Source organism: Ornithorhynchus anatinus, chromosome 16 (genome assembly GCF_004115215.2).
Source record: "Ornithorhynchus anatinus isolate Pmale09 chromosome 16, mOrnAna1.pri.v4, whole genome shotgun sequence".
NCBI lineage: Eukaryota > Metazoa > Chordata > Mammalia > Monotremata > Ornithorhynchidae > Ornithorhynchus > Ornithorhynchus anatinus.
The window spans coordinates 31,247,597-31,535,954 of NC_041743.1; the positions used below are offsets into that span (position 1 = coordinate 31,247,597).

At 41.9% G+C, this 288,358-nt stretch overlaps 2 protein-coding genes across 17 annotated transcripts; one reads left to right on the plus strand and one right to left on the minus strand.

Annotated features, from left to right (window-relative positions):
- Positions 1-40,845: 40,845 nt before the first annotated feature.
- On the minus strand, positions 40,846-158,890 carry ADD3 (adducin 3). Of its 16 annotated transcripts, XM_029080467.2 has the most exons (19): positions 158,604-158,890; positions 144,262-144,317; positions 141,318-141,403; positions 108,610-108,708; positions 107,893-107,916; positions 59,486-59,708; positions 54,642-54,780; positions 54,005-54,156; positions 52,913-52,993; positions 51,805-51,954; positions 51,138-51,281; positions 50,955-51,053; positions 49,399-49,581; positions 48,154-48,411; positions 46,910-47,029; positions 46,484-46,573; positions 45,933-46,056; positions 44,301-44,396; positions 40,846-43,077 (listed from the first exon to the last, which is right to left on the minus strand). In XM_029080467.2, exons 6-19 carry the CDS (start codon positions 59,678-59,680, stop codon positions 42,785-42,787), a joined length of 2,124 nt encoding a protein of 707 aa, XP_028936300.1. In that variant the 5' UTR covers positions 59,681-59,708; positions 107,893-107,916; positions 108,610-108,708; positions 141,318-141,403; positions 144,262-144,317; positions 158,604-158,890; the 3' UTR covers positions 40,846-42,784. The 16 variants fall into 16 exon arrangements, with proteins under 16 accessions (XP_028936300.1, XP_039770222.1, XP_007665852.1 ...); XM_039914288.1 differs by lacking the exon at positions 141,318-141,403; XM_007667662.4 differs by lacking the exon at positions 107,893-107,916.
- A 51,301-nt stretch (positions 158,891-210,191) lies between these two features.
- On the plus strand, positions 210,192-259,226 carry XPNPEP1 (X-prolyl aminopeptidase 1). Its single transcript, XM_029081078.1, has 21 exons — positions 210,192-210,280; positions 214,956-215,036; positions 217,879-218,003; positions 228,118-228,181; positions 232,085-232,189; positions 237,132-237,224; positions 237,964-238,107; positions 239,784-239,879; positions 242,032-242,113; positions 243,307-243,517; positions 245,751-245,840; positions 246,329-246,379; positions 248,059-248,117; positions 248,306-248,383; positions 250,806-250,877; positions 252,644-252,704; positions 253,808-253,877; positions 254,883-255,056; positions 255,376-255,452; positions 257,681-257,779; positions 258,667-259,226. The coding sequence occupies exons 3-21, from the start codon at positions 217,887-217,889 to the stop codon at positions 258,793-258,795; spliced, it is 1,872 nt and encodes a 623-aa protein (XP_028936911.1). The 5' UTR covers positions 210,192-210,280; positions 214,956-215,036; positions 217,879-217,886; the 3' UTR covers positions 258,796-259,226.
- Positions 259,227-288,358: the final 29,132 nt, after the last annotated feature.

A 288,358-nucleotide genomic window follows, 5' to 3' on the forward strand; every position in this document is an offset into this window, starting at 1 on the left:
CTACCCTAAAGGCTGTATGAAGAAGCAAAAGTTCCTACACTCAAGGTCAGAATTAACAAGTGCATATATTTTTCCTTTTTTAAGTTATTTTTCCTTTCTTATTTCTTTGTTCTCTTTTCTGTCCACTTTTTTCAAGAGAGAAGTATCCTGGGCTGGGTTTTGGAAACATGTGAATTCCCACCCCTCCCCTAAATAAGGCAAAGCTGCAGGACAAAGCTCATTTATTTACAATTCAACAACATGTTATGAGCACCCACTGTCTAGAAAAGACCTGGATAGTAGACACTGAATGTACATAGCTCTTTGGTTAGTTTAGCTTCTCATGTCAGGTCCACTATATTAAACTCTCCATCCATATATCAGGTCCAGTATACTTTCTGGTGAAAAAGGCCATCTTGGTCAAACATCAAGAGAAACAAAACAGATAATGTTTATGGGTTGAACCTTTTACAGTAGTAATTCCCACTAGAATATCCCTGAAGGTCTCAACCGAGGTATACATAATAGTTAGAGGAATGCAAATATATTTGCACAACAATTTGCCCATACTTAAGACTCACCCTCTATTCTCAGGAAATATAAAATTTTGGCTCATTATCTTTAATTTTTTCATATTCATTTCCTGGTTGATTCTGCACAGATCAAGTGAAGTAGAGTATTAAAAATGATTTGATTGATTTGCTCCATTTGATAGCTAAATGTATTTGCTTCCCCAAAATGAATTTTTTTAACCTATACATTCTGGTTGGGTTGTCGATTTATAACATATCGACCAGACAATTGCTCAACCATCCCTTCACTTGGGCTAAGCAGGGAGTGTAACTTCACCCCCTCCACTGAGGGCAAAGATGGTATCTTCGCCTTCCCATGAATTCCCCACAGCACCTCGTAAGTTCCGTGAACACAATGAGGGGTCAATAAATACTGCTGACTGACCCCAGTACCATTGATTCACCCAAGTCCCCTACACCAGAAGTATACAGGAAAGCCTAAAGAAGGTGGTTGGTCAGGTGAAAACAAGAAATTTCAAGAGGGTTTAGCAAAGGATGTTGAAGCTAATAGCTAAAGAGTCTTCATATTTATCAAAAACAGGAAGCTGGCTAGGAAATCACGGGGGCATTTGATGATCTTGAGCTAAAAGTACACTCACACATGAAAAATGATTTAGCCAATAGGCTCAGTTTAGTCTTTTAACTGATCACTTGTTTTGGTAACAAGCAGATTAGAAGAATTACAATGTGATGCCCACGTAAGATATTTTAAATCAAACTGATAAATTAGATGCCAAAAAATCACTGGGACTAGATAGCATTCACCTGAGAGAGGAAAGTTGTGGAACTCCTGGCAAGTGAGAAGCAGTGTGGTCTAATGGAAAGAACATGGACATGAGAGTCAGAGGAACTGAGTTCTAATCCTGGTTCTGCCACGTCTCCGGTGTGATCTTGGGGAACTAATTTAACTTCCCTGTGCCTCAGTTACCTCATCTGTAAAATGCGGATTGAGACTGTGAGCCCCATGTGGGACAGGGACTCTGTCTAACCCTACTTGCTTGTATCCACCCTAGCACTCAGTACAGTGCCTGGCACATAGTAATCGCTTAATGCCACTACAAAATAAATAATTTTTTAAAAATTCAGGAACATAGTCTGAGTCTTTGTTGACAATGTGCAACCGCCACCAAAAAGAACCATCAAATGTTGGGCATCACCGGGAAGGGAACAGAAAACAAAAGGTATAATTTTGTCTTTATTTAAAATCATGGTATGCCGTCATCTGGGGGTATTGTGTGCTATTCCAGTTGCCTTTTTCACAACTACAAAGCATTAGTATTATTAAGTGAATCCATGAGCTTTTCACCTAGTCTGTCAAGTCTGAGCTCCTGGGGAGCCACGATCCCTCAGCATTAGTCTCTCCTGGGGAGCTGACTTACTGGCCCTGGGTTAAGTTACCACATCTCTCCAAGTTTTAAACTGGGCCTTAACAATTGCAGTGTTAATAATTCAAGGAAAACCTCTCCAAAGAGATGCTTCTCTCCAGGTTCTTGGCCATCTTGTTTTGGTTGCTCCTATCTGTGGAATGTCATGCAATTGGGAAGGACTGCACATGTGGAGCAATCCCTGGGCAGTCGCTAGGGCTAAACACAGGGACACCTTCAGAAGGCACGTCAGGTAGCCAGTGCCCTCAGGGTGTGATTTTAGACGGGGTGGCTGCTGAGAATGGCTGGGCAGGATTCAGGTGCAACACCATGGAGCAGCAGGGGCAGGTTAGGGTTCCCCCAGAAAAATTCTCCACGTTTGCGAGTTCAAATAGGCTTCCACATGTCACTGGGGTATTAAGCTGTGTATTTGGGGCCATGTGGAATTATCATGTCACACACTGAGACATGATAATATCCTGTGGAATGTCATGTGTGAGCACAGCATAACATGATGAAGTTATATGGAACAGGATTTGTGGGTGGGGAGAGCAAATTTTTTTCTGCCTCAGAGAGGCTATGTTTGAAGCCAGTCCCGATTAAACTTAGGGGGGCAATACATTTTTACACCTAACTACTGATCTGAGATCCTGCCCTTTCAAAGCTGAATCAGATCCCAACAGGTTTTGCTTCATGCACTGGCCCACACTTCTGCAACTCAACTTGGGTCAGGCCAAGTCCCGGACTTCGGTCCTGCAGGACTCTACTACCAATAGACCACATTAGTTTAATGCTGCCTGGTAGTGTCAATCAAAGTGCTTCTCAGAAATGTTAAATGATATTTCCAGGTTGCTAAGGCATTATAGACCAACCCAGTGCTAATATGATAAGCATAATGTGATGATTTTCAAAATTCTCCATCAAATAGCAAAACCAAAAAATCTCAGAGAGCCAAAGATTAGTTCTTTCCTCTCGGAATCAGGATAAAAAGTATCTCTCCAAAGTGTTAATTAGCAAGTAGCTTTGCAGTTGGGATGGGCTGGACTGTAAGCTCACTGTGGGCAGGGAATGTGTCTGCTATATTGTTACACTGTATGCTCTCAAGCACTTAGTACAGTGCTCTGCAGACAGTAAGCACTCAATAAATTTGACTGACTTAGTCCTATATTTTAATATCGTAACCAAATTATACTGACTTTTTTGGATTTTATCTTTTACTCATAGCTTTAAAATATCAATCAATAATACTTATTAAGCTCCTACTGTGAGGAGAGCACAGTACTAAGCATGTGGGAGAGTACAATAGAGTAAGTAAACATAATCCCTGCCCTCAGGCGGTTTACAACAAACTGGGGGAAACAGAAAGAACAAATATTACATATTGATGTGACTTATTTCTTTGAGGTGGGAGTGGTGAGCTTTTTTTTTTTTTTAGTTTAGGTTCATTTTCCAAAATTTTCAGAAGGAGTAATGACTACTACTGGTGCCCCCTTTAAACATTTTCTGCAGCAAATTTGTTAATTTTTCCAGATCTGTCTTCAGAGGTGCAGTGGCAGAAAAAAAAATGGAAAGAGAACAAAAAATGGCATATCTGCCTGAAAATTTGACTCATGAATATTCATCTGTACTCCCTAACCAAAACAGTTTTGGTTCTACAGTGTATTTTAAAATAAACTTTTTCATATTAATAATTTGCTTATAGAAGAAACTAACATTAAACTCTTTATTACATTCAAAGGTGGAGTTGTGCCTGAGTGGTAGTTTGCATCTGGTAGGAATTCCAAGAGTCTGCATAAAATAGAGCAAAGTACACCGTCCTCATCTTCAAAACCCACTAAATTTTAATTCACTAACAACGCCTCATTTGATATCAGTATCTTCTGATTGAGTCTTGGAAGCTACAGTGTTCTGAGCCTCATTACTGTATTCATGGTATAGGTTTCCATAGACGATGTTATTGATCTCTCCAGTCTACAATTAGCCTATAGTGGACCGTGAAACAGATGGATAGTAGGGACACAAGAAATTGACCAAGGAACCTCACAGACCAATGAACTGTTGGGTGCTTTGAGTGCAGAATGAGATGAATCCTGAATGCCATCATTTGTGGGACTGGCTCACACCAAGCCTTATTTACTTCCTGATCTACCTGATCCCTCTTTCTAAATAAGGACAGAAAGCTTAGATGAAACTGGAGCAGAAACTGATTCCATCAACAAACATCTCCTCAGAGATGAATGCTCAGAAAAAGATGGAGAAAAGAACATTTAGAATAGGAATGAGTACTCTTATGGCTTCCTATAAAGAGATGCCTAAGCAAATGGAAGTCTCTTCTTTTGGTGGTTTTTAAGAAAAAAGCAGAAGGGTCACTGGGATGCTTTGAATACAGCCCTTTTTGGATGTCGAGAGATGAATCCCCAAGCAACTCTGTAATTCTTTTGTACATTGGAAGAGTTTATTTTCTTTTTTTCACATCTCTAAGCTGTTGTTATTTTCAACACATCCATTCCATTCCAGAACATTTGACTCTTGTGATGATGCCATGGTGAAATGTGGTCTTTTCAAAGGCAAAGGGATTTGGAAGCTGTAGAAACCAAAGTTTTCTTTCTTCCCCCTCCCCCCCCCCCCGCTTTTTTTACCCCTATATCCATCAGGCTTTTCCTTCTTTGTCGGGACCCTGACCTCAACCTTTGTGGGCAAACAACTTCTTTTGAAGGAGAGATTGGTAATTTGTTTTCTGCCCAGACTCATTCCTAGGCTTCTCAAAGAGGAGAGGAGAATGCCCAGCCCTCTAACATGTGAAAGTGCCCAGTGCAGAAGAGGACTGTGATGCAAATCACGGTCCACTCATTTCAGGGCGAACTTGAATTGCAGTCCCAGAAGTGAATGGACAAGTCCTCATCAACCAGATCCCTGAGCTTTCCTTTTCTGTCATCTCAACGTATCTCAGCTGCATCCTTTTTAAATCTTTTACCTTCAAACCAAGCCAAGCAATTTGCTTGTCTGTCCCAGGCTCTTAAAAAAGAAAACCAGGCCTTAGAGAACCAGACAGTAGGGCCTAAAAGAAACTGAATCAATTGCTTCTCCTTTCTATTTCCTTTTTGTTTAGTTTTCATGGGAATCTGTGCCTGGGTGGGGACCCGGACTGTATTGGCTGTAGGCCGACTCTTCTGTTCTCTCAGTCTAGTGAGATGGGCGGCCCCAAGGGGGAGAGCCAATATAGGTAGGAGGTGGCAGGGAGGGGGGCTGGCATTGATGGAGCTGAAGTGTATTTGGGAACTAGGAAACATTTTGCTTTAAGTCCTAGGTTCTCTGAAAGCAAGAAAGAGGCAGACAGGTCCAAGGGCATTTAGGGGACGCTAATACTCGCCTATCATCCCTGCTTTGGCTTTCCAGTTTATCCCCAATTCCTGGCAGATGTCAGCTTTGAGAAAGCCAAATAGGGTGAGGGGCTGGTTTCTAAGCACAGTGGTTACTTACCTTTCTCCTCTCGCCCTGACACTTTCGAAAGCAGAACATTCTTCCTCTTGGCCAGGTTAAGGCTGTTTCAGGGAGACACACAGTACCCTCACACTTTGTGACATTTTGTCATCCAGAACACAATGGACTCAGTACAAATCCAATGCAAATCTTTGCCACGTGTTTAGGAAATATATTCGGTCATGGCCAAGGTTGATCCTAGTTGGAGCTGAATGTATGACTCCTTTGCATTTCAGTGATGGGAAGAGCCCTATCCTGGCAACTCCATAGACCAAGTGGCACCACTTTGGGCAAGTCATTTAATCACCATGAGTCTCCTCTTCCCTTCCTGTAATGATACATCCCCTCCCCAGCCTGACATGGATCATATGAGCTCCGATGACAATATAACTGGGCAGTGCTTTGAGCTCCGCTAAAGAAAGACATGAAATAAATGCACTGTACCTGGTATTAATATCGTTATTGTTACTGGAAAACAATTAAGAAAGCACAGAGAAAGCTTCTTGTATGTAACCTCTACTTTCCTTATTTTATCTTCTAATTTGGAATTTTATCAGGGCAAGTGGCTTTTGTTATCACAAAAGACCTCTGAAATGCCCCCATATCTCCTGCAGAAAGCAATTTCCCCAAGCATCAGAGTTGCCAATATCTTTTCATTGTGATTTCCTGCTAGTAAGGTCCAAACACCACCAACAATGCAGCTCATCAGGTTGAAATGGACACACTTTTTTTCCTCCAGAGAATTTAGTCTTATCTTTCGGTACAATGTTAAAGCTTTCCTGGAGACAGTGGCTTCCTTTATATCCTAAGAAGAAGGGGTAGATTTACATTCTCAGGGTCCCGCATCTCCCACATGACTGGATCCAGGCTGCTTGGACAGTGGCTCCTGACATGGAATGAGCCCAGTACAATCAAATTCCTCTCCTCTTGCCCCTTGTGAGTTCTCTAAATTCCCTCTCTACCTCCCCCAAACAGTAATAGTAATGATAATAATAGTATTCATTAAGTGTTTCTCATGTGCGCAGCAGTATATACAGCATTAGGAACAAATACATAGGTGAGAATTATCCATGGTCTCTGGCCCTGAAGGGGATCACGATCTGAGAATGAAAATGGGAAGAGGGGTCTGGCGACAGACATATAAGGAGCGATGTAACAGTGAAGCACCAGAACAATAACAAGGACAGATACACATAATCAGACCAAAAAGCAGTAGGGTAATGGGGCTAGAGAGGCAGAATTTCAAGCTCCTCATGGCTCAGAGTTCAAAGTCAGTGTAAATACAATTTCCTTTCCCACTAAACATGCATCATGGTCCATCCAGCATTCCCGACAGCTCCTAATGACATGTTCCTATCTGTACCTGGAGGAGATGGGGCAAGGCAGTGGTGGAAAAACCTCTGGGGCCACAGAGACTTAGAAAGCTGAGGTGGTTTTCAGGCTGGATGGATGTGTTGGTGGTGGAGCAGAGGCTTAGTACAGTACTCTTAAGGGCTTAGTACAGTATTCTGCTACAGTCGGCGTTCAATAAATACCACTGATTGATTGTGACTGGAAAGCCTGGATTGACTCTGGTTCCTTAATAAGAACTGAGTTCCAGGATCAACGTTGGGCCTGAACTGGCTTCCAAAGGTCCCCCAGGTTAGGATGGTCCTATATACACTTGACCCAACTGCCTCCTCAGTTAGTATGTATAGCTCTTCCAAGCGCTTAGTACAGTGCTCTCCACAAAGTGAGAGCTCAGTAAATACCACTGACTGATTGATTATATCTGTCCTCCACCTCGGCTAAGCCTGGAGTGATGTTTGGGTGGGGCAGGGGTGTAGAGGAGAGGAGAAGTAGGGGAAAGGCCAAGTTCATGGGGATCTGCCAGATTTGGATCCTACAGAACAATATCTGTCTTGGGCCATGAGGCTGCCTTCTAATGAGCAGCCTGACATCAAAGAACTACTTGCTGATACCCACTGAAAAAGATTTTGATAAAAAGAGGAAAAAGCCTGACACCCTGATATTAGCCTATGTCATTAGCTATCCTGCTTCAGCATTTTATTATGTAAATGACATATTGAAATACAAATTGGAAGCCGTAGAGTATAATTACAAATACTGCATATTCATTTCCTCCTTTTGTTACTCTTTCTTTCCTATAAAGCCTCTTCACTCACATCGTTCTGATCCTGTATGTGTTTTTTTTCTTTCAAGCTCCTTGGGAGGGGGAGGAGGGGTGTAGTCAAAGGAAGTACCTGCTCTCATGACAAGTTTCTATTTTGGTTACAATGCTATGCTGACGTCACAACTTTCAGCAACAGATTTCAAAGCACCATCCGGATCTGAGCAAGTAACATTCACTACCCCTCCTCCCACACCCCACTCCCACTGACTCCCTCATCTCCCCAGGAGAGGAAGCAAGCTACAACGCCCCCATCCTTATAGAGAACATCTCACAAGTCAGCTTTCAGTTCTTAAGTGTTTGCTGGCCCAGATTGTGGATTAACTGCATCCTCGATTCCTCCTTCTCCTTGCTCATATTTTGGATACTTTGCTTGGTAGCACTTCCAAAAGAGTCAGGGCAGAGACGAGGGAAGGAGAGAGGAAGCGAAACACAAACCTGTCCATTTTGCTACTTTCCCAGCAACTCTGAGAAACTCTCACTTGGGGATGAGGTAGCAACGGCCTGGCTAAATGGAATGACTTTTGGATTATCTGGGGCTTTCGATTATCCACCCTCTTCCCCATTCGAAAAGTTAATTAAGAACTGAGGGTAACATGATTTCCCTGCTATTCACGAATGTCGTGGGAGAGAACCCAGGTGCCCCGGCCACTCGGCTGGAAGCCTCTTACCCTTGTCTTTGAAGTTGGTCATTCTTGGAGGGGCTCCCATCTGAGTCACCTCATCGTTTTTCCTGGGCAGAGGTGGGGCACTCAGTTCCAGTAAGTGGCTGCAGCTGGGAGCTGGTTACGGCCCTTTCAATTGCTAGCTGGGAGACGCAGCCTGGACTTTGTGTTTTGCTATCCATGGAAACTTCACAGCAGGTCTTTGAAGGCCCCAAACAACATCATAGGAAAGAGGAACTGCGCAAAAGAAAAGCCCTGAGGAAACGTGCTGTCTTTTATTACTCCCCAGAAAAAAGAGAGAGAGAGACAGAGAGAGAGAGACAATAACAATGGGACGATCTTCTCGTTTCAAGGCTTTCAAGATGTAAGGGCTGTAGGACTCTGGGTTATTGAAACTGTATTTCAGGGTTTGGGGTTGTGCTGACAGCACAGGCCAGTAAAGAATATATAGGGAGAGAAGTGCTCAGTGGATTCACTTTGAAGCACGCAGCAACTGCCTTAGAACAGAACAAAGAACGGGACAGAGCTCCAGAGCCACGTGTGTTTTTAGGGTTGCTTTTAACAGATATTTATTTTTTATTTATGTGTTTGCTTGTTTATTTAGTTATCCTTTGAAATGAGTCCTTAGATCTCCAAGAAAGATGAACAAGTAGCAGTGAAAAAAAAGTGGAGAATTGAACAATTATCCGGTTAATTTGCTCCATATAGTCAGCCAAACAGGATAATTCAAAACAAAAACCAAAATCCCTTTGGGGCCTGAATGGCCTTATTTGACTGTCTACATGGAGCAAATTAACTGGATAATGGCCAGATCTCTACTTTACTTTGTGCTGGATTGACCCAGCTTTGTGGAGTAAATGACTCATTCTTCAAGCGAACACTTCCCCCAGTTCTCTCCTTAATGCTTCCTTACCCTTCTACCCAACTCAGGAGCATCACTTAGAAGCAGCATAGCCCAGCAGGAAAAACATGGTCCTGGGAGGCAGAGGATCTGGATTCTAATCCCAACTTCTGCATATTGGCTACTGTGTGACCTTGGCCAAATCACATAACTTCTCTGTGCCTCAGTTTCCTCATCTGTATAATGGGGATTCAATACTTGTTTTTCTGCCTATTTAGACAGTGAGCCCCATGTAGGATAGGGACTGTGCCCAACCTGATAATCTTGTACAGTTCTTGGGATTTAGGACTTAATACATACCTCAGTGATGATTATTACTGAGTGCATCAGTTCTTTCGGTGCCTTAACCTTCAGATGGAACCGTGGTGATAAGAGTTGTAGCCGGGATCCAACCCCTGAATGAGCACAGATAGCCATCCCTTAAAGAGCCTGACGTAAATTGGGCGAGGTCTAAAGACATTTTAGACTTTCACCACTGCTTCTATTTTGGGAGGAGCAGGGTGGCCCATTGTAAATGATTTCCTCCTGAGTCTGGGACATCTCTTGGGTGCCCTACTATCACCTGAAACTTCATATGCCAGTAGTAACTGACATCTCAGTTTCTAGCTGGGAGATGCAAGTGTGACTTTTTTTTTTGCCATCCTGGAGAATTTAAGGCCCCATCCTTATCACAGGAAAAGAAAAGTTCTTCTAACCCCTCACCTCCCCCTAAGTTTCATTTCACTGACAACCGTACCCAACTTCCTCCTTGTTCTCTATGCTAAATGCCTTGGGGTCATCACTGAGTTCTCCTTTACATGTTCTATCCCTTGTGGAGCACTAAAGGTTCTTTTATCAATATATCCTCTACTTCTACTCTCCCAACCCTAGTATGAGCCCTCATCTCCTCAAGCTTGGATTTCTGCAACAGCCTCCTTGCCAACCTTCCTGCCCCAAGGTTTTCCTATATTCAGCAGCAAGAAAGATCATTTTTAGGCACCCACAGGATCACGACACTTCCCTCCTCCAAAGCCTACAGTAGCCTACCCTGCTACTGCTCAAATCAAATTAAAGCTTGAATCACAGACCTCAGGAATTTCTACCTTCAGACAAAACTGCTTTCTTTCACCACCTCCCATCTCGTGCTCTCTATTAAATCCAAAGCAAAGTTGCTTACCATCCCCTGAACATACTTTTCACTTGCAGGTTTGGCACTTACCCTTTCCCCCTTTAGTTTGCCAAACTATGTCCCTCCCCTTTCAGAAAAGTCCTATTTAAAAACCTGCCCTCCCTACTTAACTCTAGTCACATCAACTCCATCTACTCAGAACTTTGGCTTATATGTATTTCTGTAAATCCTAGCTATATTTTTATATGCACTCAAGTTTTACGATCATGTCATTTACCATTTAAAATCAAATGGTATGTGTACAAGTTTCACCTTATCTCTCGCATTAAAATGTTCTTCTATGGCGATTCCCCATTGCATCTAGTATAGTGCCTTGCCCACTCTAAGCAGTTTAGACAACAGTGTCGATTGGCTTGCCCTGGCTAATGTGGGCAAAGACCACACATACATTTGGCAATGAGCTGGAGCCCTGCCCACTTATTCGCTCTATTCTGTCCCCAATGGGAACATGAGTGACAAGAGAGCGCGTGGTTCTTTACATGCCACTGACCCTATAGGCAATTTCTCGGCTCAGGCCTTGAAGTCCTGGGTCCGCGGCTTATCTGTCATTCCTGACAAGTGACTCCATCATCATCATATTGTGTTTTGAGCATCCTGTTCCAAGCCCATTTATTAGTCATGTTCTCAAGCCTCCACCATCAGGACTAGTGTCCTAGGTGGTGGTGGTAGGGGGACTGGGGCTTGTGAATTTGTTAATGATAATAATAATAATGACATTAGTTAAGCGCTTACTATGTACCAAGCACTGTTCTAAGCATTGGGGAAGATACAAGGTAATCAGGTTGTCCCACATGGGGCTCACAGTCTTAATCCCCATTTTACAGATGAGGCAACTGAGGCACAGAGAAGTTTAGTGACTTGTCTAAAATTACACACCTGATTAGTGGTGGAACTGGGATTAGAACCCAAGACCTCTGTCTCTCAAGCCCGTGCTCTTTCCACCAAGCCACACGGGTAAGAGCAAACTGAGCCCCAGACCAGACAGCCACCTTCTCATTTCTCTCTGCTTCTTGCTGAAGATGTTTCTCGACAGGAGGTGAAGGAGATTTCCTCTTTCCCAGGGAAGCGTAGGCAGATGCTTCCACTCTTCCTCCCAACAAATCGGTAGATCCTAGAGAGAGAAAAGGATTGTGTGTCTGCCCTGGAGTCTTGATGTCCCTCAACTGAACTACCCAACCAGGAGTCAATTTACATTGAACCATTTTGTCACCAGGAGCTGGGTGTAAACCTTGGAGAGGTTTAATGAAAAAGGGGGAAATCAATCTAATTTACTACTTATCTTCCTGCTTATCGCTGTGGAGATTGGCCCCTAAGTTTGGATTATAACAAACCCAAGAGTTTCCCGCTGAAGACTTCAACTTTTCATCAGGTATTAGAGAGTTTATAACAAATGTGGAAAGAAACAGGATACCTGCCATGGCCATAATGGGAGTCCTCATGGTTTCTCACAATTGTATTTTTCATTGTTGTATAGCCCTGGCTACTTTAATGCCTACACAACCCTCTGATATTGCCCTCCCTTCTCCTTGTACAGCCCTTCTCACTAGAGGAGACCAGGAGAACATGGGGTTATGCCTGTAGCCAAGTTCAGCATTCTCCCACAACCTTTACTTAATTATGGTATTTGTATTTGTTAAGCGGTTATTATGTGCTGAGCACTGTTCTAAGCACTGGGATAGATACGGGGTAATCATATTGTCTCACATGAGGCTCACATTCTTTAATCCCCATTTTTACAGATGAGGTAACTGAGACACAGAAAAGTTAAGTGACTTGCCCAAGGTCACACAGCAGACAAGTGGCGGATCCGGGATTAGAACCCATGATCTCTGACTCCCAAGCCCGTGCTCTTTCCACTCAGTCACGCTGACCTCTCATTAGAACTCAGTTCATGAAAGAAATTATGAAAAGTCTCCTAGGTTCAATGCCTGACGTCTTACAGGCCTTGGATATGTGCTAATTTCCATGGTGATTATACTAGGTTCTGGAGTCTTTCCAAACCAGTTCACCCTAAAAAAATGACCTCCCTCCTTTAGAGATCTTGATAAAAGTAACAAGTCCTCCTCCATGAAGCCTTCCCAAATCTACACTTCCAATGGCCCTGGTTAAATGAGTCCCTCTTGTAACACACTCCTCAGAGTTCTACACCAATTCAGGCCAGCCTATAGAGCCCTTGAATCTGGCCACTGTGAGCTAGGTTGGACAGGCTGAAGAGGAATCCATTCCTCTTCCCGGTTGACCCCTTCCCTTTAAGGGGCACTAAAGACCTGGGAGTCTATGACACTGTGACGTGGGCACTGTCATAGATGAATTCCATCCTGGATCCAGAAACCACAGTCTGGGGTCCATTTGAACTGGGCCGGACCAGGGCTGGGCTAGGTGGCCGAGCCAAAGAGCCGTGAGCGGCTCTAGACCTCCTAGTTTACATAGCTGAGAATGAGTCATGTTTATGCTTGGGTTCTTCTGTTTTTCTTTTCTGTTTTTAAGCCTCTATCTCTTGGGGCTTATGTTTATTTACATGTTTGTGCATTAATTCATCTCCCACCATCAGATTGTGAACTCCTTGGGGCAGGAACCATGTCTTGTTTTTTCCCTTGCTACTCCATTCAGTGGCTGTGGAAAACAAGCACGCAATTCAGACTGCTGTCAGACATTATAAATCATGTGCCCTCTACCCCCTGGCACAGGCTCTTGGAAGCTTTTAGAGGCCTGGACAGAGGAGCAGGACTCCCTCACAAGTCCCGGTTCCGTGAGGGAGGGTCAGTCAACACAGAGCTGAATCCATTTGGGTTGGGCCAGGTTCGAAAGTCCCTCCACCCAGCTCAAACTTCTTCTTCCAGAGATCTCAAACTGAATTTCCAGCAGCAAGTGATGGGGAAACTGTTGACTGGAAGTGATCCTGGACTGAATCAGATGGAGCCAAGTTACCACTCGCTTGAGACATTGCTTGATCTATAAGACAGTTCCACATAGGGATCGTTGTGCCAGGGGCTGCTGGGACCATGATCCTCGGCAGCCTAGAGGGCCATCTGGCAATGCATAGCGTTAGTTCCTGACATGAGCTCTGGGCCACATCCAGATCAGCGCAGGATCACTTATGATTTGCTTTGGGTAGTTAGGCATAGGTAGGGCTGGATATAACCTAGGCCTGGAGTGGGACAGATCAGATTAGCCCCTGGATTTCCAGACCATGCTAGGTTCTGCTGGGCTCTACTGAAAAGTCCCTTCTTGGTCGGGAGTTACTCTTTTCTCAAAATGGCAACCCAAGCTCCCCAAATCCACTACATCACCAGTGCATGTGGTCACCCCTGTCATGTAGAATTGAGTTATAAAGGGCTGAGGAAGTCATCACTTCTGCTTCGAGACAACCACAGAACTGCAGGCCTATTCTCATCTTCCACTTTCCTTCAGTACACCAGCTATTTGGCTTGTTTTTCCAAGGGGTTAGTTTCCTTGGAAAAAACCCATACTGCTTGGGCCAGAGAAATGAGCTTTGGGAGAAGGATTATCTTTTCTGATTCTACTACTCTCCAAACTCCGAAAGACCTGATACTTCTAAGGATGCAAACATCTTTGAAGTAGAGAGAATCATTAGATTGTAACTTCTTGGGGGCCGGGGACCATATCTTTTGCTTCTAGCAGCATGATCTAGTGGAGAAAGCACAGGCCTGATAGTCAGAAGGACCTAGGTTTTAATCTCTGCTCTGCCACTTGTCTGCTGTGTGACCTTGGGAAAGTCACTTAACTTTTCCGTGCTTCAGTTACCTCATCTGTAAAATAGGAATTAAGACTATGATTTCTATGTGGGATAGGGAATTTGTCCAACCTTATTACCTTGTATCTACTCCAGCACTTAGAAAGTGCCTGACACATAGTAAGCATTTAACAAATACCAAATTATTATTATTACTACTCCGCAAGTCCTTATTCAAGTGCTCTGCAAATAGTATTATTGAGTAATAATGCCAGATTGATTGATTGATTTAGACATCTTTTCTTCCACTGAAGTGGAAGGGTGAGAGAAAAATCCTTCTTCTGATTCTCCCTGGGATTAGAGATCTGATCTCTAAAATCTAGTTCCAATCTCTAGACCGTAAGCTAGTTAGGAGCAGGGAACATGCTCCTTAATTCTGTTGTACTCTTCCAAGGGCTTAGTACAGTGTTCTGTATATAGTAAGCACTCAAAAAATACCACTGACTGATTGAATCAAGGCTAAACTCATATCTAAAGCATTCAGTAGCCTAGAAGGACCCCGGTTAGCCAGGAGGGCAAGCAAGGCAAAGTGCTCTAAGTCTAAAGTGTCCAGTAGCCAAACTATACCCAAAAGGTGAGGAGTGGAAGGGAGAGGTGCCTGCTTGAGCCAGAGTCAGTTTCTCTGAACACTGCACTGATGGGACTGACATTGGATAACTCTAGCTTCACTTAAAGACACGTCCCACTTTACCTAGACACTTCCCACTTACCCTAGAGACATCTCCTGCTTTACCTCGAGACACTTCCAGTTTCCTCTAGAGACCTACAGCTTCCCCTTAGAGACACCTCTAGTTTTCTCTTAGAGACACTTCCAGCTTCTCCTAGACACCTCCAGTTTCCCCTTAGAGGCACCTCCAGCTTCACCTAAAGACACCTCCAGCTTCCCCTAGAGACATCTCCAGCTTCCCCTAGAGACATTTACTCCAGTTTCCCCTAGAGATACCTCCTGCTTCATCTAGAGATACTTTCAGCTTGCCCTTAGACATCACCCACTTCACTTAGAGACACCTCCAGGTTCCCCTAGAAAAGCCTCCAGCTTCCCCTTAGAGATACCTCCAGCTTTACCTAGAGATACTTTCAGCTTCCCCTCAAGACACCTCCCTCTTCACCTAGAGACATCACCAGCTTCACCCCCAATTTTCCCTAGAGACACAAATGGATTGTACTTCGGGAAGGGTGAAAGGCTATCCCTGGAGGCAGGGGATCAGATCCTGCAATAGAAAAGGATTTGAGCTATTTGTGGAGTCCAACACCTTAAATATGTATACAGAATGTCCCGCCTGTAACAAAAGCTATCTTTAACCAGAGTTCAGTTGCCAAATCCTTTAGCACTTTTCTCTGAGTAGTGCTGCCCAGGCACCAGTAGATGGGAGAACACTCTAACTTTCATCTGTTTGCTGTCACAAGATAGCTCAGCTCAAGCATCTTTGAATACAACACAGAAGTCCCCACTACATCTGTATGTATACTCTGCTTCTTTTGGCTCATGCCAGTATGCTAAGCCCATGTGCCAGCTCAGCTCCGGCATGCCTTTCAGAAGGTGGCCCTGGGATTCTCAGGTCGGGACTTTGTTTCCTTGCAGTTCCTAAGACTGGAAAAGCAGCATGGCCTAGTGGACAGAGCACAGACCTGGATAACAGAAAGACTGGGTTTTAATACTGGCTCCATTACTTTTCTGCTGTGAGACCTTGGACAAGTCACTTCACTTCTCTGTGCTTCAGGTACTTCATCTATAAAATGGGAGTTAAGACTGTGAGCCCTATGTAAGAAATGGACTGTGTTCAACCTGATTAGGTTGTATCTACGGCAGTGCTTAGTACACCTTGGGACATAGTAAGCGCTTAACAAATACCATAATTATTATAAATAAGGGCTTAACAAATACCATTAAAAATAGAGATGCCTTCACAAGAGGGAGGGAATCTGGTTAGGCAAATAGAGGCAGGAAGAGAAAACACTAAGAGAAAGATTGAGCAGGGCATGATCTATCTAATTCAGTGGAAACCAGATATTTCTACAAGCAAATGAGGAGTGTTTGTGTATACACACATAAATGTAAGCACACTTACACTCCCACACCACAGTATATATCTCAGATGACCTCTAAATTAAAACATGTATGAAAAAAGACAGGGATTAAAAAAGAAAAACAGATAAAAGAGGAACAAATTCAAGACAGAGATACCAAGAGTGAAATCAAAAAGAGAGAATGAGAATTTAAGCCTACATGGGAAAAGTAAATGAAGGAAATCTCTCCCTTAGAAATTTCTAAGGTGGGTTAGGAAAATGACAAAAACAGTGAGCCCAATTAATTAACTGAACCTTTCACTTTAATGGAATGAATGCAACTTAGTACTCCAGGATGACATGTTTCTTTCAAAAGGGAAAGGTTGTCCAATCTTGGTTCCCGTGAGTGGCCTACAAATCTGCATGAGAAGCAGAAGCATTAACATTGCCTTTTTAGTTTTTCTGCAAATGGGAGGAAAATTCATAAGCACGAGGCCAAAATACTTTGATCTCTAATATGTGTCTAGAAGACATACACCTTTCTTTTTAACAGGACACACTTTATATTTTTGTAGTTCGCAGTATGGTATGTTTCCTCACTTTTTTTATTACACAGAAAATACTTTCAACCACCCACAGCACAACAGATCTCAGCCATCCAAATGGCTAGAAATGCAACTCAATAGGCAAGTCACTGTAGAGAGTCAGGTACCCTCTGCCTACTCTCCAGAGTCTTTGGAAAGACCACACATCGGGTTGAATTTTCCAACATCAAACACAAACCAAAAGGAAATCAGCTTTGTCAGTATCTTTGCATCACCATGTCCCAGCAAGTTCTCAGGACTATGCCAAGGGAAAGAAAACTTGACAAACACATTGAACAGACTCCACAAACAGGTCTGTAACTGTGTTTTGTGGCCAGTTTTCCCATAAGAAAAGCCTCGGTGACTGCATGGTGATGCTAAGCCAGCAGTTTAATAAAGAAGGAAGATTAAAAAGACCCCCAACAAGCCTTCAAAAGAAACATTTGTATCCAAAAAAATCCCTCTATCTCTCTTTCCAGCCCTCCCTCCTGACAGACACACAATGGCCATTCTAAAAATACCCTCCCGATTCAACATCATTGCAACACTGCAACTTTGTTTACCCACAAATTCTCTTGACAGTTCAGCACCCCATAATCCAGTGCCCTTTGGAGGGTATATTTTTTACTTGAAATAACTGGATCATTCAAATCAATGATTTTTTTTCCACTTGAATTATCTGGAATTTTCCAGGCAGGGAATCAATAGGCAGTCTCACGCAAAAGTGGGTCTATACAGGCAAATTGTCAGCTCATCTCTCCCCTGGCTCTGGGAAATTTGGTGCCTAAACTGATGATCCTGAATTGGAGCTTTATATGAGAATACCAAGAAGTTGGATGAAAGGCTGCTGCTGCTGCTGCTGCTACTAAAGAACTAAGTGCTGAGTACAGTGCTTTGCCCACAGTAAGCACTCAGTAAATACGATCGAATACTACTACTAAGTTACAACTGCCACCACTGCCTCCACTAACATTAATGAGCCCCTTGGGGCCAGGGACTGTTTTACCTCATCCGTGCATAGTAAATGCTCAATAAATACTTTACTACTGTAAGTATTACTACTGGTTGCTGGGAGATCATAAGTCTAGTTTGTCTTCCCTGGGGAAGGATGTGATGCCTTCAGCCTTCTTTTCTAAATCACTGGAGTGTCTTATAGGAGTGGTATTGCTATTTAGGAAATGTTATCAGCATCTTCGTGCTGAATCCAAGCCAGCAAGATCACTGCTTATAGACTTGGAAAGAGGACGGAAGTCTCAATTTCCCTCCCTTTTTTAAATTCAGTTCTGCAGAGGACTGCCGTATTTATTGAATTTAAAGAAACCGTTGGCCACTCCTTTTTCCCCTCATGAAAGTGTTTATTTCCCAATCTCCAGGGCCAGATTAAATTTCTGACAGGCCTGGGGCACTGAACAAACCCCCACCCCCCCACACACACCCTCCCCTTCCCCAAAATAAAATCCACTTGGATTCAATTCCCTCGGGACCGCAGAGAGGTGCCCCTAATTCCTTGCACGCATTCTCTTTCACAGCGCTGATTGGACCATTTTTATCCCAGCAGGGACTGTGGCAAAGGTAGAAGTCAAAAAATGGGGAGAGGGCTTGCTTTCAGGTAGTTGGCTCTCTGATATCAGGAAGCTCAGGTACTTTTGTTCACTTGCAGAACCTAAGCTACACTCACAACTAGAAGCAGCATGGCTTAGTGGATAGACCATGGGCCTGGGAGTCAGAAGGACCTGCGTTCTAATCCCAGCTCTGCCACTTGTCTGCTGTGTGACCTTGGGCAAATCACTTCACTTCCTCTACCCCTCAGTTACCTCATCTGTAAAATGGGGATTAAGACCGTGAGCCCCATGTGGGACATGGACTGTGCCCAACTTCATTACCTTGTATATATCCTAGCGCTCAGCACACAGTGTCTGGCTCATAGTAAGCACTTAACAAATAACATTTAAAAAATTCCCACCTCCCTGATCGTCATCCCATAACCCTGTGTCTATCCACTTATTTATTCCACTTTTTTATATTCCGTTTTCTTTTGTAGTTTCCAACTGCACCTATGTTTTCCCTTTCATTCCCGCTGTATGCAAAATATCTGTGCCTGCCTATCTTCCCTTCATTAGAGTACAAGCTCCTTGAAGACAAGGATCTTTTCATTTTCTTTTTCTGTGGGCTCCTGAATGCCTTATAAAGTGCTCTGGAACACAAGAGGTTCTTAATAAATACTGATAAGCTGCCACTGCAGAGAACATGGCCAAGGGCAAATGTGCAACTTTATAGCTGGCCCGACTGAGATCAGGATTTTTCAACCTTGGGGTCCTCATTTTGCATGTTGTCCTGAGCTCTGAGCTGCTCAATTTATATAGGAAAAAAATATTTTGGGGAATATATTTTTTTCCCTCACTGCTCCAATCGAGACTGGTACATCTTGGTGGCTGGAAGCAACTCCAGTGTGTACAAATTTGGTAATCGGTTGGTAGCCTGTCTCTTTAAATACGACTTTACTAATGGATTTGTACTCTAACTCGACTGAAGAGACGATGAAAAAGGATTCAATTTGGAGGAGAGGCCACACCCACCAGCCTTCTGCTTGAACACATCATGGAGCCGCCATCTTCCAGCCCTAGAGGTGGTCATGGTTCTGCTCAAAGAAATGAAGCCCTTGGAATTTGAGCGCTACAACTGCCAGTAAAATGTCAACACCACGTTGACAATGAAGAGGAGAAGAACCGTGATTAATTGCTTGTGGAGAGGCTGGGTAAGCTGCTCCAGGTGGCTTTCTGAGCTTTTGCCTTCACAGCATTTTATTTTGGTCCAACATTTTTGCTTTATTTATCGTTCTCTTTTGGAGTAGAGAGCCAAGAATGGGGGTTCGAAGGGACTACAAATTCTTCTCCTCGTTCTTACTTTCCAAAATAGAGGTTGGCGGGAGTTAGGTGGGGTGAAGGGAGCAGAGTGCCACAGTGACCAAAATGCAGTGCTTCATTAGGAAGAAGCGCAATGCCAAATGAACCGAAGAAGAGCCAAGTGATTTTCCAGAGCAAACAAGTACACTTATTGGCATAACCCTGTGGCGGAGGATATGAGACTTGTCTCGGTAACTAGATGATGGTATGGCATGGATCCCACTGCCATTTACGCCCTCGTGGTTGCTCCCAACACTAATGCCACTATTGGTAGTAGCAATAATGACAGCTCAGAGTAGGGATAGGAGCAACAGTACGTAGATGTAGGGGAAAAGGGGGTGAGAGGAAAACGGGCCTGGAAGAGGGTACAGCAATAATGTTAGTAAATGGTATTTATTAAGACTCTGAACTAAGCCCTGGGTACAAGGATGAGAAAGAGGCACCAGTCTTTGGCCTGCGGAGTAGACTCAGGTTGGCACCCCACTGACATCACCTTTTCAGACTTCATCTGTAGTAAAAGGAAGAGCATGAAGGGAGAGGTGGGAAGGGAGGGGCTCAGGAGAGATGGTAACACCAAAGGGCCCTGCTTATTGCCCCAAACCCAAGTTCATTTGGATGGTCACACGGTATCTGTATCGGTGTATTTATTAACACCTTCTGGTTGCACAGCCCGCGACTATGCTCGGGGAGCATACAAACGATGTTAAAATTTGCCCCCAGCGCTCGAGGAGCTATGAATGGGACCACTTCCATGAGCAGGATGGAACTGATAGGAGACACATAATGGAATAAGGTCATGAAGGGTTGGCAGGTATGCAGAGGCTCTTCTGGGGAAGCAGCATGGCTCAGTGGATACAGCATGGGACTGAGAGTCAGAAGGTAATGGGTTCCGATCCTGGCTCCGCCACTTGTCTGCTGTATGGTATTGGGCAAGTCACTTCACTTCTCTGTGCCTCAGTTACCTCATCTGTAAAGTGGGGATTAAGGCTGTGATCCCTATGTGGGACAGGGACTGTGTCCAACCCAATTACCTGGTATCTACTCCAGCACCTTGCACAATGCCTGGCATGTAGTAAGCGCTTAACCAATAACAATTATTATTATTCTGAGTTTTCTGGAACCCCTGGAGATTTTCATTCATTTTGGTGCCTTGATCCCAGTCTGCATGGGGCAAGCCTTACATTGGGCACCAACCTAAAGTTACCAAGGACTGCACCCGAGAGACGGGATTACATCTCTGGCCACGTGCCACCTGGCCTGCCCTGAGATGCCTGACGTCAGCAAGCCCAATTAGCTGACAGCCTGTATGTCGGGCTTTTCCACATACCCATAGTTCCATACTGCTGCTGTGGCTGCTGCTGCTGAAACAGAGAAGAAGGAAACTTGCTCCCTCTCGGCGTCTGATTCGTGATCTGTTGAGAATGAGCTCTCCTGCATCCTCCGATGAGGGGATGGTCAGTCATAGTGTAGGTAGGGGGCCTGGTCACTTTCTGCTTTTTTGGGATTTGAGGGGAAACAGAAGAATAGATTTCAAATCCAAACTGAGTATAAAAGGACAACAAACAGCCTTGTTAGAGCACCTGACACAAGCAGCTATAATTTCTTTTGGTTGAAACCTGGGTTGCTTTCTCCTTCCCCATTCCTGAAGCAGAGAGAGTGATTCTCAAAACAGGAAGGAAAAGTGGTGAGGAATAGATTTGGAACAAAGCAAGCTGTTGACCCAGAGCAGGCTTGGGCCCCACTGGAAGAGATGGTTGGACAACATCATTATTTGAGCTCTTCAGTTTTCTCTAAGTTTTGATGCCTTGTTGATAACAGACTCCGGAAATGTCAAAGTTCTCTGGATATCATGATAAGTTCTAAAGAAGAACAAGACAACTGGATGATTTACACCAAAAGAATAAAGAAGACCACTCCCACCCCCAACCCCCCCAAACTCCTGAAAAATAGTTCAGGAGAGTAAAAATGAACTGTCACAGCTTAAGATGGAAAGACTCTGACATGAAGTTGTTAGCTTTTTTTATATCTCTGTCTTTCTCATTCTCTTCTCAGGAAACATGAAGATTTAAGATTTTTATCCTCATGATTCAAGATTCCTATTTTAAGCAGCTGGTTGCCAAGTAAGAATCTGCTCGTTGGCCTCTGGAAAAACAGCACTGGTTAGAGGGGGGAGAAGAAAAAACCCGAAAAAATAAACAGTTACCACTGACAGTATTTTGATTAATAAAAGGAGGTAAGGGCTTTAGTCATTCCTTCAGGGTGGGTAAGTGACAATGTGAATGCTAAATTCAATCCCTTCAACCTCATCTGCCAAATTAAAGGCAGCCTTTCCAAAATCATCCCCCTCCTCTCTCGGCACCAAATTCGTAAGACACACCAGAAAGGACAGTGAATCCAGGATCTAGACAGACACCAACGAGGAAGAATGCTTAGATCATATAAGCTTTCCTTCTATTCGTTCTCCTGCCTTGGATTGAAGTGTTCTTAAAACACTCTGCTATAGAATGATGAGGTTTTTGAACAAGTTGGTGTTTTCTCCATGAAAATTATTGAATTTATATTTATTTTATCTTCCAAGAATCACAGTGCTTGTCAGCAGACCTATTATACATCTCCCTGATTCCCTCACTATCTCTAGGATAAAGGGATGGTATTTTTATTTCCATTTTGCCAAGAAACTGAGGCCAAAGGTAGTAAAGGACCTTGTGCAATATCACACAGTAATGGAAAGGGGTCTTGACCCCAGATGTTCAACCTTTAAATCCAAAGCGGTACCCACTAAACTAGATTGTCTCTTCTGATATGTCACAGCACAATAGGATGTCCATTCATCCAGCTTTCAGCTGGTCTATCCCCTATCCAAATTGGGGGCGGGGAAGAGGTTGGTGAAAGGGTGTCCTGTATTCCTGAGTGCTGTCAGTAGCTACCCGACTGCACCGTCAACAAATTATACATTGAGCCCCAAGAGCTCATACCATTTAACTAGACAATTAGAATTCATTTTGAAAAACACATGGTCCTTGCCCTTTCCAGGAGAAGCAGTGTGGCTTAATGGATAGAGCATAGGTCTAGGAGTCAGAAGGACCTGGGTTCTAATCCTGGCTCTGCCACTTGTCTGCTATGTGACCTTGGGCAAGTCACTTAACTTCTCTGGGACTCGGTTACCTCATCTGTAAACTGGGGATTAAGAGTGTGAGCCCCATGTTGGACGGGGACTGTGTCCACCCTGATTAACTTGCATCTACCCCAGTGCTTAGAACAGTGGTTGGCATATAGTAAGCACTTAACAAGTACCATAATTATTATTATTATATTACGATCTAGAAGAGGAGACAGGAGAATCACACACAATCACAACAAATATTTACAAATAGATGCAATTACTAAAGCAAGTCGACAGAAAGGCAAGGCTTCATTCACAGCTTCTTTGTGGATGACCAATATTGCTTTTATTCAATCAATGGTCTCTAATGAACATTTACTATGTCAGGACATGTACTAAGCCCTGGGAAGAGTACAGAACAACAGAATTAGTGGAAATGTCCCCTACCCATAATGAACTTGCAATCTAGATGGGGGGATAGACATTAATATAAATAATTTATAATATATAATTTAAAGGCATGTACATACGTGGTATGGGGGTGGGGATGGGGCAAATAGCAAATGTCCAAAGGTGCAGATCCAAGTGTATAGATGATGCAGAAGAGAGAAAATGAAGCAGAAGAGAGTGGGCAGGTCAGTTACATCTTAGGTTGTATGTATTTCTGCCAGAGGGTCTGGGAGGTGGAGGCCAGGAAATGCCTCTGGTGGTATTCAGGGATCTTTTAAGTTATGGGGTCACCTGAGCCTCCACATCCCTTTGAAGAGCTTTATTTACCCACCTGGATGTGGGATCTGCCCAGATTTGCAGTCTTCTCTCATTCCCTCCTTACTCCTGCTCACTCCCCTCCCATCCTAAGCTTTCCAACAAATTTATCCAAGTGTTTTTAACAAAGCTATGGTTCCTCTTTAGCAGTGTAGGAAGGTGGGGGCTAGACTTAAAAACTCTGATTTTACACCTCTCCTCCTTCACTGGACCCCAAGGAGCAATGTTCCCCCTCAGTTCCTAGCTGACAGGATCGACTCATCTTTGACAGGGATTCTTCTTTGGCTTCTAGGTAACAGACCTCCAATGGGATAGCAGCACTCTGAATTCCCACAGTGCCAGTGCAGATCAAAGCATCACCTTCTTCCAGGAGAGCTGGGGCAGCCTCTTCTATGATAGCTACCATTTAAGGAGCATTCCTCCCACCCTGTCTAAACATCACTCTACCACAGTGAGGGAGGGTAGCTTTTTTATACTTTTAGGGTGATTCTGGGATAGGCCTGTCTGAATCCTTGGGTTCAGTGATTTGGTTCTTATAGATCTTCCAAAATGTGCCCCCATAAATACATTTGTTCCAAATCCTATTGTCTTTAACCAGGTTTGGTGGGTAGATTAAAGACCTCAACCAACTGGCAAAATTTGCCGCTAGCAGTCCTACATTATGGGTGTGGTGCAGTGGATGAGTGCCAGCCCCAAGCAGTTGAAATCTTGGCTCAAATTTATCCATTAAAATTCTCACTTACCTGCAGTCAGTTTTTGTTAAACCCAGTCTCATTTCTTTTAGATCCTAACTTTGGAGCTGGAGAAAATTCATATGGCTTCTTTAATCCCTGTAAGAACAGAAACTCTGCTTGGTTTCTCCCACCATCCTATTTCTCTCCCCACTAGGTCATCTATGCACTTGAATCCTTCCCCCCAAGAACGTATATACTCGTCTCACCCTAATCCCTGCAGCAATTACGAACCTATCCTTAAAGTGGTTGCTTCCCCTACCAATCAATCAATCAGTGGTATTTATTGAGTGCTATTGTGTGCAGAGCACTCTACTAAGCACTTGGGTGAGTACATCATAATAGAGGAGATAGACATGATCCCAGCCCACAAGGAGTTTACTGACCGATGGGGGGAAACAGACATTAAAGTAAAATGCAGATGGATATGTACATAAGTGCAGTGGGGCTGGGGGAGGGGTGAATATCAAAGTGCTTAAGAGATACAGACCCAAATGGGAAGGAGACACAGAAGAGAGGGCCTAGCCAATTTAGTAGGACTTTGAAGGTGGTAAGACTCTGTCAGATATGAGGTGGGAGGGAATCCCAGCCCAGAAGAATGTGGGCAAGGGGTGACTGTAAGAAAGATGAGTTTGAGGTAGAGTGAATAGGTCGGTGTTAGAGGAGCAAAGTGTATGGGCTGGATTACAGTAGGAAATCAGCAAGGTAAGATAGAAAGGAGAGAGGATACTGAAAGTTTTAAAGCCCATGGTAAGAAATTTCTGTTTGTTGCAGAGGTGGATGGGGTACCATTAGAGGTTTTGAAGGATGATCCGGGCAGCAGAGTGAAATATGGACTTAAGAGGGGAGAGACAGGAGGAAGGGAGATGAGTGAGGTGGCTGATGCAGTAGTCAAGGCGGGACATGGCAAGTCCTTGGATCAGAGTGGTAGCAGTTTAATGTCTTTCTCACTAGATGCCGAACTCCTTGAGACAAGAATCGTGACTACCAATTGCATTGTACTCTACCAAGTGCTCGATACAGTTAACTCCTTAAGGAAACTTAAGGAAACAAAGAATCGAATGGGAGGAGAGAGGGAGGCAGAAGGCAAAGAGAGAGAAAAGGCGCTATACAGAGCCCCATGGGTAAAATGCCATTGCAAGGCAGGGAATCGACATGGCAAGGCCCAGAGACACATCAAGAGGCAGAGACGGATGCCAGCAGAGCGGACCTACACCCCTCCTATCCCCCACCCCCGTCGGGATGGGGGCAAGCAGGAGGAAGGCTCCTTCCTGTCATACGAGACCGGGCAACAGGACAACACTGGGAATAGTAACAGTAGTTTCCCCTTCGCATCCTCTTGTGGGGCACAGGGGGGCATCCTGAAGGAGGCCGGCAGGATGTGCAGTCTGCCTCCCCAGGGGCCCGGCATCCCGGAACCCGCCACGATCCATCAGCCGGCCCATGATCCTCACAGACTCTCTCCCTCCTCTGGCCCACACTTGGAAACTGGCCCAAATTAAAGCCTTCCCACCCTCCCTCCAGCCCCGTACACCCCCCTCCAGACCCGCACTCCCTGATTCGGTCCCAAAAGCGTCCCTCCGGCCTGCTTTCCCGGGGCAATGACCGGGCAGGGCAGCAAGCGAGGAAGCCCAGACAGGGCTCCTGAGGCGAAGAGCTGACTTAGCTGGAGAGCCTCCAGTAGAGGAACGGAATGGAAAATGCAGACCACCTTCCCCTGCTTTCGACTCTGGAAGGAGTGGCTCCTTAGGGAAAAACAAAGCAAAAGGCAGCATGATGTAAAGGAAAACGGGTTGGGCAGGTGGAGGAGCAGTGATGGGATTCACTGCCCACTGGATCCAGGGCCTTCAACTAAGACTTCTGTCCTGCTCTCTAGCACGGGACAACTCAATTTCTCTGCATCTTGGTTTCCTCATGTAGAATTGGAGAGAATGATCCCTGATGATGTGAGGATAAAATGAAATAAATGGTATAAAAGTGATTTGGGAAAGGGGCTTCACCAGCACAAGGTATGATTTTGAGTTAATAGTAATATCACCTTCAGTAACAACCAGAGCAAGTCTCTGAACCAGATCCCATCTCAGCAGGAAGAAGATAATATGCTTAGCTACAAGGAAACCTCCCACCTCCCTCTCCAGGGCTGGGAAGGAAATTATGACAGAGCAGGAGTCTTCAGTTTCGGGTCTCAGCCCAGACCCCCTGAGTGGGCTGGGTCATGCCCTGCAACCATTCTGCTTCTCTTTTGCCCTTAGATTTGCCCCTCTCCCTCCGACCCCAGTCCCCACACCACCTGGCTGATCAGCCCTTTCTCAGGTCCCCAGTCATTTCCACTTCCAACCAGTGATGGCAGGAACCAGAAGTGGATGGGCTTAGCAGGAAAAACTTGGATGCAGAAGGGAGGCCTCCAGCAATCTATCAATTGAGGGAGTTTTCTTTCCAGTCCTGCTTCTTGTGTCCCATTCTCCCACTCTCCTCAGTTCCCCATTCTCCCCTTTGGTTTCTCTTTCAGGTCATCTAGCCATCTTAATTTTACCTCTGGGCCACCTGTCTCTAGCCCTGCCAGCCCTGCAGCCCACAGAGCCCTTGTAGCCCTCTAAACATATTTACTAATTATCCCTATCTGCTTGCAGAAAAGCAGCCACCTGTGTCAATCCCTGTCCCACTGGCTCCCAGGACAGGACGAAGTGCAAACAAAGGTAGTGGCTATGAGGGGAATCTCCTGAGCTAGCTCGCCTCCTGCTTCCCTTTTTTCCCTGAGTTCTCCACAATGCCCAGAGCAAACTGGAACATCGCTTCTTCTCTGGTAATTCTCCAGCCTCTGACCTTCAGGGAGAGGAGGAGTATACCAAACCTCCCCCGTTTTCTCTGGAAAAAGACAGGAGATTCTTTCCAAAAGCCCTTGACACTCCTCCAGTCACAAAATGAGCTTTCCCACCTGCCAGTGCTGTCTATCCAACTCAGGACAAACATCTCACCTCTGCTTTTCTGCCCCAGATGTCGCCTCTAAAGTTGGCATTTCTGCTGTGAGAACTCCATCCTCAATACCATCAACGATCCCTGAAGCAAAACTGGATTCTTTTTTTTTTTTAACTTGGTATTTATTAAGCATTTACTATGAGCCAGGCACTGTTCTAAGCACTGGGATAGATACCAGCTGATCGGATTGGACACAGTTCATGTCCCCCATTCTGTCAGATTGGACACACGGCAGGGAGCTGCAGTAGTCAGCAGAAGTAGGAGACCAGGGATGGAGCGGTGGTGGGGCACCAGACTTTTAGTTTTTAATAAAATCAGTCTTCAATTTACAGATGAGGAAACTGAGGCACAGATAAGTTAAACGTCTTGCCGATGTCACATAGCAGTCAAGTGGTGGAGCTGGGATTAGAACCAGGTCCTTCTGTCTTCCAGGCCCATGTTCTATTTACTGGGCCACGCTGCATCTTGACTTTTCCACAGTTAAATCAGTCTTTCCCAAACCCACCTTGTTAGATCTCCCCAGATCTCCACCGGGAAAAAAACAAACAGGTGGAAGAAGGGATGAAGGCTAGCTCGAGTTAACGATTTTTCTGTTTGATGCTGACCCTAGACTCCAGAGTGATAAAAGCCCAGCAGAGGAGGAACCTGCAATCAGCCCAGGACCCTTTTATCTCAAGACAAGTTATCTCCAGGTTGGTAAAACAGGCAGGCACCCCTCGAGCATCGTGGAGTCCTAGAACTTTCAGAAAGGCTCTCAAGAGGCTCTCTGCCTCCAAGCAGGGGAGTACTTGAACCATCCAGGCCATGCTTGTTTAAAGATCTCCAAGCCCGAAAATTCCACCAACTTCCTCTCAAAACAGGAAGTTCTCTGTGTAGAACTAGACTTTCTCCTGTTGCACTGAAAGTCCATTTATTCTTGTGACAAACTCAGTGGGTGGGGAAAATAACCTGGGTGGGAACGCTGAAGTACTTAAAGTGGTGATTCAGTCAAACTTTAGCCTGCCTCAGCCCTGTTGGGAGGCCACCTTTCTACTCCTAATGTCTTGGTGGTAAAAGCTCAGGTTTTAGGAGCAACCTGAAGGCCTGCAATCCAGTTCCTGGGCCTTGCAATAAATTCAAGTCAGAACCCAGTACAGCAGCTCAAGGAGTAAGGGTTTGGATGTGGACCAAAGAGAAAAGAATAATGTTGAGAGGCAATGCTGGAGAAGAGGAGAAGCAGAGTGACCAAGTGGAGAGAGCATGGGCTGAGAGTCAGAAGGACCTGGGTGGCTCCGCCACTCGTCTGCTGTGTGACCTTGGGCAAGTCACTCCACTTCTCTGTGCCTCAGTTACCTCATCTGTAAAATGGGGATTAAGCCTTAAGCCCCATGTGGGACAGGGACTGTGTCCAACCTGATTATCTTGTATCTTCTTCCTCAGGACTTAGTACAGTGCTTGGCACATAATAAGCACTTAAATACCAAAGAAAAGAGATGTCTTTTGCCCCATCCAAGTAGTAAGTGAACTGAATCACTCTGAGAAGCAGTGTACTTACTAGATTACCTCTCAAACACTTTTCCAGTCTCAAGACTCCATATTACAAAGCGTAAGCATTTAGGGATATTTACATCTGGCTGTTCTCCTGCAAGTCTCTTCCCTGGAGAGTCTTTGGCCCACTTGGGGATGGGGCGTTGTGTGCCTACCCCAGAGAAGACAGGCAACTCATCTAGATGGAAGGTCTGGTGGGCCAGCTGGGAAAAGCAGCTAAAACTCTTGTTCCCCATCCTTGCCACAGAAGGTGACATTCTCTAAACTGGTCTAGCTTTCATGCGTAAAGGAGGGAGAAGTTAATCAATCAGTGGTATTTACTGAGAGCCTACCATGTGCACAGCACTGTACTGAATGTTTAATGAGGAAGGTGAAGATGATTCCCATTCCATATCCAGTCAACAGCACCTGTGGTCCAAGGAAACAAAATAAGAGAAAGGTGCATGTGAACCATACAACTACACAAGACAACTGTACCCCCAACAAATGCACTCATGGCCCTGGTACGTAAACACACACACACAACACACACACACACACACACACACAGTACCCAACTCACCCTCCAGACTTATGAAACAAAAGCAACATTCTCTTCCGAGAGACATGTCTTTTTGGAAATTAACAAAACCCCAGGGCAGCAGAATTCAACTGCATTTTCAAGCAAAAAGCTTGAGCTAAAAGGAGGCGTTGGCAATCTAGGTCAGAGTGTCCACATCCAAAAAAAAAAAAAAACCGATTCTGAACGATCCTGTGCTAGTCAAGAAGGAGTGGAGCCTGGGTTCAGCTATTGACTGAAGAGAGCATTTGAATCACAAAACAAGAGCCCTCTGAGACTCTGGGAGCATTTTAATGATGAAAAAATGAAGCCGAATCTGTCTGAAGAGACCCTCACATGTTAACCAGCAAGGCTGCCAGCCCCATAAGCAATCTCACTGAAAGGCTTTTGTGCAGTTTGCCAGCGCTCATTCTGCTCCTAATTGATTTTATTTTGTTTTTCTTATTGTCAGTAGGCGGCGGTGCACACACATCGTTAAAAACGGGCATTTTTCAATTAAAAAAACAGATGATTGGGACATCGGCTCTGTCGATTAGCAACAAAATCCTCACAACTAATGGTGGCGGGGGGGACACCGTCTGAGGAGGGAGTGTAGGAGCAAGGATGTGACTCTTTGGCCCTGGGGCCTCTCTCACTGTCGCCACGCATGTCAGCTCAGGCCACGTGTCCTTACTTGGATAAGTTGGGCTTGCGCTTCTAATTGGACGTTCTCTGGGGAGTCACTTGGTAAAAGAAACCCAGCCGACATTTGTAGAAGTATGTTATCCAGTTGAACTCAACGGGCTCTCTACTGGAAAATTGAGACATTTAATATTTTAAAAATATTATAATGGTATCTGTCGTAATCCATGGTATTTATTGAATACATCTGTGTGCAGAGCACTATATTATGCGCTTGGGAGAGTATCGTACAAATAGAGTTGGTAGAGATGTTCCATGTCCACTATGAACTGAGCCCTTATGAACACAGCACTGTGTTAGTCACTGTTAGGGTTTAAAGGAAAGACTGTTTCTGCCCTTAAGGAACTTCCAGTTGGGGGTAATAGAACCTGTTTGGCTTAAGGCAGAAAAGTAGACATGTGTATTCACTAGCAAAGAAAAATAAAGCCTTTTGTTTTTGCTCCGTTCAGTCTACTTTTTTCCCCACTTGCGGATGTGGGATGAGGGTGTGGGACAGGTATGTGTGGACAGACTTATGGAGGGCAGAGTTTGGCTGCTTTGGTAATCCTGAGGATTAGGGCTAGGGTAAGGAGAGGTTAATTTAGTGGTGATTGCTGAGCAAGAATGGGCCTGACTTTAGTTATTGAGCCACTTCCTGGGAGCCCAGACTTCGGGTGGCACAGGACACAGATAGGACAACCTTATCGAGCAGCCCAAATGTCTCACAGCTGGCAGCAATGCTCTCCAGGCCTGCCCACACATACTTCTACCCTAGTGATGACACACGGCAGGGAGTTGCAGTAGTCAGCAGAAGTAGGAGACCAGGGATGGGGCGGTGGTGGGGCACCAGACTTTTAATCTTTATTTAAATTTGTACTTGCCCGTAACCTAATTTCTCCTTGGCCAGGTGCCGTGGTAACTTAAATTCCTTTCTCGAAAGAGTGAATGCCCGTTCTTGAGGGGAACAAATTTCTCATCGAAAGAATGGACTTTTTGTAGGGAAAACCCAATACGATGTGGTTCATCACTTCTTAGCTTGGGGTGAAATTCTGACCCCCTGATTAGGCCAGTTTGTTCTCTCTATGGACTTTCCTACCTGAACTGAATCACTCCTGTGGAAAACATTCCTTTCGAAAACTGATCGGCGGGGCTTCGGGATAGGAGGAAGAAAAAAAAATCTATATTTGGAACAGTAAATAAAGTCAGCCAGGCTCTTCCATATTGTTATCAGGCCTTTAGCAGCCATGCGCTGGCGAGACTGACAGTTAGACACTGAGGTAAACAGAATCCATTATCTCCATGGTGCCTGGCTTTGCTGATTTCATCCCTTGAACGCTCAGCCTGACTCATATGTTTCAATGAGCTGTTAGTGACCTCATTTACTTCGCATAGGGGCCTGGTATGAAAAAAGCAGGGCACTGGACTGACTTCTATTACACTCTCAGGTCTAGGCCAGTATTGTGCAGTTACATTATTCCTAATAAAGTACTAGGCACTGCACACATATTACTTGGGTCAGTGTTAACTCATTTTCAAATAATTTGGCCTACTCTCTCCTTTTCCCATCCAATCAGAATCGGTCTCAATCAAGCTGGTGGTGTGATTGGGATTTTATTCATGTTTGCTAATAAATAACTTCAGGGAGACCAAAGAGCCAACTGAGTAATAGTCAGTGCTGAGCATGTACATAAGGTCTGACAGAAACAGATGGGACTACAGAAGCGCTTTAAGGCACTCGATCAGCTCTCCCTTTCCTACTTTACCTAGCTAATCTCTCACAACCCAGCCCAAACGCTTCACTCCAACGCCAACCTGCTCACTCAACCTCGAGCAAGGGGTCGGCGGGGAGACAGACGAGACCACGCCTTGCTTCTCGTCTGGAACTCCCTCCCACTTCATATGTGACACTCTCCCCATCTGCTTATTCAAATCACACCTCTTCGGGTCAGGCAGTCAATCAATCGTATTTATTGAGAACTTCCTGTGTGCGGAGCACTGTACTAAGCACTTAGGAGAGTACAAAAGAACAGTAAACAGACACATTCCCTGCCCAAAACAAGGTCTTCCCTAACCCCTCATTTCCCCATCTACTTGCCCTCCCTTCTGTGTTGCCTATGCACTTGGACCTGTACTGCTTAAGCACTTTGATTCTCCTTCACTCCAGTCCGACATCACCTATAAATACTTCATTCATTCATTCATTCAATCGCATTTATTGAGCGCTTATTGTGTGCAGACCACTGTACTAAGTGCTTGGAAAGTACAATTCGGCAACTACCCAACAACGGATTCACAGTCTAGAAAGGGGAGACAGACAACAAAACAAAGCAAGTAGGCAATACTCATTCCACCCCAGTCCCACAATACTTGTGAACATGGCCTTTATTTTTTTTAACATCTGTCTCCACCACTAGAATGTAAGTTCTCTGAGGGCAAGAATTGTGTCTACCAACTCTATTCTCACAAGTGTTTAGAACAGTGCTTGGCACACAGTAAGCTCAGTAAATACCAGTGATTGATTGATTAACTAAAGAATTAGGCTGGGACTAGCTAGTTGTTGTAAAGAACCTGGAGAAAAGATCTAGGGAGATGAATGTCTTAAACCACTCAGGATAGATCAGGTTGAAGTGAAATCTATATAATACTAGTCTAAATCCAGAGGGAATCAGATGATAGATGAGATAGGCCCTTTTTCCTCTAATTTGAGTTACATAGCTCCCTTGGCATTTGTCTCTTTGTGGCATGACAGCGTAACATTTGAAGAGGGAATAATCTCCCATTCACAAATGAGGAAGGGATAATTCTTCTAACCATTCAAATCACCCCACACTGAGGATTAGGAGCTACTCTCTGAAATTATTATGTACCACTTTTCCCTATGAATGCAGAATATCAAAGTCTTTTGAATAAAGTAATAATTGATAATTGAAGCAGTCGTTAAGCACTTACTACATGCCAAGCACTGAACTAAATGCTAAGGTAGAAACAAGATAATCATGTCCCACTTGGGGCTCGCAGTCTAAGTAGGAGGGAGAACAGGTAGTGAATTTCAATTTCGCAGATGTGAGGCATCAAGAAGTTAAGTGACTTGCCCAAGGTCACGAACAGGTAAACCATGGAACTGAAATTAGAATCCAGGGGCTCTAATTCCCAGGCTCATGCTCTTTCCACTGGGCCATGCTGCTTCCCACCATAAAAGCTTGGAATGTCTGCACCTAAAGTGTGTGCAGCCAGGTTGCTGAATCTCAGAGAGGATGTAATATTGCTAAAAACAAAAAAAGCAGAGAGAAGGGCAACTAAAGTAATTATGGAGTTGGAACAGGTTACATATGAAGATTGATGGAAAAGATTAGTTTTTTTATCTGGAAAGATCAAGGCTGAGGGGAACATTATTGAAACAAAATCATGAAGATTGTGGTCCGATTGTTATTCAACAAATCTCCATGTATAAGAACTAAAGGACTCTTATTAAAGCTTAAAGATGGCAGGTTTGAGTCAAAAGAATTCCTCATTACTGTAGAAAATTTTGCAGGTAGAATAATAATAATTAAAGATTATGGTATTTGTCTGCCAGGCACGGTTCTAAGCACTGGGGTAGATATACGATAATTGGGTTGGACACAGTTCCTGTCCCACACCGGGCTCATACATGAGGGAGCTGAGGCCCAGGGAAGTGAAGTTTCTTGCTCAAGGTCACACAGCAGACAAGTGGTAGAGCTGTGTTTAGAATCCATGACCTTCTGATTCCTGTGCTCTATCCATTAGGCCAGAGAATAGATAAATTCATAGACAATGCTACAATGGGCAATCAGAGGGAGAAATTAAGGATGTTAAAAGGTACAGGGGTACAGTCGCCCCGACTATGGGAAGGGCTGGAGGAGCCACTCACTGAAATGTGTTCAGGTGGCGGCGAAGTAATACGTGATACACTGCACCCAGCTGAATGAAGAGCTGCAATTTGGCCACTTCTGATTTTGGCTGATTTCTTTTAAATCGAGTGGACTAATTCTGACCATTGGCCAGTGATTTTGAGCTGGGTTTATTTCAAGTTTGAAACTACTGAGAGTTCCCCTTTCAAAGAAGCAAGGACAGTACACAAGTTATTCTGGGCAGGGAAGATTCAAAAGGGGGTTCTGCTAAAGACATGAAAACCATTGGGTCCTAATTCCCTATTTGCATGTTTTCAGTTGGTTCATGAATTTTACAGGAGGTAATCAAATATTCTAGGTTTTCTAAATGATCCGATGGGGGAAAAAAATCAGCACAACTGCTCCCTTGCCCATCATCCTTCCAATTTATTACAGATCCCAAACCACACACCATTAGCAGTCTTCCTTTCGGTTGTTCGTCAACAAAGGCAATCTTTACAGCAAACATCTGTTCATTCTTTTTATCGTACCCTCCCTTTTCAATGAATACAATCATTGGCTCCTTTGTGTCAATTGAACAAATCAAGTAAGGAAGAACAGGAGAGGTAAAGCCCAACCATATATAAAACATCTGGTTGCAAGGTTTTTTATAGACTGTATATAAAAAGGCAAAAAGGCTTCAGTTTAACACCTCACCTAAGTCCAGCATCTCAAATTGTGGGGTCATTATTTGGGTCCATGAACTAGGAAAACCAGCCACTTACTGGTGAGAAGGCATTAGAGGTGAGAAGATACCTTAAAGTCCTCTCAATACTCTGTAACTCTGAATCATCAAAAAATAATTAGGGATGGTTGATGCTAGAAGAAAATGAAAAGCCTTCCTTGGTCTGGAAAAAAAAAAGCAACAACCTGTTTCCTTAAAATCATGTCTATTTCAATTAGTGTTCACCAGGAACAATTTTACAGTAATCTGAGTCCTGAAGGTCAAGCCATAAGTGTTTTTTTTTAATTTTTTAAAATTTTCCTACAGCTAATAGGATGATCCAGTATACCTACACCCTCCAAAGTGGAAAGTTGGTTCTAAGGAACATGTATCCAATCTCATTTTTAAAATTTCTGTCTCACTTTGCCAACATTAATTACTCTTCACTAGTCCTCTGAGGTAGAAGGCATTATTAAAGTTCTTCATCTTATGAAATATGAATAGCCTGTTAACATTAGTCGCCTTTTAGCAATGTTCTAATTATTTTCTTTAGCTCTAGCAGCATCTCACCTTGAAACAAATCATTTGTTTTTGGGAATTGTGCAATCATTGCTCTTGGGCAATTTTATTTGTACAACATTAATCAAAAAAATCAATCTAGCTCAACATCATCTAGAAATTGCCAAGCATAAATATACCAAAGGAAAACTGTTGGTGTAATCTGTATCTAGGATCATATCATTGAGAGAAAATGCAAATGTTTTGAAAATGTCTAAAAAGTTTACAATTCAGCACCTTGACTGATGGTGTATTTCGATCAAATGAAATGTTTGCACATATTTAACATTTACACGTGCTTCTACTGTAAACTCTTTCTTAACTGGTAGTAGTAAAATCTTTGCTGACAAAACAAATGTTATTTAGAAAACACGAACCAATAGAGGAATGGTCTTAGTGCATTAATCCTGGGGCAGGCATTTTGGGAGTCTCCTGGTGAAGGAATAGTCTGTATATGTCAAAGAATCAGTCATCGCCCCTAGTTCCTCATTTAGTTAATTCCCATTAACATCAAGAGCATCTTGTACACCAAAGACAAAAATCAATATATTCTATCTATCACTGAAGCAAAATAATTTCCAAGATGGTACATTAAACAGCTGGTTGTTTTAGAGGCCATCAATCAACCAATCAGTATTTATTGAGAACATATTCTGTGCTGAGCACTTGAATCAATCAATCAATCATATTTACTGAGTGCTTACTGTGTGCAGGACACTCTACTAAGCATTTGGGAGAGTACAGTACAACACAGTTTGTGGCAAAATTTGACATAATGCTCAAAGTGGTCTGTTGGGTTTTATTGATTTCTGTTACATCTAGCAGAGATGCACAATTTCATCCCAAAACATCAAAACACCTTGCTCTCCCATTCATAGACCTCTTATATTGTTCCCTCTGTAGTCAGGGTTTAAAACATGTTTCCCGAGTACCAGAATTTAGTGAGCCTTCACCTACCTTTCTACCCAAACCTTTTCCTCCTCCTAACTTTCCCATCTCTGTAGACAGAACCCGCATCCTATTCTTTCTCACAAGCCTGTAACCTTGATGTTATCCTTGATTCCTCTCTTTCATTCTGGCCAAACTAGGAGGTATGATCAGTTGTAAAATGAGGTACAAGGGGATGGGTGTTTTTTTAAATTGTATTTGTTAAGTGCTTACTATGTGCCAGGCACTGTTCTAATAATAATAATACTTAAGGTATTTAAGTGCTACTATGTGCCAGGCACAGTTCTAAGCGCTGGGGTAGATACAAGTTAATCAATTTGAGTGCAGTCCATGCTCCACATGGAGCTAACAGTCTTAATCTCCATTTTACAGATGAGGTAACTGAGGCACAGATAAGTTAAGTGACTTCCCCAAGGTCTCACAGCAGACAAGTGGCAGAGCCTGGAATAGAACCCAAGTCCTTTGACTCCCAGGTCTGTGATCTATCCACTAGGTCATGATACTTCTCAAATTAATCTTATTTTTACCATTTGAAAGTACTTTTTCAGCAATGAAAAAGTCATAAACATAAATTAATCCTAAAGTTATTTCCATTAAATCATTGATATGCTATGGGTTAAGTTTGGATTTAATTTTAGACTAGTATTAGATGTTATCTAGGACAGAGCATAAGGGATTTTAAAGTTGGAAAAACCATCTGAGCACCCATCATTCCTGCCATATAAACTGAAACATAGTTTATAAAGGAATAGAGATTATTCTAACTGGAGACAAAAAACTGTTTCATTAGCCATCCTGTTTACCAGCCAGAAAGTCATGCAGTTTAAAAAAAGATATATTCCTCACATCAGCTATCTTTCCACTATTGTTAAAAATCAAATCTCTTTGTGCTAGGAATGGAAAAGTGTGTCAGTTTGGCATTTGAGTCAAAACTGACATTTGTAACACTCAAGTAGTAAGAAGACTAACATCCTCATTAATCTAGGGCAATACCCAGGCAACTAACAATTTTACAGTAGTTCAGACCTGAATCCTTGGTTTGAAACTGGTTGTGTTTTCGAACGGTGGGTAGTATTTGAAAGCTCAAGTTCCAGCCCGAAATGAGTCAGGGTAACTGTGGCTGGAGAGGTTGGACTGAACTGAAAGCCTGCTGAGCACTAGACCACTAATAATGATAATAATAATTGTGGTATTTGTTGAGAGCTTACTATGTGCCAGGCACTGTACCAAGCTTTGGGATGAATACAAGCAAATCGGGTTGGATACAGCCCTTGACTTGCATGGGGCTCAGTCTTAATCACCCTTTTCCAGATGAGGTAACTGAGGCATAGAAAGGTTGCCGAGGGCCATTGGACATTTTTGTGTTGGAGAAGAGGAACCCGATTTATCTTGTGGAACTTTGGAAGGCTGAATGCAAACCTCTGGTGGCCAGGCCTGAAATACCGATTAATTATCTGCTAAATCTTCAAAAAATCGCTCGATTGGTTGTCTTGGAGAAAGCAGGTTTCTGGGTCCCTAAGGCCCTGTTTTAAAGCTCTCACTGTCTCGAGGTCCAGAGACACATAAGTGTCCACACTGCAGTTCTTTCTGTGGTTTCTCCTATAGCTTTTAAGTTTAGAAATGGTGGATATTTTTGCCTTACACACAACTGTGCTTTTATACTTACAGGAAATTAAAATGATTGGGAACCCAGGAGAGTTGTATAAGTTCATGAAACATCACAAAGCTCTTCTGGAAATTCATTTACTTCATTCTGTAGTTCTAAGCCAATCATTTTCAAGTGATCTTTGATCCTTTTCAACCTGAAATTTTCTTCTTCCTGATGGATGAAATCAGTCCCCTTTTGACTAACAGAGTTTCCTAGAGCTAGAGCAACTTCTCCAATCCTGATTGCTGAGAGGCCTATTGAAACTCGTTACAAGGATGGCAATAGAGTGGGGAGTGAAAAGTGTTAGCGTGGCCAACCCCTCATTGACTGCACCTGGAGGCAACCCCAGACAACAGTAGGCTCTTTAGTGTGTGGTCTGTTCCCTATAAACTCATTGTGGGCAGGGAATGTGTCTGTTATATTGTACTCTCCCAAGTGCATAGTACAGTTTCTGCATACAGTAAGTGCTCAAGAATTACAACTGACTGACTTTGATGGTGGACCTGTTTGGCTGTCAGCCCTCCCTATCAGCATTCCTGTTCTTTCTCATTTGTCTTGTATCTACCCCAGCACTTAGAACTGTGCCTGGCACATAGTCTCATTTGTCTGGGGTTCTGTAGGTCATCCCCTCGTCTCCCATCCACCATTCCCCCTCCACCCCATCCCCCCGTGCCCTTCTCCCTGCCCCACCTTCTCCCCCCCACCCCACACACAACAGATCCTCTGCCCAGTCTCCTCTCTGCCAGCCCCTTCTGAGTCATCAGCTTGCCCCTGGTTTTCTCTGGGTCCCTCCATTCTCTTCCAACTCCTCCTCCAACTCGAGCTCTAGCTTTCCTCCTGCCCACAGGGACCTAGTGGAAAAAGCACCTGCCTGGGAGTCAGAGGACCTGGGTTCTAATCGTGGCTCTACTTGTCTGCTGACTTAAATTTGGGTACCCTCAGTTCCTCTTCTGTAAAATGGGGGTTCAATATCTGATCTCTGTACTATTTAAACTGTGACCCTCATGTGGGACAGGGACTGTATCTAACCTCATTATATACGCCAGTACTTAGTAAAGTGATTGGCACATGGTAAGTGCTGAATTATCACAGAGATCATTACTATTATTCTTAAGGAAAAAAATAAAATGCATTATCTTTAGTCTTTCAGTTTTACAGTATATTTCTCTTTGCTCTCTACATCCAAAATGCATCTCCATTCATTAATATTTACATCATTGCACGATCATGCTAAATATATATTAGAACAAATGATCTCAACGAGATTCTTTGAGGACATTGGGCTATCATTAAATTCTAAGAGACCATTATAAAACATCTCTGGAAATAGAGTTCTGGAGTTTCTCTAATCCATACCTAGTCCATGCATAAAGATGCAGACAACTGTCTGTTGATTGGCTCTTCCAGAGACAAACTATTCATATAATTCCCTGAATGTTTAATTTTAGAAATTTTTTGCAACATGTCACTTTAGGTCTCTGAAATTGACTGTACAATATTTTACATAAAATGCTCAAAATATGAGGTGGCTGAGATAATTTTATTTTCCTGAGTTTAAGACTATTCTTCAGCCCAGGTTACTGCCTAACACCTGGCCATGCAGAACTGTAATGCTGCTCTTAATTCATAAATCAAAGAACAAAGTCATTTTAAAGCAAGTTTTATCAGTTCATTAAAAGCAAAATCAAGCCCATAAATGCCACCTAATGAGCCATTTATCATGCCCAGAGCCGGGGGGGGGGGGGGGGGGGGGGGGCACGACACGGACACGACGGGGATGGACAGACCCATTTAGTTCTTGGATAAAAGTTCCAAACACACGATCACAGATTTTCTTTCTATTATGCAGTTCAATCAATTTCTCTACTATGCAAATGCATTTAAATGAACATGTAAACTGACATATTTAGTGGGATTCTGACCTTTACCGATTTTTTTTTGGAGCAGTGATAAATTTCCAATCTTTTAAGAACATATTTAACTGTACAGATACAAAGAACTGCCTCCTACACAAATTCTATTTTCAATCTGGAGAAAAGAGGAAAGAATATGCTTTCTGTTCTTTGTGATGACAATACTCAAAAAACATTGCCTAGAATCATTTTCCCTCTCACCTCCTCTCTCTTGGTGGTAAGGTCCACCTGAGATTTGTACTAAAAGCACCTAGGGTAATATAAAAAAAGATTTTGGTGACTTACTAAACAGTCCAAGTTGAGATGGTGACAAATTTGCTCACAACCTTCCTTTTCAATTTACATGTTACTTATCCACATTATTTATCCACACAATTTCTCAAGGAAACCTATATAGATTCAAAAAAGATACAATTTTAGCTCATTTCAGGAGAGCATTTTTTCATAGGGGAGAAAATTTAAGATGTTTTTTCCTTGGAACAGTTTTAAAAAGTCAAATTTACATTTCAAGTGCCTTTTCAAAGCGCTGGTTGGTGGTGGCCATATTGGTTGAATGACTTTCTTTCAACAGCCTGAGCCACAATACAACAACAATAAACGTTTGTTTTTAACTTTTCACTCACGAATGCATAGAGATACTATATTTTTGGGGAAAAAATAGGAATGGAAGTGTAAAACCCGAATTTAGAGAAACAGAGGAAACACTACATAGCCGACAAATTACTTATGCAACAGTTGAAATTCCATAAGCTATACTACCCTCTAGTGGCTTTCAGACAGACTTCTCTGACTCTCAAATTTATACCTGAAAATGGATCGTCTTTTTAAAAATTCTGCCAGAATCTTAATTTCATCAGATCCTGTAAAAGTGTCTAGCCCTTCAGTACACAACTGACCAAGATGTGAGGGCCAATGATAAGATCTGGACCAAAAGACTGATGGTCCTCTCAAGAAAGACTAACATCCCTTTTTAATCTCCCTATGATGGAAATTTCAAAAAGTTACTAGGAATGGAAAATAAAATTGATACTTCCCATGAACTGTGTCCTAACCCCTTGTCTCTATGCAGAAGGAGAGGTTGCCATCCTATCTGATTTACAAGAAGATCAACACTATTTTGACTATTTTAAATGAATCAAAAACTATGCATTCTTTAATGGCAGCATTATTTGCAGGACATAGCAGGGAGAAGTGAATAAAGACAATTCCGCTGGTCACTGATCCCTACATATCTTTACTATCATAGCGAATAAATAGAATAAAATGCATTCAGGAAACAAGTTATTATTGTGCTAACGAATTCATGCCTACCTACAATGAAAGGCAAGACCAAATCCATCTACTTAAAATACTGTTTATTTGTGATTTAACATTAATTAGCATTACATCTATGAGCAACTTCAGAAAACATTTATATATTTTTCCACAGGACACAGAGTTGGTTGGCTCATTCTTTATGCCAAAGCAAGTAAATAGAGGCATTAGCAAAAGGTGCAAATAGTTCACGGTTGCATTTAAAAAATATTTATGCACATTGCATTCATTTAGATATATTTTTTTAAAAAAAGTTATGAAAAGCATAGTTCACAGGTTACTGTTTCTACATATGTTGTAATACAATACAAATGATGTAGAACTTAAAAAAGACTAAGTTAAGCAACTGAAAGTTTCCACTACGATTTAGAACACTGATTCCAGTAGTGAGCTCTAAAATGTCTTCTCCAGAATCCATGTCAACTTCGCATTTTTACACGTTCACAGTCAAACTGAACCAGCCCCATAACACATCATAATCAATATCATTTGCATGCCAACCCACCCTCCAGAAATACTTTGTATTGTTCTTCCCACTGGTAATTTAGGGGTCACACTGACCTTTTACTGATTGGCTATTGTGGACAATGATGAGGTCCAATTTTGAGAGAGGGAAAAAAATACTATGTCAATGTAAGGTTTAAATTTGTACTTACGACAGAAAAAAACCCCAAACTGAAAAGATCTAGTAAAATGAAGAAGTGGAAGCCTTAAACCCTTGCGGCACTTAACACCCTCATTTATTCGGGTTTTGCTTTAACAGCTACCTAAACCTATTTGACCTGTTAAAATTTCAAATGCAAACTAGAAGAAAGTTGCCCTGTACCAGGAAATTTAAAAATACAAGGATTCATGGATTTTTAAACTGATTGAAGATATCACAATGCACAGTGAATAAAAATCTTTCCCAGACCAATATTTTTTTGGTCTGGTTGATTTTTCTTGCCATTTCACTTTTCCCTTGAGCAGTTTTTTCCTTCCTTTTAGTCATCTTTTGAGATTTATTTTTCTCATCAGCAAAACCAAAGACAATACTTACTGATATTTAAGCACACATCCAGTTTCATTGTACATGACTCATCCTTAAGTACTGAGCTTTGATTCTTGAATCACATCAGAGTATACTCAGTTTCAAGCATCATCAAATCTGCTCTATGGTTAATGATCAGTTTAAATGCCTATAGCACTTTACACTGAATGGTATACAAATATTTCAACATACAAAATTGGTTTTGCCAAAGTTAAACTAAGCTATCCATGTTATGTGTATATAAAATCCCCCTTGATCGAAAAAGAAGGGGTTTTCTAACTAATAAAAAAGGAAGTTTTCAAAAATTATACTTCACTAAAATGAAACATTTGGCAAAAAAAGTTACTTCGGATGAGGAAATTTTACAAAAATGTGTAAAACTCCAAATAAACTTTTTTATCTATTATGTGCCAGTGTATACTCATCTTGTATGATCTTATTTTAGAAGATTTAAAAGTGTGCTGTTAATATCCACCCACTGAAACAATAGGGTGTAGAAGCAAAGGCCGTGGTCAGAAATTTCAATTAAAAAAAAGTATAATCTGATTTACCAAGGGAGGCAGCAGTTTAAAAAAAATTCATCAGATCATTTGACAGACGTTTTTTCAGACCAACACTAAGCAGGACTGTCGTATTTCAGGTAAAGACGTGGCTAAGATGTATCGAACAGACAGACACCTGCCAGAGCAGATCTCAGCAAAACTAGTGAATGTTTCAAAATTTCATAGTGATTTTTAGGTGCATAAAAATGAGAGATGAATTAGTTTTTTTGTTCTTAAATGATTTTCTTTTAACACATTTCCAGTTTTGTTCTTAGCTTGAAGTCCAGTTTTGCTGCACACCCCTAATGCTGATCTACTACTGTATATTAAAGGTCAACGTACATGTGCCTTTTTAAATGTGCAGCGTCACATTAAAATAAAAGGGGTGTACTTATGCTTCGACTTTCTCCTTTTTTTTGTTCTTTTTCAGGAAAGATGGAGTGCGGAATTTCTTCTTTTTCTTGGATGGTGATTTAGAAGGAGAGCCCTCAGGAGACAGAACTTCTTCAATTTTCTCAGAAGACTTAATGGTAATCTCGACACTCTCCATTGTGGATGTTGTTGTTAACCGACTCACTCGCTTGGAGAGATCATCTTCCACATCATGCATATCATCTTTGCCGTTCACCACGACGACCGGTACCTCCATGGAGATGAAGTTCTTGGGAAATAGATCATGATTTTCTATGGAAATTATTGTCTCTGGTTAATGATTCTGCAAAAATATTCTTTGTGACTTTATAAAATAAATCCTTAGACAGAAGCTGAATCCTCTCGAGAGAAGACAGACCTTTGTAGCAATGTAACATGAATTGATCCCTGTGCAGTCAATTTCCTTAGCTACTTTCCAGTACATGATGAGGATTGTTCGGCCACAGAGAAAGCTAGATAATTTTTTCCAGTTTTGTATGTCTATGCAGGCAAATTATCTGGAAATGAATGTAAAGCCCAAATATACTTTGGCTTTAATTATATCTCTAATTCAGGCAAACCTATTAAGTGATCTGAAACTATCATTTTTTATCTTAGCAATTTGCTAGCATAGACCTGGCCTAAACATCAATTTCCAAATCAGTCATAGATATGCATAAAGAAGATCACATACACGATCAAAGGACAAATTTGTGAAGAGGACTTAAGCTAATGATAGTATGGAAGGAGGAAAGGCAGTTTAATTTTAGAAAATTCAGCCTTAAAGACTTCCATACTGACCTTGAATTCTACTTAAATAGCTTGAACTTCCAAATTACTTTCATAAAGGCAAAACATAAGCAGTCCTTTCCTTTAACACAACACCATAAATAACGCTTTATGCAAATTTTGATTTAAGTTTAGTCAGTTCTGCAATAACACGTATTCTCAATATATGATTCTCAGTGGAAGAATTAAGGAATGTTCTTCCCATCACCTGAATCTGCTGGGGTTTTTTTTTTTGTGGTACCTGTTGGACCAAATAAGCTTAATGTGGTCAAGGTGTGTTGCTGCTACACTTTCCAGCCTCTGCCTCAATCTTGCGGTACTGTGCGGTGCTGCATATTTTAGCAATACTATAATATTCAACACAGTAAAATAACAATGGGTGTCAAAGGTGCCATTCTGCTAGTGGAGGACAGAATGATAATATAGGAATTTGTATTGAAAAATATCAATCATGGTGATGTCGTTGAGCCATTGATCCCCTAACTCATTAATTCCTTTGGAATCAGTGGTTACTATGCCATGACTTCTCCATAACTCTGGGTTCTTCAAGGACACAATTACCGTGTTATAACAGAAATGACTGTAATACTAAAAGTATACTTACTGTCATTTAATATTCAATTTCTTTCAACATAGGAGAGCAAGTGACAAAGGAGACAGGCAAGAAGATTCCCTCATGCTTTGCTATGGGAAATTACAATTAATACCTTCTACTGTTTCGGGGACATTTTGCGGCGACTGAGTTTGAGACTGAACTTGGGAAACAGATGAACCGTCATCTGAGAATACTTCCTGCTCAGCATCTGTGGGATAAGAGTTTAGTTAGAAGCCATGCAAAGTTAAAATAAGTGCGAGAGTTTTTTTGTGCCAATTAGTGCAGTCATTAGAGTGAACAAATACAAAAAGGGAAAAATCTACCAATCAACATTTCATGTTTATCTAACAAAATTGGTTATTTGGGAGTTCAAGTATTAAATCCGTATCTGTTATTACAGCACACAAGTCAGACAAAAAATTAAAAAGAAACAAAGGATAAACGCAGAGCTGAAAATTGCCTGTGCCAGCAGTGGAAGTATTGGCTCAAAAACAGTTAATGGAAAAATTTGAGGTTCACTCAAGCTTTATAAAGGAGTTATGAAATAATCAACTGTATTTAAATAATAAAGAACAAAGCATTGTGGTATTATTAAACAACCAGTTAGTAATTCATGTTAGAGCCATTTTAGCTTTTTGTTTACAAATAATTCAAACTGGAAAAGAGTGAGGCTATTTATGTTACACATGGCATCAGAATGGTTCTAAAAACAATATATTACCTGAATTCTTTAGGTTTTCACAAATACTTCAAAAGGGATGTTGAAAAAAATTGGGGAATTAAGAAAGCTCAAAGTACCATTATCACGTTAAGTCAAGACAAGACGATTCATTTTCCTGACAATGACAGGAACAGGATCCCTTGAAGACCCTTTTTTTTTTTTTTTTAAGATCATGACTGCATTGTGTCTAAAGTGGTTCCTGGTTTGCTTCTGGATGAAAGTTTAAAAAGAAAAAAAGCACTTGATAGGTTTTAGTATCCACATCCTTATGTGGATTAGAGCTGGGATATTATAAGAATTTTTCTCACTATAAATATCAAAGTTGGCATACAATCAGCTGGAATGATCTTTGAAAATATTTTTTGGATTAAAAATCTAAAAACAGACGATAGGAAATTAAATAGCCAATCCTTGGATCAATATTTCTTCCTCCACTTTGCTACGAAACTCTTTGGGCATTTCAGTAGCAACAGCAGAATTCCTGAAGTATATTCCTTTCTATTTATTTTGAAATGATCCTATCAGGTATTTATCCAGAGGCATCCAGGAAAGCAGTTCACACTATGGATTTAAAAGTGTGGCTGTTTCATTGCTCGGCTGACACTGCGCACATTGGATCTAATTGTTCTTTCATCTGAGGATCAAAAGATTTAGTTACAAAAATAGCCATTAGTTTGCTCTTGCGAGTTTTTTTAGATTGACTTCAAAGAAACAATGTTGCTATTTACAAGTTAATTGCCTTCCAGAAGACGTGACTCTTGAGACCAAGTGGACTTTCCTGGTAAGGGGAAATTTTAAGTTATTTGTTTTGAGTCCTTCAATTCTAAATTTATAATAAGACTGGGGGAAGAGAGGGAAATCAAGAGCCTATAAGGAAAGAAAGAAGATGGATAATGGTAGAAGAAACGAGAGCTCGTAGAACCCACAACACAACCCTTTCCCTCATGCGTGACTCTTGGTAATGTGACTCGAAAAACTGTTGTCAGTAGTCAATGTACATTACCTTATAAATCAGCTACTAACCTTCTAGCCCTTGCTGCTTGCGTTCAACTGTTTTCTTATATTCTTCAAGCTCTTTTTCCGTAAGATGACTGAAGGGGTTAGGTGGGGCTGGTGGGGCATGCTCATCATCCTCAAATGGCATGGTCTGGAAAAGAGAAAACCAATCAGAAAGTAACAGTCACAGAAGAGGACCATCATTCATTACTTATCAGAGTTGTGATGTCATTTCTCTTGGGGAGAAAAAAAACAACAACCAAGGGTTAAAATCTCAGAGGAAGCTATAGAAACTATTAATTGACTGAACATTTTGGGATTTTAAAAAGAGGCTTGGCACTGATTTATGGCCAGCTATTTCCAGAATCTCCTAGGCAAATTAATGATCCTGTATGTCTCAACAAGGAGTATTTGATTTTGCTGTGTTGCTTACGAAATGACTTATAATTCATAATTATACAATAACAAAAAATGTTAAAAAAATAAAGGTAGGTGTTGATAAACATAGCCAGGAATAGTTCATAAAAATGATTTCACCCGAAAATGATGAGAAAGATAAAATAATCTCAAGGACTTACTGAACTAGGCTTTTTATCGATTACAATTCCAGCAAGCAACTGAGACTGTGGTCCAGCTGTCTTCAAGTCATACCTGTTTTGTTCCCGAATCTAAAGAGGAAGGAAAGTAATCCAAACAAGTTATTTGATGTACATACTTACTTCTTCAAGACCAATGAGGTAACTAGATTTTTGCTTTTTCTTTAACTAAAGGCTATAGCCACCAAATCATCATGCAATACAAAGGTACCGATCCATCATTTCACAATGAAATAGTCTAATTAATACTAGCACCCAGTAAGTGCTTAATAACTGCTTTTATTATTATCAGACACCACCTTCTCACCACTCTTTAGGATCCTTCTATTAATTTAGAGATGCAGGTCACCTTGAAAAATATTCAGAATATGCACAATAGTATTACTTGTCCTTTAATACATATTTTACCTTATTTCTTTTCTCCAGTACTTCACTTGGATTTGTATTCAGAGGAACAAACTGGTTTGGATCTTCAATTTTGATTGGGGTTCCCCCACTAATTTTAGAGGAATCCTCTGCTTTCATCCACTTAAAGAGAAACCCAGAAAATTTAGAGCAATACTGTACTATACTATACCATATATTATATACTATAACAAAAACTTTATAATATGGAAAATTCACACTATTTGACTGCAAAAACTTATAAAAAGAGCTACAGACACGTTTGAAATGAACCACTCAATGTCATGCTCTAGTTGTGCATAAACACAAATAGTTGATTTATTGGTGATAAACAGCAGGGGAAATATAGGTAACTATGTGGTCATTCTATTATGTACTGCTGAAAAACATGTATATTCTAAACTAAATCCCAGAGCAGGAATCAAAACCATCATGTACTAGTCCTACTTGAGAAATTACATATATATTTTCATTACTGCACGTAGTCAGCCTGGTAATAATGCTTAATATAATCTTGAAGTTCCATTTTCTGGCCTGAGTAGCGAAACATAGGAAGCCTGAATACTGTTTTAAAAAGTTATCACATCACAATGATACTTAGGGAAGGGGAATTCCCTTTGAGGATGTAGATGAGTCTACCCCGATCAGATAAGCCAATAAGTCTGAGGATTCATGAGTTTACTAAGTGAGAAAAATGGAAATTCTCAAGACATTTCTATTGGGCAGCAGATTGTGTAGTACTAGAATGGGGGAAAAATGTAAACACCTGATACCCCCAACTGAGTACTGTGAGTTATTATATCTGGAGTCAAGTTTGTAGACGTAAGCACTTCCTGGGAAAAGTAACAAAGAGAAAATGAAAAGGCAGAAAAAGATGGAAGAGGAAAAAATCTGACGCCAAGAGTGATAAGTAAATAAATACCCCCAAACCTCACATTGAGGTGATATTCAGGCAAGTGCAATTCCGGGAAACTGCACATAACTATCTTTCACTCTGACAAGTTACCTTAGTCTTTAGTTACTTCCTTTGAAAAAATTTCAATGTATTCCAATTCATCAGTGGACTATAAAGTACACACATAAATGTGTACGTGTGTTGTGCACAAAGTGTGTATATATCTACATCTACATATACACACAATACATAATCTGTATTATACTCTACCTTATCTAATTTTTGGATTGAGCGCGCTAGCCTATTAAGCAGAGTATTTAGGACAGGAAGACTACATAAAATTGTGACATACTGTGATTTTAGTCCTGGGACTGGTTTCTCCATTCCAAGATTCCTCAGGAACATTTACTTTCATGTATGTATTTGGTGAATTCAGCCATCTTGTCTTTTCTCGTTGCTGTCTTTGTGCTAGAAATTTGAGTGGTGAGAGTGGTACTGAATCATCTTCAAAAGAAAAGGCAGTCACAGTTGCTGGGATCTCCACATCACTCTTGTGCCTGGGTTTTTCTCTGATCAGAGGATGCCTGTAGGCATAACCTGTTCTGTAACCCTAAAAGAAGAAAATAAGTACCCTGAGGAATCAATCAAACCAACCACTCAGTATCACAGTAAGTTAAGCTGATTTACACTCAATATTTCAAATCTAAAAGAGGATTTTTAAAGACCCTTTCTTGAGTTCAGTTTTGGGAGGGGGCTTACAAGGATTACTAAGAGAGACAAAGAGGCAAAAGAGAAAACAGTACCAGGCACTGCCAACATTAAGTATAACAACCCAACAAGGGACATCCTTTTTGTGTGCCTAAAGTGGCTCCAACATGGGTCTTTTCAGGGATAGTCACACTAAGAGGTGAACTTCACCTCAACGGAGTCTTCTTGGATAGAAGAGACATCCAAATATAAGGATGACTAAATAAATCAATGAATTCAATCAAATGTATTTATTGAGCGCTTAGTGTGTGCAGAGTACTGTTCTAAGAGCTTGGGAGAGTACCATACAACATAAACAGACACATTCCCTGCCACAATGAGCTTACAGTCTAAATCTATACTACACAATCTTGGTGAACTTAACACCAAGGCTAATAATATTTGGTACATCTCAAAATCTGATTAAAAGGGATTACAGCAGACACAGCTGTTACTATTTCCCTATCTATAATAAGCTCAGCTCCGCTCCGCTCCAGATTTAACATTGTTTTTGAAGTTGCTAACCCGAAAACTTACCTTCCTATCAACAGAACTATAGATAGAAAAATATACTGCTATATTTTTTCACACAGAAAACTAAAAGCCTAAGATCTTCCTATTACATGTTCCTAAATCTTTGGTTCCCCCCACCGCCCCCAGGGAGTTCTGTGCTTGCACGACTACTCGGCAGAATACGAAAATGACAATAAAATGGAATTTTCTTTTTTCTTTCCTCATATTTCATAATTTAGAAACATATACAAAAATGTCTCCCCTGGAAAAGAATTCAAAAGAGAACCAAAGGATGCTTTTTTGTGTAATCTGCATTCATTTAAAATAAAGCACCTACCAGGTTGTCCAGTGTTCTCATAAGGCCTTCAAACTCAAGTTCACCAACTTTCCATTTCTGGTGGGTGCTCATATTTACACCCCCTCCTCCGGCTGCTGCCAGAGAGTGAGTGAAAGGCTTGTACTTCTGCAGGTCTAATAGAACCAGATTGTCCACTCCACCTGCACCTGCTAAGGCATGGACCTAGATCGGGGGAAAGATCACATCCACAAGGGGATGGTGATGAGTTACCTTTTTTTTTTCCCAGCACAAAAGTATTTTACAAATTTCTAAATCACTGAAGCAACGGGAACTATATAGGCTGCTACAAAGCAAATGTACAGCCGGGTGGAACTGAATGGCTTAAGGATATTTTGAAATTCAAGGGTCTTATTTACTGTTTATCTAAACAGATGATTTCCAGAACTCTCTGGTTCTGGGAAATAGGAATCAAATTCAGGTCACTGACATTTCCAAATTGTTTTAACAGCTGAACTTTCCTGGAAAGTTTTATTCTTGTAGTTTGCATGCTGCACTTACACTGTTTGGCCAAGGTCTTTTAGCCATTAATACAAACCAACAATACTGCTGAAACCAAAATTATAATGGGGTGTAGATGGAGTTTTGGCTCAGTGAACCAACTGCTGACCTCACATCATCTCTATGGATATGCAGTCCGTTCTCCTAGAATATGAGGTTTGGTTTTTGATGAATCCTGTTTCAAGGAATACTCATGCTACGTCTGATGTGTGTGTATGTGCACCTAGTTTCTTCTGACTCCGCACTGTGTTGATCCACAGGGCCATGCATAGTCAAAAAAACACTTCCTGATTCTGTTGCCATCTATTCAAAATGCACAGTGAAAATACATGTGCTAGGAGAACCAGCTGCACTTACAATGTACAATTTCAAAGGTAAAAGAGGCAATAGAGCCAAAAGAATGATGACCTAATATAAAAGGAACACAAGTGAACATTCTGGATACTACAAATGCAGCCCTTATTTCTTTTGTGGAAAAAAATAAAGCTACAGCAAACTTGTTGAGGGACAGAGAGAAGGCTTTTCTTTTCTAATTAGAAATATACTGCTCATGAAAAATAACAAAACACACATTTGTCTTTGACACACATTTGTGGAAAGAATTAAATCGGATCTGTGAAACACTAAAATCTCCTGGGAGAAATCTAATCAATAAATGCTATTTCAATATAGTTACAGAATAAAAACCATGACTGCTCATTAGTAAAGGTTTGGAAAGTTTGGAGCTGATTTTCAATTTGTGAATGATGCAGTCCTCTGGTTCTCTTTCAGCTCTCTTGCTTCTGGCCATTTCATTTCTTATTAACTCAACCACCAGAGGGTGAACGGGTTAAAGGAGAAATCAACACATCTTTCACTTGCTAGCAGGTCAGTTAAAAGGTTTGGGAGGAGAGAAGGCGGAAATCTATGGCTAAAATTAGGTTTATAATTATCCAAGATCTGTCTTTTTCCCATTTCCACAGATGGACATGAGTTGGTTATACTTAAACAGGATTTACTTGGGAACAAATTCATCCAACAAATATACATTTTCTTACCTGTACCTCACAGGCTATCTGCACATTGAAAATATAATGGAATGCCTCCTCTACTGTTTCGCCAAGTGCTACTACACCATGGTTTCGCAGCACAAGCACCTACAGGAGAACCCCAAAGAGACTGGTTATGGATCGCTGGCAATTTCATTAATAAAAGCAATATAGAGAGACACAGCCACACACCTTACAACTAGGCCCAAGGACTTTCTGCAGTTGAATTCTCTCTTCTTGCTCATCGAGGGATCCTTGATAGTCATAATATGCAATATCCCCTAGGATCAGTGCCTCTTGAGAGATTGGAAGGATCCCACATTTCATGGAGGACACCTAGAAAGTGGCATCAAAGTAAAGAAAATCCTTTGAAGAACAAAAAAACTTACTTGTGATATATAGGGCTTTAACAGCTATATTCGAGAGAGAGAGAGAGAGAGAGAGAGAGTGTGTGTGTGTGTGTGTGTGTGTGCGTGTGTACATACTCCCTATACTGACTCTACTTACTCCAAAATATTGGATCACACCTGTGAGATAACATATTGTGTGACGGCAATTTTGTTTTGTGTACTGAATATGTTGCTCTAAGGAACTTGATAAAAATACCTCAATTAAATTACTTAGTCAAATGATTCAGATGGTTTCTTCAGATGGAGAGTACAAGGGGAGCATTTTCTGTTAATTTTTTTTATTTACTCCTAATACAGAAGTAAAGAACAATCAAAATGGGATTGAGGGCCAAGGACTAAACAAATGCAAACTGAAGACAAAGAGCACTAAACATGCAAAAACACTCAAGAAACTAGAAAATCAATAATTTGTGCTAAAACAATTAAAGAGGACTTATAAACAAACTTACAGCTGCCGTTGCAGGAGTATGTATATGGATTACACATTTAACATCAGGACGGGTAGAATAGATAGCAGCATGGGGACTGAAACCCGCATGGTCGATTCTCAGATTAGTACTTCCTTGGTCAACTACTTCTCCTATTATATTTACCTTCACCTGGAGAACCAAAATAAAGACAACAAATGAATTATGAACACTGGAAACACAGCAGACTGTTCTAGCAACAATTTTAAAACCTCGTACCATACGGTATATTTTTTTGAGAAATCTTTAGAAATATCAGCCTCTGAACTGTGAAAAAAATCAGGAGGGCTGGAGAAGTCTGCTTTTCGTCACGTTGGCTGGAAAATTTTAATTTAGCAACAGTGAAGCATCTGGGACTAATGCAAATCCTGTTACTTTTGAGGGCTTTGCCAGTGGCAAGGAAAGCTGTCTTGGAGAAGATGCCACTGTCTGATCTAATAAATTTAGCAAATGGAACTTAATTTACAAAACAATAAGAAGGCTCCTTTCTTTTCAACAGAACTAGACTTTATGAACTAGGAGTGTTTCAAATAATATTTCTCTTAAAACACACTGATAATATCAACTTGAATCCCCAACAACTTATTCCCCAAGGAACTGGCACCTATACATTCCATTATCCCTCAATGGCAGCTAACTTGCTGGGTGTTGAGGAGGGGACAGCTGCCTTTTTCTGAGGTTTTACATAAAAGTGAAAGGTTCTGGGATTTCCCCCATGATACCACTTACTGAGAAACAATACACAAGAAGCCACTATTACTTCATAAAACAGTAAAGGAAAGCAGCAGCCTCATACTCCCAAATTTGACTGCCACTGGGGATAGAGAACAATCAATCAATCAATCAATCGGTCAATCGTGAACATTGGACTGATTCAGTTCTCACCAACCGTACATCCTTGTTTAACAGCATACTGCCTTTCCTGATTGATAGAGCAAAATGTTGAATATGACTTACCTAATGAGTTATTTTTCATAGTAAAAATTTTTGTTAGACCCTTTCTTGTTTCCAGCCACACTAACAACAACAGTACACAGTTCCTGAAAAGCACAATGATGAAGGCATTAATACATATAAATGAAAACTATACCAAGTTGGAGGCTGTAGCTTCTGAAAAAGACAGGCCCCTGGGAATAATAATGATGTGGTCATGTTCCTTACTTATCCTTACCTGAAAATGAAAAGAAAAATAATTACTAAAATTCCAAAGTTTACCAAAATTAAAATTACTGAGACTTTATCATCAACCCATCTGCCGCTTTTAATATTTATGTATTCATTTATTTATATCCATTCTTGGTACTTGTATATGTATGCATATTTGACTGAACTTTCGATACATTTATTTGGCTCCCACTGCTCAAATATATGTAGAGTCTTATGTCAGTCTCTTCTGTTGGAGGGTAAGTTCCTTGCAGGCAGGGAATGTGGCTACAAGAGATGATCAAGTGAGTTGATCACAGAACACTTTTTATTAATTTGAAAGCCAACATCATTCAACCTATTAAAACTGGCATTCGCAGTCTTAACACAGAAATAAAGGGTAAAAGAGCATTTAAATAAATAGCTCATCTTTTTTAGAAAAACTCAGGTATGCAGTTGTGCTTAGGAGTGTTCGTGGAAAAATCTTGTACCTTGATCGAATGCCCAGTAATTATTCTGAAAGACTACGTAGATCAGCCAAGCAATTCATATATTTTAATTCATCCAATGCCCCACAAAAGCACATAAATGGAAAATAGCATAGGAGAGATGAAACATTATTTTTCATATAAAAACTATGCAACTCCCCCTCCATGCCTCCCAATTCCTTTTTGAATGATATACTCAATGGAAAACTGTGTAAGAAAGGGATTCTTAGAAATACCTTTTGTTGCCACAGGAACTCCACTCTAAAATAAACTTTGGGTTCCTTTAAGGATTCTAGATTCAAAGCATGGGAAACAAATCTATCCTCAGCTAGTCTAGGGTAAAGGAATCTGAGCTAACTACTGACTCCTTCACGACCTTAAAGGGTCAAGTTACCACTGACTGGATCTTGAACTTGGAATGCAATGGACCATGTATTACAAAAGGAGACTACCAGGGAAAGAGAACTTCTTAGAGGAAGAACAACCAGATACCTCTTAGCAGGGCTAGAGTAACCCAAAAAGAAGGGGCAGTAAATGCTAAAACTACTTACTGTGATATATGAATTAGCCAAGTGTGCCCATCCAAACAAGTCAGCAAGCCTATACAAGCTTGCTAGCTTACAACGAGTAAGTTTTTCTCCCTTTATATAGGAGGTGGTGTCTGCTCCAGGAAGGTCATTGATAGGTGTAACCATTCCAAGGCCTAAAAGAAAAATCAAATAAGCTTAAAGCAAGCCCTTACTTATAGATCTATTTATCCAGGCCCCAAGAAGCAGTGCAAGTTTGAGGCTACTTTTGATTTGTAAATAAATACAGAAAATGTAACCACCCTCATGATTTTTCAACTTTCTACCAGGAAATAACATGAACTGTCTTCATGTGGATGACAGTCTCTCTCTCTCTGTGTCTTTCCCTTCCCCGCTCAGACCTGGAGGGAAATGGAGAAGTGAGGGGAAGAAGCCGCACAGCCGCAAAGAGATGCAAAAACTGTCAGGGATCAGAAGATGTACCTCAGCTGTCCTGATCTACTCCCTACGCTTCTGCTGCCACCTCAGAGATGGCCATTTACAGCAGCAACCTAAGTAGGTAATGGTAAAGACAGAAGCTACATAATGTTACAAGAAGTGCGGCAAATTACCAAACAAAACTTCCTCTGCCCATCCCCTCCCCTGCCCCGGGGTGACTTACTGAGTGGAGATGAAGAAAACCCTGCAAAAGAGCTTGCCATGATGTAATCGGCAATCTGTTGTAATGCTAACAATCCAGTTGGGTTGTAGCCTTTCTTCATCTGTTCTTGAATAAGGCATTCCAGGTCTTCTCGAAAGGCCTACAACACACAATAAGGGAACTGTTCAAAATATCCCACTTCCATAGAAATAAGAGAAAAATGAAATCAGTAAGCAATCCTTACTTTTTTCTTTTTGTCATACTCCACCCACAAAATCTATATCTATAAAACGCTTGCTTGGTAGTTGGAAGCATCATGGCAGTCATCAATACCCTGGAACTCTCATGACCTGACCTCAAATTGTGTGTCTCTACCCAGCTCTAAGTCCTGAGCACACTACAGGGAATGTACACACACCTGCAGGCCCCATGGCCGTGACTTACCTACTGGCTACATTTGTGTTGTGTTTCCCCAATGCTCTTGCCCTTCCCATCTCTCATTGAGTCATTTTCCACCTAGTAGGACTGTAGGGGGTGACCAGGTTTCTCGATGCCACTGCTGCAGCTGGGAGGGGAGTTCCCTCTTCCATTGCCTCTAGGACTGCTAAATTGCCTCTGTGTCAGATTTTTTTTTAATTCTCAAGATGGAGTCGAATTAGGTCATGCTCATGAAAGAAAAAATGCCAGACCCAGGAGGCACAGTGAAGAAGAAGCAGCTTGATGCTTAAAGAGGCTTCAGAGGTGGCCTAGAACGCCCTCACCCTTGGGCTTTAGGACTATCGGGGAAAGAAACAGAAGAACACTAATCTTGCCTCCGTTTCCACTACAATCGCCCATTGCCATCAATTACAGGGGGAAATAAAAAGGCTGGCAAAAGTGTGTCGGTCTCTCATTGTGGACTATGAGGCCAAAAAGCAAGAGTTCAGGGACACCTAGGAGGTGGCACAGAGGGACACACTCAGAGGTTGAGGAAAAGTGGAGCTGTCCAGGGGAATCACGGGGAGAATAGATCTTCCTTTGCGAAAGAGAATAGGGTAAATAATAGAATGTAGAAAGAGTAATTAGAGAAGTAAGGGAGGACATTAACAACCTACTGAAGGCTCAAGGTATCAACTAGTATCAACTGTCAGACACTCAGAGAAGATGTAAAGAGATCGATTTTTTTTCTACTTGAAGAGTTAGAAACATTCAAACTTCAGGAAAGCAAAGATTTTCCAAAGTGAATACAGCCAGCCATAAGGTAATTCTTTTAACAATATACTTAATAAACCTCAAAGGGAAGCAATTAGTTCTTATCTGCTGGGTTCATCATCTAAAGCACATTTTCTAGGTCTTAAGAGAGCAGTTTTTTAAGGATCTTGTACTATAGAACAACACAGACTTCAAAATCATTTAATCCAGATTTTCCCACTTGAAGATTTTGAAAAACAGCAACTCATTACCTGACTACTGATAAAACATGGAGTGGGTGAACTGAGGTTTGACTTTTTGTTCTTCAATATTGTGCATATATAGTTGGGTGGTGAAGAAATTTAATTCCTCCTAAAATGGAGAGTTCCAGATGTTCTATTTCCAGAACATAGGTTCAAATCAAATATCTTGCACTTAAAAACAATAAAAGGTTGTGCTCAGAAATGCTCTCCAGACAGACTAAAGCTAGTCTTGGTGAAGAGTAACACCTTTTGTTAAGGGCTTACTATGTGCCAGCCACTGTACTAAGCACGGAGGTAGATATGACATAATCCAGTTGGACACAGTTCACATCCCACATGGGGCCCACAGTCTTAATCCCCATTTTACAGATGAGGTAACTGAGGCACAGAGAAGTTCAGTGACTTGTCCAAGATCGCACAGCAGAGAAGTGACAGAGCCAGGATTAGAACCCAGGTTTTTCTGCCTCCCAGGCCGCTGCTGATAATAATAATAATGATACTACTAATGATGATGGCATTTGTTAAGTGCTTACTATGTGCTGAGCATTAGGCCATGCTACTTTCTCAGTACAGACTGCTTTCCATTCTAGTAACCACTAAATTTCTATTAAAATGAATGATAATTTAAAAACAGCCACATGCTCTCCTCACTGGTTTTCTTCCTTACCCCTCTTAAGGGTTCTTGCTTTACCTCTGCAATATGACTTCTCCCTCCCTATTTTCCCCGGCTCACTCTCCCTTTTGCATTGCCTGTGCACTTGTAACTGTGACCTTTGAGTATTTGGTACTTGCCCCACCCTCAAGCCTACAGCACTTTTGTCTACATCTATAAATTATGTCTTATAAATTATTTATTTATATTATTGTTTGTCTCCCCCTCTAGACTGGAAGCTTGTTGTGGGCAGGGTACATGTCTACCATTTCTTTTGCACTGAACTCTCCCAAACACTTAGTACGGTGCTCTGTTCCTATTAAGCGCTCAATAAATATCATTAACTGATCAATCGACTCCTATGCCAAATACCCCTACCAACTATTCCGGATCTTTAATTTCCTCCTTAGGTCTTGGAAGCCCCCACCACACCTCTATCCAACCTCAGTCCTCATCTATCCACTTCAGTCCCATTTGAAAATACATTTTTCTTGTCCATATCTGTTTTTTGCTAATAACTTCAGAAATGCATATTTTAAATCATTCGTCCATAGTTCTCATATAACTTCTTGGTCATATGTATTACAATCTCTTGTCTCATTAATTATGTAAATAATATGGGATGCCCTGCATATAGAGGTAGTACACAGAATAAGATTTTTCCACAGGCAGTTATCACATACCCAGAGAAACAATTACAGTTATGCAATTCTAAACTCAAATTTTGCTCACAAATATCAAACTCAATGATCTACAGCTGAAGGCACATATTACTAGAGAATAACAAAATTGTCATCACTCTGTTCTCCACTTGGGTACATTAGCAAGATTAGAGAACTCTAACACTGGAAGATTTCTCGAAAAGAGAAAAAGAATAACAATGCATGATTTAGAGAGCAAAGAAAAACATAGTAATAGCAAAAAGAGATTATTCATAATGATAGGACAGAATAAAAGGTAAAAAGGCAAATGGGATCTTATTTTTCTTCAATTTTAATAATCTCAGGTTTCTGTGATAGGCAATAATTTAGAAATCCACAACATCAATAGAGAGAATGGTAGTATTGCTGTATTTCATAGGTTATCAGGAAAATGATCAGATGTTATCAAAAACAGATTAAACAGTGAAAAAGTTACAGAGTAGGAATTTTTCCTAATTAAACCTGTCATTTGGGGAAAATTGAATTATATCTTGAATTAACAGGGGAATGCTGTGGCTTGCTGAGACTCGAGAAGCCTGCAGAGCCTCTCTTTCTCCCACTGCCACCTGAGGTACCTGCCCTGTCCAGGCAGGAACAGGAAGAGCTGCTGCATTCCATCTATACCTGGAATGTTGCTTTGTTTTTAAAGGGGAGGGAGCACTTCTTCCATCTAGTACATGAAGTGCATAGTTACTAATCCTACCTAACAGATGATCTGAAAACAAGTTTTGAGTCAAAGGGCCTCCACTTAAATTGCATGGGCATGGCAGAATGTGGTTAAATAGTAGGAGAGGGGAAAGTACTGGTTTAATATTTTTTATCTCACTTCTCAAACACACTGAACACTTCATTACGAATCAAAGCCCTCCTAAAATCCCACATCCTCTATCCATCTGCCACTGATGAATTACCACTCCAGGAAACTCTAGGGACACACTACCAGAATGTTTGCAGACGGGGGTGGGGTGCTCTGGGAGAGATGTGTCCATGCGGCGCTATGGGTCGGAGACAGCATGAGACAAGACAACGGTTATCTCAAGCATTGATGAAATTACTTATACTCATCCTCAGTATTTGTGTGTATAACTATTTTCAACTGTATGTTCAACAAGTTATTCTGAATCCACCATTTGTAAATATTTTTATGTCTGCTCCCCCACGAGAGTGTAAACTTCTTGTGGGCAGGAAGGTGTCTTTTGCTTCCGTTCTTTTTTCCCTAATTGCTTATCAGGTACAGTGCACTGCACTCAACAACTACCAACACGAGACAATATTGGGGCACAGTGAGTAAACTGGTGCTAGAGAAGCAGAGTGTGTAAGACAGGCAGCAGTAGATAGGTGAGGTGAGGTAGGATAGGGCGAGGTGATTGAGTATTTTACAGTTTATGGTGAAGAGTTTCTTTTTGATGTGGAAGTGGATGGGCAGCCATTGGCGGTCCTTGAGGAGTGGGGAGACAAAGACTGAACATTTCTGTTTTAGTGTTTTGTTTCATCTCTCTTTATATATCTGTTACTAGCCCCCTCCCCCCCATTTTATTTTTAGATGGTAAGCTCTCCAAGGGAAAGGATGGGGGTCCAATTCCCATCTTTGCCTTCTTTTCCAGAATTTAGTTCAGTCCTTTGCACACAGTAAGTACTTAATAAAGCCCATTGCTACTACTACTAATAAATCTCCTAAGGGGAAATAAATTACTATCAACCATTTTGAAGCATTTGAAAATAAAACCTTCTAGACATGACATTGTAAAAGGCATGTTAATTCTACTGAACAGCATAGAGGCAATTCATCACCTAATGCACTAATTTAACTAGTTGACTAAAGCAGAAATTAAGATGGATTCATAAACTGACTTGTCTACTTAGCACCCCTTTTTTGAGGGGTGTTCAATCCTAAAAATCCATACCCTAAAATACCTTCTAGTTGCTCTAATATAAATCTCTTCCTCAAAAGATGAGACAGTCAAAAATTCCTACCAGCCTCACTGCTTTGTTTCTCACCTGAAACAATCTGGCATTTACAAGTCGAAAGTACAGTATCACTGATCACGAAAAATTACTTTTTTTATTAGTTAGACTTACAGGACTTTGTAGGATCTGAGTGACTCTCTTCCTTTGCTCCATCATATTGAAGTCTTGTCTCAGATCAGGAGACATATTCCGCTCCCTTATATACTCGGGGTCATTTTCATTGATGCGGTCAAAATATCTCTCCTTGTGAGGCATGCTGGGAGGGGGAGGACTAGTTATCACACCGTGGTTGGCATCTGAACTCATGCTTCAATGCTGCAGAGTGTTTTGTAACCTGCAATAACAAATACAAGGAAAGGGAAACAAAGCAGGATTTAATGTCGTAACTGAATGCAGACTCAAAGACCACAAATGGTAAATGGACTGAGACATGCCTCAAATAATGAAGTCAGAGCACTCTCACTAAACTATCTCTTAGAAAGGTGATTAATAATAAGGATTTGGAATATGATGCTCTCATTAGCCCCTCAAAGAAAGAGACTCAACTGTGACAATGAAATTGGATTTCAATTCAGATTTTTTTTAAAAAAAGGGGGAGAAATGATTAGTAGGTGCAAAAATACAGTATTTTCTTCAGATTGTGAAACACTAATTTGCTCTCAAGATTTCCTTCACCTACACTGAACTAAGCCTTCAGAAAAATCAACTAGGGTTAAACGTCTAGTGATCCTTCACTTGCTAAAACACTCAGAAACACCACCCTCCTCAATTTCAGGAGTTTTACCTGATTCTGCAACTTTCTAGGGAAGATTAAACTGTGGTGTATTACAGATTGCCCACAAATCCCTTACCGCCAGATGGTGCCTCAACTCCAAGTAAATTTCAATAACAAAAGCTGGAGGACACCTGACCAAATACGATTCCCTTAATTCTGATTTTCGATATGAATGTTCAGGTTAACCATTTAGATTGCTTTTAAATCAGGTTGGGTTATTTGTCAATAATTTTGTTACGACTGACTTCATAAGTGTCTATAGAAACCATTTTGGAATATGCCATCATCAGTGACACGCATTCTTGAGATGATTTTCAAGTAGTGGTAGGGATGGCACAAAGCCATCCATATTTTCTTACCCTGTGGCCAACTGAGTACAATGCAAGAAGACCAGCTGGAGTTAACAAATGACAATGTGCTGTGCAAGTAGGTGACCTAGATGCTGAAGGGGAAGCAACTTCATTTGGAAGCAATCTGGGCATGTGAACAACCCCATTTAAGAATGTACTGTATACCCTACATGGGGAAAGAGAGCTTTTTTTAAGGTAAATATGAAATGTTTACCATGTGCCAGGTTCTGTACTAAGCGCTGGGGTAGATATAGGATAATCACGTTGGACACAGTCCATGTCTCACAAGGGATTCATAGTATTAATCCCCATTTTACAGATGAAGTAACTGAGGCACAGAGAAATTATGTGACTTGCCCCAGATCACAAGCAGACAAGTGCAGGAGCTGGTATTAGACCCCAAGTCCTTCTGACTCTCAGGCCCACGTTCTATCCACTAGGCCAACCTGCTTCTCGAGTTGAAAATTAGAGTTATTAAAAACAGGGTGCTATGTGATGATGAGAACAGTCATCGCTAAGAAAGGAGACAAACATTTGATGCATATGAGATCAACAGATTTCTAATGTGATAATGAAGTATTGTGTACAAGACTTTCTGATGAAGGACAATGTGTGGATAGAAGTACTTAAGACTGCCTTTTAGAGGGATCACCTTTCCCTGATTGAAGGCTCTGAACTGAAATAACCAATTGCTTATTTCAATCCTTCCCAATGTCCCCAGGGACACCTAAATCACCAAATGCCTATATCTTAAAGACAGGCACTAGAACTAATTTGGTGCTTATTACCCCACCAAAACTGACTCAGCTGAGCAAATAGATGTTAGAACAATGTCATTTTCTGGAAAGCTGATTGTCATGGGCTATTTCTAAGCAGCTGTAGACAGGATTCCTGAAATGTGGCCAAAAAAAAAGTAATTGGGCCACCCAAGATAGGGAAGCTAAATAGAAATGGCCTAGGGTCTGAAAACTATGAAGCAAATGAGGCTGCTCTGAAAAGTTCATCAAGATTCGGTGTCTACTTCATGACAGCACGGTAGCAGGGGTGGGGGGCGGTCAATAGTCCCCCGTCCGAGTCTTTCCCCACTGTTAATGGAGTGAAGTAGACTGCATAATTGATGGGGTCTTGTTCAACTTTTTCTATGCAGCTATGTTGGAAAATACGACAAGAGAGCGGGATGCAAGAGTTAAAATACAGTTCTGTACCTCTGAGAGACCCTTCCAATGCAACCCACTTTGAGCATCATGCTAGTCCTAGACACAGTCATTCAAGAATTGTTAAATGCAGAAGACTGTGCCTTAGAGGCCCACACCCAAGAAGACATGCAAATGGTTGTAAACTGTTTCACTGATCAGTCAGGCATTGCACGCTGGTAAGTCAAAAGGAAGTCAAAGGGATGTCAGAGAAGCTATACCTAAAGTCACAATTTACACTGGCAGTGCAGAGCTCAACACTGTCCCAGAATTCTGTTACCTATGATGGTGAACGGACAACAATGCTGGGAGGGGCAAAGAAGCAGAAAACTGACCCCCAAGAAGGTCAGAATATTCTTTGGGGAACTATCCTCTTTCAACTGTTCCATCAATGTCATTTATGGGCCATACACCATATCAAAAGGCAAGACAAGATTATGAACAATGGAATTCTGGGACAAAGTCCCTAAGCATCTAAACTATGCTCACTATAACAGAGCTATGCTGGGTAGGGGGGAGTGAGGACAATGAACGACAGCAGTATAGCCAAACAGCTTAGTACAATGCTCTGCACATAGTAGGCACTCAACAAATACAATTGAATGAATGAATTGAGAGCTGAAACTGGGAATTGGAAAGCAAGGAGGACAGAGGAAGTTTTTTACGGATCTGATACAAGGGACAGACACTGTGGCTTCCAACTGCAAACTGGAAGTCGCTTGGTGAGGACAGTCCAAGAAAGGAGTGGCTCATCTGCTTGATTGTAAACTCCTGCAAGACAGGGATCTTGTCTACTTACTCTGTAGTACTCTCCTGCACACTTAGTACAGGGCTCCTCACACAGTAATGCTCAATAAATACCATTCAAAGCTGTGAAAAGAACAAGAGCGAAGGGCAATATTTATGTGGACAGTGGAATGGACTGTCAGTTGCACATATAATAATAATGATGATGATGGTATTTGTTAAGTGCTTACTAAGTGCTGAGCATTGTCCTAAGCATTGGGGTAGAAACATATGACCTTTCAGCTCTGCTCAAATGCATGGGTAGGATCTTTTCAGTAGCATGTCTTTGAATATGAAGAGTAAGTTCAATATATTGTCTTCAACAACTCACTTCATTTTTACTGTACACTACCCATAATGATAATAATAATAATAATAGTATTTGTTAAGTGCTTACTATATGCCGAGCACTCTACTAAGCACGGCAGCAGATACAGGCTAATCGGGTCCCACCTGGGGCTCACGGTCTAAATAGGGAGAATGAGTACTGGATCCCCATTTTGCACCTAGAAGTGAAGTGACTTGCCCAAGGTCACAGCAGGCAAGTGGTGGAGTGGGAATTTGAACCCAGGTCCTCTGAATCCCAGGCCATGCTCTTTCCACTAGGCCATGCTGAACTGGATCCAGACATAATCCACCTTAAACAAAGTAAACTGAAATCCTACACTGTTTTCAGAATCCCAATAATTAGAGGAATATGTTAAACTGTAGTACTTCAAGATTTTGCCAATCAGCCAACTGTGGCTGGATTTAGTCCTCATCTTCCTCACTTCCTTCTCTCCCAAAGAATACATTTATCAACAAGGGCTAATTCCAGTGTTAACTTTCACTGATCAGGGTACTACTATTCGGTCAAAATCAAAAGAGGGAAACCAACGATGGCTCAAAAGGATGAATCAGAACCTACCTCTATACTTTCCTGGTTTTTCCCTGAACAGATGAACAGGAAATTCATTGATGTTTGCAGACCAATTAAACCTTCACATCTGCAAACCAACTCTACTGTTCACTGTACAAACCCAAGAAGAGTTCCTTGGGGGTTGAGAGGCAAGACAAATCTGATTAAGTGAAATATTCACTCACTGCCTAAAAAGAATGGTTTAAGAGGCCATTGGCCCCTTGAACTTGTTTTAATGGTAACATATTTCTTCATTAAACACTCCAGCATTTGTTTAAGTGTTTGGAGTAAAAGCAGCAAGACTTGGATAAATACTACTAATAGTAGAGAAATTCAATTTATGACACTAAATCCCTTTGTGTTGCCATAAAAAAGAATTTCATACCTGCACAGGCCTAAGAAATGAAGGAAAAAGAATGGCATTCTTTCAGGTTTCTTGTCCCTTTATTGTTTTTGATGTATAGGCAGCATAAGTCAACCAACAGCATTTATTGAGAGCTTACTATGTGCAGAGCACCGTACTAAGTGCTGGAAAGAGTACAACACAACAGAATTAGCAGGCATGTTTCCTGCCCATATTGAGCTTAAAGTTAGCGGGGGAGACAGACATTAATATGAATAAATAAGTCATTTATAATATATAATTTAAAGACATGTACGTAAGTGCTGTTGAGGCTGGGGGCGGGTGAATAGCAAAAGTCAAATATCAAATATCAACTTAAAATAAAGTTTATGATGATTAACACTCAATGCTTTAAACTGCTGGATAATAGCAAGATGTTGCATAAAGCGTTCAGTGGGTGACAAACAAAAAGAATGGGATTAGTTTCATTTGTTGGTTTGGAGATCCTAGGAAAAATCTATGTATATATTATGACATACGGTTTAAGTCATTATTAATGCTGGAGGGTTGAATGGATCTCTAACCCTGTTTTTCCCCCCTTTTTAGTTAATGATAGGGCTTCAGATTCTTATATCCAAATTAATAATTTGGAAAGTCAAAATACAGTTATTCAAACTGCTCTGATTCAGTTTAAATAATCTTTGAGGTGAATCTTTAACAATGAGAAAAAAATCTTTCAAATTAGGAATAAGATAAAGTGAATTTGCAGACGGCTCTTAGTAGTTGTCAAAGAATGAGAACAGATGGGTAAAAGACCCAATACGGGATCCAGATACAGAATAAAATGGATTTTACCCTCCCTACTGCAGGATCCTATCTGTTGAGGCTCTTGAATAGATAGATAAATCTGTTTTTAGAGATTTTCCTCTCCAAAGAAACCAGCTGTTCTAGGGAGGAAAAAAAAATCAAAGGAAAATGAATTGGTGGATGCTTCAAACTTAATCTCTATTGTCATGAAATTATTCCTTCAAACAACTATTCAGCTGAATAAATACAAAATTGTGATTAATCACATAGTTTCTCCTTTACCCAACTTTCTACGTTTGCCTTTGAACTGGACTGTGTCACCTCCTGCAGAGAAAGTTGGCTCATATGAAATACATAGCTTTTTCATTTCACCCACTCATACTTTTTAACAAAGTTTTTTCTTAATGTCATTCCTCTCTCAATTTAGGCAAGAAGGAAGATTATTAAGGCAATATTTTCTAGTTTTCCTGATCCAAGTCTATTTCCATATGTCACCTCTTCTGGAAATCCGATGTACAACAAAATATAAAGATCACCCTTTACTGTAAGTTGCATTTGTTACTGGCAGTGCCTGGCAATGTTTTCAATTCCACTTTTAGGGATTTTTAACTCTGATGCTGATGGGGAAAGAACCCATCAACTTCAACCCTGCAACTTCATCTCTAATGTGAAGAATCCATCACTCTGTCACAGAGCAGAGTAACCTTAGGATTTTGGTGAACTTGACAGGGCAGTCGAATGTGCGAGGAGTTACCAGAGCTAAGGTCCACTAAAGGTAGCAAATGCTTTAAAAGATCTACAATTACAGTCCAGGGGTCCTCATCTCACTCCCTGCCCTGCTCCTGCACTGGTTAGGCTGCAGAGATGATGTCTTTTGTGCTGAATTTTTCACCTAAAGCCAACTGTGATTTAAAGCACAGACTTAACGATATTCTTCAGTAGCCTGTATAGAAGGACTCTGACTAGGATCTTGTTGGCAATGAAAAGGAGAGAGATCCCAGGACTTTCCAATGTTAGGTTTCTCATCTTTCTTCTTGAAGATAGTGATCACGCCAGCATTTTTTGAGATATTAAGATACTAACAAGCAGGAATGTCTCTTGAGATGTTCATCCAGAATAATAATAGTAATAGTAATACTACTACTGATTATAATGATGGTATTTGTTAAGCGCTTACTATGTGCCGAGCACTGTTCTAAGAGCTGGGGTAGATACAAGGTCATCAGTTTGTCCCACATGGGGCTCACAGTCTTAATCCCCATTTTCCAGATGAGGTAACTGAGCCACAGAGAAGTTGTGACTTGCCCAAAGGTACTCGTTAAGCATCTACTGTATGTCAAGTACTGTTCTAAGTGCTGAGGCAGATACAAGCTAATCAGGTCGAATGCAGTCACTGCCTCATAGGGGGTTCGCAATCTGAGTAGGAGGGAGAACAGGTCCTGAACTCCCATATTGCAGATGAGGAAACTGAGGCACAGAGAAGTTAAGTGACTTGCCCAAGATCACACAGCAGAAAAGTGGCAGAGCCCAGATTAGACCCAGGTCCTCGGAGTCCCATCCCCATGCTCTTTCTACAGCCCATGCTGTTTTTCCAAGCGCTCCTCCACAGTGCATTCCAACCTCATCCCTTATTGGAAATTTTCAATAAGTATTCTCCAACATTTAAATTTTTGGCTTTTTCAAGCTAATTACAATGAGGTAGACTAAAATTGGATTTAGGTCCTGGAAATAAATCAAAGGTATTTAGTAAGTGCTTATTGTGTGCAGAATACTGTACTAAGTGCTGGGGAGAGGAAAATATAACAGAGGTGGTAGAGACATTCCCTGTCAACAAGGAACTTACAGTCTAGAGGGGGGTGAAGGTGGGATGACTATCATGTGCATAAAATCCAAGTTCGTAGGCGACTGAACCATCCATTTCACATGTCCCCACTCCTCCAAAACCTCCAATTGTTGCCCATCCACCTCTGCATCAAAGTCCGCACAGTCGGCTTTAAAGCACTCAATCAGCGTACCCCCCTCCTATCTTACCTTACTGATTTCCTACTACAACACAGCCCACACACTTCACTCCTCCAACACCAACCTGTTCACTGTACTTTGATTTTGTCTACAGAGAAGCAGCGTGGCCTACTGGAAAGAGCACAGGGCTGGGAGTCAGAGTTCCTGGGTTCTGATTCTGGCTCTGCCACTTGTCTACTGTGTGACCCTACGCAAGTCACTTTAAAGTCAACATCGTCTAAAAATATTCAATGCACTATTTATCGAAACAAATCTTGGTGAACTGCACAAGTTAATGGCGTTTAAATGGTGACTTTTTTTAACCTCAAATTCTTACAGTGAAATCCTAATGATGGGATTCATATACATTTAGTTGTACTTCAATCGTACATATCACATTACCAAATCTCACATTAATGTCTACAAAGACAAAAACATATCACAAGTAGAGCCAAGCAGAACTAGATACTCGGCTGAAAGGAAATCAGGAAATGTCAGTCAAATAAAGTATTTTTAATAAAGAGAGTCTTTCCTGGGTCACTTTTAAGAGCTCTCAAGGTCTCTCATTTTGTAAAACAAGAACAAATCCCCACCCAAAGAAAAACCAAAAAAAAAACCCTAAAGCAAAACCCAAAAGCGTTCTAAAAAGTTATTCAGCAAGTGTTAGCAAAACAATTGCAGCTTCTATTACTCACAAGTTTTTTCTGAAATTGGTAGTGCTGTGATAACTAAAGGGTGTATACGCAAACGTTTTCTGATTTACTGAAACTTTGCAAGACATAAATCAGGGATTTGGTCTCTCAATTTTCCATTTCCATCAGTTCTAGCAGGCACAACACTAACAAAATTGGCAGAAGTGGTAGAGACTGCAATCTTATAGCCATCTTAGAAGAAATTATTCAATCCCAATAACCCATGAGAAATCATACCATGGACTACTACAATTTCTTTGCTTAATCTACACAAAAACCCGATTCCTTCAAAACCACAGAAGTCTATGTATTGTACTGCTTTGAAATCAAGACAAGTATCCTTCTTATTCCTGCCTTCACAATCTTTTTTTTCTCTCTAAAGAAACCAAAGCCTCATTCTCAGATCATGATGTAGGGAACTGCACACACATCTTTGAGATGATATGCTGGAAACAGTCACTTCACTTTCTCCCTGCTCCTGTTTTCTTCTTTTTTTTCCTGACTCTGTGCCAGAGGAGTGGACAGATGCCAGCATTGGGAAAGCGCTCCTTCCTCCTCCCTTTCACAAGCAAAGTCTAGAAAGCGGGGAGAGGTCAGCACAAGGAGAACTTCAGTGGAGTATATAAGCGAGTGTTCTGCCTAACCCCTCATTTCCCCACCATATTCACCCTCCCTTCTGCATCACCTATGCACTTGAGCCTGAACCCCTTAAGTATTATCGCCTTTAGCCCCTCAGAAGTTATGTACATATCCTTATACTTTGCTATTGCCCCTATCAGTTGCCTTTACTGATTGCTTAATGCGCACACAGGACTGTATTACGCCCTTAGGAAAGTACAATATAACAATGTTGGTAGACCCATTCCCTGCCCACAGTGAGCTGACTCTCTATTTTATTATTATTAATAATAACAATGATATTTTTTAAGTGCTTACTATGTGCGAATCACTGTTCTAAACGCTGAATGTCCGCCTCCCCCACTAGAGTGTAAGCTCCTGCGGGTAGGGAACAAAACTATCTATTGTATTGCCTCGATCTCTCCTGTCTCGCTGCCGACCCCTAGCCCATGTCCTGCCTCTGGCCTGGAATGCCCTTCTTCCTCAAATCCGACAGACAATTACTCTCCCTCTCCTTTCAAAGCCTTATTGAAGGCACATCTCCAAGAGGACTTCCCAGAGGACTTGCTCCCTTTGCTTCTCCTCCCTCCCAGCCCCACAGCACTTATGTACACATCTGTAATTTTATTTGTATTGATGTCTGTCTCCCAGCATCTAGACTGTAAGCTCTAGGTAGGGTAGGGAATATCACTGTTGATTGTTGTGTTGTATTTTCCCAAGTGTTTAGTACAGTGCTCTGCACAGAGTAAGCGCTCAATAAATACGATTGATTGAATGAATGCTCTTCCAAGAGCTTAGTAAGGCATTCTGCACAAAGTACGTGCTCAATTAATATCACTGAATGACTGATCTTTGGTTGTTTTCTTTTCTCCCTTGTCTTGCTTGGTCTGCCTTTCTGTGCCTCACTTCTTGATGCCTCTTCAAGTTAAGCCTCTCAGTTTCCTACCTGAAACTGCTGCGAAGTTGAGGAAAAAAAAAGGATATTACGTGTCAAAAAATAGAAGAAAAAAAAGAAATGAAATAGGCTCACAGCCCAGAGATCGCTGACAAAAACAGAGGGAGTAGGCAGGAGGTCAGTCAAGAAAGGATGACTTCTTTTTCCATTCTGAAGCACTGGATTTGCAGGCATTGCCTTAAATCCTGAATTGTGCTGGTTTCAGAGCAATATGGTAGACTATTTAGTGATCCTCCTCAGAAACTATCATTAATTCTCTATCCCCTGCAAGAACAGAAATAGTATCTACTGACTTTCAAAGAGAGACAGGAAGGAAAAGAAAGAGAGAAGGGAGGAAATAGGGTGGGAACCAGGACGAAAGCAAGAGAGGGAGAAAAAAGGAAAGAGGAAGGGAAACTGAGAGAACAAGAAGGCAGCGGGGAACCCTGCCCTTCAGGCTTGTGTTTATAAAAGGGGATGTTTTTAACTCGGTCCAAGGGTGTGGCTGAAAAGTCAGACAAACAACTGAAAGTTTCTTCCATCTCAGATACACATGACATCAGTCTTTGCTGTGGACAGGGATCAGGTCTACTAACACCATTATGCTCTCTTCTCTCAAGCACTCAGTGCTGTGCTCTGCAGAGAGTAAGATCTCCATAAATACTACTGATTGATTGCAGTTGGAATTTTAGGGAAACTAAATACATCTATCACTCAGCTAACCAGACCTGACCTAAGCATAAAGTCTAATGCTTCTTTCTATCTTATTTCCTTAATTATGTACACCTCTCAAAATTCAAATGCAGAATTAGGAACATTGTGACTTCTCTTTGATCCAAAATACACTGGAAATACACAATTAGCTATTTCTTCTATAAAGCTTGTGCGGGAGGGACACTGTCCGACCTGATGATCTTGTAACTAAATTAATGCTTGGAACATACTATGCACTTAACAAATGTCTCAATTATAACTATTGCTATTAGTTGGATATAACCGGTTTGGACACCTTTAAACAGCAAGTGATAAATTTACAATTTATGTTGGCCTGTCTACTCCATTAAACTGTGCTCTTTGCTGGTCTAGAACATGTATTTTTTTATAACTGCTTATGTCTAGGGCTGTGTTCTGTCCATACTAGGTATTCAAAACATATTTATGAAAAAGGATAAAAAAAATTGTGATCCAGCAAGTAAAATGACTGTACTGCAAAAGGTAGAAAGGAAGGAAAATGGGGTTGGGAGGTAGGCAGGGAAGGTGGTGATTATTTCAGAAGTTTCTTCCAAAAACCCTGGCATGAGATTAGGGTGAATTTATGAAATTTTTAGAGGAAGGATCACAGGACTTGGTGGCCTATAGAATTTAACTGATGAAAGAAGATCAAAAGATGACTATGGGGTTGTGAGTGTCTAGGGAGGAAGGAGAATGATGTTTTTGAATAGTGATGGGAAAGTTAGGTAGAGGAGAAGGTCTAGGAAGGAATATGAGTTCAGATTTAGACATCTGCTGCCAATACTATCAAGTTTGCAGATCAAAAAACCACTTCAAACATGAGCTAATAAAATAAACTTGTATAGATATTTACACAACAAATACCAAGCAAGTATGTTTAAATAACATTAAGTTCATGACACAAACAGCTTAGAAGTCCAAAGTTATAGTCGAACAGGAGTGGGAGTGGGAAAGTAGAGCATTGGTATTTGTCAAGGTTGACTAAAGATTTTTAATGACTTTCACAATTGTTTCCTTGAGGTTACTTCATTTTAAAGGATTTTTTCATGGAAAGCATATTAGGCTTTCTACATGTAAATTCAGAAATGTCAGAGTCTGGACTGCAGTATCTAAATGCTCGGATTGGACTGGAGAAGGTGAGGACACATTGGGTGTGCTCACAGGTGCCAACGTAAACTCCTCCCACCTGACAGAAGTCTTTCTCCTAGAGGGCTGGGAACTGAAGTGAAAATGGCATGGAAGCTGTGGTTTCCTATCCTGCAGGAGCGAGATGGACTCATTCAATCGATAATAATGTTGGTATTTGTTAAGCGCTTACTATGTGCAGAGCACTGTTCTAAGCGCTGGGGTAGATACAGGGTAATCAGGTTGTCCCACGTGAGGCTCACAGTTAATCCCCATTTTACAGATGAGGAAACTGAGGCACAGGGGAGTTAAGTGACTTGCCCACAGTCACATTGGTGACAAGTGGCAGAGCCGGGATTCAAACCCATGAGCTCTGACTTCCAAGGCTAGGCTCTTTCCACTGAGCCACACAGTCACACAGATGACAAGTGGCAGAGCCAGGATTCGAACCCATAAGCTCTGACTCCCAAGCCTGGGCTCTTGCCAATGAACCCCGCTGCTTCTCTTCATATTTATTGAGAACTTCCAATGTGCAGAGCATAATACTAAGTGCTTGGGACACTGCACTATAAAAGAATTAGCATACATGTTCCCTGACCCTGGGGAATGGGCAGGAAGAGGAAGACCAGGCATTGTCCTGTGCCCCACAACCTTCCTTCAGGAAGTTCCACGGCCCACACATACTCAACCTGGGCAAGCTGAAACAGTTGCCCAAAGTGGACCAAAAGAGCAGCAGGGAAAATCATGAGAGACAAAGGTGGATGTAGCCACTGCCAACGACCGTAGGTGGGGGTGTGGTAAACTTGTTAGCTAGTGTCACCATCAAGGGTGGGCAAGGAAGTTGGGGGGCTGCCAGAAGGTAAGTTAAATGACAGTTAGGTGCAAGAGCTGCCTCCTGAACTTGTGGCAAACTTCACAACTCCAGGAATTCAATCAGTGGGAGTAGCCACGTGTTAGAGGCTGCCTCTGCTTTACTTTCATTTTTCTTCCCCTTTCACAATTGCTGCTCCACCTTGAGGACATCTGCCAAGAAACACAGCAGCCTTGTTCTGAAGAGTGTGTCTAAAGTAAACAGTAAGGGCATCAAACTCCATTAACAGGTTGAGAGTTGATAAAACTGTTTTGGTCTCCATTTTCCTAACTGGCTGCGAGACTGGACTCCTCCTGAAGAGACATCCAGCTTCTGAATCAGTTTCAGCATACAAACCGAATGCAACATCAAATAGCAGGGTGAGATTTCCAATGAGTTCCTGAATTGCAGCCAGCTCACCAGAACCAAAGCCACGCTTACAGAAACACTGCTCTGCTGACAAGTGCACGTGAACAGAATGGAGAATAGCAGGTTACCCAAACAGTGTTGTCCGGTGAGCTAAAGGGAAAGCCAGGAGGGCAGAATCGACAGCAGTGATGCCTAGGGAAGACAGACTCAAAGGATGCCATGTAATGAAGACTGCTGGGAGACCATTACTTCACGCTGACCAGTGTGGCAGGAAACAATCAGGAGAGGGGTGACTTTCCCTGAAGAGAGGCTTCATGAAGATGAGGATAATTGGAGGCAGGCTTATAAAACAGAGACAGACTCTTTAGGGAGCAAATCCATTAACACAGCAAGGGCCTATTCATAAGTGTAAAAACAATGTGGCTGAGTGTGTTGGTCACAGATTGCTCTTTTCAGCCACTCTTGCCTGCATGGACAGGATCTTACTGTCAGTCGCATCATCTTTGAGAACAAAGAGCAGCTTATGTGTGTGTATATACCTATATATATGTTTTTATATATATTTATACACATGTACATATCAAGACATTTTAGGTAATATTCATTCAATCGTATTTAGTGTTTACTATGTGCAAAGCACTGTACTAAGCACTTGGAGTGTACAACACAACAATAAACAGACACATTCCCTGCCCACAACAAGCTTACAGCCTAGAGGATAAGATTCTTTGCCAGGTCCTGTTCCTCTGATGTACATTTCTTTATTTTGCTAAGCGACATCTTATTGATAATCTGTATTCTACAATTTTATATGACACAGAATGGGTTCATTTGACAAATTATTATAATAATATTAATAACTGACCCACAAACAAATCAGGGTTTGGTGAACATTAGTTTCAGAAAAGTTATTAAATTGGAAGGCTTTCTTTTGGTTTTATATCTGGTTCCTTAAATTGTGTAAATTAGTAGAAATTAAAATTCAGGCCACGAGAATAAAATAGCCCCTGCTCAAACTGGTTTACAGCCGTGTTAAAAGAAATGCAAATTTCTGGTCCAAGATAAATGTTACATTCAAAACTGCTTTGTACAGTAGAAGGAAGCCTCTGATGATAGGGCAATTTCTAAGGCCATAAAGAGCACATACCAATGTCAACTTCTGAGGAAGATGAAAGCATTCTCCAGCTTTTCCTGGGACATTATGTAGGCTTATTCTGTAATATATCTGAATAGTATACACATAGAAAACTTAAGGTTTTTTTCCTTTTATTCTGAAGAAAACAGAAGTTTCTTAAAGTGTACAAACCTAACCTAGGAACTTTAAACCTAAAAGTCCAATAAAGAATACCATCCAATTTGAACAGATTTCCAGTCCAAAAAAAAAAACGTGTTTTGGGTGTGGAAAAGAGAGAGTGCTCATTCTAGCTCCAAAGACTACTCTGTCCTACACCACTGGGAATCAAAAGGGCCTGTATTCTAATCCTAGCTCCACCACTTGCCTGCTGTGTGACCCTGGACAAGTCACTTATCTGTACCTTGGTTACCTCATCTGTAAAATGGGGATTAAGACTGTGAGCCCCATGAAGGACATGGACTGTGTACAACTTGATTAACCTGCACCTACCCCAGCACTTACTAGAGTGCCTGGTTCGTAGTGAGCACTTACCAAATTCCATCTAAAATAAAACAAAACTGCTTAGTGCCAGTGCTAGTCTTGTGTCCAATGAGCAGAGTAGTACAGTCATAGAAGGGTAATGAAAACCTAAGAATGAAAGAAGCTGTGTAAGATACAGCAAAGTACCATGCAGTAGAAGGATAATGAGACAACATCAAAATTAGGGCCAAGACAATTGTATGTTGGAGGGATTCTGCTCCCTGCACAAAAAAAAACCACGTTTTTGATCCCAACTTCTTACTGCTCCTCCTTTCCTTCTCTATCTCCTCTCTCTCCTCCCTGCCCCTCCACTTACTGTGTCTATTTATTGTTATATCTGTTTATTGTTATACTGTACTTTCCCAAGCACTTAGTACAGTTCTCTGCACAAAGAAAGTGCTCAATAAATACAACTGAATGAATGCCCCTTTTTCCCATCCTTCCCCCCATCTTCTACTTATCCTACATCTCCCTCTTCCTGCCCCACTCTGCCCCAGCGTAAGTTTAACTCTACATGCCTCTGTGTGACTTAGTGTCTTTTCTGTTCGTGTAGTATGAGAATCTAAGTCCTTCCTGGACACTTTTTGTTCTGCTAAAAGCCAACTAGGACTGGCACCTACCTCCCTTATGTGGCATGGAGAGTTTGCTCCTTTTTTTTGTCAGTTATTGCCTGCCTCTGCTGCATTTTGTTCTTTCTAATGGAGGTTACGGATCCTTATTATGTTAATTCATTCATTCATTCAATAGTATTTATTGAGCGCTTACTATGTGCAGAGCACTGTACTAAGCGCTTGGGATGAACAAGTCGGCAACAGATAGAGACAGTCCCTGCCGTTTGACGGGCTTACAGTCTAATCGGGGGAGACGGACAGACGAGAACAATGGCACTAAACAGCGTCAAGAGGAAGAACATCTCGTAAAAACAATGGCAACTAAATAGAATCAAGGCGATGTACAATTCATTAACAAAATAAATAGGGTAACGAAAATATATACAGTTGAGCGGACGAGTACAGTGCTGTGGGGATGGGAAGGGAGAGGTGGAGGAGCAGAGGGAAAAGGGGAAAATTAATCCTGAATGCACCCAATTATTACAAATATTTATGGACGCTCTTTGAGTAATTACATGAAGGATTACATATAGGACAATGAGGTACATAAAAGGAGATCTAATAGAAAAACTCGCTAAACCGGTAGCAAGTATACCTGGGGCCATACTTTTATTTAAGCTCAAATCAATGGATTCTGGATGGATCTTTTATGAATCATACCCAGTCATTTACAGTGATTAACTCCAAATACTAATCTAATTATTTTAATAAACCATATAAAAATGCTTGGCATATATACCTCTAAATAAACAATTGATTCAAATGTTAAAAAGCTAACCTCATCTCTCTTAATGCAATACAGAATTTTGGTTTAAAATGCTGTGGCTAAAAAACAAATGCAAGATTCTTTTTTATTATTATATAAAAACTACTTCAAAACTACTATGGTAGTACATAGATAGTCTTTTTATGAAAAGTTTAGTTTTTCTTAAAGTTCCTGACTGTTTTAATGGGTTCTCCTAAATCATGAAGCAGAGATGATGCTATATTTTAAACTAATTAATCACTAAGTTCAGTTTTCCTCATTTAAAACAACATACAAAGTTAGGCCAAGACTTCAAAGTAACATATTGTGGTTAAAACACACCAAACATTTGTTTACCAAGTTACATTTTCTTCTTCTTGAGCTTGATTGTGAAGAATATCTTATGATTTTCAGGAAAAAAGTTGTACTTTACGAAAACCTACTCAAGCTACAGCTCAATATAAGCCTTTGATATGGACAAATTACTTAACAATTTCTTAAAGATTGTATGGAAATACTATGGCCATAGAGGAAAAAAGGACTTTCATAGAATATGGGAGAATTATAAGATCCAGAAAAATTTAACTACATAAAAATGCACCAGAATCACAGACAGCATTTTCTTTATAACAGTGTTAGGAGTGAGGATATTTTTGTTATCCTACACAGCTCTAAGATCTCTCCTATAATGGTCATTGTTTCTTTGAGAACCTTCTACTGACACCAACCATTTTAAGTGGCATTCAAACAAAATACCCTAGGGGTCATTTAACACTATAATACTGTCATTTATTTGTGATTAAAAAATAGCTGTATTGTCATGGTGAATATTTCGTCACTGTCACTGATTCAAATATCATTTATATGCAAGGAAACACCGAGGGAAAAAAAAATTCAAAATCCTCATACATCAGGCACTGTATGGGAAGGAAATGGATGCATTATAATGCCAGGCACACACTGGAACTATTGGATGAAATGAACTGAAGTAATGAAGATCCTGTTAAAGCTGTCCTAAAGTTCTGGGCACTCGAGTTCTAAGTCACTTCTTTTTTTATGTGCTGTGCGCACTGGCACGACTCACGTGACGCTGAATATTAGTACCAAGCCGGGCATCAAGACAGAAAGATTACATGGGGACGCTGGTAGCAGTTGGCTTGGGTATAGAGAGAAGATTTGAACAGATTGCATAAAACACCCAAACAGACTCCAAGGCAGAATGGGAACATGTTGCCAGTGCTCTATTTATGGTCAGTCTTTGCTGAGAGCCGTTCCAAACACCCAAATGGTCCTGTTGGAGAGTAACATGGGATCTTGCAGGGAAGGAAAGGAAAAGTTACACTTTCATTCATTCATTCATTTATTCATTCACTCAATCGTACTTATTAAGCGCTTACTGTGAGGCAACTTGTAGGGGGTGGTCCTTCAGTTCTCTTGCTGGGGATGAGGGGGAGCAGTTATGGAGCTGTTCCTTTGCACTTTGGATGCTGATGGGTGAAGTTTCTTCACTGACTCTTCGTGAGAAAGCCTCCACCCTCTAATTAAACTGATGGGGAGATAGACTAAGGAAATGGAGGATCATTATCTCCTCTGGAATATTTCTGGTGTAAACTCTAGTTGTTGCTCTCTTATGGTATTTCTTAAGCGCTTCCTATGTATGTGCCAGAAACTGTACTATGCACTATCAGATATAAGATGATGATGATGATGGTATTTGTTAAGTGCTTACTATGTGCTAAGCACTGTTCTAAGCGCTGGGGAAGATACAAGGTAATCAGGTTGTCCTATGTGGGGGTCACAGTCTTAATCCCCATTTTCCAGATGAAGAAACTGAGGCACAGAGAAGTTAAGTGACTTGCCCAAAGTCAGCAGGTTGGACACAGTTCCTGTCTCACATGGGACTCACAGCCTAAGTAGGAGTTAGGAGGGAGGAGGATCCAATCTCCATTTTACAGATGAGGTACCTCAGGCACAGAGAAGTTAAGTGGCTTGCCCAAAATCATACAGTAGACAAGTGGCTGGGCTGGGATTAGAACCCAGGTCCTCTGACTCCCAGGCCTTTGTTCTTTCCACTGGAACACACCACTTACCGTTTGTAGTTTTAAATCTCTTATTATAATTTGTTCTACTGCATTCTTTTCAATTGTATTTCCAATTAAAATATTACTCATGCTGCATAGATATGTGTAATTGGAGATTTATAGTTCTTCAAAATACTCAGGCAGAATTATCTTTTGGATTCTGGCCAGATTCCACATCTCTTTTATTCTTTTTGAAGGCTTAAATGGCAAAAGTCAAAAAGCACCTCTCATTCTAGGTATTTTAGTAAGGTGCTTCTATTTTAGTAAGGTGCTTCTTAGCTGAGAAGCAGCACGGTCTACTGGAAACAGCATGAACCTGGGAGCCAAGAGGACCCAGCTTCAATCCCAACTCTTTCACTTGTTTGCTCTATGTCCTTGGGCAAGTAACTTCATTTTCCTGGGTCTCAGTTTTCTCATCTGCAAAATGTGGATTCTGTTCTCCCTCCTACTTAGACTGTTATCCCCATGTGGGTCCTGATTATCTTGCATCTACTCCAGTGCTTAGTAAAATCTTTGGCACAAAGTAAGTGCTGAAATATCACAATTATTATTTAAGAGAATACTAATAATGAATAATTATGGTATTTGATAAGTGCTTATTATGTGCCAGGCACTGTTCTAAGCGTTGGGATAGATACAAGCAAATTGGGTTGGACACAATCCCTGTACCATGTGGGTCTCACAGTCTCAATCCCCATTTTACAGATAAGGTAACTGAGGCACAGAAAAGTGAAATGACTTGCCCATGGTTACACAGCAGACAAGGCAGAACTAGGATTAGAACCCATGAGAACATTCTTTCTAGGAGATTCAGATACTTCCTAACATTATGATATCCATATCAAAGCATTTCTTTAAACACAAGATTTTGCTGGTTCTTTTCACTCCTATTCTTACGGTGAGAGTTGCGGGGGTGGGGGTGGGGCACAGGGATGAGACTCCCCCATCTCTCACAAAGCCCCCCTCACGCTACAGAAGGGAGATCTAGAGCAATACTACTGCAAGAAAAAGTCCAAATGCCCTTTCGTTCAGTCTCATCAACCCTGATCCTCATTCATCTTTTCTTGCTCATTCCCCTGCACGTCTCCCTGAATGCAGTTTTGTGAGATGCTGAGAGTTAAAGTGTCTAACACGTCAAAGGCCCTTGCAACCACAATTGGCTTTTGTATAAAAATAGTGAAATGATAGCCTGGTCTATCTTCTTTGGATCATACTCAAATTCCAGGCAGCTTTTTTGTTAATGATGCTTGTTAAGCACTCCCGGCCCCACAGCATTTATGTACATATCTATAAATCATTTATTCATATTAATGTCTGTCTCCCCTTCTATACTGTATGCTTGTTGTGGGCAGGGAATGTGTCTGCTTACTGTTATATTATACTCTTCCAAGTGCTTAGTACAATGTTCTGCACACAGTAAGGCTCAAATACAATTGACTGACAACTTCCTAAGTGCTCTAAATGCCGGGGTAGATACAAATTAATCAGGCAGATACAGTCACTGTCTCACATGGGGCTCACAGTCTAAGTAGGAGGGAGAGCAGGAATTGAATCCCCAACTTGAAGTTGAGGAAACTGAGGCACAGAGAATTATGTGACTTGCCCAAGGTCACACAGGAGGCAAGTGGAGGCAAGTGGCAGACTTGGGATTAGAACCCAGGTCCTCTGGCTCCCAAGCCCGTGCTTTATCCAGTTGGCCACGCTGCTTTCTGAATTTTTTATATCCTTCAACATATAATTCATCATCTTTTTTGAAAAAATACCAAGTTAAGTTACTAGATGTAAATGCTTTGAAAAAACTTCACAATTCTGTGGGTAAGAAGGAACTTATTGTTTGGAAGGAATGACCTTAGCTAAGAGTCCAACTTTGAAGCTGAAAAAAAATCTCTCCTGGGGATCAATCATCCTAGGAAAGTTGAAATTAATTGTTGGCTCAGCAAGCATGAGTCAACAAACAAAAGAAAACAATCTGTATGAGATAGAAGATTGCTATGGAGAGAGAATTTCGGTTTCAAGCTAACCATACCTTTAATTAACAGAAAACAGGCAGAACCAAAAAGAGCTTAACTGCATTCATGCTATCTGAAACAAAGAAAGTGATAGATGTAATCACATTAGACACAGGGGAAGGACAGCCTGTATAACAAAGCACAAACATTTCAAATAGGTACTTATCAGTTCTATGTATGAGTCAGGTGGCCAAAGGAAGGGGGCTTTTATTTCTGGACACCATCACAAATTTTGTTTCTCATCCTCTTCCTTCCAAAAATAATGCATTTGACAGAAAGTATTTCACTAAATCCACATGGTAAGGCTAAGAAAGTCACAGAAAATAATTATTCATCTTTCCTACTTTATGGTATAAAATTGAAACATTTATGTGGAAAGTTGCTTCAGGTTCTACAATAAGCCAGAAGCAGATTTATAAATAATACCTACTGCCAACTTTAAGAAATCTTCATTATGAAGAAGTAAATCTCTTCAAACATAGGGGACATCCACGGAAATAACTAAACCTCAAGATTTAATTTCTGAAAGGGAAAATTTATTGTAGTTCAAACGAAGAAAAAAAGATTGCATTTGTTTCTGTTTTCCCTTGCATAAAATTCTGAAAAGGAAAATGGAGGATTAACTTTTAAACACAGATTTGTTAAAATAACCCTGGAGGCCTTGCGACCTAAAGCAATTTTTTTCAGTTTCCCAAAATATTTGCATTGGTTATTCCCTTGAACTCTGCTAAATATAGTAAAACTGTTCATTACAAAGATCCATAATGAAGGAGGTTTATCTTGTATCATTTGTTCACAGCATTTTCTTTTCCTGAGAATTAAGCATAAATAATTTATTTAAATGAGATTTACTACTGATACAGACTAGTGAATTAATTACACAATATACCACCCAGGTATTTTGTTTCTGTTAATGAATCCCCTAATACTAGGAAATCTTTAAAACTGAGGTTCAGGAAACCATCCAAAACTGCACAGGATATGATAAACAGGAGGTCTTAAAAAATAACCACCAGGGATTATAGCTTTAAAGAAAGATTCATTGCTTTAAATATTTGGTGGGTTCTTAGATCTTTAGTTCTTTTCTGTTGGATAGCCTTAAGGGCAGAAAGCCATTCTTCATAAGGAACCATCAACCATTAAGGTCTTTATGAGCTAAAAATCTATTTTATCATTTATACGGCACCAAGAAACCTTGATTTTGATTTTAAAAATACCTCATCTGTTAAACATGTTTCCTAAGAGCAAAATGTAGAATTAATTCTAAGGTGGAGTGACCCAGTGGAAAGAACACCAATTAGAGGACATGGGTTCTAATTTCAGCTCTGCTACCTGCCTGTGTACACAGTGCTTGGGCAAGTTACTTAACTTCACTGAGCTGCGGATTCCTTATCTGAAAAATTAGGGTTTTGATACCTGTTCTCTCTCCTACTTTGGTTGTGTGTCACCCCATATGGAAGATGGACTGTTTCTGACCTGATAATCCTTTATTTACATAAGAGCTTCATATATGCTTAAATACCACACTATTAATATATTTACCCATTACAGAATATTTCCATGAAATTGAAGAAAGTTCCCTAACTGACAATTTTCAACTTGACTCTCCACATTTGGGGGCTTCTATATCACTTCTTTCTATAGCTAAATAAAACAAAAAAGTTTCTGAAAAGGATTAAAAAGAGAGGAAGGAGAATTACACCAATTTTTAAGGATAAGGTTCACCAGAAAGCAGATTTTTCAAATCATACTGTGCCAGAATAGGGAAGCAATGTAATTTTGTTATATTGGCTACCCTAACCTGTGGAATGTTTAAGAGATGCAGCACTTTCCATGGATACTGAATATGCCCAGTTCTCCTCAAATATGGGGGCTGAGCTCTTGCAGAGTTCCTAATTAGAGAAAGCTTATGCTGTGGTAATCACTCTGTGCTGAGAGCCACACACAAACACACAACTCTACTAGAATGTGAGCTTCCTCTGAGGGACAGGGACCATGTCTAATTCCCATCTTTGTATCTCTTCCAGCTCTTACTACAATGCTTTGCACATAGTTAGCACTTAATAAATACTATTACTACAACCAATTTTTCTGACACTACCTTGGGTTGTAACCAGACACATACTCTTGGAAGAACATTCCTTAATTCTGCATTGCATTCTAAAGAAAATCGATCAATCAATCAATGGTATTTATTGAGCACTTTCTGTGTGCAGAGCACTGTATTAAACCTTTGGGAGAGCACAATACAGTAGATTTGGTAGAAGGGATCCCTGCCCACAAGGAACTTACAGTCTAGAGGGGGAAACAGACTTTAAAATAAACTACAGGTAAGGGAAACGTACAGCCATATCCCAAATAAAGCCATAAAATGTTCCTCAAAAGCAAGGATGTATTATGAATTGCTATATTGTTGGGTTTGCTGTCCCAAAGACTTAATGGTAATACGAATTCACATATTTGTCCTAAAAAAACCTCCCTCAACCCCCCTCCATCCTCGAGCTACCATCTCATCTCTCTCCTACCATTCCTGTCCAAACTCTTGTAACAAATTGTTTATTCCTATCTCCACATCTTCTCCAATTGTCAATTCCAAATTCCAATTGATAATGCCCTGAAAGAAATTTCTACAGTAATGTCAAAAACATACCATCAGCATGTCTATTGCAATGAAATACAGTTGGCTTCCCAAACAGCTTGTTCTTTTCAAATTAAAATGTTGGGCTGGGAAATATGGAGATAAGAATTTGCCGCATCAGATATTGAGTGGACATTCCCTTAAGTGCATTCATAAAAATGTAAAAATCTAAAAACTACCCAAGCGGTAATGGATGATTCTGTTTGCATTTCAGACAGTGGCCAGTCATCTCGTTTTGTCCCCGACAGTCTGGTTTTCAGCTTGTCCGTCCAGAACGGATTCAGCAGCTGAAGTAGTCTCCCTGTATGTCTGGGATTTTGACTTTCACCACCCAGTCTCTCCCTGCCCCGGTTTCTGCTGCAAAGTCTCATGGTTCAGGCACAGTATCCACGTTTTCATAAACACTCTGGATCAAGTGGAAATGGGAGGAGTGTGGTCTCCCAAGGCACTAGGTTCTGACAAACTCATGTTCTCTGCCAAATGCTGTGGGTGAAATTGTCACATTCCAGTGAGGACTTGGAATCATGTAGGTGACATCATGTGCGTCCTCATAACTTCTGGTACTTCCAACTATCATCAGTGGCCCATTTTAATTTTAACGGGAGAGGGATAGTCATCAAGGTAATCTCCAGCAGTGTGGCTCAGTGGAAAGAGCCCGGGCTTGGTAGTCAGAGGTCATGGGTTCTAATCCCGGCTCCGCCGCTTGTCAGCTGTGTGACTTTGGGCAAGGCACTTCACTTCTCTGGGCCTCAGTTACCTCATCTGTAAAATGGGGATTAAGACTGTGAGCCCCACGTGGGACAACCTGATCACCTTGTATCCCTCCAGCGCTTAGAACAGTGCTTTGCACATAGTAAGTGCTTAACAAACGCCATTATTATTATTATTATTATTATTATTAATAATAATGAATTATACATTTACAACTCCAGATCATATTGCACAGATTTCTATCCCCCAAATGTTTATTTAGGCATATCCCTGGTGACAGCCACCCCGCTATACATGAAAAGTAGGGATTCAACCATTACTGTTTGTTATTTTACTTCAATTACAACCCAGGCGAATAAGAGATTTGTTTGATACCTTATTCCAAATGAATTTCCCAAATTTTAGCTGACGGTGTTCAAACTATAACTTCTTGTTTTCGACTTCTCTTATTAACAGCAATAATAATAACAGTGGAATTTCTTAAGTATGTAGTGGATGCCATGCACTGTAGTGCTTGGGAAGGTACAAGTGTTGGGAAGGTACAAATAATCAGATTGGATATGGTACCTGCCACAAATGTGACTCAGAGTCCAAGGGAGTACAAGTATGTAATCACATCAGGATCTAGCATCACAATAAGAAAAAGCCCACCAAATCTCTTATAAATATTAATTTAACTATGAGATTGGTTTGGGGCCGTGAGGGTGGTAAGAGTATCCAGAATGATTAAAGCTCTGGGCATTATAATAAAAAGCAATGACTAATAGCTATTTCAACTGAAAAAGCAAGACTAAAAGGAACTAATATCTCATAAAAGTGAGTTAAAAAGTTAACAAAATGAACCCTTCCTTAGACAATCTCACTAATCCCCAAACCTTGTTTATCCAAAGCTGAAAAATCAAGATGAATCCAGGAATATTTAAAAGTGTTGCAAAAATGTGCAAAACTGTTAGTTATTCCAAAATTTCACTGCTAAAACACAAATTTTGTATCAAAAAATCACATACTACTTGAGAGTAATGGCAAATTAAAGCTGCACTATATAAAAAAAAATCTGGGCTTTCAAAATTTTCTTGGAAAAATAATTTGAGATTCATTTGCCAGTTTGAAACACTGAGAATTAGCTGACAGCTTATCAACAATACAAAATATCTCTGCGTAAACTGGAATTTGAAAATGGTTAAGCCCTGTTTCTATGTGTTGCATAATACTGTGGTTAATAGGAGATACATATTTCAACAGGAAATTCAACTGCTTATTATTGAGAAAAGTGATATCTAAAAAAGGATGCGGAGAATAGGTTGCTGGAATGAATAAAGAAAACTATCCAACAATCCCCCATCACTATGCTTTTTTTCTTTTCTTTTTTTTTTTTTTACAGCATTTGGTAAGCCCTTAATTATATTCCAGGCACTGTACTAAGCATTGGGATAGATATAATCAGGTAAGACACAGTCCATTTCCCATTTCTTATAGTCTTAATCCCCATTTTACAGATGAAATAACTGAGGCACAGAGAAGATACTGTAACTTGTCCAAGGTCACACAGTGGACTAGTGGCATAGACAGGATTAGAACCCAGGTCCTTCTGATTTCCAGGTCTGTGCTCTATCCAGCAGGCCACACTGCTTCTCAGAGTTTTCCATGATAGCACTACCCAATTTTAAATTGAATTCAAATTCAAATTTTATTTTAATGTGGCTCCATAAAAGTGCTCCAATTTTGCCATGCAGGAACTGTGAGTACCACATGTGTTTTCTCTGTGAGGTCAGATAGGGACCTAACTGTGCAGCCCTAAAACATCCAACAGCTGTTTTTGCCCTGAAGTTAGTTACCCTCAAATAGATGTGGTTCAGTACATCATGACCTCAAAGCAAATCTTAAATACATTCAGTTCCACCAATACTCATTTCGGATAAAATGTGATTAGGACATGAGGGAATTCTGTTACAATAATGTGAGTCTATAAATCTGGCATATTGTGTTACCAAAGAAGCAGCATGGTGAAATGAATAGAGCACAGGCCTGGGAGTCAAAAGGTCATGGGTTCTAATCCCGGCTCCTCCAATTGCCTGCTGTGCAAACTTGGGCAAGTCACCTTACTTCTCTGTGCGACCTTAGGCAAATCACTTTACTTCTCTGTGACTCAATTCCTTCATCTGTAAAATGAGGATTGAGAATGTGAGCCCCAAGTGGGACAAGAACTGTTTCCAACCCTATTTGCTTGTATCCACCCCAGCGCTTAGTATAGTGCCTGGCACAAAGTAAGGGCTTGACAAATACCAAAATTATTATTATTAATTATTATTATTAAACTGCTTGGATGAGCAGTGCAAGCTTCCCTTAATGGGAGATTAATGTCCTTCCAAAATGTTTGCAAGTAAACATTGTAAGTAAAATAGGTTCACTGAAATATAGTGAAACTCCGCTGGGAAGAAACAGGGATAAGTGGCCTGGCATTCAGGTACCTTTTTTTTTTTTTAAAGGTATTTCTTATGCGTTTACTACGTGTCAAACACTTTTCTAAGTGCTGGGATAAATACAAGTTAATCAGGCTACATACAACCCCTGTTCCACATGGGGCTCTCAGTCTTAGTAGGAGGGAGAACAAGTACTGAATCTCCATTTTGCAAATGAGGAAATGAGGTTCAGAGCAGTTAAGTGACATATCCAAGGTCACAATGCAAGCAAGTGACTGAGGCAGGATTAGAACCCAGGTCCTCTGACTTCTAGGCCCATGCTTTATCACTAGGACACACTCTTTGAGCAGAGTCAGGAGCTAAAAATAGCAAATAACAAAAGAGATTACATCTGACAGTTCAATGAGATGTGCCCAAGTGCCTGGACTCAGGTGAGAATCAAATCAATATATGCAAAGTTTTGGGAGGGTGATTTAAAAAAAATGCCCATATGTTAACATTGCATTTTCTAAGTTCATTATCTCTTATTTTTGATAAACATTTACTTTATTTGATAATGTTGTGTTAATTATATACAATTACATATATTTATGTTATGTTGTTCAACCTCTGGTATTCTGGGAACACATTAATGCACTTTACATTATTTCCTACAGGAAATAGCACTTCATTTAAATACTCGATTACAAAAATACACTTTTTGTGGAATCAACTATGAGTGCTAATTAGGGTTTGTAATATTTGATTATGAAAGGCCCAAGCTAAGCAGTTTTGGTAAATTATTGTGAGAAATTTTTTGCATATTTTAATACTCTATTTACTTCACCTTGAGGCTCATTATTAATACTATCTCCCACTCAGCCAAATACTTCACAAGTTTTATCATAGCATAATGATGGCTACTTTCGTAACATATCATATGGCTTTTCCTAATATGAAAATTAATGTTTTATCAAATCTGAAGCTAAAATGTTGACATTTTAATTTCAAGCTTTCATGATAGCTAACAATTCATTTTATGAATCAAGTATTTTCTGGAATATACTTTTAACAGTCTAACCAGGCAAATCTTTTCTCCTAATTCTTCAATTTCTGAGGATCAGTGAGACTAGCTCCAACAGAATGACCTCTTTCCTTCCACATCCATCCGTGGCCAGAATAGGGTATGGTTTATGGGAGAAACAAACTCACTACCACCACTCTTAGCTGTTTACAGGCAGGCAAAGAGTGGGGAAAGTTTGTTGTGTTTGCTTTGCTTTGTTTGCCGGCTTTTTCAAACAGTCCTATAAATCCCTGAGAAATTTGATAACTAGAGGCAAAGAATCAGGACCCTAGGACAAATAGAGAAAACAAGAACAATTTTTCTAATGAAAAAGACTGGGATGACCATTTCTAGGTGGAAAACATTTGAATACTAAATTAGCTCATTACAAAATAGCTATTTATGCAAGTATCAAAGTGATTACTAAAATAAGCATTCTTCACACCCCAAATAATTTTTATTTAATGATAAAATGAATTTGCTCCCTCACAAGTGTATTTGAAGCTTTAACTATTATAACAATTACATTCATGATGATAATATTTGTGTGCTTATTAAGTGTTGTCTATTAGTCAAGCACTATACTAAGAGCTGAGGTAGAAAAAGATAATCAGGTCCCTCTTGGGGCTTACTGTCTAAATAGGAGGGAGACTGGTACGTTAACCCTATTTTGCAGACAAGGAAACTGAGGTATGGAGCAATTAAGTGACCTGTCCAAAGTTACCCAACAGACAAGTGACAGGGTCGGAATAAGAAGCCAGGTCCTCTGACTTCCAGGCCCGTGCTCTATTAGGCTACAATGCTTCTCATCTACATCCGATTCTTCCTTAATGCATGTTTCCCCTATGTGTTTTGATGGAACATAGAGAATGAGGGATTGTTCTGGCAGTGCTTGTCTACCTGGATAGACCGCAATGAGATTTTGGAAGACGTGGCTACGCACATCCATGTGACAGTGGCTAAGGCCCATCATGAATGCAACGTCCACATTACAGGAGACATAAGTGTATGTACCAAGAACTAAAAGAAGTCAAATAGGTAACTCACAATTCTGAAATTAATATATAATTAGGAAATATTTGTAAAGTTCTCGCAGACCTATAAAGACAAAACAAATCTCAAAAAACTAAAACAATGAAAGAACTTTAGACCCCAGCAGCCTCAAAAAAGCAGTATTAAAATCTCAATTTCTAACATGCCTTCAACCTACTGGGAAAGGGACCAAAAATGCATTAGAAACATTTCACTAGTCATCTTCTGTCCACGATACGAATTTCTCTATGGCACTTAAACGTGCAACTTATTTGACTTTTAAATTGCAAATGAACATTAACCCTTGGGGGTAGACTTGAAATAACCTAGTTATTTTTGTCCCTTCTAGACAGGAAACTATCATGGTAAGATGTAAGAGTTCACCATGTAACCAGCATTTGCTTCATCTGTTTAGGTACAGCAGTTGATGATTTCTGAATCCCAGCCAAAGCTTTCTTTTAGGATAGTACTCAAAACGAAGTAAATATTGGTTTAGTTATGACACTTGTTGTTCTAATGCTTTAATAGCCCATTGTTCCCTTATGGTTGCCTCAGCAAGATAATACATTGAAAATCAGCATTTCCTGACAGGAAGTGAATTCCCACTGTGTGTCACAGGACGCTGGCCAAGAATTCTGCTTCACAGGAGCCATAGCAGTCCTCCTAAGAGGTTGCATAATGAAACAGGGGTGGTTTTTTTCCCTGTTCTATTCAACATTAAGTGGCAACTTCAAGCTATAATGATCTATTTTGTAGGTTTTACAACTTTGTAAAATCATTTCCAACCCCAAAGAGAAAGTTTTGTCAAGATCCTTTGAATCCCAACATCCTGTCTATTCCTGCTACATGAATTTCCTCATCTGTAGATACCACACGGGATGTGGTGACCTAACCAGTTTACACAGTAGTTACCATACAATCATCCAAATTCACTGTAATTATTTCATTTTGCCAGCTAGTGTTTCATAGCAATAACTTTTTTAAATTAACTGTATAGTATTTTAGGTTAGTTGCAACTTTTCATTTTCAGGAATGGATTTAACCAATGAAAATCAAGTTAGCTGAGGCAGATTCACACTGTTTCGTTCTCTAAAAATTAATTTGGGAGAGATAGATCTAAGTTGGAAAACCACATACAAAAGAATGTCCCCCCAGAATAACTGACATTGGTTTAACAAGAAATCTTGACTCCTATTAGGGCAACCTGAAGAGTCAACTGATTCCTTCTCTTATTACCATCTGAGCTTGTTGTGGGCAGGGAATGTGTCTACCAATTCTGATGCACTGTACTTTCCCAAGCGTTTAAGTGCAGTGATCTGCACAGTAAGCCCTCAATAAATACCATTGATTGATAATGTTCAGCTATTTTGCTGAGAAATCATCATATGAAAAAGAATTTGCAGATTACAGCAATGAGGGGAATACCTCTAGTTGATGGCCCAGTCCAATTACAGTCTGGAGACATAAAATGGTGGGTTCTCGCTGTATTCCTGCCTTGTGATCTCACTGATAACAAGAACATGGGCAGGGGAGTAATGATTCTAGTCCCCAGAGACATAGCCTCCAACTCTGTGGCCAGGTTACGCCTTACTTAGAGAGATGCGAGGTATGGTGGAAGCCTGAGTCCTCAAGACCTCATCACTGTGGTTTCCCACTTCAGTCTCTGAAGCCCCACCAACCCAGAGAAGAAAGGTATCACAAAAGAGTGTGGTGCCATCTGAATGGGGAGAGAGGATCTGGAAGCTTATGGTTGCCCCCACCAGCCCTCCAGCTGGTGCCACTATGGACACTATGGAGCCAGTTAGGCTGGCCTAAGTCTTTACACTGACTGACAACCTCATGTTTAGACAGACTGTAAGCAAGCTCCTTTGGAGGCAGGAAACATGTCTACCAAATACACTGTACGATACTCTCCCAAGAGCTTAGTACGGTGCTCTGTTCAAGGTAAGCGCTCAATAAATACCACTGACTGATTGTTGGGAATGAATAGAATCATCTTCAAATAGGAAGGATGGAGAGATTCCATATCAATCAATTATACTTGTGGAGCGCTGCCTCGTGTGCAGAGCACTATACTAATTACTTGGGAAAGTACAACATAACAATATAACAGATACATTCCCCATTCACAACGACCTTACAAATCTGTATCTGACGTCTCTGATCTTTGAATCGTTGGTTATATTACAATCAAACCCTAAATTCTTCAAGAAAGCCAGAATAGTATAATACAATATAATAGAAATCTCCTAGTCAGCCCCCTAAATACAATTTAAAAGGCATCCTATCTTTGGGCAAAGACAGCGATGTCTCATTAGGCTCCTGTTGTTAAACAAACAGAGCTCTGGAACACGTTGCTACTGAGTGGAGACACACAGGACTTTTTTTGGGCCATGAACAATTCTATGCCAAACATCCCATTTGTGATGCTACAAACAGTTGTGTTTCTGTAACTTTATAACTCTGCTGCAGGATAATAGGTTAAAGTTCCCCTCTCAGGCTGCTTCCTCAGCACCAATGAGAAAAATCTCGTTCAGGGTCAGAGGAAGACGGGGTGCAGAGAGGAGGGGGAGGGTTCCACTAGCCCTGGGAGCAGGAATCCTTATCAGGCCAGGGGGAAGTGGTGGGGACTCCTGGAAGGACAAGTCACATCAGCTGTCACAATGCCCCCGACCCCTGCTGCTTCAGGGAACTAACTCCACTGCCTTTTCCTGGCCCAGATAGGCTGTTGGTGAGGGAGGGAGGGGGAGACAACAGCAGTCACTGGCAACATCCTTGAGGCTCTCTCTTGTGTAGATTAAAGTCAGTTTGGAAATTCAATGAAACAAGGAAATGAACTACAGAGTAAAAGTGTGACAAGGATATTAAACAACCAGACCCAATCAAGTACCAAGCTCATAGGCTCGGCTTTGTATAGCTAGCTTCACTGGAAAATTCAAGAATCTTTTAAAAGCACTGTGAACATGTACATAAACACACGTACACTCACTTCCCTCTACTTCCGAAGAGTAGTAGTCTATCGGGGGGTTCAGGGTATAAAAAAAAGAGTGATCCTTTGGGTTTCTGTCTTTTAAACTTTTTGAAAACAGGGAAAGATGTGATAAGTTGAAATGAAGTTTTCAGCCTCACATTTTTCATTTCTAAAACAACTCTGGCCATGTGTCTTATATAAACAAGAAAAATGCAAGAACAACACACAAATGGACAGAAAGGAAGACAAAACTGCATTAAAAATCGAGATTAAAAGCATTTGTCATGGACTTTTTCATATTATTTTATGAGCAAAAAGAAAGAAGGAACAATAAAATATAAACATCATCAAGTCTGATTCTGCCAAGAGGAGGGATGTAACTGGGTGATGCTATGCTTTTCAAGGTCGAAAGGGTACTTTTAAGCATAATGCAGAAAAATTTTATTAAATGGGACTCAAGTAGCTTGAAAAGAGCAGAAGAGAGAACAGCAAAGTGACCATATTTTCTAGACCTCAAAATGAGAGTGAGGGTGGTTCCATGAGTCCACGATTAACAAGGGCGAAAAAAGCAGATGGGGAGACAAGCATAGAGCGAAACAGAGTCTGGCTGAACTGGACTCTGGACAAGGGGTTGAGCAAGTGGCCATGGTGCCTCAGGATTGGGTTGCCAGCCACTGCTACGTACGTAGTGTCAGGAAAGGACAGCCTGGGTACTCTTCTCCCCACCTAACTCGCTATAGCAGCAGTGGGTGCCTTACACTGGGCTTCCTGTCATCCCAGTCACGGCCACTCTAGCCACTCCAACTAATAGTGGGACAGTTGTAGACCCTATTTTTCAGTTAGGGAAAAGGCAGAAGGAGGACAGGATGTGGGTGGGAAGACAAGGAGTTCAGTTTTGGGCATGTACTGACGGATTAGTTGCTTCATACCGTTCTGTCAGTATAACAATAATTATTGCAGCATGACGTACTGGATAAAGCATGGGCCTGGGAGTCAGAAGGTCATATGTTCTAATTCCGGCTCTATTACTTGTCTGCTGTGTGGCCTTGGGCAACTCACTTCACTTCGCTGTGCCTCAGTTACCTCATCTGTAAAATGGGGATCGAGACTGTCAGCTCCACATGGGACAGAGACTGTTTGCTTGCATCCATAGTACAGTGCCTGGCACATAGTAAACCCTTAACAGACACCACAATTATTATTATTATAATTTATCAAGCAAGGTAATAAGCACTGAAGAAGTGCCTCAGTTCTCCGGCCCTTCCTCCTACATAAACTGTGAGTCCCACGTGGAACAAGGACTTTGTCTAATTTGTATCTACCCCAGAGTTTAGTGTGTTTCACACATAGTAAGCGCATAGCAAATACCATAAAGAAACCCAACCAACTAGGCGGGAGAACAGGCATTCACCTCCATTTTACAGTTGAGGAAACTGAGGCAGAGAGCAAGTGATTTGCCCAAAGTCATACAGCTGGCCGGTGGCGGAGCCAGGATTAGAATCTAGGTCCTCTGACTTCTAGGCCTGTGTTTTTTCCCCTGGGCTACACTGCTTTCCTATAAGCATGTAGTATGCAACTAAGCACTTTTCCATTAAAGATTAAACAGTATTTCACATTATATCAGGGAACCTCATGCATTCCTCCTTGTGTGACAGAAAGGCGATCCTTCCATATGCTTCCACACCACTGAGAAAGAAAGTGGATCAGTGAAACCAGAGGGACTTATCCTGGGTGAAAAAAATCAATCAGTTGTATTTATTGCACACTTACCATATGCACAGCACTGTACTAAGTACTTAGAGGAGTACAATACACCAGAGTTGGCAGACATGTTAACAAGCTTGTGTCTAAAATAGAACTCAAAATTTCACTTCCGTCAGTACACTCCTGAATCTACAAATAATCCTTTATAGTAGACTCCTAAATCTACATCCCCAGCTTTGTCCTCTCAATCAATGAATGGAATTTATTGAGCTCCTATAATGTCCAGAGCACTGTACTAAGTGCGAAGGAGAGTACGACACAACAGAAGTAGTGGACAAATTCCCTGCCCATAATGAGTTTACAGTCTCCCTGCTCTATCTTCTCCAGTGCTTAGTACAGTGCTTTATACACAGTAAGCGCTCAATAAATACAAATGAATGAATGCTTCCAGAGAATTCCATTTGGACAATTCTGACATATCTTTAACTCAATATGCCAAAAGATGAACTCATTCTCCTTTCTAAGTTTTGTCAACTTCCTAATTTTCTTATCACTAGTGACACCACTAAACTTCTATCCCGGAAGTTTGCAACCTTCGTCATTTTTGATACCTGCCTGCCACATTAAGGAGGACCCTAAATTCTGCTGGTCCTCCCTCTACAATATGTCACAGATCTGTCCCTTCCCTACCCTTACCACCACCACTTCCACCACCACCTTGGTTCAAGCTGTCATTACCTCCCTGCTGTTTATTGGTTTCTGTATCTCAAGTTTCTTCCTTATCAACTTCTACAGCTGTGATACTTAGATTATTATTATCAATGATAATAGTATTTGTTAGGCGTAATGTTCCTTACAAAGTACTAAGTGTTGGAGTAGATAACAAGGAAATCAGGCCAGACACAGTCCCTTTCCCATAATGGGACTCATAAGGTAGGAAGAACAGGTATAGAATCCCAATTTTACGGTTGAGGAAATTGAGACCCAGAGAACTTAAAAGAGACTTGTCCGAGGTCACCCAGCAGGTAAATGGTGGAACTGGGATTAGAATCCAGGTCTACTGATGCCCAGCTCCTCTGCTCCTTTCACTGGGACATGATGTAATGCAATCACTTTCTTCAAAAAAACTTCCAATTGTTACCTATGTCTTGCATAAAACAATAACTCCTAACTACTGACCTCAAGGCTTTCCGGCAGCTGTTTCTCCCTAACATTCTGCTCTCTTTTCCCCAGTACCCACCCATTTGCCCTCTATTGTTCTTGTCAATCTGTCTCCGCTGATTAGACTGTAAGCCCGTCAAAGGGCAGGGACTGTCTCTGTTACCGATCTGTACATCCCAAGTGCTTAGTACAGTGCTCTGCACATAGTAAGCGCTCAATAAATACTATTGAATGAATGAATGCTCCTTCTAATTGAATCTATCAACCTTCCCTCACCCATTATACATGTCTTTTTTCTTTCTCCCTGCACGGAACACTTTTCAAGTTCATTGAGGGCAGAGAATCTGCCTACCAACTCTGTTACTGTGTACTCTCCCAAGCGCTTACTACAGTGTTCTGTACACAGTAAGTGCTCAATGAATATGATTTTTTGATTTACATCTACTCACAAAACCACATTCTTCCCCGCCTTTAAAGTGGCCCCTCTTCCAAGAGGCATCCCCTGACCAATCGTCCATTTTCCTGATCACGTTAGCTAACTACTCTTTGTTCTTTAATAATTTACTTTAGCTTGTATCACTTGTGGCCATGCTTTCACTCTAATGCTTATTTGGCTCCTTGGGTCTACCTGTCTCACTCATTAGACTGTGTGCTTCTGGAAGGGATACATCTATTTCTTACTTGTATCGTGTGTTCCCAAGCACTCTGCACAGTGCTCTATGTACTGTAAGGGCTCAATAAATAATGATGCTGAGGTTCGATTCATTTTATGCCAACCCACTATTTTCATTTTGAGATATGTTTTTTAAACCTCTGCCGTAAATTAGTGCATATATCACAAAGGGACACATAATAAGCTGAGACAAAAATCAATGCAGCCTCACAGTTTAGACTGTATTATTTTCAATGTGGCCGAGGAGAAAGAGCCTGGACTGGGAGTCAAAGGACTTAGGTTCTAGTCCCAGCTCCCCAACTTGTCTACTGTGTGACCCTGGTCAAGTCACTTTACTTCTCTGTGCCTCAGTTTCCTCACTGGGGATTAAATCTTACTCCCTCCTACTTAGATTGCGTGCCCCACGTGGGACACAGATAATGTCCAACCTGTTTATCTTCCATCTACCCCTGGGCTTAGTACAACACATGACACTTAGTAAGCATTTAACAAGTACCATAATTATTCATTATTATTTTATCAGTGAGTCAATGTTTAAAGCACTCTAAACCCAGTTACAAATGCAGTTCCAATACATGAAGTAAAAGCTAGGCAGACCCCACAATCCATTTTAAAGCATTTAATTCCGCCTGCAGCGCACAATAATCATTCAGCCATAATTCGGTTTACCAATCACGTCACTAGGTCAAGAAAGAAAACAGAAGCCCAGAACTGACAAGGCATTCAACAGAACTTTGGACTGTAGCTCTCCCTAACTGTTCCATCAAACACAGGGCAGCAACAGCACAAAGCATCTTTATGACAGGAATAATAGGCTCTTTTTAAATGCTTCTTTTTCTTTTATTCAATGAACCCCCTCTTACACACAAAGTTCATGCCACGATGTCTCGGGACATGGTATTGCCAAATTATGTTATTAATTGTCCCAATAAGTTAATTGTAGAAAGTAATTCCAAATATCTGTAAAATATTATCGGTATTTAATATTTGACTAGTAAGGCACTCCAAGACTTTGGAAAATTGAAGTATTTCATTTTTAAAATTAAGATATGATGCCTCAATTTTATGGCTCATAGCCCCATAACTCTAATAGTTATGATTATAAATCATATTAAAAACAGTTAAGGACTGTAGTTTTATGGACATTTCTAGCATCGGGAAACATCAAAAGGATTACCAGGATGACATGTTATTAGCAGCTGGTATGGAATGAACAGTCTTTGTATGTTTTTCCATAAACAAACAGTTTTTGCAATACAGTCTACTTCCTACAGGAAAAAAAAACCAACGTTGCTGCACATTTCTTAAGCTGGTTATCATGTGGCAATTCTGACGCAATGCTGCCCTAAAAATGAACTTTGCTTTAAATATCAAGATATCTTCAGTCAATGTGGTTAGAGCAGGGTGGAGCACACCCTGGGGAAGTAACACACCCACGGAGGCTTCAGAGAAAGGAACCTTTACACATGAATATCACCAACTTCGAGTTCTTTGCAGTCGGTCACAAATATGGCCTTTTTCTTTTGAGGAGAATTTTTATATTCACTCTTCAGCCTCACTAGCTACGAGTGAAGAAAGGATGGACTTTAACAGGTATCTCTTTTCTTTAAAATGATAAAACCCTCCCGTCAACCTCCATCCCACCCCACACATAATCTCCCTCCTTGCATATACAAAGTCAGGCGACTGAATGAAAGAGAAAAAAAAAACTTAGAGGAAAACTGGCAGAAGGGAAGTTAAAATCTATCAACTTCTAATTGTAGCATCAGGTATTACGTCTAAGCCAGGGCACAAACAATGTTCAAAATTTTATTCTAATGCTTCACTTTAGGTTTTTAATTTTTTTATGGATTTGTTAAGTGCTTACTATGCACAAGACATTGATCTAAGCCCTGAGGTAAACACAAGTAAATCAGGTGGGACACAGTCCCTGTCCCACATAGTCTTAATCCCCATTTTACAGATGAGCTAACTGAGACACAGAGAAGTTAAGTGACTTTCCAAGGTCACTCAGCAGATAAGTGGCAGAACTGGGAGTTAGAACTCAGTCCTCCTGATGCCTATGCCCCAGTTCTATCCACATGGCCACACTGCTACTCCAGATGCCTTGAATATAAACACAAGTAAATTACTAATAACTATTATCAATGCTTTATCATTAAACCTAAAATACATATCTTTAATGAACAAATTGGACGGATTTTAACAATATTATATCACATGCTCAATCTGCAGGCTCGCCTGGTAGGTTGTTCAAAAGGAAAATGTGAAAAGGTAAAAACAATTTGATGAAAATTGTCAATATATACTTTTCCAGCTCAAATAACTTTGTTTATAACTAAAGTTTTCCTCTGCCCTTTATTTCACAACCACCACCCTCTTCTCCAAACAAGTGATCCAATATTCCATAGGAATTTTAATTGTTTCCATGACTTCGTCCCTGCTTAAAAAAATAAAAATTCCAAACAGGGTGCACATAATATGTCTCTTTTAAAGATTAACTGGACTAGTAGAATTGTTTAAGATTAAGGCCATATCCATATTCTTTCTACAATGTAAACAATCTAACACTATGTCCTTCCTATTAATCAGATGAAGTTTGTATATTCGTCTCAATTCCAAATAAATTCCATAAAATCCAAAAGTCAACAACCTAAAACAATCTATGAAATTGTTTAGGCTGAAAAAAACAAAACAAGGGAAAGAGCTCCGGGGTGGAAACCAGGAAAAAACTTTCCAAAAATACACATTTTTTCCAATAAAATCAGACATATCCATGCGTCAGGCTTGCACATCTTCAGTGTTAAGGGAAGTGTTTTGGCCTGTTCTATTTCATGATCAGAAGAGAAAAAGATGATAATGACCAGACCTTCTTATTCCATTCAGCAGATCAGAATACAGTATTCATGGTGTATACAATGCATTAACACATGGGTCGTAGTAATTATTAAGTGTTTACCATGTGCAGAGCACTGTATTGAACACTGAGAAAGAATACACAGATGGGAATTAGACACAGTTCCTTGTCAGTGAATATTTCAGTAGATTCAATTAATATTACTGATATAAACTCAATGATTGAGGATCATTTCTTTAGAATAATATCATTTTAATCTCCCAATTGACACTACTAGAAATGTCTGTTTTCAAGTCACTTTTGACATTCACAGCTGCAAAGGAAATTACAAGAGAAGAAAAATACGGCCAGTATATATCAGCAATTAATTCCATCCACAACTGGCCAGCTGTTTGCGCATGGAAGAATCAGTCTGTTTCCTTTCGGGACTTTTGCCGCTGAAAACTGACACTGCGCATTCAGACGTAAGCTGTTTGTAACATGTCAGGAATGTGCACAAGATCACACAGAGTTGAAATTGACAAAATGAAATCCAGATCTAACTATCTTTGGAGTTTGTCCATACTACACCCAGTTCTCCTAGAACGTGGGGGTTGTACTTTTGCAAAAACTTCACATTAGGGAGACTAGGACGAAGCACTCGCCCATCCTGATGCCATGCGTAAGAGCCTCCTGTTCCGGTAGCTCGGGTTGTCAAACACTGGCCAGATCCCTGAGAACGTTGTAGCCACAATGCATAGTGAACACATGCTATATGGCAGAACTGAATGTCCTTCATATCCCAATTTAATATCAATACACAATTTTTATGATATTATGGTTAAGTGCTTACTCTGTGCAAGGCACTGTACTAAACACTGGGGGAAGATACAAGGTTGTCAGGTTGGACACAATCCATGTCCTTAGTGGGGCTCATAGCTTTAATTCCCATTTTACAGATGAAACAACAAGCACAGAGGAGCTAAGTGAAGTGGCCAAGGTCACACAACAGACAACTGGCGGAGCTGGGATTAGTGTCCAGGTCTTTCCGACTCCCAGGCCTATAGTCTACCCACTAGGCCACGCTGCTTTCTCACATGCACTCACACACAAAAAAAAGTCTCCAAAACTCAAGGTATTTCCCTTCTGATCTCAAAGAGCTTACAAACTTAATGGAACCTGCCAACCATTTCAGATTCAGTGTCCAGATTTGCCGTAGGCAAAGTAAGACATTTTTAGCAATCCAAAAACTTCACGAGGAATTTGGCCAAGGTTTTCGGTCTTTAACGAACTTCCTTGCTCAAAGTGTGGCTTAATTAAAAATCTTGATGCTACTTCCTCCTTTCTACTGTGCCTGAAAATAGTCTAATCAGTTCTGCGTTTACGTGTGCTTTGAGTATGCATTTTGTTGAATTTGGGAATGTTCTTCACACAGCATGTAACTCCTCGAAGGGGAACGTGATACTATGTCAGGAGAATGGTTATGGATATACTTGCAGAGTCGGGAGTGGAGTTAATGTTAAAAAGATACATTTTCCTTAATGTGGGGTGCCTCAAGAAAGCCACCATCATAACATGAGAGAGTTAACTGTATTTTCAAATCACAGATTTGGAAAAGCATGCTCTTTCTGGATAGTCAGCATCATTCTGATAACAGAACTAAGTTCGTGATTATTAAAAAGGGTTCTGATAATGGTAACTAAAAACTCCAGTCAGGTTTGATAAAACTCAATTAATCTTAACCTAGTTATGACCATTTTTCATATTCAAAGCAGTTACTTCATTTTTAAAATGGGCACTAAATCCATGCCAAAACTGAACAACAATAATTTTAAGAACACTTAAGAAAAAGAAACCTAAGGATTTTAAATAGGCATTTTAGTTTTTTTAGAGTTAGATAATTTAGTAACCATTCCATGGTTTTTTAACCCATTAGAAATTTCTTGGGAAAGGAGGGAAACTGTGTTCAAGGGATGCAAAATCCCTGGGAGAGAAGAGATAACAAGAAGAACAGGAGGATTTCCCATTGTTCTTAGAAGACATGGTCAGTTGCCTAAGTTTAAAGAACAAAATTTAGAAAAACAAACACAAATCTGTGCATCCTACAAACGATTGGTATGTGGAAGTTAAGGAGAGGAAGGAAGGAAGGAAGAAGTTGGAAGGTTTGAGCATAGTCCAAAAGATCATCAAAAATCTTTCATTAAAAAATATATTAATGGGCATGTGCTTTCATGCTTTGGGATTTCATATTTAAATCTGTAAATAAAACACCAACAAGGGCATGCAATGTTGTCATAATTTCTGGGAGAAGAAAAAAAAAATCACATTAGAGCAATCCCTGCTCCTTCTTCTGTTTCCTCATTGCTATCCTGGCAATAAAGAAAAAGTTGGAGCCCTTAGGCTATGTATGCTAGGGGTGGGGTGGCAGGCTATAAACAAAATAAATACAAAATTGGCAGCAGGAGAAAATTAAGAGACAGAAAGACCTGAGGTAAAACCTGGGCACAAAATTTCATGAATGTATTTGAAAGCAGAAAAAAAACCCCCAAAAACCATGAGGAGGAGTTCTTTTCAGCCCATTCTAGAGTTAGATATGTGGACTGTCAGCTATTAGGTCTACAAATAAGAGATGCCACTAGAAGAAGCCTATTCAGGTACTCATTATTGTTTTCCTGGTATTAAGTGGGAATACTAATCATTCAAGGCTCTCTGTGATATTACATAAGGAAAGAGACTTGGAAAACTATTTTGGATGATGCATTACAGTATGGAAAGATGTTAAATGAAATATCCTTGAACTAAGATGGAAAAAAAGCAGTTCGGATTGGAGGACCTATGAAGACAGTGTGTTTTTAAAATAGGCCCATAATATAGTCAGTTTAGGGGTCAAAGAGAGTCCAGGGTCTATCTGTTTGAGGAAAACCTGAATATTGGAGAGATGCCAATGCTAAACAAAACAATTCAGAAGATAATGGCAAAGAGGCAGAGAAGCACAGAGAGCTTATAAAAAGCTTGGGAATGTATATACTGAAAGCCAGGAAGGAAGAAGCCAAGGTTGTTTACCTGTAGTTTGATCCTCCTAAGGTGTACAATTGACACTATTACTTTGAGATGTTATTAGTGATCTGGATATTAATCATTCAATGGTACTGATTGAGAGCTCCTTATATGCACAGCACTGTACTAAGCCCTTGGGAGAGTACAATACTTATGGAGCTGGATGTGGAGCTGTTTAAGCTGGAGAGACTTTTAGAACTTTCTGGAGCTATCCTTCGGAGGGCGAGGGCTGTCACTTAATACATATGAAGGCCACGGAGAACCCCAAAAGTAATCACCATAAATACTAACAAACTGGTTCAAACATCGATGCATGGAAACCCTGAGAAAGTTATATACAAGATATATGTCTGCATGCATTTTTTCACTTAATTCTGGATTTATAGGTTTGAGTTATTCTCATGGTAAATTTAGAATTCGGAAGGGAATACAGGCTTCAGTGTCTGGTTTCCTGTCATTTCAACTCTCTGGAGAACCAATCTCTATGCCTGTTATATGACATTGCAGCAGAATGGCATCTGCAGAAGACATACTAACCAGGGATGTTAACGCTGCCAGAAAACTAGCAGCACAGGAAAAGCCCAATTGATTGTCAAAAGGGAGTGTTTAGGTAAGAGAGATATAGTGTTGGATTGGTATGGCCACTCCTCAGCACTCCACTCTGTGAATTCCCCCATCTTTCATTTACTCATTCATTCAATCACATTTATTAAGCACTTACTATGTGCACAGCCCTGCAGTAAGCACTTGGGAGAATACAACAATAAACAGATACATTCTCTGGCTTTCAGTCTAGAGGGGGAGAGGCGGACAGTAATATAAATTACTGAAATGTACATAACCACTGTGGTGCTGGGAGTGGGGATGAACAAAGGGAACAATCCAGGAAGATGCAGAAGGGAGTGGGAAGAGAAGAAAGGGAGGCTTAGGCAGGGATGGCCTCTTGGAGATGTGCCCTCAATAAGGTTTTAAAGCGGGGGAGAGTAGCTGTCTGTTGGATTTGATGAGGAAGGAGTTTCAGGCCAGAGGCAGGACATGGTCGAGGGGTCGGTGGTGTGACAGATGAGATCGAGGCACAAGCCAATCAACATTCAGTTTCTGTATTCAAGGATTAATATCAGTGATGCATTTGAAGGATCCAGCCTTAAAATGGTTAGATTTTCGGAGGGGGTCACGCTACCCTACTAAACGTTTTGCTTAAATTATGACCAGAGAGGTATAATATGATCGGGTGGCATTCCAGAAAGAAGAAGTGGAAATAAAGAAAGGAGGTAGTAATGAAGCATTAAGAGACTGAGGTAGGTCTTCAGCTTCAAAATCCAGAACTGTGGTTTTGTAATAGTGGATTGGACAAAAGATGGGCTTAACCAGGGGCTGAGGCCCCAGGGAACATTCCATCCAAAGCGGTATTAATACCTCTCCAGTCTGTGAGTGGCAGAACGAACCTGGTCTACGCAGGTGTCCCCAAGAGATGTCATTAGGTTATGCTATCATATCCGACAGATGATCACTCTCCCCACCTTCAAAGCCTTATTGAAGCCACATCTCCTCCAAGGGGCCTTCCCCAACTAGACCCTCATTTCCTTTTCTCCCTCTCCCTTCTGTGTCATCGCCATTTGCTCCCCAGCCCCATGGCATTTATGTACATATCCATAATTTATTTCTATCCACATCTGTCTGCCCTTCTAGACTGCAAGCTCGTTGTGTGCGGGGAATGTGTCTACCAACTCTGTTATACTGTAATCTCCCAAGTGCTTAGTACAATGCTCTGCTAAAAGTGCTCAATCAATCATTGTTTTATTGAGTGCTTACTGTGTACAGGGCACTGTACTAAGCAACTGGGAGAGTACGAACAACACTGTAACAGATACTTTCCCTGCCCACAATGCACTTCCTGTGTAGAGGACAAAGTTACAGTCTAGAGATAATAAATCTGATTGATTGATTGACTTTTGTAAATACTAACAACTGTCATATTTGTTAAGCACTTACTATGTGTCAGGCACTAAACTAAGTGCTGGGAGTGGGGGGGATATAAGCAAATCAGGCTGGACACAGTCCCTGTCCTACATAGGGCTCACAGTCTTAATCCCCATTTTACAGATGAGGGAAGTTTGGCACAGATAAGTGAAGGGGCTTGCCCAAGGTCACAGAGCAGATAAGTGGCGGATCCGGGATTAGAACCCACAACCTTCTGACTGCCTGGCCCACGTTCTATCGGCTAGGCCATGCTGCTTCTCCGATGACACTGAAGCTCTTTCCCCAACTTCACTCTGATCCTACTCCCATCCCAAAGTTATTCCCTTGCCCCATGGCTGAGATCCTTCCCAGTCTGCCTCCTCCTTCCCAACACATTTTAAGACTCGTGGCCGCTAAACAGCACAGGTTTGCCTCAGACCCAGACTTGTGTTTCTGTGTGTAGCCAGGGACCAGCCACGAGCCTGCCGTGTTGTGAGGTAAATCCCAGCATGGACCCTCCCCAGTCCCTGCAGAAACTCATCAGTTTAGAGAGCTGCATATGTGGCCCTGGACCAGGATGTTCCCACAACAGTGGGGGGCTAATCCCTCAGCTACTGGCATTAACTAATGCTTGTTAGTTTAGGAATGCTTATTAACACTAATTAGCATCAACTAATTCATGCTAATGGATGGGGTCATTAGCGTGCTGGGCTTCCTTGGGGCAGCAGCTGGTGCTGGTTTTCCTAGGTTGGCTCCTTCTCAGCTATATATTTTTGGGGTGGGGCAGGGGAAGGAGAGGAGAAGGGAAGTGAGGCAGTGATTCTTTTCCACTTGTGGCGGCAGCAGCTGGGGGACCAGGGCTTCGGCTCCAGGTGCCCCTGTGTTAATCGGGCTCTGATTGCACCAAATCAATAGGCATGTGATGTTCATAAAACCAAACCATATCACAGATGAAGTTACAGCTTACAGCAAAGGAAGACACTTCTTTAACGAAAGGAAAATGAAGAAAAAAAATACACAGGTCTGTAGTTTTTAGACGTACCTGGCCTTAAAAAATCCCCAACCAATGGATCGGTGGTATTTATTAAGTGCTTGCTGTGTGAAAATGAATCTCTGCTTCTGAGAAACATACTTCAATCTATACAAATATAAATACAATTTATACACATGCCAAAACCCCTGTAAAGGTCTTTCCTTTTTTATGACTTAAGCCACTTATGCCCTAGAGGAGTAGAGGAATCAGGAGTTTTAAGTTCCTATTGTAGAACTTAGGAAAACAAGAATTGTAGAAATCAAAATATTTAAATTTCCAACCAAGGTGTTACTCTGAAGAAAGATAAGTGAGACTGATGTAGATCATTGTTGTTGACCATGTTGACATTTTAGTACAGGGTCTATCCTAAATAAACAGCTAAACCTAAATACAGTTTATTTTGTGGTTAGAGAAAGAAAAATATTTTGAACACTAAAAAGTCTCACTTTGGATTATGAATATAAGTAAAGGGTGTTTGTAGTAATAGTAATAATGACGGTATTTGTTAAGCACTTATTATGTGCTTGTCACTGTTCTAAGTGCTGGGGTGGATACAAGGTCATCAGGTTGTCCCACATGGAGCTCACAGTCTTAATCCCCATTTTACAGATAAGGTAAATGAGGCACAGAGAAGTTAAGTGACTTGCTCAAGGTCACAGAGCAGATAAGTGGCAGAGTCAGGATAGAACCCATGACCTTCTCACTCGCAGGCCCGTGCTCTGTCCTCTATAACATGTTGGCTTTAGAAGATGGCAATCCCTACCTCAAGGAATCTACAGTCTCGAGGAAAAAAAAATAACTCTGTGCAAAAGGCAAGTGGACAAATAAATCAATACCCAAAAGTAGGTCAGAGTGTTGAGGTAACTGGGAATGTAAATAAATCAACAACAAAAGTAGGTCAGAGTGTTGAAGTGACAGGGAATGTAAGATCCATCACTGAAGAGGTGACACTGTATCCCGGCTGGCTGCTGACACACTGCTTCATTCAGAATGACACAGAATGGGAAGGGCTACTGAATATTTTGTGAACTATAAAAAACGTTAAAAAACACATCAGCAAGGCTTATTTACATCAGCTTTCTGCGTCACACAGAGTAGCATCAAGCTCAGAGGTACTGACTATAATAAAGACTACAATTGGCTTAAATTAGATTTAAGAGTCACAGATTTTCACATTAGGCTAGGAATGGCATAATCTCCTTAGAGTTTTATGAAGGCTAGTTGTTAAATATGAAAATATTTGATTATAAACGTAACTTTCTTAAAAAGTATTTTGCTACAGTTTACTTTAATGAAATGCCTGCTCACTCAGTAACTACTTAGAATCCTTCCTTGAGATTTTGGGTTTGTTGTTTTCTGCCACTTGTCGGCTGTGTGACTGTGGGCAAGTCACTTAACTTCTCTGTGCCTCAGTTCCCTCATCTGTAAAATGGGGATTAAGACTGTGAGCCCCACGTGGGACAACCTGATTCCCCTATGTCTACCCCAGCGCTTAGAACAGTGCTCGGCACATAGTAAGCGCTTAACAAATACCAACATTATTATTTGATAATAAAAAATACCTGCCTCTGATTATTTAGAAAGGGCCAGCAAAATGAAAGCTTCATAAGCATTGCTTAAAACCAAAGAGGCAGTGTGTCCTAATAGAAAGAGCATGGGCCTTGAGAGGACCTGTGAGATGTCTACTGGGTGACCTTGGGCAACTGACCTCTATGCCTCAGTTTCCTCAATTGTAAAATGCAGATTCAGCATCTGTTCTTCCAACTTAAACTGTGAGCCCCATGTGGAATAGGAATTGTTTCAGACCTGAATAACCTGTAACTACCTCAGCACTTAGAAGAGTGATTAACACATAGTAAGTGCTTATTATTACGAATAATAGTAATCAGTGATAATAATAATGAAGAAGCAGCACACCATAGTGGATAGAACATGGGCCTGGGAATCAGAAGGCCATGGGTTCTAATTCTGGCTCTGCCACTTGTCTGCTGTGTGACCTTGGGCATGTCACTTCACTTCTCTGTGCCTCAATTAGCTCATTTGTAAAATGAGACTATGAACCCCATTTGGGACAGTGACTGTATCCACCCCGATTTGCTTGTATCCACCCCAGCGCTTACTACAGTACCTGGCACATAGTAAGTGCTCAACACATACCATAATTACTATGGTTTATTATTAATAATAATAATAATAATAATAGTCAAAGGATGGTGATGCCTGACTAAAACAGTTCAAAACTAGGTGGAAGGAAAAGAACCTCAGGTTCCAGTCCAATAAGAACTCCAGAGACAATGTGAAAAACCAGGTGGTAGTGACAAAGATGAGACCATGTTACCATGGCAACAATGAGGATTTTCTATGCTCATGCTCTGTATGTGACTTATTTTTAAGGGGACGACCTCAGTGAACAGCTTAGTTTTTATTTTTTGAAACATCCACCAACCCTTTGAGTATGAAACCCCTTTCTTTAATTTTATGATTGAATCAATGATTGACTAATGAAAAGAGATCCCTATTAAATAAAATCAAATTCAAATTCAAGTGGTTTAAAAGGGGAAGTCAAGAGCACCCATTTTTTCAGATCAAATATGCAATTTAACATATAATAATGAGAGTTTTGACCAGAGTTTTTTCAGTGCATTTTGAGTAATTTTTATGGTATTTGTTAGATGCTTACTATGTGCAAGCATTGTTCTAAGCACCAGTATAGTTACAAGAAAATCAGGTGGGTTACAGTCCCCATCCTATATGGGGTTTACAGCCCTTAGAGGAAGGAGAACAGGTAATGAATCCTCATTTACAGCTGAGGAAACTGAGGGACAGAGAAGTTAAGTGACTTGCCAAAGGTCACATAGCAGGCAAGTGGCAGAGCTGGGATTAGAACCCAGGTCTTCTGACTGGCAGGCCCGTGCTCTTTCCACTAAGCCATGCATTCCATGCAGCCTAAATTCAAACCTACATTCTACACTGGCAAAACAATCATTTTATTTTTTGCCATACTTTGTCTTTTGGGGAAAACCGTTTGGTCTGGTATTTTATTTATTTTTTTGGTGGTGGGGAGGAGAAGAGAAATAGGCAGGCTAGACAGAAGACGTTTGCTCTCCAATTTCTAATTGTAAACTACTAATATAGCTTTCTCGCATAGTTGCTGGGGTTAGGTTCCTAAAAATCCCTGTGGTTGGCAAAATTGTGATATGAAAGACTAAAGATTTTGGGTCAAATGGCGATAGAGATGCTATGGCTTCAACCTCACTGGGTAGCAGGGCCAAACACAAGGAACTTGAGAGTTCGAGCTTTCCAGGGCCTGCAGAGATGGGGGTTTAAAGAACAGAGTGACCTGCCATTGCTGGAATTCTGCTCATTAATTGTCCCTACTAAATTAGTTCCCAGGTCCAATACCACCCCCAAACTTAATGAGGTAACGGTTAGGAAGAGAATAGTTTAAGGAATTACTGCACTGATACGTAGTTTCACTTTTTGAACCAAAGCCAAAAAAGCCATCTTCCCTGGGGTCAAACACTGTCACTATCAGGGTGAGGGGAGAGGTGGTGAGAAATCCTCGGGGCCTTTAGGGCTTTCAGGAAAGGGTGAAGTCTGGACAAAAGCAACTTCTTCAAATGGGCAGCCCTGTGAGACCACCCGTTTTGTGTAAAAACCATCTCCCCCTCCCTCTGAAAAAAAAAAACTGGTTCAGGTCACCTCTCTCCAGAGCGTGAGAAGGCCGCTCTGCCTACACCAAGTGAGGAGCCGTGGGATGGGTGAGTGTCCTGTCCTGCTGAGCGCTCGTGGGGTTGGAGGCCAGATGCTTCACTAGCCCAATGTGCAGGAGCCTCCAATAAGGGTAATACAAATGTTACCAGTGTCAAAAAGATAGAAATAATAACAAAATGCCATTAGGTAAAACCACAGTATACCCCGCATCTGCCCTAGTACGTAAAGTTTTCATCACTGCATTCATTCATTCAATTGTATTTACTGAGTACTTACTAAGTGCAGAGCACTGTACTAAGGGCTTGGCATCCTAGAAAGAACATATTAAAACTGGAGAAGGGACAGAGAGTGTAAGCTCCTTGTGGGCAGGGCATGTGCTTACCAACTCTATTGTACTGTACTCTCCCAAGTGCTTAGTACAGTGCTTTGCACTCAACAAATGCTCAGTAAATACGACTGATGGATCAATTGAAAAGGACAAGAAAATGATGAGGCCAAAGGAAAAATTGCCATACGAGGATAGACCAAAAATCTTAAGACTCTTCTGGCTAGAAACAAGACAGAGAGAAACATAACTGAAGGCTTACAGAATCATAAAGGACATGGACAAGGTCAAATTTGGGAGGAATGTTTCCAAAAATCACACAGTCAGGACAAGGTGTTGATGATTGAAAGTGGTAGGTTTATAACAAAAAAATGGAAACACTTCATTCACACATTGTGTGGTAAGAATATGGACTTCATTACCATAAGATGAGACACAGGCCAAAAATATCAATAGTTTCAAAGGGTTTTGAGTAAAAGGCAAGAGGTCCACAATGGATTATCAGAGCAAGTAAAGGATGCACCATCCAACATTTCTAATGTATAGTAAGTGCTCAATAAATACTACTGAATGAATAATTCTGAGTACAGAAGTTGAGGAAGGCAACCATCACACTGTCTCTCTAATCGTCCTGTCTCTCTCAGAGTTACTAATACTGGGTCACTTGAACTGTCGGGTGAAACAAGGATGACATTTTTAATGTTCTTAAGCATATAATTTGAGCTTTGGAAGAACATCAATGTTGTAATGTTCGCTGTTTGATGTTAAAACTGTTGTTTTCTGCCAAAACGAGAAGAGCAAAAATCCTCAGCAATCCATTTTAATTTTAAGTTCACCAGAGCTTATAAGCAATTTCCAGATAGTTTTACATAGCAAATCAACATGTAAACAATACTCCACTTTTCATTGTATGCCAATGAAATTATTAATATGCACAACTATTGCATGCGTGGCTTCAATTTTCCCCTCAACAAAGTTCTAACTAATTTAAATGGCTTAGTGGCAATCATTAGTGCTGAAGATGTAATATGTTCCATCTGTACAAATTCCAATTATGTTTTTAAACAGATTCTAGTATCACTTGCCAACTGACAGAAACGATCAATCAATCAATGGTATTTACTCTGTGTAGAGCACTGTACTAAGTGTTTGGGACAGTACAATAGAGTTAGTAGATAATCATCTCTGAACACAATGACTTTACAGTCTAGAGGAGGAGTTTACAATCTAGACTATAAGCTCCCCCTAGTCTGTAAACTAATTATGGGGAGGGAACGTACTCTCTCAGGTGTTTAGTACAGTGCTCTGCAGATAATACTCAGTAAATACCGCTGATTGACAGAGAAACCTAAAGTTTTCTGCATGCATACATGACATTTTAATATAATGAAATAAAGTTACAATGAAACTTTATTCTCTATTCTGCAATAAATAACCAGATTTACTTTTGTTAAAAATCCAGTTTTCTTTATGGGTTAAGAGTGAGTTTTTCTATTAAGGTAGGCACATTTTGTAGGAAGATACATAACTGTCTCTTGATATAGCCAACAAAAAGTATTCTTGTTCCTCACAGCAATCAGAAACTTTACATTAATGCTACCCTTTTTCCTTACCATTGCTTTATCTCATTGCCTAAGAATCTGACAGAGAATGTGACAGGGACACTTACCTGTCTGCAGCTAGCCACTTTCACCTTATTTAAAGAGAAGGGGAAAGGGTGTATGTTTGTGGAGGGGAAGGTGGAGAGACAGAGAGAAAAAGAGAGAGATGAGAGGAAAGAAATAAAGAGAAAGAGGAGGTGGGGGAGAGAGCAGAGAAAATGCTTAAAAAAGGCTGACTAGAACAGACTCAACACTGTCCAAGCACAAAGACAACAATATGTTGTCTTGACATACTCAAACTTTTAAAAAATGTTTAGGATAACAATGCAAAAAGAACATTCTTTCTCACTTTCCTGCCTTCATAAAAATTTGATATCCACAATCGTTTCTGACCATTTCTTTGTGAAGACTTTATTAGGTAGAAATATAAACATTCCTAGATGTGTGCCAGTATACTCATATTTAACACTGCGCCATCGTCACAGAGTCATAAAGGTATATTTTTCACTTGAAATCTAGGTTGAATCCAGAGGTAATAGTGTACTGCAAAACTCTTTAATGAAGTATGGCAAAAGTGAGAATAAATCACTGATGGACCTATCCCAAATGCTAAATATACAGATGCCTCTGTACAAATGACTTCTGAAGTTGGCATTCTCAAAATTCCAGGTATTTGTTTATTGTTTGGATACTTCATCACCAAATATTACTTAATACTATAGAATGAGAGCCTCTCACAATGCATCTATAAAATTCCAGAAATGAACCGCCCTTATTTTACTTACTTGTCCCAAAAGTGTCTCCCAAACTTCCTTTCTTTAAGGCTACTGGGGGAAAGCTTGGTTCCAATCAATCCTCTTTCATTTAGATTCAGCAAGCGCTACCTAAGAGAAAATAACAGATGAAATACTTACCAAATGAAAAGGACACTCCTGATCCTCTGAGCCTGTGGCTGAGGAAGCCAGGCCTTGCCTTCCTACCCACCACCATCCAGGAGAAGGCCTCTTGCCTGGAAGTCATTGGCCATCTACAACACTGGGAAGACTGTGACAGTTTGGACCAAGGAGGGCTGGCCCTCCCTGGTTTAATGGAGACTGAGGACTAACCCTCCCCACAGCAGTAGTGCAAAACTAGTCTTCTTCTCATTGTCTTTTGCTGAAATTATGGTTATTCTTTACCAATGTGGCACTCCTCCCTACTAATACCAGCTCCGCCATTCGTCTGTGTGACCTTGGGCAAGTCACTTAATAATAATGATGATGGTATTTGTTAAGCGCTTATTATGTGCCAAGCACTGTTCTAAGCACCGGGGAAAATACAAGGTAATCAGGTTGTCCCACATGGGACTCACAGTCTTCATTCCATTTTACAGATGAGGTAACTGAGGCACAGAGAAGCTCAGTGACTTGCCCAAAGTCACACAGCTGACAAGTGGCAGAGGCGGAATTAGAACCCACGACCTCTGATTCCCAAGCCTGCGCCCTTTCCACTAAGCCATGCTCCTTCTCACTTCACTTCTCTGTAAGTTACCTCATCTGTAAAATGTGTATTAAGACTGAGCCCCATGTGGGACAAGCTGATTACCTTGTAATAGTAATAATAGTAATGATGGCTTTTGTTAAGCGCTTACTATGTACCAAGCACTGTTCTAAGCACTGGGGTAGATACAAGGTTATCAGGTTGTCCCACGTGGTTGTATCTATCCCAGTACTTAGAACAGTGCTTGGTACGTAGTAAGCGCTTAACAAATACCATCGTCATTATTAATATTATTCTGAGTCCCCTGAGGGCCGAAGACATTGTATCAGTACCTCCATCCCTTCCCCCTGCCAATCCCAGTGCTTTTAGTAGAGTGTTTCACACAACTGATAACACTTTGTAATAACTGATTCACCTACTACTCATTATTACTATTAGAACCTTCCACCTTACTGTAAATGAAGGTCTTCAGTAAGTACTATAACCAGAGTTTCTAGGTGTATGGCTAAACAATGCTCAGAATTTTTTGCTAAGCCTCAAAGCAACTCAGAAAACTTGCCTAAGACTTCTCCTGTAACCCTTCAGCACCTAGTATAGTGTGTTGCTCAAGGAAGCATCACAGTTATTACTGATAAACTCTGCTGTTTTGGAATTAAGCCTTATATCTCGGGAATAATACAACCTTCTGCATCGCTTATGCACTTGAATTTGTACTCTTTAAGCACCTCATATTCACCCCAACCTCAGCCCCACAGCACTTTAGAACATATGTGCAATTTATTTTTATGTTTGTCTTCCCCTCTGAACTGTAAGCTTCTTGTGGGTAGGGAACCTGTCTACCAATACTGTAGTTTCCCACGAGCTCAGTATACTGCTCTACAAATAGTAAGCACTCAATAGATACCATTGACTCAGTAATAAACGACAATCAAGAGACAAGCTTGAGCCAGCTCCAGCAAAGATTTCTCCACCTGGAAACCTTGACTTTTACCATATATTACCATTTCATTTTCGGTGGACTTCAATGAAGCATTGATATAAATACTAAAATGAAATTCTCTGATGCGGTTGAGATTTATTTGATGGTTCTCACAAGGTCCAGAAAGGAATAAATTTGTGGGACTCTGAAATCACTTGAGGAAATACTACTAAACAGACACTTTAGCAAACGTGCCATTAATGATACTGAGTTAGGATGGTTACGTTTAAATAGCAAAAGAAATACAGTGAAAAAACCCCAACGATTTACACTGGTGGAGGTAGTTAGGTTAAAATGAGATTATCTCAAAAATAGTGGGAAATGGATGAGGGGTTCTTCCAATCATTTATTAAGTCATTCTTTTTCAATATTAAGAAACTGTTTCAATTACTTTGCTTACAGTCACATTTAGTGCCCACTTCTCATTTTCAATAAACATATTTCTCTTTGCCAATTAACTTATACACCCTATATTTAAATTATTTGCCTGAAATCTGGAAAAAATTCCTCAACATTTAAATGGGCAGCCGTGAAAATCATTTTCATACATACCATAAGACACAGCTCTGATTGCAAACCAACCCCAGCTTAGTTACATGACAGTTGCTTCAACTGAACAGGAAGTAGTACTCTAATAAGCAAAAAAGTTTTCCAACTTCGACCCTCCTATATGAGCATGTGTGCACAAATACACACACGTTCATTATTCAATAGTACTTATTGAGCGCTTATTATGTGCAAAGCACTGTAATAAGTGCTTGGAAGGTACAATTTGGCAACAGATAGAAATAATCCCTGCCCAATAACGGGCACACACACTTTTCTCCCCTTCTCCACCCTGCCCCACTGCCATCACTATCTTTACCAAAATAACTATTCAGGTAAAAAAAAAATATCAGTAAATATTAGTGGAGCTATAGAGTGAAGCTGTTTAGAGTAAACAGCTTAACTTCTGATTCAAGAGATAGAAACTATATACGGGAGGGCTAATATGTGGACTTCTTTAATAACAGGTTGCAGCAACAATGTCAAAATTGGAATTTGGCACTTGGTAAATCCCTGACCTCTCATCCCAAATAATGTTTCCATGGCATCCAAAACTAAACCCAAAATACTGCATTTCCTTCGCTTACAAATGCAACAAAAACAACAAGAAAAGGCTGAAACTGCTCAAGACAACCATGGAAAACAAGACAATGCTGGATTTAATGATGTGCCCTCCTTGGGTAGGGCTCATTCCTCCAAAGCTTTCTTTCTATTTAAAAAAAACCCTCATCATTCATAGGGGATTATATAACTGATCATTTCTGCCTGTGGACAGTCTTTGAGGACTGTTGTTTTGCAGGGCACAACAAGGTTGCAGCAAACTGACTGGTTGGACAGGTTAGGGAAGGAATAGGGCGTGGGAGAGGTATGAGAGGACGGGGACAGCAGAACCTCAGGGATAAACCAAGAACTAACTTGCTCTCGGTCATCATCACAGGAATTTGTTGAACCCTACTGTGGATAGTCGCTGTTCTAAGCATTTGGAAACCTGCAACAGAAAGTAAAAGATGCAGTCCCTGCCCTCTCATCCAGTGGTCGGAGGGTCATCTGGTTGACATTCTTCTGAGGACTTTACAAGGTCATCAGGCCTATTTGGGGAGAGGAGCTCTTGTCGTCTCAGTGATCCATTTGAAAGGATTTCAATCTGAAGAGTGTGGGGCAGACTGGTGTTTTCAAGGAATCCTTAAGATTTTCTTTTAATAGAACAGAAAAAGAATTCTCTTGCCTGTTGAGCACATTTTCACAAAATACGTTTTCCAATGAATCTGCAAAATATTCTAGTGTAGAGATAAAAAATACAATCCTGACAATGTGGAGAACATAGAGGAACAAGTTATGATGATCCACACAACTAACAATCCTAAAAACAGAAAAAGAACTTTCAGAACTTCCAGTCCAATTCTCCTCCACCTTGCATTGTGGTGAGTGAATAAAACAATCCTTTCTGATATATGTTACGTTGACCCAATGATCGTAACAAGCTGTAGTTTTGGAAACACATTTTCCTGAGCCAACTATGGCTGAAAAATTGGTCTTTGTTAAAACTTAAATCATTAGTAAGTAGCACAGATCCAGTAATGTCAAATTATCTTTTTGAACAACAGCTCACAAAGCCACTATATAAAAAGTTAAAAACAAAGGAAATAGTGGTAAGTTCAAGTGGGTGTGGGGATAGAGGAAATGGGTGTTTAAATCTAAAGAGGGCATTTTAAACCACACAGACACTGCAGGATTTACCTGCATAGTTGACAAAGTCAAGCTCTATTTTTCATTCCCTCCTCTCTCCCAGCCAAGGTTTTAAATCATCCTTAAAGAAAGTACAGCAAAATGTTAATAGGATGGCTACAAAGGAGAGCTAATCCACAAAACATTGTGCATTTCTTAAAAGAACTACCAAACAGAGGGTTTAGTGGCAATGGGATCATTATGCCTGTGCCGTATGAGTGAAGGTCTTCTTTTGCTGCAGTATATTCGAAATGAGACACACACAAATATTCCACCTATTTTCATGCTAAATTTTAATTTTCAATCTTAAAAGCCAGGGAATAATTTCTTAGCTTTAACATTTACTGAGTGAAACATTTACCAAGTCCTTTGTTCACTGAGTTTATGAGAAGCAGGGTGCCCTAGAGCACAGGCCAAAGAGAGGACTTGGATTCTAATCCCAGCTCTGCCAAATGCTTGCTGGATGACACAACTTCCCTATGTCTCAATTCTCCTGTTCTCCCTCCTTCTTAGATTGGGAGCCCCATGCCGGATAGGGTCTGTGCTCACCCTAATTCACTTTACCCCTGAGCTTCCAACAGTGCTTGACACACAGTAAGTGCTTAGCAAAATACCATAAAAAAAGCTTGCTTGATGAGATCCTGTGAAAATTCAGACTTTCAAAAAAGCTGCAACTACAGTGATCCTTACAACCAGGTCTAATGGTTGCTAAGAGCACATACAACCCTGAAGTATTTTAAAAATTATTTTGTTTTCTAATTTCACTAGGAAGATTATTTAATAGGATAATAGTCATTCCCCACCCAATTTAATTTGATTTCAAATAGGAAGGACGAGAAATGAAATAAATAAATGTAACTAAAAAGAATGGAGGTACATCATGTTAGGAATTTTTATTATAAACAGTTTATATAAACTCGAAGAGAAACATACTCTAAACTCCATATGTTCATGGAAGGGTTTCCTTAAGAAACAATTAAATCATCAGCTAGTAAAAGCATAGAAGAGTAAAGGTCTTATTTTTTTATTAAACAACTTCCAATACCTATAAATTGTTCATTTGCAACAGGAATTTTAATACACAAAATGAAATTTTCATTTCAACTAAGCCCAGACCTTCCTAATTAATATTTAAGGTAATCCCAGAAGATATAATTTGGGAATTGTATCATTTACTATAATGCCCTTGTGTAGGAGATAATGGGAGACATCAAATGGAAATAACCACAAACAGAACCCATATGGTTCCAATTCTTAGGATCAAGAATTACCGATCATCCCAGTCTTGCTAGTTATTCCTGCCCAGGATGGACTAAAAATAAAAGACTGATTATGCCTGCTTAACTACACAAACCTACCCCATCCCCAAAATGTCGCTTGGAGAATCTTCCAGGCCACTCCTGTTCTAATCAGTGAATGAAACGGCCCTGGTAGGGTCGGGGAAACAACTAGTAGCCTTTAGCCAGTTGAAAAATCCTCCTAATCTAGTTTCCTGATAGGAGGAGAAAATGACTAAAGGCCAGTGATCACCAATGGATCAATCCAAATGAGAAAACGGTGTGTTGGCAGGGGAGAGGTTTGTTTTTGTAGTGAATTTTTCAGTAGCACATATTTTGGCTCATTTTCCAATGGCTCCTTACCCACTGTTTTCAAATAGGACCAAGTATCCCCATCCTAAAAAAGCCCTCCCTTGACCCCACAGCTCCCTCCAGCTATCACCTATCTCCCTCTTTCCATTCCTTCCTAAAGTCTTTGAGCTAGTTGTTTACACCCGCTGCCTCTACTTCCTCTCTTCCAATTCTCCTCGACCCCCTGCAATCTGGCTTCCACCCCCTCCATTCCACAGAAACTGCCCTCTCTTGGGTCAGTAATGATCTCCTTCTAGCCAAATCCAATGGCCTCTAGTCCATCCTAGTCCTCCTTGAATGCTCAGCTGTCTTGACACTAAAGACCATCCCCTTCCTCTGCAAACATTATCCAACTTTGGGTTCTCTGGATACTCCTCCTTTATCTCTTTTGCAAGCTCCTTCTCTGTCTCCCACTCTCTAACTGTAGGGGGTCCCTTAAGCCTAAATTCTGGGTCCCCTTCTATTCTCAATCTACACCCACACCCTTGGATAACTCATTCAAATACCATCTCTGCGTGGATGATTCCCACACCTACCACTGAAGTACCAACCCCTTTTGTTCTCTGCAGTCCCTGTTTCTACTTGCATGTCCTGCTGATCCCTCAAACCTGGCATGTCCAAAACAGAACTCCTCATCTTCCCAACCAAACCCTGTCTTCCCCCTGACTTTCTCATAACTGTAAACTTCACTATTTTTCTTGTCTTTCAAGCCAACTGACCTAACCCTTTACTCATCTCTCTCATTTAACCCATATAGTCTCCAAATTCTGTCAGTTCTGCCTTCATAACACCTCTAGAATCCACCCCTTCTGCTCCAACTAAATTGCTACCACACTGATCCAAGCACTTATATCCTGCCTACATGGTCTGATGGGACACATTCCCTGTCCCAGGGGCTCAAAGGGAGGGAGAATTAGAATTTACTCTTTATTTTAGAGACGAGGAAACAGAGATACAGGGGAATTGGGTGATTTGCCCAAATTCACACAGCTGGGAAGTGGCAGAGCTGGGATTCAAACCCACATCCCCTGACTCGCAGCCTGTGCTCCTTCCACTAAGCTATGAAGACTCTTTGGTCAGGTGCTCTCAAACATGTGGATTCTCAGGCCAACCAAAAGGCAGGCACAATGAAGTAATCAACCATGAACTTGTTTCCTTGTCAACATAAGCCTAATCTAGCATTTTAGTTTCCCTGGCTAAACTGTGACAAAGAGTGCTAGTTTCCCGGTCCTCTAGAATTCGCTTGAAAACAAGGCTGGGAACTTTAGCACCATTAAAAAGTAGGATCAGCTCATTTCTTTCTCTTTTTTTTTCCAATTAGCAGTCACACATTTGCAATGCAAAACTTGTGAAAGGGATAAGTTTCAGAAAAGTTTTCCAAAAACAAAGACATCAAAGGAGTTTGCTACTGAAGGAGCACTTGAGGAAATCATTGGAAATTGTTCATAATGTAATATTTCCTTATACTACTGGTCACATGAATGAAAATAACTTTCCATAAGGTTATCTCCGGGTCTGGAAAGAACCAACAATAACCTTATTATGTTGTTATTCTTTCTAAACCCAACACTTTTTAATACCCTAGATGAAATCCAATTCACTTGCTAGAAAACAAAAATTCGAAGGAAACTCTGCTTTTTAAAGGCTCTGAATTAAATATGTACTTGTTTGGTACTTACATCTCAAAATCTGAAAAAATATATACTGTAAGTTTGTGTCTAGTCTGTAAGCTCGTTGGAGGCAGGGAACTTGTCTACCAACTGTTATTTTGTTACTCTCCCAAATGCCTAGTACAGTGCTCTGCACACAGTATGTACTCAATAAATACAATTGATGGATAACTGGCCACCCCAGGGGTAACTACTAAGGTGATTTTTCAAGGGTTTTACTCATTTCTAGTTTCCATTTTCCAAATAAAATCAACTCAACTAGAAAAAAAGGTAATTATAGAAATGCAGAAATAAAAAAGTGAAAAAAGTTGGAGCTTATGCAGCATTCATTCAATTGTATTTATTGAGCGCTGTGTGCACAGCATTGTAACTAAGCACTTGGAAGGTACAATCTGGCAACAGATAGAGGACAATCCCTACATTTGTAGGTATAATACAAGTTCAATGTATTTGTTTCACACAGCCTTAGAATGTACACTACGAACAGAGACACTGTATCAAGAACAACCCTCTTTCGATCAATTTCCTTAAATTTGGTTTAGAAAAATAACTTTAGGATTTACCCTTTTGTCAGGAGGGATGTGGGATAGCACAATTTTGTTAGAAGCAAGAGGGAAGAGATAAAAGGGGAAGGGTGTAGTTAGGGACAAAAATTTTGGTTAGACTTCCCTACCATACACCAGGACTGGCTGCAGTAGTTAGGGGCAAACCACTGCCAAGGGGCCTATTTCTTACTCAGGCTGAATAACCTAGCACCTTCCATTTGCCTGGCTGTCATAAACACACCACAGTCCATTTTGGTTTTGGTGAGTGGTTTGTCACTTTGAGAGTATTTTAATGTGAAAAGGAAAATTCAATTTATTCCCACTCTCTTATCCACCATATAATTTTCCTTTTCAATACTGAGGAAAGACCAGCTCTTTCGAGGGTTCCTGTACGCACCCTATGTCTGCTGTGTGACCTTGGGCAAATCACTTAACTTCTCTGTGCCTCAGTTACCTCATCTGTAAAATGGGGATTAAGACTGTGAGCCCCAAGTGGGACAGGGCCTGTGCCCAACCTGGTTAACCTATATCTACCTCAGTGCTTAGAACAGTGCCTGGCACATAGTAAGCACTTAACAAATGACATAATCATTATTATTATATTATTATCATTATCATTAAAAGGAGCACACAAACATACAGCCAAAATTTTTCCACTAAAGTACATACTTCTAACATCCCCCAAATAATTCAGGTTTCTAAGATGTTTGAAGATTTGCCTCCTCACTCATTTCTCATCTACAATTTTCCTGCTATTCCCTTTTTGAGAATCCCCAAAGGTTATTCCCACCTACACAGCATTTCACCACCCAGAAGAATTTAGTTCACTGCAGGTCTGGAGATTTCACTGCACATTTTTAGCATCAACCTCCAGAGAAGCTGATTATTTATAGTTCTTCACCGTCAAAGTGGCCAATTTATCCTTCGTTTCGCAACATTGAGCATGTTTCATGCCATGAGAAAGTGTTTCCTGCATCAGAGAAGCCATGCTATGGCTCTATCATCTAACTGAGGAAAACATGCTCCCGTAAAACAAAACTTTTAGGGAACATCAAGGCAGCTAGAGAACTTGAAATTGCAATATTAATTATATTGGCATGCTTGCTGAGAATGATAAAAATAAATGCAAGCATTACCGCAGTCAGAGTACTAGAGTGTGTGCCAGGCCAACAAATTTCATTAGTGGTTAATGTGGCTTTAAAATGTATGTTCTCCCTTTACCACTACTGTCTCTTTCTGTTAAGAAAGCTATTCCACCAGCATCACTTATGGCCCTTACTCAACATCGGATGGCAAGCCAGGCTCTCGAATGACCAAATTTAACAGTTTTGAGGCCATATTCACCTCAGCACTAGTTTGCTGAAGTTTGATATGTTAAGAGAATGTATAACAGAAGGATATGCAAGAGTCGCTGAATAGCTGGTACAAAATGAGCATCAGAAAGCAAGGGATAAGGGACAGGGAGGTGCATAATAAACCACAGCCACTAACAATGGGGCATGTAAGCTCATAACGGGCAGGGAACATGACTGCTAATTCTGTTGTACTGTACTCTCCCAAGTGCCTAGTACAGTGCTTTGCACAAAGTTAGTGCTGAATAAGTACCACTGACTGACTGATCATAGTTGAAAGCTGAAAAAGACAACACACTAGGCAAAGCAAATCAAGACAGAAGTGGTTCTTTCTGAGCAGAAGCTTTAAACTCTTGTGAGACAGAGGCAAAAGTGAAACAGCCCCACGTACTGCACACAGACTTGCCAACACAACAAGACACCATCTTTGGGTGTACCTGATGTGGTCGGAACTATAAGAATCACGGCTGTCTTTTCAGTCACATTCACAAACCACTACCAGTGATGTCACCTCTGACTGTAGACACGAATACAAAGGAGAAAGCTGAACATAATGGTCTTCCGTGTCAACTTAAGGGTTTATAGAAGTTGGCCGTTCTTGACACAAAGACGTCCACATTAGAACCACAGTCAACTAAAATGTTGGCGATTAGTGTTTAGGTTCCATTCCTCAGACCTACTTGCCATTCCTCAGGCAGCTTTAGTGATCTACAGCTCCACTTCTATCTTATGTCTCCCCCTCTAGACCGCAAGCTCATTGTGGGCAGGGAATATATCTACCAAACTCCTTAGTACTCTCCCTAGTAATGATGATGATGATGGCATTTGTTAAGCACTTAGTATGTGCCAAGCACTGTTCTAAGCATTTAAAGATGAGGTAACTGAGGCACAGAGAGGTTAAGTGACTTGCCCAAAGTCACACAGCTGACAAGAGCCAGAGCTAGGATTAGAACCCACCACCTCTGACTCCCAAACCCGTGCTCTTTCCACCCAGCCACGCTGCTTCTCTACTTAGTACAGTGCTCTGCTCACAGTAAGCACTCAATAAATTCCACTGATTGACTGATATCCTTTTACCTTTCTGCTGAGAACAGTGAGTCCCACTTGTCATTTGTTCAGATGGGTCAGCCTGCCCTTGTATGCCCTGGCACAAATATTCTAAGGGCAGCAACTGTTGGCATCTGCCCTCTGAAGTCTGGTGGGTGGAGGTGTTGATGTTTGTGAAAGCACTGCTCACCTTGAGAAACACAGCCAGCAGACCTCTGGGTGCGTTTCTAATACTCAAGTTGCCACCTGTGGGTGGATTTCTATTATTTATGTCTGGCTTCATGTGTTCAAGAAAGTTGCCCGTGAATGGGGGTGAAACTATAGGCCTTCCCTGATTAAGCCCTCTTTTCCTCTGCTCCCTTCCTTCTGCATCACCTTATACACATTTGGATCTGTACCCTTTAAGCACTGAATATTCACCCCACTCTAAACCCCACCACACTTGTGTGCATACCCAGAGTTTATTTATATTAATATCTGTCACCCCCTCTAGACTGTAAGCTCCTTGTGGGCAGGGGATGTGTCAACCAATTCTGTTGTATTGTGCTTTCCCAAGTGCTTAGTTCAGTGTTCTGCACACAGTCAGTGCTCAATAAAGAGAAGCAGCGTGGCTCAGTGGAAATAGCATGGGCTTTGGAGTCCGAGATCATGAGTTCGAATCCCAGCTCTGCCACTTGTCAGCTGTGTGACTGTGGGCAAGTCACTTAACTTCTCTGTGCCTCTGTTACCTCATCTGTAAAATGGGGATTAAGACTGTGAGCCCCACGTGGGACAATCTGATTCCCCTGTGTCTACCCCAGCGCTTGGAACAGTGCTTGGCACATAGTAAGCGCTTAACAAATCCCAACATTATTATTATTATTGATAAATATCACTGATCATCACTGTCAGAGACAGGTTCTTTTCCTTTGGACCAAATCTGTCAATTCTACATCTCCAGCTATTTGATGGAATGAATGCCAAATTCAGGGATTGACTACTCTTAACTTTTACCAATAGATGGCAGTAAAGAATTGCCCTGAATCAGAACAACTGGGTGATTTATGGTTTCTTTACTTTCTTTTGTGGTATTACTTCAGCTTTTACTATGTATGCACCAGTAACCGTGCTAAGCACATAGGGCTCATAGTCTCAATCTCCATTTTACAGAGAAGGTAACTGAGGCACAGAGAAGTGAAGTGACTTGCCCAAAGTCACTTAGCAGACAAGTGGCAGAGCCAGGATTAGAACCTATGACCTCCTCACTCCCAGGACCAAACTCTATCTACTAGGCCATGAAAGGATTAGTGAGAACCTCAATTACTGCGTAAACATAAACTCCTCTGACAACACAATTATTCAAGTGCATTTTGTAATTAATTCCATTGTTTTTAATTTTATCCACTGGCAAATATGACCCTTTAGGTTTTAGAAGAAATTTTGCATATTTAAATTCTGTACTGTGATAATTCCAAAGCTAAGAAGTTTAATCTAACCTTTCAGATGGCATAAATAGATTTTTTTATGTGGGGGGAGAGTTGCTTAAATTATAAAATTATCAAGAACAGCATTTTTAAGACTTTATTATTTGAAAAAAAAATGTTGTTTTGCACATTGTTTCTCCTTACAACGAGGAACAGAGAATTACCTCATCTCCTCCTTTTGGCTTCATTCTTGAATATACAAATAGACATATCCACACTTAAAAGAGATTTAAAAATCTTAAACTCTGCTGAGGAAAAAAGCATGTTCATCTATTTTATTTTCAGTTATGCTTTTAAAGGTGGGAGTATGCAGAATAATTGAACCTTACGATTTTCTTCATTCTAAGATTTTTATGTTCTTCACCATCTGGATTGTATTTACCATACTAAGGGTAAGCTAAATTTGCTCACCACAAAGAAAAAATCCTTGTTTGGAAAAGGAGAAAATGTGTGGGAATAGCTGCAAACTAGTTATTTTGCCTTACATGCAACGGTCTTGAGTGCTCCATTTCAATTTCTTACATTCTCTCTTTCAAAGTGTGGTTGTATAGTATTTTTTAATGGAATAACTTTCAACCCCACTCCTAATATCACCTCCCATGTTCCTGAATGTGTAGTTTAGACCCTGTGCCGAGGGCCTTCTTCACTTCCTCTACTAAAGAAGAGTATTTAACTTTACTACATTTATGCTTCCTTACAACAGATGAGTTGTACAAAAAAATCGGCTCTTTAACTAAAAAAGACATACACAAAAAATATACCCACACCAACATCTCTGATTGAGATAACCCCTTTTAAACTTGCCCATGAAAAGGCATTATAATCTGAAGTGTAATATCCAGAACAATATAAAACATAATCAATAGCATTTGGGCACTTACTGTGTGCACACAGCGTTTGGGCAAGGCTAATAGAATTAATAAACTTTGTCTCTATTGTTATAGAGTTTTCATTTTGACAGGAGGGACAGACACTGAAATAGACTGCAAATAAGAGGAAGCAAGAGTGTGTAAAGTGAAAAGATATAAGCATAACTGCATTGATGGGTGGGAGGGGGTGGGGCAGAGGAGGAAGGTGAGTTCCCCAAATGGCACAGACACAGAACTGCTCCAGTAGCAGATGGGAGGTGGACAGGGTGAGACAGGGCTGGAGGATGAGAGATTAATCTCCTGGGGCTATGATTTGGGACAGGCCAAGCAGTGGTCTGCCAGAGGTGAGAGAGAAGAGAATTCTAGACAGATGGGCGGGAGTGAGCAAGGGGTCAGTGAAGGGAGAGAAGATTGAGAATACTTGGAGGAATATGATGCTTGTCCTTTTTGATCTCTCTCCTCATGGTTCTGCATGTGCCATCTCATGTCTCTCAATTTTCCCTCTCAAACCCATTATGGACTCTCATCCGTTAATTTTTCCGCGTCTTTCCTGAGCATCAATTCCTCACACAGGAATGCAGATTCCATAAACATCAGGATGGATGTCAAGGAGAGAAATCACAACACTGTTCCTGCAAAAAACCTGATGGCAAAGTGACAGACAGAACTGTGCTGATAGATCTTTGGTCTGACCAACTAATGACATTTCTTACATTCTTCTGCCCCCATTAAAATATTGGGAGAACAGCTATAGAAAACATCAGGCTATAAATTGTTTTTATGTAAGCAGTAACTTTTACATGTTCAATCAATCAATGGCATTTGAATGTTTACTCTGTGCAAAGAAGAGCTTGTCCTAAGCACTTGGGAGATTAAATACAATAGTGTTGGTGGACACAGTCCCTGTCCACAAGGAGCTTTCAGTTTAGAGGGGAAGAAAGACATTAAAATGCAAACTGGAGAGTAGTGGGTTTTGAGACATTAATTTTTTTTATGGTATCTGTTAAGCGCTTACTATGTGCCAGGCACAGTCCATGACCCACTTGGGGCTCACAGTCTTAATCCCCATTTTACAAATGAGGTATCTGAGGCACGGAAAAGTGAAGTGACTTGCCCAAGGTAACACAGCAGACAAGTAACAGGGCCAGAATAGAAGCCAGGTCCTTCTGATTCCAAGCCCATGCTCTATCTACTAGGCATGGTGTTTCTCTAATTTTTCACTTGTCCTTCTAAGACATAGCTCTACTACCTTTTAATATTTTTAACATCACAGATGCAAGGCTAGATGATAACCACAACACTAGACAATCAATTTAAGCTTTGTTTTTCACTTCTGGTTCTGCAACTGAAATTTCCTGTTGTTTTTGCTTACTAATTTTCTTTACAAGCAATCCCTGTTTTTATAAAATTAGTGTCGTACTGAATTTCTTAATTTCTAAATTTCACTAAAGACATGGAAGAAGGAAAATAGGAGCAGCTGTTAGAAATCATAATACAATTTGTATATAGTTGCTATGGCTATTGTTTGTCTGTCTCCCCCGATTAGACTGTAAGCCCATCATTGGGCAGGGACTGTCTCTCCTGTTGCAGATTTGTACATTCCAAGTACTTAGTACAGTGCTCTGCACATAGTAAGCGCTCAATAAAAACTATTGAATGAATGAATTTAATTTTCTAAGGTTTCTGCATTATCAGTCATTTGAAAAAAAACACTGATTTCAGACACCAAAAATTGGGGTTACTTGTTCCTTTGTTTGTTGGAAACTGATAAATTATCGGGCCTAGGAGTCAGGAGGTCATAGGTACTAATCCCAGCTCCACTACTTGTCTGCTGTGTGACCTTGGGCAACTCACTTCACTTCTCTGTGCCTCATTTACCTCATCTGTAAAATCTGGATTGAAACTATGAGCCTCACATGGGACAGGGACTGTGTCCAACCTGATTTGCTTGTATCCTCCCATGCTTTGTACAGTGCCTGGCACATACTAAGAGCTTACCAAATATTATTATCATTATTATTATTAATGCCTCACAATTTGCCATTTACTCCTTAAAGGGGTTTTTATTAGCTAGTTGTTCTAAACAATTTCTTAAAGTTTTCCCGGCTTTAGTACTCTGAAACATGAATTTACTTAATAAGTGCCTTAGTGACCTTGGAAGAGTTAATGCAATTTCAAGAGAGGCCTAGGTTTACCCCGAGGGCGTAGCTAATGTCCTAGGAGAGAGTCTGTGTCTTTCTTTTGGAAAGAAGTGGTATGATGGTTGAGTGCACTGAGCCAGTTATTTTACTTAGATACTTATTCCAAGCACACTTTTTCCCTCTAGCAGAAAAAGCCAAATTGAATAAATCAATCTTGCACTTAATGAAAAGGAAGGGGATAGTTAGCAGCATAGCTGGAAACGTCCAAATATAACTTGCACAACAAAGGTTGGGAAGGAGTCGTGAGAGGAGAGCAGCTATATTCATAAAAATGTTATGAGATAAGAGGAAAGGAAATTCATTTTTAAGCCCAAAATTCAGGCATATTGCCTTTCCTCCTTTATAAAAGATTTAAATGTATTACCTGAGAGATGCCAACTTTTTGTTTTACCAAATGTGCAATGGAGATTTCTCATCACATTTACTCATGAACTTCATTACTATAAGGGCCCCATCAAGTGTCCAGGAGCAGCACTGGTTGGAGGAGCTGGGGTAGGAAAAGTCAGAGAAAGCTCATGGTAGGGAGGTTAAGGGAAAGTGGGCTAGTGAGAGATTTGACCACTGGATACCAACTCCCTTTGATTAGCCCCCAGCTGGTTCTCTCTGAAGATCTCCCAGGCCAAGCATCATGGCGAAGTGGATCCAGTACAGGCCTGGAAGTAACGTCATGGGTTCTAATCCCAGCTCTGCCACTTGTCTGCTGTGTGACCTTGGGAAGGTCACTTTACTTCTCTGTGCCTCAGTTACTTCATCTGTAAAATGGGGATTGAGACTGTGAGTCCCACATGGGTCAGGGACTATGTCCAACTTCGTTTGTATGCACCCCAGGGCTTAGAACAGTGCTTGTGACACAGTAAGTGCTTAACAAATACCATCATGATTATTGCACCAATCATGAGTGGTAAGCCAGAATGCTATTAACTGATTAAAAACTCCCAAAGGTGGGATAGGTCCAATAACAAGAATCTTTGCCACATAACAGTCCATCTTTAATTTTTCAAAACAGTGGTAAAGCACAAGATACCTGAATTTAAAAGGTATATTTTCACAATTTTAAGGAGTGTTTTAGAACAAGTTTCATTATCACAAGTAGCTTTGGTTGTTGGTACTGCTCCAACTACTGCAAAGCATGAGGCAGAAAAAAAGAGATGAAGCGATGGATCTCTTTTATAAAAGAGAGAACAAAATATGAAAGAAGTATGTTCAAAGTCAATTATAGTCTTGATAGGTAGAGATGTTAACAAGACTTGAATTTTTTATATAACCAAATCACTCATTCACACCCCAGCCAGCATACAAGTTAAAATTAGATTTGATTCTTGATCATTACAGACATCGGGCAAGGAATTTTTGTACTCATTTAAAAATGACCTTTAATGAAAAATTAAATAAAAAATGAGACCACAGAGGAAAAATAAACCACATCTTAATTGGCTCTCAGCACCAAATTTTAATGCATTAGTCCATTCAACACAAATAAAGTTAGTTGGTACACTTTTGAGTTAAATTGTTGCATCGATGCAGGCAAGGTTTTCTTGTAATATTTGACTATGCAGGCTAGTTGGTTCAGAGTGCACACCTCCCTAGAGAGAGCATGATTTTAACCAAATTGAGTGCTTTTAAACAGTGACCTGGAGTCACAGAGCTTAGAGAGAGCCACTACATCGGGCTACAGTGTATCCTGTCAAGAACAATGGACATTTGTTGCTGAACTGTACTTTCCAAGTGCTTAGTACAGTGCACATAGTAAGTGCTCTATAAATATGACTGAATGAATGAATGAGCCTCAATCTTTCAGAACCAAGAATCTGTACGAAGAATTGGATATAATGGTTTGCAGTGCATGAACCAATTGCACTCTCTTGTTCCAATTACTCATCTTGCTGATGGGGCTCGGAGTGCAACTAAAGAGTAAGTACATAAGGGTACAGCACATTGCAAAATGCACACATACACACACGTTTTTTATATGAGGATACATTTATGGCTGATGCTGTGTCATAACTCCCTACCCCAGCATGCAAGTTGCCTTAGAAGCCATTGTGCTTTTCACTGACCACATTAGCTAATTTTTTTCAGAATTCCTACTGAGGCTGCCTATCTAGACGTCTCCTAGATTATTTATTTATGTTAATGTACATCTCCCCCTCTAGACCTTATGCTCCTAGTGGGCAGGAAACGTGTCTACCAACTCAGTTGTACTGTACTCTCCCAAGTGCTTAGTACAGGGCTCTGTCACAATAGGTTTTCAAAAATACCACTGATGATCAAGTGGACCTTCTGCCAGAAACCTTCATCCCTGATAGCAAAGTCTCAATAGGCATTCCCTTACTTCTGGCGGTCTCTGGGTCGGACATACTTCATTCTAATGAAAACCTCACTTGGGCTGGGCAGGTGATAAAATCCCAAACTGATTTAGAGATACAGTATTAAGCTCTTGGCTCACTAAATAATCAGCCTTCAAGAATGGCTGCTTCAAATTGCAATGACCTAGCAAACACTAAAGAACAGTATCTTAAGTATAGACTGTGAAACAGGTCCTCAGTTTTAATGAGGGTAGTTCCCATGTCTGAAGTCTATTTTGGACTAAGCCTTTAAGTAGGCTGCTGCTCCCTTACTAGTTAAATTGTTATTACCCTTATTAGCAGAAGATCATTATGAACACAGTGCAAATCCATTTCTACTTACCATCATTTCGACTCCAGGCGAGCAGTGATTGAAGGGAGTCTGAAGTAGTGATTTGGTTTTATAATAATTAGAAACACTGATGAATTACTGTCAACTAGAATTCATAATTAAAGCATAAGGTACTCCACATCAAACTTATTTTTGGTATCTGGGTGGATGAGTGAGGCAGTATTCCTTCCTGTACAAGCAGCAGCAACTACTGAAGCAACAGCGTAACACCTTTCCTTTCCCCTACTTTCACCCTAAATCTCTGTGACCGTCTCGATTACACCTAAACAACTGGCATGGGCTGCACTTTTTCCTCAATGATTTGAATCCAAAAAAGAGCATAAAAAAATCAAATTTCATCTTATTATTGCTCAACGAAGAAGCCAAAGAACATCATTTAAGGTTTTGGGTCTTAGTTAAAGTACTAGTTAGGACTCGACATGCTAGTCTTCAGTTATTTGATACATGCTAGGCAAAAGTTAATGTACACAATTCCTTCTGAACACTGGTCATTTTTTTTTCATTACTTCAAATTTTAGTTTGGTGGTTAATAAAAAAAATTAAATACTTCTTTTTGTAGGCTAGATTTATGTACTAAATACCCAAATCTGAAATACAGTGATTCATTAGAAAAACAGGCTATCCACTGACTCACATTTGAATACTTTATTCTGTTACTCATATTAATACAACTTTCCATCAGACACAACACTTAGCTATACACTCAGATCTAATTTTTGAAATGTCTTTAAAAGCACACACTAAGCAAATACTAAATCCTGTATGGGAATGGAAGAGGTTAATAAATCGCTCATTTTCAAGGGCCTTTGACAAGGTTGAAAGGCTCAAACATTCACCTAGTATAACTAATTACATGGAGGTATATCCATGAACTTGTTCTTTTCTTTCAGAGCAGATTACAGTGGTTGTACCTAGGTTAGACTGCTACTAGTACTTCCCTTTAAGACATTGCTAAATCAAACGCATCTATATTTATTTCTTGATTAGGAAACGTGAGTTTCATTAGACTAAATGATCCCCCGATAGGAATTTCCCATTCCAAGTTCAAAAATCAAAATTACCCTCAAAAATGAACGTTTTTGGCCTTGATTTGTAACGAAAGCCCAAAATATGCTATAGGAAATACTGAAAAGGTTATAATTTTCCCCATCTGAATGTCTCTTTAAATGCCAATTAAAATTTGGATTAAATTTAAAGAGATTAACAATTGTACTGTTTTACCTTTCACTCTTCTGCCTCTTCAACCCCCAAAATTGAAGTTATGAAACATAAAAAAGCACATGTTCAGTTATTCATGAACACAATACTTTAGGGAAGTGGTTTTCCTTGTTAAAACAGACATATAACTTGCATATCACATCACACCTAGTTTTATTCCCTTCACATACATCTGCTGAGCTTTTAAAAATCAATAAGGCATGGGATTACAAAACAGCATATAGACCTTTGGAACCTTCACCAAGTTTAACTCAAACTTATCAGCATCTTGCCCCTTACCAAGATCAGTGCAAGAATAAAGATTCCAGTGCCCCAAAACTACATAGGCCATAATAATAACAATAATAATCTTCATTTTTGTTTTTTTTAATTGTATTTGGTAAGCATTACTATGTGCCAGGCACTGTACTACGCGCTGATGTAGATACAAGCTAATCAGGTTGTAGATAGTCCCCGTCCCACAAGGAGCTTACATCAAATCCCCATTTTGCAGATGAGGTAACTGAAGCAAAGAGAGGTGAAGTGATTTACCCAAGGTCACACAGCCAAAAAGTGGCAGAGTCAGGACTGGAACCTACATCCTCTGACTCCCAAGCCTGTGTTCTTTCCATGAAGTCATGCTGCTTCTCTAAGTCAAAATAAAAGGCCTTATCTGCTGTAACAACTTTCATACTTCTGGGGTGTGTTCAACTAGGTCACATAGATTTTTTGTGTGTATAACCTGGGAAACAGAATTTTTTTTAAAAAAGCAACAAATTCTAATCATTCTGTTTCACGGACACTTGCTACCACAGTGAAATCCTGCTCCCCAAAATGGGCCACCTCTGCTCTGCAGTGCTGATTTGCCAGCTGGATAAGTCCCAAAAGAATTTCAAAGGGTTGCTGCTCCTAAGAAAAGCTGGCACTTGGCGGATGTCTCTGGGTAAGCATTTTACAAGGGACACAAATTCAATATGCATTCTAAGGATCACCCCGGAACCACATAATTCAATGGAAATCTGAACCTATTCACGTTCTTCTTCTTATGCTAAATCTGCTACATAGTTTTTATAATACTTCAAATGCTATGTTTTCCTATAGAACATCCATTTTAGATTGGTCTGTTCATGTCCAACATCTGATCAAACAAGCTACCATCTGGTAGTTATAGCAACTCTTTGCTAACTGGTCATCAGTAAAAGACAAATATGTTCTCTAAGACATATAAATCAGACCCATGTCAAGGTACTAGATCATGCCGAAAGTTTTAAAAAGATTCAAAAACAGTGATTTTCTCCCCCTCACCACCTCAAAAAGATTGAGATATTTACATGTATACCATCCAAAAAAAGTCACAAAGGGTTAATCACTTGAATGACAAAGTTAAACAAACAATTAGATCTACTTTACCCTCACTCCTAAATTCCCACAGTAACTATTATAAAGCCTAGGATGAAGGCCAAATTGGCTCTGTTTACTTAGCTCAGCTATTTAACTCTTAATTTGTCTCTTGATAAATATCAAATGGGATACCTTAAATTCACATTTCTTCCCATCTAACTCAAAAATAAAAATGTCCTGAATGCCAGAGTAGTAAAAATAAGAGAATTTTAGAGGTCAGCTAATTACTTTTGGGAGCCATTACTACACAGAATGAAACTGTAAAGAGTTGGCTGTTCTTACACCTCTTCCCATCAGAAAATACTCCCAGAAATGCCCTGTTATTTCAACCAGGTTAAACTACGCACTACTCATACTTTTTTCCCTTTTTGTTTTACTCTTTCTTTTGTTAGAAAAAAACCAAAAACCATCCTCCAGATTTCATGGACGTATGGCAAGAAAACTAGGCAATGACCAGATGGCTTGGGATTCATACATTTGGGGGGAGGGCATGACAGAAGGGACAATGGGGAAAAGCCATCTCCTCCCCAACATCCTAACCTCAGGGGGTAGTTCACCAACTGGTATTTCTCCACTGCTTGGAGATGCTTTAACAGTTGCTATTAAACCTTCTGGTTTTTTTTCCTACCTATGTCCTGGTCTGTCTGTGTTTTTCGGCCTGAGACAGTTTCTAGGCTGAGCTTCTCAGGGTTTGTGTAAAATTGCTTATTTTGCATTTATCTGTAAATGCTGGTGGGGGAGGGTTATAAGGCATGTTTGTTTTGGGGTTTGGATAATGTAGAGGGGAAGGAGCTCAGAATACTACAGTAGCTATACCAGCATTTCTCCCAACACCTCAGGTTCCCTCTGGCCACAGGGTATTAATATCATCAGAGGAGTCCCATTAAACCCATTCTACATTTGGAAATAAGGCCCAAAGGCATTGAGTGGTCCATTGGCAGTTCCAAATTCCAGGCTGGAAGTTGTTGAACAGTTCTATACTACGGTGTAGAAGTTTCCATTTTGATCATATGGAATGTCCATATGTAGGCACCTACGTGTGAGAGACACAGACACTGGGAAGAAACGTCATCAGCCAGTTCAAAGATTCCTCTACACACTCTCTCTTCTAAGCAATTTATGATGAGGTCAAACAAAATCAGTTTTATCAGTAATCCTTGGGGAAAAAAAAATCATGATTTCAACTCCTCATCTCAATGGCTGGCAACCCCTATCCATTATTTCCTTTCTTTAATCTAATTTTCTGATTCCAGAAATCTCAAGGTTTGGGAATTTCCTTTCTACTTCAATCTCATCCTTGACTTCCATTACCCATCCCACCAACTAGATAATTTGCAAACAAAGGGACTGTTGACTGACCCAAATTTTGGAATAGTTTTCATCAGTTCCTGCACTATCACTTATATTTATTCATTCGATCGTATTTATTGAGGACTTAATGTGTGCAGAGCACTGCATTAAGCGCTTGGGAGAGTACAATTTAACAGAGTTGGTAGACATGTTTTCTGTCTAATAATAATAATAATGATATTTGCTAAGCGCTTACTGTGTGCCAGGCACTGTACTAAGCGTTGGGGTGGATACAAGCTAATGGGGTTGGACGCAGTCCCTGTCCCACATGGGGCTCACTGTCTTGATCCCCATTTTATTCATCAGGTACTTGAGGCATAGAGAAGTTAAGTGACTTGCCCAAGGTCACACAGCAGACAAGGGAAGACAAGCATCGATATAAATGACAGACACGTGCATACGTGCTATGGGGCTGAAGATGGGATGCAAACCCAAGTGCAAAAGGCAGTGGGAAAAGAGAAGTGAGGGCTTAGTTGGGGAAGGCCTCAGAGTATACTATAGTTTTTATCAGTAATTTTGGAGTTTGTTTCGTTTCCTCTACATACGTGTCTCTCCATTTTACATTGTGAGTTCCATGAGGGTAAGGCTAATTGCTAATTTTGTAGTGCATTTTCCCGAGCACTTAAAGTGCTTGGCATAATATAAGTACACTTAAAACATCATTGTGATGATGAAAACAGAGAGTGACAAATTAGTCAGTTCTTCCTTTCCAGAGAATTGTGAGCTGTTATCTATCTCCACTTAGACACAAGGCAAAAGTTAAAAGGCCTTTCAGCCGGCAAAACATTTCTGCTAGAACCATATCAGGGACACTGACATTAAAAACCCAACCCAAGATTCTAATAGCATTCTCCTGATGAATGTTCTACTCTCTATCCTTATAATTCCCCCTGCACCTTCTTTATCTATATCAAGCATTGACATCTCATGTCTATGTTCTGTAGTTATAGTACTGAAACTGCCCACTGTAAGAGTCTCTTGAACATTTCTGATTTCCTTATATCAACTCCTAGAGCTTTTACTGGAGGCATGAGGAAAGAAAGAGATAAAAGGCCCTTTCAGATCAAAGTTAGGGAAAATGAGATAGGTGTGGCCCTATCTTCTACAATCTAATGCTGCAATACCTTTCTGGTGACAAGCTCTTTCCAAACTACACAGAATCAGATGTTGCTTAATTATGAAGGGAGAAAAGTGAATATACTGCATGCATCAGAGATCAATAAATCTTATCTGAAAATCCCAAGTAGGTCACTTTAACATCTCTATTGATCTCAAAGCATACCAAGCAGAAAATAATCTTCTCTTGTGCTGTCACAACCAGGTTTTTGAATCTGGAATGGTGCAGAAATCTTCACAAATTAAGATGGAATATTAACATAAAAATTATTTGTCCAGCACTTGGGACATTTCATGAATTTTGTCTTTAGCTGGATAAAGACAAAATGTCCAGCACTTGGGACATTTCTTGAATTCTGACAATAAACTGATGCAGTGTGAAACCTGGAGAAGTTCTACATCAAGTGCCGACAACTCCAATCAGGTAAGAAAAGATGTCATAAGGATTGCTTTCTTGCAATATATAAAATTTTCTGAAACTATGTAATGTGAAGTGTAACCAGATGCTCTTGGCAAGGAACTGGACTTACAGAAGTGACTGATTTCCAAGATCACTGCCACAGATGTGGTCTACATATCGGATATAAAAAACTCTATGAAAGGTTCACATTTAATCACCTCCTTTTCATTTTCCTTGCCATCTTATATCTCAAAATTATGTTTTAAATTCACAGACGGAACCCCTTGTGGGAAAGGGAGAGTGTCCAACCTGATTATCTTGTATCTTCCCCAGTCTTGGCACATAGTAAGTGTTTAACAAATACCACAATTATTAACAAATACCACATATGAAATACATTTCTCAAAATGAAAATAAAAATCCAAGGCACCTGGAATTTCTCTTCCTATTACACTGTAAACTAATACTGTGGTGATGCATCAATCTAGCCAGTATCAATGAAGTAGAATTTCATATGTGAAAAGTCTGCTTTTCAGAGGAGAAGAAACTGTTACCTAATAAATAGAGAGACAGAGACAGCCTACGACAAATGGAGGACACATTAAAAGGGAAAGGAGGAAGAAGCCAAGGCAGAAGTTCAACAAGGAGAGATTCAAAAGAGAAGGGAGGGGGGAAACTGGGAAAGAAAGCAAATCACAACGGTATACATAAAAGAAACAGAACAAAAGGGAATACAAAGACCTGGAAGAGAATGTCAAAGCAAAAGAATAAGTTCAGATTATACAAAAACAAGTAGAGAGGGATACTAGAGAAAGAAACAGCTGAGAATCAAGCAAAGCCATGGAGTGGGGCTCGGATGGCCAAGAGTCAAGAATGAGTCAGAGTCAGAAAAAAAAATATCCGGGAAAAACAAAGAGAAATGCCAACAGATGGGTAGAAATTGAGGGAGAAAGCCAAAGTCTTGGATTCTGGTAAATTCTATGTGAATGTCAGTTAGTTACAACATATTCTCTTTAAATGTAACTTCTGAAGTCTTCAAGAAAATGTTAAATTCTTAGTTTAGCAACATGTTGAAATTACTACCTTCAAAAGGAAAACTGGGCATTTCTTAAGCAAATTTTGGATTTCAGATTTCTGAAGAAAGATATTAGAAGTCAAAAGGAAGAAATTTGAAAGATGACAATCGTGACTTTGAATTCTGGTTGCTTTCTATTACTTTCACCCAATTTTAAAATTTCCCAAGTACTTTCTTCATATGGTGGGTTTAAGCAGAATACTCACACTGTATTGATTAGTTTATGTTTAAAAAGTTTTTCTCCCAAATATTTAACCAATACAACAAATCCAAACCAATATGGTTTGTTTCACTGCCTGGGCACTTTCACACACTGTTCAGAAAATAAATTACACTGCTCATAAAACAAAACCACAAAAATTAAAAAGCAGAAAGAAAACTATGCTCGATTTAGGAGCTACTTTGTTGAGCTTTCAATTTATTTGAAAAGGACATTTAATCGTCTCACCAGTCTGAAGTCACTGCCTTAAACTGGTATTTAGTTCTACTAAAAATGATTAAAATAACATGAACTACATCATTTAAACAGGCAGTTTTAAACAAAGTATATTGTATTTAGTTCTAGCCATTATAAAAAACTTTCCAATTTCTCAGAAAAGGTCTATTTTTCTAAATGATCAAGGTTATCTTCAAAATTACCATAAATGCTTGTTGTTTTAAAGACAAAATGCCACTGAAAAAAAAAAACCTACACAAGATCAGTAATTGTTTTTTCTTTTGGAAAACATACAACTGCATCAGACTGTTCCATAAGATAATGTTTTATATATATGGATATACAGATACATCTTTTTATCTACTTATTATATGGATATATAGCCCTCAAAACCCCCAAATCCACCTACTCTGCTGTCCTTATAATTATAGATTTTGATCCACCACTGAACATTCCTCTAATTACTTAATTCTAAATAGATACATAGTGTGTGTTTAAACTTAGGAGAGGCCCCAAAATGGCTTTTTGACCATACAATTTTACTATTAACAAAGGACATTAACAGAGAACGCTGATGCAAATACGGACAGTCCAAATCCTGGGAATCTTCTCAGTAACCAGCTTTTCTTTGCACAGTTGTGAAGTTCCATCCGATGAACAACTGACAAATCAATTTTTTTTTTCTAACTCTACTAGCTGGATCTGCTAAACCAGACTGTAAGCTCCTTGGGGACACAGATCATGTCTACCACCTCTACTGAATTATACTTTCCCAAATGCTCTGCACATAGCGCTCAATAAATACGACTAAATGAAATGCTTAGTACAGTGCTCTGCCCTCAGTAAAAGCTCAATAAATGTCATTGGCTGATCTTCTAGTAGTACTGAAAGTAAGGCTTTGCTTTATATAATGACAAATTAAAAAGGGGAATGTTTAATAGCAAAACATATACCACAGATTTTTGTGTCCAATGCAAATTATATACTTGCAGAAACATTCTGAAGCCATCAATATGTCAAATCTGATGGTTTTTTTCACCAATTGCATTAAACTGTTGTTCCCTGGGGTCATACCCTCATCCACTAGATTTCAATCTCTTTGAGGGCAGGACCTGTTCTACCAAGTCTACGGTATTATACAATCCTCCAGACACAGTACGTACTCAATACATACCACTGATTGATTGCTATATTAGGTCAGAACGTTTAAAAACATAAGCAAGCTGAAGTTCTTATAAATTAATGGAATTGTTGATGGAATTAAATCTGGTACTATTATTTTGAGTCTGTAGGTTTACATGAATTATTACTGGATTGAAGTTTCCAATAAGTTTGCATAGTCAAAGCAACTAAGACCAGATTTGGCCCCACTGGAGTTTCCAGTAACTTATTTATAGGCACTCCCACCCTTCAGCTTTGAAGTCCTAAAGACCAACCAGTGAATGCAACAAAGAGGGGACCGCAATAAGGCACAGTGAGTTTATGGAACTAGTGCAAATAACACCGGATCTGGCAAGGGCTTTTATTACGAGGATTTCATTTGCATTGGACAAAAATTCAAGAGCATGGGGAGGCAACTACACTGGAGACAGAAAGACTATTCTTTAGTTAGAAAGATGGCTATTAAAGCATTAACAAAGATACCCAGGCAAACAAATCCAATGAAAACCTAGTCAGAAAGGTTAGGATAGAGTCCAATGACTGACTTCTGCTGATGGGCCTGGGAATCAGAGGACCCGGCTTCTAATTCCGACTCCACTTGTCTGCTATGTGACCTTGGTCAAGTCACTTAATTTCCCTGTGCCTCAGGGACCTCATTTGTAAAATGGGATTAAGACTGTGAGGAACATGGACTATGTCCAACCCTATTAGCTTGTATCTATCCCAGAGCTCAGTACACTGCCTGGCACATAGTAAGCACTTAAAAAATGCCGTTTTAAAAAATGCCATTACTATTACTAAATGACCTCCAACTGTAGGATGAAGATAAGAGCACACTGCCACTCATATTCTATAAATCTCAACCAGAAGGATGGCAAATATAGGCCAGGCTGTTGACAGCTATTCAGGAGTCATTATTTCAGAAATGCAACTAGGTAGAGAAAATCAATATTGATGTCACTCTTAAATGAGCATGGAAAAAACACTGCCCCAAAAAATCCATTCATTGATCCAATGCAGTGACATATGGGTTGAAATTTGTCAACTATATGGATCATGGAAGAGAAGATGGCTAAATACCAAAGGACCATGCATATACTTGGACCACCTCAAGACACATTCTAAAACAAGATATTAAGAAACCTACCAGAGTCCCCAAGTGGGAACAAAGATGGACCTAACAGAGTGGACAACAAAAAAAGAAAAGAGCATCTGTTTGGAAGACTGAGAACTAGAGTACCCTGAGGAGCAGGGACATGGTCTAATTTCCCACCTGTGTAATCTCTTCCAGGGCTTACTATGGTGCTCTGTACATAGTAAGCGCTAAATAAATATTACTTCAGAAGGCCCAACAGGCTGGCCTGTCCCCTAGAACCCAAACCTAATCTACTTGGCCCAAAGTCTAAACCAGGGGGACTTAAACAAGCTTCCTCCACCAGTCCACCAGTACGTTAAGTAGAGGAAAAAAGGGATCAAAAGTACATTTATATAACTTTGTTTTGGTGTTACATCTCCCAAAGCTAAGCTGGAGACAGGACCATGCAGGATGACATCAAATATATTTTTAAGTGGCTATGCCTCCTTCAAAGTTACCTCTGCCACAAAGTCACATGCTGAAAAACTGGTATTTGGGTAGGCCTCAGTCAGAATTTTTTAAGCCTGTGGTGGAGTGGTCCAGGTAAAGTCAGATAAAAGGATAAAAACAAAATGCCAAACTATTTTACAAATGTTTAACTTCAATTTTTCTTACACAGAAAAATTAAGAAACAAGATGATATTTAGACATTTTAACTCCATCCTTATCCAAATGTTCAAAGATAAAATACAGCACCTTTCAACTGAATCCTAGGAAAAATACAGACACAGCTAAATTCTCTTAAAGTTAAGGGATTGGCTACGAAAGAATTCTTAAACAGAACTTCTCATAAGGGGAACAGAATGTTGGTCCTGTACAGTGGGTCTAAAAATGAGAATGTGATATACAGGAAAACTTGATCAGCAGGAATTTCAAAAGTGTTTTGGTGCAGTTCCAGGTTTTCTTCACTATGACCCGTCTCAAACCTTTTCCATCCTCCCCTCTCTTACACTCCAAGAAAATGATAACCAAGAGGTGGCTGGTAATTTTAAGATGATGTCATTCTGAACATTTTTCAAGTGCTCAACAAAGGGCAAAGTGCAGTACAGAACACATAAAAAGTAAAACAAATAACAGTCCTTGGTCTTGCGGAACTTTGATGCAAAAAAGCAAGTTACTGAAGCACCAAAACGGATACAAATTTCAAAACCATATTCCACAAACACCAAGTGGAAAATGAATAAGGAAAATGAAATGTAATTTGAATCGAAGAGGAAAAGGAAAAACATATTTAACCCATTTCAAAATCAAAATCATTAAAAGGAGACTTTGTTGGTTTGCTTAGCTTGTTTAGCAGTTACTACCTCATTCAAATAATATTTTTTTATTCCTTGGCTTTGAAGGCCTCTTTACAGTTGGATACAAGGTATCAGTGTTATGCATATTCACTAGAGAGACCCCCGCTGTGAAGCTATGTGACCTTCCACTGCAAGCTCCACTTTTCCCCTACAACTTGGCTCCGTAATTGTTCCCATGGCTATAATCAATCTTGTAACCACAGCAAAACAGTGATGTTTTAGTAAAGTGCTTGAAGAATTCAGCATTTAGTTGAAAACAATGCACTTCACTGTCAAATAACCATCTAAATTGTACAGCCGCTCATTCTCTGGATATGTGGCCTTAATAAAAATAAATTGCAATTGATAAATCCATCAGTGCTACTTACTGAGTGCTTACTATGTCCAGAGCACTGAACTGAACGCTTAAAAGAGAGTACAATAGACTTGGCAGACATAGCCCATGCCCTCGAGGTGCTTCCAATCTAGACAGGGAGACAGACATTAAAATAAATTATAGATATGCATGCAAATGCTGTGGGGTTGAGGATCTGGTGACAATCAAGTGGTTAAAAGGTACAAATCCCTACTGAGGAATGAATAAGAAGGCAGGGGAGGTGCCCTCTTGCCATCCTTCTTTTCAGGGATCTGAATTCACAGCCTCATCGGATTCAAATCCTAGAAGTATTTATTTAGCTAAGGATTCCTTGGTTTCCTTGGAAGTAGGAAAGGCCCTTATTTCCCACATGAGATTTGTTCCCCACCAATTTCATAGAGTATACTTGTCACAGTGGGAGTGAGAGGCAATGGGATGGCTAGTAAAAATGGGTAATACCTACTATGATGTTCTTAGCCCACCATCCTTTCCTAAATCTCCTTTGACGGCAAAAAAAACCCTTAAACATCTAGATTGTAAACTCACTGTGGGCATGAAAAGTGTCTACCAACCCTACTGTACTCTTGCAAACTCTTAGTACAATGGTCTGCACAGAGTAAACAATAAATACTATTAATTGACTATTCTGTACATTTTGAGGCCACAAAAGAGGATTCCTCCAGTCGCCAGGCAGCCCAGATCCGGAAGAACAACTTGTTGCCTTCATCAACTGGAAGACTGCTCGCTAAGTTTACAAGCTTTTACTGAGCCCTGCCATCAGGCAATCAGTAAAACAAGTAAAGTTTAGATATGATTCCTTCCTTCAAGAAGCACAGCTTAACACAGGAGACAATGTGTATATTCAATATCAATACCTGATAAATAAATACAATAATTATAAGAGGCCACTGAGGGGAAACAGTAGGCTAAGATTACTGCTAATAGTTAGACATCACATCTTTTTCATAAGTTTCCTTTCATATATTTGCTATTTGGTGATGGACTTCATGCTAAGTGACCAGAAAGATAAAATACTATTTTTGGGACTAGGTACTTGGAGGTTAAGGACCTAAATAACTTGAGTGAATCTCCAATCTTCTTTAAATAGTGGATAGCAGATTGGATAAAACAAAACCTACCATTAAGAGCTACTATTACTGGATTATGGTCTAACACCATCGGCCTCATTTAGTTTCCAATGTCAGCGACACCCCGCAGCCAATGAAACATTTCCCACTTGGAGGTCAACATACAACAACATCAGAATCGTCCATAATTAAACTCATGGCTGTAGCCCCACTCTTCATGAAGCTGAACGACTCTTGATTCCATCTTTACTGGCAGCAAAAGCTGAAGATGAAATGATTGGGGATGTTTTCTTTCCCACCGGATTTTATCTCTTTTGAAGAAGGTGATTCTAACAGCATGGGAATTCCTTTAGTCTAAAGACAACCTAATATATTTACTGAATAAGCTCTTAAGGGAACGGCAAATGGTGTGGTAAAATCTGGGCTGCAATTGTATTTATAAAATGAGTATTTTCAATAGCTCTCACAACACCTCAGTCTAAAGAAACAGATCAAAACTTCACTAGAATAGTACTTATTGTAGTTGCCTTGGGAATCGATCTACATAAAAATGAGGGAGAAAGGAAGTTTCCTGCCATTCAACAGAAAAGCAAAACAAAAAAAGTTTACAAAGAAATTAGAAATCACGCTTATAAACTGGTTCCAAATTCAAAGGAAAAAAAATGGGCCATTTCTATTGAAACTTTTTTTGATCTACTTAATGAAGACTTGCTAGTCTTAATCAGATCATTATTTTTGAAAATCTCTTGGTACTCTGATGCTACCACGATGAAAATATTATACTCAAGAGTTGACAACTTCCTGAAGGAATGAGGCCTTCTGTCCAATTTCCTCATGCAGAGAAGGACCATAATTATCTTACTTTAATACATTCATTACTCTACATTTTTTTATTGGACATTATGGTAGTCTTTCAGTTTTAAGACATTACAAGGAAGTGCAATATAATTTTCTATAAAGTATTATTGTTGGGACAGTACTATTCCACATGCCAAATGCCACTGAATAATAAATAAAAAGATAATACATAATAGTTGTCTAAGATTTACCTTAACCAAAAACATCTAAAAGTCATAATATTGATGTCCCAAACCCAGATTAGAGCACATTTCTTTTGATAAGGAAAAAAACAAAAGAATGTTGTATGTGGATTTGCATCCTTTATTAACCCCACAGCACTTATATGTGTGAGTATATATATATCTGTAATTTAGTAATATTAATGTCTGAGTCCCCCCTCTAGACTGTAGGGGAAGGGAACATATCGCCCAACTTTGTTGTACTACACTCTCCAAAGAATGCAGTAAACAATAAATATGACTGAATGATTGAGAAAGGGATGATGCAGATTGCTAACACACAGAAACATTTGCTACTACAGAGAAATAGGACTGGAAATTGGAAGAACTAAATTCTAGGTGGAGACTGACCTGCTAGGTAATCTCAGACAAGTCATTTAACTTCTCTGTTTCTTCTTCTATAAAGAACGTCACAGGGACGCTCTGAGGACCACAAACTGAGAGAGCATAAAAGTGCACTGGAGAAATAAAGTTGTTCCGCAAATTGAAGGAATTATAGTGAATTACAAGTAATTATACTAAAGATTTCCTGTAACTGCTTCAGGCCACCCATGATGACCTGCAATCCTTTCTCCTATTGCACAAATTTTCTCCAATTGTTTCTGACTGATTCCCAGCCTCCTTTCAAAACCAAGTTACAAATGGTATGCTGGGATCATAATGCACACTCAACCCCCTTGCCCAGCCCAGATAAAGAAAGATGTATAGCTGTTCCTGCAACACTTTATCTGTTCAGTACTCCAAAAGTCAGAAAAGTCAATCGATCAATGGTATTGAGTGCTTATCGTGTGCAGAGCACTGAACTAAGCACCTGGAAGAGTACAATACAACAGAGTTGGAAGACATGTTCCCTGCCCACAAGGACCTTATGGTACGAGGGATACTAAAATAAATTACAATATGGACCTAAGTGCTGAGGGGCTGAGGATGGGGTGACTATCAAGTGTTTAAAGGGCACAAATTTAAGTAGGAGGATCATGCAGGGGAAATGAAGGCTTAGTCAGGGAAGGCCTCTTGAAGGAGATTTGATTTAAATAAGGTTTGATAGTGGGGAGAATGGTGGTCCCTCGTGAGTTCCGGGCTAGAAGGAGGACGTGGGGAAGGGGTTGGTGGTGAGATAGGTGGAGGTACAGTGAGTAGTATGGAGCTAGGAGTGGGCTGGATTGTACTGGGAAATCAGTGAGATAAGATAGGAGGGGAAAAGCTGATCGATGGCTTTAAGGCTAATGATAAGGAGTTTCTGTTTGACATATTGTACTCTCCCAAGCACTTGGTACAGTGATCTGCACACAGTAAGCACTCAATAAATACGACTGATTGATTGATGTGGAGGTGGATGGCATCCACTGGAGGTTTTTGAGGAGTGGAGAAACACGGATGGATTTTTTTTTATTTTTTTTAAATGATCTGGGCAGTACTGGACTGGAGTGGGGAGAGACTGCAGGCAGGGAAGTCAGCAAGAAAGGTGATGCAGTAATCACGGTGGGATATAAGTGCTTGGATCACCATAGTAGCAGTTTGGATGGAAAGGAAAAGCTGAATTTTAGAGATGCTGTAAAGGTAGAACTGACAGGATTTGATGACTGATTGACTAGGTGGGCTGAATAAGAGATTGCATGGGAAGTAGAAAACTTTTGCATACGCAAAGGCTACCACAAACCTAACAGGAGAAGCATCATGGCCTAGTGAAAAGAGCACGGGCCTGAGAGTTGGAGGATCTGAGTTCTAATCCCAGCTCTGCCAACTACTTGCTGCATGACCTTGGGTAAGTCACTTAACTTCTCTGTGCCCCAGTTCTCCTGTTCTTCCCTCTACTTAGACTGTGAGCCCCATGTGGGACCGGGACTGTGTCCAACCTAAATTAACTTGCATCTCTTATAACATATTGTACATTGTCTACAAATACAATTATAAAAAAAAGGCTGAAATTCTCAGGGAGGGGAGATTGAAGAAGGTGAAAGATTGAGGAAAGGCATCTCAGTCAATTGTATTTATTGAGTGTTTATTGTGTGCAGAGCACTGATGAGCACTTGGGAGAGTACAATATAAAAGAGTTGATAGACATGTTCCCTTCCCACAATGATCTTAGAATCTAGACCTTCACTGTTCCTTTTACTCCTCTCAAAGCTCAACTGGAAGTGTACCCCACCCCAAAATCCACAAAACCATAACAAGATAAACCATACAACTGGAAAATTTACCTTTGAGTTAAACAAGGTACTGTCCTCCAGTATAACGTTTACAGATATGGGTAAGCAGACCAGCAAAGTAAGTCCAAAAGAAAATCCTGGCCAAAAAAATGAAATCAAGATATTCAGTACCTTTAACCAATCTATTATGCTTTTAGGTTGAGCAAATTATGGTGATGTCTTAGGTGAACTTCGGTGTTCGATTCTACACATTTATAGAATTAATAAGGTTAGTAGCATTATGGGGCATGACCATCATTCATTGTAGTTCACCTTATCTCATGTGGAAAAGAAATAGTTTTGCATTGCAATGGAATCGCAAAGCCAAAAATGGAACTATTGGGAACAATGAAATGACTATCCATAGATCAATCTAGTAATTATCACAACCCTCTTTAATATGATGCTATACTCTGGCTAGTGCTCTTAATTAGTTCCATGAAAATATAGCATTAAACCAAAAAGTACTAATGTAGACTTCCCCATAGGAAATAATTACTGCGACTCAAAGACCAATCCCCAAAGAGAAAAACACTGATGAGAAGGGCAATGTTACAAAGGACTGTGCTACTGCTCCTGAAGCTTGACATGTACTCTACGTATTCTTTGTGCCGATCCAACTGAAGGGACAGCTTTCTATCTCTGTCACTAAAAAGTCAAATGGAAAACACAACTTTTTCTAGACTAGCTAATCAAATGAATCTTGATTATTGGGCGGTGACTATGGAATACTACTTTTCAAAGCACAAACAGAAAAGGTAATTGGAAAACTAATAAACTAATAAAATCTTCTGAGGAGTTAGTTGCCTTAATTGACCTACTTACTTGGCAAATAAGTGTAATTGCCTTATCCTGCTCTACAACCGGGTACGCATTTCCAATGCCATGAGATTAGACTCAGTTTTAAGACAGGTGATAGTCTCAGAATATATCTTACATATATATCTGCAATTTATTTTTTTATATTAATGTCTGTCTCCCCCTCTAGACTGTGAGCTCGTTTTGGGCAGGAATGTGTCTGTTGTTACACTGTACTTTCTCCAGGCATTTAGTATAGTGCTTTGCACACAGTAGGCATTCAATAAATGTGGTTGAACGAATAACAAGACAAAGACAATGTCTACGCCCAAGGAATGTATGTACTTTACCAAATGGTAATGTACCACTCGCTACCAAAAAAAAAAAAAACCACCCAAAAATATCCACCTGCAAATGAAGTTGATTGAAGATGCAAAGCAGCCATTATGTGGGGTAACCAAATGCTTTGAGTGGCAAGAATTCTGTGATCTGTGATGCATCATGGCAGTGGATAGAACATGGGCCTGGGAGACAGAAGCACCTGAGTTCTAATCCCAGTTCTGCTACTTGTCTGTGTGACCTTGGGCAAGTCATTTAATTTCTCTGTGTCTCAGTACCCTCATCTGGAAAATGGGGATGAATTTTCTACTGCCTGAGAAGTATCCTAATTTCCTCTTCGTTCTCTCTACTGAATTTATTTTAAACTGCAGGAAGTAAGTTTCTAATAATCAACTCAATTGACCACCTCAAGTATCCCTCTCTCACTTCTTTTTGTTGGCCTTAGGGAATAGACACCCAGCCCCCAGAACATGGGCTTCTATTCCAAATCAAATTGTGACAAAGGAAAAAAGGTACCTCATGAAGAGGAAAAACAACAGGGTACTGCGCAAGCCCCATCTCTCTAATCTGGTGTTTGTCATTTTATGAGATTAAAAAAAACAGAAAGGGAATATTTTATGAAGGAAAGAGGAAATGCTCTCCCTGCACTCTTAGGAACACACTGTATTTGTGAACATCACAGAATAGCGCTGATGTTAACAAATTAGAAGACAATATAAGGACCCCATGCTACATAAAACTCAGCAGCTCACCAAATTAAATGCTTCAACGTTGCTGAAATTCCAGTTCTCTTGGGAGAAAAACAAGCAGCCAATTCTGTGAACTGAGCTTAATAAATTCCTGGAAATATATAGGTTGTTTCATCCCTTTTTCTGCCCATCTGATAGTGAAAAACCTTCATGAAGGAAATGCAAGATAAAATCCTGACTATAGAAGACCAGGTCTCTAGAGGGAAGCAGCATGGCGTAGTGGATAGAGCATGGGCCTGGGAGTCAGAGAGTCACGGGTTTTAATACTGGCTCCGCCGCCACTTGTCTGCTATGCAATTTTAGGCAAGTCACTTCACTTCTCTGGACCTCCGTTCCCTCATCTGTAAAATGGGGATTGAGACTGTGAGCCCCACATGGGACAGGGATTGGTTCCAACATAATTTGCTTGTATCCACCCTAGTGTTTAGTACAGTGAATGGCACATAGTAAGTGCTTAAAAATGTCATTATCATTAGTCAGCAAACGCAAAATGCATGAGCCTGAAGATATCCAAACTTAAAAGTTTTATATATATTTTTATGCTTTCTAGGATGGTGATTTTTAAGATCATATACCTGAAAGTGACTCTTTAAGAACATTATATACCTGGAAGTGATCCTTTTATTCATTCAATTGTATTATGGAGTGCTTAAGGTGTACAAAGCACTGTACAAGGAATTATTACTTTCAATTGCACGAAATGTTTTCACTCCCTTGGACTGGTATGAAATGTACCCGCGTAAAAACCTAGGCATCTCCTCTAAGGGAAGAATGAGTTTAAGGGCATTCCCTAAATAACATTTGTGAATGCAAAGACCATAATTGATTTCAAGGGGCAACTATTTTAAATTTCGATAGAGTCTCTTCATTCTGACTAAAGGTTTTATAATCTGTTTCAGTATACCCGGTTTCCAGTTACATTAAAGATTACCTGAGTCTCTTGATGTTTTTACATAAACGCTAGTAAAACCTTTAGTAATTTAGAAGGAAATAGCAGTGTAGTTTGAGAGCTCAGTTCAAACTTCAAATGGTTTATATATATATGTATATATGTATATAAGCATTCATACCCTATAGAGGTGTAAAGATGTTTTGTTTCTGGCAGAAACAGGACAATGTCTTCTTCCTAACAAGCAAAATCAAACAAACAAAAACAAGTTATTAAATTCTACAGACTGATCATTTTATCACCACTGAATTACTAAGGTACACTGGATCAATTACTCTCGAGCCAAAGTTGTGTTAAGTACCTTAGAAAATATTAGCACCAGTATGATTCTATTCAGCAAATTACTGCTGTAGTTTATAGTACTAAAATAATATCTTAGAGATCTTAGAGCTAATGGAGGCTACAAATGTGTGTAAAACGGTGCGTAACAAACATACAGAAAAAAACTCTGGGACCAAAATAATCTTGTTCTGTACCATATTGTGATCTTAAGGTAACTTAATTATCTTAAAATACTCACTGAAACTAGGAATCCAAATATCACTTTGGATGAAACTACTGATATTTTACTTTAAGTCTTGTTTCTTAGATTAAAAGTAAACCACAGAGTGAGGACCTTAAAACATTAAAAAATGTTCCATCATTGGAACAAGCATCTCTTTTCCTTTTTTCTTGTCATCTCCTTTCTTTGGTAATGTTGCTTAACCAAAAATTCATTTTCCTAAAGATGGATACCTTGAACTTTGTCAGAAGAAGATGTTATGTGAGAGAACATATGTGCATTTATATCCTCAATTTCATTATTTTACTTTTATAGCAGTTACTAAAACAATGTCAGAATATCATTAAGAGGAAACACAGGCCTATCTTTTCTTATCTCTTCCTGTGAAATAATGAGCAAGACCGTGGATCTTTGTATCCTAAATATCATGTTTTCAACAGTCAAAAAACAAAGCCTGGAATTACAATTACACTCAGGCCAGGACCTCACTATTATGGCTATATAAATTACAGTTCAGAGCAATGGACTGCTTTTCTGTTGAAGAGTGATATTAATATAACTGATGTCATTTCTTAAACAAGTACCAATCTACCAGTGGTATTTACTAAGTGCTTAACTATGTGCAGAGCACTGTACTAAGCATTTGGAAGAGTACAATACAACACAGAAGGGAGACATGTTCTCTGGCCACAAGGTGCTTACAGGTGTCTGTTATATTGTGCCAACGGTAAAGAGTTTCTGTTTGATGAAGAGGTGGATGGGCAACCCCTGGAGGTTCCTGAGGAGCGGCGAGATATGGGCTGAATGGTATTTTAGGAAAGTGACCTGGACAGCAGAGTGAAGTACAGACTGAGTGGAGAGAGCCAGGTCAGCAAGCTGGGTGTCACTGAGGTTTCATACGAATTTGCCCACCATCACCAGTAACCAATCTACTTACTGCTCACTGATATTTCCAATAGCCAAGCCTAAATATTGCTTAAAACATACCTCATTTTCTCTACATAAACATGATCTTATTTATAGAAACTACACAGCTAAATCTGGTGCAACATAAGCTACATGAACTCCCGCTTACTACTGTGTTGGTAATCTTAAATTTGTACTGAACACCAGTTAATGTTGCTGCTGAGAAAAATCCAGGTTTCTCTTCAGTGGTGAGAAGGATTCAAGAAGCCACATAATGAATCGATGACACAAACTGGCTTAACAGACACTAAGTCACTAGGAGTGCTATATGCCTGACATGATACTAAGATAGAGTTCCCTAAGACCCGAGGTTCAGATTATGGCTTTGCATTATGAACACACTCTGACAAATTTCTGTAACACTTTCACTGTGACCACTTAAATGAACATATGCATAATCCATACTATCCTTCACAATCTGAGATACTGTCCCTTCCTCACTGGGAACCTGAAGAACCTGAAAAATATAGACTGATTGATTAATTTGCGATAAGGCTTTAAAAATTTAAGAAGAGGATCAGAGAACTAGCTGGGTAGAGTAGTTGAGGTTCTCACTGCCCTCCATTGCTGACATGATGCTCACCAACCACCACGGTTTCTCCAGACAGTTTTCCAAGGATCATTACTAATCACGCACTCCTTGAATAGCAACGTGACTTCAGACCAAGTGACAGAACAGATATGATCTTTGAAGTACGAAGAGCTCTAGGAAAAGTACAGAAAGCTGTATCAAGACTGCTACAGTATTTGTGGACACTACAAAGTGTTTGCTACCATAAACAGACTTGGCTTTGGCAAATACTGAGCAGATTTGGTTGCTAAGAGGTTCATTAAGAAGGTGAAAGCCAATCTGCATGACAGGGTTTTTGTGAGAAAGTTGAAGGTGTTTTGCCTGATCCTTTGTACAACAGTGGTTCTGTCAAACTCATTTTTGCTATCACCATTAGTAGGGCATTGTCGGCATCATTTTGATAATTAAGCAAGTGGATATGTATTTGAGTTGAGCAAGTTACTATAAAAACAATTCAACAGGCTACAAGCACCAAAGTCCTAACGATAAGCACTCAGGAGTTACTATAAGAAGGCTTTTTTTAAAAATGGTATTTGTTAAGCGCTTACTAATTGCCAGGCACCCTACTAAGCACTAAAGTGTACTTTAGAAGCACACCCAAGCAGACGTACGGATGACTGTCAATCACTTTCCACAGTCAACAATGGTCTGACAAAAATTTCAAAGAAAACTGAATGCTTCAGGCTAGACCACGGAAATCCTACACAAAACCAAAGATCTTAATTGGATCTATGAATCTGAATGTCATCCAAGAATTCTCTTTCATGGGAAGTACAAGACAACTTTTGACCAAAAAATCAGAAATACCTAATCAACAAGACCAGCATATTCTTTTGAAAGCCGTCAAGAAAGGATATAGAAGATATATGGCATCAAGGTTCTGGGAGTCAGAAGGACCCAGGGTCTACTCCCGATTTTGCTGCTTGTCTGCTGTGTGACTTTGGACAAGTCACTTAACTTCTTTGAGACTCAGTTACCTCGTGTAAAATAGGGATTAAGTCCGTGAGCCCCATGGGGTACATGGACTTTGCCCAATCTGATTAGTTTGTATTTACCCCAGAATTTAGTACAGTGCCTGGAACATAGTAAGCGCTTAAGAAATGGCATATAAAAGGGTTTCAGATAAAACTGAAGGTCTAAGAGTTGTAGTACCATCGAATCTTCCCTATGTTTGCAAGGTCTGGATCCATCACAGAAACCAGACAACTCAGCTCGTTGTGGACAGGGACTGTCACCCTTTATTGCTGTACCATACTTTCCCAAGCACCTAGTACAGTGCTCTGCATGCAATAAGCGCTTAATAAATACGACAATGAATGAATTTCTTCAGCAATTCCATCAGGGTCACTAATGGGCCACACTCACCATCAAGTAACAAGACAGAATCACAGACAACAAAGTCAGTCTGTTGGCAGTGAAGCTACACTCTCCCAACACAACTTCACTGGGTGTGACATGTAGGGAGAATGGTTGATTCCTAAACAGCAGCTGTTAGGGTGAACTGAAATGGGGCAACTGAAAGCTAAGGCCATGGGAAAATATTTTAAGGAAACAAAGTGCAACCTCAGTCAATGAAACGTCAGAGCTGGGAAACAATTGCAGTAGGCAGATCCATTTGGTGCCCTGCAGTCAAGAAACGAATGGCTCATTTCAAGTAACAGCTTTTAGAAGACTGTGAAGCAAAGGAGCAAAACTGAAAAGGGTCAGGTGCTATAAAAAGCGAACTCAGCAGTAATCTTTGGATGCATGCGGTGTGGTCAGAGCATTCCCACCTTTTCAGTCACACTCACAGGTAGGTTTCCGTCAATGGCTTCTTCGTCAAATACAACTTTATACATTTGCGTATATAAGATATGAAAGATATGAGATATATTTATGTATCTAAGGTATTATAAATATGATATGTATTTATAAATTATATATGAAGTACTTAATTAATATGACTGATGGATCATAATAGTAGCTACATATAGACATGTATACGCACATACACATATATGTATTTCTATAAATAGGCACCTATAAATGTGTGTATGTGTGTGTATAAGCAGCGTGGCTCAGTGGAAAGAGCATGGGCTTTGGAGTCAGAGGTCACGGGTTCAAATCCCGGCTCGGCCATTTGTCAGCTGTGTGACTTTGGGCAAGTCACTTAACTTCTCGGTGCCTCACTTACCTCATCTGTAAAATGGGGATTGACTGTGAGCCCCACGTGGGGACAACCTGATTCCCTCGTGTCTACCCCAGCGCTTAGAACAGTGCTCGGCACATAGTAAGCGCTTAACAAATACCAACATTATTACATTATTATGTTTGGAGACACAAGAGACCTGGAGGCAAGTATAGAATATATTTAAACATTTCCAATTTGTCAGGAAACTCTTGCAACTCAGTGGGTTTGGAGAATCAATTGAAAGTCTTTGAGAGAGCCATGGAAGAACTGTTAAACCCCAGAAGACCCGCAGGTGATTATGAAGCTTTCCAAAAATCACTACTGTTCTATAGAATAGCAGTAAGCCTGAAGAAAACACAAAGACATAAGAAAAGTCATTACAGGGTCATACTAAGTCAGGTTTATCCAAGCCCAGTATTCTACTTTCATATAGTCATGCTGCTTGAGGAATCTTGGGTTGCCCTTTTTGATATCCAATCTAATGTTTAAGGACTTTCCTTGACATATTCCCAATTTTTCCCCTCAATTTCTGGAACTATCCCTCTAATGACCAATTTTGGATCCTTGTCCATGAGCTTATCCAAACCCCAATTAAATCTTCTATTTCTGCTGTACAATTTACCGAATAAATTCCATACGCTGTGGGGATAAGAATTTCTATTTGGACCTATCACCCGGAAGCTTCAGTAGGTGTCTGCTAGTCCTGGTACTGTGGAATTTAATGACAACTTTTGTGTGTGCCCAATCACACCCTTCTGGATTCTACAGACTTCAATCATATCCTCCTTTATCTTTCCAGATCGAAGGGGCCTAACTCAATCATCCTCTCCTCATAAAGAAGGTTCTCCATTCTCCTGATCACTTTGACTGCCCTTCTCTGATGCTTCTCCATCACTCTGATATTCTTCCTACAGTGTGGGGACTGCACACGCTATTCCGGGTGGTTTTAGGTAGCAGCAGTACTATGTCTTTTGTTTTCTATTCCATTAACACTGATGCCTAGCATTTCAATTGGCCTTGCTTAGCTATTGCTGCACATTTGGATCAATGATGTGAAATCAACATTACCCTGAAGCCTTTTTCCTGAGTCAGTGAGTCACCTTGTAGTCAGTTGTCCTATAATGCACTTTTTGCCCATCCATTCTGGACAAATGCTCTCAGGAAAGTAAGGAACTTTCTTCCAACAAGGCACATCAACCTGGATAAAATGCAATGTGAAATTGGAAGAAAATGATTTATGTACGCATGTGGGGTTGGCCAAGGTGTGCACGCTACAACTTGAATTTACCCTTGGAAAACAACCCCATCATTATGGGACAGGAAGTTGTCATTTGGATTGTCTTTCCTAAGTGCAAGATCATGTCCTTGCTCATAAGGCAATTTTGGCACCCTAACTGAGGTCCTTCTGCCGCTGATCCTCATCGTCTCAACGTTTCACCACGCAAAAGAGCTCGGGATCATCTGAAACTTGGAGATTTCCTTATTCAGTCCCTCTTCTAGAGCACTTCTGAAGATATTAGACAAAACTAGTCAGAGAACAAATTCTCGGGGGCTTCTCTATTTTATCTTTCTATCATTCTCTGCACATCAAAGCTCTGCAAAACTACACTGTCACAAAGACTAGTTCTATGCTCATAGATTGGCTATACTTTAGGACTTACTTGTTGATTATGGGCCTTGCCACTGAATCTAAATTATGGGTTATGGGTGACACTGATTAAACATTTCACTAATCTGGATGAACCAGGGGGTAGGTTTAGGTCCCACAGTCACAAAGGATTGACTCTGCCACAACTCTGGAAACTATTAATATACTCTGAAGTCTGATGTCATGCTGTTGCCATATTTGTTCTGTCAGTATCACGAAAGATGCTGACTTGAAAAATTCAATTTCATCAACACTGAGAATCCATACTGACACCCTGCTGTGGAATCCAAATCAAACAAAAAGAGGATTAAAATCTACAGGTCAAGATATAGTCTTCTTTCATTTTCTTTGGACCAAGATCAGTCGGAAATGGATAAAACATACACTCAAATTTTTAAAAAAAGCTCTGAAAAGAAAAATAGCCTCCCAAATCTAGAGAAGCAATGTTATCATTTTCCAGGGACCCATAGACATGCAGTGACACAGATGGTACATTTCAGAGGAAGGCTCAAAAGTCAAATATCTTTCAAACCAAACTAACCTCTCTCTCACACCTAATTACATTAATTCAGTTACTTTAAACAGAGGAAACTAAATTATACATCAATCCATGTCTTGGTTGTAAAACCAGCTGAGTGCTCCCAAACTCAAGTAACTGGCTGCTATAAAGTGATAATGGTTCACATCATTCTTTTAACGTCAAGATTTTGTTGTCGCTGATTTCAAAATTACGAAAGTGTAACTCTCAGAGTATCCCATTCAAAACTTCACTGCAGGGGTTTGAGGAGAAACCCAACAGGCTAGGTCTTGACCGCATGATTTAGGATTGATGGTCGACCTTACCTTAACTGAATGCACGGCAACACATCTCTACGTTTTACTGTGTTAACTAAAGAACTGATTGCAACATACTTTAATACAACTTTGCATATAGAAGAGATGGCTCCACGCCAATTGGTGCCCTTCCATTTTTAGGGTCGCATATATTGGAATCGATCACTTTCGATCTCTTCCTGAAACCCGATTGATTTCAGCTTCTCCCCAATAAGATGCTTTCTCGAGTCAATGTCAACTCTCCTGACTCAAGGTAAATGAATGTTTTATTTTGGATTTAAACCTGTCAATGTCACACATTTGCAATTCCTCTCCGCAGACCAACATATCCCACCTAAGGTCACCTTTACCATTTTAATTAGAAAACTCCAGTTCATTTCACTCGTCTACGGTTTGGCCCTGGATTATAACCACATATACTTTCAAAGAAGTTGTGCCCCAAACACACACAAATCAGAACCGCTGCCAAATCTTCCCCGTCACCCTGGGCAGGAAACATTCTGATGCGGGGTAGGGGGCGGGGGTTGGCTTTTAACAGAGCTTTTTAAAATGAAAAATGCCCTTTTCCCTGGGGTCCTCAAGGACTTGGCCCAGTTTACTGCTTTTCCTCCCTTCACATACACTTTTACCATATGTTTATGTCCTTCCTTTAAGGGCACCTCTGAGACAGAGACTGGAGGCCAGGTCTCCACTCACCCTTTCCTCCGGGGAGGGGAAATTGTCCCGCCTGCTGGAGATTTCCCGCCCCGTGAGAAATTGTGAATGTACACACACACACACCCATTCATAAAGTCACACATACCCATTCGTAAGCGCTTAATACAGTGCTCTGCACACAGTAAGCGCTCACTACGATTGAATGAATGTTCATAAAGTCACACATGCTGCCCTCCCCCCCACACTCCCATTCATAAGCGCTTAGTACAGTGCCTTGCTCACAGTAAGCGCTCAACACGATTGAATGAACGTTCATAAAGTCACATACGCTGCCTTTCCTCCCCCCACACCCGTTCGTCAGTGCTTAGTACAGTGCTTTGCGCATAGTGAGCGCTCAATATGACAGTGAACGTTTATAAAGTCACACCTTTCATTCGCATTTATTGAGCACTTACTGCTGCCCTTCCCCCTCAAACCAGGTCATAAGCGCTTAATACAGTGCTCGGCACACAGCGGGCGCTCAATAAATACGACTGAATGAACGTTTACGAAGTCAGCGTGGCTCAGTGGAAAGAGCCCGGGCTTGGGAGTCACATATCATGGGTGCGAATCCTGGTTCTGCCACTTGTCAGCTGGGTGACTATGGGCAAGTCACTTCACTGGGCCTCAGTGACCTCATCTGTAAAATGGGGATGGAGATTGGGAGCCCCAGGTGGGGACAACCTTGTATCTCCCCCCAGCGCTTAGAACAGTGCTTGGCACAGAGTACGCGTTTAACAAATACCAACATTATTAAGTCGCACTGGGCATACATTCCTTCCATCGTATTTATCGAGCGTCCCGCACCCCTTCAAAAGCGATCAGTGCACTGCCCAGAAAAATCTCAGAAACAGGACTGAATGAACGTCCACAAAGTCACACTCACACACGTTCATCAGGTGAACAGAGAAGCAGCGTGGCTCAGTGGAAAGAGCCCGGGCTGGGAGCCAGAGGTCATGGGTTCGAATCGCGGCTCCGCCCCCGATCAGCTGTGTGACTGTGGGCAAGTCACTTCACTTCCCTAGGCCTCACTGACCTCATCTGCAAAATGGAGGTGGAGACTGGGAGCCTCCCGTGGGACAACCTGATGACCCTGTACCCTACCCCAGCGCCTAGAACAGTGCTCTGCACATAGTAAGTGCTTAACAAACACCAACGTTATTATTATAAGGTCACACAGGCTGCTCTTACACACACACACACACAAGCAGCGGGGCTCAGTGGAAAGAGCCCGGGCTTGGGAGTCAGAGCTCATGGGTTCGAATCCCGGCTCCACCCCTTGTCAGCTGGGTGACCGCGGGCAGGTCACTTCACTGGGCCTCAGTGACCTCATCTGTAAAAATGGGGATGAAGACTGTGAGCCTCACATGGGACAACCTGACCCCGCATCTACCCCAGACCTTAGAACAGTGCTCTGCACAAAGTAAGCGCTTAACAAATACCAACATTATTATTATAAGCGTGGCTCAGTGGCAAGAGCCTGGGCTTGGGAGTCAGAGATCATGGGTTCGACTCCCGGCTCTGCCCCTTGTCAGCTGGGTGACTGGGGGCAAGTCACTTCACTTCTCTGGGCCTCAGTGACCTCATCTGCAAAAATGGGGATGCACAAGGAGCCTCACGTGGGACAATCTGAGGACCCCGTATCTCCCCCAGCGCTTAGAACAGCGCTCTGCACATAGCAAGCGCTTAACAAATACCACCATTATGATTATGGGTTCGACTCCCGGCTCTGCCCCTTGTCAGCTGGGTGACTGTGGGCAGGTCACTTCATTTCTCTGGGCCTCAGTGACCTCAGCTGCAAAAATGGGGATGCACAGGGAGCCTCACGTGGGACAAACCTGATGTCCCCCGTATCTCCCCCCGCGTTCAGAACAGCGCTCTGCACAAAATAAGCGCTTAACAAATACCAACATTATGATTATAAGGTCACACAGGCTGCTCTTCCACACACACACACACACACACACACACACACACACACCCACCCCCTGCTCCTCCTGCCACCGCTCAGGCGCGCCCCCCCGCGGCCGGAGGCGCAATCCCAGCCCCCTCCTCCCCCGCCGGGGGATTTTCCCCGCGGCCGCCAGGCAGCCCGCTCAGCTCAGCTCTCCTGTCCCCTCCCCCTCCCCGCGCAGACCCCCCCCCCCAAAAAAAAACCGTGCACCCCCCCCAATGCAGAGGAGGGAGGCTGGCTGCCCACCTCTCGTCGGTGCTCAGGGTTACCTCGCTTTGTGCTTCCCTCCTGCGGCCCCGCCAAGGGCGCTTGCAGAGGCTGCTGCAGCTCCCGCTGCTGCAGCTGCAGCTCCCCCCCCCCCAAGCTGCTGCTGCTGCTGCTGCAGCTCCTCCTGCTGCAGCTGCAGCTCCCCCCGTGTGGCAGGGGGCGGGGACCCCCGGCTGCCCCCGCACTCTGTGCCAGCGGCCTTTCGGGCTTTCGGCGGACGGTGCGGCGGCCCCGCCGTCCCCCCGGCTCCGGCTCGGGCTCTCCCGCGCTCCCCGCCCCCTGCTCCTCCTCCTCCTCCTCCTCCTCCTCCCGGCCGGAGAGGGGGAGGAGGGGGGGGAGGAGCCGCGGGGGAGGCGTCCAGCCCAGCCCCGGGACGGGAATCACCTGGCGCCCCCTCTTGTCCCGCTCATTCCTTCCCTGGGATTTCTTGAGCGCTGACGTTGCTATTTTGTTAAGCGCTTACTCCGTGCGGAGCACTGTTCTAAGCGCTGGGGGAGATCCCAGGGGAAGAATGTTGGTATTTGTTAACGTTTACACTGTGCGGAGCACTGTTCTAAGCGCTGGGGGAGATCCAGGGGAATCAGGTTGTCCCACGGGAGGCTCACAGTTAATCCCCATTTTACAGATGAGGTCACTGAGGCCCAGAGAAGTGAAGTAACTTGCCCACAGTCATCCAGCTGACAAGTGGCAGGGCCGGGAGTCGAACTCGTGACCTCTGACTCCGAAGCCCAGGCTCTTTTCCACTGAGCCATGCTGCAGGGGAATAATGTTGGTATTTGTTAAGCGCTTACTATGTGCAGAGCACTGTTCTAGTGCTGGAGGAGATCCAGGGTAATCAGGTTGTCCCATGTGAGGCTCACAGTTTATCTCCATTTTCCAGCTGAGGTCACTGAGGCCCAGAGAAGTGAAGTGATTTGCCCACAGTCACCCAGCTGCCAAGTGGCAGAGCGGGAGTCGAACCTGTGACCTCTGACTCCAAAGCCCGGGCTCTTTCCACTGAGCCACATTGCTTCTCTACGTGCTGAGCACTGTTCTAAGCGCTGGGGTAGATCCAGGGGAATCAGGTTGTCCCACGTGAAGCTCACAGTTTATCTCCATTTTCCAGTTGAGGTCACTGAGGCCCAGAGAAGTGAAGTGACTTGCCCACAGTCACACAGCTGGCAAGGGGCAGAGACGGGATTCTGGAGTGGGGATTCTCTAATAATAATAATAATGTTGGTATTTGTTAAGCGCTCACTATGTGCAGAGCGCTGGGGACTACATGCACAGCACTGGACTGCGCGCTTGGAATGGACGGGACGCCCAATGACGGGCTCACAGTCTAATTGGGGGAGAAAGACCGCAAAGCAAAATGAGAAATATTGCTGTGAACTTCAATCATTCATTCAACTGTATTTATTGAGCGCTTACTGCGTGCAGAGCATTGGACTAAGCGCTTGGAATGGACGATTTGGGCAACAGAGAGAGACCACCCCCACCCAATGACGGGTTCACAGTCTAACCGGGGGGAGACAGCAAAACAAAACAAGAAATATTGCTGTGAATTTAATTCAACCGTATTTATTGAGTGCTTACTATGTACAGAGCACTGGACTAAGCGCTTGGAATGGACAATGTGGGCAACAGCGAGAGGCCACCCCCGCCCAATGACGGGCTGACAGTCTAACCGGGGGAAACAGACCGCAAAACAAAACAAGAGATATTGCTGTGAACTTCAATCGTATTTATTGAGCGCTTACTATGTGCAGAGCACTGGACTAAGCGCTTGGAATGGGCGATTCGGGCAACAGAGACCATCCCCGCCCAATGACGGGCTCACAGTCTAAACTGGGGAGACAGACGGCAGAGCAATACAGAACAAAACAAAAACAAGACATCATCAAGATAAGTAGAATCGAGGGAATGTACGCCTCATTAACAAAATAAATAGGGTAATAAATAATCTATATAAATGAGTCCCATCCGTCAGACGCATCCATCACATCCATCCATGAGTAATCGGGTCGTCCCACGTGGGGCTCACAGTCTTCATCCCCATTTCACAGATGAGGGAACTGAGGCACAGAGAAGTGAAGTGACTTGCCCAAGGTCGCACAGCTGACCAGTGGCGAAACCGGGATTAGAACCCACGACCTCTGACTCCCAAGCACGTGCTCTTTCCATAGAGCAGAGGGAGGGAGTCTGGGAAGGCCTCCCGGAAGAGGGGGGCTCTCAGGAGGGCTCTGAAGGGGGGATGTGTGCTTGTTTGACGGATGTGAGGAGGGAGGGCATTCCAGGCCGCCGTTGGGATGCACGAGCAGCACGCTCCCTTTCCTCCACCCACAGCACTTGTGTGTGTGTATATATATATGTACATATCTATAATTCTATTTATTTATACTAATGATGTGTACATATCTAAAATTCTGTTTATTTATATTGATGCTATTGATGCCTGTTTACTTGTCCCATCCCCCCACCCCATCCCCCCGCCTTCTGGATTGTGAGCCTGTGGTGGGCAGGGATTGTCTCTATTTGTTACTGAATTGTACTTCCCAAGCAGTGCTCTGCACACAGTAAGAGCTCAATAAATACGACTGACTGAATGAATGAATCCATCACATCCTGCGGCAGCAGCCTTAGCTGGCCGAGGGGGTGGGACAACCATCAGAGAAGAAGGACCAGAGGGACCCTTTTTCTGCAGAGGGGTCAGCAGGACCCCCACGGCACCCCTTTTCCCTTCTCCCTCAACCCAAATGGACCCCCATCCTGGGGGCCATCCTCTTCACGTTATTATTATGTGCCATCGAGTCGTTTCCGATTCAATCGTATTTATTGAGCGCTTGCTGTGTGCACGGCACCGTACTAAGCGCTACTTCCTCCAGAACGTCCTGTCCTTTGCCATAATCCGCAACCTTTCTAATGGTTCTTCCGTTATCGTCGTTACGGTCTCTAATCCACCTAGCTGCCGCTCTGCCTCTTTCACGTTTTCCCTGGACTCTTCCTAGCATTCGTGTCTTCTCCAGAGAATTAGTTTTCCTGATTATGTGTCCAAAGTAGGCTAATCTAAGTGGAGTCATTTGGCCTTCCAAAGACCACTTGGGTTTAATTTGCTCTAAAATCCATTTGTTTGTTTTTCGTCCAGTCCATGGTATTCGCCAAAGCTTTCTCCATCACCACATTTCAAAAGAATCGATGTTCTTTCTATCCTGGTTTTTCACTGTCCAGCTTGTCCATACACTGTCACTGGAAACACCATAGAGTTTTACACGTTACAATCTCTTCCCATTACAATCGGCTTAAGCTCCGCAGCTCCTAAACCACGCTCTGCTCTCTATCAATCCATCGACGGCTTTTACTGAACGCTTACGCCGTGCGGAGCACTGTACTAAGTGCTTGGGAGAGTACGACAGAGTCATCAGATCCTGCCTATAGTGAGCTTACAGTCTAGACGGGGAGACGGACATTCACCTAAAGGAATCGACCGGTGCCTATTGAGCTCTCAAGCTTCATTTCACCTTATAGAAATGTCCAGTGACCACCTTTGGGTCACAGGATTTAAAGGCCAAGCCTCTGGGCCCACGGCACTCTGGCGTCGGGAAAAAAAAGGGGGGGCCCGGGAGGGCCGCCCTTAAAAACTACAGGACACTGAAAGCAAGTCCCAGAGAGCTGGAGCCAGCCTTCTTCTTCTCACACCTACTCACTAGGAGGCGAGACATCAATCCTGACATTCTTATCATGGGGATGCCTCTCCACCGATGCTGTTCCGGGCAAACGTCCAAAGGAAAAAAAGGTGGAGGCTGGAGCTTTCCAGTGACCACGGACAAGGCAGATGAGGCAGTGGCACCACTCTTCCAACCACACACGGACCCTTAAAAACTTTATAACAGCAGCACCCTGCACGAGATTTTCAGAACTAGTGATTTTAGGTCACCCTCTGTCACTTACTCCTTCGGTTCAGATTTTCCCCTTAAATCCTATACCCCTAGTAGCTCTCCTACATATGTCCACATCCTGTCTGCATTCATTCCCTCCCCCATTTCCCCCCCACAGCAATATCTCGTCCAGAGGCACACTCTTCCCTTACTCCACTCTTCTCATTCACAAGCCTTTGGGTCATCTCCCCCAAGCACCTCCACAACACGACTAACTCGATCACCCCACCCATATTTCCCTTAGTTTCCAGTCCCACGCAAACAAGTCACTTCCTTTCCTCCACCTCGCACATTCTCTTCACTTCATTCCATCCCTTCTCATAACATACTCCTCCCACCGCCTTAGTCCTTTCTTCACAAAAATGTCCTAATTAAAATGTAGTCCTTCCCTCACTCCTCCCCTATTTGAAGAAATGTTGAAAATGAAGCGTGTCATTCTACAAATAGAGATTCATCTATCCTTTCGGCTTATTTTCTCTCCCTACTGGGTTGTGATTATGGGAGTTTAACTCTTTCTGCTGTCATCTCCTGCTGCTTCAGTGTTATATGTAAATGCACCTTAAAAAACATACCGCTTCTTCTGGGTGCTTTAAAATTGAAAAAAATTGGAGCTGCGTATAATGGGCGTTTTTTATTGGGTATGTTTTATTTTTTACGGTATATCGAAGGGTGGAAACAATGGAAAGGAGCTGGATATTTTGAAGCATTTAAAAAAATCACAATTAAAATATTTGCATTCATCTTCATTTATGATTAATAAAGTGCTCTAAGTACAAGAATAGCTTAATCTCCAGCATGCCGAGAGCACTACCAGCTATATCTAAAATCCCCAAAAGGAAGAGCAATTAGCAGTCCATTTTAAACGTGTCTGCTATCACACTCTTTTTCATTATCATCCCCTTCACACAATTATTAAGAAAATGGATAAAAAATTGGCTTACCGAATGACGGTCCAAGGCTTCCTATATGTCCAAAGGAGTGTATGTGTCTTTCCTTCCTTAGGTGTGGATTCTGCAGTGCTGCACAGACCCACACTGCAGCTCCAGCCCTAGTTACACAGCAGCAACAGCAGCAGGAGCCCTTCCAATGCTGAGTACGAAACTATGTTCCTGACTCCAGGCTCTACAATTACCATCAGGCACTTAACAGGAGAAAAAGAAAATTCTGTCCTTAAGCTACAATTTTTTTTCCTCCGATGTTACTTCAAAATAAGCACGGAGGGGAGGAAGAGTTGGGGCGGGGAGGGGACCTTTTGACTGAGGAAAATCTGCACAGCTGCTAGAGGTCAGGTTGAAAATTAAAAGGATGTTTGAAAAAACGATGTAGTATGACTCGACTGAAATACTGGAAGAACTAGTTTTAAAGAGCCCCTGCTAGATTCAAATTTGGGGGGGGGGGGGGGGGGCGGCGGGGAACCGTAGTAAAGACCCATGCCATTAAACAACCATATAGTTTTGTGATGAGCACTTAGTTTCTTCTCATTACTGGTGTAACTATATAAAAAGGGGCTATTTTTGGATTAAATACAATGAAGACAGCAGTTAAAACTCTTTCGAGTGCAGATTGTACATTTAAGCGCCTATAGCACCTGGAGCACATCCGAAATGAACTGTGATTCTAGGAAACATCAATGATATTATTTTATATTATAGGCAAAACCATGGGCTTTCATATACATTTATTACCAAAGTATTTCTGGAATTAAATCGCTGAAATAAGTTCACAGAGAAAAGCTGCAGTTCTCAAACAAATAGTAAAACAGGTCCAAAGTATAACTCATCTTCCCACCAAACCTTGTTCTCCCCATGTCTTTCCCATCACTGGTAGACACCACCACCATTCTCTCTGTCTCCCAAGCCGGTACCCCTTGGTATTATCCTCAACTCTTCTCTCAATCAACCCACACATTCAATCTATCATAAAATCCAGCCGGTTCTACCTTCCCAAGGTCTCTAGAATCCGGCCTTTCCTCTCCACTCAAACTGATACCTGTTGATCCGAGCACTAATCATTTCCTGCTTCAACTACTGCATCGGCCTCCTCTCCCTCTCCAGTCAGGACTCTCACTCTGCTGGCCTGGGATCATTCCCCTGAAAAACCATTCAGTCCATAACTTCCCCGCTCCTACAGAAATTCTAATGGGTTGCCCATTCCACCTCAAATTAAACAGAAACTCCTTACCAACGGTTTTAAGGCAGTATATCAGCTCTTTCCCATCTATCTAACCGCTAATTTCCTACTACAACCCAATGCACACATTCCACTCCTCCAAACCCAACTTCTCTCTTTATCTTGAATCTCGCCTATCCTCCACTGACGCCCCTTGCCCACTTTCTCCCTTGCTATACAAGAATTAACACTTGATGCTACTAGTCGTTTAGGTTGGGTTGAATTTTCATACCTTGTTGATACACCACAATCAGGCTTTCTAAAGGACGTGCTAGGTTGGTTTAAAAAAAAATATTTTCTATTTGTTTTCTCCTTGCACTTCACTGGAGAGTGGGATCTGGCTGGGTAGCAGAACTTATTGACAACACTAAAACTTTAATTGTGGGTATGCCTCCCAGGGGCCAAATTCAGTTGTCTTCAAGCATACTGTTTTTTCATAGGACCTTGTCAAACTTGCAAAGCAGTTCCTAGTCATTTTATGCCTCTTGTGTGCTTGCTTCCAGAATACAGTAACCAGAATATAACAACCCTTTTAAAGGTCACCCTCCCTAAGAACCAGCTCCTCTAAGACACATAACCTGTTTATGCCTCACCTTCCTAATCATGTCATTCCATCAACAATCTTATTCATGTATTTATCTCTTTAATATTTATTAGTTTGCAACTGCACCGAGCAGTTCTTTAAATGCTGATGATAAGGACAGTGATGCTCATAGCCATTGAGAAACAATATGCTTCCAGTCATCTGGGAAGATCTCACCACAGCTTCCAGGTGCAGCTCTAGAGTGTAAGCTCCTGGTGGGCAGGGAATACAAGTGCTCTGTATCCAGGAAGCGCTCAATAAATACCATCGATTGACTTATGTTTTTGACTCAGGGATTTGCAACCCTTTTGTGCAGAAGAGTCAAATAAAATAGAACTTTTAAGCCGTTAGTACTCAATGGGCCAATCATATAGTTTATTCCCCATATTAACGTATTTACCTCACTGTGAATCTCATAGTCTTTTAATGACTCAAGCCTCCCTCTCACCACCCCTGACTCAAGCTCTCCATTTGGTTACCAAAAGATCAAGCTACAATCTTCCAAACCATAGCTTGCAGAACCCTGTATTTTTTAATCATCACTAAGCGTGTTCCCATTGTAGGAATGCATTTGAGTAGGTTTATTTGGGATTGGATGAATTTTTTGTAATGTCTTTAAATCCTCATTCACACTAGTATAAATTCACTACATACACAGTCATGTGCTAAAATTCACTAATGCATTCATTTGGTTGCAGGAGCAGGAGGGAAGGGAAATTGAGTGTTGGAGATAAATAAGTATTAACAAGCACAATACTCTGGAGGGAAACAACACAGTTTAAGAAAGGTTTTGATGTGACAAGGCGCACACTTATCCTACATTTTAAGGAAAGAAAAAGCACTAAAAATCTAATGGGATATCACATCAATGAATAACTGAAGAAGCAAAGCCTCAGTTGGAGTAGAGAATGAAAATTCAGAGTTTAAATCTTAGTTTGTCACTGATTTACTGTGGCCTTTGATAATTCAGTTAGACCCGCAGTTTCCCCATCCATTAAATGAAGCTAATACTGTAATATTGATCTACTTCAGAAGGATAGTATATGAATTGAAATTATAAATGCAGGTTTGCATTATTGATATTGTGATCATTAACTGCATATGTACCAAAAAATTGTATGAAACATTGAAAAAACCCAAATTAGTGGATTAATCACATTTACAAGGTGTAAAATGCATTGGTGTGAGTCATTTTTTGAATGGTAGGTATTTGAATTCCATGTTTGGTCAAAGTGGGGCAAAGCAGAAGACAATCATCACCTCACTTTTGGTCATCCAACCCTGCACACTCACTAGCTGGTTTACCATCAGTTTAAGTGGCAGGGTCTGGTAGTTTCTTGTTAATAGGTTGCAGACAGTCACAATGTTTCTACTGTCTCAATCTACAGACTCAAGTATACCTGCAAGAGTCAAGGTTCTTTTGGGAACCATTCAAGGACAAGCATTAAGGAGACTTTACCTAAACCTTTAAAGAGACTTTTTGGAAGTCAAGATTTTGGAATTAAATGCATATTTCTTCATATCCCCCCAACCCACAAATATATACACTCCTAACTTACCCAATCATATTCCTGATGGGCACTCTGACAATAGCCATAATCTCCAGTTTCTAGGTAGCATTTGCTTTAAAGTTGGTGCTCTCAGGTCCACTAAATTGGTTTACTTGTGTTAACTAATAGAAGAGATTTTCATCTTGATGAAAACTGTTTCAGAATAGGGAAGAGATAGTACTTTACCAATTGTCTTTCTGATTATCTCCTGTGACCAGGAGTTGGTGTCCCTGACTAGTATTTGTTGAATGACCGTATCTGCATATGAATGTTCTGCTGAGATTCCCTTCCATGCTTGCATGCTGTGTCGCTTGGCCCGTTTGTAATCTGAGTTGAACATTGCTTAGACTACAGAAGGTAAGGAGAGGAAAGAGGTGTTCCTGTTTGTTGCCAGCCGGAAGTGCTCTTGAGTTGTTTCTAGTAATAATAATGGTATTTGTTAAGCGCTTACTATGTGCCAAGCACTGTTCTAAGCACTGGGAGAGATACAAGGTTATCAGGTTGTCCCAGGCAGGACTCACAGTCTTAATCCCCATTTTACAGATAGGTAGCTGAGGCTTAGAAAAATTAAGTGACTTGTCCAAGGTTACCCAGCTGACAAGTGGCAGAGCCAGGATTTAGAACCCATGATCTCTGGATCCCAAGATTGTGCTCTTTCCACTTTTACTAAGTGCTTGGAAGAGTATAATATACAATGAACAGACATATTCCCTGTCGGACAATGAGCTCACAGTCTACACGGCTTAAAAAGGTCCCCTGGCCTTAAAAGGTCCCCAACCAATTGATCAGTGGTATTTATTAAGCACTCACTGTGGACAAATTAATTTCTGCTTTTGAGCAACATAGTCCAATTTATATAATTTGAAAATTGTCAACCAACATGCAAAAGTACCTATAAAGGTCTTTCCTTTCTTCTGACAAGCCACTTATGACAGGGAGGAGTAGGAGAATCAGGTGTTTTAAGCTCCTATTGTAGAACTTCACAAAACAAGAATTGTAGAAATCAAAATATTTATGTTTCCAACGAGGTGCTGGCTGTAAAGAAAGATAAGGAGAGACTGATGTTGATCACTGTTGTGGACATTGTTGACATTTTTAGTACTGGGCCTACCCTAAATAAACAGCCTAACTGAAATACCTTTTGTTTTGTGGTTAGAAACCTCCTCATCTCCCACTCCCTCTGCCACACCCTGACTTGCTCCATTCATTCATCCACCCTCCCATCCCCACAGCATTTCTGTATATATCTGTAATTTATTTATTGATTTATATTACTGTCTGCCTCCCCCCCCAGGCTGTTTGTTGTTGCACTGTACCTTCCCAAGCACTTAGTACACTTAGTACAGTGCTTTGCACACAGTAAGTGTTCAATAAATGTGATTGAATGTATGAAGGAATGAGTAGAAAAATATTTTGACCACTTTAAAAGTCTCATTTGGAGATTTTAAGAATGCTGAATATAAGTAAGTGGGGTTTATATATGCAAAGTGCCAATTTCAGTAATTAATCTGAACATATATTCTGTACCTACCATTGATTGACTTGATGCGGCAATGATGTAGTAGGAATAATGAATCCTATGCTTTCCTGGGCTAAGCCAGTGGAAGGATATGGAGGTAAAAAAGAAAAAAAGGAAACAAACATAAGGAAAGAAATGGCAATCCCTGATTGGCTGACTGGTCCCAGGTCTTTCTTTTGATTAAAGAATTGATATCTAGACCAAAAGACCAGGTATTCACTAGCAAAAACCAAGGTAAATATCCCCAAATCTCAGGTGCAGAAGCTGTCCACTTGAAATATTAGGAAACAGTGGCCAAAAGAATTGTATTCTATATGAGCTAATGTAAAGCAACGGTACTTAAGTATTCTTCATCTGCTTAATTTTGCTATTTCCAGAAGTTTCAATCCTCCGAGCAAACTAAGAATTAGGGGAGGGAAAAATGCAGGTGTTGAATCCAGCGTCTGATTGAGACCTTCAAGAATGCAACCCTCACGATAAAGACCTGACTGTATACCATTAGAACAAACCTCCCAGAAAAGCCCACTCCCACCTCACATCAATCAAATGCCTGGGAACCAGAAAGATTTGACCCTTTCAAGTTACTATTGTGCCTTTTGCTCTAGATGACAAACAGGCGCCAGTACTCTTCTCACCATTTTTTCCAGCAGTTTTTTCGGGGAAAGTGGTTTGTATTTTGGTTTGTATGTATCTCTCTCAAGAAAATAAGAATAACAATTCATTGCATTTCACAAATCTTAAAAATTAAAATCCCTGGAAGACAATTGTACACTTTTTCTAATGACCCTTAACAGCATTAAAAAAAAGTGTACAATTGTCTTCCAGGGATTTTTTTGCAATTGCCTGCCTCTTACTAACCTTCTGTAGTCTTTCCCTACTAGGTAAAGCCTTGTATCTAATCTGTGGAGTTAAAACGGTCATTAATTAGAAACTTGGCCAGTCTGGGTATATTTTCATCCCTATTATATGCCAAGTCAGCCTGGAAAGTGCTCCGGAAACTGGGCAGGGGGGAATGACACGGAACTCCATGTTTAATGAGTTCTTTGTTCCCCATGGAGACTTAATCAGGCCACTACTCAGGAATTAATCAAAATATTTTATTAGCCCTTTCTAACCTATCTGGTTTATTTTAAAGACATTACCTTTGTAAAATGCCAGAAAGTTCTTTATGCAACTCCCTGTTTTTAAGAATCAGATCTACTAACTTTGGAGAACACTTATCAAACACTACCACTGAGTTCCTTCAGTTCGTTTTTTTTTAAAAAAAACAAGGACATTTTGTCCTCATTCATTCTTTGAGACTTTTTCGAAGTCATCAGATTCAGTTTTAAAAAATGGCACTGCAAACATCTTATTTCCAGATGAAAAAAGCACTCCAAATTAAGTCTGCATAAGTGTAACTAAAAACTCTCGGGTTTGTTCCTTTGAAAACATGCTAAGTAGCAGTTGGATGCTTCTGAGTAATGTCAGTCAATCAATGGTATTTACTGAGCACTTACAGTGTGCAGAGCACTGAACTACCGACTTGGGGAATACAATACAACAGAGTTGATAGACACGTTCCCTGCACACAAGGAGCTTCAGTCTAATTGGACCTTATGGACTTTGAATATACAGCTTCTAAAATAGAATTAGCATCTGTGAAATGGTATATGCTCTACTTATCTTCAAAACTCCATTAAAATCCAACATACCCTCCTGGACTAACTTCTCATCTCTCCACAATATTCTCTTTCCCTTCTGCCTTGCCTACTCATTTGAAACTGTACCTAAGCATCTTGTGATGCTCACCCCTCACCCTGGCCCTAGTCGAATCAATCAGTCAATCAGCTATAATTATTGAGCACTTAACTGTGTGCATAGCACTGTACTAAGCACTTGGGAGAGTGCAATATAGCAAAATAACAGGCACATTTCCTGCCCACAACAAGCTTACAGTCTAGAGGGGGAGAGAGATGTTAACATAATAAATAAATTACAGATATGCACACAAGTGCTGTGGGGCTGGGAGGAGGAATGAATAAAGGGAGCAAGTCAGGGCAGTGCAGCAGGAGTGGGAGGAAAAGGAAAAGAGGGTTTAGCTGGGGAAGGGCTCTTGGAGGAGATGTGTCTTTGATAAGGCTTTTTTAAGTGGGGAAGAGTAATTTATCAGATATAAAGAGAGAGGGCATTCCAGGCCAGAGGCAGGACTGAGCGAGAGATCAGTGGCAAGATAGATGAGATCGGCAGTGTACCTTCACTGAGATGGTGGGAAATAGAGGAGCAAAGTGTGTGGGCTGGGTAGTAGAGAAGCAGCGTGGCTCAGTGGAAAGAAGCACGGGCTTTGGAGTCAGAGGTCATGGGTTCGAATCCCGGCTTGGTCACTTGTCAGCCTGTGACTTTGGCGAGTCACTTAACTTCTCGGTCCCTCAGCTACCTCATCTGTAAAATGGGGATTAAGACTGTGAGCCCCACATGGGGACAAACCTGATTCCCCTGTGTCTACCCCAGCACTTAGAACAGTGCTCGGCACATAGTAAGTGCTTAACAATACCAACATTATTATTAGTAGTAGTAGCAGTAGTAGGAGAGTGGTGAGGTAGGATGAACTGAAAGGTGGATGTGGTTGGGCTGATATCTAGATTTCCTCTGGAAGCTCTCTGTGACTGGTACACAGGAGTGAAGGAAGCAGATTGTGGAGGTGATCCAGGGCTGTGGCTTAGTGGTATGAGATCAGTGTAGGGATAGGGGAGCGAGTGTGTTGAGTTCAGTAGAGAGGGTGGTGTCGAGGGTGTGTATCTGGTCATCAAGAAAGGTACTTTGGGTACGGAGGCTAAATGGGACCCAGTGACTTGAGAAAATTGGATGGGGTCAAAAGATGGGAGGTCTCTGTGGGGGAAAAGAACAGATTTGTCGGGGAGGAGGTTTATGGGAGAGAAGGCAAGTGAGGAGGTCAAGGTTCAGATAGAGGGATTTCAGAGTTGGTGAGGGTAGACACTGTACAGTGACTGAGATGATGAGATCAAAATTGTGTCCAAATGGGTGAGTGGGAGAGCTGGGGTATGTCTCTATGACAAAGCTACTGAAAAACTTTAAAGGGGGTAGCCTTTATTAAAACAAGTAAAAAAAAAATATTATGAATGACATTTAAAGATCAAACTCAAAGTAATATTTTTTGCAGTACCATACTCTGAAATGTCCACTATTAAAGCAGAGCATTTTCATTCCAAGGTATCATTTATAGAAGAACCACATGAATTCCCTTATCAATAATGCTCTCTCTTTATAACCAATTTTTAAGCATTGCAAAGAAATCCCTCAGTGCTTAAACTCTTAAACATTTCAATTACTGATTTTTCAGAATCATGAAGTTTTCCTCTTCTCAGTATCTTCCCAAAACTGATATTCTAACTCAAGGTAAATTATACTTGGAATCAAATCTAAGGTTTTCCCAGAGCAGAGCAGATGTAACCACTAAGTGCATAATCATCGGGCACAGCTTCTAAACATGAGAACTCATAATATTAAATTTAGTCTCATTTCCTTTTGGAATCCCCAGGGGGGAAGAACATCCTGTTCCTCAAATATCTTGAGCAAATACTAGTTTTTATTGGCCTCCAAAATACTCCAATCAGTTGAATCATTAAAAAAATCCACCACATCAACTCATCTTCAAGCTTCTTAGTTTAGCCTTTTGCATAGATACATTTCTATTTGTGTTGTAGGATCCAAGTCCTCTATGCAGTCTTCTGCACACAGAAGCTCTCAATACTTACCATTCATGATGGTGATGATCTGTTATATGTACAAGCATTTCAAATAACACATTTTCTCACAGTCACTGGTAATCATTATAGGATTTAAGTATAAACCAGATAGGATACTGAACAAAGCCAGACAGTCGATTACTAGCGGACCACACCCAAAGAGAGATTACGAGTGAGTTATATTTTAACAGTGAATAAAAATGAAATGTAGTTCTTGAGAAAATGCAAACAGAAATCCGGCAACATGAACATCATTGTAATAATGGAATTTTTGTTTAGACCAAAAAAAAGCATTACAGTCTTAGAACACCATTTTTTTAAAAAAGAATGTGATAAAATAAACAGTCATTCATAATATCTTTTCTTTCTTTTACAACAAAAAAATGCAATAGCAACACTTTAATCCATATGTTCATTTGTACCTTCTTGGTCCTAGTTTAAAATTTCAAGACCATATTTTTGAATACGCTGTTTACTTGAACACAAGTAAAATCATTAAATATTGGACATTTCATTAATGAATCACTAAGTAACTACAGCTCCTCTTTGCAATATAACTGCAGGATAGACATGACCCAGACCAGCGAGAGTCATTTTAAGAGTCTGGACTAATCTAAATAATCCCCATATGGGTGACTGCCCTTCGAATATGTCTTTGGGACTAATTTAAAGAATATGTACTTGCAGTCCTCCATTTTAAATGAATAACAAGAATTTCATTGAGTTATAGCTTCATTTAATTCTGACAGGCAATGAAAGAGAAGGACCATGTGGCTGAATTTAAGCCAAATGCACATTCAGTGACAAACACACAACCTAAGTTGAAGGGTCACATGGGAGTAAAGAGAGCAACCCCTACCCCTGCCATTGCTATAGATAAAATAATTTTAATCTGGACCTTATTAAAATCTGCTGGGACTGATGGGTTCCCACTGAAAAAAAGGGTGGTTTGCGAGCAAATTGCAATTACCCTACTCCTGTAGCCACAAAACCCTACTGAACTTTGTTTTGCCTTGGTGTTGTCTTAGTGTTTTGTTGTAATGGCTCCTTATGTGTCTGTGCAAATCTCCTCTTCCCCTTGATATTCTCTGGACTGCGAACCCTGAAGGACAGGAGTCATGTCTAATCCCACTTTATATTCTTTCCCTGAACTTCTACAGGGCTCTGCTCACAGTGAGCGGTTAATAAATATTATTACTACTACTATTAGTACTCTTTATTCATGGTGTCAGTGGCTAGAGCACAGCCCTGAGGTCAGAAGGTCATGGCTTCGAATCCTCCAGCTCTGCCACTTGTCTTGGCTGTGTGACCTTGTATAAGTCACCTCACGTCTCTGTGCAGCACCATATGGGACAACCTGATTACCTTGTATCTACTCCAGCACTTAGAACAGTGCTTGGCACTTAGCGCTAACAAATACCATCACTATTAAAATGGGGATTTAGACTCTGAGCCCATGTGGGACAGGGACTGATGTCCACCCTGATTGGCTTGTATCCACCCCAGTTGCTTAGTACAGTGCCTGGCATAGGAGTAAGCACTTAACAAATACCACAGTTATTATTCAGTAATAAAAAAATAGAATTGCAGAAATTAGGACTGTTTTCAATCATGTTTATTGAGCATTTACTGAGCGCAAAGCACTGTATTAAGTACTTGGGAGAGTACAATATAACAGTAAACAAACTCATTCCCTGCCCACAATGAGCTCACAGTCTAAAAGCCTTTAAAGGTCCCTAACCAATTGATCAATGGTATTTATTAAATACTCACTTTGTGTAAATTAATTTCTGCTTTTGAGCAACATACTGCAATTTATATAATTTGAAAGTTGTAAAAAACACCTGTAATGGTCTTTCCTTTCTTATGACTGTAGCCACTTATGCCAGGAAGGAGTAGGAGAACCAGGTGTTTTAAGTTCCTATTGTAGAAGTTAGCAAAACAATAATTGGAGAACTCAAAATATTTACATTTCCAACCAGGTGCTACTGTAAAGAAAGATAAGTGAGGCTGATATAGATCATCATTGTTGACAATGTTGACATTTAGTACTGGGTCTGTCCTAAATAAACAGCTTAACCTAAATAGGTTTTATTTTGTGGTTAGAAGGAGAAAAATATTTTGACCACTATAAAGTCTCACTTTAGATGATGAATATAGGTAAATGAGGTTTAAATGTGCACAGTACCAACTTCAACAATTAAACTGAACATATATTCTGACAAATTCAGATGCAGCAAAAGTAGCTGAACCTCAAAGGGAACAAAATCCCTTTTAGAACTAAATGTAATAAACTAATAAGTAGTTGTGTTACAAATTGTGTTTGTCTTTAAATGATGCTGAGATGTCAGCAGATGTCAAAACATCACTGCTTCTTAAGAAGAGAAAGGTTTGAATATCCTATTAAGAGGCCATTCGGTTAGCATAGCATTTTCATCTTTTATTTTTCACCATCATTCATTAGGTGCTTTAGCAGGGAGTTTGGGGTTTTTTTTTTTTTTTGGTCTTTTAGATTTTCTTTGCTTCTGTGTTTATTCTCTTGTGCAAAACCCATAGTCATAATTCTCTGTTCCTGTCACCATTATTTTTTTCTTTGTTCAGTTTGACACGTGGGCTGACGGGATTTTTTTTTTCTAAACATTTCTTTGGATAACCTTTCCATTAGCCCTATCTCCTCTTTCTATAAAATAATTTGTAACAATATCATTTTAATAGATTATTTAGACATATTGGAATAAATTTATTCCCAGGTGGCTGAAAGCGGGGGATTTTAAAATAGAAGAGAGTGTATGTTACCTTTATGTCACATCCATCATGGACTGATTATTATCTAACGTGACTGCTGCTTGGCAAACCCTGTGATTTCAGTTGGCAGTCCTCAGCTTAGTTCCTATTAGACATTTGGAACAAGATGCTGAGCACCAGCTACTCGGCCTAGGAGCAAATTGTCAATTTCTTAGCCAGTTTCAAAAATACAGAACTTCGAGCTTTCCAAGTTGGTAGAGTCAGCTGTCTCCTTTAAAATAGTATCCATGGTGAATTGGTATCTGGAAAAGAAAGTTATCCTTCAGTTCGAAGACAGGGCTGATGATGGTGAAATCTTCTCTTGGGAGTGAGTGTCACGTTGGGATTCACTTGCTCTTTGCATCCACAAAAATATAGCGCACTTATTGGGCCCTAGACCCCAGTGGTTAAGAGAGGAAAGGAAAGCACGAAACATATTGGGAAGCATGGGTGCTGATAAGAAAAAAGGGCTTTCTTCATAATTGGCATGGTTTTTTTATGTTCATTAGTTCATTGCACTAATATTCTATATTCCCAATATGTCTCCCCAATATGAGAAGGGAGAGAAGCATGCATTCCTGTCCTCTCTCTTGCTCTGCTAATCTTTCATTACTTGACATAACCATAGCATGCAATTTTTATGAAGTACGTTTTATTTTGCATTAGAATATTCTTTAACAAATGAGTCATTGATTTTCTGAAAATTTCAGTTGCAACTAGAGATTATTTTTTTTAAAAGTATCAGAAGCCAAAATTCAGAACCATATACTCTCACAGCTGCTTTCCTTTAAAGATAGCTTTCATTCCTGTCCATCAAGGTTATTCTGTTGGCAAGAATGAATAATCGATTCAGTGGTGCGGTACTTAGCAAGTCATCCTAAGAAGTAACCAAGTAGAAGCGATTGTTTAGCAGTTAACTAGTGCATTTCCAGAGACCATGGAAAAGCTAGCAAGAAAAAAGATGCAATAAAAATCTGTGTCTCCCTTTGTGGCTTATACTAATCAATGGGGCCTAAGAATTTGGTTTGTCTGAAAATGAAGATTTAAAATACAAAGAATTTACTATTGTTTCTAGTGACAATGGGATGACTTTTACAGCGGAGGCCCCAGTTAGCTTTTCAAAATCAAAAGGTAGAATGAACACAGAACCAGATCTCCAACGAGTAAATTCAGTAGCAAAACAAAGTGTGAGGGCGCAGCAAGGAAGGGGGTCTGTCAGTTGAGCACTGTGGTCTTTTCCCCATCTAGTGTGGAATATCTCATCTTCGGGCCCGAGTCGGCATGACGTCAGGACGTGGTATGTCAGGAAGTTTCAGTATCATAATGTCAAGATGTCATGCACAAGCTGGAGGCTGGAGGCAAGCTGGGACTGGCTGAACACTGCTGCTGTTTCCAGAGTGTGTTCCAGCTCCATCTGGGATTTCTGCTGATGCTACTCTGGCCCGGGCCTGGGAGAGGTCCCACTTCCCCAGGGGGTCTGCGTACTGCTTTAATCCAGACCAGAGCTTTCCACCTCTGCTTCCTGCCTCTCTCACCTTCAGAGCAGTGTGACCTCCATACTCAGTGCTGACCTCCTGCCAAACCCCACGACAACAGACAAATTCTGGCTCAAGATTGTGCTCCTGCTGCCGGCCTCCACTAACGTCACTGTAACATTGCCTTCCGGCCGGAACTTGTGGATGGACCGGAGCTGACTTTGGAAGCAGTGAAGCTGTGGAATTGGTGGCAGTTGTGCTCTGGGGTCTTTGGTTGCTTTGATCTCCAGTCGCTGACATCATTTGGTGGATGGGGCCTAACTTCCCTCCCTTCTCTATTTCCTCTGGCCCTTCCCTTAGTAATATGCTCTTTGAGCACAGGACAATTTATTTGCCAATTTCGGGAATTTGCTGCTGCTCTGTTACCCCAATCCACATAGACTTTCTAATCTCTAGTTGTAAGAGTCGGCCATGCTACATATATCACATAGGTTTCTTTGGCAGTTTTATCAAAGTGCTGTACAGTTCAAACGACTTTAAATGGCAGAGCAGGAGCATCTGCAATGAGGAACACCGTCATCCCTCTGCTCTGAGACCATGTTGGTTATAGCCCAGTTTAACTGGGCAGGATGAACTAGGAGAATGGATGACAACAGGATATTCCAGCAACTAAAATGGGCCAGTCACAAGTAGGGTAGACTGAACTAATATTTCTAATCTTCAGTGAAACATTCCTTAGTAGCAGCAGTAGTATTTATTAAGCACTTACTACATGCAGGGCTCTGTACTACACTCAGAATATGCAGGTGGAAATTAGACATTATCCTCAGCACTCAAAAAGCACACCATCTAAGAATATAATAATAATAATAATGGTATTTAAGTGCTTTCTATGTACCAGGCACTGTACTAAGTACTGGGATGGATACAAGCAAATCAGGTTGGACTCAGTCCTTGTCCCACATGGGGCTCACAGTCTCAATCCCCATTTTACAGATGAGGTAACTGAGGCCCAGAGAAGTGAAGTGACTTGCCTATGGTCACCCAGCAGACAAGCGCAGAGCCAGAATTAGAACCCATGACCTTCTGACTCCCAGGCCCGTGCTCTAGCCCCTACTCCATGCCGCTTCTCCCGCAGAATATTAGTGGGGGAGAGGAGATTGGAGACATAAGCATATAAAGGGGGAAAAAATAAAACATCAAAGCAGTCTAAAAGACAAAGGCAAATACAAAAAATACTCAACATAAAACCCCGGAGCCGTAGGGTGGTGTGACTAGAAGAGAAGATTTTGGGGCTTTTTGTAGGTCAGAGTCCAAGGCGCACCCGTAGCCACAATGACCCCTACGACAGCCACCAGTCTGCTTCAGGTTAAGGCCTTATGCTGGGGTGCTGTTCTCTTGACAGCCTAGACAGTGGTCGTCAGGACAGGATGGGGGTTCTTTGGTGACATGGAACTGAGCTACTTCCAGGACTGATAAAGCCTAGCAATGGACTCTAACGTGAAAAGAACATCCCGGCAGGGGAGAAAGCAGAAGAGGGTTAACTCTCCTTAAGCAGACACTTCAGAAAAATTGCAATATGAAGAAAAAATACAAATCAGAGCCAGCAGTGATAATGTCTCTGGACTTGCTAGTAATGGTGTTTCTGAGTTCTGTACTTAAATACTTTCCCGCTGCAATTATGAAACAATCAAAGGTATTTACTGAGTGCTGACTGTGGGCAAAGCAGTGTACTGAGTGCTTGGGTGAATGCAATAGAGTTGGTTGAAATCATCCTTGCTCCCATGAAGCCTGCATTTTCAAATATGTGTGCTTTTAGAATAAGCATTACAATATTGCTCCTGCATTTGCTACCAGCAGGCAGCTCTAGAGGTGATTTTTAGCCTGAATTCTGTTCAAGACGTGACAGATTCGACAAGACGGAGTATTCAAATGGCAGGTGCATATGTCTTTACCATTTGCATGACCCAGCACCCGTCGATCGATTGAGCAATCTGCATTTTTAATTCTCCCAAGCTTGGCGATTTGTGCACACTGTGCTTTTGCTATTTCTGAAGAGACAGTTGAGGAAATAGTAATGCACAGGACTTTCATGTTTTTTCTTGTAAAAAAAAAAGCCCAAACTAAAACAGACCCCCTTCCTGTTGTGCCAGAAATGGTAACATTTCCTCACCCCTTTCTCTCTCTGCCCACCTGAGAAAGGAACCCATTCTAATATGTTGTGAGATTCTGCCAGATGGATCCTGCCCAGCTGAAACCTTGGACGGGGATCAAGTCCCTGCCTGAGCAGGCTTTCCGTGCAGCACATTCCCTGCTTTTTGCCATGGTTCAATAGACTGTGTGCCCTAGCATAGACCCTTCCCACTTTTGAATGTGAAAAGAAAAACATCCAAAGTTCAAACGCAATTGTGATTTGGGCCATCCAGTATGCCTTAACCCTCTTCGGGGGAGATTACCTATCTAGACCCTTAAAACGAAGTTCAAAGACTCATTGTTCTGTCATTCTGAAACCTCCGTGGAGAATGAAACAGCCAGTTGTTCAGGAGGGTAGGCTCTGCCCCTATTCAAAAACCCCCCATTAGCCACTTAGTTGAGTAGTTTGACATACCCAGAATCTGATATTTGAAAAGATAGCCAATCCCTAGTGCACCCCAGATTAACCTTCCAACCGTATCATACTGCATATAAAGAAAATATTCTTTACAGGCTCTTGTGAGCCCATCAGTTTATATGTAAGAAGGCTTTTATTCTCAGGTAAATAGGACTAGGGGTAAAGTGGGACCAGATCAGTGAAATCTATAGAGAAGGTGACATATCATGCAACATTTCTTCCCAGTAAACACGTCCTAATTTCTTGGCTCAATTTCAAATAAGTAAACTTTGAATTTATTAGTATCTGCCTTCCCAGTAGTCCAAAGCTCTTCAAATTATTTCATTTATTTTTACAGTAGTTCTCTTCAGATTAGTACCTGAGGCTGGAGTGAGGTTAAATAACTTACTCATGATCACACCCAACAAATCATTGTTTGAGTCAGGCTAGTTTTCCGATGAACTGAGTACCACTCTTGCGGCCTTTTCCACTAGATTCTGGGTCTGCTGTGAGTTATATATCTTCCAAATGCTTAGTACAGTGCTCTGCACATAGTAAGTGCTCAATAAATACTATTGAATGAATGAATATATCTATATGTATTGTTATGTTTTTATTGTTATTATGGTATTGGCTAAGCACTTTGGTGTTTGTGTGTGTGTCAAGGCATGTTCTAGCCACTGGGGGTAAATACAAGTTAATCAAGTCCAACACAGTCCCTGCCCCACATGGGGCTTACAACTACATAGGAAGGAGAACAAGTATTGAATCCCCATTTTTCAGATGAAGGAACTGAGGCACAGATAAGTTGAATGGCTTGCCCAAGGTCACACAGCAGGCAAATGGTAGAGCGAGATTAAAACCAGATCTTCTCTCAGACCTGGGCTCTTCCACATAGACCACACTGCTCCTTGAAGCTATATTAGGGAAGCTTCCTGATTGAGATGTTATAGTGTTTTAAATAAAAGGAAAAGCATTACTAGCTAAAGATGTTTTTAACTCACGCCTGTTTCAAGAGGGCCATCAAAAAAAGCTAACTGCTCTGCGATCCAATGAACTCCCCTCCACTCTCCCCTCCCTAATTTAAACCATGTATTGCTAATTTAGGGCCTAACCCAGAATACTTAAGTCAAATTCCCCTGGGAAATTTGTGTGTAAGGATGTGAGCGTTTGACCATCTCTATGATCTGGAAGTCATAGTTGAACTGAAGCTGAATATGAGTCACTAATTGAGAGCTATTGTTTAAAAAAACAAGCCTAGCCCTGAGATGTGTCAACAAGAGAATTCAAGAATCAGTCAGTAATCCTTCCACGATACTTTGCCCTGGTCAAACGCACATTAGATTATCGTATCCAGTTCTGGTTACTACACTTTAAAAAATATGTGGAAAAACTGAAAAAAGTCCAAGAAGAGTCACAACACTGATGAAATGGATGGAAGTGAGTCTCACCTCACCTCGCTACTCTCCTACTACAACCCAGCTTGCGCTCTTTACTCCTGTAATGCCAACCTACTAACTGTGTCTCGATCTAAGCTATCTCGCCACTGACCTCTTGACCATGTTCTGCCTCGGACCTGGAATGCCCTCCTTTTCCATGTCCAACAGACAATTACTGTCTCCATCTTCAAAGCCTTATTGAGGGCACATCTCCTCCAAGAGGCCTTCCCTGACTAAGCCCTCATTTCCTCTTCTCCCACTCCCTTCTGTGACACCTTGACTTGCTCCCTTTATTTACCACCCACCCCGCCACAGCCCTGCAACATTTATGTGCATATCCATTCTTTATTTATATTAATATTCATTTAACTATTCAATCATATTTATGGAGCACTTACTTTGAGCAGAGCACTGTACTAAGTGCTTGGGAAGTATAATTCAGCAACAAATAGACAATCCCTGCTCACAACGGGCTCCCAGTCTAGAAGGGAGGAGACAGACATCATCTGTTTCCCCCTGTTTTCTCACTGTGGGCAGGGAATGTGCCTGTTATACTGTTGTACATTCAGTACAGTACCCTGCACACAGTAAGCACTCAATAAATAGGATGAATTGATTGACTGAATAGACTAACATTAGGTCAGAAATCTGAGTAATATTATTCTGTACCTCATGAACTAGTAAACCAATGTGTTGGGATAGAATCACAAATATTGTCCAAAAACCCCCTGAATGTAATAAACAGGGTTGTAATTAACCCATAACATTTTAGAATTCTTACATCTTGTCAGAGACTTTGGTCTCATGTTCCGAGCCCTACTAAAATCATATCTCCTCTAAGACTCCTCTCCATGTCCAACCCCTCATTTTCCCACCTATTCACCCTTCCCTCAGTATCACCTGCATACTTAGGTGTTCACCCCTTAAGCACTTTGATAATAATATTAATAATAATGGTATTTGTTAAAGTGATCAGGTTGTCCCACAAGGAGCTCACAGTCATAATCCCCATTTTACAGATGAGGTAACTGAGGCACAGAGAAGTTAAGTGACTTGCCCAAAGTCACACAGTTGACAAGTAGCGGAGCCAAGATTAGAACCCATGACCTCTGGCTCCCAAGCCCAGGCTCTTTCCACTGAGCCTCGCTGCTTCTGATACTTACCTCACCCCCAGTCCCACAGTACTTACACACCTATTATACTCTACAGCTTCCCCTAACAGTAATTTATTTTAATATCAGTCTCCCCTGCTAGATTGCAAACTCCTTGAGGGCAAGGATTATGTCTACCAGTTCTTGGAACAGTGCTCTGCACACTGTAAACGCTTGAAAAATGCCACTGATTGATTGACTGAGTGAGTCAATGATAAATTATAGTAGGGAGTGGTAACTTCTATGTGCATCTTTGTTAAGTGCTCTCCTATGTGTCAAACATTGTTCTCAGCAAGATACAAGTTAACCAGGTTGGGTACAGTCCCTATCCTACATGAGGCTCATAATTTAAGTAGGTGCTGAATCTCTGCCACGGAGAAGTACACTTAACTCTACTTGTGAAGGCATGACCTTTTGATTTCAGTTCTGGGGAAGGTATTGGACTATAAAAGATCAGCAAAGTTCATTTTCTTAGAGTATTATTATTAATAAGACAACAATAATAGCAAAATAAATGTGGTATTTGATAAACACTAATTTTGTGTCAAACGTACTAAACACTGGGGTGGATACAAGATATTCAAGTTATATACAGTCCCTGCAAAGCATGCAACCCAACAGTTTCACACGAAATGATCTTGGAAAATTGAAATTTCTGAGTTGGTTTTTTTACAATTATTTCCTGGCATTCACCGGTAGCCTTCTCTTTTGATTTCTTTACCATATTTTAGTATCTCATTCTTTGAATTTGACTGCTGGTCTCTTTAAAATACTATTTCTTTTTAAAAGACCCTTTTAATCAGATAGGTCCTGCTGGCATAAGAGGTCTGTGGTATTCATTTCAGTAGACTCTGGCGTTGGGTTGTATTGCCTTGGCAACAAGATTTAGAGGCAAAGCACCAGCCTTGAACTTGTCAGAGTCTTTAACAACGTGCACTCAGCATGTATTATTCTGTAGCACATCAAGTTGTCATGCCAACCACTAACAATAAAACTCATCTCTTTTCTGCTTTTAATCCAATAACTTCTAGAATTTTTTTCTTAATGAAATTACTTGGAATATTATAAGGAATGTCTGTTAGTGTGTTTTCTACAGTTAAATGATTGAAGTACTGGAAAGGACTTAGACATGCCATTTAGGTCAAAAGTTCAGTGAAGAGCATAGAAAATCAGTGCAGCCCATAACAATAGCTGTTCCAGGACTGTAAGTATTGACAAAAAGAGGCCTGTAAACAGAGGTCCAAGACCTACCTTCTCTCCTCAGATGTATGCACACCACTTCCGTTGACACAGCTGTGGTTTGAATTTGATACTCATGCTTTCATACACCCATAAACTCCATTTATTAGGGTGCAATGGACAACCAACTCAGATTTCTTAGAAATTGGCCTCTTTTTGTATTACAGTCATTCCTCCCTCTCTTTGATCTCACAAAGCTCTATTTGGGGGGAAATTAGCCACTTAAGTCTTTTAACCCACTGTTTTCCTTTGTTTTTAAAGGTATCTGTTAAGTAGTCACTGCAGTAAGTGTTGCTGTAGATACAAGCTAATCAGGTTGGACCCAATCCATGTCCCACATGGGGAATCACAGTCTTAATTCCCATTTTACAGATGAAGTAATTGAGGCTCAGAGAATTTAAGTGACTTACCCAAGGACACCCAGCAGACACTTGACAGAGCCAGGATTAGGACCCAGGTCCTCTAACTCCCAGGCCCATGCTTTTTCCATTAGGCCATGTAGCTTCTCAGTAGGTCTGGCAGAAGCCATTACCTTGAAGATATAGCAAATAACCAAAATCCATGTCATATTAACGTCTGTCTTCCCCTCTAGACTGTAAGCTCTTTATGAGCCAGGAACGTGCTTGCTAATTCTGTTGTACTCTTTCAAATGCTTAGTACAGTACTCGGCTCATAGTAACTGCTCAATATGATTGATTGATTGGCTGAGACAAAACAGAGCTTTTTTGCAAGGCAGAGATTTCCCACCACAGGTACAAGAATTTGGAGGGCATTTGCAAAGACTTTAGGGGCTACAGCTATTTAGGTTGCAGCAGCAACAATTCCCCAGCTACTGAGTTATTCTTTCTGGGCTCTTTTCTCTTTAAATGCCATCGAGTCGTTACCGACCCATAGCGACTCCATGGACACACGCTCTTCGGAATGTCTCATCTTCTATCATAAAGTTGTTCTAGCATGTGTATCCATAGAGTTTTCTTGGTAAAGATACAGAAGTGGTTCACCACTGCCTTCTTCCGAGCAGTAAAAACTTGAGTCTCTGCCGTTGTCTTTAATCAACGTTTCGATCACTTGATCATCCGCCTTTGAGTCTTTCCCGTGCCGCTGCTGCCCAGCACAGGTGAATCAACTTTGTCCGACGCTTTGGCCTAGACCTTTCCATTATGGGTAGCCCTATATTGCATTCCTTTAGTGATAATTATGGTATTAGGGTATTTAAGCTTCTCAGCGTATGCAAACTCTTCTGCCATGATAAGGCATCGATTCATAGGAGAGTCTGGGCTGTTTAGCAGGTCAAGAACTCCTGGGATCTCAGCAAGAAGTAGAGCTGTAGCAGCCAGAGCCACTGAGAAGAGGCACTGCTGCTGCTGCTGCTGGTTTTGTTAAGCATTTACTAGCGTCAAGCATTGTTCTAAGCATTGCAGTAGATACAAGTTAATCAGTTTGGACACAGTCCCTATTGCACAGTGAGCTAACAGTCTAAGTAGGAGGGAATGGTATTTAATCCCCATTTTACAGCTGGGAAGGCTGAGGCACAGAGAAGTTAAGTGATTTGCCCAAGGGTACACAGCAAGCAAATGGCAGAGTTGCGATTAGAACCCAGGTCCTCTGACTCCCAGGCCTGTGATCTTTCCTCTCCTCTGCTGGGAACATAGGTAGAAGTAGCCCTACAGCTCAGGAAGCAGGAACTCTGGGGAGCTGGTGGAGTCAGCAACAAGAGCAGCAAAAACAGGTTCTCTTCTTCCTGCTCTGGTTAATGCTGTGAGTTTGAAAGGGAGAATGAGTCTCAGAGTGATGCTTTGGGTGATACCTTAAGACTGCAGGGATATAGTTTCTAAACACATGTTTGAAAACCCCTGCCTCAGAACAATGGTTCTCAATCCACACCGGTATGAAAAACCTTGGGCTCCTGTCAGCTTTGAATTCACCTCTGTGTAATCGAGGATGAGTGATCTGGAAGTGTGGTTATCCTTCCAACTCGTATCCCATTAGCTTCCGATGTGAAGAAGAGAGCGTGCCCACCAGCAACTGCCCTGTATTGGGTTGGCCTGAGCCAGAAAAATTTGGAACCACTGCCAAAGAATTCAATTCAACTGATGATTCATGAGGCCCAGGGCTCTCTGCCACTGGGAACTACTGGGTGACCTGATGACTGGGGCAGTCTCCGTTCCCACCATCCGCTCTCAAACACAAGACCATTTTCAACGTTTGGAATGGTAGGGATTTTGTGGCAGACTGGGGAGGGCTGCCTAGGCACGCACAGTGGGGCACTCGAGGAGAATAAGAACTGTGCCTTCTTACTAGTAACCATTTCTTCTTAGGGTGATTTTTTTCCCCTACTTCCCCTGTTTCTGCCCTACCCACACCTTTAGATTGTGACTCCTTCTGGGGACAAGGAACCGTGACTGAATTAATGTCTGTGTAATAATGATAATAATGGTATTTGTTAAGCACTTACTATGCGCCAGACACTGTATTAAGCACTGGAGTCGATACAAAGTTGGACACAGTCCCTATCCTACATAGGGCTCACAGTCTTAATCCCCATTTTACAGATGAGGTAACTGAGTCACAGAGAAATGAAGTGACTTGCCCAAGTTCACATGGCAGACAAGTGGTGGAGCAGGGATAAGAACTCAGGTCCTTCTGACTTCCAAGTCTGTGCTCTAGTCAGTAGGCCTGGCTGCTTCTCATGCTGTGTTTTCTTCCCAACTCTCAGAACGAATCCTAGTTCATTGTAAGCAGTTAATATATGTTAGCATTGATTGATAACTGTAAGCTCGCTGTGGGCAAGGAAGGCTTCTACCATCTTTGTTATATTGTACTCTCCCAAGAACCTAGTCCAGTGCTCTGCATACAGTAAGTGCTCAAAAAATACAATTGATTAATGAATTGAATGGATGGCAAATTAACTTGAGCCTATAGATCCAGGGCCTGGAAGAAATTGGATAGATGCTAAATGAAATCAGCCAAATAAAAATGTTTTATTACAAAAGAAAAATACTCTCCACTGCATTTGTATTCAACTTCAGTAGGCAATTGACAGTAACTGCAATTCGGTTTGCATTATCAAAATGAGTCTGTAGAATGTGATTAAGGCTGGTGAAAACTTGGTGTGGCCAAGAATGTGGAAGGTTAAAAGATGTCCTGAGTGCATCTTCCAGATTATTAAGGAAGAATATTTTTAAATAGTTGTCTCAGAACACTTAGAATTCAAAATCTCCTTGGACTTTAAGTACATTTCGCTGAGTAGGGTATTTTTGTTTGGAGAGGAAGGCTTTGATGTTGGCAAAGGAGCTATCATGGATGTTTTAACATTCCTGGAACTGTGACACACAGGTATTTTCTTAAAGGCTACATAGCATATGTGCATAATGTATTTATACCTTGAAAAAAAGTATTCATTATGAAAATCAGACTTCTTCGATGGAGGTCATTTTTGAGGTCTGTACTATAAACCTTGAGAACTTAATGTGTGCAGTGCACTGTACTAAGCTCTCGGGAAAGAGCAATATAACAGAGTTGGTAGACATGTTCTCTGTCCACAGTGAGCTTAGTCTAGAGGGGGAGATAGACATTTATGTAAATAAATAAATTATGGATATGTACAAAAGTGCTGTATGGCTGAGGGAGGGGTGAAGGCTGAGGGAGGGTTGAATAAAAGGTGCAAATCCAAATGCAAAGGTGACACGGAAGGAAGTGGGAGAGGAGGAAAGGAGGGCTTAGTTGATGAAGGCCTCTTGGAGGACATATGATATGACTAAGGATTTCAGGGTGGAAAGAGTACCTAGAGAAAGATAGTGGATAGGGAACATGCCTGGCAGTCAGAGGATATGCGCTCTAATCCTGACTCCACCACTTTCCTGCTGAGTAACTTTGGGCAAGTTACTTATGTTCTCTGTGCCTCAGTTACCTCATCTGTAAAATGGGCATTGAGACTGTGAGCCTCATGTGGGACAAAGACTGTGTCCAACCTATCTCATATCTATTCCAGTGCTTAGTGCAGTGTGTGGCACTTAGTAAGTGTTTAACAGATATCATTTTTAAGAAGAGAGAGAGGGAGAAAAAGAAAGCGAGAGAGAACATTTGTCAGTTACTAAAAGGGAAGGCATTCCAAGCCCGAGGGAGGATGTGGGTGAGAGGTTGGCAGCAAGATAGACGAGATCGAGGTATTAGAGGAGAGAAGTGTGCAGGATGGATTATAGTAGGAAATCAGGGTGGCAAGGTAAGAGGGGGCAAGAGGATTGAATGCTTTAAAGACAATGGTAAGGAGTTTCTGTTTGATACAGAAACATTCTTCTTCCATACTTTGCCTACAGCAGGAGCTCTGCTTGCCTATTTATATTCTATACAAAAGCTGCAGTAGAGGTGTTAGTGAATGTTGTGGTCAAATGCAATCAACTAACAATGATTACTGCAGTTCTCCCATAGTGTGTGCTTTCACCAGGTATTTTTGATTAACAATAATTAGAATGATTGTAGTATTTGTTAAGTGCTTACTACGTGCCAAACACCGTATTAAGCACCAGGGCAGATACAAAATAATCAGGTCCCATATGGGGCTCACATTCTAGGTAGGAGAGAGAACAGATATTGAATCCCCAAGTGTAAATACATCTGCTCAGTACAGAAGATGGGTGTGTTTTGGATCTCCCCCATTTACAGTAAAATCTTTTAAAATGGTTTTTAAAAGATCATTTTTATTTTTAATCAGGAGCCATTATGCAGGCAACTGTTTCACACGGCAGGGAAAATATTTTCCCTCAAACACCCAGGTTAATTTGAATTTTGACTTTGGATGTTCCTAGAAATTTTTTGAGATGCTGACAAATGTTGTTTAAGGGATTATCTAATTAAGATCTTGGGATTCTGTGAGAGCTAAGAAGCTGGCCACCAATCTTCTTGGCATTAGATCCATTTGCCATCATGTGCTAAAGTTGGAATTCTGAGAGTGAGCCCTGGTAATTTTCCACTACCTCCTAACCTGCCCATCTCGTAATTCTCAAATTGCAAAATCTAACACTTACCATAGTTTTGTAAATAAAATAGGGTTCATTTTCTGAGAATTGAATCATATTTTGGACGGTCTTTAATCAATCAATTTATGGTCTTTATTAAACACTGTGTGCAGAGCACTGTGCTAAATGCTTGGGAGAGTAAGAATAACAGAGTTGATAGACATGTTTCCTGCTCACAAGAAGCTTACAGTCTAGAGGGATAGGCATTAAAATTAATTACCTATATGTAGAGAAGCAGCGTGGCTCAGTGGAAAGAACAGGGGCTTGGGAGACAGAGGTCATAGGTTCTAATCCCAGCTCTGCCACTTGCCAGCTGTGTCACTGTGGGCAAGTCACTTAACTTCTCTGTGCCTCAGTTCCCTCATCTGTAAAATGGGGATTAAGACTGTGAGCCTCACGTGGGACAACCTGATTACCCTGTATCTCCCCCAGCGCTTAGAACAGTGCTCTGCATATAGTACATGCTTAACAAATACCAACATTATTATTATTATTATTATTATATATGTGCTGGAGGCTGAGGGTGGGGTACTTATCTAATGTTTAAAGGATACAGATCCAATTGTATAGACAATGCAGAAGGAAGAGGGGTAGGGGAAATGAGGGTGTAGTTAGGAAAGGCCTCTTGGAGATGTAACCTTCATAAGCCTCTGAGGGTGGGGAGAATGTTGGTTTAGGGTACGTGGAGGGGGAGGGAGTTACAGGCTAGCAGGAGGATGTGAGCAAGGAGTCGGCATTACATTAGATGAGATCGAGGTACAGCGAATAAGTTGGTGTTAAAGGAGCAAAATGTGAGGGCTGGATCACAGTTGAAAATCAGCGAGGTAAAGGAGGGGGAGAGCTGATTTACTGTACTCTCCCAAGCACTTAGTACAGTGCTTTACACTTAGTAAGCGCTCAGTAAATATAATTGATTGATTGAGTACTTTCAAGACGATGGTAAGGAGTTTCTGGTTGATGTGAAGTGGATGAGTAACTACTAGAAGTTCTCGAGGAGTAGGGAGATGTGGACTGGATGTTTTTTTAAAAAACTGATCCGGGCAGCAGAGTGAAATATGGACTGGATTGCGGAGAGACAGGAGACAAGGAGGTCAGCAAGGAGGCTGATGCGTTAGTCAAGGTGGGATATGATAAGTGCCTGGATCAGCATCGTAGCAGTTCGGGTGAAGAGGAAAGGGCGTATTCTATAATGTTGTGAAGATAGATCCGACAGGATTTGGTGACATTGAATATGTGGGTTGAATGAGAGAGATGAGAGGATAAAGTTAATTCTTTAGAGTATGTGGCTTTGATATCTGTGCCCACATGTAGGAATGAAGCCTGGAGATGTTCCACCTCCTGGGTTTTGCGGAAAGCCAAGGCAATTTCCCCAGCAGTGGGTGTTAATTAGCAGATACAGGTGTCTTCAAAGCTCCTCTAAAATTCACTTCCCCTCCAAGAAAGTTTCCCTGACTAACCTCTTATTTCCCCACCCTATTTACCCTCCCTTCTGCACCATCCTGTCACTTGGATTGTATCCTTTAAGCACATGATATTCATCCCATACTCAGCCCCATAGCACTTTTGTACATAGGACCTGGGTTCTAATCCAACTCTGCCCCCCCCCCTTTTTAATGGTATTTGTTAAGTGATTACTGTGTTCCAGGCACTATACTAAGTGCCTGGGAAGTTGCAAGCAATCAAGTTGGACACAGTCCATATCCCATATGGAGTTTACAGTCTTAATCCCCATTTTACAGATGGGGGAACTGAGGCATAGAGAAGTGAAGTGACTTGCTTAAGGTCACACAGAATACAAGTGGCAGAGCTGGGATTAAAAACCAGGTCTTTCTTACTGCCAGGCCCATGCTCTATCCACTATCCACAGCTTCTCTGTGACATTGGAACTTGCCTGCTGTATGGCTTTGGGCAAGTCACTTTACTTCTCTGTGCCTCAGATACCTCATCTGTAAAATTAGGATTAAATTCTCCTGCTGGTCAGGGAGGGATTCTGTCCTACCTAATTAACTTGTACCTACCCCACTGCTTAGAACTGTGTTTCACACAGAGTAAGTGCTTAACAAATACCATAAAAAAGCTCCTTTCTAATATTCATTGTCTCACCCTAGGTTACAGGAATAGGTGACATCTCAATTATTGTAGGAATTAAAAGAGCTTAAATTTTATATAAAGGTTTTAATATGATGACAGACCTGAAGACCTACAGGTGACGAGAGTCAATCAAACAATGGAAACATTTTTCCACTGCCAACAGTTGAACAGGATATGTCTTACACTGATACAAACAGGAACAGGAAAGAAGCTGCAATTTTTCCTTTTCACTATGAAATTCTCAACCCTCCCAACTCAGGAAACAGCCATGATTATAGCATAATTGATGAAGATTAGTAAGAAAGGATGTTCACATGCACAAACAATGTTTGGTGTCTAATTAAACTATCATTTTACACTGCTCTTCCTCCAAAATTTGGTGGAGTTCACTGCCTTTCTCAAAATATTTATAATCCAAGAAAGTATGTAGCAAATGATGTAGCCTACTACAGTTTTTAAGGAAGAGCAGACATTTCTCCAGTCCTAAATGTTGGCATGCTCTGCTGAATGGTTTTCACTTATAATTGTTGTTTATCTAATCACAAGGATTTGGAGTCATTCATTAATCACGAAGAGTACGTGTATTACTTTCAAAGGGGAATGGGATGGAAATGGTTATTCCTATTTAAACCACAACTCCAAACAGTTTCATTTTTTTTTTTTTTTTTGCTTATCACATACAGAATGAATGTACGTCAACCCGGTGGAGGAAAAAACCCCATAAGAAAGGTGAATGTGGCTTACGGCGATTTCAGCAGGAACATTTATATATTTGCTAGTAATGTTTTGGCTTTGAATTTTTTAAATAATTTTTTTCTCCTCCAGTGTTTGGGTAAAGACTAAATAATTATATTATGGTCCTTATTAAATGCTTTCTCTGTGGCAGGTACTGAAGGTAGATAAAGGTCCTCAGAACAAATAGTGTCCCTGACCCCAAAGAGGTTCACAGTCTAAGAAGTAGGGAGATGAGCTATCTAACCCCCATTTTACAAATGAGGAAAGTGAGGCCCATAGAGATTAGGTGTTTTGCACATGGCATAGTGGATAGAGCATGGACTTGGGAGTCAGAAGGTCATGGGTTCTAATCCCAGCTCTGCAACTTGACTGCTGTGTGACCTTGAAGAAATCACTTCACTTCTCTGTGCCTCAGTTGCCCATCTTTAAAATGGGGATTGAGACTGTGAGCCCCAAGTGGGATAGGGACTGTGTCCAACTCGATTTGCTTGTACCCACTCCGGCGATTAGTACAGTGCCTGGCACATAGTAAGCACATAAGAAATACCATTATTATTATTATTATTGTATTTGTGAAGCGCTTACTATGTGCCAGACACTGTACTAAGCAATGTCAAAATCACACAGCAGGGCAGAGGCAGAGGTGCGATTAAAACCCAGTGCTCCCAACCCCAGGTCTTTCTCTCTCCCCGTGCTGCCTAAAGAATCTACTGAACTGCAAATAGGCTTTAAGCCAAGTCATCAATAAATGCTACACTGAAACAACTCTTAGCTCAAAATCATAAATTCTTATTCCAGAAGCTTCTCTTCATGCTGTGTTCTCCTAAGACCAATTTTCTTATTTAGATCATTTGGGCCAAAAATTTTCTGGTTTGTCTGATTTACCCAAACACTGGGGAAAAAGGGGTATTTGAGCTTAAATTATTTTCTGGTGTAATTACCTACTCAGGTGGTAGATTTACAGAGCTTTCCATTTTTAGAATTAGGGGAGATGGTGAGATTATCCATGTCAGTGTTAAAAAACCAAAGGAAAAATAAGGAGATTTGACTTCATAAAATCCCACAAACTGTATTTTAAAAACAGAATAATACCTCATGTTTTGAATATTGCTTTTATTTTTCCAAAATGTTTTCACATCAGTTATCTCATTTCATCCTCACAAAATCCCTATGAGATCATTTTACAGACAAAAAAACTGAGGCGCAGAGAAGTGAAGTGACTTGCCCAGAGTCATTTAGGAGACCAGGGTCAGAACTGAAACTAGAACCCCAAACTTCTCAATTCTCCCTCCATATGCTCTTTTCACTAGAACCAATATGGAAGCTTGAGCTGATAACAATCCAAAGCTCCTACATTTCTATATGTGCTTGTGTCTTTTCCAGAAGACTCTAATGTTGTGAATCAAGTGGTAGGAAAGTTCTTTCCAGGACTTGAGGTTGAATTTACATGTCAAAAACTCTCAGGATCAGAAAGCAGATTTCTGCTCTCCTGTACTGTTGACTTTGGTCTGAATGTTTATCCATCTATTTTTCAGCCCTGCAGCCACTTGTTTATTTTGGCCATCCCTTTTCCAGCTAGAGACTTCCCGCACCCAGCCATCTGGCCCTCTCTCTGCTTTAATTCCCACAGTTGGGTCCCATGTGGAAATCTAACAAGAAGCCTAAATGGTTTAAAGATCCAGAGATTTATCCTGCACCTGAGTTGCTTGCATGATCAAAGTGGAAAAGAATAAACTTATTTTTGCGAGAATACATTAGATTTATCTAAGGGAAATAAATGCAACTCTCATCAGTGTGATAAACTTGAGGCCCAAAGTGAAATGAACCGACAGATACTGAAGCTACGACTGGCACTGCTTTCAGTCTCAACTGCCAGTGATCACTGGCATAAACTGGCATAACCTCATCTTTTGTCACCTCAGAGCAGGCACAGGTCTCATTCTTACTTTGTCAAAGTTAATTTGGATTCACCAGGCACTGTTGATTGTCAAAGGAAATTAATATGAATCTGAATTCATTCAATCATATTTATTGAGCGCTTACTGTGGGCAGAGCACTGTACTAAGCGCTTGGAATGTACAATTCGGCAACAGATAGAGACAATCCCTGCCCAACAATGGGCTCACAGTCTAAAAAATGCACACCCAACTCCAAAAGACTGTTGGATAGAATCGGGTAGCTACTCTTTCAAATAGATTTGTCTACTACGGGGATTAGAGGCTATTTTTATGTCCTGTTTAGTTCAGTCTTTCAAATAATTTTGAAATATCCACCAATAAGGAATAACAGAATGTAGAAATCATGTGATACCAATTTAAAGCTTCTCTTGTTCACAACATGATTTCCTGTTAAAACTGATTTCCTAAAAGCTTGAGGTCTTTGCCCACTCTAATTGGTGTAGTTGATTATTAATATTCACTGGCGATTAGCCAAGCTGAGTTGCCCTCAAAATGAATTGAACCCCGTCTTGAAAACTGTTACAGGAAAAAAAAATTAAACCCGCTTTTCAAAAGGGATGCGGTAGTAAGATAAACTCCATTAGGCTATGTTTGCCTTTTGCACGCTGACTTTCATTTACATTCCAGGACTCATTATAATGTAAGGTCCTTATGGGCAGGAAATGTGACATTTGCTTGTTCTGTACTTTCAAAGAGTTTAGTACAGTACATCTCACCCAGTGGGTGCTCAGTAAATACTTTTACTTCTATACACGTAGATCCATCCAAGTATGGAAAGGGACATAGAGGGACATTCAGCCACGGGAAGGAGGAAGAACACAATATGTTCAGAAGCAATGGTTTATTTTCTGCCATAATCTATATCAGGGTATCAGATTATCAGTCTAGGGAAAGATGAATTGAAAGAAAATGGGAGATGAGCCTTGGGTAAAGAGGAAAAGAGATTGTGACTGCAGTCTCCTCAGACATTTCTTCCACATGCTCAGTTATGGTAGTCTCTCTCAGTATAGGTCACTCAAAGGCACATGAAACTACAGATCAGCTTTCCCGAAGCTATGGGACAGATTTATGTTAGGCCTAATTGCCGAATATATGGCTTAAAGCCTCTTTCTTTACCAAAAAACCCCACAATGCTCTGCACACAGTACATGCTCAATAAATACCATTGAAGATGAAAAATCATAGCCAGGTTTCAGAAACTTGCATGTTTCTGACTGGAAAAGAGTATTCATGCAATCTCTAAATGTAATCTATGATTGTTTCTTCAGATCACTGTGGGTAGGGAACATGTCTACCAACTCGTTTATATTGTAAGCGCTCAATAAATATGATTGATTGATCTATCAAAATGTTCGAGACGCTTATCGCTGCCATGTCAACTCCATGCTGTGTCCAGCAAGGTAGCCATGTTTTTCTGGTGTTTTGAATGCCTCTTCTGCTCGTTGCTGATTCATAAGCCTGGCTACTTTTAAACACTTCAGTTCTAACAAGGTTATTATCCTAGGCTTTCATTTATTACTTGCCTCGGGTGTTTAAAATCCTTGAATAAGACTGTGGGTCACGGTTTGAAACTTTCACTCTCAATGACCTCAGGCTTTCATTAAGAATGTGTAAGTTAAAATGGCCAACTTTCTTTCACAGTCTCCCAGCAGGCTCTCTGTGTATTGCTTTTCCACAAGAGAAGGTTAAAAAAAAAAAAAAACAAATTTAATTAAAAGCATTTTCCTGTCCCAGGTGCAGGGGGACACAATCCAGGCAGGTTGCAGGTCAGTGAATGGGTGTACAGAGACAGCATTTACTTTCCTAAATGCCTAAGAAAAATGCATGTGAAAAGAAACAATAAGAAAGACTTTTATAAAGGGCAAAATTGTTGTCGATTAAGGACAAATAAATCATATCTAATTCATCAGAAGGTATTTAGCTAGCAATATTTTATTTGGGATTAACTGATCAAAACCTTTATCATAACCTCATCCTTTATTCTGCTTAACTTGTAAATATAAGGTTTCCTTGTGTAACTTCACATATGGTTTACAGCAGGGACTTGAATAATTCTAGAAATGAATATCGGCTCATGTTTCAGACTCAAAATTCAGGTGACTGGAGAGGAATTGCCTTTGTTTCATGGGAAAACATTGCTGAGGAGAGTTTGGTAACCCTGTCATTTTAAATGATGTAATTAATTCTCCAGAAACCCTCACAACCCAGAGCCTGGTGAAATCAACATGTTGGTATAAACACCTGGAGCAGAAGTAAAAGAAAAATTCCAAAACCAGTCCAACAAAGAGTTCAGTGCTGAGTGGAGGTTATTACTAAGAAAAGGAAAGGGAAAAAAAGCCCCTCCGCAAGCCTAAAATTTATTCAGAGCAAGGAAAGCTTTGGTTATTGTTTACATGGCCCTTGTTTCTTCATTTTAAGACACTCTGAGTAATTGCTCCCCACGCCACTTGAAACCCAAAAGGTCCTTTCCACTTCTTTTACTCTGTTGTCCAAAACTTCTGGCTTCCCTGGAGTCAAGTGTGGGATGTTTTCCCGAATTCTAAGCTTCTTGAGTTTCAATATTGTTTTTATTCAAAAAATGAGCATTTACACCCACACACTTCACAGGCTTTCATTTAAGAAAATTGAAAACAGATCAAATTCAGGGGACAGTTAAATACAATGTCTCCCTTTGATAGGGCCTCTGTGTCTTTTCTTCAAGCGTATTCCGGTTTTATACAAAAAAAGTTCAGCTTGTGAAAATTGTTTCAGTATCCTTAGTGCACTTCAGGTTTATTTTTGCCCAAGTCCTGCTTTGCTTTTAGCAGTTAAGATAACCCTGAATTTGAAGCTCACAACCAGGAAGGAAAATAGGCAAGTCAAAATCCTGGCAGGTTTGGGTGTAAATGATGAGATGAGTGGAAATCTGTTGCTCTCACCCAGTTAGCATTCTGTTCTCTCATAAAGCCTCTGGAATGATCTGTCTTCACCACAAGATGCCTCGTAGAAGAAAAGCAAAGAACAATCTTTGGCAGTATAAGCAAATATTGCTATATCCCAGTAAGAACAGATGCAAGCAAGTTAATAAACTCACACCCCAGAATCAGTTAGATGCAAAAAATAGAAGTAATATCCAGAGACGAGAACCTCCTCTACTCTAACCCCTGCTTGATGTTTTGTTCACATCTGCCTTGCCATCTCCCCTCTCTGTCGACTCTCTTCCCTTATGGTATTCCTAGCAATGCCCAGCTTTACTAGGGTGTTAATGATTTTTTTTCCCCCTGAGTTCACTGCACATAGCTACATTTTTCTGGCCAGGCACTAATTTTTAAAGGCACAGAGCTGTTTTTAAGTGCTCACCATCTGCATTTAATAGGAGCTAGAAACTGGCATTCAAGGGATCTGGGGCGAAGCTCAGGTTGCTTCAGTCAAAAAGCACGCTGTCACCATTCCCAGCCGACAGCTTGTACTTCTGATGGCTTGTGGTATCGCAGTCCTCCGGCTGCTTCTCCTCTGAATAACACACTCCCACTGCAGCGTTCACCTACTACGATTTGATTTTTAAGAGTGAACATATATTTGTCAACTGGAGATAATATTATTTACCCACTTTCCAGAGGTGAAGAAGGTTAATTATAAATAGATAATTACCAATAATTTATTAGTTGAAATCTCAGGTATGAGAGCCTCCAGACCCACATGCAAAAATAAAGCAAAGGTCTTTCTACCGGAATGTGACTGTTCATATATGGCTTTTTTGATATGTTTAAAAGGAAAAGTTTCTGAAAATGTCAAGACTGAATGCAAATTGCTGGCCCCACTGTACAAGAGTCTAATCAGGTAACAAGTAGTTGACATTATCAGTGGCATTGCACAGGAAGGCTATTATTGTCTAAATGCATTATCTATCTGTCAAGGTCAGCAGGTTCCTATTTATGGGTCATTTCCTCCTTACTGTGTTTAAGACATTTGAATGTTTCATTCTTGCTAGCTGGAGGAGAAATGAAAATACATTATATTACCCTCTCATTTTCCTTTATAGTAAGAGATTTCTAGGGAGGAGATGAGGCTAGAATGGACGAACAACATAGCCAGACCTTTTTCAACCACTCCAGAAATCTGACAAGGCACCTTCAGACGATCACAGGCCATCTCAGGCTTGCATTCCTGCACTGGATAACAAAGGGAAGGCCAATCCAAAATAGTCCCATTCCTTCTCCTCAATTAGATTGAAACCAGTAACCTAGGTTTGAGCTGTTTCATCAGCATCACCCATGAGCAGAACATCAAATGTCAGAATAAAATAGTGAAAAATGAGATCCTGGAACAATCAGTTCCCCAGTACTTAGGTTATGCTCCTCACAACACAGCTGTGCTGGGCAAAACACATGAGATGAATGGAAGACAGCAGGATGCCCAAACTGTTGCTACAAGGTGAACTGAAAAGAGGCATTCTCAAGCAGGGAGGGTATATAATAGACCTTCAATCTGAAATGAAGGCCCATTTCCTTTTGTCTCCAAAATACATCCCACAACATCCCACAGCTCATGCTGGCCTTCCTATTTCTGTTTTCATTTTCTTTATCTAGCTATGACTTGTTGAATGAAAGTATACTCCTTAGGAAATGGAAATTGAAGCAGTTTTGTATAGTGCATAGACCATGGGCCCGGGAATCAGTAGGACCTGGGTTCTAATCCTGGTTCTGCCACTTGTCTACTGTGTGACCTTGGGCAAGTCACTCAACTTCTCTGTGCCTAAGTTTCCTCATTTGTAAAATGGAGATTAATAATAATGTTGATTGTTAAGTACTTATGATGAGCCAAGCACTGTTCTAAGCACTGGGGTAGATACAAGGTAATCGGGTTGTGCCATGTGGGGCTCACAGTCTTAATCCTAATTTTACAGATACAGTAGCTGAGGCCCAGAGAAGTTAAGTGACTTGCCCAAAGTCACACAGCTGACAAGTGGCAGAGCCGGGAAGAGGACTGTGAGCCCTATGCAGGGCAAGGAAGGTGTCCGACCTGATTAATTTGTATCTACCAAAGCACTTAGTATAATGCCTGGCACAGAGTAAGCACTTAAATACCATTTAAAAAATCATTGGCAGCATGAATTCTACGTTGTTGAAGAAACTCATTATGAAGCATCATCTCAATTTTCTTTAGGCTTACTGTCAGTCTGATTTACTGTGATAGATTCATGGTGCCCCAGTCCAGAAAGGAGAGGCTCTGAGGGAGCGGAAGCAAGGTAAAGATCGAAAAAGAATGAGGCAAAAGTCAAAACAGCGCCAGGCACTGCGAGCAACAAAGACAACAATATAGCAAGCATCGGTTTTGTGTGTGCACAGTGGAGCTGGGACTGTGGGTCCACATGGGCCTTTTCAGTGACACACACACCTATGGGTAATTTTTGCCACCAGTGGCTTTCCGAGCCCAGTCATCAGCATTAACCCATTCCCAGATGACCATCTCAGAGTTTTGGGGCAGGATATAAAGACTGGACCACTTTCCTGGCTCTTTATTGCATTTTCGAGGGTGGCAAGGCAGACTTCATTTAGCAGTACTGGAACTACCACCAACCTCTTCTTTATTTCAGTAGTGATCGATTCATTCATCCAGTCCTGTTTATTGAGTGCTTACTGTGTGCAGAGCACTGTACTAAGCACTTGGAAGAGTACAATACAACAATAAACAGGCACATTCCCTGTAGATCACAACATTAATTTCCCCAACGCTCATAATAAAAGCTGGCCTTCCAGCTCTCTGCATGTCACATGGCTGCAGCGATCAGTTCATGGTAGTAGCATAACAACATGATCCTTTCACTACTTTCGACACTTTTTAGAATGATGCTTTCATTTTTTCCCAGTGTGAGGATGTTTCATCAATGCAAAGATATTTAGACCCTCTCCACACTGCATTATTCTGAGACAGACAGCTGAGGCGTGCACTTTCCAGTGCAAAATGGATGCTGCCTTAGACTTAATCCCTGTCACATGTGCAAGACATATACTGCAAAACATTTAAATGTCATAACATCATGCTCTAAAAATAGCACATTCACTCTCAAAATGTGTAATATTGTGAAGATAATTTATCTGTGTCCTATCTTGCAAATGACTACTACATTTGTCTCAAACAATCAAATATTGACTTCTCAAATATTGTGAATTCGGACTGTGGAACTGCTGAACTGTGGCATATTGATCTGATCTGATTACGCGCAATCTGTAGCTCCCTTAAATGAAAAATGAAAATAGACCTTTTTTCTCACAGTTTTTGTTGTTTGTCAATAGAGCAAGATGTCCTCTATAAGAAATTAATAGGTGATATAAATGAAACCAACAGGGGAAAGGTCAAACTGTTACTTTTTTAGCATCTGAAGATTCAGCAGAGTGTCTAACTAGCATTCCAAACTTTGGATGTCATCAGCTAGCATTCCAGGCTTCGGATATTATCACCATGGCAATAACAGACATGATGAAGAGAAATGATTCTTTGTTTTTGTACTATTTAATAAAAGTCACTGAGAGAACAAAGTAGGGTCAAAAATCAATTGTATTTATTGAGTGCTTACTGTGTGTGAAGTATTGTACTAAGCATTTTGGAGAGTACAACAACAGTAACATTACCTGCCCACAACGAGCTCACAGTCTAGAGGGGGAGACAGACACTAATATAAATAAATAAATAAATAAATAAATCACAGACATATACATACGTGCTGTGGGGATAGGAGGGAGGATGAATGAAGGGAGCAAGTCAGGGCCAATGGAAACAAGAAGGAAGTGAATTGGTTGTATTCAACCAATCAAACATAGAGAAATTTAGAGAGGCATTGACTGAGAACCGACAAGGCAAAGAAAGGTGTTGGTCCCAAGAAACCTTGTTTTAAAATTAAAATTTTATTGGTTTTTAAAATTCACTGTGAAGATGACACACATCTGAAAGTATTCATTCACATCCTGGTGAACAAATGTACTGAAAAGACTGCAGTTCTTCCAATCCTGAGCATTAGAAAAGTCTGTCCTTTGACTAGCCATTTTGACCACCTTTTTCAGGGTGGTTGTTTGCCGTTCTGCCACAGGAATGCATTTGCACAGCTCAGAAATTTCAGTGACATTTCTCATTGTCATAAGCCTGGTGTGCCAGTAGGCCACTGTCCTGTCCCAACAGCAAAGAGCTCTCCCTTCATGTTCATCAAAGATATTAAGATATTATACCCCTATTTGTGTTCAGCCTTAACTCTTTAAGAGTTTACAGTCAGAGACAGACAACACAAATTCAGGTAGATATAGCGAAATCAAGTAGACAAATGTACACACTTACAAACAAAAGCAATGAAGTTGGGCTCTGACCTCCCTGCCTCCTGTCTCTCCTCACTTCAAGCATACTTCAATCTGCTAACTGGATCATTTTTCTACAATAATGTTCAGCCCATATTTCCCCACTCCTCAAGAAACTCCAGTGGTTGCCCATCTACATCTATATCAAAAAGAAACTCCTCATCATTGGCTTTAAAGCACTCAATCACCTTGACCCCTCCTACTTCACCTCACTACTCTCCTACTATGACTCAGGCTGCACACTTCGCCTCTCTAATACTTATCTTCTCACTGTACCTCGATCTCATCTCTCTTGCCACCAACCTCTCACCTACATCCTGCCTCTGGTCTGAATCGGCCCCTCTCCTCATATCCAATAGACAATTACTCTCCTCCACTTCAAAGCCTTATTCATGATGTGACTTCATCTCCTCCAAGAGGCCTTCCCTGTCTAAGTCCTTGTTTCCTCGTCTCCCACTCCCTTCTGTGTTGCCCTGACTTGCTCCCCTCCTTCCAGCCCCACAGCACTTGTATACATGTCTTTTACCCCTTCCAAACTCTATGTTTGTTGTGGGCAGGGAATATGTCTCTTTATTGTTATATTGTACTCTCCCAAGCACTACAGTGCTCTGCACACAATAAGCACTCAATAAATATGACTGACTGAGTGATAAGTCATGCTAAAGACCTAGGAAGGTGAGGAGCAGTAACTGGGAAGGCACTCCCATCCCTATATCCTGCCAAGATTGGTCTTTTATTTATGCTGTCCAACTACTCACTTCCTGGTTTTTGTGTTCGGGCCACTTTGCTTCTATGGTTAAAGACAGGAAATGATGGAAGAGCTATTTGGGTAGGGGGTGAAGGGTAATGTCAGAGAATCTTTGACGAGGCTCTTCTTCAAACTATTGGTTGGAAGCTTCTTCAACTCTTCTGATGTACAAAAGAGCATCTGCTCTTATGGTAGTTTGTTGGAATGGATCGTGAGGTTGAGTGCCCGAGACACTCTTTCTAAAAAATTGTTCCGAGTGGAGAAAGGAGAATTATCTGACAGAAAGGCTGCAGCTGATGAGAAGGATCACCTATTCAGCACTCTAAATAGGCCCCTTTATTTTGCTCTGATTCCATGTGCTTTTCCAGAGCAATAAAACAGTTCTTCAGTGCAATAAGACAACTCCAGGAAATAGAATTTAATGCTTCAGAGGTTTGAAAGCACTCATCTAGGTTAAGGAATTACCCTTCTAACAGTCCCAAGGGTTTATTTGTAACATGAAAACTATTATCATATTCATTAAAAACCATGCTGTATACTTACACAAGCTGTATTGACTAAAAGCCTTGAAACTACTTAGGGCTTCAAATGCACATTTCTTGGCAGTGAAAGTTGAGTCATGCAGATTCCTTATTTATCTCTGCTTTTTTATGGAGCCTATCACCATAATTTCTAGGCTCTCAGATAAAGAACAACGTAAAAGGAAGGGAGAAATACAGGCCTCTCTTCTCTTGGGCCAAAGCCTGAATCTTGTACATGGTAGATACATGGTAAATAGGCTGAATCTGGGGTCTTGAATTCATCTTCTCAGGAGGCTTGATATTTTTGGAAGGTTTTTTTTTGCATTTTAATAAATTCACCTACAGATTTTTATTTTTCCACTGTTGTGTTAATGATAATGCTGGTAGAAGCATGGAGGGTGACTGAATAGTTCAGTGCTTGACCAGCAATCCTTTCACAATGCAACTGGGGAACACAATCATTTGGTGTGCAGTTCTAATTTCCATTTATTCCTTTTTTTTCCCACTCTGATAGTGGTTGAGCAATTACTATGTATCCAGCACTGTTTCAAGTGCTGATACACTTAAAGATAAGATATAAGTTCATCAGATTGGACACAGTTCCTGTTCTCCATGGGGCTCACAGTTTTAAGTAGGAGGGAGTATTGGTTGGATGGTGATTATGGTTTTGCCTCTCTGCTTTCTGAGTGTCCGGATGTCATTGTTCAAAAAGAATCACCCCTTCTTTGACTGCTGAAAGCCAAGTTGGTCTGTCTGCAGCTGTTGTCCCCCAGCATTCCACAGCGAGGCTTCATTGTTTGAAGCTGTGATTTCTTGTGACCTTAGTGTGTTTCTTCTGCATGCCCAGCATGCATTCTCTCTGCTTCATTAAACACACACACACACACACACACACACACACATTTAAAAATGTTACCGGTGACCGCGAGATTTCATCTACATGTGTATGGGTGTCATTGAGTGACAGTCTCTTCTCCATGGTAACCAACAACATAGAGTTAAGCAAGGCTAAGTTATGGCTATAGTTAAGTGATAGTGAAGTGAAGCAATGTGGCCTAGTGGAAAGAGCACAGGCCTGGGAATCAGAAAGGTGTGGGTTCTAATACTGGCTCTGCCACTCATCTGCTGTGTGACCTTGGACAAGTCACTTCACTTCTCTGTGCCTCAGTTACCTCAACTGTAAAATGGGGATTAAGTTCGTGAGCCCCATGTGGTACAGGGACTATGTCCAACTTGATTATCTTGTTTCTACCTCAGGGATTAGAACAGTGCTTGGCACATAGTAAGCGCTTAATAAATACCACAATTATTATTATTATGGTTAGGAAGCTTTTCTCTCCCCTTGCCCATTTTTGGTAAACACATCATCCTCAATTCATCCATTCAGTCATTCAATTGTATTTATTGATCACTTACTGTGTGCAGAGCACTGTACTAAGCATTTGGGAGAGTACAATATGGTAGGACTCCAAAGGTGTTCTCAAAAGACACTGCAGTCACTACTTGACCAAGAGACAGGAATAAGGTTGTTTTTGACACACAAGCCTTTAGTTTAGGGCTATGGGAGGACAAGGATGCAGTTGATTTGTTTTTCCATTAATGGTGATGACTTGCCCTGAGCCATTCACACTCTCTAGCCTGGTCTCTTTGGGACCAACAGCACCCATTGGGAAATGACTTGACTTTTGAGTGCAGCCTGTGGTCATGGAACAGAATGTCTCTCTCAGACCTTGTCACTCATCATAAACTGCAGTGGTGTGTGGCAGTCAGATTGTCCATAGTAAAGATTAGGGAATTCTTTTTCTTGCTAAAATCAATGGAAAAGCAAAACAGAAAATATTTCATCACCAACAAGCATTTTTTATACAAAAAAGAGAGGTTTTGAGAGTGCTAACTCATAGAGAAGTTTTATTTGCTATTTTACCTTTTTAAGAAAGTGCTATCCTCTTGTTTCCCCACATACCTGCCAGCTTTCTCTCCCGTACCCACTATTCCAGGCATGAAACCTGCCTGCTACTTGGATATCTCTGCCCAGTGATTGTGCCTGAAGTAATCTTCTTGAACCTTCCTCACCACTTAGAAAAGTGCTAACAGCAAGTAAATGCTTGGCCAATGTAACAGATACAAATAAATACTTCCACAATTGAACATGATTACCCAGGCAGGTAGATAGGATCAGACGGCTCTGTGTGGGTTCCCGTCTCACGATCTCCAGGGTGTGACGCTTGCCGCACACCCCCTTACCCCGGCACACCCACACACCCCTCCATTCGTCCATGCAGGCATTTTGGAAAGAACATCTGTTCCTACCCCTGTTTGGGCACTGAAGAGAAGCAGCACGGCTTAGTGGATAGAGCCCTTCTGACTCTCAGGCCCTGGATCTTAATCACGGCTCTGCCACATGTCTTCTGTGCAACCTTAGGCAAGTCACTTAACTTCTCTGTACCTCAGTTACCTCATCTGTAAAATGGGATTAATACTGTGAGCCTCATGGGATTAATACTGTGTCAACTTGATTGGCTTGTATCTACCCCCACGCTTAGTACAGTGCCTGGCATGTAGTAAGAACTTAACAAGTACCATAAAACATATGTAACGATAGTGAATTACCTTTTGAAGTCTGCCTATTTCCACACCAGTAAGCTTCTGGTAGGGATGGGTAGACAATATTTCTAGTCAAGTTTTCCTGCTTGATATTTCAAAGTCATTTGGATATTCTTTATACCGCAGTCATATTTCCATAACTCTTTTGCAAAACCGCTGACCTCCCCTTACATCCTACCTCTGGCCTAGACTTTCCTCCCTCCTCATATCTGACAAACAATTACTCTCTCCCTCCTCAAAGCCTTATTGAAGGCACACCTCCTCCAAGAGGCCTTCCCTGATTAAGCCCTCCTTTCCTCTTCTCCCACTCCCTTCTGCATCACTCTGACTTGCTCCCTTCATTCACCGCCCCCACCCAGCCCCCTAGAACTTATGTTCATGTCTGTAACTTATTTATATTAATGTCTGTCTCCCCCTCTTAACTGTAAGCTTATTGTGGGCAGAGGATGTGTCTGTTTATTGTTCTACTGTACTCTCCCAAACATTTACTACAGTGCTCTGCACACAATTAAGCGCTCAACAAACGTGACTGAATGAGAGAATGAATGAATCACAAAATTCAAATTTTATTGGGAGTTCAATGAATAAAAGTGACTTTGCTAGTGCTACAGTCCCCCAGCCTGGCCATTGGGAAGAATATTAAGCTAAAACGGATGCTGTTTGCCTTGAAAAGATAGTGGAAATTTTTGTGCTGAAGCCCCGAATGAAACTGTGGAGCTGACATGTTTTTACAGCTGTGCTGAACTCTGGTTCAAGAGCAGTACCATCCTGCTCTTCCCATAGACAATTCCAGGGTGGAGAGAAGGGCTCGGAATCACTCAACCTTCACGTGCTCTTTTCTTTGTCTCTCTCCAGACTTATTTGCTTTTTCCTCAAGAGGCCTTTAAAACTTTTAGTATTAAATGACGAACCAAAGAAACCAGGAATAGTGTTTGAATACCTCAGTAGCTTTTAAAGCCAGGCTACACAAAGAGTTAGTATGAAAAATGCTTACACTAAATGATTTGGAATTGAATTGAAAGCTCTGGGCCTGTCCTGTGCTCCATGGAAAGCATTTTGTAAATATTTTACCCATGCTGCTTGCTCAGCAGGGAAGGCATGAGAGTTATTCCTTAAGTCAGTGGTGTTTGTTCCTGGTGACTGTCAAAATTCCTTCTGGAATGTATTTTTGGTGGATATGGGGAATTTGCAATGTCAGGTGAACGCAGACCAAGTTCTACCTTGGAGACAGTTCCTGCTGGCTCAGTAACTCATCTGGCATCAGACAGAAACTCCTTACCATTGGCTTTAAAGTCCTCAATCACTTGGACCCCTCCTACTTTACCTCACTGATTCGCTACTACAAACCAGCCCACACACTTGGCTCCCCTAATGTCAGCCTACTTACCTTGCCATTATCTTGTCTGCCTCACCACTGACCCCTTGCACACCTCATCCTTCTGGAACTCCCTCTGCACTTCGTATTTGACAGAGATCCACTCTCCCCACCTTCAAAGTCTTACTGAAATCACATCTCCTCCAAGAGACCTTTCCTGGTTAAACCCTCATTTCCCCTACTCCCTTTCCCTTCAGAGTCGCCTATTCAGTTGGTAACATTTAACCACTTAATAATCCCCTACCCTCAGCCCACCAGCATTTATATACCTATCTATAATTTATTTTAGTGTCTATCTCCCCCTCCAGACTGAAAGTTTCTCGTGGTCAGACATCATCTCTACCGTCTCTGTCATATCATACTCTCCCAATCATTTAGTTCAGTGCTCTGCACATAGAAAGCGCTCAATAAATATGACTGACTGAATGAATAAATAGCATTGATTGATTGATGGCAGGGCCAGCAGAAAATTTCAAGAGAGGTTTGTTCTGCACATCATCTTTACCCTTTCTTAGCTTCAAAATTCTGATCCCAGAGGAATAAGAAGTGAAAGGGCAGGGCCTATTGCTGGCTTTGAGAGGTGGTAATGACAGCTATCGCTGTTTCAGGTGGGGTTTGGCAGCGTGGCCTAATGGATAGAGCATGGGCCTGCGAGTCAGAAAGACCTGGGTTCTAATCCCAACTACACCCCTTGTCTGCTGTGTGACTTGGGACAAATCACTCAACTTCTCTGTGTCTCAGTTACCTCATCTGTAAAATGGGAATTAAGACTGTGAGCCCTATGTAGGATTAACTTGAACCTACCCCAGCACTTAGGACAGTGTCTGGCCCATAGTAAGCACTTAACAAATATTGCAAAACAAAACAAAGCCAGAAAGCCCCAAGGATACAGTAGGGATGGTGTTGAATGGTTTTGAGAGGCTACCCCTGTTACATTCTCAGATTTAGGATCTAACAAGATTTGAGTGAATTACTTTGATGTGTTTCTACTTGTAAGTGAGAAGTGTACTGGCTGTATAGTTGTGTTGGTATTTGTTAAGCACTTATTATATGCCAGGCATTGTTCTAAGTGCTAGGGTAGACTCAGGCTAATCGGGTTGAACACAGTCCCTGTCCCTAATAGGGTGCTCAGTCTTAATCTCCATTTTGCAAATGAGGGCACTGAGGCACAAATAAGTTAAATGACTTGCCCAAGGTCTCATAGCAGGCACTGGAGGAGCGAGATTAGAACCCAGGTCCTTCTGACTCCCACTCCCATGCTCTATCCATTAGACCACACTGCTTCTCTAGGCCATGCCATATAGACAACACGTCCAGAGAAGTAAAGACTAATAAGGGCTTGCTACTAATGTGTAAAGCTGGTCTAATGGCTACTCCTGAATGTTCACTGGGTGGGTTTCTTGGTTTTCATTCCAGAGGCTCTTATGACATAGCTCCAGAGTCCTGTACCCTAGGCCATGCTCCTGGATCTATAAAATGACTAAAAGTAGGTTTAAAAAATGGGCTGCACAGGCCGAAAAACTAGATGGAGTTTCATAGTGAACTTTCTGGAGAGACTCTAGATAAACATTCTGTAGTGAGAGAAAGTAAAAAGCATCCCTCAGTCAGAATTCCTGTTATTCATTTCAATTCCAGGAACTCAGCTGCTCCACATTAGCATGCTGTCTCTTTTATTTTCCCTCTGAAATTTCTCAAGAACTTATTACTTCTCCTCTGCTTTCTGGGCAGTCTGGAGTCACCACTCATAGCCACTTTAGTCTCTTCACTTCATCTTTTATTCTCACCCTTACTCTCCCTAATGCTCTGCTATTTCCCAGTTGTGGTAATTAGTAATTTAAAAGAACAAGAAGTTCTCCAGCATCATGTACTGACTTAATTTACATAACATTATTGAATTTATAACAGCTGTGAATTACTGAATTTATCTCATGTATTTTTGGTCTTAATTAAAATGATAATTATATCAATTATTTGAGGACTTCTTCCTATTTACAAAGATCCGTCTCACCCATTAGATTGTAAATTCTTTATAGGGAGGGACCATGTCTTCTACCTCTATTGTTCTTTCCCAAGTGCTTAACACAGTGTGCTGCAGACAGCAGACACTCAGTGAATACTATTGATTGAATGATGGATAAATGACCAAAAGTAGGATACTCAGAACTGAAAAATTGATTAGAGGAGATCAATCAATCAATAAATGGTACTTATTGGTATTTAAATGGTTTTCATTTCTTCAGAATACTGTACTTATCACTTGGGACAGTACAGTAGAGTAAGTGGACAGGATCTCTGCCCTCAAGGAGCTTACAATTTGGTCAGGGAGACAGACATTATGATAAATTACAGACAGGGAAGGCAACCAACTGTAAGGATATAGTGGGGGTGGGGCTAATGTGCTAACCAGATCCCAAGTGCCTCTGCTCCTTTCCCCCATTAGCAAGAGAAGTAGCTTGGCCTAGTGGGTAGAACACAGGCCTGGAAGTCTGAAGGACCTGCGCTCTAATCTCAGCTCTGTCACTTGACTGCTATGTGACCTTGGGCGAGTCACTTAACTTCTCTGAGCCTCAATTACCTAATCTGTTATATGGGCATTAAGACTGTGAGCCCCATGTGAGACTCGGACTATGTCCAATCTGATTAGCTGATATGCACCCTAACGCATTGTTCGGTGCCTGGCAGATAGTAAATGTTTAACAAATGCCATTTTAAAAACAGAAAGCAATGCCTGATGTTTTAGTCTGAATGTGGAGCAGATCTAGTTGTTGGTTCATCACCCCGCCACATCTTCCTCTGGTTATCCAATAGCAAGAGGCATATGATGTGAAAAGAACTGAGTATATTCCTTGGGTCCGTCTACAGACTGTCATCTGCACTCAAGATTCAGGGATTTAGTACCTGCAGTTCATGTGAGCGCTTCTCAGGGGAAAGTACCTTGTTGGTCACTTCTCTTCTCACTCACACAGTCAACAGACAGGCCTAGCATGCACTTGTACCGAAATATCACCATCTTTGCTTATGAGCATGCTCCTTCAGTATGATGAGCCCACAGCCTTTAAGCACTTTCAACTTCTTCTCCGTAGGGCTTCTTGTCAATATCCAACTGGCACCTAGAGCTGGCAGCTCTGTTTGTCTTGAGGGCAAGACCTTTGCACACAATTTGCTGTATTTCCTTTATCTTGGGGAGCTTATCCCTTTGGGAATGGCAAACCTCTCTGGTTAACCCTTTCATTTCTCAAGATTGTCTCTTTAATAGGATATTTTGAAGTATACCACTGAAGTTCTAGAGAGCAAAACGATCTGGCAAAAATGGTTCTTTAATTTTGGGGTTGGGCAAGGAAAGTAAAGTTTGTGGGAAGTCTATGACAGTTGGGTTAAAATAGGAGGGGTAAGACCTGGGGCTTTTGTCATTCCTAAGAGAAGATTGGTCGTTATGTCTTGGCAAACACCAAGGACTACTTCTAAGACCACTCTACAACAGTACATTCTGCTCCTACCCTGTATAAATGGAGAGGAACACTTGTGTGATGCTCCACACTATGATTCTCTGCTCCCACTCTTGCTCTAATTTTCTATTTGGTTAGTGTACCATAATTCCGCAGAAGATCACATCCCAATGAGTAGCAGTTTGGAGTAGTAGAAAGAGCCTAGGTTTGGGAGTCAGAGGACTTGGATTCTAATCCCCACTCCGCCACATACCTGCTGTGTGACCTTGGGCAAATCACTTCACGTCTTTGTACCTCAGTTCCCTCATCTGCAAAATAGGGTTCAATACCTGTTCTTCCTCCTACTTAGACTGTGAGCCCCATGTGGAACCTGATAATCTAGTATCTACTAGAGCTTAGAATGATGCTTGGCAAATGATAACAATAATAATAATAATCTCAGCTCCTGCACTGATATTTCCATTACATCCTGGGTAGGAAGAATTTGCAAAGTCTGGGATGACATAGACTCATAGTTGTGAAGGAAGTATGACAAGGATTGCTTGATGCCCATAATTCTTCTTCTGCAAAGGGAAAGTGGCACATAAAAATTGGAGGTCTAGGCTTCCAACTTCATCAGCAACCCCAGACCTAGCTAAGACCAGCACAACGTGACCTTAGACTGGAAGTTGAGGAGAGAACAAGATTGTGGGAGGGGAAAATAAGTTACAGTTCTTTTCCTTGGTACTCTGCTTCCCAGATCATTTCCCTAAAATGTCATTCTGCACTTATCCCCTCACTCCTCAAAAACCTTAGTCATTACCCATTTCTCTCCACATCAAGTAGAAACTCCTGACCACATGCTCACTCTCCTACCTTCCCTCTCTCTTCTCCCATTCAACCCCAGCTCACACTTTTTGTTCCTCTCAAACTAATCTACTCACTGGGATTCACTCTCATCTCTCTCACCTCCAAATCTCCAAACTCTTGCTCACTCACTTCCCCTTCATATCCTCTAGACCCAAGCGCTCCCAACTTCAAAGCCCTTCTGACATCACATCTCCTTCTAGTGGCCTTCCCCAATTGCTTTATCGTCCTCCTTGGCTTTTTCCACTGAACTGGCACTTTTGTGCCAACTCCGTACACCTTTATGTACTCACAAACCCCTGTGCCACTTTTGAATATAGCGATTTTCAAACCTTATTTCATAAATACTCACTCATTGACATATTTACTTTTCCTTCTCCCTTCTATCTGTAGCTTATTTTGTCTGCCTCCCTGCCAGATTGTAAGCACCTTGAGGGCGGATATCATGTCTCCTAATGCTATTGCACTCTATAAGTGCTTACTACATAATACGCACTCAATAAATACTCAGTCAATGCTATTGATGGAGTGATGGATTGATAGATGAGAGTGTAAGGGGAGAATTGACAAGGTGGATTTGTCAAAACCAATAAAAAAGAGAAACTTCAGTATTCCTTCCTCATTTTCCCCAAGGCACAGCCTAAACAGGTGGGATGGCAGTGGACTGTTGGGATGACCAGGCAGATCATTCTGGGAGGCAGCAATTAGGAGAGGGGTAGCTTGAACAGAGGCTTCAGGAAGCTCAGGTGATTAAGAGACAGGCTCGAGGGGAGTGACAGGAGTTGCAAGTGGCATCAGTGTGGTAAAGGAAAATCTTTATCCTTATTATTATCATTAGCAATCATCATCATCATGGCATTTGTTAAGTGATTACTAGGTGCCAAGCACTGTACTAAGCACTGGGGTAGATATAGTATAAGAAAATCAGACAGGAAGTGTGGAAATTGGATTTCTACCTGCACACTTGGGTGGGGTCTAACAGGTAATGGCCACATTTTCAATAGCATTATATGTGTGTATGTATATATATATATGTACATATATATATGTATACTTAAACATATATTGTCATATATGCATATATGAGAACAAATCACATGCCCCCAAAATATGTTTTTGGACAATGGGACAAAATGATAAAATAATTTTTAAAAAGGGCCAAGCCCTTGGAAATCTCTTTCTATTTTATAAAATATTACTTTTTATGTTTATGATTCATTTACACTTAGCTCACAAATATGTTGTTTTGCAAGAACTTTTTGATGACCAAGAAACATTCTGAGCTCTTTAAAGTCCTTTTTATTTGAACCAGAAAGCCTTGACTTTGCCAACATTAAATGGAACTCAGACATCAAAAGGTCTGAGTTCAGTTTTCATTGAATACAAGTTTGAGTAAATTCTCTGCTTAGCCAAATGAATCTCCCATGTTTAGTTTACAGTACATAGTTTTGGCAGAATACTTATTTTTGAAAATCGGCTTCTCTGTCCCATTTCTCTTCAGGGCGTAACTGTGGGCCCATCTTTTAGTTAATACAAAAAAAAAACATAATAAAGGATCTCAGCCAGCATTACACTAGCTTAAGAAAGATGTAGTCATCATTTTTGCTTTCCTTCTAGTTCCAGATCTCCATTTCCCTTTCCCTATGAAGCAAAAGTTGCACGAAAAAAGACTTTAAGTTTTGAAAAAGTCCAAGCGGAGGTTATGAAAGTGACTTTTTTGATCTCAAAATGTGGCCAGGATGTAGTTTCCCACTTCGGTCATATTCACAGATTAATAGGTGAACTTCACCATTAGTGGTGTCTTCCTCAAATACAAAGGACAACCACATACATGGAGAAACCCAACTCTCACTATACTTCGCATTTTCAAAGTCCTTTTATAGGATATTTGTTACAAATAACTTGACACACCCTGACAAAAGATCACCTTCTCCAAGGTAAAGGGTGTTATTGCTCATTCCATTCAAGTGAGGAAAAATGAGGCTAAGTTACTTTTTAAAACCTCGAAGGAATATTTGTGAGCAGGGCTAGAGAAACCCAAGGTGCTCAAAGTAATTGCCTGGCCCAAATTTGGGGTTTGGAAGGTGGCCGAGAATGCCAAAGACATTTCTTGCTGCTACTACGGTCATCACTGATTCACCCACTCAAAGCGTTTCAGGGACTAGAGGCCCTAGAAATGCTTGGGACAGACAAGCCTCATTCCCCACTTTATTTCTCTCTTATTTTACAGGGACAGGACAAATACAAGATGGACAGGCTGGTGACTTCTTCTAGCCCAGGCCCTGTCCTAATCTAGTCCAGGCCCTGGCCTAGTAGAAAGAGCATGAGACTGGGAGTCAGGAAACCTAAGTTCTAGAATAGACTCCACGACTTTCGTCCTGAAGACCTTGGGCAAGACACATAACTTCTGTGCGTCAGTTTCCCTTTCTGTAAAATGGGGATAAAATGCCTCTCATCCCTCTAAGATCGTGAACCTCCTTTGGGTTAGGGATTATGTCCAATATGAACATTATGTGTAGAGCCTAGTGTTTAGCACAGAGTTTGGCACATAGTAAGCACTTAATACTATTACTACTATTTTTTGAACCAACTACAATACAATTGATATTTCAGCTCTGATATCGATCTAGGGTTTTCAAGAACAGCAAAATCTGCCCTTGCCTTTTAGAAATAACTGTGGTATTTGTGAAGCCCTTACTTATGCCAGAAACAGAGTAGTATATTTGTATGATACTCCCGACAGTGATTCTATGTGTTCTCTGTGTAACCTTGGGCAAGTCACTTCATTTTTCTGTGTCTCAAGTTTCCTCATCAAAAAAAAGAGGGTTAAAGTCCATGTTCTCCTCTCACTTAGACTATGAGTTCCATGTGGAGACAGGGACAGGGACCACGTCCAACCTGATTATCTACCCGGTAGAGTACTAAGTATAGCTTAGTAAAGTGCTTGACACATAGTAAATACTATAATAATATTATAGCAAATACTATATATACTATAATAATAATAGATATTATTATAGACTGTAAGCTCTAGTCCGTAAGCTCATGTGGGCAGGGAATGTGTACTCTCCCGAGTACTTAATACAGTGCTCTGCACACAGGAAGCGCTCAATGACTATGAATATGAAGGAATGAATGAATGAAATATGATTGAATGAAGATTATCATTATTCTTTCTCTCGCTCCCTTAACAGCAGCCTCTGTGTACATCTTTCAGTTCTAGTGGCAGGCTTCCCTGAGGTTTATATTTTGGTCAAACACTCTCACCCCTCTAGGCTGGACCCAGCTAGCATGGAATGTTTAGCAGCCTATAAATAAGTGTAGTATCTAAGGCTATATGCATGGATATGCATGGTAGGTGGTAAACTGGTTGTAAATTAAAAACAGCACAGTGAACATTTTTGAGTCATAGAGCTTCTATGATTTGCCAAAAGAACAAAAAAAAAAAAGCACTTCCATTCAGTGAATGGTAATCCAAAGGAACAAACCAATTTAAAAAAGTTTGCTTTGTATTTTCTGTGGTAGTGTGGTCTTTCCCCAGATAATTTTTTTATGGTATTTGTTAAGCGCTTACTATGTACCAGGCAGTGTACAGAGCTCTGGGATAGATACAAGCCAAGGGACTAAAACAAGGCATTTCAAACCACAGTGGAGAAGCCCGGTAGGTTCCAAGCTGGGCTGCAGGCTGTATCTCGTTGCTCGAAAGAGCAGGAGCAGCAGGAGGACAGGCTGGCTTTCCCCCATCATCACCCAGAAGAGGCCTCTGCACCCTGTTTGGAGACATGCCTCAGTTTCCCAAAACAATAACACTTATAGGAGACAGTTCCATCAGGCCATCTCCCTGCATCCTGAAACGTCGATCAATGAATCGATCAATAGCGCGGTCGAGTGACCGCAGTCGGCAGAACATGGTAGTAAACGCTTGGGGCGGTACAAGAGGGGTGAAAATATAATCCTCATCCTCAAGGACCTCTTACTTTAGTGGAGGAGAAAGACACAAAATTATTTACAGTTAGGAAGAGAGCTACAACTGGCACTAACAAGAGAATGGAAAGATGGAGGATTGCTAAGAAGCTGAAATATAAATGAGTATGTAAAGTGATTTATTCAAAAGTGCTACGGATGACTGTGAGAATGTTAATGCTGGGGAGGTAGTTGGGAGCGTATGGGGGTGAGAGACAAAAATATTTTGGGGAATGCTTCCAGGAGGAGGTAGGATCTCAGGAGGGCTGTGAAACGGGGGAGAGTTGTAGTCAGCACATCTGAAGATAGGAGGGGAATTTCAGTCAGAGGGAAGGGCGGGAACAAGAGGTCAGAGGGGAGAGAGATGAAACTGGAGGAAAGGGATGAATGAGGGCATGAAGGAAGCAGAGGTGAGAGTGAGATTCAGTTAGAAGGCCAGGAATGAAGGGTTCAGTGAAGATTGTAGGTGAGAGAGGAAGCATGTAAGGGAGGTGGATTGGTGGAGTGCCTTGAAGCCAAATGGTTGGAATTTTTTGCTTGAAGATGAGTTACATGGGGAGCCAGTGGAGAGTTTTGAACTGTGGAGAAATGTGTGCCGGGTGATGCTTCGGGGAGGTGCAGTATAGGTTAAAGAGAAAAGAAGCAAGCAGCACAGCGTAACCTAGTGATTAGAGCACATGCCTGGGTATCAGAAGGAGCTGGGTTCTAGTCCCGGCTCTATCAGTTGCCTGCTGTGTGACCTTGGGCAAGTCACTTAACTTTTCTGTGCCTCAGTTACCTCATCTGTGAAATGGGATTAAGGCCGTGAGTCCCATGAGGGACAGGGACTGTGTCCAACCTAATTAACCGGTAACTACCCCAGCATTTAGAACAGTGTCTCGCACAGAGTAAGTGCTTAGCGAATACCACGATTATTATTATCGTCGAGGAGGCTGATACGAGAAGCAGCGTGGCTGAGAAGCAGCATGGCTTAGTGGAAAGAGCCCGGGCTGGGGAGTCAGAGGTCATGGGTTCTGATCCGTCGCTTGTCAGCTGTGTGACCTTGGGCGAGTCACTTAACTTCTCTGTGCCTCTGTGACCTCATCTGTAAAATGGGGATGAAGACCGTGAGCCCTACGTGGGACAACCTGATTACCTTGTATCCCCCCAGGGTTTAGAGCAGTGCTTGGCACATAGTAAGCGCTTAACAAATACCAACATTATGATGATTATTCTCTGGGCCTCAGTTCCCTCATCTGTAAAATGGGGATGAAGACTGTGAGCCTCCCGTGGGACAACCCGATGACCCCGGCTCTCCCCCAGCGCTGAGAACAGTGCTCTGCACCCAGGAAGCGCTTAACAAACACCAACATTGTGATGATTATTCTCTGGGCCTCAGTTCCCTCATCTGTAAAATGGGGATGAAGACTGTGAGCCTCCCGTGGGACAACCCGATGACCCCGGCTCTCCCCCAGCGCTGAGAACAGTGCTCTGCACCCAGGAAGCGCTTAACAAACACCAACATTGTGATGATTAAGAGGCGCGGGCTTTCCCGGGGGGCCTGCGCCTTTAAGGGCGGGAGCCGAGGGGGCGGGGCTGGCCGGGGCGGTGACGTCACGGGGGGGCGGGGTCCGAGGGGGCGGGAGGGGAGGCGGATGTTCCATATTTGGGCCGAAGGCGCCGTCAGCGGGTCGGCGGGGGTGACGCGCGCGGGCCACGTGACCGGTGCATGGCAGCCTCCGGGAAGCCGGCGGCTCGGCGGCCCAGGTGAGGGGAGCCCTGCACCCCATTCCTTCCACCCTGCTTTCGGAGCGCTCCCTGGGGGCGCAGCATTGGGCGAAGCGCTGGGGATGCCCAGTTCCGCTGCAGAGAGAGGCTGTCCCTATTCATGCAATCGTAGTTCTTGAGCGCTTCCTGGGTGCGCAGCATTGGGCGAAGCGCTGGGGATGCCCAGTTTGGCTGCAGAGAGAGGCTGTCCCTATTCATGCAATCGCAGTTCTTGAGCTCTTCCTGGGTGCGCAGCACTGGGCGAAGCGCTGGGGATGCCCAATTCGGCAACAAAGTCTATCCCCAATTCATTCAATCGTAGTTCTTGAGCGCTTCCTGGGGGCGCAGCATTGGACTAAGCGCTGGGGATGCCCAGTGCGGCAACTGAGACTATCCCTATTCGTTCAATCGTATTTCTTGAGCTCTTCCTGGGTGCGCAGCATTGGACTAAGCGCTGGGAATGTCCAATTCGGCTGCAGAGAGAGACAATCCCCGTTCAGTCGTATTTCTTGAGCGCTTCCTGGGTGCACAGCACTGGACTAAGCGCTGGAGATGCCCATTTCGGCAAGAGAGATAGACTATCCCTATTCATTCAATCGTATTTCTTGAGCGCTTCCTGGGTGCGCAGCAGTGGACTAAGCGCTAGGGATTCCCCATTCGGCAACAGAGAGAGACTATCCCCATTCATTCATTCAGTCGTATTTCCTGAGCGCTTCCTGGGTGCACAGCACTGGACTAAGCGCTGAGGATGCACAGTTGGGCAACAGACCAACCCCATTCAATCGTATTTCCTGAGCGCTTCCTGGGTGCACAGCACTGGACTAAGCGCTGGGGATGCCCCATTCGGTAACAGAGAGAGACAACCGTCATTGGGCAGAGATTCTCTCTCTGTTGCCGAATTGTCCATTCCAAGCGCTTAGTTCAGTGCCCTGCACATAGCAAGGGCTCAATAAATATGAATGAATGAATGAACCCATATTCATTCATTCAATCGTATTTCTTGAGCCCTTACTGGGTGCAGAGCACTGGACTAAGCGCTTGGGATGCACAATTTGGGAACAGAGACAATCCCTATTCATTCAATCGTATTTCTTGAGGGCTTACTGGGTGCAGAGCACTGGACTAAGCGCTTGGAAAATACACAAAGTAGCGTGGCTCGGTGGAAAGACCCCGGGCTTGGGAGTCAGAGGTCGTGAGTTCTAATCCCAGCTCCGCCACTTGTCAGCTGTTTGACTCTGGGCAAGTCACTTAACTCCTCTGGGCCTTATCCGTAAAATGGGAGTTAAGACTGGGAGCCCCACTTGGGACAACCTGATCACCTTGTATCCTCCCAGTGCTTAGAACAGTGCTCTGCACTTAGTAAGCGCTTAATAAGTACCACCACTATTATTACAGTTTGGCAACAGAGAGAGACAATCCCTATTCATTCATTCAATCGTATTTCTTTAGCGCTTACTGTGTGCAGAGCACTGGACTAAGCACTTGGAAAGTACGATTTGACAACAGAGAGAGATAATCCCTTTTCGTTCATTCAGTCGTATTGAGCGGTTACTGGGTGCACAGCACTGGACTAAGCGTTTGGAATGTACAATTCGGCAACAGAGATAATCTCCATTCATTCAATCGTATTGAGCGCTTACCACGTACAGAGCACTGAACTAAGCACTTGGAATGTACAATTCAGCAACAAAGAGATACAATCCCTGTCCATTCATTCAATCGTATTTATTGAGCGCTTACTGGGTGCACAGCTCTGGATTAAGCGCTTGGAATGTACAATTCGGCAACAGAGAGGCAATCCCTATTCATTCAATCGTATTTCTTGAGTGCTTATTGGGTGCAGAGCACTGTACTAAGCATTTGGATTGTATAATTCAGCAACAGATAGAGAATTCCTGCCCATTGACGGGTTTACAGTCTAATCAGGGGATTAAACAAGTAGACAGGCATCAATAACATCAAAATTGATAAATTGAATCATAGATGTATACAAAGATAATAATGTAATAATGTTGGTATTTGTTAAGCGCTTACTATGGTCTATACACCCCTACCTGACAATGAACTCACAGGCTAGAAGGGGGAAACAAATGATTAACAACCTTGTCGTTTCTTTCGCCTTTGGCCACCTCTGTTTGCGGGAGCAGGAAAGCCACCTTTCTGAAATGAATCCTGTGTAAACATACCTGCTTAAACTCCCGGGAGTGATTTTATGAATGAAACTAGCTGTGTTTTGGTATTCAGTTTTCCATACAATTGTCTACTCTAAATATTTTCGTTTCTCACTCCCCTCTTGGCTCCTGACGGGCAGATACCTTGTCATGTCTTTTTTCTGTACTGCTTCAGTGCCTAGTAATAGTAGTGATCAATCAGCATACTGATTGAATGCTTACTATGTGCACAGTGCTGTACTAAACCCTTGGGAGAGTACAATACACAGAGTTGATGGACACGTTCCCTGCCCACAACGAGCTTACGTAACGGTAGCGGTATTTATTAAGCGCTTACTCTGTACTACACCCTAGAGAAGGTACAATATTATCAGATCAGAGACAGCCCCTGTCCTACAGGGGGCTTACAGTCTAAGAGGAAGTTATCCCCATTTTACAGATGATGAAAAGGGTGCCCAGAGAAGTGAAGGGACTTGCCCAAGGTCACACAGAAGGCAACCCGATTTCCTAGGATCCACCCCAGCGCTTAATACCGTGCCTGGCACATAGTAAGCGTTTAACAAAAGCCACAGTTAAGTGATAGAGCTGGTATTAACTCAGGTAGAGCTGGTATTAACCCAGATCTCCTGACTCCCTGGCCTGTATGTAAGCTCTCCGATAGGCCACGCTGCTTCTGGTAGAGGGCAGTGCACCCAGTGGGTGCTCAATAAGTACTAATATTACTATATTCCTCCCAAGTAGAGGCTTTTGTGATAGCCCTACCAATATAGTTTCTCCTATATCTAGTGAAGGGGTCACAAGGTACAAAGAGATAATTGGAATCTGAAATTATTCAAAATCCCGATTTGAAGTTAATAGATTTACCCTCTCCCTGCCCCCATCCAAATTATTTAAAATCCTGATTTGAAGTTGATAGTTTTAACCTCTCCTCCCCTCCCCACAATCCCCACAGCCCTCCCCGCTTTCCCACTCTCCCATGCACCTTTTAGCAGATCAGGCTGGCCATAATACTAGGGTGGCCATTAAGAGTTTTAGTCTCTGCATTATGTTCTCTCTCATTATCATTTGGGCTTTTCTTCAGGCCTACTGGATTTAAATTTTCAGCCTCTCAAGAGGAAGGAATCATTTGTTTGAGTCTCTGGCTCAAGCAAGCTACTGCATGCTTTCCCTTCTAATTTCTGAGTGGGGATGCTTTTACAGTTTATGGTGCATATGGGAACCTTGTTCCAGAATTGAACTTAAAATGTAGTATAGCGCTTTCAGTGATGTCATGACAGTGATAGAGCCATGATTGAGGAAGAGGAAGGTAACGGGGAAGGTACAACTGTCTTCCTTCTTGGGCCAATTCCTTCCTGGGTCCAGCGCCACGCTAGCACTGGCTCGCACAGCTTCTTCCTCACACAGTGCTCCAGCCCCTGGGCGTTGCTGCCTCTTTGCAGAAACTCTAACCAACAACATCAGAGCATCTACTGAGATGGTGAGGTGCCTCAACTCTCCCAACTTCCCCACCCTGGAGAGAAGCTGTCCCTGGCTCCGAGAATCTTCCTGCCCAAACCAAGTTTCCTGCCGGAAGTCTTACTGCTTCAGATCGAGGAGGGCCTCACGGCATCACCGTGGACCAGTCTGGCCCAATTTGACAGCCCGGCTTCCTCGCCTTAGCACTGAACTGCCTCCTGGAAGGAAACTGAGCCCAGGGCAAAAGTAGGAAGGAGCGAGAGAGGTGGTGTGGAGGTTAGACTCATTCCGCTCTGGGCAGAACATTCTGTATCATGACTCTGGGATGTCCCCGGGTTGTCCCGTGACCCGTGCTGAATGTTCCTGATGCCTGGGAGCGTCGGTGGCCTGGAGGTGAAGCTGGTCAGCCTCCCCCCTAGACAAAAGAGCTTTGATCTGTGAAGAGTCTGAGGTGGTTAGTGTGGATCTTACAATTTTATATATGGACACCAGATTCATCCAGGATTACACTGATTCCAAATAGTATGAGCTCCACAGTATTCTAGCCTTTCTTGTGCTTCGAATCAATCCATCAGTCAGTGGTTTTTATCGAGCGCATTTGGTGGCAGAGCACATACTAAGCACTTGGGAGAGTACAGTACAACAGAGCTGCACTAGGCCGCTATCTAGGCCAACATGAAAAAGTCCTTGAGTGCAGGAAATCTGTGAACTTTGAACACGTGTGGAATAGCGTACTTTTCACCTTCACTGCTGCACCAGTGCAAAAGAACTGGGGCTGAAGTGAAAGCAGGAATCTGTTGCACTGAAATGAACTGCAAAGAGATTTACTGTTTTCCATAAAGATGAGCTCACTGGTAGAAGAAACTAATGAGCTCACCTTTAATGGGAATATCCAGTAATCGATGAATTTTTGAAAGCCATTTTTTGTGCCTAGGAACAGTATTGCCACGTCCTCAGTGCTTTCGCTGATTAAGCTATTTCATGGTTATTGTGTTCAAAGTCTACTTGGATTCTTACTTTCACCCTTTCTCTCTTGGAATCGACTTCAGCACTGTCTAGAGAGGCTGGCTAAAAGGAGGCTGCTTTATTCAAGACAAGTTCTGGATATAGAGAGCCTGCTACAAAATCAGGTAATGGTTCTGGCTATAAATGGGATGAGAGCTAACAAGATTTCATGATTTCTAGACTGTGGGGAGCCTGGGAAAGAAGCACAGGGATATGGACTGAGGGTGGTATGGGATGAACCTGGGCTTTCCACTTTACCAGGAAATCTCTTTGTTTTGAGCGGTGGTTGCTATAAATATGTGAAGGAGCCTGCTACAGGGTGGAGATGTGGATTACTGCATCCTCCATCACTGAGGAAACCAAAGTTATGCAAAAGTCATGTGCTTTTAAAAACTGAGCAAGTAACAGCTGAACTCCAGCAGTGTGCTGCTTTGACTGTTGGAGAAAAATCTTCTCTTATCTTGTTTTTTAAGATTATAAAGTGGGAGCTGTCTAATATGAAGAAATACACATGTAGACTTTATTCATTCACAGTGTCCCATCCCCTGTGGCCTCCGCCCACCCCACCTCCCCAACACGATTTACGAGTTCTGGAGATTCTAAATTTTCCTTTAGATTCATTCCCTGAAGTGGAAAACTGTTCTGCTTAATTGAACCTTGGGCTAGGCCAGAAATGGTTGGGGGTGGTTTCTCTGTTATGTTCCCTTCCATTCATATTATAATAATTCTGGTATTAAGCACTTACTAAATGCTGGGTTAAATATGGGCCAATCAGGTCAGGCACAGTTCCCGTTCCACTGACTCACAGTCTAAGCAGGGGGGAGAATAGGTATTTAATTCCCATTTTATAGATGAGGAAGGGAAGGAACAGAGAAGTGAATCGACTTGCCTAAGGTCATAAAGTAGACAAGTGACTGAGTCAGGATTTGAACTTATGTCCTCTGCCTCCCAGGCCTGTGATGTCTCCATTAGGCCATGCTGTTGCCTCTGTGTGGCAGGACAAAGTAGAAAACTGAAATTTGCCTTTATGCCTTGAAACATTTGAATTCCGTATATTTCTGTACTTGGGGGTGGCTCCTCCTTCGGTTAACTTTAAAATTGTCCTGTGAACCTCAGGATAAAAATGTAGTTAAGTCATTGCAAAATAGGAGGATTCGAACACTAATTGTGTATCATCTCATGGAATTGTAGCTGTGGTTCCTTTTTTTAAATTTAATTGGCATAGAGAAGAACCAACTGGGGGGAAGTTGGAAGTCCAGTACCATATTTTTCAGGATGCCAAAGCTCCACCGAAGCATCCGCTACTGGCAGTGTTGTTTCCAAGCGCCTGTGAATCTGGCTCAAGTTGAGATGTGAGCGAGAGAGAGAGACCTTTCTACTCTAATTATAAAGGACTCACAGAAGTCCCAGCTGACACTCCACAGAATGCTGAAAAGCTAATGATAGCTGTGGAGGTCGAAAACTTAGAGTGTCCTACTTTAAAGAAACAACTTTAAAAGGAACCATGCTGAATAAACCATGATGTATGTGCTTGGTAATGATGAATTTCTTTCTCATTCCCTTCCACTCCCACCTATCTCTTCTCATCTTTAAGTGCCCTCTCATGCATTTATCTTTTATTCACATGTAACTTCCTTTAAAAGAATGGAAGGAAGAGTGCCAGGCCATCAATAGCAATGTGGCTAAACGCTGCAGTTCTTTTCGCTGGCGATGTGCCATGCCAGTTTCTGCCCACTCTTGCCAGACTGTGGCTTCTGAAGGGCTGTAAAAGGGACCTGTGAGTCACAATCACTTTTCCAAAATAAGTTTCTGAGTAGATGAGTTTATGAGTGGTTGGCATGCCAGGTTACTGCATTATCAGTTTCAAAAGAGGTGACCCTGCCCGAGATTCGTTTGATATTGGCCACATCAGCTCAATGCCACATTGCCTTGCAGCATGCTGCAACCCAGGTATTGAAGAGGCAGATGGGCTGTAAATAACTTACCGGCCAAACCACCGAGGTTTCCGTGTCAATTTGGATTATGGATCCCTCCTGTGATTGGTTAATGTAGTCACAGTCACACCAGGTCAGATTGATTCCTAGATTCCCGTCCTCGAGTGAGCTTTAAGGAATTTCTGGGATTAGGTGAATGACTCGGGTTGATCCAGTATGGATTAAAGCACCGATTTCCATGTTGGCTATGAGGGCAGCAGGACCTACTGGATTAATAACAATTATGAGAAGCATTGCCAGATCTGGGCTACTTTGATTCTATTTGCTGCTCCATGATGGACCCCCAAATTGACTGCAGTGGTCAATTGCTGAGTATTCATATTAATGTCTGTCTCCCCGCCTCGAGACTGTAAGATCATGTGGGCAGGGTATGTGTCTGTTTATTGTTGCATTGTACTCTCCCAAGTGCTTAGTACAGTGCACTGCAAACAGTAAGAGGTCAATACGTACAATTGAATGAATGACTATAACTTACTGTATTGGTCAGTTGTTGAGGCGAGATCCTGAAGACTCACACCTCCTTATTGGCTTAGTGGCAGGGCAGCCTATCCCTGGAAATTCATTAAAATGCCAGATTATTCATAGTTCTGGAGTATCGACCCAAGTCTGCAAGAACAAACATGGGTAACGTGCAAGTAACACTGAAATCTACCTGACGCCTAATCGTCTTCTTCAGATGATGGTACTAAAGAATAAAAATACCCAAACAGTATCGCTTTACTCTCAATGGAGATCAGAGAGTAGTTAGTTGCATTGACCTGGAAGAATGGATGATTAAATATGTCTCGGAAAATTCTGACTACCCCTCAGGAGACTCCTGATGAATTTGTCTGTTCTTTGGTGGTGGATAAGTAGCTATTGAAAATATGGAAAAAAGTTTTACAGCATCTCTCTCCTGGACTTTCTACCCAGGGTTATCTAGTGTGTTCTGGGGGAAGGCAGGATTATAAAATGTGTTTTGCTTTTACTGCAGGCATCAGAATGGCTCCAAAGGTGACTTCAGAATTGCTCAGGCAGTTGCGACAGGCCATGAAGAACACTGAGTATGTGAGTGAGGCAATTCAAGCATACATCGTGCCTTCAGGAGATGCCCACCAGGTATGGAGTTGTTTGTTGTTTGATCATAGAGGAGCTAAGTGTGTGGATCCCTTGTTTCCATCCATTTTCTAATTTCTGTTTGTAAATATATACAATGTGTATATATACATGTGTGAATATATATATTTAGACAAGCAGCATGGCTTAGTGGTAAGAACATGGGCTGGAGAGTCAGAGATTATGGGTTCTGATCCCAGCTCTGCCACTAATCAGCTGTGTGACTTAACTTGAAGTGACTGCAAGTGACTTAACTGAGCCTGGCCATCTCATTCTTGAGAAGCAGCATGGCTCAGTGGGCTTAGGAGTCAGAGGTCCTAGAAAGCAGCGTGGCTCAGTGGAAAGAGCACGGGCTTTGGAGTCAGGGCTCATGAGTTCGAATCCCAGCTCTGCCACTTGTCGGCTGTGTGACTGTGGGCAAGTCACTTAACTTCTCTGTGCCTCAGTTCCCTCATCTGTAAAATGGGGATTAAGATTGTGAGCCCCACGTGGGACAACCTGATTCCCCTATGTCTACCCCAGCGCTTAGAACAGTGCTCAGCACATAGTAAGCGCTTAACAAATACCAACATTATTAGGTCATGGGTTCTAATCCCGGCTCCACCACCTGTCAGCTGTGTGACTTTGGGCAAGTCACTTAACTTCTCGGTGCCTTAGTTACCTCATCTTTAAAATGGAGATGAAGGCTGTGAGCCTCATGTGGGACAACCTGATTACCCTGTACCTACCCCAGTGCTTAGAACAATGCTCGGCACATAGTAAGCGCATAACAAATACAAACATTATTATTATTACTGCACAGCAGTTAGGAGTCACTGATGAAATATAGAGTTGTTTGTATCAGGATGAGAAGCTGAGTGGCCTAGTGGATAGAGCACGGGCCTGGGAGTCAGAAGGACCTGGGTTCTAATTCCAAATCCGCCACTTGTCTGTTTTGTCACCTTGGGCAGGTCACTTCACTTCTCTGTACCTCAGTTACCTCATCTGTAAAGTGGCGACTAATACAGTGAGCCCCATTTGGAACGTGGGCTGTCCAACCTGATTCTCTTATATTTATCCTAGTGCTTAGTACAGTATCTGGCATATAATAAACACTTTACCATTACCATAAAACAGGGAGTAGTTCGTGGAGGAGAGAGGGGAAAGGAGAAGATTGTTGTTGCTCACTGTTGCATTGATTTGAACCCTCTGGACGTTTCACTCACCTGCTCTGGCCTCCTGTCAACTCTACCGAAACCCACTCCCAGAGAGAGCAGCCAACTAGGGACCCTCCCGATGAGGACACTAGTGTCTGGGATGCTAAGCAGCTGCACCAGGATTTTTTTGCCTCCTGGTGTCAGACGCATAGTACCGTGCTCTGCACACAATAAGCACTCAATAAATATGATTGAATGAAGCAGTCGAGTAAAGTACACGTTTACTCTGAGTTCACTATGGGCAGAGGATATGTCTATCAACTCTGCTGTGTTGTCACCCAAGCGCTTACTACAGTGCTCTGCACACAGTAAGTGCTCAATAAATGCAATTGATTGAGTTGGAAAAAAATAATTTAAACTGGGACACTAAATTTAACCCAGGCAACACCTCAGAGTTCATGCTGCTCTGATATAAGGATTACTGTTCAAGAATCATTGTTGGTATGCCAATTTAGATATCCTTTTTCTTCAAAAATTTTGAGAAAGATTTATATACCTTGTCTCACATCACCAGGTCTCCTCTATCTAGCTATCTTGTTGTCCTTCATTGGCAAAAATGACACTGCTTTGGTAAAGTTTACTAGTGGATGAATAGCTGAAGAGACCCGTATGGGTTGGACAATCTCATCCACACCACATATGTGTTTATTGTGCTACGATATCTGCTGTGTGTAGTGCCTGGTATTATGTCTGCTTGGGGTATTTTCTCATTAGTAGGACTTGCATTTGAGGGTGTTTTTTTTTCCAGTTGTAGTGATGGATTGCGGTGGGCCATCCACACTCTCCATGTTCTAACATGGTTTGGTTAGGGAAAGAGTATAACTTGTGGCTGTGGAATAGAATCCTCCAGTGGGCCCTTTTCAGCAGCAAATATTGCTGAGCCCTCATCCGTTTATGCACTATTTAGTTAGACACTACATTTGCCATACATATCATTAGGGTCTTCCCTGGAAACCTAGTGTAGGCTGTGGCTGTAGAACAGATGACTTTTGTGTGCCCTCCTTGACAGTAAATGGCTGCAGTTCCTTTTTCAAGTTTATACACCATTATTAAGGAAGACAATCGTTATCTGCTGAACAGTATGTTGGATTTTTCCCCAAATCCAGAGTATACTGCCAGAGTATAAATGACCGTTGTAGCTAGTGAAAGAATAGGAAAGAAAAAATAAGACTGAAGGTTGGCTCTGGAAACAAATACTTATCACCAGAAAACTGGGGCAGAAAAGCCAATCTTCCAAAGAAGCGATCCTTCTCTGGGCCAGGCCTGAGGAAAGACATGGAGGATGAAAAAATACTAAATGTAAAGGAAGTTATCTTGCTACCTTCCTGCTGCTTGGATCTGGTTCTCTCCAGTGTCTTAACAGCTTTATTAACCCAAAAGATCTTGACACAGTTTGCCTCAGGACCTATGATTCCTGTTCCTCATGAATCCAAAGGGAGGACCTTTGCCCAGCAAGAACGCTCTCTCCTCATTTTGAGTGTTTGGGCATAAAGGAAGGGGGCATATAGGATGATGGGACTTTGAAGTGATAAATAGGGTATGAAGAAGAGCTGAAGGGCTGTAAGCGCTTAGAACCATGATCTGCACAAAGTAAGTGCTCAATAAATATCATCGATTAAATGCCATTGAATGAAAAGTGTAAGAAGTGCCCGGGTTTTGTGAGCCTGAGTTTTGTGACTTTTCAGCCCTCCTCCGAAGTTCTCAGGTCTTGTTGAAGGACTGGGATATGCAGTGCTGGGAGTTGAGGAGTTCATGCCTCAAACATGGAGGCAATAGTCCCCATCACACTTATTGAATAGGCACCGAGGGAACCAGGGTCCAGTTTTATGTTTATTCCTACTTTCTGAGAGCCAAGAAAACAAATGCTCAGCTTGAGAACCAAGCTTGGATTCTCCCAGGATTGGTGCTGTTTGCTGTTGCTCAGTTAGTAGATGACAATCTGAGACTGGATGTCATCACCCCCACCATATCTGCAGCTGACCCATAATCTGCCATTCGTGGCCATAGGACTTCCTGAGGTTAGGGAGAATTTACTATTCTTTCAGCTTTCTACCCCCGCCCCACCGCAACCCCTCTTAGTCTACCTCCTCCATCCTTCCCTCCTAGCAACAAAAGTCAACCCTCCAGAGGTGGGGAGAAGGGTAGCATGGCCCTCCCAGGAAACAGCCATTCAGTCCACTTCTGCACCCTGAAGAAGCACACGGGGAACACCATTTAAAGTGGCCCCACAGATCTGTGGATTCTTGGGAACAATAGCAGGACCTGTGAGTAAAAACCAGGGCTGCCCAGAGTGCCAGGACTTACATCGTTGTTCCTTGGGGAAGCCCCATCTTCTTCTTTCTAAGTCCATACACACCTGCCATTTGGGGTTTGTCCTCTCTCTATCTGGCTTCCAGATTGATCTAACATTGAGCTAGAAAATCTACTATTTTGATATCTCAAATATGAATTCTTCCCTTCTGGTAATTGGCTATGGAATTTTTCATTTCCTCTCTAGAACTTCTTGTTTGTTGTGCTGTGCAGATTTTTATGCAGCTGTTATGTTTCAGGCCTGGACAAAATGATTGCTAAATGTAGTTTGAAAAGGACTTTGGATTAAAACTGTAGGTCTAGATTTCTATTTTATTTCCCTGCATTGTCAGTTTCAATAGGTATCTCCTGTGATTTTTAAAAATATCGGTGTGTCCTTCTGTTCAGTCTAAGCCTAGGAAAGTTATACTTTTTGCCTCTGGTAATAATGAAAAATCTTAATTCTAGTTAGTCAGATCTGTACATATAGAGTTGTCTTGAATAAAAGCTGATGACCTCTGCTATGGGAGAGACTGAGGCTCTTGTGATGTTTGTATATAGGTTGATACAGTATTTAAGGTTTCCTTTCCTGAAGTTAGGATGGAGATTGTCCATCTACAGAGCCTTCATTGTTTCTAAATTATTTGACTTAAAGAGTGAGGTTAAATGTCCCCATTAACATTGGGAAAGGTAAACAACTAAAGCTACTGGCATGTTCCCATTTTCCCACCTCTTTCTCATTGAGACCCCAATAAAAGTCAGTCTTTTTCTTTTCAGCTAAATTCTGAGAACTAGATAGCATAAGAGGGTTTCAGCTTTCTCCTCTTAAGCAGTCAATTTTGGTGTGCTGTCATTTAGCCAGGATTGAGGTGTTTTGGGGCACCTTTGTTCTTTCCTCATCTTTTTCAGACTTGCATTCATGCCCAGCTCTATACTATGTTTGTGTGCTACTTGTGTGTATGGTTTTAGGTCACCTTCAGGTCTCTGGAAAAATCCTGGGCTAAGCGAGTAACCTTGGAGAGTCATCATCAATGTAGCAACTACTTCCATCTCCAAGGAATGGTTGTGTAATAACTGGGGGAGGTAGAGAGTGGAATGGCCTTGAAACCTGTTCCAGTAGCTCCTTCCAACCTCTGTGGCTCTAGTTTCATTTCCCTATCTACATTCTTGTGAGTGATGGCATGTAGACTGGGGGATTTCGAATTGCGTCCTAGGGTGCTGATTGTAACGCAGATAAATACGCCCACTTGCCCTTGCCTGATGGGAAAGTATCCTTTCCTGAGATGATTCACGAAAATGGCTGACAAAACACAGGCTTAATTTTCTTGCCTCTGCTTGTCCAAGTGACTTAGAGATGGTTTGTGACCCAAATCATAAAGGACCCTAATCAGCCTGTGTTTGGCCGGAATATTTTACAGTAGTGCTGTTAGGTCTCAGGTACTGAACAACTTTGTGGGCAAGTTGTATAGACATATGGTCTGTTTGGACACTCTCTCCTTCCCTTCAAAGTAGGCCTTAGGCTTTGGGGAACTCCAGAAGTTATTGTAATTTGGTTAATGGTAAGTTCTCAGCATTGTTTTTCTCTCAGGGTGGTTTCAGTTTCCCTTTTTTTTTGCCTAAATGATCTTCTTACTGGTTTGTCTCCACTTGGGCATGACCCCTTGGCAAATCTAGGCTGGCTCTGCCTGCTGAGATTTTGGCCCACTCAACTCCCAGCCCGTGATCTTTCAGGTGTTGTAGTGAAAGTCAGAGGTACTCAATTTCAGCCCCAACCCTGCACTCAGCCCAGTCTCTGAGAGTGCGGCATCCTTGACCACTATTCATTTTTATGGACCAGTGCTGTTGTTTAGACACAGCAGAGAAAATGGGAATAGCATCATTTCATTTGAGGGAGGGGGAAAAACCTAGATGACAGCATTAATTTAGGCCTCAGCCTCATTGTGAGAACTTGAGTAAGACAGCAAACCAGGCTTCCCCAGTTTCCCTTTGGAAAAATGGAGGTGGCGTCTAAGGAAGGGTAGGAGAAAGGTTTAGACCATGTGGGGTGTTGAGTGCCTGAAAAGGCCCTAAACAATTAGCCAGAGATTCCTGGCAGGGAGATTTCAGTGGTGAAGTGTTTCCTTTCAGGTTATCTTGATGGCAAGTAGCTTTCACAGTGTAGTGCCTTGTAAATTGGTGGGCCATGGGTGGGTCCTGAGGATTTGGCTCCCTGCACGATTAAGTCATGTCTGGATCTTTCTGGACTTACTCTTGGATTGAAAGCAAACACATCCAGTGGCTTTAACAGTATCTCCCTGGAAAACATGCATTTTCTTTTTGACTATTATTTTTTCAAATGGGCACCCTGGCAGCATTATTCCCTTTAACTAAGAAAGGGGCTCAAGTTTTCGCCTTAGCAGGGCGGGGGGATTTTTAAGGATCTGGCATAGTCCCTCCACTAAAGACTATTGAATGAATGACTGAATGAATAAAGAGCAAATGTCTGCTCCTTTGAGCATATGTACAGTTTGGGTGAACAGCTTGCTCAGTAGGTCAAGGTCAGCCCTGAAACCTGCATAGTATAATTGCTTGGCTTTGCAGGTAAATGCCTGCAGCCAGACTGAAGGGACCAGCTATAGTGTTTCTGAACACTCACATTCCTTTTGTCCCCTGGGAATACATAGAAACAATGGTAGCCAAACAGGTTGGGGCAGAGAAGTGAAAATGAAAGGGTGGGTTAGAGCCCAGTCTGGTAATCTGGGCAGGCGGGGGATAAAAAGGACTCAAATCCAAGCCAAAACCTTTACTCTTTCAGCTAAAGATGCCAATTTATAGGCTTGCAGGTGCAGCACTCATGTTTATTTTTCCTTTTGTTACGTCAGGGTGTTCTAAGTTTAGCCCAGATGTGATTGTAGCAGAAATGGGTATAGTTTGGCCTAATAAAAGCAGAGCTCGGAGATGCTGGTTGTATATCATTTCCCCCTCTCCACTGAAGGCTCTATTGTCTATAAAGTGCCCCTTGCTTAGCTGGGCCTCTCAGTCCCAGAATTATCTTCCCCTCCACATTTCTAAAGGGCTAAATACCATGTCAAGTGTGGAAAAGCAGAACTGTGGGTACTGTTAGATTTTTACATTCTGACCTAGAAACTTAGGGGAAGATTTCCTGCACAGTCTTGTGCTGAAAATTTGTTGATTGTCATGGCGAGATTGGCTGATCTCTGACCTTAGCCTTTAGTTCTAATCAGTCAGCACCAACATCCTCGTCCTCTGTGATAGGCAACAGTCCTTGTGAATGAGAGCTCACGGTATCTCAGTTTTGAGAGCATGCGCTTGGGCAGGAGGAGTTGACAGAGCCAGTCTGGAGAAAGAAGAGTTTTGAGGATGGTGAAGGTGATTGTGTATGTGTCTGTCTCTGTCTCTCTCCCCCCCCGACCCATCCATCACTGCTTTAAATCTTTCAATCACCTTGCCCCCTCCTACCTTACTCCCTGATTTCCTATACAACACAGCCCGCACATTTCGCTCCTCTCATGCCAACCTACTCACTCTACCTCAATCCCATCTATCTCACCATCAACCTCTCTCCCATGTCCTGCCTCTGGCCTGGAACACTCTTCCTCTTCACGTCTGACAGACGGCCACTCTCCCCACCTTCAAAGTCTTATCTAAAGGCACATCTCCTCCAAGAGGCCTACCTCGACCAAGCCCTCATTTCCTCTTCTCCCACTCCCTTCTGTGTCACCCTTGCATTTGGATTTGGAACCGTTATTCATCCCTTCCTCAGCCCCAGAGTACTTATCTTCTTATCTGTCATTTATTTATATCAATGTCTGTGTCCCTCTGCTAGACTGTGAGATTGTTTTGGGCAGGGGATATGTCTACCAACTCTGTTGTATTGTGCTCTCCCAAGCTGTTAATACAGTGCTCTTCACATAGTAAGCACTCATCAATAATTGCAGTTGATTGATTGATTGAGAAAAGCACCCATGGAAGCCACCACCTTCCCTCTTGCCATCTAGAGTTCTGTGCTTGCTGGCCTGGGGGTAACACCTGTTCCCCATGCTCTCAGACTCCTCCATCCCTGCCAAGGTACCCGTGGTAACTGCCGCCTTCTCTGCCGCCAGACATGCTCGGTGTGCGCTGACCTGGGGATGACAACTGTTCCCTCCCACAAGACCGCACTGTACTAAGTACTTGGGTGATACAAGGTAATCAGGTTGGGCACAGTCCCTGTCCCATAGAGGGCTCACAGTCTTCATCCCAGTTTTACTGATGAGGTAACTGAGGCACAGAGAAATGAATAGACTTGCCCAAGGTCACACAGCAGATAACTTCAGAGCCGGGACTTGAAACTAGGCCATTTTACTCCCTGGCCTATGCTATTTGTTTATGTTGTGTTTTCATGTTTCATGACTTTTGGTGTGTCTGTCTCCAATCCCTTCTCCTCAGTTAAACTCTTAAATTGTGAGCCCCCAAGGGACAGGTATCATGTCAGATTTTCTCCCAGCACATAGCATAGTTCTCGGTTCACAGTAAGTGATTAATAAATACTATTTCTACTACATAGACTGTACTTGCTGCTGCTTCATCCTGGAAAGGCTGTGAGGCGAGAATCCAGAACCTACTTTTATTTTTTTTCCATTTTAGCTTTTTGATGAACAGTTCAAATCCAGAGGCAGGAGGTTATCTGGCACCTAGACCCTAAACTTTAAGTAGCAGAAATGCAGTGAAGGCTAATCTGCTTAATGCTTATTCTGTCTAAAGGTTGCTGCTTCTTGTTCATTTTCATATCCGTAAAACAGATTCCAGGGTTAGTATGTGGTCAGCATTTCAGCCTTTGTCTTGAAGGTTTTAGGAAGAACAGCCAGTAAATTCTATGTATAATGCTTAATCCTTGTAATGGGAAAATCTCCCCATTGGGAATGGGATACCTCCTGTCTGGACAGTTAACTAACAGCTATCTTGCTGATTTCTGTGGACCGTAAACTTGTTATGGACAAGGAACATGTCTGCTAATTGTTGTATTCTTCCAAGCTCTTAGTACAGTGCTCTGGACATAGTAAGCGCTCAATGAATTGATTTAATTTCCCTTTCCTTCAGCCTCTCCTCTCTAATCTGCACAGGTCATCTTCCCAAAATGTCTCTCGAGCCCTTACCTCGAATGGCTGCCCATTTCTCTGTTTCAGCAAACGCCTAACCGTTGGAATCAAGCTTGCCAAGACGTCACTCCATGTTATCCTGCCACTCTCTTCTAATAATAGTGGTATTTGTTAAGTGCTTACTATGTGCCAAGCACTGTTCTAAGCTCTGGGGTAGATATATGGTAATAGGATTGTCCCATTTGGGGCTCATATTCTTAATCTTTATTTTACAGATGAGGTAACTGAGGCACAGAGAAGTTAAGTGATTTGCCCAAAGTCACACAGCTGATAAATGGTAGAGCTGGGTTCAGAACCCACGGCCTCTGACTCCCAAGCCTGTGCTCTTTCCACTAAGCTACGCTGCTGCTCTTCTCCCACCATTGTCCGGTCCTTATTCTTTACTGTTCCCAAGCTAACCTTCTAACTGTACCTCGATCTTAATTTTCCTGGCTCCGACCCATTGTTCACGCCCTACCCTTGGCATGGAACTCCCGTTCCATTAAAATCTGCCAAATTATGTCCCTCCTACCTTTAAAGCCCTTTTAAAAAGACATTTCCTCCAGGTGGCATTCCATGACTAACCCACCCACCCCCCACCTCGGTCATGATTAATCCCTTCTGCCACACTTTACACTTATGTATGTGTGTGTCAGTTTATTCCACTCTCTGCTTTTGTTATTTTCAGTTACATCAGTCATTTTACTCCTGTTCCTGTTATTTGTATACAATCTGTGTCTCCCAGGCTGCCCCAGTAGATCGTAAGCTCCTAGAGGACAGGAACTGTGTCTCCTCTGTGTCTCCTTTTTTTTTTTGAATATTCCAGGCACATACAATAAGCACTCAGTTAAAACTGATGATGATGAGAAACTGAAACTCCCACCGTAAAGGGGATGACTTTCTTGCAATAACTTGGGCTGAATCGACAGGGTCATCTAACCGAGTTTAAGCTCTCCTACTTAGAGGTCAGAAGTTCTATTCCCCAGCATCAGTTGCTTGAGAATTGAAACCCACCAAGCCATGTGGAAAGTGGTTTGATTTGATGTCCTTAAAATGCGTGACAATTCAGATTTGGTCTTTGGGATTTCTAACTAAAAAAAAATTCTGTCTCTCCTTCAGCTTTCTGGTTCAAGAAATGTGTGTGAGAAACCATTTCAGTTTACTTCATTGAGTCAAGGAAAGGATTTATGTTTGAAGTTGATGGTTACTCTGAAGGTCAGCAAAAACCAACCCAGAAACACTCTGATATTTAGAGAGACTTGTGGTAGAGAAGTTCTGTGGCTAAATAAAGGTTGATTTGATCTTGATTAGAGTAAAAACAGCAAATGTCCCTGGGGGAGGGGCTGTTTGCTTCTCTCATGGAAGAGCTTTCTCAGGGGCAGAACCCAAGTTCTTCATCTGTTTTATCACGGGAAAGACAGGAGTGTCTCAGAGAAAGGAAGTGGATGCCAAAGAAGTTGTGTGTTGTCCATTGTATTGTTGTGATCTCTAATTGTGGGTTTTTCTCTCCTTCAGAGTGAGTACATAGCCCCCTGTGACTGCAGACGTGCCTTTGTGTCTGGATTTGATGGCTCTGCGGGTAGGTTACCCTAACCTCTGTCCTCATTCGCGCAGATTTTTCTCTCTTCTGACAGGAATTGGACCAAGTTTCAGCCTGTAATACAGGACCAAGAGAAAATGTAAACCAGACGTTCACCATTTAGCCTCTGCAGATTGACAGTGTGCCCTGAACTCTTCTGTGCTCCTTAAGCTCACCCTTCCATGAACCCCTCCTCTCCCTTGCTGACTGCTCGTAAAAGCAATCCTGTTAACTGTTTAATATAATTCTCCTAGGACCCGTCTGCTTATTTGTTCATTTGCACTTGAGTTATCGACAGAAAGTTTAATGATAAACCCCATTCATTCCTCACTCGTAGTCTTTAGAAAATGAAGCATCCTGCTCTTTTGGAGTCTCTGGACTTGAAGCCTTAGAAATAGTTAGCATTTAAATCCAATGACTTAAAAAAACATAAAAACAAGGGGCATGTTTCTCCAGTAATTACCTCATTGTCTTCTTTTCCAAATGTCGTCACTGGTTTTCTCATAACTATCTGTTTTAGCACATTCTCTGTGATTCCAGGTAGTTTAAAACCTGCTAAATACGGCACACACAAATGAGTCAAGGTTACAAAGAGAACAGAACCTAGTGTTCTACCAATTCACTGCCCAGATGACCAAGTTGAGGTCCTTTCTGATACTGTTGTAGTTGAATAGTGTTTCCCAGGCTTGTCTGGAACAGATCCAAAGAAATGAAGACTCCTCTGAGAGGACTGTGAGGTTAAAGTTCATTGCTGTGGCATATATAAAGCTATTGCTCCAAATGCGGAGAATAAACAGAAGCCTTCAGAATCCAAGGCAGGGACCCCTTCAGATAATAATAATAATTATGGTATTTGTTAAGCGCTCACTGTGTGCTGAGCACTGTTCTACGTGCTGGGGTAGATACATGGTAATGAGATTGTCCCGCGTGGGGCTCACATTTTTTAATCCCCATTTTTACAGATGAGGTAACTGAGGTCCAGAGAAGTTAAGTGACTTGCCCAAGGTCACACAGCAGACAAGTGGCGTAACTGGGATTAGAACACATGTCCTCTGGCTCCGAAGCGCGTGCTCTTTCCACTAAGCCATCCTGCTTCCCAGTGCTAAGAAAAGAAATAATAATAATAATAATAATGTTGGTATTTGTTAAGCGCTTACTATGTGCAGAGCACTGTTCTAAGCGCTGGGGTAGATACAAGGTAATCAGGTTGTCCCACATGAGACTCACAGTTAATCCCCATTTTACAGATGAGGTAACTGAGGTACAGAGAAGTGAAGTGACTTGCCCACAGTCACACAGCTGACAAGTGGCAGAGCCGGGAGTCGAACTCCTGACCTCTGACTCCGAAGCCCAGGCTCTTTCCACTGAGCCATGCTGTTTCCCCAAGTAGCAACTAGCTCAGGGCACTGTAGACTCTCACAAAGTTGGTGGCTTCTGGGCCCACACTAAGATGGTAGCCACCCTGCCTTTCTCAAAAATGGTGGCAGGATGGAAATGGTCATTCAATCAGTAGTACTTACTGAACACTTACTGTGTGTGCAGCGCACTGAACTTTGCATTTGTACTTTGCACTACTCCTATCCAGAAGGATCTTGCAAATAAATTACAGATAGGGGTAGTTCAGGGAAAAAAAGATATATGGATGTAAGTGCTCTGGGGCTTAGGGTGGAGTGAATAAAAAAGGCTTTAAGGGTACAGGTCCAAGTGCAGAAGGGGGGGAAATGAGGGCTTAGTTGGGGTGGACTTTTTGGAGGAGATGTGATCTTTAGGATGGCTTTGAAGGTGGTGGTCTGTCAGATATGAAGGGGAGAGGGAATTGCGGACATTGCAGACATGGGCAAAGGGTAGATGAGATTGAGCCACAGTGAGTAGGTTGGCATTAGAGGAGTTAAGTGTGAGGACTGGGTTGTAGTAGGAAATCAGTGAGGTAAGGTAAGAGGGAGTGAGCTGATTGAGTGCTTTAAAGCCAACGGTAAGTTCCTGGGTGGGGAGATGAAGAGTTCTGTTTAGCACATGACAGGTTTGAGGTGTCAATGGGTCATCCAAAGAGAGATGTTTGAAAGGCAGAAGGAAATGAGAGATTGCAGAGAAGGAGAGATGTCAGGGCTGGGAGGGCTCAGAACTGGGAGAGTAACTGTGTCAGTGAAGCCAAGGTTACATAATATGTCCAGGAGAAAAGGGTTGTCCACAGCATTGAAGGCAAATGAGAAGTTGAGGCACATTAGGAAGGAGTAGAGGCCATTGGATTTGGCATGAAAGAGGTTATTGGTAAGCTTAAAAAAAAGAAGTTTCTGTGGAGTGAAGGGAGAGGAAGCCAGTTTGCCGAAGTCAAGGAGAAAACTGGAGGAGAGGAGGTGGAGGCAACTTGCTCAAGGAGTTTGGAGAGGGATGGTAAGGAGATGAGGCAATAACTGGAGGGAATTTGGGGCCAAGGGAGTGTTTTTTTAGGATAGTGGATAAATAAGCCTGTTTGAAACATTGGGGAAGAAGCCATGCGAAGTGAGTGGTTGAAGATTGTGGTCAGGGTGGTAAGAAGAAAGGGGTCAAATGCTTTGATAAAGTACAAAGGGGTGTGTCAAGGAGCAAGTGGAGAGGGTGTACTTTGAGAGGAGGTGGGAGATCTTTTGGGAGGTCTGCTGTGTGGCTGGGATGAGGGGAGAGCAAAGGGAGCAAGTCAGGGTGATACAGAAGGGAGTGGGAGATGAGGAAAAGTGGAACTTAGTCTGGAAGGCATCTTGGAGATGTGCCTTCAATAAGGCTTTGAAGGAAGGGAGAGTAATTGTACAATACAATTCTGTTATATTGTACTCTCCCAAGCATTTAGTACAGTGCTCTGCACCTATTAAGTGCTCAGTAAATACAAATGATTGATTGATCCAGAATTTCCAGTTGGTAGTATTAGATTGGCGAAAGGATAGAGGAGTGAGGAAGTCAAATTCAGTTGAATTGAGAAGCAGTGTGGCCTAGTGTAAAAAGAACAAGCTTGGGAGTCACAGAGGAGCTGGGTTCTAATCCTGTCTCCACCATTTATCTGCTATGTGACCTTGGGCAAGTCCCTTAACTTCTCTGTGCCTCAGTTATCTCTTCTGTAAAGTAGGAATTAAGACTGTGAGCCCTTTGTGGGACAGGGACTGTGTCCAACCTGATTACCTTGTGTCTACCCAGCAAATAGAGCTTCACAAATACCATTAAAAAAAAAATCCAGTGAAGAGAATGGTGTTGAGGATGTGGATTTGTGTGTATGGTGATCCTTTATCTTAAGTCAGGATCTGGGAGCCAAAAGTGGTAGTTGGGGTGGTGGAGGCAGGATAGCAGCCATAGACTGGTGAAGAGACACTTCTGAAAAATGTGGTAAATTGGTGTTATGTTGCTTTCAGGCAGTGTAACGTAGTAAAGTCATATAAAACAGCATGAGGGAGCCAAGACAATTTTTCCTCATTTCTAGATAAAGCCAAATATTCAATGTTGGCCCTCACCCAAGGCCACCCTCGTTAGGCCACTGGCTCTTTGGCTTTGGAAAGCCATTCCAAGGTTCTCTGCCCTTTGTTTCAGGCAGGCCTTGGGCTCCTTCAAATTCCAAGAGTCTTTCCAGGCCAGATTGAATTTTACTAATTCTCACTCTCTTCCCTAACTAAATGCAACCATGCCCCGTGTTCTCTCTTGAGGCAGGATCTGAGGGATTCTGGACGGTAGGCCGTTTTTCCCTTTGTTCCCTGGTGTCCCAGAGTTGAATGGTTTTGGTCCTAAGCTCCTCCATCTGAGCTAAGAATCAGGGTGGTTATCCACCCTTCCGGTTGCTGGAATTTCTATTTATAAGAAATTCTAAGAACACTGCACAGTGGATTAACGCAGCACTGCTGTCTTTCTGTTTTCCTCAACTATCTTTATTGCATCCATACCTAGGCACGGCCATCATCACTGAGCAGCATGCTGCCATGTGGACAGACGGACGCTACTTTCTGCAGGCTGCTAAACAGATGGACAACAATTGGACCCTCATGAAATTGGGTAAGTAGCCCCTGTCTTCCTAAAAGATTTAGACTGAGTGGGCATCGTGCTTCGCTGGCTGAGAGTGGACAGATAAATTGCTTGTCAGCATGGAGGCTGATGGGGGATCTCCTGCAGGAATAATGGAAGATGAAAAAATTTGTTTTTTGTTTTTTTCATTTGTCTCTGGGTCTTGACTTTCCTCAAAAACGAGAACTTCCACTTCCCGGTTTGTGGGTTTTCAGTAGAACGATGTTTCTCATTGTAAAGTATGGTACTGCCACTGCAGTAGCCAACAGTCAATCGATAAGGATATTTTAAGTGGCCTCAGGAAGAGCACTGTACTAAATGCCAGGAGGACCTGGTCTTTGCTTCTGAAAATTTGGCAATCTAGCTGTAAACAATAATAATGATGACAATGATATGTGTTAAGCACTTACTGTGTGCCAAGCACTGTCCTAAATGCTGGGGTAGATACAAGATAATCAGATTGGACCCAGTCTCTGTCCCATATGGAACTCACAGTTTAGGTAGGAGGAAGTAGGATTTAATCCTCACTTTACAGATGAGGAATTTGAGGCAGAGGAAGGTTAACTGACTTGCCCAAAGTCACGCAGCAATCAGCTGACCAAGCCAGAATTATAACCCCAATCTTCTGACTCCCAGCTCTATTCTATTTCCTTCAGACCGCACTGCTTCTCTAACTCTTTAACAAGAGTCCTGCTCCTACAGAAAAAAAGGCTAAATTCTAAGGCGAGGGGGCAACATGAAGAAGAAGGTCAGGTTAGCCCAAGGCCCAGCTATCACTGTCATCATCATCAATGGTATTTATTGAGCCCTTACTAGGTGCAGAGCACTGTGCTAAGAACTTGGGAGAGTACAGTACAACAGAGTTGGTAGACACTTTCCCTGTCCATAAGTTTACAGCCTAGAGAAAGTGAGCTATTACTTTCCACATGCCTCCAGTCCTGTGACTCCTTCAGTGACATCCAGAAGCCTGGTAGGACAGTGCCCTTCTCTTACAAGACAGATTCATGAGGTCAGGTGGAGGCTACAAAGTGGAAACCTGGACGATCCAAGTCAAAGAGAAGTTGAGGTGAACTGAGGAAAGTTATTAGCAAATAGGAGAAATGTATTATTCCCTGTTGGATCCAGAAGGGACTTCCTATCGCATCTAGAATTTGAAAAGTCTTTAGGGAAGCCGGAGGCTGTTGCATGTAAGAATGAGAGATGAAACCCCACAGTTGGTTATGTTTCCTATGTCTCTTGAAGCAGTGGGGTGGGGGACAGTGAGGTAAGCATAACCTCCAGATTTCCACAGTAAGTCAGAGGAGATCTTGGCACTAGACCCAGTGACCACCCTGAAATGGCCAGGACACCTCTCGAGTGTTCTTCTCTGCCCCAGGCTTGTCTCTTTGTGGTTGGAGCACAGATATAGTGCTCACTGGTTTGATATCACAAATTCTTCCCTGGGTTGTCACCAAGGGGTTTTCCTCCGAGTCAGTCGTCCTGGAAATCACATGACCTTGCCGTCTGGCTCTGTCTGAATATTGTATTCCCCGCCCTCTAAGGAATTTGGCTAATCCTGACTTGTTTAAAAACAAAACCAAAAAAACAAAGCGGTCAACTGAGGTATTAAGCTGGAGTGTACCACGTGGTTTTGGATGAACTCTGCTTCTCATTCTAGTCGGAGTTAATTTTCAAAAGTAAACTCTTTATAAACTGGAAACACAGATAGAATTAACTGTTCCTAAACTTCCTTCCTCCCTATAACTCTAAGGTCCTCCATTCAGGTCCAGTGTTGCCACTGGCTATTGGCCAAGTGGTGGTGCCTGTGAAATACGCTTTCTCTCCCGCTTAGACCTTAGTACTCTCCCATCAGGGCAGAGGTACCCATAATTTGCAGTACGCAGCAACCGATGACTCTAAAGTTTAGCCCTAGTGGAGAGTGAACCATGAAAAGTTGTTCCTACCTGGTCTTCACTTCATGTTGAGTCAGCATGTGGCAGGCTTATCTTTTAAAAAAGTTCTCCCTGATAAAATTCCATTTCATCTCTAGTCTGCATGGATGTTTGCTTTTATCCTTCTAGAAGAATTGCACTAGGACAATTAATTAGTGTCTTAGGAGTTGTTGAACACAAGTAATGCCTTCCAACTCATTCCAGGAACCCCGAGATCTTTTGGGGACTTTCCAGACCCTAGTTCCATCCCTCAACTCTGCTGCCACTCCGAGGTGGGTCTTGAGCAGGCTGTAGAGCCCAAAGGAGTTGGCAGGCTGGAGAGCGAGAGTGTGAGGTGAAGGGGGACTATGTACAGTCCTCTATAAGCTACTTGTGAGCAGGGATCGTGCCTACTGACTCTATTGTATTGTACTGTCCCAAGCGCTTAGTACAGTGAGCTACACACAGTAAAACTCAATAAATACCATTGATTTGGCTGATAGCTGCACACAACTTGGGCCAGCAGCTATCATGGGCAGAACTCCCCAGCCCTAAATGGGGAGTAACCCAAGGTCTCAATTTCATGTTCATGGTCGTATTAGTAACGGTATTTAAATATTTACTGTGTGCAGAGCACAGAAATAAGAACTGGGAAAAAAATACACAGATGAGAATTAAGCATGAACTCTGTCCCTTGAGGGACTCACAGTCTATGAATATAGGAGGGGGAGAGGCTTGGAGACGGATCCCCGGTGGGGCAGTGAAACAATAAGATTCTAAAACAGCAATTCAGGACAAGGACACATGCATAATAAATGATATAAAAACGAAAGACTAGAGGAGCAGAATTTCAGGCTTCTCGGGATTGACAGTCCAAAGGCGTATTCATAGCCACAGCAACAGCTATTGCAGGCTGTAGGTTTTCTGAGGTTCTGTGGAAGACTCATACTGCAGATGCTGTTTTCTGGTGATGGAAAGCAAGACAGGATGGGGTCTCCTCGAGGCTGCGAAGAGGCCCAGAATATGTCGGGAGCAGGAGCCATATATGGTGGAGAGGAAGGGCACTCCTTTCAGCCACGGTGTAGAGAGGCCGAGAAGGCTCAGCAGCTGCTCTTATACCCAGCCAAGCATGCACAGGGTAGGGCAGGGAAGCAGTGTAGTCTAGTGGATAGAGCACAAGCCTGGGAGTCAGGAACTGGGTCCTAATCCTCGCTTAGCCACTTGTCTGCTGTGTGATGTCGGGCAAGGCGCTTGACTTCTCTATGCCTCGGCTGTTCCATCTTTAAAGTAAGAATTAAGTACTCTTCCTTCCTGATTAAACTTTAAGTCCCATATGAGAAAGGGACTGTGTCCAACCTGATTATCTTATATCTACCCCAGGGTGTAGTGCAGTGTCTGGCACATAGTAAGTACTTAAGTACCAATTTTTTTTTTTTTAAAAAAGAGGCCCTCTATGGTATGGTCGGAAGGTATTTTGTGAGGCTGTGGTGGAAAGGGGTCAAGAAGGCTCAGCACTGGTTTTTACACCAGATCAGCTGTTCCCAGGGCCAAAAAAACCCAAACTTGTCTGTATGACCTCAACCTAGTACTTTTTCAACTCTCCATGTTAAATTGTGACCAAAAGTGCTTGTCTCAAATTGCCCTCATAGTATATGGTGACTAAACCAGTGCCAGATGTAGAGTGATTTCATGACTTTTTTTTTAAACTTGCCCAGTGACGTGGTCATTTTTAGCTTCTAATTTTCTCCCATACAACTCTGTGTTTTTCATTGACATTTAGTAGAGATTAAGGGGCTAAGATCAAAGAGGTTAAGGAGTTTAAGCCATCTTCGCAAGGACACAAGGAGTTTCTTCAAAGATAGTCACTGCTCAATCTTGGCATGAATAGCAAAGTTCCAAAGTTGCCTGCTCCTCTCAGGCTAAAGAGGAAGTGAAAGTGAATGTTGCCGTGGGCTCTTCACTGTGTCTTAACAAGCATGAAAGTACTAGAGCTGGGGAAGGGAGGTTGAAAAACCAACCAGGAGTCCGTGGGCGAGCTGAGGCTGCTGGGAGATGTGGCTTCCCAGACATTGCATCATGCGGGACAGTGGTGCCAAAACTTGCCGCCCTCTCCCATTTGCTGTTGAGAGCTAGGCCTTGTTAGCTGAGGTGTAAATCCATCACTACCTGGCATGCAAGCCAAATAATGCATGCAGTTTCTCTAGGAAACTCACTGGTGAAAGCAGTGTAGGCAGTTAATCATTTATTGAGTGCATACTGTGTGCAGAGCACTATACTAAGTGCTTGAGAGAGTATAATATAACAACAGGCACATTCCCTACCCACAGTGAACTTATAGTCTAGAGGGGAAGACAGACATTAATATAAATAAAGAAAATTACAGATTATGCATAAGTGCTGTGGGGCTGGAAGAGATAATGAATGAAGGGAGCAAGTCAAGGTGATGTAAAAGGGAGTGGGAGAAGAGGAAAGGAGGGCTTAGTCAGGGAAGGCCTCTTGGAGGACTTGTGCCTTGAATAAGGCTTTTAAGTGGGTGAGAGTTGTTATCTGTCGGATGGTAATTGTCTTTCTATTTCTGCCAAATCTGATGTACTGTACTCTCCCAAGTGCTTAATACAGTGCTCTGCACATAGTAAGCCCTCAATAAATACCACTGATGATGAAGATATGTGACTCCTTCCCAAAATGGCTCTAAACTCTTCTCTTCCTATGTTTGAGGCCAGAGTGATGAGTGGATTGTCATTTGCATTTGCTCCAGACACTCCCAGCGGCCCTCCCTCCCCCGCCCCACCTCCTAGAAATGAAAATTAAACCAACACGATCAATCAGTCTTGCCTTAGATTGTAAGCTCTGTAAAGAAGAAAATTGTTTCTTTTTATTTTTGCACCTTGAAATTCTCTCAGGCCCAGTGGACGCTCCAAAGTTTTAAATGATTATCATTTGCAGGAATTGTCATCTTTGAGTTGGGATCCCCAGCTTGATTCTCATTGTGAATTATTTCCTGCCTATCTTCCTTCTTATAGGTTTGAAAGATACTCCGACTCAAGAAGACTGGCTTGTGAGCGTGCTGCCGGAGGGGTCAAAGGTTGGTGTGGACCCCTTGATCATCCCAGCAGGTTAGGAGGTTTTCTATACTTTGATCTGTGTTCTGATTTAGGTTTGGGTAGTTTGAAATTGGACAGAGCCTTTTCTCCCTCCTAAATTGCTCTGAAGGTTAGCAGTATGGCCAACTGTAAATAACCCAGAAATCAGGAGGGAAGTCAGGAGACCTGGGTTCTAATCACAGTTTTGCCACTGGCCTGCTGAGTGAATGTGGGAAAGTCCCTTAACTTCTCTGAGCCTCAGTTTCATCATCTATAAAATGTGATAAGGTATCTGTTCTCCCCCACCTTTTAGATTGTAAGCCTTCTGTGGGAAAGGGATTGGGTCTGCAATGATTATTTTGTATCTAACCCAGTACTTAGAACAGAGAAAGCACTTACTAAAAACACATAATAATACAGTGGTGAGGATGCGTAAATCGTTACTGGCTCTCAAGAGGAGGTTCCATATCAGTGGTGCAGTACAGCTACTGGTGGATTGTATGTGGGATGTATTTTGAGGATTCTTAATTGCCGATAAAAATGATGCAGTGGGTAATTAGAGTAGAGATGAAGACTTCAGTGAAAATGTAACATTGGAATAATTTAAGGATTGGTATTTGGGTATGTTTTACTTTTCATTTTTATCCCTGATTTTGGAGGCTGGGTTTGAGTTGAATGGAAAGGGTTACCATTTCTAAGACATCTAGCATGAAGAAAATGTCACATGTCTGCTAAAAAGCTGCATTCCCGGCTGTGGCCTGTGTTTTTGTAGATCAGTGGAAGAAGATGTCCAGGGTTCTCAGAAGTGCAGGTCATTACCTCATACCAGTTGAAGATAACCTCATTGATAAGATCTGGGTCAACCGTCCCGTGCGACCCTGTAAGCCTCTGCTACCTCTGGGTCTAAATTATACAGGTGAGTGGAATTGGATGAGCCAAGATTGATCTCGAGTTTCATGACACTTCTCCATCTCATTGTGTTTATTAAACTACCTTGAATAAGAGTTGAAGTGATATGAGATTTTTATAATTCCTGGCATGGTATAGCTTTTGATTCAAGTTATGATCTTATTCATCTGGTAATGCCCTTTAATTGGGCTCCGTTTGTTCTTACCAAACTGGTTCGAATGGCTTTGTTACTCTGAAGGCAGCGTTTGTTAATACTGAGCTGGATGTTGTGGTTCCTCTAATTTGTTAACTGGAAACAGCATGACTGTGGCCCAACATCAAGGTTTCCACATTGTTCCCCTTCCCTTTTCACCCAAGTATTTGGTGATTAAAGCATACTTTTCTCTTATATTGTATGGATCACCGACTCATGCCTTAGCCAAGAAAGGATCCCAAATTTCTCACCTCTTTCCTCCCCTGGCCCACTATTTTTTGTTCTTTTCTAAAGTCTAAGTCATGAGCTGAAGATGTCTTTCTGTTCCCCTTAGCTCATGTGGAATATCAGTAGATGATTTTGGCTGGCGAGTGAATGGAAAGGGCTCTCTAGAGAGGAAAGGGGCAGAGCTGAGGGCTTAGAAGCAGGGGGAGGCCCTCGGGTGAACCTCTTGAGAGGGTGTGCTATGAGAGCTGCCCAAGAGGATCCCTGTGGTTTAATCAGATCTCAGAAGGTCTCCTGGGAAGGAACAGTCTGAGAAACGCTGGACCAGACTCCTCTGCCCCTACTTTGGCAAACTTTAGAAAAAGCATTCCAGAGCTGATCTTCAAAGCATCATTCATTAGTGGCAGCAGCTTACACATTTTTCCTCCTGTTATACACCCCAGCATGGGGGTATTGCAGATTGTTACTTCGAGACCAGGCGTGCAAGCCTAGTAGCACAGGGTCAGTCAAACATCCTTTCCCGGCATGCTTCAGATTTTTTATTGAGGCCATGGCTTTGGCAAATAACCCCTGGGGTAGTCGACTCTCGGTGCCAGATGTCTGTTCCATTTAAGCCTTGAACCGCACACAGTGACAAAAGCCAGTAAATCTTCTCTTTGTCTGAATACCAAATGCCTGAGTGCCGATTGGAAGGGATACAAAGCATCCCCAGCCCTAGGAAGTTGCTCGATGGGCCGTGGACTTGCTACATAGCCAATCGTAATGAGTCAGCGACTCTTTCTCACCAGCTCATTGGGCAACCTCTCCAGGAGTGTTCCTCCTCAAGAGAAGACTTCTGTTTCTCTGTTTGCAGTGGCTTCCAGGTCTCCCTGCAACATCCCAGAGTGGGGCCAAAAATGTCTACGCACGTCTAACCTGGGGTGGCAAAGTGGGCTGCCTGTACATACTGTACATCAAACAAAGACCGGAGTGCCATGCAAGGGACATGTATGAAGGGGCATTCTCTAGGGTCCCCATGCTGGGTGCTAGAAAAATTTGGACAGTATCAGCTGCAGCAGTCATAATTTCCTAGTTCTTTGGTTTATTCGTTAATCCAGTTATTCATTCCATTGGGTGCCATCTGGGGGGCACCAGCTAGGTCTCGATTGCAATTCTAGGTGCTTGAGAGGGTCCAGCTAAAGAGAAGAGAGTCCATCATGGTCCAAGGGATTCCCTAAAAGCCTCGAGCCACCCCAAAAGTTGTAAATCCCATTTGTTTATTTTAGGTGTTGCCTGGAAAGACAAAATTGCTGAACTTCGGGTGAAAATGGCTGAGAGAAAGGTCTTGTGGTTTGTGGTCACAGCCCTGGATGAGATTGCATGTGAGTACTCTGTTTTTGCAGGTAGGGTGTGTTACCTGATCTCTGCTTTTGAGATCAGAAATCGGTTTACACATTGAGCTGTTCGGTGTAACCAGGAAATGAGAAACAGTAAAGACACCAAGCAGTCATCCAGAAGATGGTCATTAAGAACTTCATCTTACTTGGGGACTACAAGAGAACATTACCGTAATTACTAGTTGAATAAATAGAGGTGCACTGGCACGTATTATTGACGAGAAGCAGCATGGCCTAGTGGATAGACCACAAGCCTGGGAGTCAGAAGGACCTGGGTTCTAATCCCGACTCCACCACTTCTCTGCTGTGTGATCTTAGGCAAGTCACTTAACATCTCTGTGCCTTAGTTCTCTCATCTGAAAAATGGGAATTAAGACTGGGAGCTCCATGTGGGACGGGGATTGTGTCCAATCCAATTTGCTTGTATCCACCCCTGTTCTTTGTACAGTGTTTGACATATAGTAAGTCCTTAACAAATACCACAGTTAATTTTAGGGGAAGCAGCATGGAGTATTGGATAGAGCACGGGCCTGGGAATCAGAAGGTCGTGGGTTCTAATGCCAGCTCCACCACTTATCTGCTGTGTGGCCTTGGGCAAGTCACTTACTTCTCTGTACCTCAGTTACCTCATCTGTAAAATGGGGGTGAAGACTGTGAGCCCTTTGCAGGACAGGGACTGTGTTCGACTCAATTTGCTTGTATCTACCCCAGTGGTTAGTACAATGTCTGGCGCATAGTAAGCACTCAATAAATGCCATAATAATAATAATAATAATAATGGTGATGGAGCCTCTTTCTGGATAAGACATCCCATTTCTTTAAAATCTCCAGAGGAGGAGACTCCACATTCACTCTTGGTAGCAGGCTTCAGAAACTGCAGTCAATCCATCAATCAGTGTTATTTACTGAGCATTTAACTATGTGTAGAGTCCTGTACTAAGCGCTTGGGAGAGTACAGTATAACAGAATTCATGGTCATGTCAAGAAAACTTCCTCGTGTCCGACTTAAATCCATTAACATCAACATTATGCAGTGACTGTTATGAATATCTCTGATCTTGCTAACTCAAATGTAGGATTAGTATGAAAGGTTTAGTGAGACTGTGATGTGTTTCAGAGTATTCCTACCTTGTTTTTTAGGACTTATTTTTAATGCTAATTGCCCAAATGTTTCTAATACCCAGAGTAGGCAAGTGATCCTACCAAATCCCTCCACTCCATTGTGGAGTGAGACACTTGATAGCAAGGAAGGAACAGGCCAACTCCAAGGGTGGGTTTGCAGGTTCAGATTTCATTCATGTGTGACAATAGCAATGACTCACTGCTTTTCTTTCTGTTTAAACGGGAAACTCTTTTTAACTGAAGACTCACTGAAATTTACAGGAAGGTCCCGATTTGGCTGTCCTTTATGTATTTTCAGTTTTTATGCCCCAGAGGTTCATTTTGACTTGGTTACGTAAGCCTAGGCATCCCCACCCTCCCCCTCCCCCAGGTGGAAAGAGACATTATATTGCCCTCCAGAACTCATGTCCATTTTTGTTACTCTGGAGGTTTCCTGCACGCTTCGGGCTCAGCACAGAGCCACAAAACCTACACAGGGAAAGGAGGGGTTGTTTGAATTCCTCCTTGTGTAGTGGACAGAGCAAGTATTTTCAAACACACACACACGCAAACACACATTTTTGAACTCACACTCCCTCTCTAGACTGTTGTGGGCAATGAATGTCACTGTTTATTGTTGTATTGTACTTTCCTAAGCACTCAGTAAATACGATTGAATGATTGAATGTTTTTGAACACACACACACACGGCACACGTTTTTGAACGCGTGCACACAGGTTTCCAAACACACACTTTCCAAAACACACACATTTTCCAACATAAATTAGTGACTAGGTGGTGGGTGCTAGGAGAAATATTCTTAGAAATAGTTCTGGTGCCATCCAGTGGCTTAAAGCAATAATGGTGAAAGTCTCCTACAATGAATGTTGACTTGAGCAGGGCTCAGATTCCTTTGGGATGCCCCTGAAAGCTTTTCCATGTGGTACCCCTCCATTTCTCTTCCCTTCACAAAATGCTAATTTTTTTCTTGGTCACACTGTAGCATGCTATATACTATTTTTCATTCTTTTCCAGGGTTGTTTAACCTGCGAGGGTCAGATGTGGAACATAATCCAGTGTTTTTTTCCTATGCGGTCATAGGAGCTGACACAATCAGGTGAGTATGAAGTCTTTGCTGTTTCCTTTCCATGGTACATTGAGGTTCTCTCTGCAGATGCCATCCTACTATGTCTCCCCGTTTAGATTGTAAGCTTGTTGTGGGCAGGGAGCTTATCTACTTTCTACATTGTACTCTCCCAAGTGCTAAGTACAGCGTTCTGCACACAGTACGTACTCAATAAATTCAATTGATTGACTGATTGCCAGCTGTGAGCCCAACATTCTAGTAAACAGCGTTCCCCAGATGTAATCATCTCATTCTTCCTCCTGCATTAAGGCAGGGCCATACTAATGTGTTGCTTCTTTCTGCCATTTTAGTAATGGCTGCTTCTTTTTTTTTTTCTGCCTTCCTCAACCCTAGATTATGGAATGGTGTAGGTTGTAGAGTATGACCTGTAGATCAGGAGCCTAGCTTCTAGTCTCAGCATTGTCACTGATTCACTTTACCTCTCTGAGCCTCAGATGCCCCGTGGCTTAGTGGAAACAGCACGGGCTTGGGAGTCAGAGGTATCGGGTCATGGCTCTGCCACTTATCAGATGTGTGACTTTGGGCAAGTCACTTAACGTCTCTGTGCCTCAGTTTCTTCATCTGTAAAATGGGGATTAAAACTGTGACCCCCACTTGGGACAACCTGATTACCCTACCCAGCGCTTAGAACAGTGCTTTGCACATAGTAAGCGCTTAACAAATACCATTATTATTATTATTATTATTATTATGCCCATCTGTAAAACTGGGACAATGATAACTGTCTTTCTTTACTTCAGAGAAGTGTCTTGAGAATATATTGAAATAATTGAAAGGTAAGAAGGCTTTGATTTCTTAGGAAGAAAGATCCTATACCGATCTGTGGCATTTTCATTATTATAACATAGACTATGCCTAGTGGTATGCCTGGCTTGATTTCTGTGTTGTTGCAGAGGGACATTAATGATGCTAAAGGCTACTTTTTTGGTTAGGGCAGCTTCAATTATTCTGTGCTTCAGATATACTGTAGTTATCAAAACCCAAGTCACCAATGACAGAGTCTAACTAGTATAATAAATAGTATATTAAATTGCTCTCGCTTGTCAACGTGTTCAACACCTTTGCTTGTTGAGGCTTCCTTGTTCACTCACCCTTGCTCTCTCTCTTCTCTACTGGCCCCTCCTTCCCGGCACTTGACTGTGCCTGGCCTTCTCCTGATGCAGGCTGTTCATCGATGGCGATCGTGTGAAAGCCCCTGACGTGAGAGAGCATCTGCTGCTTGACTCGGCTCTGACTGCCGAGTTCCAAATCCAGGTTTTGCCCTACAAATCCATCCTGACGGAGCTCAAGACCATCTGCGCCAACCTTGGCCCGAAGGAGAAAGTGTGGGTCAGCGACAAAGCCAGCTACGGCCTGACGGAAGCCATCCCCAAGGTCTGTGGCCCACGGGAAACAATCTCCCCCCTCTCCACCTTTCCTGGTTGGCAGAAGACTTTATTTAGGGCAGCGTGGCTGGTCTTCCATTGGCAAGGAGCACAGTAGGTCCCACCTTGTGCTAGAGGGTCATCTGGCTCTTGGAAGTTAAAAGGCTTGGCAGCTATCTGCTCTCCACTCTCTGCATTATCACAGGAATTGCAGTCAAACCAGGTGAGACCTTCCTGCTTTAGAAAATGGTTTGCCCAGATTGAGGGGAGTAGGACTCAGGAGCCTGGCGTCAACTACTCCCACTCTGAGAGCTTCTCTTCAGGCTTGGAAAATGTTGTGCATCCTGCAAGAAAACAGGATATAAGCTGATGTGAAAAATCCAGAGCCAGAAAATCATACCTCTAGACTGTAGGCTCCTTGTGGGTAGGGAATGTGTCTACCAACTCTGTTGGATGGTTTTTTTTAAAATGATATTTTATTAAGAGCTTATACTGTGTGCCAGGCACTGTACTAAGCACTGCAGTAGATCCAAGTTAATTAGGTTGGACACAGCCCCTGACTTACTTAGGGCTCACGGTCTTAATCCCCATTTTACAGATGAGGTAACTGAGACACACAGAAGTAAAGTGACTTGCCCAAGGTCACTCAGCAGACAAGTGGCTGAACCAGGTTTAGAACTCAGGTCCTTATGACTTACAGGCCTGTGCTATAGCCACTAGGCAGCACTGCTTCTCTCCCAAGTACTTAGGACAGTGTTCTGCACACTATAAGCACTCAATAAATGCCATTAACTGATTAGTAGACCCCAACCCAAAATAATGATAGTATTTGTTTAGTGCTTACCATTTGCCATGCACTGTACTAAATCCTGTGGTAGAAGATACAATAAAAGCAGATTGGGCATGGTCCCTATCTCATACGGGGCTTACAGTTTAAGAGGAAGGGAAAATAACTGTTTCATCAGCATTTTTTTACTGATGAGGAAACTGACTCACAAAAGTTAAGCGATCTAGCCAAGGTCACACAACAGGAAAGTGGAAGAACCCAGGTTTCTTGACTCCCAGGCCTATTCTCGTTCCCAAACTCAAGAAGTGAAGCCTTTCAGCGGCTGAGCATTCTAGGGTGTGTTGGCCAGACTAGTAAAGTCTTGAGTTAAAATAGATCTTCACTGGACATCTTCATGAGTGGATCATGCTACTGCAACAGATGATCATTTATGGTTGAGATGGCAACTGGTAACCATATTCACCAATAGGTTTGGTCCCTGGTGAAAAAGAACTAGAAATCACAGTTTTAGCTGTCATGGAATGAGGGCACTGTCCTTGTAATGGAGACATAGCCTGAGACTGTACTGATGAGTTAATTTCCTGTTCATGAGTATGGATTGGGAGCCTTACTTTTTGGGTTCCTCAGAGGAAGAGTGGTGTAGTATGGCTCTTGCGGTTCAGGAAATGAATGTTCAGGCCACGGACCCTGCTACACCTGGCTCTTCAGATTTTTATGGAGATAGCTAAATTTTGAACATAATAGCTAGAAAACTTTTCAGCATCAAAAATGACAAAAAAAACCAACCCCAAAGCCCAAAACTTTCTTGGGCCATCCTTGAGCAGTAAAGATAAAGGAAATACAAGACCATCCTCTCAGAATTCCCTCCTCCCTGAGGTAACAAATCCCTCTTTTTTAATGGGAAATGGATTGGTTTGATGGGGAAACAGTGGTTAGCTATGCTCATTTCATGAAATGTGTCAAGTTGTGGGAGTCTTAAAACTGAAGCCTAAATTTAGAGATTTTAAATAATTGAGCCCTTATTTTTATTTTTATTAAAAGAAAAACAACTGATGTCACTCTGTTTGCCCAAGTGCCACATACCTATAAATTCCTCACAGGTGGAAATCTGGAAAGCTTGTGTAGGAGGGAGGTGGCCTGGAGAAAGGAGGAGGGAAGAAGGAAAGGAGGAGAGAGCTCTATAATTAGTGGTCCCCAATTTTATTTCTGTCTAATGAAGGGAGGCCACCCCCTTCTGAGACATCAGCCATAGTATTTACCTTGTTCTTCTGTGTGAGGGACTAGATGTTGAGACCCAATTAAGCCATGTCTGCACTTAGTGAGCTGTGTTAATGAATGCTACTATTTCAACCCAGAACTTTGCTGCTACTCTCCCCCAGCCTTACCAATGGGAAAAAGGAGCTTAACTAGTTCTTTCTGTTTTTTATTTTTGTCCATATGGTATTCTTTGCCATAGGCACATCGGTACTTTGTGCCTTATACGCCAATCTGCATCGCAAAGGCTGTGAAAAATGCAACTGAATCTGAAGGCATGAGGCGAGCCCATGTGAGTGAAGCATTCTGGATGTATGATAAAATATCCAAAAGAGGTTCAAGGTTGTAACTGAACTTTTCCACTGGATGTGATGACAGAACCTTTTCCCAAAAGAGATCAGAACTGTTCTTGAGGAGGTATCTAATAAGGATATTCCAGCCGAAACCATATTTGATAACCATTTGTTCCACTTCTACAGAACTCTTCTTAGAATGGACCTCGATTTGAGGTCTTTGTATTACCCAGACTTATAGCCATTTTCTGTTGGGAGACTGAAAGTTGCAAACACAATACAGAGAATAGTTGGATAAGCACTAAAATCTATCAGACTGCTGCAACAGTTAACAATGTTTTGGGTTGGGGTTTTTTGGGGGTTTTTTTGTATTGTGTTTAAGAAGCACAGAAAAACTCTCAGAGAACAGTTGCTTGAGTGGAGCTTCTCAATCTGCTCATGCATCCTTCAATTTTAACTTCTTTCATTTTGCCATTTTCCCCCACAGATTAAAGATGCAGTTGCCCTATGTGAACTCTTCAATTGGCTGGAGAATGAGGTGTGCTTTTACTTTCACTTGAAGATATTGATATAATGGAATCTCAATTAGCATGTATTATGCCTGTTCAGCAGTAGGATGCTAAATTCTTTCGGGGGTAGAAATGTGACTTTGGGTCATATTTTGCTGACCTCAGCCAGAGGGGTGCGAGAAATATTTTTGCCTGAGTGAAGAGTGGCCCACATGGGTAACATAAATGATAGCTATTTTCTTTAGTGACAGACATTGTAGATTGTGAAATTGCAACTAGGAATATGGATGTCACAGAGAAGATATGCATACTACTAGAAATCAGCAAATTGCCCATCTTTGCCCAGGGTTAGGGACACAGAAGGACAGGCTGACTTGAGGGACAGGATGTCTTGCATGGAGAAGTAGCTGCGTTCTCTTTCCTGATCCATGTAACCATCACATGTGCTGGGTGCTATGGAGGATGATGGTAATTATGGTATTTACTAAGCTCTTCCTATGTGTTAAGCCCATATGATCACACAGTCCAGGGCCCCATATGAGGTTTGCAATAAAATCAATCAAAAATGTTTATTGAGCACCTACTGTGTATAGAAAGAGCACCTTACAAAGTACTTGGGAGAGTATAACAGTGGTAAAAAATAGGTATCTTGTACCCATTTTGCAGATGAGGAAACAGGCCCAGAGAGGTGAAGTGATTTGCCCAAGGTCACAGCCGTCCAATAACTGAACTGAGATCAGAGCTTTTATCTTCGGACTCCCAGTCCCATCTCAGTGTCCACTGGGAAACCTTGCCTGTCATTGCATAATTATGGAAGAATCCTTATCTCTTTATTTGATAGTGACATAAATAGAAATCATATGAAAAACTGAAGTTATTTTTGACATACCATTTGCTTCTTTCACTGTTAGGCTTGGAAAATGAGAACAGGATTCTTAATTAATGGGGGACATTAAGTTCTTACTTTGTCCCAGAAATGTGCTAAACACTGGTGCACAAAGACACATTAACAAATCAGACAGTCCCTGTCCTGTCCGAGGCCCTTTTTACCACTGAATTTCATTGGGATGGATGACAGAAAGGACCTCAGAAGAACATTTGGTCCTTGCTCCATCAGGTGAATCCCCAAATCCCCCAGAAAATAGTTGGCTGTTCCACAGCCTCCCTTAATAGCCTGTTCCCACATTGAATCCCTCTGAAGAAGGTTAACCGTTGTCATTTGAAAAAGGGATTCTCTTACTGTCATCTTTAAATTATGTATTACTTATATTAATGTCTTTCTACCCCTGTAAGCTCATTATGGGCAGAGAACGTATCTGCTAATTCTGTTGTATTGTACTCTCCCATGTGCTTAGTACAGTGCTCTGCCCATAGTAAGCTCTCAATAATTATGACTGGTGGAAGACAATTTTCCCTTGTTTCTTTCTTTTTGGAAATGGAGTACAACTCTAGAGTTTGGAACTCCAGAGAGCTTGGGTTCCCATGTGCATCAGTGTAGATGAATACTTAAATGAAAGCAAAATTCAAAGGAACATTTCAGTTTTTGCCAGACTTTGGCCAAGTGCTTAACTACACACCCATCCTGACAAGGTTTAAGCAGCTTCCTGCCGAGAAAATAGCCAAGATCTGAGACCTTTTTTTCCTTAATGCAAGGGAGATTGGGGAATTTTCTATGTCAACTGATGTTTGCCCTCCACTTCGTTGTTAGGTTCCCAAAGGCAAAGTTACTGAGATTTCGGCTGCAGACAAAGCAGAGGAATTTCGTAGGTAAGGAAAATTGTCTGACTGACACTTCAAATCTGACTTTGAGATGATTTGTTTGAAAATCAAAGTGAAATTGCGAAAACCTTCGAGTATGGGATTACCATTCTTCAGGAGGGGAACCCAAAGGAATTTGAGGGCTTTCTGGATGCTATCTACTGTAGACTTGGATTCACGTGGTGCTTTCATTTCAGGCAACAGGATGACTTTGTGGACTTAAGTTTCCCAACAATCTCCAGCACGGGACCCAATGGTGCGATCATTCACTACACGTAAGAGAACTGGAGCTCACACAGTGGTCTGGCTTGCTTCTGCTTTTTTGGTAGTCACGGATGAATTTGTTTTCCTTGAACTGGAGGGAGCAGTGATTTTTGCAGGAAATTCCTTCCATTTCCACTAGAGTGATGAAAAGGCAATCAAACAATGGTACTTGTTGCTTACTATGTGCAGAGCACTGTACTAAGTGCTTGGGAGAGTACACTATAACAGAGTTAGTAGACACGTTCCCTGCCTACAACCATCTAGGACTTCTTTGTTCAGTGGAGATTATGAGCCTCTTTTGAAGTCTGCCTATTCCACACCCTTAGCTCTTGGAGCCTTCAGCTCCTATCTTTCAGCTGTTTTCTTTGGTAGTCATGCACCAGATTGAATTCTCTTGAATTCTCTTCTGCTACAAAAAAAGCTAGATGTAATATCCTTTTCCTTTCTGAGCTGGAGAGGTGCAAGAGATGAGTCCATTTCATTCATTCGTTCAGTAGTACTTATTGAGCGCTTATTATGTGCAGAACACTGGACTAAGCGCTTGGAATGTACAATTTGGCAACAGATAGAGACAGTCCCTGCCCAATAACGGGCTCACAGTCTAAACGGGGGAGGCAGACAGCAAAGCAAAACAGGACAAAACAAAACAAGACGACATCATCAAGATAAATAGAATCATGGAGATATACACCTCATTAACAAAATAAATAGGGTAATTGTCCTGACCCATTAAGACCTTTCACTGGGAATCCTCCAGGAGTGACTTGGAACTAGGTCATCATCATCCCATGATGTTCCTCCCACAGGCTTCTTTTCACAGACAATGTACCACTGCCATTGTGTCACTCTAGAATTTTCTCCCTCTCTGAGAGGACGCTACATTTTGGGTCCTCTGTGCTCTCCAGACCCACAAGAGCCATGCAGTCATCAATCAATCAGTGGTATTTATTGAGCACCTACTGTGTGCAGAGCACTGTACTAAACAGAAAACAAATAATGTTTTAAACCTATGTAAGTGGATCCTATATAGAAGAGCGCAGTGAGAGGTTGCCGTATTTGAGGGGTATTTTAATATGTGGTGGAAGGGGCCTCAGTGTAAAATCAATCAATAATAATTATGGCATTTGTTAAGCACTTACTATAATAATGTTGGTATTTGTTAAGCGCTTACTATGTGCCAAGCACTGTTCTAAGCGCTGGGGTAGACACAGGGGAATCAGGTTGTCCCACGTGGGGCTCACAGTCTTAATCCCCATTTTACAGATGAGGTAACTGAGGCACAGAGAAGTGAAGTGACTTGCCCACAGTCACACAGCTGACAAGTGGCAGAGCTGGGATTCGAACTCATGACTTCTGACTCCAAAGCCCATGCTCTTTCCACTGAGCCACGTGCCAGACACTGTACTGATTGCTAAGATTGATACTAATCTATCAATCAGTAGTATTTATGAGCACCAAGTTTGTGCAGATCATCATTCTAGACTCTTAGGAGAGTACAACAGAGTTAATAGACATGATCCCCGCCCTCAAGGAACTTAAATTCTAGCCAGGGAGATGGGCACTGAAATCAATTACAGGTAGGGGAAAGCAATAGAGTTTTAAAATATGCAAGTACAGGCCTTGGGGAAATGATCAAAAAGACTATTCATTTTTGACTTCAGACCAACCAGACGATAAATTTCCCAGCAGGAAAACCTGAATACCCTGTGTCTAACTTAATACCTTCAGCTGAAGGCTAAGACAAATATTGGTAGTTCTTCCTGTGGTTCTCTTCAAGCAGGAAGAGGTGCTTTGGCTAGTTGGAATATACTTTGGTGTCTGCTAGTGGATGGCCTCTATGAGATCAGATGATCTGGGGGACTGGTCCGAATCCTGTCTTTTAGACATTGAGTTATCATCAGCTCAGTAGGTTCCTGATCTAGAGCCATTGATTTCCTATTCCTATAAGAAGAATCTCACTGTAATATTGTCACCTCTTTTTCAGCCCCCTTAAGTTAGTGCCGCATGCTCAGGGATCCTTTGGAACGTGAAAGGCTGACCATTTCCTTCTTATTTACCCACATCATAAAGTTTTCATAAATGGGCTAGGAAATAGTTCTGGTTAATTTATACCTTTTTATTAGCAGATTTAAATAACCAGATTTTACAGATTAGAGGAAAGAGTCTCTGTTTGGGTACTTTGTGCCCTTGAAAACAATGAGCTAGTCCCTTAATGCAGATTGGGGCTGGGGCAAGGGTGATTTGGGGTATAGAGATGGTTTATGCTGTGACATCAGGAACTTTGCATTGTACTCTGTTGAATATATGACCTATTAACTCTGTAATTGAATTTTCATGGGATTCGGTAGATCCCATGACTCATTCTGACACTTTCATCAAATACCTGGTCTGGGTAAGAATGGCTGGAAAAACTAACTCAGTTCAATTTCGTAGGCCGGTTCCTGAGACAAACAGGACTCTGTCGGTGAATGAGGTGTACCTTATAGACTCTGGAGCACAGTACAAGTAAGTGCCTCAGCATGTTGCAAAATTTGAACCAGCACAGTTTCCCAACTACCGCAGAAGACTCAACCATTTGGATAAAATTCTGGGTTCCCCTGCTAATACAATCACTTCATCACAGGTTTTTTTTTCCTTAAAAATATCTCAGTTGACTCTGCTTTTCCCCACAAAGAATAGTTTGATTTTTCAGAACCAACAGGAAGTCACCTGGTGTTAAGTAAACAAATACATCTTTGGGAAGCCATTTTAAAAACCTGCCCAGTCTGACAGAAGCTGCCACCCTTATCTACGGCTCCTCTGTAACTCATGTAAAATGGGGGATGCAGCTTAGTTGCTAACTCTTGCTTGTCTGACCTCACCATTAGCTTCTGACAATGTCAAATCATCTCAGAGAAGAGAACTTCTTAGTATTCTAGTCACTTCTAAAGATGGGAATTTAGATGGCAGAGGGAGAAGGAAGCATGTGGGTGAAAAAAGTCACCATACTTTCTGTTTAGTAAAGCACCAGAGGGAGCAGTGATAATTGAAATGTGTCATCTTACTAGTGAAAAACAAAATTAAAAACCACTTCCCTCCCCCACTAGATAGGAAATGGAGTATTCTAATTAACTTAGTGGGCCTCAGAATATTCTAGCAGAAACATTTTTATTATGCTTATAAGAGGTAGTACTGGCATTTGGCAGTATACCCAGTTCTGCCATAATGTGTGTTTCTAATTTGTGCTTTTGGCAAGAGCATGATTAGGGAAATGGGGAACACCCTTCTGACAACATGAGCCTGTTGAGCTTAGTGGGTTGCATTATCCAAGATATGTTTTGTGCATCTGTGGCTGTGTGTGGATTTGGAATAAATGGTAACTACAACCCACGTTTTCCTTAATGCGAGGTTCACGCGGATTCAGCCCTTGTGTGGCGGAAGAACAGGATATCTATGAGAGTCGATGTTTTTCAGAAATTTAGGTAGACTTTTCAGTAAGTAACTTAGTATAGGCTTTTGATTTGGACTCTGTGTAAAAGGCTTTTCCTTTAACCTAGAAGGTTATCTAAAAGGTTATCTCAGCAGCACCTTTTACTATGAGTCAATATATTTACACACAAGATAATGTAATTTTTCAGGTTCTCATTACCTAGGGTCGTAAATAGGCAGAGTTAGTTTATGGAATTATAATACCCGGGGCCCAATCTCTGCATTCTTGTATTCCCTCCTCACTCAATTTCAGGCTCCACCCTAAATGATCAGGTCACTTGCTGAATGGTTGGTAAGCAATTCATTAAGTAGTATGTATTGAGCGCCTAGTGGTTGTAAAACACGAGGCAAGGCTTTTGAGTGCATGTATTAAGAGTCTCTTCCCTCAAGATGTTTACAGTCTAATGGGTGATTCACCCTAGGAAAATCCCACTCTATTTCAGTGAGTGGCCTGAATTAATTCCTATTCTGAGGAACTCTGCCATTTTGTAATCCCACATCTTAAACCCTTTGGGAATATTCTTGCAGGTTCTGGGGCAATTCTGACTAGCCTTTGATTTCATATTTCCTCAGGTCTACTTTCATGCTCTGCTCGCATTGGGTATTCATTAAAACCCAACACTGCTTCTCTGAGGTGACTTAATGAGTGATTTTTTTTTTAATGGTCCCCAGGGAGTCAGGTATTCATAGAAGAATCACAGCTTAATTCTAAAGTGAAAGAAGTTCCGTTCTGATTGTATAGGTATGAGTTTCTTCTCTGTGGGTGATGTAACATTTGAATTTTTGTCATTCACTTTGTAAAGGGATGGCACGACAGATGTGACGAGGACGATGCACTTTGGCACCCCTACCACCTATGAAAAGGTAATAATTGCCAAAGGAAAAGGCCAGATCCTAAATGCCTCACTCTGCTTTTTAATTAAAAACCGACATTCAAGAGACAGGAGGGAACTTTTGGAATGAAGCACGGTTTTCATGAAACTGTTGAAAACAGTAAAGTTATCTATCGAAAGCTCTCCAACAATCATGTTGCTTGGGCCCCAACTTTTACATTAATGATGAATAAAGGGAAGAGCACTTGAAGGGGCACTGTGCTGTTGAGGGCAAGGTTGGGTAAGGTCCAAGATCACACCTGGTTGTTTGAGTGTCCGTGATCCCACCCCCTGTTCTCTAGAAATGATGTTATAAACCATTTACCAAATTGAAAGCATGAATCTTTGGTATTCCTGTTGCTTCGTTTAGACTTTGGGCATACAAGAGTTTGAAGGGCATTTTTTCAAGAGTGACATTAGTGAAGGGAATAATGGGATGATGTTGAAACATGTATCACTCCAATTGGTAGACTGTATATTCCTTGAGAATAGGGAATGTGGCTTTTACTCTTTGCAAGTGCTTAGGACAGTGCTCTGCTTACAGTAAGCACTCAATAAATACGATTGAATGAATGAATGAATGAATGAACTGTGCTCTCCCAGTTAGTGTAGTTCTCCACACCCAATAAATGCTCATTAAATGCTATGGGATGGGTGAAATGATCTACTTGCTTTTGCCCTTTCCCTTTATCTGGCATGCCAAGCCAGTTTAGAAAAAAATCCAGGTCAACTTTGGGTGTTTAAGGCAGCCTCTGAAAATGTAAATCTCAGATACTCATTGTTACAAGACAAATTTTTAAGAGATTCAGGAGAAAAAATATATCTGCAAGGATCTAAACGCAAATGCTTTCTTCTGCCTTTTGGGCAACTTCCTGGAGGTCAAAACAAATAGGGGCTAATAGATGGCAGCTGAAGTATCATACAGGAAATCAATATTGCTTACTGAGTGCTTTTTCTATGCAGAGCACTGTAATAAACATTTGGAAGAGTTCAATAGAGTAAGTAGCTGTGTTTCCTGTTCTCAATCTTATCCTCACCATTCAGTGGACTGCTTCCCCTCCTTCCTGGTTTTGATTCTGCTCTTTTTCTGCACAGGAATGTTTCACCTATGTCTTGAAGGGCCACATAGCTGTGAGCGCAGCTATTTTCCCAAATGGAACCAAAGGTGGGTAGCCTGGCTGCTTTTATTGTCCACGGGAGGGAGGTCAGGATTTCAGTCTGAATGAGTTTTGCTTATGGAGAATTCTTTTCACACTGTCTCAAATGTCTGTTGTGTTTCTGTGGATATTCTAAATGGAGATGCTGTTTAAATTACGGGTCGCTCACTGTGCCGGGGTTGGCGATGGGAAGTGAATATCTGGAACCAAGGAGGAAATCAGAGGACATTTGTATTTCTTTGTGGCTTTGGTGGTACTTTTTCCCTCTACCAAACTGTGTGCCACAGGGTGAAAACCAAGGCAACTGCTTTGAACCCTGGAGATATTGAGAATAAAGTCAGGCAGCTTACACAGTGCAAAAGAGAGTAGATGTGACTAGAAAGCATCTCACTTGGAACAATCTTCCGCTCCTCCTTTTCTGAATTGGGTTATCTTGGAAATAATAATAATGATGATGATAATTTAAAAAGGTGGTATTTGTTTAGCGCTTACTAAGTGACAAGCAGAGTGACCTAGTGGAAGGAGCACAGGAGCGGGAAGCAGGGTGCTAGGTTCTAATGCTGACTCCACCACTAGCCTGCTGTGTGACTTTGGGCAAGTCACTTAACTTCTCTGTGCCGCACCTATAGAATAGAGATTAAGTACCTCCCACCTTCCTCTCCTTTAGCCTATGAGTCCCATATGTGGGACAGGGACTGTTTCCAGTCTGATTATCTTGTTTCTACCCCAGGGCTTAGAACAGTGCTGGCACATAGTAGGCACTTAATAAGTACCACTGTGATTGTTATTATTATAATTGTTTTAATTATTATCAAGACACCATTGACACTGAAATTCACCTGTGACTGCATGTGTGATGACTGCACGTGTGACTGAAAAGGCCAATAAAGGACTCAGATGCACAGCAACTCTGTGCTCACAAAAAGTCTCTCTCTTCTTGTGTTGTCCCGATTGATGTTTGCAATGCCTGCTGCAGTTTCCTCTTTTGCCTCCTTGTTTCTAATGATCTGCAGGCCACCTTCTCGATTCCTTTGCCCGTTCTGCCTTGTGGGACTCTGGCCTAGATTATCTGCACGGGACAGGACATGGAGTTGGGGCTTTCCTGAATGTCCATGAGGGTCCGTGCGGCATCAGCTACAAGACGTTCTCTGATGAGCCCCTGGAGGCAGGCATGATTGTTACCGATGGTATGTTGCCCTGTGTCCCTTTCAGACGACTTCAGCAGCTCATTTGGGAATAGGGTACTTTTCCATTCCTCTTAAACTGGGAATTCCCTAGCAAGTTGATGATTACTAGGAGTAATTGTGAAGAGAGACACTTGCTGAACTCACTTAAGTGGTGGGAAGGAAACTTAATAGGATGGCGGGTGATGGGAGTTTGAGCAATGGACTCAGTCACTATTGACACACTGAGGTTTAATTTCTCCTTCACCTCACTCGTTCTGACCAGTGCTGGTCAAGCATATCTTCACCGGAAAGCTTGATATGTTACTTTATGTCAACCTAGAGCCTGGGTATTATGAAGATGGGTCTTTTGGAATCCGAATTGAGAATGTTGTGCTGGTGGTGCCCACAAAGACCAAGGTGAGTTTGCACTTCAGGAATGCTCATGGCCTTCCTTCAGCTTATTTCCTTCTGGAAAATATAAAAACTTCATATTGTTGAGAAGCTCCCAATCTCCCTACCTCCCTCCTCCTGGCCAGCACCCTGACCTGTTCTCCAAAATCCATTAATGGGCTCGATGTACCCATTGCTTTCATTTCCTCTCCACTTGACCCCAAGTAATCTGGGTTTTGTCCCCTTCAGTCTATTTAGACTATGCTTACCAAGTTTCCTGAAAGTCTCTGACCTCATGGAAGCTAAGTCTAATGGGCTCTTTTTTGCCCTTATTCTTCAGGGAAGCAGTGTGGCATAGTGGAAAGAGCGTGGGCCTGGAAATCAGAGGACATGGGTTGTCATCCTGGGCCTACCACTTACCTGCTATGTGACCTTAGACAAGTCACTTTACTTCTCTGTGCCTCAATTGCCTCATCTGCAAAATGGCGATTCAATTCCTGTTCTCCCTCCAACTTGGACTATGAGTCCCATGTGGGACCTCATTATCTTTTTTCTGTCCCCACACTTAATACAGTGCTTGCCACATAATAAATGTTTAACAAATACCACAGTTATTGTTATTATTCATGTTTTCGAGTTCAAGTCTTGGAGACTTCCTGGAAAGTTTCCAGTCTTGGTTTCCCCAACTCAGTACTCTCCTGATTCTCTTCCTACCTCTCCATCTGCTCATTCTAAATTTCCTTTTTGCTGGCTCTTCTTTAAAGCACAAGAGTCCACAAGGCTCTGTTTCAGGTCCTTTCTTTTTCTCAGTTTATCCTTGCTCTTTTGGAGCGCTTATTCATTCACATGGTTTCAGCTACCACCCCTATGTAGATAATTCCTAAACTTACCTCAGCAGCCCTAACCTTTCACTTGCTTTACAGTCTCACAGTTAGGGAGGCAGCATCCCAAGTGCTTAGTACAGTGTTCTGCACACCGTAAGCACTCAATAAATACCATTGATTGAGCCAAGAGACCCAAGGTCTACCCTTGGCTCTGCCACGTCCCTGCTGTATGACTTTGGGCAAGTGACATATCTGTTTCTCATTTCACGTATCTGTAAAATGGGGATAAAATACCAATTTTTCCTCCTTAGTTGGTGAAGCAGGATTTGTGTTCTCTCTGATGGTTTTGTATCTACCCCAGTACTTAGCACAGTGATGGCACATAGGAAGTGCTTAATCAAAGTTATTATTATTATATTGCATTTCCTCCTTGCTCCAGAATGTCTCCAAATAGATCAATGAATAGTATTTATTGAGCACCTCCTATGTGTAGAGCACTGTACTGAGCTTTAGGGAGGGTACAGTAGAATAAAGATATATGCAGTCTGCCTCAAAGAGCTTACAGTCTAGCAGAGAAGAGGGAACTAGAATAAATTAGGGACAGGAGAAAGAAAGAGTATCTAAGATATATATGTAAATACTCGGGGAGGGTTGTGAAAACTTAAAGGCTTTAGGTGGCCTGGAAAAATTCATGTGGCATTGTGGATAATGCAGGGTAGGGAGAATAGAAATTAATTGGCAAAGCCTCTTGGAAGAGATGTGATTTCAGGACTTTGAGGATGGGGAGAGCTGTGTTTCGTAGGGTATGAAGGGAGAGGAAGTTCCAGGCAGTGGGAAGGGAGGGAGAAAGGGGTTGGTAGTGGGAGAGATGAAAGTGAGGCTCAAAGAGTGCAACTGGGGAAAGCACCTTGATGAAAGTAAGGGTTGTGCAGTTTTTGGTGAAGTGTTCCTGGCGGTTTTCCTGATTAATGAATGATGATGGTGATGGTATTTAAGTGCTTACTAAATGCCAGCACTGTTCTAAGCGCTGGGATAGATACAGGGTAATCAGGTTGTCCCATGTGGGGCTCACGGTCTTAATCCCCATTTTACAGATGAGGTAAGAGGTTCAGAAAACTTAAGTGACTTGCCCAAAGTCACACAGCTGATAAGTGGTGGGGTCAGGATTAGAACCCACAAACTCTGATTCCTAAGCCCGTGCTCTTTCCACAAAGCCATGCTGCTTCTCTAAGGTTCCCTCTCAGGCATAAAAGCCTCTGGAAGTGACATACTGAGTGGTTTTCTTGCTCACCCACATTGCCTCATGTTCAGGTTTGGCATCCATCCCGGAATATTACTCCTTGGGATAACATGGCCCGGAAAAGAGAGTGACGTGGTGTGTTGCTCTCTCTCTGAAGGAATAATGTTGTTCTCCATCCTCTTTCTCCACAGTACAACTTTAATAGTCGGGGAAGCCTGACATTTGAACCCCTGACCTTGGTTCCTATGCAGACCAAAATGATTGATGTGGATTCACTCACCCAGAAAGAGGTAAGGATCGGTGTGGTAAGCGAGTCATCTTATTGACTTCAGTGTGAAAAGCCAGATGGCTGAGGAGAAATGGATGCTTCTCTCCCCCAGTCCTGGGGACCACCAAGAGAAGCTAGGTGTCCCCAAACCAACTGAGATTATCTATGAAAGGCTTGGAAGGGTACAGGGGGCTCAGGGAAGGAAACGATCAATTGTCAAACTCAGAAGCATTGGCAACACAGTCAATTAATGGTATTTATTGACCCCTTCCAATGTGAAGAGCACTGTACTCAGCACTTGAGAGAGTACAGTGAAACAGAATTGGTAGACGTATTCCCTGTCCACAAGGAGGTTACAGTCTAATCTCTTTTGTATCCAAGTATCACAGGAGACTTATGGAGTGGTATCCCCCCAGCTGGAAATATACTCAAGAAGTTGTCCCCAAAGGAATTCAGAAGTGGCTCTTGGGTATTCATTCATTCATGCATTCAATCATATGTTAATGTGTACAGAGCACTGTACTAAGCATTTGAGAGAGTACAATACAACGATAACAGACACATTCAGGTCTTCCACTGGCCAGGCTATTGCCATTCATTAGATCTGAACCCCAGGAAGTACCCTCATACCACCAAACTCCAGTATGGCTTTGCAGAACCCTAGAATTGCCCCCGCTGAGTTTGGTTAGAGCCAAAGTACCAGCTGGCCGTGGTTTCCAAGTATCTCCTCCTCCCCAAGAGTAGCGGAGGGAAGATCTATCCAAGTTGCCTAAGTGACTTTGAGTCTCTTTGGACCTCATGGAATCCTACCTGCTCATTAACAACTTAAGGTAGGAAATCTTACCCCACTGGGGCCCTTCTTCCCATGCTCAAGTTCTGTGTTTGACCTCTTTCTGTTCCTTTCTCTAGTGTGATTGGGTGAACGATTATCACAAGACCTGCAGGGAAGTAATTGGGAAGGAGCTGCAGAAACAGGGACGGCAGGAAGCTCTTCAGTGGCTCATCCGAGAAACAAGCCCTATTTCCAAACAACATTAGCACCGTTATCCGTTTTTACCCAACTCTGGGAATAAAATAAACATGGCAAATTATTTGAAATTTTCAATTCCTCCTGCCCCGCTTCCTTCCCCTCCCCACTCTGCTTGTATCATCCCCACCCTTCTCCCCCTTCCCCTTTCAAGCGGAATCACTTCTCCAATACCTACATGGAAACACTTTTACCTTTCTTTTTAAAATTGTCGAGGGTGAGCAGATAGGAAAATTGCTGTGCTGGAAATACAGACTCTTTGAAGATCAGAACCTTCAGAGATTTGTGAAAGCAAAAACATGAAAAGCCCCCTCTGCTTTGGCTTGACACCGTTAAACTCTCAGTTCTCTGATCAAGTTCCAGGTACTAGTATGTTGTTTGTGATAAGTGCATAACTGATGAGGAGGTATTTATGATCAACAAATAAAAATATCAAAACCCACTTTATTACATTCCTCTTTTTCCCTGAGACGCTATTCATCTGGCATGCTGGATGAGCAGATTTCCAGAACTAGGAATGCAATTTGTTAGAGTTGTAGCTATCAGCGTGGTCCTCCTACAGGAGGTATTCGTGGAAGATGTCCATTGGCAGATGGCCACATTAGGAGGACTTGTAAATTGCAGAGGAGCTCCAGGGGGTTAGGACATCAGCGTGTTATGCTGGCAGTAATTAAAGGCTGGCAGTGGGATAGTTTTAAGCCTCTTCTTTAAACATTGGTGGAATAAAATAACTTTTTTTATTTCCTTTTAGAAACTTGATTCAGAATAGACACATTTTACTGAAGCATTTTCATTTCCAAGGATTTCTTTCAAAATGTTCAGCCAGGCCTATTTCTCGTCAGGGTTTGAGATTGAGAAAAAAGAAAAAAATTGTTTAAGTAGAGTGAAGTAAATCCAACCATGTTAATTGTCAAGGTGAATGTTAACAGCCCATTGGTACATAACAGATTTTTTTAAAATCTGTTCAGGTTAATCATAATCTGAAGTGAACATAGGCAAGGTATTTGAAAATAACTTTGGATCCTTTTCAGAGGATCCAGAGTATTGTTGACTTAAGTAGGAAAATAAAGGACAACGAGCAGTTCTTAAATTCATTTTAAAGCATTCTAAGAAAGAATAAAAAATATGCAATTTGTAAAATTGGAGGAGATGGACCCTCCATCAGCTATCAAAGTGAGCTATGGTCTTTCAGTCCTGCTCTCCTGTTCTGAGGTATGGTTTACCTGTAATTCTTGACTTTCTAGCCTAGTAGACTTTATTCCTTGAATGGCCACAATCCAATTCATCATCTCTTTTGTCCATTCCAGAAATAAGGTCTTGGGGTCTAAGAGACATGCATTGTTGTCTCTGATATTCTGCCGTCCTCCGATTCTCAGGGTCTGGGAGCAGTGAAATGCTGCTGATTTTGAGTTGAAACAGATCATAACTCAAGCGTAACAGTAACTCCAATATTTGTTCACAACACTATTAAACTTGTCACTTCCCAAGGCAGCCGTCAGACTCAGGGTTGATATAATTGGATCAAGCTGGAGAAACAAAAAGTTTTTGGGAACACTGCTTGTCGGAAGCTTCCTGACAGAGCCCCAAGTCAGCTTGACATTTAAGGCTGGGAGAAATAAACTAGACGCGATAGCCCCATAAAGATTGAGGGCTGGAATAAAACAGTAATGTGCCAGAGCTCAGAGAGAAGATTGGGTGATAAAAATGCAGTTCGGGTGAGGTGCTCTTTCTCACTTCTATATAAATGATAAAAATATTTAGTTGGAAACAAGGAGTATTAGAACCAAGCTGGGAATTAACCAAAAGGGAACATAACGTTATTTCCTATTACTCACTTGATCTTTTCATTGAAATTCTACTGCAAACATAGTAAGTATCCAAGGGGAGGTATCCATGGAACGTGATCCCTTAACCCCAAGAAACTCTGGATCTGAGCTCATTCTCCTCTGTAAGCAAAACTTACCATCAGAGCCAACGAGAGTAGGCCCCCGCTATCACTGTGTGTCCAGTCACGGGAACAAATTAAATAATGATAACAATTGACTGTCAAGCATTGGTTACAAGGTCAGCCCTCGGTGGGTTAATTTGGATTAGCCACGGGTAAGCAGAAAGGCTGTTTTTCTAATTTGTGCCTATCAGGCTGGCATCTGGAGATGCCTCATTTGCATTATTTAAAGAGGCAAAATTGGTCATATTGGTTACAGTGGGCAGCACTGATCACTGTTTATGCAAGTAACGTGAGAAGTCTCTGGTTTGATGTCAGACAACAGCTTTCTAGACTCCAGTGTCATGTGGGGAAGTTTCCCAAACCCAAACTCTGGGCCTAGGCACTGAAATTTTTCTCTAGGTTCCTTTTAAGTGTCAGCTTTCTCCAGAAAACTCTGACTTTAATTTGAAAAGGCAAAAAGTTAAGTTTAAGCTGTAAACATTCTCTTCCTTAAAAGGGAAGAAGGAGGAGGACTAAGTTAAAATTATCACCATTTCTTATGCTGCTCAGCATCTTCTGAGCCGGAGCCTGCCACCACTGTTATAGGGGCAAACTCTGAATCAGCCATTTTAGGGAAAGTAGAAGAGTTGGGACTACCAAGGGTGGAGTAGGCAGGGGATGTTATCAAAGTTCCAAAGTTATCTAAGTTATCAAAGAGTCAAGATGGAGAATTTCATTTTTCTGAGTCACACTTGTTTCAGGATCCAAATGAGATAGATTTGACTTGGGCTCTGGCCTTACCTGAAACTAGAGAATCTGACCACATGAGCCTAGTTATAGAACTCAGACTGTACTAGGCGTCGGGCTTAGTTGTGAAATCCAGAATCATCACCCCAATCCTCTGCCTGTCCTTGGCCGCACCAGAGCTGTAAGGATTCTTACTTGTTTTTGCAGGCATGCAGAGGGTCCAGGCCCCTGTCTTGAAGTAGGTCAGCTTCTGTCATGCCAGCCTTTCTCCCTGGCTTGCCAGGGTGAATAGACCAGATTTCTGAGAACTGCAAGGTCATAACTCCTGGCCCTCGTGTCTAGGGCAAGGACAAAAATCTACAAGTTTCTGGCAAAAGAATGTGCGACCGTAATGCTAACAAAGAAATGAAACATGACCCCTGAGGGAACCCCACGCTGAACTAGGTTAGTGTTTAATTAAGCTGCCTATAAACTGCCGTGGCAGCAAGGAAGGATTTTAATGCCACAATTAAAACCAGCAGCTATATTTTTGTCTTTTATCTTCCCCTGGGGTTTGTAAGCTAATGGAATCAAGTTTTCCTTTTGTTTTGGTTGCTTGGCATTATCTTTCTCATTGAGAGCATTCTAATAATGCGGCTGAAGCCTAGAGCTGCCTGGAACCGAGAAAGGAAAAGGAAGCAATCCATGACCTTGCTGTCCTCAGTCTGAGAGGCCACAGGCCATTTGCTATGTAAACATGAACTATCTGGCCTTTTTAGCCCTCCTCAGAATTCTCCAGGATCTGAGTATTTTAGCCTTTCTCTTCGACTTTCCTCCTGAAATATCTGGAGTCTTTCAGTGTCAGGTGGTAATGCAGGGTCACATTATACAGCACTCACTAACCGGGATAATTTTATATGTCGGTGACCTTACCGGCCCTGGGGTTGTGATGTCACGGTGTCACGGGCCTTGAGGATGGCGGTCTGGGGTGCAATAATAAATGACCACCGTGGAGGTTACAATGTCAGCGCTCATTCTGCCCAGGAAATAGCAGCCAGAGGAGACGCTAGAGAGGTGGGGTATGGGTAGTTCTGCCTTCTATTTGTGTACCTGGAATGTGTGTAGGACAGAGGGCAGGGCCCAAAGAAAGGGATATTTGTCTTTCCAAAGGACGTGGACTTCCTGGGGAAACAGCCAGGCTCCGTGGCTTAGAAAATCAAAACAGACAAGGGCCATCCGGAATGCGGATTGCCAACCCTGCTCTGGGACTCACGGTAGGTGACTTTCCAGCAAACCACTGCAGTGCCTCATGCCATCTGCTTTATTTAGCTCGGTTGATGCACTTTGGGCAGTAGATGGCGGTGTTTATTTCCGTGTTTGCACCTTCTTCTTGCTTTACAAGATAGCAGCTGATGAGTGTTGAGTCAGAGCCTGATGAAATTTTAATCATGACTAATAGATATGGTGACCAGCCATCTAGTTACCTTTGCCAGGTCAGGAACTGGACAGAGAACAGGGCTGATAGAGACAGAGGAGGAGTGGGCAGAGAAATAAAGTGGAGAAGAGAGAGGTGGGAGACTCAACTCTCCTTACCCGCATTGTTCTCTTCTATTGCTATCACTACCATCAGTCCCAAGGCCACCACCACTACGCAGGGAGAATTGTGACAGTCTTATCTTTTTTTCTGCAGGAAGCAGCAGCCACCAATCATATTTATTAAGCGCTTACTCTGTGTTTACTTGAGAGAGTACAATATAACAGGGGGTAGGCATGTTCCCGGCCAATAACATGCTTACAGTCTAGTGGGGAAGGGAGACATTAATATGAATCAATTAAACTGGATATAAACCTAAGGGCTATGGGGTTGAGAGGGAATGAATAAATGATGCAAATCCTATTGCAAGGATGACACAGAAGGGAGTGGGAGAAGAGGAAATGAGGTCTTAGGAGGGGAAGGCTTCTTGGAAGAGATGTGCTTTTAATAAGGCTTTGCAGTTGGGGAGGGTGAGCGCCTGACAGCTACGAGGAGGGAGGGAGTTCCAGGTCAAGTGGCAGGATGTGCACGAGGGGTCAGTGGGGAGGTAAATGAGATTCATTCATTCGTTCAATTGTACTTATTGAGTGCTTGCTGTGTGCAAAGCACTGTACTAAGTGCTTAGGAGAATACAATAGAACAACAGACACATTTCTGCCCACAGTGAGCTCACAGACTAAAGGGGGAGACCGAGGTACAGTGAATAGGTTGGCAATAGAGGAGTGAGGGGTGCGTGGGGTGGGTCAGAGTAGGGAATCAAGGAGGTGAGGTAGAAGGGGGGAAGGTGCTTTAAAACAAAGGTAAGGAGTTTCTGTTGATATGGAGGTAGATGGGCAACCACTGGAGACTCTTGAGGAGTGGGGAAACATGGACTGAACGCTTAGTAGAAAAATGATCCAGGCAGCAGAGGGAAGTATGAACTGAAGCAGGGAGAGACAGGAGGCAGAGAGGGTCAACAACGAGGCTGATGCAGTAATCAAGGTGGGAGAGAATTAGGCCTTGTATTAAGAGAGAATTAGGGCTTGTATTAACATGGCAGCCATCACTACTGCCACCACCGTTGCCCTGACTGAACTTACCCTCCTTGAGGCTGTTTGTTGAGTTTCTTGATTAGTTGGAGACACATCATTTCTGTTGCTCTGGGAAGCCTATGAATGCCCCCAAGATAGGCCTGTGGTTGCTGATGCTGCCACTGAAAAAGCAGGGGCAGGGCAGCTTCTCCTTCCTGTAGCAATATCACTCTGGCAGGTTTTAGAGTTCCCTTCCACCCTCTGAGCCTAAAGCGTAATTCTAATGGGTTTCACCCTTATGCTTTTTGGCCGATGGAACGAAGCTCTGAAAAGTATGACCTACAGGAAAGAACACAGACCTGGAAATCAGAGAACCTTGATTCTAAACTTAGCTTTGCCAATGGCTTGCTGTCTGACCTTGGGCAAGTGATTTAACTTCTCTGTGCCTCAGTTTCCTCATCTGTAAAATGGGAATTCGCTCGTATTCCCTCCTACCTAGACTGCGAGGCCCATGAGGGACAGGGATTGTGTTCAACCTGACAAGTTTGTAACTACCGCAGCAATTACAGCAGAGCTTGGTACAGTAAGCACTTAACAAATACCATAATTATTATTAATATGGGAGCATCTGGTCCCTTTGCTTATAGAGGGACTCATCTGTTGAGAAACATGGCAAATGAGGACTTGTTCCTATTGGATTTATCTATTTTATGCCATAGAATCAGAAAACAATTGGGTTAGAATGAATGTCCTGAACTCATCTGCTACTCATTCATTCAATAGTATTTATTGAGCGCTTACTATGTGCGGAGCACTGTACTAAGCGCTTGGGATGAACAAGTCGGCAACAGATAGAGACAGTCCCTGCCGTTTGACGGGCTTACAGTCTAATCGGGGGAGACGGACAGACAAGAACAATGGCACTAAACAGCGTCAAGGGGAAGAACATCTCGTAAAAACAATGGCAACTAAATAGAATCAAGGCGATGTACAATTCATTAACAAAATAAATAGGGTAACGAAAATATATACAGTTGAGCGGACTAGTACAGTGCTGTGGGGATGGGAAGGGAGAGGTGGAGGAGCAGAGGGAAAAGGGGAAAATGAGGCTTTAGCTGCAGAGAGGTAAAGGGGGGATGGCAGAGGGAGTAGAGGGGGAAGAGGAGCTCAGTCTGGGAAGGCCTCTTGGAGGAGGTGATTTTTAAGTAAGGTTTTGAAGAGGGAAAGAGAATCAGTTTGGCGGAGGTGAGGAGGGAGGGCGTTCCGGGACCGCAGGAGGACGTGACCCAGGGGTCGACGGCGGGATAGGCGAGACCGAGGGACGGCGAGGAGGTGGGCGGCACAGGAGCGGAGCGTGCGGGATGGGCGGTAGAAAGAGAGAAGGGAGGAGAGGTAGGAAGGGGCAAGGTGATGGAGAGCCTCGAAGCCTAGAGTGAGGAGTTTTTGTTTGGAGCGGAGGTCGATAGGCAACCACTGGAGTTGTTTAAGAAGGGGAGTGACATGCCCAGATCGTTTCTGCAGGAAGATGAGCCAGGCAGCGGAGTGAAGAATAGACCGGAGTGGGGCGAGAGAGGAGGAAGGGAGGTCAGAGAGAAGGCCGACACAGTAGTCTAGCCGGGATATAACGAGAGCCCGTAATAGTAAGGTAGCCGTTTGGGTGGAGAGGAAAGGGCGGATCTTGGCGATATTGTAGAGGTGAAACCGGCAGGTCTTGGTAACGGATAGGATGTGTGGGGTGAATGAGAGGGACGAGTCAAGGATGACACCGAGATTGCGGGCCTGCGGGACGGGAAGGATGGTCGTGCCATCCACGGTGACGGAGAAGTCTGGGAGCGGACCGGGCTTGGGAGGGAAGATGAGGAGCTCAGTCTTGCTCATGTTGAGTTTTAGGTGGCGGGCCGATCTGCTACAATTCACTGCCTCTAGGATGGACTGCATCTAAACTTCCTTGATAGATAGGTGGTCATCTTAATTTTTAAAATCTCCAGAAAAGGAGACCTCTCCACCTCCCTAGACAATTTTTTAAAGTGGTACTTAGCACTTATAATGTGCCAGACACCCTACTGAATGCTGGGTAGATTCAAGATAATCAGGTTAGACTCTGATCCTGTCCAACAAAGAATTTACAAGCAAGTTGGATGAAGGAGGATTTAATCCTCATTTTCCATATGAAGTAACCGAGGCATAGAGAAGTTAAATGACTTACCCGAGATTACACAGCAGACAGATGGTGGACAATTCCAGTGTCTTATGGGGATGGGAGTCAGGAGACCAAGGCTCTAGTCCTAACTTTGTATGACCTTAGACAAATTACTTGCCAACTCTGGACCTCATCAATTTACTGTTTTTCAAATCTTTGTGTGGGTAGCTTGCTGAAAATAACCCCAGGACCTCTCCCTGTACAAATTAAGGACTCCTAGTTCTTCACTGAGTTTTCCATCTCCTCCTAAAATTATGAAACACCAAACTGCAATGGTATGGTGCTCTAATAAGCTTATAAGCATTACTGGATATGATGGAAAAATTACCTTGTAGTTCTTGCATGCAAAAGTGGATTTATTCACACCTATTTCACTTTTCTAAATCCTCAGCTGTGAGAGGAGAAGTCATTTAGTCTCTTCTCCTGCTTCTTTGCAGCATCAGATCAGAATTTATCCTCATGTTAAAACACTCCAGAGAAGGTATCCTATTCCAGAGGACCATTTGTCTTTCCTTCCATGATACCCAGAGAAGATTCTCCATTTCCTCAGTGAGCTGCCATGAACACTTCATTTCCCCATCCATCACCAGATTTCCCCAGGTGTTTAGATCTTGTTGATTTTCCTTGCTGAAGATCTCCTAAAAGTGCGGCTGTTCACTGAACACCTTTCACTACAACTCAAGTTCCCCTTTCTGGGCAATATAGGTGACTCGCTGCACTCCTTGAATGCTATTGTCCTTTTGTTTTTCCGAACACTTTTACATTACTATTCTTATTTTGTTCTCACAGCATCCTGTAAGGGAGGAAGTGACCCAACAAAGTTAAGCAGTGTGGACTTATGGAATGAGCAAGGGTCTGGGAGTTCTAATTCTGGCTCCATCACTTTTCTGCTGTGTGACCTTGTGCAGATCACTTAACTTCTCTGTCTTTCAGTTCCCTAACTGCAAAATGGGGATTCTCTACCTGTTCACCATCCTACTTACACCATGAGCCCTGATTACCTTGTATCTAACCCAGCGTTCAGTGCAGTGCTTGACACATAACATCCAATATCATTATTATTATTATTGTGAGTTCTGAAGACATACAGCAGACAAGTGGTAGAGTTGGGAGGACATAAGCTCCAGTCTTCCAACTTTCATATCATGCAATTGCTCAGAACGAGACTGCATTCCTGGGCACTACCTATTTTATCCAATGCAAAAATCTTCTTTTTTTTAGGTGTATCACTGCAAGAGTCCAGGAATAAAACACACCCACTCTCGCAGAGTCTGCTCATCTGAATGTTGCTCTTTTAGAATCAGCTATGTTCTCTTGCTAAAGGCAGTGGAGCCTGGACTAATGAATTGCTGTCTTTAGAGATAATAAACAGAGGGATCCCAATCTTTCAGCTATTATAATGATAAATTATTTTTTTCCCTCCTTTTTTCAGAATGTGCTCCAGTTGGACTCGTTCAGAGTTTTCCTGTTGCATCCATACAGATGGGCAGCAGATGTTGGCTGGGTCAGATTGTTTTCATGGTAAAGCTCTAGCCCCCGTAGCTTACACATGATGAGGGCTTTGATAATAGTCCATCAGGTCTTACAGTGGAAAACTTAACTGCCATTTATTTTCCTCATACTGACACAATATGGGTTCTGGGCCAAGAACAGAACTCAACCTTTTACTAAAGATGCCAGTACAATGATTTTTCAAGGCACCTGGCAGGCTGGAAAGAGCTCAGAGTAGAGAAAGGATTTACTTTCTCTTCCCTAACAACCATGTACCAAAAACATTATGCTGGGCAGAAGGTTGGTTAGTGTTAATTTTCTTTTAAAATCATAAGGTTGGTTTTATTGTGGCATTCTTTTATGCTTTGCAGTTTCCTGTGGTCTCCATGTCCTTCTCAATGTTTATCTGACTTGATGTCATCTGCATTAGACTCCAAGTTCATAACGGGCACAGCCTAATCAGCTTGAGTTGCTTATTCAGCTCAGTAGGCACCATTCACATGTGGGGTGTTTAATGAATCCAGTACTTTTGAATGATGACTTGGGGCATTCAGCCACAGTTTGATATCGGGTGAGTCAATTGATCTCTCTGGATCTGCTTCCACATCTTTAAATTGGTTCAATAATCCCTAGTCACCGCTGGGGAAGTGTTTTGAGTTCTTAGGAAGATAGGCATTATGTGAGTCTGAAGGTCCACTGATATTTCCCCTTTGGAGTATGAGCAGAGGTATGTGCAAGCCAAGCCTAACCAGCCATATGTGCCTCTGGTGACTGGGGCAGCATGTCTGAGGTCAAAGTGGTTTTACGGCATGGAAAAGCCCTATATCGCCATATACCATGTAAGTGAAATCTGGATAGTGACATCAGTGTCTGATTAAATGGTACCCTAAAGAGAAGTGGTGAGGACTAGCTAGTCAGAAAAATTAGAAAGCCCACTGGCACCTACCTAGAGTGAAAGGAATTGACTTTGAATTAGATTTGAAACTCCAAGTGAATTACAACAGCCCAGGAATCATGCTGACAGTGAAGACAATCAATTTGAGAGGTATGTGATTGTACCATGACCCTTTCCTTGCTGATCTTGCATACAGATTAGCAGCCTGCAGTTTGGCATGGAAAGGGGTAAGGTCCCATCTGATCGTTCCTGCTGCTGGCTAATTATCCATTTTCGAGTTCCTCATATGGCATGACATTATTGCTATTTGCCACACACCACTCAATGTCTGCAAAGAATACTGACTCCGGTACCTGAAAAGTGTGTCATAAACCAGCTAAGGGCCTGGAAAAAATCATAGCAGAAGTTGAAGGACCTAGGCCCTTTGAGCTTAGTGTCTTGGAAATTGCTCTATTATGGGAAGAGAGAGGAGGGAGGAGAAGAAAATCTGGTTCTCGAATCTCGTGTGTTCTGTTTACCTAGTGAGATGGGGAGGCAGAGCAAGATGGCCAAGAGGGAGAAGGGTTGGGGGGATAGAAGAGTGTGTGGAATACAATTGTTGGAGACAGAATCATATTTTTGTCGCCTAATTATTTTTGAGAATTATTTCAGGGCCTAATGTACTCAGATACATGAACATAATTAACACAGGCAATTGTAAATTGGCAGTTATGTTGTACTTTCCCGTATTTTGCATTCTTGCTCAATGTGTTCATTGTTAATAATGGCTTTGGGGTTTTTTTGGTAACAAATTCATGCTGCTTATGCTCATTCCTCATCTTCCTGCAAATTTACCTATTTCTTTCCAAAAGTCTTATTTGTTTAATAACAATTGAAAGGGGATTTATAAACAAGAAATATCTTGGTTTATTTGTTTATGGGGTGAGGGGGAAACAAACTCAGAATTTGTTGTTAGAGAGTGAAGGATATCTTGTGTATATTGTCAGCCTAATTAATGGCAAAACCTAATTAGATCCTGAAGCAGGAACCTTTTTGGACCAACTGTAGGAAAGGGCAGCTCAGTGTTAAAATGAGAGAAGCCAAAGTGGCAGGAAATGGCAGAAGGGTCTGAATAACAGCGAAGAGGCTTTGGCATGGAAACTGGACTGAGAAGGGTGACAGCCTGCAGTTCTGAATAGCAGTCAACCATTTCTCCTGCCACTCTATTTTAGCACCGAAAAAGAAAGCTGGGTTGGGGGAGGGAATATAGGCAGGGAAAAGGAGGGAATGATCTTGGATAACTTCAGCTCTGAGACTTAAGCATCATTACTGTAAAGAGAAGGTGGCATTCTTCCATCTAGAACTATCCTTTTTCTGTATCTGGAAGATCTTGCACTTATGTTATTTTTGTATGAGTAGCAGTACTGTCCAGGGCTTGAGAGAAGGAAAGGATAGGAAAGGTAGGTTGCCGATGGTAAAATAGGCTTTCATGTTTTCCAGGGGTACCTCTCCACCTCTCTGTAAACACCGAGGGCCAGACATAGGTAGCGGTCAAGTCTCATGCCTCACTATGCCTCATTCTTGCTTGCTTTCCCCCCATCCCTTGGGCATGTGCTTTCTCTTTCCTTGAACTCTCTCTCTCTTCCCTTTTTCAGAGTCTTCTTGAACACCCACCTCCCTCAACAGACATTCCCCAATTAAGCTCAACCTTCCCAGGTTATACAGTAATAATAATTATGGCACTTGTTAAGCACTTACTATGTGCTGAGCACTGTTCTCAGTACTGGGGTAGATACAAGTTAATCAGGTTTCACACAGTCCCTGTTCCACATGGGGCTCACACTCATCCTCATTTTACAGATGAGGTAACTGAGGTGCAGAGAAGGGAAGTGACTTGTCCAAAGTCACACATCAGACATGTGGCAGAATAGGGATTAGAACCCAGGTCCTTCTGACTCCCAGGCCCATGCTTTATCCACTAAGCCACACTTCTTCTCCTATCTAACGACTGTGGCTCTGAGCACTCGTGTTTATACACCTTAGCACTTAACCCAATATTCTCAATTTATATTAATTTACATTGAATCAATAGTATTTATTGAGGGCTTACTGTGTGCAGAGAATTGTGCTAAATGTGTGGGAAAGTATAAAATAACAGAGTTAGCTGAAGCAGTCCCTACACACCAGGAGCATAAAGTCTACAGGGGAAAGCAGACAATAAAATAGATTAGGGATAGGGAAAATAGTAGAGTAATTTATCTATTTAAGCTTTCATACTTTTGCTATCAACAGTAGTAGCTTTTTCTGAAAGACTTGTAGCTGCTGGTCTCCTCAAGTAGAGTGGAAGCTCCCAGAGGGGCGGGACTATGTCTTTTACTCAGTCAAATGCTCCCAAGTGCTTAGTAAAATGCTCAGTCCAACATAGTTGCTTTCAGCCTCCTTCTCTCTTGTCCTACAATCCTCAACAACACTATCATCAATATCTTCTCTAGCTCCTTCATTTCTGCCTTTAAACAAGCTCAGGTTGTCATATTCTAAACATTCTTCTGTTGATCCCCAGCCCACCCTCTCGTGATAACTCATTTCTCCACCCCTGTAACTGTCTCTAGCTTGTTGCAGACAGGGAACGTTTCTCCCAACTCTGTTATATTGCACTCTCCCAAGGCTCTGGTACAGTGCTCCGCACACAGTAAGCTCTCAATAAACACCGATTGATAAATACCTTGAATGACCTGCATGCACCTGCTGCCTTTGCTTCCTCTCTGCCAATTCTCTTTTATTTTATGTTCTTAAATCCCTAGGACCAGGCTCTGCACATCAGTAAATGTTGCTGCTTTTGTTAAAATGGAAAACAAAAAATCTTGTGTTTTTATTTATCCCCTGCCTACTATCAACTTATGGAAATATATCCAAATCCAAATTATCGACTAATCCAATCTATCTTCTAAATTCACTCCTAAGTTTGAAGAAACTCAGTAGGAGAGATAGAGGGAATAATTCTATATCTTCTTTAATTTAGCTTGGGCACAAATGCATTTTAACTTTGATCAGAGCTTTTTGCATTTGACAAGAGCCACAATTAGAAATGAAGAGTTATTTTATATAAGTGCAAAACAATGGAAAAAATCAGGCAGAACTTGTCTTCACAATTCCACTTTTTCTGGAAATAACAAGCTAGTTTCTTTGCCCAGTAGTTCAAAGCCCCAGAGTCTTGGATCAAAAGTGGTAAGGGCCTTGTTTCTTTTAAGCTTCCAGTTAGAATGGTTCGGATTGAGGGGAAAACAGATTTTGTTTTGCTCTGCTCTCTCTTCCAAAGACTGACCAAAGCTTGTTCTACACAGCTTGTGCAAAACAGATGTTTCTGTCTTAAGATAGTATACTGAAAAAAAAACTGTGTGAATGCATTTTCTCTGTCTCTCTTCTCATGTACTTAAAAATTGTGGTTTTACCTTTGGCCTGAAACTATTAATTACCAAGGGAACAGTTCCTGTTCAAGCTTCAGCATCTATTCTGGTGTAGAACTTTGGACACCCCCGTCCTTCAGAACTCTTCCTTACTGTAGTTCCTCTACTTTGAAGTGAGCAGGGCATGTTTGGTAACTTACAAATGACAGTACTGGATGATCCCACTGAGAAACGACTGTTTGGGCCATTATACAACTAAAACACATAAGAATTCAAAGGGGAAAAAAAAGCAGCTTTCTTCTGACTTTGAAGTTTATACAGTTTTGGACTTTGAATTGTTTAAAATGCTTCAGTTCAAGGCTGTAAGCCAAAGGAATTCAATCACGCTCCATACAACATTCTATGAAAGTTTGTTACTCACACGAGTGGTCAAGGAACCAGGCATTTTTAAAACACTCAGCACTCCAATGCACAGGGAGAGAAAATGGGGGAAACTAGAGCGATTTTAAATGCTTGGACATCAGATCTTATTGAATTTCCCAACATCTATAAATGCACAAGCAAACTTCTAAAGATTACAAAGTTCCCTAGGCACCAACTCTTTGAAGCCTAAGCTTATGTATTTAAAATTGATCCCATGAAGCAGGGACTCTAGCATAGCTACCAGAGCGCACAGCAGAGCTCAGAAGCAGGAAGAGGAAGAGACCTCTCCTCCTGATTGTAAAGGCTTTGCCCAGCTTGCTGAAGGGGATCACCTTCCCTAGGAACGTGTCATTTCCAACCAGTGAATGTCGCTTCTGGGGCTGCCTCAGATTAGTATGCGAGTGACACAACCACCCAAGATAGCAAAATCAAAGGGGGAAAATGACCTCATGGGGTGGGGTGGTGGCATCCTGGCATGGTGGGAGCAGCAGTGTGGGTGCAGTGTCAGGGGGAGCAGAAGCGATGAGGTGGGTCTTATGGTAATTACAAATTTTAAAGCAACCAGCTGCCTTGGAAGTGGTGCTAGATAGGCAATGGGCCTGGGAGGGGGATGAGTGGCTCTGAGTTGAGTTGTGGGATTTAGGGGCTGTATCCCCCACCGGAGAATTGTTGTAGGTTGGGGAGACTGAATGGACTTTTGCATGACCTCGTACAGTATGTTGCTAATGCATGCAGCATAATCATAATAATAATAGTGGTATTGGTTTAAGTGATTGTTATATGCCTCACTCCCTCGGTGAACTCATCCGCTCTCACGGCTTTGACTACCATCTCTACGCAGATGACACGCAGATCTACATCTCCGCCCCTGTCCTCTCCCCCTCCCTTCAGGCTCGCATCTCCTCCTGCCTCCGGGACGTCTCCACCTGGATGTCGGCCCGCCACCTAAAACTCAACATGAGCAAGAGTGAGCTCCTCATCTTCCCTCCCAAGCCCGGTCCGCTCCCAGACTTCTCCATCACCGTGGATGGCACGACCATCCTTCCCGTCCCGCAGGCCCGCAATCTCGGTGTCATCCTTGACTCGTCCCTCTCGTTCACCCCACACATCCTATCCGTTACCAAGACCTGCCGGTTTCACCTCTACAATATCGCCAAGATCCGCCCTTTCCTCTCCACCCAAACGGCTACCTTACTATTACGGGCTCTCGTTATATCCCGGCTAGACTACTGTGTCGGCCTTCTCTCTGACCTCCCTTCCTCCTCTCTCGCCCCGCTCGGGTCTATTCTTCACTCCGCTGCCCGGCTCATCTTCCCGCAGAAACGATCCGGGCATGTCACTCCCCTTCTTAAACAACTCCAGTGGTTGCCTATCGACCTCCGCTCCAAACAAAAACTCCTCACTCTAGGCTTCAAGGCTCTCCATCACCTTGCCCCTTCCTACCTCTCCTCCCTTCTCTCTTTCTACCGCCCATCCCGCACGCTCCGCTCCTGTGCCGCCCACCTCCTCGCCGTCCCTCGGTCTCGCCTATCCCGCCGTCGACCCCTGGGTCACGTCCTCCCGCGGTCCTGGAACGCCCTCCCTCCTCACCTCCGCCAAACTGATTCTCTTTCCCTCTTCAAAACCTTACTTAAAAATCACCTCCTCCAAGAGGCCTTCCCAGACTGAGCTCCTCTTCCCCCTCTACTCCCTCTGCCATCCCCCCTTTACCTCTCTGCAGCTAAAGCCTCATTTTCCCCTTTTCCCTCTGCTCCTCCACCTCTCCCTTCCCATCCCCACAGCACTGTACTCGTCCGCTCAACTGTATATATTTTCGTTACCCTATTTATTTTGTTAATGAATTGTACATCGCCTTGATTCTATTTAGTTGCCATTGTTTTTACGAGATGTTCTTCCCCTTGACGCTGTTTAGTGCCATTGTTCTTGTCTGTCCGTCTCCCCCGATTAGACTGTAAGCCCGTCAAACGGCAGGGACTGTCTCTATCTGTTGCCGACTTGTTCATCCCAAGCGCTTAGTACAGTGCTCTGCACATAGTAAGCGCTCAATAAATACTATTGAATGAATGAATGAATGAATATGCCAAGCACTAAGCACTGGGGTGGAAACAATAGTCCCTGTCCCACATTGGGCTCCTAGTCTAAAGGGGAGGGAGAACAGATGTTTAATCCCCATTTTACAGATAAGGCAACTCTGGCACAGAAAAGCTTAAGTGATTTATCCAAGGTCACACAGATGGAAAGTGGCAGAATGGGGATTAGATCTCAGGACTCCTGACTCTAAGCCCCAAGCTCCTTCCATTATTCCATTCTGCATGTGACTAAGATCACTTATTTGATCCTCTGATTCCCAAAGGACTATCACATGAAGAGCAGCCTGGCCCAGTGGATAGAGCACAGGCCGGGGAATCAAAGGGACCTGAGTTCTAATGCCGGCTCTGCCACTTGTCTACTGTGTGACGTTGGGTAAATCCCTGAACTTCTCTCTGACTCAGTTACCTCATCCATAAAATGGGCCTTAAGACTGTGAGCTCCATGTGGAGATGGACTGCTACCAACTTGATTAGCTTAATCTACCCCAGTGCTTAGTATAGTGCCCGACACATAGTGAGTCCTTAACAAATACCATAAAAAAACCCATCAAAAAAAACTGAATAGAAACTGCTCTAGAAGTATAATGTGAGCTTTCCCTAAATGCAGCAAGGGTAAGGTGTTGCTGGGTCTTTCAGCCTTGTTTCTATTACAGAGGAAAGGACATCTCCTCCCCACCATCTGATGTGAACAGTAATAATAATTATGATATTTGTTAAGCGCTTACATATGCCCAGCACTGTATTAAGTTCTGGGGAAGCTAGAAGATAATCAGAATGGACTCCGCTGTGTGTTCTGAGGCAAGCAAGTTACCCTTTCTGGGCCTGGGTTTCCTCATCTGAAAATGGGGATGAAACTTGCCTTTCCTTACCTCACAAAGATGTTGACAGGATAAAATGAGAAACTTAAAGTGAAAGTGCTTTGGAAAAGATTACTACACAAATTAAAGGCATTATTTTATATATCAAACCTTCTATTTGGGTGTAAAGAGTTCTCCATTTTATAAAATTCACTATAGTAAGCACTCTATAACTACCATTACCACTACCATCCTTAGTTGTTTTTTTTTAACGTTTCATTCTGTGAGTAGTGTGGCAGCACAATTTGTTACACCTTTTTTCTACACTTACAAGTGCGGTTTGAATGGGATTCTCCCCTTCCCCACCAATCCACTAGAAGATATAAATCATTTTTAATAGGGTTGTATTGAGAGGACAGTCAAGAAACTGTAAATCACACTGAATTGGACCCCAGAAATGCCCCTGTTGTTTTTTCATCATGATCTAGATGGCCAAAGGGAGTATTCCCTTGGTGCTATTTTAGCTTTGGCGACTCTGGTTTGGAGGGAATTTCTTCTCTATTGCTCTTGGATGCCTTTGTGTTATTTTCTTCTGGTGGTCTTAGATAGCCCTCCTCAGGTAGGTCCCTTCAGAATGGGATCAGAATGGTTGCTTTTTCTGACTGAAAATGTGCCAGGAAATTCCCACTTTATACATCACGGAGTTTAAATGGAGATCTGGCAGTCATCCATAGAATTTGGTCGGTGTACTGAGAAAAATTGGATTAAGGTAATTTGATTTTTGTCCTGAATTATCATACATTTGGTTACCAAATGGATTAAATATCCCAGGATTTGTGATTAACTTGCCACTGACCCTGTCCTCTGTAGACATAGCCTCAGTATAAGTCTAGCATGGAGAGGGATGCAGTCGATAGGACTGCATAGGACTCGATAGGACATTTCCCTTTATCATCTGTTTGGGCTGGGATGTGGGCATTGCCATTCTGTTGAGTCATAGAACCTCCTGTTTGTCAGACAGAAAACAGACTCAATCACTCAATTAACAGTACTTATTGAGCACCTAATGTGAGCAGAGCACTGCACTAAACACTGGGGAGAATACACTATAATGGAATAGGCAGGCAAGTTCCCTCCAACAGTGAGTTTATAGTCTAAAGAATTGCTGAAATGCTGAAAGGGGGAAAATACAACAATTTGACAAAATATGCTTTGGACAGCTCTATTTTCTCAGGGTGGTCTGAGTGGTACGTCTCCCCAGAAAGGCTAACGATACTCAAGACTCTCTGGAATTTGGCTCATTGGAAATTCTTCCATTTCTCTTGTGCCCTTGCAAGTTGGGAACAGAAATATTTTTTTTTCTAAGCAAATTTTCTTTCCCTTCCACACAAGCAGTCTGATTTCATGCTGTGAAGAAGTTCTTGATTGCTGCTTATGTTGACATAATTTTGAGTCGGCTTTTCAAATAAAAAATGACCATGTTTGTTTTGGAGACAAAGTCAAACAGACTATGCTGTGGGGAAGAGAATTAGACTGGTTTTGCAAACAGTGACACGGAGGAGGGAAAACACCAGGTCAAATATGTTACCCATAAGCCTGGGTAAGGCTCATTGTGTTGTCATTCCAGGACAACAAAAATGGGATCGCAATCATTTGCCTTGGGGAATTGTGTGTTTGCTTTTAAAACACATACAGTCAACAACAACCTCGGGGTACAGTTATAGAATTCAAAATTGCAATTAAGAAAACCCATATCCTGGTCACCAGCTGATTCACTTCAAATAAATCATTAAAGTAATTTCCTTCCAACCAGTCCTCCTATCTTCAGAGACAGACTGGGGTGAAGAGCAGCATCTTGTGTTAGAGTCTGGGAGTCGACAAAGTTTGGTTTTGGTTACCCAAAGGAACTGATTAAAGGCTGCAGAGGAAAGTGAAGGAAAAAGGAGAAACTACATTTCCCAGCAAACAGAGGACCTGACTTACGATCTCTTTGCACTTCATTAGTTTAAATGGGATTAAAGCAAGGGTGCAATAGGTTGAAATTCAGGAATTTAAATTTAAATTCAGGTTTATGGTGCCTCACTCATAAAGCATCTACATCAAGGCAGCCTGTGTTAACGTCTCCAACTCTTGAAGAAGACAGTGCAGCAGAAGAGAAAAGCCTGCATCTCGCTGGGGCGTCTTTAAAATCCCTGTAACCTCAGTCTCCCCCCCCCCCCCCCTTCCTTTCAATTAGTCCACCAAAGTTGGGAGAGAATAGTAATTAGCACAAATAGGTGCTAATCACCGGTTCCACTCGACTACCTCCTCCATACCATACCATACCAGCTCTTCATCTCCAGGGGAATTTTTCATTGTTTTCATTTTTGTTTTTGTTTTTGAAAATGGTATTTGTTAAACTCTTATTAAATGTGTAGGATTTATGCTAGAAACATGCTAATCAGGTGGGCCATAGTCCACATCCCACATGGGACTCATAATCTTAATTACCCACTTTACAGATGAGGAACCTGAAATGGCGAGAAGTTAAATGACTCGCTTAAGGTCACACAATAGACAAATAGCAGAGCCAGGATAAGAAGTCAGGTCGTCTGACTCCCAGGCCAGTGCTTTTTCTGTTAGGGCCAGGCTGTGTCCTTTTTTGATTCCTCAATTGGTAGATGTCATTAATAATAATAATGATAATAATAATGGTATTTGTTAAGTACTATGAGCCAGCCACTGTACTAAGCACTGTAATAGATACAAAATAAAGAGGTTGGACATAGTCCCTCCCAGTCTTAACCCCCATTTTACAGATGAGGTAACTAAGGTACAGAGAAGTTAAGTGACTTGTCCAAGGTCACACAGCAGACATGTGGCAGAGCTGGAGTTAGAACCCAGGTCCTTCTGACTCCCAGGCCAGTATTCTATCCATTAGGCCATACTGTTTCTCAAGCTGATAGTAACAGTAGGTCCTGACAGTAGGGAGTGGTGCTGTGGAGAGCCTGATCTTGATGGAGGATTAGTAAGGATTTCTACTCTCTCTTTCTTCCCTTTCTGGCACAGAGCTGGGTCTACATGGGTTAGCCTTGATTCCTTAAGGAGATAGGCAGGAAGGGCAAGGAAGAGGAAGCTAATTATCTATTCTGAAATTTTCCTGGTGTACATTTCACTCTGTGGTTTTAAATCTTTATATTCATTTTCTTGCATCCTTTTCAAATGTCTCTCCAATTAGTGGATGGGGTTAATCAGAGTCAGGATTAGAACCCAGGTCTTCTGACTCCCAGGCCCCTAGCCTTTCCACCAATTCATTCAATAGTATTTACTGAGTGCTTACTATGTGCAGAGCACTGTACTAAGCGCTTGGAATGTACAAATCGGCAACAGATAAAGACAGTCCCTGCCCATTGACGGGTAATGCTGTTTCCCATTGTGAAACTCCCTCAACTCATCTCACAGAACCATTTTAGAATGTATCTTTCTTCTCTACTTCTTCCCAGCCTTGCTTCCCTAACCATGTCCTAAATATGTCTTTACTGCTGATCTTTCAAGAATCTTTTTCTGAAGGGTCTAAGTATTGGGCATGTTGTGTGCAGCAAAAAGGCCAATAACCCCATCGGCAGAAGACAGAGGGAGTATTTCAGTCCCACAGGTGGGTGAGTGCTCTCATGTCATAATAACAGTAATAATGATTTTTTAAATTGTATTTGTTAGGCGCTTAGTATGTGCCAGGCACTGTACTGGGGGCTGGGGTAGATACAAGATAATCAGGTTGGACACAGTCTATGTCCCACATGGAGCTGTTAATATCTGTTTTACAAATGAGGCAACTGAGGCACAAAAAAGTGAAGTGATTTGGCCAAGGTCACACAACAGACAAGTGGAGGAGCAGGGATTAGTCCTTCTAGGTGTTTACTAAGTGCTTGCTATGTGCCAAGCACTGTGCTAAATGCTGGTATAGATATAAGTTAATCACATTGGATTCAGTCCCTGCCACACATGGGGCTCACAAGGCATCATCATAATAATAATGCTAATTGCAATACAGATGAGGAAACAGAGGCACAGAGAAATTAAGTGATATTTTCAAGGCCACCGACCAGGCTAGAGGGGGAGCCAGGGTTAGAACATGAGTCTTCTGACTCCCAATTCTGTGCTTGTTCCACTAGACCACATTGCCTGTCTTTAGGAAATGGCCGTGGGGGTAGGGGGGTAGTTTGCAGCTGTACCGTTATGCTCTATGGAGGGGGCAGAATTCTCCTGAAATGATATACCCCAGTGCCCTCAAATTCCTGTCCCTCTTCTTCTCACCTTCTCTTTCCCTCTAACTGGGTTGTGGAAGGACAGTTAGCTTTGCCTTAAAGATAGGAGTGTGAGAAGATGACATTGTCCTCTGGTGGGCATTATAGAATTTCTACCACAGTTGAGAAATGGAAGCATTGTCATCTTTTGGCTGTTTTTCTTTTTTATAAATGCATCTTTCCGGTTGACATGAATGGTTATTTTATCAGATTTGAGTGCTGGTGTTAGGGTAAAGTGGTTAAGCTTGTATCCAGAAGTAAGTGGCAAAATAACAATCGACAGAAAAGCTTTTTATGTATCACATTTCCTTTGTGTTCTGGGTTTCTCCAGCTCTTAGCCAGTGGTCACATCTCCATTAGACCCTGAAGCATGGGGCATATTGCCTACTCTTGCCAATTGGAGTGGACAGCCATTTCCATTTCTGGTACTGATTTAGTATTGATTTGGGCTGTTCATGCGGAGGTGGGACACTTGTTTAAAGGGCTCCCAGAACCCATTTTTCTTTGCTTTTTATTTCCCTATTCTGCAGTAGCCTTCTTGGCTGTAGACAGGCCTCTGTACTCTTACAGGAGGAGCAAGCTAGGGCTGGGTCCAACTCTTAGTACCGTGCTTGGCACATGTGAAGCCCTTAAGTACACAATTATTACTGATGAAGAGAAGCTTCTGCTTAATCAGTCCATCAGCATTTACTGGGTGCAAAGCACTTACCCCCTGATCTTCCACCTGAGCCCTCCCTGGGAGCCCAACCCTCCAAAGAAATCACTGAGGCAGAGGACATGAAACAAAATGTTGTCAGTGGGTCAGGTGGAATTATTCTGGCAGCTCCTATGACTGAGAGAGGAAAATGAAGATGCAGAGTCTCAGACTGCATGACAAGGTGCAACAAGGCTGACAAGAACCAGAGAGGCAAGTGGCGGGGTCATCTTAGTCTCATAGACAATCCTCTCTTAGTAGATGCAGACTGGTAGGAGCCCAAGACTTAGGCCTTCCCTGAAGGAGAAAGGTCCTGGATCATCTGCACAAGAGGGGAAGAGAAGAGATGCTAAATGCCGGGTTACTTGTGAAGAGCACTGGGGACTTTTCATTCAGTGGAAACCTCAGACAAAATAAACCACGTTGAAGATACTGAATTTGAGGAAGGTCAATCTGGGGGTATAACCTTACTGGATTCATTCAGTCATATTTATTGAGCACTTACAGTGTGCAGAGCACTGTACTTAGCTCTTGGGAGGGTACAGACACTTTCCCTGCCCACAGTCTACAGGGTGTGTGTACGTGTGTGGGCATGTGAATTGAGTTAATTCATTTGGGGAACTCCGGTGACTATCTGAGAAGCCTGCAGCTCCTTCTACAATGAGTTTCTAGTAGAAAGCAATGAAGGTTTATTTCATCTATTTATCTTCATCTATTTCATCTACGGTGACTTCCTGCTGAAGAGGTATATTGAGGTTTTTTTGTTGGTCAGAAAGGTAACTGAATTCGTTGTCACTCTAAACCTAGTTAGGAAATGAGTGGAGGTACTGGAGGACTGTTCCATCTTTATCTGTTGGTCAAAGGCCTCTTCTGCTTGGCCCTAGCAAGAGGATTGGCATGGGAAGGGTAAAGTAAAGGAGGGAAAAGGCTTCCTGGAGCCAAAGCCATATTAGGGAAAGGGCAGGGAAAGACCACCTTCAGATTCCAATATTACTTTTTCCGAACAAGAAAATCTAATGGCATGAAATGTGGCCACATTGGCAAAACCTTCATAAGCCAACTATGGTTAACTCCCTGTAAAACTGGCATCCTAAAGAAGACAGTGTAAAGTCACTATAAACTGTTCTTCCTTTTATTTCTGCTAGCTGCAACTCTGAAATAAGCACTACCTGGGCTAATCCCCCAGATACCCTAGTGACATATATGACACTGACTTAATTTTCCTTCCCACAACACAACACAGTCCCAGCCCCACTGCCTGGGGAAGATATATTTGATGAATTGTTGTGCTGCTTCTATGCCTCAGTAATTCCAACCCCTGCTGGCATTTGAGATGGCACAGGTACCATCGGGGACTTGTTCTCTTCACACTTCAGGCATCTAGGGATAGAGATGTGTAGCTCCGCATTATCCATTCCTAAAACAAGCTGCCTCCCCAGGTCAGCAGCTTTGGCTGACTTCTCTTGGCTCTGTTCAACAACCTGAAATTGAGCTGTGGACAGAGCTTCCTTCAAAATCCATTCATTAAAGATTGCAATCATGTCATCCCAATAGTGAGGGGACTAGGAAGGATTTATTTTCCTGTAGACAATGGCCCGAGTATTTGCCAGGTTGTGTGCGGTGGCACATCGAGTTATACAAATCACAATCCTAGTGGATTAACACGGGGTCTCTTGGGGCTGTAGCCCTGGGCCCCTGCCTAAATGTGGGAGAAGGGGAGACCCTGACCAGTACCCACAGACATGTGACTTAAGCCACCAATCAATCAATCTTATTTATTGAGTACCTACTCTGTGCAGGGCACTCTACTAAGCACTTGGGAGAATACGATATAATAGAGTTGGTAGTCACGTTCCCTGTCCACATCAAGCTTAGATGGTAAATCCTGTATCTCCTGCACCTACCAACATGGCTGCCATTTGGTACATTATTAAGGTGGCCCCAGGACCAGACTTTTTCAGTGTGGCCATCTAGTCTGTGCAATGTCAGGAGGGTGGGTAGTGTGAAACTCACCAGCGTGGTTTAGCAGATAGAGCATGGGCCTGGGAGTCAGAAGGACCTGGATTCTAATCCCTGCTCTGCCACGGGTCTGCTGTGTCACCTTTGGCAAATCACTTGACTTCTCTGTGCCTCAGCTTATCTGTAAAATGGTAATAAGAGTGTGAGCCCAATGTGGGACAGGGACTGTGTCCAACCTGATTAACTTGTATCTAACCAAGCTCTTAGAACAGTATTTAGCACAGAGTAAGTGCTTATCAAATACCATAATTATTACTATTATTACAGGACATCCAGTAAAGGACAGGGTTGGAGGAGACCATTTAGGGCTGGGCCTTAGAATTCAGCCCCGCTCTGGTAATCATGCTAATACTACTAATAATAGCAGTTGTGCTGCTTGGCAACCCAGGAATGGCCTGGCATGGCCCTGGCTCTCCCACTGCCAATGCCCACTCCCAGATGAGTGCAGTTTCTGGGACAAGGGAGCAGATTGAGCCCATATCGGGCAGCCTGCTGACTCTTAAAGGAAGTGATGCCCCTTTAAGTATCCCAGCCTCGATTCAGCAGGAGTCGGGTGTGTCACCAGAGGAGCAGCTTGGCCTAGTGGATAGAGCAAAGGCCTGGAAGTCAGAAGGACCCGAGTTAATAATATTGGTATTTGTTAAGTGCTTACTATGTGCCAAGCACTGTTCTAAGTGCTGGAAGATACAGGGTAATCAGGTTGTCCCACGTGAGATGAAGCAACTGAGGCACAGAAAAGTTAAGAGACTTCCCACAGTCACACAGCTGACAAGTAGCAGAGCCGGAATTCGAACCCATGACCTCTGACTCCCAAGCCCAGGTTCTTTCCACTGAGCCGCTTTGCTTCATCCTGGCTCTGCCACTTGTCAGCTGTGTGACCTTGGGCAAAACACTTCACCACTCTGGGCCTCAGTTATCTCATCTCTAAAATGGAGACGAAGACCGTGAGCCTCTATGTGGGACAGGGACTGTGTCCAATTCAGTTACTTTGTATCTACCCCAGTGCAGTTTGGCACATAGTAAGTGCTTAACAAACACTACAAGTATCATTATTATATTAACGTGGATGTGTTTGGGATCCAGTAAATTAACCATGGCTGTGGCATCCTCTCTGCCTCCCCCTCCCCACCACAGTCCAGATGACCTCTGTCCCAGGGGTTGTGGGTCATGGAAATTTTGGGGAAGCGTCTGTCCACCTGGATGGGTAGGGACACGGGCAGAGGTGGCATCTCGACTTTCGTGCTGTCAAGGGTCAGTTGTACATCTCACTCTCTCACTTCTGCTTGCTGTTTTGCTCTCACTCATTCACCCCTTTCTGTTGCAGCAAGCACATGTGAGCAAGAGTGAGCTAGAGAGGGCTGGTGGGGTTTGGATCCCTGCTGGCAAAAACGATGTTCACTGCGATGGCTACAACTCATGCTTCCCCTTTCTCCCATCATCCTCCCAGCTCCTGTTCCCCTCATGGACAACCCTCTCCTAATCTCCTCTGCCCCCCAGATGGTAGCAGAGAATCAATCAATCCTAGTATACACTGACCACTTACTGTGTGCAGAGCACTGTACTAAGCTCTTGGGAGAGTACAGTGTAACAGAGTCGGTAGAGGAGACTCCAGAAGGGGTCAGATTCACAGTTCATTCCATGGGCTGGTGGCCTGGGCAAGCTCTTTTGTCCAGCTCGGGGAGGGGGAACCCTGGAGCATGGTGAGGCACAGCAGACTAGACATGCGTGGCCTAGTGGAAAGAGCACTGGACTGGAAGTCAGGGGACAAGGGTTCTGGTCCTGGCTCTACCTCCCGTCTGCTGTGTAACCTTGGGCAAGTCACTTCACTTCTCTGTGCCTAAATTACCTCATGTGTAAAATGGGAATTAAGATTGTGAGCCCCATATGGGAAAGGGATTGTGTCTGACCTGAGAACCTCGTACTTAATCCGGGGTTTAGAACATTGCTTGGCTCATAGTAAGCACTTATCGAAAACCAATATTATTATTATATGGCAGTCTCGGAGAAGCAGCGTGGCTCAGTGGAAAGAGCACGGGCTTTGGAGTCAGGGCTCATGAGTTCGAATCCCAGCTCTGCCACTTGTCGGCTGTGTGACTGTGGGCAAGTCACTTAACTTCTCTGTGCCTCAGTTCCCTCATCTGTAAAATGGGGATTAAGACTGTGAGCCCCACGTGGGACAACCTGATTCCCCTATGTCAACCCCAGCGCTTAGAACAGTGCTCGGCACATAGTAAGCGCTTAACAAATACCAACATTATTATTATTATTATTGGGGGAGCTGGTGGGGGTGATCACTTCTCTGTCACAGGTCTTCCTTTCCCAAATGAAATAGCAATAAAAGTGGTTTTTTTGGGGTGGGGGGCGCGGCTGTGTGTGATGCTGGAGTCCTTGAGGGCGATGGGAGAGCCTTGCAGGACCCACACCCTGGCCCCTGCCTAGACAGGTCTTTCCAGACCCACAGCACTTATGTACATATCTGTAATTGTATTTATTTGTATTGATGTCTGTCTCCCCCATGCTAGACTGTAAGCTCATTGGGGACAGGGAATGTTTATTGTTGTACTTTTCCAAGTGCTTAGTACAGTGCTCTGCACATAGTGAGCGCTCAATAAATACAATTGAATAAATGAATGAAAGGTCACTTGATTCAGCATCCTGCTCCTTTAGGAATCTGCAGGAGGAGGATCACCGACAGAAAAACGAAGGTCAGAAAAAAACAATTTCATTCATTCATTCATTCAATAGTATTTATTGAGCGCTTACTATGTGCAGAGCACTGTACTAAGCGCTTGGAATGTACAAATCGGCAACAGATAGAGACAGTCCCTGCCCTTTGACGGGCTTACAGTCTAATCGGGGGAGACAGGCAGACAGGAACAATGGCAATAAATAGAGTCAAGGGGAAGAACATCACATAAAAACAATGGCAAATAAATAGAATCAGGGTGATGTACATCTCATTAAACAAAATTTCTACCCTGTACCTTCTTTTGAACTTGCCTGGCTCCTTTGTCTCAACCCAAACACAACAAGGCTTCCTCCTTAGCCTTCCTGGGGGAGGTGTGGCCTCTGTGTTATTGATTTTATTAGGGATATCTATCCTCAGCTCCTGTTTATGAGCATTGCTGCACTGGCCGGCAGGAGTCATGCCTCACGGAAATTCATTCGTTCTTCGCCGCCGCTCGTGGAGAATGAGGAATGGGAAAGCATCAAGGCAAGTGTAGTTACCGTCTGAGGGACCCGGTAAAAATGGCACCTTCTTATTCAACATAACTGCTCCCTCCACATCCTCAACTCATCGTGGTTGTTCCCATCTCTGTGGAAGGGAGCTTATGACTGGGAAGTGGAGGGTGGGGGAACTCTTACAATTGGATTTAAGCTTCAGCAGGACTCTTGGCCCCTGGCTTTCCCTGTAGCAAAATCTGGCTGGCCACAGGTCAGGGCAGAAACAGGGCAGGTAGGTCGATTTGGGGTTGTTCTTGGCCCTCAAACTTCAGACTAGTCTCAAACCTAAATCACCTCTACCCTGCAAGAAAGAAAACAAAAGGAATGAAGCAGGGAGAAGGAAAGGGGGAAAAGGAACAAAAAAAAATCATAATAGCATTAAGTGCTTATTCTGTGCAGAGCACTGTACTATGTTTTGGGAATGGATAAACAGGTGGAATCAGACATGGCTCCTGACCCTCAGGGGGCTTACTATTTAAGAATAGAAGTGGGGAGAGGGCACTGGAGACACACAAAAGGAGGGGTGGAAACAATAAAAAGAGCATGGGTCTGGGAATCAGAGGTCCTGTATTCTAATCCCAGCTCTTCCACCGACCTGCTGGGTGACCTTGGGCAAGTTATTTAACTTCTCTGTGCCTCAGTTCCCTCACCTGCAAAATGGGGATTCAAAACCTCTTTTCCCTCCTTAGTGGGAACCTGATTATCTTGTATCTTACCCCAGTATTTAGTAGAGTGCATGGCACATAGCAAGCACTGAAATACTGCTATTATTATTTAATACTATTATTACTAAAGTCTCCGCCCCAGACTGTGAGCTGTTGTGAGCAGGGATTGTCTCTCTTTATTGCTGTATTGTACTTTCCCAAGTGCTCAGTAACACACAGTAAGCACTCAGTAAACACGATTGAATGAATGAATGAACCCAGCATAAAAGATAAGGACAGTAAAAACAAAATCAGTAGGGCAGCAGAGCAGACAACCACTCAAAGACAACAGTGAGGGAGAAGGCCCAGAGGTTTTGTGTGTCTCTGAGAGGATGAAATGAGAATAACAAGCAGCAGCAGAAGGGGTAAGAATTTCTGGGAAGAGCTGGTAGAAACCAGCTTTTCCTTATTCCGATCTGATGAGAGGGCAGCAGCGAGGTGCTGGTTTTACTCTCTCAGGTCAATGCCCCCCTAGATTCACCCCATTTCGGGCTACCGTGGATTCATTTGAAAAATGGAAACCTGGCATTTGAATTTTCTATTAACTTTTAGGATATTTTGGCTTTGTGGTCAATCTCCCAGCTGGTTTAGCAAGGGCTGCATACTTTTATTTTAGTCTCCTCCTTTTCGGCTCCTGCTTGATTTGGTGGGGAGAGTGTGTTCCTTTTTTTCCCTCCTGCTCGGGATATGAGCACGTGGAAATCTTCTCTCTAGCACTTCCTCGTTTTTCCAGAAGCTGGCATCCTAGCACCGGCAATCGGCTCCTCTCTCCCATCCCTGACCTGTTGATGCCACACTGCAGTCGGGGATTAAATGTACTCCTACCTGGGCAATTTACTGGAGGAAACCTCAACTTTTCTAAAATAAACAGAAAAAAAACCCCCACCAGCAGCTGATTTACAAATGGCCAATGCAGAAGCCTGTTATCTGGGGGATCCGGTTTGTGGAGGCTTTTTGTTTTTCATCCCCCTCTGGTGCTTTAAAAATATTTGTGTATGTGTCTTGGGGAGCTACAGCATTTATCAGCAGCACATCTCTTTCCATGGCTCTCCTAACTCTTTAGAGCTTCTTTTTTGATGCCCCAGCAGGTAGCTGGTGCCTGACTGATATAAAAATGATGCAAGAATGGATTGAGAGAAGGGCAGTTGTGTAGTGAGGTTAGCAACGCTATCCAGAGCATAGCAGAATTTCTGTTTCACAAGGACATGGAGATATTTTATCAACATCACTGAGTTTACGTGGCTCTGAGACTGAAGAGGAGCTTCCTTGGAAGAGGTGGAAAAAGATGTCATGGACTGACGCTTTGCTCTACAATGATCTGAGTAACAGGGCAAGCTGCTGATTGGAAGGGTCATGAAAACCGGGAAGAGAATAGGGATGCAAGGGGGATGACAGATTAGAGCCCTCTTTATTGCTCAGAAAATTTAGGGCCTGACCCTCTACCCATGAGCTATGAGGGCTGGGTAAATGCCTCTACACTGACTGTTAGTTCCTTGCAGGCAGGGAACACATCTGTTAATTATGCTATACTGTACTCTCCCAACTTCTTAGTGCAGTATTTTGCACCTAATAAGCACTCAATAAATACCACTGATTGATTGAGAGAAGCAGAGCAGGGCTGAGTCTGGGGCAACCCCCTCCCCCTGCTGCAGCTGCTGGTCCGGAGGCCGTACCAAAGAGCTGAGGGGTGAGATTTGGCGATTTTTTATGGTATTCATTAAGAGCTTACTATATTCCAGTCTCTGCTCTAAGCACTGGGGTAGATGCAAGCTAATCAGGTAGGACATAGTCCATGTCCCACATGAGGCTCACGGCCTTAATCCCCATTTTACAGATGAGGCAACTGTGGCACAGAGAAGTTAAGTGTCTTGTCCAAGGTCACACAGCAGGCAAGTGGCAGAGTAGGAATTAGAACCCAGCTCCTTCTGACTCCCAGGCTGGAGGTCTATCTATAAGGCCATGCTGCTTCTCAAGCAGCGCACTGCAGGTTGGAATATGCCCATTATTTAGGCCATACAGTGATGGCGTATCACTCACCGGACCCACAAAGCCCATGACATCACATGTCATATTGACACCCAGCATGTTGTGATGATATCATGTGGATGCCATCTTTGTTGCAGTCTGCTTCATTCGACTTGCAACAAAAACATTTCTCCTGGGTCCCCTGAGC

Coding starts and splice junctions, on each gene's coding strand:
- ADD3 (XM_007667674.4), bottom strand. CDS start 59,680: ATGAGTTCAGATGCCAACCACGGTGTGATAACTAGTCCTCCCCCTCCC. Junction 48,412..49,398: donor TGAGAACACTGGACAACCTG/GTAGGTGCTTTA, acceptor TTCTTCTTTTAG/GGTTACAGAACAGGTTATGC. Junction 43,078..44,300: donor TGTCCCCGAAACAGTAGAAG/GTATTAATTGTA, acceptor TAATTTCCATAG/AAAATCATGATCTATTTCCC.
- XPNPEP1 (XM_029081078.1), top strand. CDS start 217,887: ATGGCTCCAAAGGTGACTTCAGAATTGCTCAGGCAGTTGCGACAGGCC. Junction 228,182..232,084: donor TGGATTTGATGGCTCTGCGG/GTAGGTTACCCT, acceptor ATCCATACCTAG/GCACGGCCATCATCACTGAG. Junction 245,841..246,328: donor AAGGCATGAGGCGAGCCCAT/GTGAGTGAAGCA, acceptor TTTCCCCCACAG/ATTAAAGATGCAGTTGCCCT.